The sequence below is a fragment of the Aythya ferina genome (genome assembly GCF_964211825.1).
Source record: "Aythya ferina genome assembly, chromosome: 20".
Lineage (NCBI taxonomy): Eukaryota > Metazoa > Chordata > Aves > Anseriformes > Anatidae > Aythya > Aythya ferina.
In genome coordinates, this window is record NC_140318.1 from 14,230 (window position 1) to 302,587 (window position 288,358).

Consider the following 288,358-nt stretch of genomic DNA (forward strand, 5'->3'; position numbering starts at 1 on the left):
TAAAGACTAAGATTTGTTTCACAAGGCCATAACAAAAGTAATGAAGAGTGTTTGTGGAGGTTTTACCTTGCTAGGCAGCTGAACTCTACCACAACTGTGCTCTCACTCCCCCTCCTCTTCGGGGGGGGGGGGGGGGGGGGGGGGGGAGAAGAAAAGGAAAACAAAACAAAACAAAACAAAACAAAAATTCATGGGTTGATATAAGGATAGTTTAATTAAAGGAAAAATAATTATTAAGGGGAAAATATTATTAATTAAATAATTTAACTAAAGAGTAAAGGAAAAGGGGGAAAGGGGAAAAATGAAAAAAAGGCTGTGTGCAAGCACAGAGGGAAAAAATAGCTCTACTTCCCACCAATGAGCAATATTTGACCACCACGTCCTCGAAGCAGGGCCTCAATGTGCCTAGCATTGTTGTTCAGGAAGACAGATATTTTCACGATAGCCCACCTCTCCCCTCTCCTTCCTTTCTCCACCTTTTATTACTGCCTGTGACATCACATGGCATGGAATATACCTTTGGTTGGTTTAGGTCAGCTGCCCTGGTGATGTTCCTGCCCCACCTCTTGCCCACCCGCAGCCTGCTGGCTCTTTGGGGGTTAGAGGGCGTCCTGATGCTGTGCCAGTATTGCTCAGCAGTAGACACCACACTGGTGTGATACCAATTCTGTTCTGTTCTAGCTACATGTGCAGAGCACAGCACTGTATGGGCTGCTGCAGGGAAAGTTAACTCCATCCCAGCCAGAACCAGTACAGTGTTTTAAGAGAAGTATAGCACTATTTGAAATTGCTGACAGTACAGATACCACAAGTCTGGTGAATTAAACCCTTCATTTATCTTTATATAAATCATACAAAAAGGAATGCTATTATAAAGGCAGAAGCAGATTAAAGGAGATATACCTCTGGAAATTAAACAGAAAAAGTAGGGGGTCATTTTGATTTATAATTCAGGTTTATTACCATGCCATATAAAGTAAATCACTTCTTTTTCCTAATATGCCCATAATTCCATTTCTCAGACTTTCTTCTTTAAATCATACATTGTGGGTCTTCTTTAAATCATACACTGTGGGCTCATTTGTATGCCCTGTTTTAAAATATTCTCTTTGTTTATCACTACATGTGCTTAGAAAATCCATTTATGTGTGTATAAATATTTATTTTTGGGGGAGTATAGAGAGGAACTTGGCAAACAGTCAGCAACAATTACAAATAAAGCAAAAGCAGTTATTTGTGTCTCTGCCAGCCTGTTACTGCAGAGACATGCTGCATCCTGCAACAGAATAAGCATCTATTGTTGCTATAAGCTGCCAACAGGAATCCCTCATCTTATTAGGCAGCATCCAAGTAACCTTTCCTAGTTCCACCACTGTGTGCTTATTGTTTACAAAATAGGAAAAAAAATACTGATAGTGTGTTGTAAGGGAGGAAGCCCTTTGTGCAAAGAATATTGTTTTTATCATGTTTAAGATTTATTATAGCATCGAAATGATAGCATGCTACAGAAATCTGATGTGCTGATCTTTCTCATGCAGAGGGTCTGTGTTTGCATTCCACTCTGGCTGGAATTTTGTCGTGCTTTTGGACTTCAGTGTGGTGTAACACCGGCCCGTAACTTATTCAGGCTTTTCATTTCAGAAGACCTTCTTAGGAAGGAGTTGATTGAGGAAAAAGCTCAGTCTGAAAAACTGAAGTGAGAATCTTCAGCATTGTTGTAGTTTCTAAGGTCTGTGCAAAAGTAGGTGGTGTTTCTTTTCTGTTTGAAATAGAGGTGGTCGTGTTTTACATGTTGGTATTACTTTTTCAGGATGACAGTGGGCACTACAAAGCAAATACTTACATTTGAATGAGTGCATGTTTTCTTTTTTACTGTTTTATACCTCGTGCATAGAAAGGAAGAGGAATAGGGTAAATCACAATGGTGTCAAAGTACAAATTAAGTAGTAGGCTCTTTCTGTTTCATTACTTCCACAGAAGTAGGTTCTTCTGAAGGAGTGAGAGAAATGAAGCTTCACTTACGGCACGCTTCTAAAGCAATTCTGAGAACAAGCAATCATAGAGAACAAATACTGTGGTTTAGTACAAAATTCTGAGGAGGGGTAATAGTTTGTTGTTGTTTGTTTTTCTCCAGTAAATTTTTTTGCTTCTCTAACATGGAAGATCCCTTGAAGCTGTTTTATTGGGTATGCCTATTCTTGTCTGTTAGGGTGTTTCTCAGTATACAAGCAGTCAGTCTTAAGTTTCGTGTTTTATTAGGTGAAAATTACTTTTGGCTGGTATGTGGAATATATTAATTTAGGTTTGCAATAAATCTGTTTGTGGTAAATGGTTGGATTTGTGTTCTGACATTTAAGTTACGATGTAATGGAGTCTATACATGTAGTCTGCAAACAAGTGAATTATTCTTTACAGTGTTTAACATTACAAGACTGATATCAATTATTTCAATTGATTTCCAAAACTGGAAGATCTTTTCAATACATGGGAGGTAATCCTTTAATAACAAAAGCAATTTTTACAGTTAACTAGTATAAAGACTTGTTTGCAATACTTAACCAGTTATCTTGTAGTTTCTTGCCTGTAGACATAAGTTTTAGAATCACTTTTTAAAAAAAAAAAAAGTTGGAGTTAGTAAGGTGCAGATTTTTGTTTCCTGTTAGCTTTGAAGATTTGTCTGGGTGCTGCTGTCATGTTCATACACTTAATATTGAGCAAAATCACGATAGTATAGATAGTGAGGGGAGATTACTCTCCAAATTATTAAATGTTACTGATTTAAATTTGATATCATTATGTCTATCTGAAAGAATTATGACATGCTATAATTACATGTATGAGGAAAAAAGTGTGCAGGAGAAAGCAAGAAGAGGTGTTACTCCAAGAGTACTCCATGCATGGAATTCTTGCTCTGTTTTAGCATTGGAGATCAAAACAAAGAAAATAAAAAGTATATAAGTATATTTAAACTTTATTCACTGAGCATCATGTTCCAGACTTAGATGCAGCCATCAATTACCTGCAGTTTGCCCTTTCTACATTGACTTCCAGAGGTTGAAAACTACCGTGGGACAGATACATGCTTCTCTAGTAATACCAACCAGTTTCATGTGAGGAGATGCATGAGTGGATGCAATTTTATTTATTTAATTTTTTTTGACCTGAGGAGCCACCTGCCAAACTGAGCAGCTGCTGGACATGTAACTTGTAGGTGGTCCTACAGAATAAAGGTAAGCTGGGTTCCAATTGCATTTTATCACTTTATTCATGCTTGCAGTTTGATTGTGTTAATCTACCATTAAACTCATAGTCCAACTGTGTTCCATTAATTCCTTGGATAACAAGAGTCTCTCTACCTTTTTTGGAAGGCTTTCTCCCCCTTCTTCCCCCTTTTATTGAGCAGCTGGTAGTGTGACTCCTTAAGCACACATCAGCAGAATTAATAGTGAGGTGTAATGCTGTGACATAGAAGGAAGAGTAAGTTACTGATAGAGGATGCAGACTTACTTAGACATAGCTTGTATTATGAAGCTATCCTCAGGTGTCAAAATGTTGTAAACTTTGCTTATAAAAGATCCAAATTAATTTTCTGGTGGCTGACAGAGTAAGCAGAGAGACACAGAATGATATGAATTCTGGAAATGGAACTCCTTTCTTAGCACTAGGGTAGCTTTTCATTAAAATCAAACCACAAAGTAAAGTTTTAGTATATTACCTGAAGTTGCAATTTCATGGTAATGGTTGTAAAGAAAGCTAAGACACACAATTACATCGTGCAATAATTAATTACAGTTTACTACCTGGATGGTTGTGGTATTTCATAATACACAGTAGTGCACTTAAGTTTATTACAAAACATGCAAGCCATTGAAATTATTGAAGGAGTTGGTGTAAACAGAGTACAGCCATGCAAGTTATACATGTAATTACTTGAGATGCAAGTTGTTACTCTAGCAAAGAACTGTTTCATCTTTAGTCATAACGGTTGATCTTAATACTGGTTTCAACTCCTACTGCAAAGTTGTAAAATAAGTCTTCACATGGTCAAAGTACTTTATGTCATGCTGTCATGCTGAGATTCATGATGTGAAGGTGATAAGCACTGACTATGTTTACCTCTTGGAAAGGTAGAGAACAATAGCATATACATGTATCTACATTAAAGGAGAAAGCAGGGAAAAGAGCTTCAGGCACTTGAAAGAGTTTCCCATTTGGTTTGTGTTAGACTCTTAAAGGCATGCAGGGCTTGTTGAAGGCTCAATTGGAATGAAGTGGTCTGGTGTCCGCTAGCAAACCAAAGATTCTGTCCATGTGCTGTCTGAATTTTCAACTTTGTGAATGAAGTAATACTTGATAGAGCTGCCATTCTGTGCCCTGGTCAGGTTTCGCCCTGCTGGCTGGTTGTGTTTGAACATGACAGAATAGTCTTGTAAGATGACTGCACTTCTGAAGCTTTCGAGCTGTAGCCAGGCAGGTTGAGAAGACCTTTTTATGTGCCTTTACTGATATAACAGTAGCCAGATTAAGCCTGGCTTCTAGGATGCAGCAGAAACCAGAAGCAGACAGTGAGCTGGCAAGAGCATTGCTGTGCGGAATGGTTTCCTCGGTGTTTTGCTCCTATTAAATAGCAACCAGCTCTGAGAAAACGGCTCTACAGGAGCCTGCTTCTCTACGTCCCGCGTTTACCAGGACAGAGTTCGCGCGGGGTGTTGCCGCGAGCCCGGCCCCTCTCCGTGGAGGGGGCGCGGGAGGTCCTTGACTGTGGAGGAGCCCGACGACCCGCAGGGCCCGTTTGTGCTCCTCTCGTAGCCAGCTCCCGGCTGCGGCGGACGGGCCGCTCGCTCGTGGGACTACAGCTCCCGGCGTGCCTCGCGGCGGCGCGGCACCTCAGCGGCTGGCGCGCCGTGCCTGTGCGCCAGGGCAGCGGGATGTGTGAGGGGAGCTCTCGTCGTTTCTCCCGAGCGGGACGGAACCGCGGAAGCGACGCGGGAGCGGTGAGGCCTCCGCACGCATGGAACTGAGAAGCGCAGAGGCGGTCTCCAGTCGGCTCCTCGGCCTCTCTCAGCGGTACCGGAGCCAGGGAGGCGGGGGCTGATGTCGGGTGGGGCGCGGCGCGGGCCCGCGCTCACGGTGGCGGTCGGACGGTGCCGGAATTGCACCGGCTGGGACCCTGCGTGTGGGGGCCGGAGGGGCGGCGCCGGGCCGGCCCCCGCGCAGCGGAGCGGTGTGAGTCCCGGAGCTGCGGCCGCCTCCCGCAGGGGCTGTCGCCGCTGGCGTGAGCGGGGCCAGTTGTGCTGTCCTCGGGGTGGATTTCTCAGCCTGTTCAAGCGTCATGCTCGTGCAGGCAGGTATCACTGAGAAAGCAATGTGCGATTGCTCGTCTGCTTAGCATGTTTGTACCCGTGCCCACCTGTTCAATGAAAATAGATTAACAGCTACGATGTGTCAAAGGGCTGACAAGTAATGATCTAGATGGTATGGAGATAGGAGAGCTGAAGAGACATGTAGGCCTTGTAATCAAACAGGTGCAGTGTGCAAGCTCACCCCTTTCTGCCACTATTCTCCCCCCACCTCTCCCTTGTGAATTACTTTCAAGTGTGAAAGTCCTAAACCACAAAACTTTTGATGTGACACTAGGATATTGAAATTACGTGCTTAAGTGTAGATTATCTGATATGTGGAAACTTGCTTTGCCATTTGACTTTCAGGACTGTTGAATTTTGTAAGACCCTGTGTTCCCAAACAAATGGGTGAGGGAAGTGGAATAAATCCTGCTAGTGTACAAATGGGTTTAAACTGCTTTGATTGTTTGTTTTCCATTGGAATAAGGGCTTGTCTGTATTAAAACACTTTGCAATAAAAGTAAATTCTAACTTATTAAATCAAACAGATATGAGCCACCGGTAAACTAACATTAGCATTTCAGTGCTGGCAATTCACCTTAATACCTTGAAAACTATTTTTAAAATTGTTATAACTGGAACAACAGTGTTTTTCTAGTGTAGGTCAGGTCAGGACTGAAGAAGAATGCAATGCAGTGAAGAAAATTAAAAAGAAAATCTTTTATGTATAATTCTGATTTCAAAAGGGCTGATAGTGTGTGGAAGTTAGGTATATTTGGGGTATTTTGATTCAGGATGCAGAAGGACAAGACTATTAATGCTAAAACACTATTGGAAACTGTCACTGACTTGTGCACTTATGTATGTAGTGGTGAGCATGGAGAGTTCTTTTTTATTTCTGTTTTGATCCTATTCTGTCTGGAAGTTGTTTGGAAAAGAAAAAATGGTCTTGTTTGTATGGGTTGTTAAAGAACTTACTTGCCATTCGGAGAACAAGTATGTTGAGCAAACTGTTACTACAGTAACGGATCTGTTTAACATTTTTAGCAATGGTCTAGATGCAGCAGTTGAATGCATACTTAGCAAGTTTGCTGACAATACCAAACTGGGAGATGCTGTTGACTCTGGAAGGGTGAAAAGTAGAGAGATCTAGGTAGATCGGAGCAATGACATGAAATTCCACAAAGGTGAAAGCTAGATGCTGCACCAGGAATGGAGTAATGCTGATGAGAAGTACAGAATGGGAGATCAGTGGCTGGAGAGCAGCTCAGCAGAAAGAGATCTGGGGGTGCTGGTCAACAGCAGGTTTAACATGAGTCAGCAGTGTGCCCTGGCAGCCAAGAGGGCAAACTGCATTTTGGGATGCATTAAACACAGCATAGCCAGCTGGTCAAAAGAAGTGATTCTCCCACTGTATTTAGCATTGGTGTGACTTCATCTTGAACATCATGTGCAGTTCTGGGCTCCACAATATAAAAAGAATATTAAGATACTTGAATGCATCAAGAGGAGGGCAACAAAGCTAGTAAAAGGGCTGGAAGGCATGTCCTGTGAGGAGAGGCTGCGGATACTCGATTTGTCTTGTCTGGAGAAAAAAAGACAGAGGCGATCTCATCCCTCTCCTGAGGAAGGGACTCTCCCAGAGGAGGGGACATGCAGATAGAGGTGCCTGTCTCTGCTCCCTAATAACTGATGGCAGAACGTGGGGCAACAGCACAAAGCTATTCAGGGGAGGTTCAGACTGGACGTTAGGAAAAAATTCTTTACCCTGAAGGTGGTCAAACACTGAAACAGGCTTCCTAGAGAGGTGGTTGATGCCCCATTCCTGTCAGTGTTCAAGGCATTTGGACAATGTCCTCAATAGTATGTTTTAACTTTTGGTTAGCCCTGGAGTGGTCGGGCAGTTGGACTTGTTGGTCTTTGTAGGTCCCTTCCAACTGAACTATTCTGTTCTACTGTTTGCAACTCATACTGTACATGCGTTTGAACATGGAGTGCATGATGGTGTTTATAAGCCTATTTTCAAAAATATTGTGCTACATTAATTTTAATTTCTAAATTTTTTTATGGATGGAAAAAATAAAGCATTGGCATTCAGGTGAAGTCCCTGGTGACTGGAAAAAGGAAACATCACTCCCATTTTTAGAAAGGGTAGAAAAGAGGACTCGGGGAACTACAGACCAGTGAGCCTCACTTCTGTGCCTGGGAGGATCATGGAAAAGATCCTCCTGGAAGCAATGTCAAGGCACATGCAAGACAAAGAGTTGATCCGAGAGGGCCAGCATGGCTTCACCAAGCATAAATCATGCCTGACCAATCTGGTGGCCTCCTACGATGGAGTGACTGCATCAGTTGACAAAGGAAAACCAACTGATGTCATCTGCCTGGACTTCTGTAAGGCCTTTGACACGGTCCCACATGACATCCTGATCTTCAGCTTGGAGAGCTACAGATTTGAAAGGTGGACCATTCAGTGGATAAGGAATTGGCTTGAGGGTCGCACCCAGAGAGTGGTGGTCAATGGCTCCATGTCTGGGTGGAGTCTGTTGATGAGTGATGTCCCTCAAGAGTTTATCCTGGGACTGGTACTGTTTAATATCTTTATCAACAACATAGACAGAAGGATCGAGTACACCCTTTGCAAATTTGCAATGACACCAAGTTGAGTGGTGCAGTTGATACCAAAGAGGGAACGGATGCCATCCAAAGGGACCTGGACAAGCTAGAAAAGTGGGCCCATTTGAGCCGCATGAGGTTCAACAAGTCCAAGTGCAAGGCGCTGCACCTGGGTTGGGGAAATCCCAGACACGAGACTGGGAAAACTCATTGAGAGCAGCCTTGCAGAGGACTTGGGAGTTCTAGCGGACAAAAAGCTTGACATGAGCCAGCAATGTGCGCTTGCAGCCCAGAAGGCCAACTGCATCCTGGGCTGCATCAACAGAGGGGTGGCCAGCCAGTTAAGGGAGGGGATTGTCCCCCTCTACTCTGTCCCACTTGTAGTGCTACATCCAGGTCTGGGGCCCCAAGTACAAGGATGTGGATCTGTTAGAATGAGTCCAGTGGAAGGCCACAAAGCTGATCAGAGGGCTGGAGCACCCCTCCTGTGAAGAAAGGCTGAGAGAGCTGGGGCTGTTCAGCCTAAAGAAGAGAAGGCTCCAGGGTGACCTTACTGCAACCTTTAAGTACTTAAAGGGGACTTAAAAAGATGGAGAACAACTTTCCGCTTTGTTTGGTAATGATAGGACAAGGGGGAATGGCTTTAAATTAAAAGAGGGGAGATTTAGATTAAAGGTTAGGAGGAAATTCTTCACTCAGAGGGTGGTGAGGCACTGGAACAGGTTGCCCAGAGAAGTTGTGGATGCCCCATCCCTGGAGGTGTTCCAGACTAGGCTGGATGAGGCCCTGGGCAACTTGATCTAGTGGGTGGCATCCCTGCCCATGGCATGGGGGTTGGAACTAGATGATCTTAAAGGTCCCTTCCAACCCAAGATGTTCTTTGAATGCTCTTTTTATATTTTATTTTTGAAGCTTTTTTTAGCAATTAATTTTATCTCCGCGGCATTGATATGTAGCATCCTGAAGTAATCTTATTCATTGGAACTGACTCCAGTTGTGGCTCATTTGTAACTTACGTGAATCTTATTTTTACTTATTATTACACTTATTACTCTTTCCTATACAATGATAGCAAACACAAAATTATTTTCGTGAGTTTTAAAGCTTTGTTAGATGCATCTTGTTTCTATTTCTCTTCCTTGTTTGAAGATATGGAATCCAAATAAACGGAACTCAGAATTATCAATCATGTTTAATAAATTCTGAGTACCTACAAGTACAAATCCAAATGGATAAGCTGTTTAAAAATCAAGATATTTCAGCGTTCCAGTGTCACAGTATCTCTTACAGTCAAGATCCAAGTATGAGGGTGTTGAATTAAAATTCAAGTATTTCTTCTGTGTACTGATGTAATGTTACAACTTATGGTACTTATCATTCTCAGAAAATTTAATCCCTTATTGCTGGTTGGAGGGTTACTGCCATTTAATTTTAATGTGGAAAAAAAAAAAAAAAGGTGTTTGTCAGCATTAAGGCTGACATAGTGGTGAACTGTGAGTTTGGAATATGAGGGAGTGACTTAGTTGATAGCCTACCCAGCTGCTAGACAAGGTAATAAAGGTTTATTTTATATTTGCATCTAAATCTTTATTTAGCTTGTATTTGTAACATCTACTGCTAAGACTTTGATTATAAATTTGAGAGGCTCGGTGTTTATAGCTAGCAGAGCTATTTGCCATCTGTTTTGAGCTTATGAAACACATGCTGATGTGCTTAATGGGACACGATGGTATAAAATTATAAGTGATAATGCATGTAGATTTTGAATGTGGTGTTTGAGGCTTCCTTTTGCTTACCTGACAATTCTGTTTTTGTCAGTGTTATGGGAGGGGGAAATCTATGAAATGCTGTTCCTTCTTTCTGCTTTTGAATCGAGATAATTGTTTTATTGTGTGTAGTCTAAAGAGAGACTTTCTGGAGAAGAAAAAAAAATCAGCAACATACTAAGCAAAGTTTATTAAGTGGAACTCTGTGTTGGTTCCATTGTGACTAGATATTTAATCATAGTTTTTGCTTTCAGTCAAGACACAGACATTTCTTTTCCATTGGCTGATAGTATGAACACCAGACTGCAATGGCTGGAGTGAGCACGTTGTAAGGAGTGTTCATTGCATTAACAAGCTTATGCACTGCAAACCTCATTCAGCAGGAATGATATTGTTAATGGCAGCATGTAGTGTTGCAGGAGATCTAAGGCTAAATTGACTGTGTATACTGATGAAATGTTTCTATTCCAGTTCTGTATCTGAAGATCTGGGTTGCAGACGTGGAGAGTTTAGCAGAAAGCACTATGGATCTGTGGAGCTTGTAAGTTTACTTTGCCCATCCTTTAATTTAAACACTGTATAATGCAAAGTGCAAATACTTTTAGTTTCCAGGTAAAAATTCAAAGTTAGTTTGGAAGATGTGTTCTCTAAGCTGGACTTGAAAATTTTAGAGCAATAAAAAGAGCGATTACCTAAATTAGATGTGTGCTCGGAAATATTTTTACAACCTTATTTATGAATCTTTCATCTTAATGTGACAGAAGATATTATATAAATACCCTGTTTACCCCAGTTGATTCAGGAAGATGGAAATTGAGCCTTTTTTCCTTCTATAAGCTGAAGATTGTGAAATGTTAGGGCTATATTTGATGAAGCTTTTGTGGTGATCTGAGTTAAAAACTGTATCCATGCTCATGTGTTGGCATGTGTATGTCATTTTATGTGTACCTGCCCCTGAGTAGTGGGAAAGGGTGTAAAATTAAAAGAACTAGGCAACGTAAGAATATTGAAAAATCTGTTTCCTGAAATCTGCTAGTTTTTCTGAATTTTCTTCAAAGATTAGCTCAGCACTTTTTTGTTTTGTTTTGTTCTCTAATGTAGAAATTCTTTCTGTGAATTATTTATTTCTTCTATGTCAGGAGTTAAAATGATATCACTGTATACAAAGTATAATGAAATCTACATAAGTGGGGCACAAAAAGTAAACTTCAGCTCTGTTGCTACAGGAAGAAATCATTAATGTTCTGTTAACTATGGTTGTACTTTCAAGATCTTGGCATGTGTATTTATAAATATAAATGATTTCAGTTGCTGGCTTAGTTTCTGGAATTTTCATTACAAGAACACCAGGTACCTATCTTCACTTTCCATGCATTTCATGTATTAGAGATGGTATTTTAATCAAAAAGGCAAGTGAAACACTTTGTGGTAAGAGGCACTTTCATTCCCAGTATTTTGGTTCTTTACCTGGAAAAGAGAAATATATTGGTAATTATAAATTCACGGTAACCTCATACAAGCAGTCTTGTCTTGTGATTGGTTTTCTTAGCATGTATGGTAGTTTAACAAGCGATGAGTTAAACCACACTGCCCTCCCACTCCACCTCCTCAGAAGGACAGAGGAAGAAAATATGATGAAGAAAGAAAAGCTCTTGGGTTGAGATAAGGATAGGGAGAGATCACTCGCCAATTACTGTCACAGGCAAAACAGACTCAGTATAAGGGAGATTAATGTAATTTATTACCTATTGATAACATACTAGAGCAGTGAGAACTAAAAGCAAGTAAAAGCACCTTCCACCTCCCACCACCTCCACCCCCCCAGCCTCTTCTGTCTCCTCCCATGGAGTGGTTCAGGGGAATAGGGTTTGTGGTCAGTCCATAATGCTTCATCTCTGCTGGTCCTTCAAGGTCCTTCCCCTGGTCCAGTGTAGTGTCTGTGCTGTGGGATGCAGTCCTTTTGAACTGATCCTACGTGGGCTTCCCACAGACTACAGTTCCTCAAGAACTGCTCCCATGTGTGTCTGTACCATCAGGTGCAGTCCTTCAGGGCTGGACTGTTCCAGCATGGGTCTCCCACAGGTGGCAGCTATGGCCAGATCCATCTGCTCCTGCATGGTCCTTCATGGGCTGCAGCATGGAGATCTGCTCCACTGTGATATACCACAGGCTGCAGGGTGACAGCCTGCTCTACTGTGTTCCTTGCCACAAGCTTCAGGGAAATGTCTGCCGTGGTGCCTGGAGCACTTCCTCCCCTCCTTCTTCACTGACCTTGGTGTCTTCAGGATTCTTTCTTTCTCAGTTGCTCACTACTCTCTCCCAGCTGCTGTTGCGCAGCAGTTTTTTCCCTTTCTCTGGTTTCCCACAGACGCAACTTGTGTCACTCATGGCTTGGCTCTGACCAGTGGTGGGTCCTTTTTAGAGCTGGCTGGAACTGGCCCTTCTCTAACACAGGGCAGCTGCTAGACTCCTCACAAATGCTATCCCCACAGCCCCCCTGCCCCTACTACCAAAACCTTGCTGTGTAAGCCAAATACTCTCTTTATCTTTTGAAATACAAATGTAAAAAGGTGTTTGCCCTCGTAAGTTTATAAACATTTAATTCCTTAGTATTTTCCTCAACGGCATCCCTATTGCTCAATGTTTTCTATCTTTTATTTATTATAACCTGTTCGTTTTGTCTCAGCCCTAAATGGTTTCTCATACATCCTTCCTACTGGTCTGTTATGACCAGTTGTCCCTAAGGTTTCTCTTATAGTTCATACTGAGTCTGTTGCAGTTCTTGCCTTGTTAGCTTATTCCTTACATAGTCTCAGATCTCTTCAAAGGAAGGGGCAAAGAGAACAAAACATTCCAATAACTCTTCTACCAAGCAAAGGGAGAAAGTATTGTCATTTAATAACATGTATTGCTGGAGGGAAGTGAGAAAGGGTATACTACTGCATTATTGTTGTTCAGATCCTATTTCTAAAGTTTGGTATAATATGTGACAATCTCTTTTTACAGTTTTTAGAGGAGCAGCATGCAGTGTTATTTCCAGCTGATCTTTGAGGGGAAAAAAAAACATTCTCTGCTGCTTTTTATGGATTCCAAACAATGTTGTTGAACACAGGAAAAAATGTCATGTTATCTTTGTGTTGTTAACTTTTCATGATTTTTTTTTTTTTTGCAACAAAAGGAGTTTGTCTTCTGGAAATCACTGGATTCCCTTATAGAAAGACCAGGCAGCCTTTCCCAGAATGTTTATGAAACTCTAGAAGTCTTCAAATCAAAACAAGCCATATTTTCTGATGTAAATGCAGGAAGCAGAGCAGGATATACTGAACAGTATACCTCAAAATGTTCGGTATCATCACTGACTATTACGTTTAGAGATTATTACTGCTTTCTATCTTCTGAGAACTTACACAAATATGTAATAAATGCAATAAAAGACTGCTAGTCACAGTGACACTACGAGCACGTAGGGTTTTAAACATAGCAAAGCTGAGAGGACTAGAATCAACATGTCCGTAAGAGCCATTGTTTGGAAAGGAGTGAACGTGAAGATCAGTTTCTGGAAGGTGGCATGTACCTCTGTATGCATTCTGCACATTGGTGTAGCCAAAACCTGAGACAGGAGAATTTCTGATTAGCACTGGATATACCAGAAGAAAGTACAGCTTTCACACTCACACATTCTTAGAGTTATAATTGGGTCATTCAAAATCTGTAGTCAAATTGGTAATAGATGTGTTCATACCGTCCCTATGGGTAGTGGTATGACACCTGGGAGAAGGAGAAACCATGTAAGATTTGTTTGCTGATCATATGGGTGTCTTTGGAACTAGAACATTTATCTTAAGTTCTCTCATAGCTTATATCTAGTGATGCTGATGGAGCCATCCAAAGAGCTGGAAGATTCCGTGTGGAAAATGGCTCCTCTAATGAGGTAAGTGGCTACATATACTCATAGAAAACAAAAAATAGATCAGTTTCAGTTACTCTTCACAACTGAAAGATGGATTTACAGTCAATTACTAGGGTACTGGTCTTAAAAACATTAGATAATATGAGAATATAAGAATCTGAGAGTATGGAGATGGTGGGCTTTTACCCTCAAGTCTAAGGTTTTATTTCAAAAGTACAAAATCTTGACAATTTCCTTTTTAAGGACAGAGATTATATTTATTTTAGTTTTGGTGATGTTTTGCTCATTTGATCTGGTTAAAAGAAAAAAAGTGTTATTCTCTGAATAACACTTTGCAGACTTTAGTTCACTTTGTTACACTGGTGTCTTGATGATACTATAGTGTTCAAGCTAACCTTTGTGATTTTAAGTTTGTTCCTGAGTGTGATGAGTTTATAGCTTTTTTTTTTTCCTCTTATATGTGTTTAGGCAGCTATGCTCATCTTTTAAATGAGAGATGAAGAAGCTGAATGGCGCCTGAAAGAGTCATTCATTCCAGTTTCCTGTGCTGTTAGTCTCATGGTGTTCCCCCTTAACCACTACAGTGATATTTAGATTTCTCCTTAAATGGAGGACGGGAGTTATCTTCCTTTGTAAAACATTTCTAGCTATAAATATCAACGTAATGCTTGAAGAAATAAAACTTCATAGTCTAGAAATGTACATCAGGTCTTGATAAACTTGTATTGAAATAATATTAACCATAAATTGTTACAGATCATCTGTTTATAAAGTATACAACTAAAATTCTTCTTGCCACGCTTGCTTGACTTTTCCCTCTATTATTATGTCCTCAGTTTTTTTCTTCAGCATTTGATCTGCAGTCTCCCAATTCTGTTTCAGAATACAGACTACACTCCAGGAACATGGCACAGAACAGATGTGCATTTGGAAAATCCAGAATATTATACAAGATGGTATTTCAAATATTTTTTAGGAAAAGGTATTTATGTTTTTGTGAATGTATTTGAAGTTTTGTTCAATGCAAAAGCAATGTAGCTTTGAATTGCAAGTATTTAAACATGGGGAAAAAATGACGTTAATGTAATACTAACGCATTTTTGCCCTGTACTCAACGCAAGTTCTTGTTTGATGTATTTTTAACTTGAAGACAGAGGATGGTGTTCTGTAAGCAGCAGAACCCATGCTACCAAACAGAAAACAAACAGAAGCCCCTCTAGGCCTTGAAGTCTATACCTGTCTCTTGTCTTTTACACGTATCTACATAACTATATATTTATATACAGATAAGTATATATTTTCTCATGTAAACCTGTGTGTGTTTTCTTTACAATGCATAACACTTATTTTTCTCTAACAGTTCATCAGAATTACATAGGTACAGATGCAGAGAAGAACCCTTTCTTTCTGTCCGTTGTACTCTCTGACCAAAATAATCAGCGTGTTCCCCAATACCATTCAATTCTTTGGAGAAAAACAGTAAGAAACAAATACTTAATTGCTGCTCTGCCTTTTTTGTTTGTTTGCTTGCTTGCTTGTTTTGTATGCATTCACCACAGACTTTTTTGCTTCTTCAGAATTTTGGTATTTAGTATATGGAGATTTCATTTTTATATGAGAACATAGAATTCTATCCTAGTGGATAAACTAGCTTAGTAGATAACAGTATACATAACTTTATGACAGAAATGTACAATGCAAGATATTTCTAATTGTTCTTACATGCGGCTCTGCATTGTTTTTAATAATGTTGCCTAAATTGTTCTTGATTTATATCCTGTGATGAGTTTAAGCTGTGATATACCACTGATTTACTGATATTTTTATACAGTGATAAGAAAATAGCCAAATGTGATACTGGTTTCACTAATATCTTCTTAGGATTTTCTTTTCACTTAGCTTTCAGTAATAACCTTTATCTAAGCAATTAATTTAATATTGTTTAGTACACATGCATAGGTCACTTTTTTTTTAGAAGAGAAATAGTTATGTCTACTAGTTTCAACAGTCTTCCTAATGCCCAGTATTGTACTGTGAGTTTCCTTTTTAAGTTCCTACATGGCAGAGTAGTAAAAGCTAATTTAAAAATAATTTTGCACCATCCTATGCATTTTCATGTTTGTTTGTTTGTTTGTTTTAATTCAGTAGTAAATATGACTAAGTAAAACTAGCATGGTGTTGATCTTTGTTTTTTACGAAATTGTTTTTATCAGTATTCGTATTTTAATGTATAGAGAATGTCAGTATGTCCTGTAATGTCTTCTATTTTTCTGTAATTTTTCCCCCTTTATAGGGTACTCAGAAAATATGTCTCCCTTACAGTCCCACAAAAACATTATCAGTGAAATCTATATTGAGGTATGTATTTACAAATAAATTATGGGTTAAGAGACTTGTATGTATCTTTGCTCCCTGGAATTCGGAGCTTGTGTTGCATGATTTTCATTATTTTAAAAACTGCAAAAACAGGTTTACAAATCTTAATCACTGAGGACAGGAAAAATGTGCTTTTAATGCCTGTCCTGGAGTAGAAAAAGTGACGATTTACATGTAGAATGGACAAAGATTCTCAGAACATTTCTTTGGCAGAGGGACTATTTTCAAATTAATTGTAAAACAGGTGTAAATTTAATCTTGACATCCATGCAGGGTTTTAATAGTTTCTGTACTTAAAATGCAGAAGTTTGGGAAGTCTTGGAGATTAGCACTGTGGAAAAGAAATGATGATTCTGGCAATGTACACTTACAGCTCAGAAAGCCAGCCATATCCTGGGCTGTACCAAAATAAGCGTGGCCAGCAGGTCGAGGGAGGTGATTCTCCCCCATCTACTCTACTCTTGTGAGACCCCACCTGGAGCACTGCATTCAGCTCTGTGGCCCCCAGCACAAGAAGGACATAAAAGTATTTAGAACGAGTCCAGAGGAGGGCCACAAAGATGAAGGGGCTGGAGCACCTCTCCTGCAAAGACAGGCTGAGAGAGTTGGAGTTGTTCAGCCTAGAGAAAAGAAGGCTCCAGGGAGACCTTATAGCAATCTTCCAGTACCAAAGGAGGCCTACAGGAAAGCTGGAGAGGGACTCCTTGTCAGTGAGTATAGTGATAGGACAGAGGGTAATGGCTTTAAATTAAAAGAGGGTAGATTTAGATTAGATATTAGGAATAAATTCTTTACTCAGAGAGTGGTGAGGCACTGGAACAGGTTGTCCAGAAAAGTTGTGGATGCCCCATCCCTGGAAGTGTTAAAGGCCAGGTTGGATGGGGATTTGAGAAACCTGATCTAGTGGAAGGTGTCCCTGCCTAAAGCATGGGGGTTGGAATTAGATGATGTTTAAGGTCCCTTCCAACCAAAACCATTCTGTGATTCTACAATACATTCCATGTAAGACAGGGCCTTTGAACAATTCCTCTTGTAAGCAGTTCTAACTGCAACTATTAGTGCTTTAATGTTGAAATGTATGCTAGCCTTTCTATTACACAGTATTTTGTTTACATTTCAGTGCTATGAGTCTTGAGAAATTTGAGAAGAGCCCAAGGGAAATTTTTCATCCCGAGATACAAAAGGTAAGTGGTGATTTCTTCTTTTGCTTAGTTGTTTTTCTTTATTATTTTCTGGAAAATAAATCATTAAGCATAAATATTACTAGTTCCTTTGTTTCAGCAGAATAATAATGAGGATTAGGGGGTTTAAAAAGTAAACTTTGTTTATCAGTTGAACTGGCCACTTCAAAGCAAAACTTAAATACACAAGGATGTAATCATTTTATTTGTGTTGCCTTTAATGCCAGAGTGCTAAACAAACTGTTTTATTTGCAGGATTTATTGGTTCTTGAGGAGCAAGAGGTAAATGTAAGCTTACCACTCCTAGCTCATAGTTCAAAGAATATAGCTGTATTTGTTATATTTGCACTGATACCTTTGTAACAACTTCGCAGTCGATTGCTTATTGCAATAAAAAAAATGTAGTATTAGTTTTCAATATATGAAATCCAAAATCATTTTAAACACCAGTATAAAAAGTATATAATACAATTCATAGTCTATAATCAAAGGTAAAATATTAGGTTCTTGTTATTTGTGCATGTAATGGGGTTGGTGTGAGATATATATTCACGTATGCAGGATGTACAGAGAAGGCATTAGTTTAGGTCTTTTGCCTGTTTAGCTTATAATCTTTAGTTTTATTTTTTAGGGATCTGTGAATTTTAAATTTGGAGTCCTTTATGCTAAGGATGGGCAGCTTACAGACGATGAAATGTTCAGCAATGGTGAGTTTTTACCTTTTCCTTAATTTTTTATTCATTCCATTAAAAATATAGGATACTGCTCATATACCAAGCATGTGGAAGCCAGATAGTGAATAATGATTATGTTAACAGTAGTTTTGTAAGGTTTTTGTGTTCATATTGGGTGGAAACACTGTAGAAAAGAATATTCTATTTCTATGAAAGGTTGCTGTAGGAAACCTAATATTACAGCTTGGAAAATGATGAAATTTTCTTTCTAGAAATAGACTATACAAAGTAAGATTTAAAAAAAAAAAAAAGAAGCAGTTGAAGGAGGTGACTCTTGTTACCTGCAAGAAGTCATTGTTTCTAGTTCTTTCATTCTTCAGGTTTTGTGATCTCATTCTTCTATGCACTTGAACAGTGTTATGGAGTTAGCAAAGGAGATCATTGTTTAATGTCACATGATGATCCTTCTTCTGCCACTCTGCAAGGCTGGGATGCTGTTTCTGTAAGGGTAGAAAGCCTGGATGACATGAGAAGAAGCTAATTCAGCTTAAACTCTGGTCCTTATGTCCTGAAGGCAGGACCTGTTCCTGTATTTTAATCAGTCATTAGTAGGTGTTCTATTACTACATGTGCTTTGTTTTTGTAACATTTCTCCCTTCCATGTATAGAAACTGGAAGTGAGAGCTTTCAAAGATTTTTGCATCTCTTGGGCGACACAATTACTTTGAAAGGCTGGACAGGCTACAGAGGAGGACTGGACACAAAAAGTAAGAACTCAGCTGAGGCAAAGAAGCAGGGGCTACAATATAAAAGATTTTGCTTGCTGCATGTGCATAATATTTGTTGAAGAAATAATATGATTCCAAAAACTTTTTCACATGCATGCTAAATGCTGTGCTTTACGTGGAAACAGTTAAGCAGGTTAGCTTAAATCACTGGTATGTAACGCAGTGGAAGAGAAGATACATAACTTGTATTTTAAGGTGAACATTTCATTTTATGTTGGAAGGGAGTGAAGAATAACCTGAGATATTAGTTGTTTCATAACAGTAAGGCATCACGGTTTGAATGTCCCTATGTGATTTTAGGAGGTTAGGTGAAGGATGTCATAGGTTTTAGCTGTGGGAATATGCAGACTAGGTTGCACGCTCAGATTTAGACATCTACGCAAAAACATGCAGCGTGGACATGTTCTAAAATTGGTCAGAAAAAGGGATGACTAAAGAAGGTTTTGTAGAAAGACCTGAAATATCTTTTAATCTTTAGAAAACTTAAAGGATACATTCCTACTAAGAATCTTGTTTTCCTTTGCAGATGATACAACAGGAACCTGTTCCATCTATACAGTTTACCAAGGGCATGAAATTATGTTCCATGTTTCAACCATGCTGCCATATTCTAGAGAGAACAAGCAGCAGGTACATGGTTCCCCCTTCCCCTTCCCTTTTTTTTTTTTTTTTTTTTTTTTAGTGTCGTTAATCACAAACTCCAAAACATCTTAAAATAAAATAGGGAATCTTCTTGCCTGTTAATATTTTAGAAATACAAGTCTTAAGACTTCTGTGAAGAATTTCAAATTTAATTAATTTAAAAATTACTAAATAGTTCGGTACTGAGATGACTTGCAGAACTTCACTGCTGCAGTTGTCACTGCCTTCAAAGAATTTATGAAGGCTGGAAATTAGACTTAATTCTGAATTATCAGGATATGCACATGCATAACATACAACTCATACTCAGGTAGTAATTAATGTAGCTTGAAAGAAACTCTGCTTGTGAACATGTTAATGACCAGTTCTGTGCATTTGCTGTAAAGCACTGCTGTTGTCCTCTCGTAGATGGACTAGATGGATTCTTGGGGTGCTTGTTCAAATATGCTCTCATCCATTGCTTGAACCTTTATGAAGGATTAAAAAAAAAAAAAAAACACAACACTTTATAAGCACATCCATAATGATTTATCTAAAATTACTCACAAATTGTTTTATTAGTCTTTTAGGCAACTATTATAATCATATAATTAGATTATATGTCTTATTTTTTTATTTCCAGTTTTCTCACGTTTTTGCCTTAGGTGACAAGATCACAGCAGAATTCAGAGGACCTTTATTGTTTTGAAAGAATAATAGGATTGGTGTTTTTATCCTTTTATTTCAAGTGGTGGATTTTCTTTTTTGGAATATTACGTGTTCCATACCCTATTTGTGAATATTAATATTTGGAAATTAGCTTTTCTAACTTAAAAAAAAAAAAAAAAAAAAAAAGGAAAGAAAAAAAATAGCTACACTTTTAGCAGCTGCCTTGTAAGTGCAACATGACATTGCTAAGTTTACTTAATTGTAGTTAGTAATTTATATTGTCTTCAATCATACTTATGATACATTTTCTTAAGACTGGCATTTCCTGAGCTGAATACAGTTTAGGAGTTGTTGTTTCAGGGTTCTGTCATAGAATGTTGATCTCCTTTAAATCCTTGTGTCTGCCTTTTCCTTCCTATTTTTCTTTCCTTTTTTTTCTCTCCTTCTTTTTTTTTCTTTCAGGTAGAAAGGAAGCGGCATATTGGAAATGACATTGTCACTATCGTATTTCAGGAAGGAGAAGAATCTTCTCCAGCATTCAAGCCGTCCATGATTCGCTCTCATTTTACACGTATCTTTTTTCTTACATATGTACTTTTTTTTTTTTTTTGAATAATATTATTATTTCTAGTTCTACCCTAATCCCTTTTACATGCTGCTTAGAGAAGGGAAAACTATTTTATGGTTGGCTTTCTGGGCTACAAGTGCTCATTTTGAGCTTCGTATCAACCAACACCCCCAAGTCCTTCTTATCAAGGCTTCTCTCAATCCATTCTCCACCCAGCCTGTATTTGTCTTGGGATTTGCCCCAGCCCAGATGCAGGACCTTGCACTTGGCCTTGTTCAACTTTACAAGTTTCACACGGACCCACTTCTCAACCCTGTCCAGATCCCTCTGGATAGCATTGCTTCTCTCCAGCATGTTGACTACACCACAGAGCATGGTGTCATCGGCAAACTTGCTAACAGTGCACTCGATTCCACTGTCCATTTTGCTGACAATGATGTTAAACATCTTGAAGGTGATGCGGAATAAATGAGCTGATGAATGGAAAACACTGATCAGAATATTCCAGTGCTGTGGTGTTACTCAGCACCAGAAAAATGGTCCTGGAAAATTTTTTGAAAGGTCTGGCCTATAAAGGGATTTCTCTTTCCCTGAGGTACGTGATTCTTCTATTGAGTGGCCTTATTGAGAAATGTACCTAACATCTGCCATTTCAGGATGCGTCCTATATACATACGGACTTGTTCATGTCATTGTAAGTAATACACAGGTGGTCCACAGAGTCATATCACCTTCCTGATGTTTTCAGTTAAGAGGAGCCAGGGATAAAGGTGTCCATAAAAATACAGGGGCTGGTCTGTGTGAAATGTGTAAACTTATGTGTCAAAACTTATTTAATTTGCTCACTTTCTACTTTCTACTCACCTTCTTGCATACTATAGCATCCCCTTTTTGGTGCTTCTACAATGGGAAAAGTTAAATATGCAGATATTTCAGTGTGCTGTCCTATATAGCAATGACACATGTAGATTAGGATTGAATTAATCAAATAAAGGCAGCTAGTGTCAGTTCAGATGTCCCAATGTACCTGAAATGTCTGTGCAAGTCTGGCTTACATGATTTAGGGCTTACAGAAGATCTTTACTCTTTTGGAGTGCAAGCTAGAGTCTAGAGAGTATACTCTCAAGCATTTTGAATATATTTTTGTGTATTTCCAGTTTACATCTTTCACTTTATTTTCTTACAACTCTGATAGCAAAATTATTTTGTGGGATTATTCTTCCTCAGTGGGAGTTTCGGCATAAGAGAAGCTAGGAATCATTTTTTGTGTTTTTTTTGTTTTGTTTTGTTTTGTTTTGTTTTTTTGTTTTCTTTTCTGGTCACCTAAAAGAATTTTTAATCTCAAATCTGTAAAATATGCACATGAAAGGCAGAACTATATAGCACACTTCATGCTTCATATAACAGCAACAAGTATGCATTGTATGCATTTGTGGTAGTAGTTCAATTTTTTAAATTGACCCCTTTTATAATAGTAAAATGTATGGTCTGGAATATTTTGTCTTTATTATTATGCTTGACTACTATTAAATCTGTTGCAGGAACAGATTAAGATATATGTGAGCTTTATTAGTACTGGATTAATTTCCTTAACTGGATGACAGATATTTTTGCCTTGGTGAGATATAATAAGCAGAATGATAGTTACAGGTAGGTTCTGATAGTAACTAATCATTTCATACTTAATTTCTGATTGTTTAGAGGTAATGGGAAAATATTTTGTGTTGTCTACCTGTCTATATGTCTGGAAACCGAATGAACTTTTAAAATTGAAAGACATATGGATCTAGATGCAGAGAACTGTAAATGGGCTCTAAGCTATGTGTTTCTAACAATCAGAATAATGAAATTCTGATACAGTCATAAGCTAAGGGGGCAAAACGAAAGTACTCTTTAGATGAAATGTAAAAAGTGGTGAAAGATATGTCTGCAAGATTCTGATCTGATGAGATCAATGATATAGTGAACTACCTGTATGATGAAAGTTAATTAGACTTGATGCTGTGATAGCTGTGGAGTGGATCTTTACTGGTCTGGGTTCAGCTGTAGCTAAGCAAACCAGCTCGTTTGTAGGGATCTTCAGGATACTTAAGAGATGTACAGTTGATCATCACATACTTAAAACCTAGGGAAATTTTGGTGGCAAATAATATATTTTTCAGTTAGCTGTGGGACCCTCACACATAGAGTCCTGTGCTGTCCAAGTCTGAGTCTGTTAGCTCTCATCAGAATCTGAACAGCAAGCATTCTGGCATTCTAGCATTCTGTAGGCTTTAACAATGTGGTGGTTTTACTCAGGTGGGCAGCTGAGCTCCACCACAGCAGCTCTCTCACCGCTCCTCCTCAAAGGGAAAGGGGGAGAAAATATGATGCAAAGGGTTCAAGGGTTGAGATAAGGACATGGAGATCACTCAACAGTTATTTTGACGGGCAAAACAGACTCAGTGTAGGGAGATAGAGGAGTTTATTGCCTATTACTAGCAAGATGGAGAAATGGGAAACAAAGGAAACAAACTAAGAACACCTTCCCCCCATCCACCCTCTCCCACCTCCTCCCCTCAAATGGCACAGGGGAACAGTAGTCAGCACTTTGCCTCTGCCACTCCTTCACGGTCACTCTCTTCCTCTGCTCCAACCTGGGATCCCTCCCATGGGATGTCATCCTTCCTGAACTGATCCTGCATGGGCTTCCTGCAGGAAGCAGCTCTTCAAGAACTGTTCCAAATATGGGTCTTTACCACAGGGTCCATCTATCAGGAACAAACTGCTCAGACATGGGTCCCCCACAGGCAGCAGTTCCTGCCTGGTCACCTGTTCCTGTGTTGTCCCCTCTCCATGGGCTGCAGCTCTGGCCTGGAATATGCTCTGGCAGGGATTCTCCACAGGCTGTAGCCTCCTTAGGGGCAGATCCACCTGCTTCCACCGTGGCCTCCTCCACGAGCTGCAGCATGGAAATCTGCTCTACTGTGGTATGCCATGGACTGCCAGGGACAACCTGCTCCACCATGGTCCTCTCCACAGGCTACAGGGGAAGTTCTGCTCCAGTGCCTGGAGCACCTCTTCCCTGTCCTTCTTCTCTGACCTTGTCTGCTAGGCAGTTTCTTATTCTTCACTCTCCCAGATGCTATTGCGCAGCATCTTTTTTTCCCTTTTCTTAAAATTGCTCTCACAGAGATGCAAACAACATATAGGCTTGGCTCTGGGCAGGGGCGGGTCCCTTTGGAGAGCTGGCTGAAACCTGCCCTTACGTAATATGGGGTAACTTCTGCATTCTTCTCACAGAAGCCACCCCTGCAGTCCCCCACTACAAAAACCTTGTCACGTAAATGTGTTACAAATGAACAAAGTGGCTTTTATCACATAAACCATTCCAGCTATTGTCCTGAGGTTAATGGTGAGATGCCAGAGATACCTGTCAGTCTTGAAAAAGCAGAATTGCAGAGGGATATCATTATCTGAGCCCATGGGAGGGTTTCGGTTTGGGCTTGAACAAAATAAGCAGTAAAGACAAATAAAAGAGCTGCCCTTTGACTTAAATTGTGTACTGCATTTGTCAGCATAGGACACAGATTTTGCACTATTATTTCTCCTTTACAAAGTAGTAGCAATGTTTGTACTAATCCCTCTTCTATTGAAACTGCTACATCATTTACTATTTAGACTAGGTCAAAAAAAAAGGAGGATTGCATTCACTTTCAGATATGTCTGAGGACAGGACACTGCAAGCTCAGATGCTGAAGTCTCTCATGGCTAAAGAATTTCTACTAGGAAATCAAAATATCTAGACGGGAGATTTTGGGGCATGAAACTAAAATTATGCCTCAAACTGGAATGCATGTGTGCATCTATAACACTAATTCAGAGCTAAAAACTTTGCAAGATGGAAGGGGGAACTCAGTGTGTTAGATTGTGAATGCAGACTCCTAATGATGGTGTCACCGTGTGTGACTTCAATAGTTATTTAGCAAAATTTTAAACTGTTTGTTTATAAATCATTATATCCCACATTTGCAAGACCAAGACGAAGATTGACCATGCTGGGTTTGCTACTCTGTCTGAAGTATCAGTTAGCTTGTAGGGGAAAGAAAGAAGCTGTGTACAGGGGGGTAGACTTAGAAATGGCTTCCAAGAATCAACACAGTCATTAGGTAGATTGGTTTTGCTTCCTCCTTTCCTGAAAATTCCATAACTATAAGGATTCAGGCAGCTTGTGAAAGAGACCAACAGTATGCCTTATACTGATCACCTGGCAGTAGTCCTTTTTTGAACAACCAACCTCATTCTGACAGCTAAGAAATACAGTTAAAGTGTTGAGGGAAGGCATTCTTTTAGCGTCTTCCTCCATGCACGGTATAGACCACAGACACCATCCATCGTCCATGGTTTCAGAAGCTGCTGCTCAGATCTGATCACATTATTCTAACATCATAATTTCTGGATTGCTTTAGAAGGTGTTTTTATTCTTCATAGGCTGAACTATCTTTATAGTAATCTATGAATCCATTTTTTTGTTTGTTTTTTGCTGTTTTTTTTCTGCAACACAAGTTACCTGAACCTTTTTTATCTTAAAGATACTGCATTAATTAAACCATATTGCCTAGCTCCAAAAGTTGATAATTATCAGTAAAAGTTTGGTGTTTCTGGTGTTACTCAAAAAGAATCACATCTTTCACAACTGTGGTGAATGCACAGGTAAGGTGGAAATCTGTAAGGAGAATATGTTTTGTAGGTGAAGAACTGTTCTTTTACAGCTTTTTTGAAAAGGACTAGATTTTGCCAATACCATTAACAGCATTATTCTATGAGTAGAATCGCAGGCTTCTGTTGTAATTGTTACTGTCCCAGTGTTTATGTAAAGGATTCAGAATTTTGGTTCAAGCAATTCATTCCAAATGAATGCCCATTTATGAGTGAGTTTGCTTGCTCGTTTGTTTGTTAGCTTGTTTTTTGATAGACCTGTGGAAATTCTTACCTTAGACATACCCAGATAACTGTTTCCAGTTCTTTCTCCTGTCTGTAAAAAACGGTGGTTTTTGAACATGGCTTTGAATACAGATAAATACTTGTTCTTTCAATAGGCTGAAAATATTTTCAGAAGAAAGTGTTCCTCTCTTTGGGCCTCCACTTCCATCTCCCCCTGTGTTTACAAATCACCAGGAATTCAGGGATTTTGTGTTAGTGAAATGTAAGTCATTTTTTTATTTTGCTAGAAACACTTTTTAAATAATTACTTTACTAAATTGAAATTCATGATGCTTAAAACGTAAATACATTTTATGGTGTATACTGCTCTTCTGTACATTTTTTTTTCCCAAATCTGTAAAGTAGATGGATGCCAGGTCCAGTCAGATGAACACAAAAATGATTTTCTATGCAGTTATCCTTGTCAGACTACTAGATCTAAACTGACCTTTACATATGTAGAATGTGCAGCCACATATATTTTCATGTTTTCTTATAGGAACCTGAGATCTCACATAATTTATAGTGCTGCTTGATACTTAGTAATAAAAGGTGTTAGGTTAGCATCTCTGAAAGTGTAAGTATTTCTGAATGCATGCTGAATAGTTGCCTTTCTGCACCTTTAAGATCTTTTTAATTCTGTAGTGGTTCAGTTCCAGGTTTCCTTGACACTTGCGCTTCTAAACGAGCCATAAAGAGATATTTGGGAGCAGATCATAGAATCATAAAATAACCCATGTTAGAAGTGATCTCAAAAGATGATCTGGTCCAAAAGGAAGCTGAGATGAGATTATCTAGCAACCTCTCCAATTGCATCTTGAAAACCTCCAATAATAGGAATTTTACCACATCCCCAGAGACATTGTTCCAGTGATCGACCTCACTATAAAAAAAACAAATAACAACAACAAAACACTTCCTTGTATCAGGACAAAACCTCTTCTGGTACAACTTGTACCCATTGCCTCTTGTCTTCTCCACGTGGATCCTTGTGAAGGTAGAGCCTCCATTTTCTTTGTAGCCACCCTTTAACTATTGGAATACTGTGATGAGGTGACCTCAGAGCATTCTCCAGGGTGAAAAGACCTAATTCCTTCAGTCTTTCCTCATACAGCAGATTCTCCAGCTTTTTGATCATCTTCATGTCACTCCTTTGGACCCTCTTCAATCTGACCCCATCTCTTTCAAATTGGGGGAACCAGAATTGGACAGTACTTCTCCTGTTTTCAGATGTGATAGAGCTATGTTTCTCCATAGTAACTGGTGTGGTGCTGTGTTTTGGATTTAGGATGAAAATAATGTTGATAACATGCACATGTTATAGTTGTTGCTCAGCAGTGCTTATACTGAACAAAGACTTCTCTTGCTGCAAGGAGCTTGGAAAAGCACAAGAAGCAGCGAGGGGACACAAACAGGACAGCTGACCCAAACTAACCAAAGGAGTTTACTATACCACATGATGTCATGCTGAACAATAAAACTGGGAGGGAGTTGGCTATGAGGGGTGCTACTGTTGCTCGGGGATTGGCTGCGCATTGGTTGGCTGGTGTTGGCTGGTGGTGAGCAGTTGAGTTGTGCATCACTTCTTTTGTTTTCTTTGCCCCTTTTCTTCTGTATTAAACTGTCTTTATCTCTACCACATGAGTTTTACTTTTTTTTTTTTTTCCCCAAGTTCTCTCCCTGATTCCAGTGGGGAGGGGGTGTGAGCAAATGGCTGTGTGGTGCTAAGCTGCCTGCCAGGTTAAACTGCAACATTGCTCCAGGTGTGGCCTGACAACCACTGAGTAGGGTCAGATGATCACATCTCTATCTCTCCTAGTAAAGCCTCTGTGGATGGAGCCCATGATTTGATTTGTCTTCGTTGCAGCACTGGTGCACTGCTGAATAACATTCATCTTGTCTACCAGGACCTAAAAATCCCTTTCAGCAATGCTGCACCCCAGGCACAGATCCTAGCCTGTGGTGGGTTCTTTTGTAATGCCATCGCAGGTGCACTTGGCTTTGTAGAGTTTACTCAACAAGAACTTTATAGAGTTCTTGCTTGCTCACTCTTCTTGCCTCTCTAGGTCTCTCTGTAAGATGACTCTCCCATTGGATGTGTCCACCTCACTACTCAGTGTAGTGTCATCAGCACACATAGTGAGGGTGCTTTCAACCACAAGATCCAGATCATTTATGAAGATGTTGAAAGTGTGGTTCCTAGTGTCAGTTCCTGGAGGACCCCACTTGTGGCAGGTTTCCAGATTGAGTAAAAACCATTAATCACCACATTTTGCCATCTTAACACATTGGGGTGGATTCCATCTAGGTTTGTATGAGTGCATGCCCTGCATAATGGCTGCAGACCAGCCCTTCCAACACAGGTGTTGTTGGACCTACTTGATACTGTGATCTGGATTGTAAGCTACACTGGTAAAAAAAGAGGAAAACAAGGTATTGAGAGCCTCTGCCTGTTCAGCACTATTAGTAACTAGTATCCTTGCCCTGTTCAGCAATGGGCTTACATCTTCACTGTGCTGCTGCTTGTTGCTCGTGTATCTGAAGAGTATGTTCCTGTTCTTGACGTTTTGGGCCAATTTCATTTCTACCTGAGCCTTAGCCTTCCTGCCTGCATCTCTGCATAGGTCTTAGCAAGGTTCTTGTAGTCCTCAGTGTACTCATTGAAGCCTTTTTTCCATAGATGATACGATTCTTTTTTGCTCCTATGTGTACCCAAAAGCTCATTGTTAAGCCAGGGTGGTCTCTTGTTCTGCCTTCATCCTTTCTCTTTGTAGGGGATGGTCTGTTCTTGTTCTTCCAGGAGATTGTTCTCAAATAACTCCCAGCGCTCACAAGCTCCTATGCCCTCCTTGCATGCTTCCCATGAAATCCCTCAAAGCTGGGCTCTGAACATACTGAATTTGGCTCTTCTAAAATCCAGAATCTTTGTCCTATTGCTGGTCTTCAGTGTGCTCAAAAGGCTCTTAAACTTCAGTGTTAGGATTTCTATATCCAAGGCTATTATTGGTAGTTGTGTTGTCAAGTTCACAGTTTGCAGGCAGTAAACCTAGTTCACCTTTGGCGTGTCCAGCATGTGTAGCAGGAAGCAGTCCTTAATGCATTCCAGGGACCTGATGGAGGATCTGTGCACTGCTGCGTTGTGTTCCCAACAAGTGTCCGGGTAATTGAAGTTACCCTTGAAGATAAGGTTTTGTTGGCCTGAGACGTCTTTGAGCAGCGGAAGGTTTCATTGGCCTCGTTGTCCTGACTGGGAGTTCATTAACAGACATCTAACATAATCGTAAGGATTACAATTACACACTTACCTGACAGGAACTTTACTAGTAACTTATTTTGCACACATTACTAACAAATATTTAAATTGGTTTAGGACTTAAACTGATTAGTAGTTTGTCTTTAATTTTTATATCAGGAGGTTATTGGGGTGCCTTGTAGAATACTGCTATTAGTCTTTATTTCCCTTTAAGCTTGAGGGATTGTTATTTACTAAAAAAAATGCAAAAAGTGGTGAAACTAAGTTACTATGGGAAAACTGGTTATATTTATATAATAGCACATTAAAATAACATATCTTCTTTTCCATTATATTTTAGTAATAAATGGTGAAAAAGCCACCTTGGAAACCCCAACATTTTCTCAGAAACGTCAGCGCACTCTAGACATGCTGATCCGCTCTTTATACCAGGACCTGATGCCTGATCTACACAAGGTAAATGTAAGTCAGAAAGTCAGAAGTGATCTCTGTGCATCTCATGTGTTCTCTCCTGCTTTCACTAGGACACTGAATGTTCTGTTGCTTTAAAAGGCTGTAATTCTGATGAGCACTGGATTGTGTACACTAGGCTAAATACTAATAGTGACATAGTTTGTTTTACAGTTACATGAAAATTGACAGGCTGTCCTTTCAGGGTAGGACTGTCCATGCGTGTCCACGCAATCCAGTTGGCAACCAGTCATGAGTGATGTTCCCCGGGGGTTGGTGTTGGGGCCCATCCTCTTTAAAACATTTATTGATGATTTGGACAAAGGAACTGAGTGCCCCCTCAGTATGTTTGCTCAGTAAATTGGGGGTAAGTGTTGATCTGCTGGAGGGTAGGAAGGCCCTGCAGGCCTGGAACCTGGACAGGTTGGATTGATGGGCAGAGGCCAATGGGATGAGGTTCAATATGGCTAAGTGCCAAGTCCTGCACTTTGGTCACAACAACCTCACACAATGCTACAGGCTTGGGGCAGAATGGTTGGAAAGCTACACAGAGGAAAAAGATCTGGGGGTGTTGGTCAATGCTCACCTGGACATGAGCTGGAAGTGTGCCCAGGTGGCTAATGGCATCCTGGCTTGTGTCAGGTATAGTGTGGCCAGCAGAACCAGGGAGGTGCTTGTCCCCCTGTACTCTTCTCTGGTGAGGCTGCACTACAAGTACTGTGTTCAATTTTGGGTCCTGCACTACATGAAGGACATTGAGACCCTGGAGTGTGTCCAGAGAAGGGCTATGAAGCTGGTGAAGGGTCTGGAACACAAGTCTTATGAGGAGCAGCTGAGAGAACTGGGGTTGTTTAGTCTGGAGGAGGCTCAGGGGAGACCTTGCTGCTCTCTACAACTACCTGAAAGGAAGTTCTGGGGAGATAGGGGTCAGCTTCTTCTCACAGATACCTAGTGATCAAGAGGGACGAGAGGGAATGGCCTCAAGTTATGCCAGGGAGGTTCAGGTTGGAAATTAGGAGATTTCTTCTCAGAAGGAGAGGTTAGGCATTTGAACAGGTTGCCCAGGGAGCTTCTGGAGTCACTGTGCCTGCGGGTGTTTAAGAAAAGGTTAGAGGTGGTACTTAGGAACATGGTTTAATGGGTAATATTGGTGGTAGGGGGATGGTTGGACCAGATGATCTTGGAGGTCTTTTCTAACCTTTATGATTCTATGTCTGCAACCTTTGTTGCAATTGTATAGTATGAAAGTGGTAAATGATGACAAGTAGGAAAGTAAAGAAGTCAATGATTTGAAAAATAGTGATTACTGTTCTCTGAGAAGCAATACAGTTAGATTCATCATGACAGGAAAGTATATTAAAAGAAAAGCAGACAATGTAAATGGTATTGTATTAAATTGACTAATTTTGTATTCAAAAATATGAAAACCTGATTTAATTTTAAAACAAAAGCATTTTTTTCTGTTTTAGAACATGCTTAATAGAAGGTCTTTCAGTGATGTGTTGCCAGAGTCCCCGAAATCAACACGGAAAAAAGAAGAAGCTCGGCAAGCAGAATTTGTCCGACTTGGTCAGGTGGGATCAATTTAGCAAGGATGCATCTATGTTTACAAAGACTATGTCATCACTTTATAGGCATACTGGATTTTGGTGTGCTGTAAATACTAGCAATGAAGATATATAAAATACTTTAAACAGCTTTATTCTCTGAGTGGAACTGTGTTTATATGGTATTTCGCTAGAGTGTTTAGCCCTTTTAGAATCAGCACACTTTCAGTTATACATAGCTGAAGAATTCATGATACTGTGACCATGTGTCTTTTGGCACCATCCCTGTAGCAGTATGTATCTATATAGTTTGATTTAGTGGTTTGCTAAATGCTTTTGCAGGTGAAAGGCCAGCTTATGTAACTGATAAAAGGTTCCTCTAATCAGCTGACCCACAGAAAGAATTGTGTAGATGTGTCAGAGGCTCTATGTCCAAGTGGAAGCCAGTGACGAGTGGGGACAGATCCCCAGGGATCTGTCTTGGGACTGATACTGTTTAATATTTATATCAATGACATAGACAGTGGGATTGAGTGCATCCTTAGCATATTTGCTGACGACACCAAGCTCATTTATGTTTATATTTATATATTTATGTTTATATATTTATGTTTATATTTATATATTTATATTTAAAGAGCCTATCACCATATTGATAAACACTCTTTGGGACCACCCTGATGGCAGGGGTAGTAACAAGAGTTGGCCTTTTAGTACCTCAGCACTTCTGATTCCAACCAATTTAAAAAAAAAAAAAAAAAAAAAAAAAAGAATAAAAAGAAAAGGCTACAAGACTTTGGAAGGAAAGGATGCTAGCCAGAGGGACCTGGACAGGCTGGAGAAGTGGGCACATGTGAACCTAATGAAGTTCAACAAGTCCATGTGCAAGGTACTGCACCTGGTTTGGGGCAATCCTGGACATGAAGGAGACTAGGAGAAGCACTCTTTGAGAGCAGTCCTGCAGAGAAGGGCTTGGGGGTTCTGGTGGATGAAAAGCTTGAAATAAGCCAGGAGTGCATGCTTGCAGGCCAGAATGCCAACTGAATCCTGGGCTGCATCAACAGAGGAATGGCCAGCAGGTTAAGGGAGGGGATGGTCTCCCTCTATTCTGCCCTTCTAAGGCCCCACTTGAAGTAGTGCCTCCAGGTCTGGGCCCCCCAGAACAAGAAGGATGTTTATCTTTTAAGAGCGGGTCCAGAGTGGGGCTACAAAAGTGCTCAAGGGGATGGAACACTTGTCCTATGAAGAAAGGCTAAGAGAGCTGGGGCTTTTCAACCTACAGAAGAGAAGGCTCTGGGGTGACCCCATTGCAACCTTGCAGTACTTAAAGGGGACGTAGAAAAAAAGATGGGGAACGACTATTCTTAATCAGATAAAGACAGGATAAGGGGGAATGGCTTTAAACTAAAAGAGGTGAGATTTAGATTAGAGGTTAGGAGGAAATACTTCACTTGGAGGGTGGCGAGGTACTGGAACAGGTTGCCCAGAGAAATTGTGAATGCCTCATCCTTGGTTCAAGACCAGATTGGACGAGGCCCTGAGCAACCTGATCTAGTGAGTGGTGTCCCTGCCTATGGCAGGGTGGTTGGAACTGGATGATCTTTGAGGTCCCTTCCAACCCAAGCCATTCTATGATTTCATTCTGTCGTTCTGTTGATTACTATGTTGGACACTTCATATTTTGAGCTTCTTTTTTTTTTTATAAGCTATGTAGGCTTTGGCTGCAGCTCCATAGTGATCAGTGCAGTCTTTCTTCAGGGTATAGATAATTCCCCTTCTTTCTTAATAACTGTAATAGCAATTCCAAGCTGTAAACTACTTTGTCATCCTAAGTTGTCCTTTCTTCTTAGGCTTTAGGTTATATATTAGTGACAAAAGCTTAATTTAACTAAAATACCTGTTTGTATTAGGCGCTGAAATTGAAAACCACTGTGAAAGGGGATACACCAGCTACCCTGGCAACCACCAGCTTTTGTAAAAAGGAGGTGAGTGAACCCATTTGTGTAAGGAGAGTTCAAAAAAAAAAAAAAAAATTCAGTTGAGCATGGCACTGTGTATCGGTTGAAAATATTATTTATTTACTTTTCTGATTAGATACTATAGCAGCAAAGTTGTAATGTATAGTGTTAAAGTGATTCTTCAGCCCATAGCAAATGAATAAAGGATAAGCCTGAAGGTAGTAGTACTTCTCATGCTAATGCAAGTCTGGATATTTTTATATCTGAGCATATTTCATGAAAAAAAAATATATTTTTTCCATAACCAATCATCTTTTGATTATTTTAACATCTTTATCAAGTTTAAAGCAAAATTTAGTTGTGTTTTTATTTCCTGTACCTACATTTTTTTTACAAGGCATAGGAGTGAAAAATGTAAATTACACTTTTCTATGTGCATCTTATATATAGAAGCTTCAGAAGTGCTTGTAGAATTTCAGACTTCAGCTTAATACTTAATATTAGAGAAGAGATGGGGGAGGGGACAGAATTTGGGAGGTAAGTACAGAGAACACATGACAAAATAACAATTTGGGGGAAAGGTAGTTTTAGCAGTACCATGTCTAAATATCACAAATGAACCATGAAATGAAATCAAACTGTATATGCATGGAGGTGCATATATTTTAAGTCTGTATTTTAATTGTTTAATAACAAATTTTCAGGGTTACACTGAATATCAGCAGCTTGGGTTTTAATTCCAGTGTTCCAAGAGTGTATCTTATACTTATTAGTCTCCAAATCCAATTGGTAGGGAGAGTATTTCTCTGCAAGAAAATTAATTAGATTTTGATATTTCAAATTCAAAAAATATACTTTAAGAAATGTATCCTGCCAAAAGTATTTACTTGTTCTTACATGTTACTGTCTTATCTCATTCGTGTCTATATGGTCAGTATTTCTTAGTATAATTAATATGTATCCCTTATGTTACATCATAGCCTTGGGAGTCCCAATCTTTCTGCAGTAATTTTCCTCATGAGGTTGTCTGTGCAGATTCCTGGGGCCAGTCCTTGCTGGTTTCTACAGATGCTGGCATCTTGTTAATTGATGGTTAGTAAATGATGCTGTGTTCTTGTGTCAATTATTTATGTATCTGACCATTTTCTTCAAAATAAATGTTCATAAGCTCTGTTTAGGTAATTGGTAAGTCCTCACCTGCAAGGATAGTACCAATCCAAGTGAATCTATTACATTTATGTAATCTAGCTGCAGATTTTTTTCTCTGCATCAGAATCCTTATTTGGAGCCAATTTTCATGCAGATTTCTGAATGTTTTGTTATTTCAGATGCTGTTATCTTGACCATCTGAAAAGATTTATGAAGTCAAACCCAAACTCAAGGAGCGTCTGGATTTTTTAGCCCTTGATGATACTAATGAACATGAAGCACAAGGCTTATGTGGTGATGAAAGCCTGTTTCTTCCATAGCAGTGCTTTTACTAGTTTGACCTCTTATATTCTGTGTGCCACATAAGGCCATTGGGACTAAGGGAATTAAGTTAGTTCTCAGTGAAAATTTTCAGACTTTCGAAAGAAAGGTCCCTTTCAGGCTTCAGTTGCATAATTTCATCCATAGCAATGATAAAACACTCCTATAAGGAAGTACTGGTTATGATGCTGCAGCATACATACGAGCTTTGTTGCAGGATGTTTCATTTTCGTGAGAAAAAACAAGACTTATTTTATTAGAAAGAAATAGTTCAGAACCATTGACTCCCAAATTTTATCAGAATTTTAAAGAAATATGTGTGTTTTCTTTTTTTAGATGGTCAGCCATCAGTTCAAGTATTTGATAAAACTCTCCAAATAAAGCAGATGCATGTGTTGGAAGCTCTGGATCTTTTGATTGCCCGAACAGACAAAGGTAGGAGAGGTCCTTGTTATTTGGTTCTCATATGAATGTCTGTTTAACTGTTTATTTGGAAGACATATCAGTAGAAGGGAATGCCTTAGGTGCTTTTCTTTAAGAGTTGTTTTTGTTTTTTAACTCGGAAGCATGCTGTAGAATTTTAATTCCCACACCACTAGATTTATATAATCACCTCTTGTCACATCACATAGCTATCCTTAAATTGTTGTAATTAGGTTTTTGAGCTCTGAGTTTATTGTTCTCCTTTTCAGATCTTTCCACTACTTTCCCTTTGCTGATTTCCTCTGGAATTGCTTACGTACGTGCCCTATAGCTTTAGGGTTTGTAAGTGTCTTGAGGTAATCATGTTCTTATCAGTGGCAAGTGCATTAGATGCCTCATTTAGAATAAGGGAGTGCATACAACAACTACTGTTTGTTGTTTGTTTTTTTGCTTGTTTTTCTAAAAGGTGTGGAAAAAAATCTCTAGATGTTCAGAATCATGCTTCAGAGCAAACCTGAAACTGGCCATATTGAATCATCAAATGGTTTTGGTTGGAAACAACTTTTCAAGACCTCTTAGTCCGACCTCCCTGCCATGGTCAGGTACATCTTTCAGTAGATGAGGTTGCCCAAAGCCTCATCCAGCCTGACTTTGAACACTTCAGGAGATGAGACATCCACATCTTCTCTGGGCAACCTGTTCCAGTGCCTCACCACTCTCATAGATTAGAGAAAAGGAATAAATTCTTCGCTAGATCTACCGTCTTTCCATTTGAAACTATTACGCCTTGTGCTGTCACAACGTGCCCTTGTAAAATGTCTCTCTCTGTCTTTCTTATAAGCCTCCTTTAAGTATTGAAAGGCCACAATAATGTCTCCTCAGAGCCTTCTTTTATCCAGGCTAAAAGAACACAGCTTTCTCAGCCTTTCTTGTAGGTGTTCCAGCCCTCTTATCATTTTTGTGACCCTTCTCTGGATCCACTTTAACAGGTCCATGTCCTTCTTGTGCTGGGGGCACCTGAGCTGAACACAGTACTCCAGGTTGTATCTCACAGGGGCAGTGTGGAGTGGGGGAGTATCACTTCCCTCGACCTTCTAAGCCACACTTCTTTTTGTGCAGTACAGGATATGATTAACTTTCTGGGCTGAAGGTAGACATTACTGGCTCGTGTCAGATTTGTCATCCACCAGGATATAGTTGGTCTCCAGCTACTCTTAGAACTCAACACTCTGGAAATCTCCCTAGCTGAATAATGTGTTTGTTCAGTTGTACAAAAACATGGAGGAAATTACTTATGCTGTCACTGTTCTACCAAATGTGTTACTGGTTTTTGTTCTGTGATTTGTAACCAAATTCTAGTGCTATAGATTATATTCTCTTGAATGTTTTGGTATAAAAACAAAAACTTAAAACCCGTCTGTCCGAACAACTTTTTTTTTTAAAAGGATTAAATGTCCCTAAAATACGCACTTTTTCAGTTAGGTACTTTTTACCCAAAAGTCTGTGAAGTGAATACTCACAGTGCAAGAACAGGATCTGTATGTGTCACACAGATGAAATAATTAGAAATCTGGTTGTTTTATTGTTTTTTTTACCACATTATATCTGTTTGCTCAATATTAGCTGAAGTGACATTTACCCAAGCTAAGGGTAAAATGTGGTTCTTTTCATATCATTGGGAGTTGCCCATTTTGGCTGGACCTGATGAAATTCATCCTGGAACCCTTGCAGAACCAGCTGAGATTACCTGAGAGGCATTTGCAGTCATCTCTGAAGACACGTGGCGGGTGGGTGACATTTTTGAAGATCTGAAAAGGCGAGTTGTATCTGAAGCTTAGTTTATGAAGCTTCTAGAATAGATAATTGCATTTAATAGTCAAAACGCTGTGATGATTGGTTAAAACTGAAGAGAGAGATGTTACAAGCCATTTTGAGGTAACAGGATTAGGCATTACTGGCATCAATTCATGATGCTTTGAGCGTATTTTGATAAAGACTTTTTGTGTAAAAAGTTGAAGAGAGTTTTGACTGCTGCTGTGGGTGCTTTCTGAATCATTTAGAGGAGAGAAAGGTCTTTTGTTCTTGCTAGTATCCTTGCCTCTTGTTTTGTATTTGTATGCCATAGTGAAACTGAGATCTGGAGTGGAAGTTATCATTGCCCGTTATTTTCAGACTATGCCTTAGTCTAGTTTTCCATATGGTCTTCTGGAGACCCTCTTCCTATCCCCATGGTGACTGATGTTGGCTGATAAAGGAAAATGAGAAAAATAATGAGTTAGATGGGTAAAAGCAATCTTATATTGGGTGTACAAATTGGTATTAAAGACTATATGGGTTTTTAGGATATAATAATATGTTACAAGGTTAACTTTGTATGTACTTTAAATGCGTCCTTCTGATGTACTTCAAGTGCATCGATGTAGAACTGGTATTTTAAGACTCAAGCAGGAAGACTGATGTTCGTGTTATGAAAATGTTCATATAGAATGTGGTATTATCCAGCACTCAGTACTAACAACCAGGTTTGAGATCACTTTAAGGCAGCTCATTTCAGAAAAAAAATCCTGTTTCCACTGCTTTCTAGTACCCTCTGCATTTCTGAGAGAGAGAGGAAGTGTTAACAGTGAAACTAGAAGATAATGCTATCACTGAGATTTTTCAGGTCAGCATACCAACAGAAGGGGGTATTTCAGGCACCAACAATACATCTGGTATTAATGAAAGATGCAGAAATTGCTTTGGTAGCAGTGCTCTCTTTTCTAATGTTGATTAAATTTGTCTTAGTAATGAGAGATGAGTTATAGAAGTGGATCCACTTTGTCCTCGAAACATGTTTGTTTATTTTTTTGCTACAACTTATTTTGTGAAACACCTAGACATGGTGAAGGGAAAGGAGGAAGAGCTCCTTCACTTGGAATAATCAAGTCTGTAGGAGGTGAAGAAAAACTCTCTTAAAAAAAACAACACCAAAGAAAAGCTTGGATGATAGTCAGTTTCATGAGCAGCCACAGATATATGTAACACCGCAATGGGGTTATTTGGGACATTTGCAATACAACTAGTATCCTGAAGGAGGAACGCATTGAGGAGTGCAATCTCTAGGATGCATCCTATAGGACACACCTGAAAAAGAGACAGAGCTGAATTAATGAGTAGTAATGCTGTTCTTGAACGTTTGATTTAGCTTATGTTTTCTGGCCTTCCTTTCAAAAGGGTGAATTTTGCTTGCCATTCTTCCTCCATGAACTCATTCATGGAAGCACACATTCTTGTGTGTACATTCTTGAAAAGAGAGAGATTGCATATATTTTATTTTCCTTTTATCGGTGTTGACAGTAAGAATTTGCTGGTTGATCAGTGTTTCAAGTTGTGGTGGACTTAAGGAAACATTGCATCTTCTTTTCTCTTACTCTTTCTATGGGAAAAGAAGGTCATAAAGGTTCCAGAAGCTGCCCTGATTCATGTTTATCTATTATCAGAATTGAAGGCAGCACATGTGATCTTGCTTTTGTATTTACTGTTGGGTCCACACTGACTATATATTAAGAAAGTGTGCTTATGTTTCCAGCTACACCAGCTAGACTAGTAACAGAGTATACCTTTGTCAGAAAATCTTGCTTTACTTGCATTTTAAGAAACTTGGCTTTTAGTTAGGAAACTACTCTTAACAATAGCTTATTTCCAACTGCAAATAGTAGTGTATCATTTATTTATTTATTTATTTTAAATTTCGGAGTTGTGTATTCCACTCATGTCTCTCTTTGTGGAAAAAACATTTAGCCGTGGTGGTGGGTGCTGTGCTATTTTTGCAGTTGGAATATGCCTTGAACCTAACTTGCCTAACTTTGAAGAACTGATAAGCAAAACCAGTCCGCATCCAAAAGGTTTTCAGACTATGTTAAGGATCCAGGTATCAGCTGCTAGGCTGGATGGTTCCAGAATTTAAAGTTAACCCTTCTCTCTTGCCTTTAGTTTGTATCTGTCGTATTTTCACCATCTTCTAGCAGTGTAGGTTTTACTGTTTTGAGGCTCCTATTATTTATTGCTGCAGCACCATCTGATGGGAAACTCTGCTAGTGAACTGAAAGGGTTGCTTACTGGAATTGTAGAGTCTAAATAGAGTTCACAAGCAGTCTTCCTGTCACATTGCTGCTTACACTCAGAGAAGCAAAACTGTTTAACTTTACTTTTATGGCAATGCTCTGTCTGGTAGGTGCTTCATCTCTTTGGAAGTATTAATTTCAAACCACCACTGTCTTTTTCTAATTTGCTGTTTCCTGACTTTCTCCATCTTCAGGAAAAGACTCTCGTCTCCTTGTCTTCAGATTGAGTGCTGTCCAAAAAGATATAGAAACAAAGCAGATGATAAGAAGCAAATATGACTGCAGAGAAAATAAATTGGAGAGAACAAAAGGTGGCTTTATTATCTTGTATTAAACGTGTCCACTGTGGTATTGTGCCAGTAGTTGCCAGGGTTTATTAGCTCCCTTGAGGCTGTTGTAGGTATTCACCTTTAGTTTTATCTCTGGACAGTTAATTCAAACTTCAAGCTTATGTGTGAAAATAACATAGGGTACCGTCCAGCCTATCATTTGAGAACTTGGTAAAAAAAAAAAAAAATACCATGTTACTTGGCAATCACTGCTGATGAAAAGCTCTGGTGAAAAACAGATATGTCGCTTTCAGGATTGAGGAGTATAAGAAAAATTATGCATGGATGTAAGACTGAAATAAAGGTCACTGTGAGGTAGAAGAATAATGGCAAATCTTTTTTTAATTAGTAGTGCTTAGAATAGTTTGGGTATTACAGATTATTTTAGTAGATGTAAACATTTTATAAACATAGAAGAGGAGGCTGAGGGGAGACCTCATCACAGTCTACAACTTCCTCAGAAGGGGGTGTCGAGAGGCAGGAGACCTTTTCTCCATTAACACTAGTGACAGGACCCGCGGGAACGGGGTTAAGCTGAGGCAGGGGAAATTTATGCTGGATGTCAGGAGGGGGTTCTTCACAGAGAGGGTGGTTGCACACTGGAACAGGCTCCCCAGGGAAGTGGTCACTGCACCGAGCCTGTCTGAATTTAAGAAGAGATTGGACTGTGAACTTAGGCACATGGTCTGAACTTTTGGGTAGACCTGTGCGGTGTCAAGAGTTGGACTTGATGATCCTTAAGGGTCCCTTCCAACTCAGGATATTCTATGATTCTATGATTCTATGATTCTATGATTCTATGATTTTCCGATATTCAGCATCAAGCTTCCTTGGAAAGCTGGAAACTGCAGAATAGTAAAGAAAAAAACATATATTTACTCTTTTACTTGCAAAAGGAGTAAGGGGGAAAATAGTTTTCAAAAGAGTTACAGCCTTTTGTCTTTTTCTAGAATTTAATATTATCCTGTTGGGATGTTTGTAATTCTGTGGTGCTCAGGTATCAGATACCCATTGTACTAACCATCATACAAATACAGAACAAAAACAAAAAGAAAAAAAACAAAAAACAAAAAAACAACAACAAAAAAAAAAAACAGTCCTTCCCCAAATACTTACAACCTAAATTGTTTTTTTTCTTAGGCTGCCATTTGTATGCCATTAATACTCACCATGGCAGTGAACTGAGGATTGTTGTGGCTATTCGGAACAAACTACTTCTCATCACAAAGAAATACAATCCATGCAACAGTTTAACCAGCAGCTCTCTGCTGTCATTACCTGAATCTCCAGTAGACGAGTTCCAGTACATCCGGGTATGTGTAATCTAATCACTAATCACTTTTACAGACTGGGCAGCACTCAGCTAATGGAGGGAAAAAGGCAAAGAGCGTGCATTTTATCGTCTGGAACCTCCAGACAGATGTGAGTGAGAAGCAATATGATGGTGATCCGTCATTTATATGCCAAAGAAATATTTCAGACTTCTTAAATTGTCATCTTGTTCTGTATCATGCTTCTCTGCTTAGATTACATCCTTGTAAATTCATGGAGTAATGCAATATTCACACTAAGAGCCTGAAAAAGAGAATAATACTATTATTTATCTCATAGGAAATATGCCTTTCTGACCCTCCAGTGGTTATGACACTGGTGGATGGACCTACTGGAGACAGTGACAATATGATCTGTGTGGCATATCGGCATCAGTTTGATTTAGTTAATGAAAGTACTGGGGAGTCCTATAGACTGCATCATGTTGAAGCAAACAAAGTAAGTTTCTAGCATTGAAACTATTTTCTTGCAGAATTGGTCCATGCTGTGCTGACCTCCTGGGAGCAGCATTCATGGAGATCCTCTCATCTCCTTTACTTTTGACTTCTACTTTAGAGTACTCGGAGACATTTTTGGAATGTGTGATAATAATCACTCCTAAGAGAGGTAGTTATAAGGTATGACATATTAGGAAATATGACATATTAGGAAAGAGCTTGTGTTTCAAGCTCTGGAATATTGCTGTCAGTATAAATGCAAAGCCATTTTTTCTCCTTTCTTAGTCAATATTCTGATTTTTGTCTTTTCTTCATGGTCTCAGTGTTTTATTCTTTAGGAGGTTGCAGCAAAATAATTTCAGGTTTTGGCCACCATTATCTCATTCTGATTTGCCTATTTGCATGTACTAAAACTGAAATATTTGTGTATATCTTTTAGTTCTAAACTGCTGCCCAGCCAAGTAATACATTAACTGTACCTTACTAACTGGGACATAGGGTTGGGATTTAAGTAAATATCCTTATTTTTGGAAGAGGGTTCAAATGTTTCCTGTTGTTGGGAAGATAATGATCTTCAGCATTTTGAAAATCAGATAATTTCAATAATTTCTTAATACGGATGTGAATGTATAGCTTTAAGCGTAATTTTAAAAAAAGAACCTTTTACAGGGTTGCTTTTGTGTTCTGTTAACTTCTATGCTCATAATGGTATAAGGTATGTCTCTTTTGATTTGATGCTTCTTGTTGATTTTTTTTTAAATCATCTGTATTGTCACTCAGATTTGATGATGAAGAGGGTTGGTACTCCTAGCATTGGCAATACAGTGTTAAGATTCTTCACAGCAATGGGAATCTATTTTAATCTGGATTAAGAAGGAAATACAATTAAAGAATGTGGACAGTCAAGAATCGCCCCCCTCTGTTCTCTTCCCCAGTAACCCTTATTTCCTTTGAGAACACAGACAAAGCAGGAAGTTAATTAGATCTGTGCCAGTGATTTTTGTGTTGTTGAAATTGGTTACCAAATTATTTCCACAGGTCACAAAGCAGAAATGTCTTTCAGTTGCTACGAAGGATGGGTCAAAATATGTTTTGTGTAGATATATATAAGATTCCAGGTCTGTTTAACAGTTCTTGCCTTATATTTGTCTTAAATCAAGAGAACATCTACTTTATTGCACAAAGGAAAGCCATGAAGTTCATGAAGTCAATCTCCAGCCCTGCCCAAGTAGCAAATAGTGTGGTCTAGGAGACATTTGTCTAATCCAGTCTTAAGTTTTTCATCAGGGAGGTCTCCTTTTCTGAATGTATATACTACTACTTATGGGTGTCTTGTTTTTCTTTTAATTTAACTGTAAAAGACAAATACGGGATTAACGTATGAGAATATAAGTAGCCTATGCTATGCAAAAAACATTTTAGTTTATCCAGCAGTGGTTTTCAGTTTCTAAATTCAGCTTATTCAGTAATTCTTGAAGTACATCCATGTCAATCAATGTACCTGTTAGTGGTTTTGATCCAGTAATTGGCACTTTTGATCTTTCTGCTAGTCATGATTTTCAGTGGAGCTTTTTAGATTTCACTTTTTGGAAAGAATTGCTATTTTTAGCATAGCATGTTAATTCAAAGCTATCCTGAAATAACTCAATTTCCCAAAATTTATATTGTCGAGTAAGTTAGGTATGTTTGTATCATTTTATACTGTAGGTATGTATTTATACTGAAGGTACAGAATTGAATATGCATTACTGAAATACAGCATTGAATACAAAAGAAATTGATTTCTATCCTATCGGCATCCTGAAAATGAATCACAAAAGACAAATAGTGTTGTGGTTTTTTTTTTCTTTTATCTGTAATTGTGCACCAACTGATTTGATTGCTTCTTAGTCAAAACCTGGTCATAGTAACATCAGTATCCTATCTGCCTGATCATTACCCTTTCCTATTATCATTGCAGGTAAATTTTGTTGCAGCTATTGATGTATATGAAGATGGTGAAGCTGGCCTACTATTATGTTATAACTGTAAGTAGTTAGGGAAGACTGGAAATAATAATATCTCAATATGTAATTCTTTCTTCATTGGAGTTTAGATCTGTATTTTAAAGTTTCAGTGTTTCATGGAAAGTATTTCAAAATACATTTTTTTTTTCAATTTAAGTGCATGTTAGAAGGACTAGAAATGGAAGTATTGTTTCATTGTGGCGTGTGTAATTGGACAGACATTACCACCTTACTCACAAAAGTCCTATTTCTTCAGATCTATCTTATTCTTTGCCTAGTCTCACACTGGGTGTTTCTAGGACATGTACAAATTTGTATTCCACCCCTTTTCTTCTTTGTGCTTTCCCATTCTGTCACTGTGCTTTCTTTCCTTCTGCACACTTCTTTGTGCTGGCGCATTTTAAAATTGTAATTCTCTTAATCTCTTTTTATAAAACAGCCTTGGATTTAATATGCATATGCTCTTCTGTGCTGTACACATGTAGTTTTGCTTTCAGTCCTCGGGAAAATCAAAGTTATGAGTATGAAACGTCCTTTATGAGGTGATGCTGAAGGACAAAGCACAACTTTCAGATGGCATGTCTTATTTGCCTTTCCAAAGAGAGCATTGATGGAAACAGGATAAATACATCTACGTATTCTAGCATTGGCCGTTAGATTGGTACCACAGGGAGAAAGTCTCTAAAGCGTATCTTTCTATGCCCTGTGAGGCCTCGTTGGTTTTGGTAGTTTAACAAATCCTACCTAGTTCTGGTTCACTCAGTACTGCTTCAGAACTAAAAGGTCTGTGTCAGAGCAGTGTGAATTCCCAAACCTGTACTTCTGTTATGGGAAAAAAAAAAAAAAAAAGGATTTTACCTAAAAATAGAGAAGTAGTAGATTCACAAGTTAAATGGCTAATGAAATCTTGGTATTTGTAGTATCCCATGTGTATTACAATCCTCAAAGAACACAAACTGTGCTAGTATGTGGCTGTTTGAAGTGTAGTTCGTACAGTCAGAGGGGTACAGCTCTGCTTACATCACTTTCAGAAATGTTCTTAACTATTCCTCTATCCATAGACAAAGTAAGGAGCTGATGATTGCTGAAACAGAACAATACTTACTTTGTGAAATCTGACAAGTTATTAAAATGTAGCTCTATTATTTTTATCTTGTAAATGTATTCACAAAGGAAGCACGTTTCCCTTATGGTCTGTTTAGATATAGAGGGACTTCTACATAAGTGTTTGATATTTATCTGTGTATTATCCACACTTCTGTAAAATCTACATATAATGTTGGTGTTTGTCATTTTGTGCTGTAAGATATTGGAGGTTTCTTTTTTTCCTTTTTTTGTTACAGATGTTTGCCAATATAGAAAGGTGTATCCTTTTAATGGAGGTTCTCCACTCGTCCAGTCATCGGCTTACGACTTTCACTTTAGCTGGAATCAAGTTCCTTATGCTGTTGGTAAGAACATACCTCTTTTTACCCTTTTTTCATTACTATTTAGGCTTGCACTTGGCTGTTGGTGGAATTGCAGCATGTGTGCTAGGAATATATAAGAATAAATATAAAATTAAAAATAATTTAACATACATAAATCTATATTTAATATATTAAAATTTAATAAATATGGGTTAATAAATTCCTATAAATAAGAATTTCTTCATGGAGAGGGTGGTTAACCATTAGAATGGACTGCCCAGGGAAGTGGTGGAATCCCTATCCCTGGAGAGGTGTTGACATAACACCAAGTGATGGAACTTGGTAGGTCACGTTGATTGTTGAACTTGAAGGTTTTTTCCAACCTAGATGATTCTGTGATTCTCTAAGCGTGTTGCATTCATGATGCCACTTCAGCTAGGATTCTGCATATGGTATCTTTAATAAGTGGAGCCTTGGGGCCAAGTTTTTCCTCTGATAAACTTTTTTTTTTTCCTTTATCTTTTTTCTGTTTTTTATTTTCCATTCAGTTTATATTCTGTCAGGCATGGAGAGTGAAGTTTTCTTCAGGCTTGTTGAAATGTATCTGAATGTCCATCAGTACAGTAGACAAATCTTGTCATAGGAAAGGGAGATACCAGAGTAGGTCAGATGCTCAAGAACTGTTTTCAGGGAGCATCTGAGAAACATTTACATTAATCATTCTTCCTTGCTAAATAATTTTTGTTTCATTGCAGTCTGTGCTTTCCCTTATATCCTTGCCTTCACTACTGATTCCATTGAGATCCGATTAGTGGTGAATGGAAACTTAGTCCACACAGCAGTTGTGCCTGAGCTTCAGCTTGTAGCATCAAGGGTAAGACACGAGAAAAGCATGTTTGACTATTTGTGAGGTGTTGGGACCTAATTCACATAAAGAGTTGCTAAAGCCCAAACTAAACCAAAACTGACACATTTTCTGATTTGCATTAACTGTTAATTTGTGTGCTCTTAGCTTGTAGTGAGTACAGTGAGAATCAGAATTGATCTAACTGTCCTTGCAGTAATGCAGAGCTGAAGTATTTGATTATTTACAGGGCAAATGCTCTTCTGAACATCACAGAAGTTCTCCCCATTTACAGTGAGATAGCCTTTCTGTGGCCAGCTGTAGTTAACTTAGCAGCAATACAGCAACAGTGGTAATAGAACATAGTGGACAAACATTTGAGCTCTTATTCAGCAAGTGTTCAAGAAAGTTTTGCTGTACTAATGATGAGTTCTTTGTGATTTCAGTCAGATATTTATTTTAAAGCTACTGCTGCAGTAACGGGATCATCTCATAGCAGTTCTAAGGAAATGAGTTCAAGTTCTCCTCAAACACCGACAGCTTATGAAATACCAGAATGTCCTCTTTCTTCTTCAGAAGGTAACATGGTTTCCAGGCTGCTTGAAGCTTTGATTATTATCTTTAGTAAAATGAAATCAATCAGTTAAAAGATTTTGTTTTCGTGGCTGAGTGTCTGGAAGATGGAAACCTTATCCATAGATCTGAAACACCTGGCTGAGCTTTTGCCCCATAGTATCTCTTCTGAATGCACAGCAGCACTGTTTTGAAGAAATCATGTCTGTAGGAGAGGAAGAATTAAGCTTCATTACCTTAATGAGTCTTTGGCAACATGGCCAAGACTATAAAGCAAAAAGAGGTATAAAATTGTGGGCAAACTTTCAGACTTCATGTATGCCATTCCTTTCATTTATGAACAGCTAAACTATCGATGGCTAATTAAACTAATGCAAACTAAGGGCAAGAAGTATTTCTAGTCTCAAAAGAGTTAATAAATTTAAAGTTAAAAAATGCACGGTAAATTTGGTGTAACATGATCTGTGAACAATCGATCTACAAGGGATAAATAATGGAGAAACAAAGGAACACCAACTAGATAATGCAAGATGTATGTAGATCTTGTTCATTTAGATGTATTTAAATCTGCTGCTGCACTGTTGACAGAAGGGGAGAAGAGAAAGGAATCTGAATTCCTGTTTTTAAGACAGGCAATATGCTTTTTCTCAGTAAGCCAAGTTGTCAGTCTGCAAAATGTGGTCGTATTTCTTCCTCCTCCTAGCCTATTTATGTTGAAAGATACAGTACAAGGAAGATTTTTGTTACTTGGGTTAAAAAGCACCCCACATAATGTTTATAACTTTTCTGTATAACTTTTTCATTGGAAGTATTTAGAACTGATACTGGTATGAAAGTGTAACGTTCTTTTTTCCTTCTGCATTTCAGGTGAAGTTCCAGGCAAAAACCTGTACAAAATTCCTCTCAGTAATCTGGTTGGGCGAAGCATTGAACGACCTCTGAAGTCACCTTTGACTCCCAAAGTCATCACTACTCCAACATCTAGTGGTGTTACCTCTCTTCCTGTTACTCACTCACTATCCTTATCTCGTATGGAAATTAAAGAAATTGCAAGCAGAACACGTAAAGAATTGCTAGGTAAACTTCCCTTGTCTTCTACATATATCAATTACCAAGTATGTAATTTCTATTTTTTGGACAGTCACAGTCAGATTAGTGATATGCAACCAGTGTTCATAAGTAATTAATAAAAAGAAACAAATAAATCAGTGTGAAAATGTTATTTGCAAATACTCTAGATAGCATCTCGTCAAATTATGTCCACATGGAGGCTGGTGACGATTGGTGTCCCTCAGAGGGGTCTGTCTTGGAACCAGTACTGTTTACTATCTTTATCAGTGACATAGAAAATGGGATTGAGTGCACCCTTAGCAAAATTGCAGATGACACCAAGCTGAGTGGTGCAGTTGATACCAAAGAAGGAAGAGATGCCATTCAAAGGGACTTGGACAGGCTGGAGAAGTGGGCCCACATGAACCTAATGAAGTTCTACTAATCCAAGTGCAAGGTGCTGCACCTGGGTCAGGGAAATCCCAGACATGAGGACAGACTAGGAGAAGCACTCATTGAGAGCAGACCTGCAGAGAAGGACTTGGGAGTTCTGGTGGACAAAAGGCTCGACATGAACCAGCAATGTGCACTTGCAGGCCAAAAGGCCAACTGCACCCTGGGCTGAATCAACAGAGGAGTGGCCAGCCAGTTAAGGGAGGGGATTGTCCCCCCTCTACTCCGCCCTTCTGAGGCCTCACTTGGAGTACTGCATCCAGGTCTGGACCCCCAGCACAAGAAAGATTTGGACCTGTTAGTGCAAGTACAGAGAAGGGGCTACAAAGATGATCAGAGAACTGGAGCACCCCTCCTGTGAAGAAAGGCTGAGAGAGCTGGGACTGTTCAGCCTGGAGGAGAGAAGGTTACAGGGAGGACCTCACCGTGACCTTTCAATAATTAAAGGAGTCTTGTAAAACAGATGGACTCTTTACTCGGGTAGATAATGATAGGATGTGGGAAGTGGTCTTAAACTAAAAGAAGATAGGTTTAGACTAGACTAGGAGGAAATGCTTCACTCTAAGGGTAGTGAGGCACTGGAACATGTTGCCAAGAGAAGTCGATGCCTCATACCTGGAGGTGTTCAAGGCAAGGCTGGATGGGGCTTTGGCCAACCTGATCTAGTGGGTGGCATCCCTATCTATGGCAGGGGGGTTGGAGTTAGATGATCTTTAAGATCCCTTGTAACACAAGCCATTCTGTGATGATTCTATTATAAGGTAGCCATATTCTAAGCCAGCTAGAAACTTTTTAGTTAGTAATGAAAACCATCAAGAGAGATCACAATGTTTTTTATGAATGTTTTATTTCCTTTTGAGAGTATTAAGACTTTTATTCCTTTATTGAGGCCTTTTGGATGAACCTATTCCCAAGACAGAAGGTGCACAGAAGCAAAAAAAGGCTCCTCGAAGACAGTCAGATCCCAAGCAGGGAGCGGTAAGATCAACTAGTAGTGACAGGTAAATATATGGGCTTTAGAAAATAACCTAAGTTAGGCTGTAAGTATTTTGGGAATTGATTGTCTCTCAACCTTTTTATTCTAATCTTAGTTCAGTATAGACTGACTGAGGCCCTTGTATATTACTGTGAATTTCATCCTACTGTGTATTAGAGTATCTAAATATTATCAGTACTGAAATACCTCTTGCTAAAGATATGTTATGAGCAAAGCAAGACTAAATGGGACTTTGTGGGGACCTGGTGCAGTTGAGACAGTCTTCAGGCCTACAGCATCTGCACTGTGCAGACTCACTTGCTATTTTCTTCATATCCTTGTGTCTCATTATCTCCAAAATAAATTTTGTAAAGAAACACTATTGCATATGTCTGTTTGTATCTGCTTACCAGACCCCCTGCCATTGTGTTTTTTTCATTGTTTTTATAACCTGCATTTGTGATAAGTAGCAGCAGAATTCAGCCAAGATACAGTAGATTGAGATTATTTTTTTTCAATCCACTGCAATGTAAAACTTTATTATATTTATTCCACTACTTGAAAATTATATGGAGGGGAGCATTCATTAACATTACCTTTGGGCAATAATCTGATGTATGTAATCTCTGTTTTAATATGAGTTGTTATCAAGGCTCTGGTTCAGTGCTAGCCTGGTGTGGAAGCAGAGTAAAACAGAGAGAAATTCAGTTTTAATGGTTTGTCTCTGCCTTTAGGATAACTTGATTGTATGCAGAAATAGCCACTGACCCTGCTTGCCCTTACCTGTGTATTGTTTCTCAGTAACTTTTGTCTTCATCTTTGCAGAATAATCTCAGCCTCTTTTGAAAGCTTTTCTGAGAGTCGTCATCTTTCCACTAGTTCAGATCCTGATACTGTAGCAAACAGAGAGGAGAGCTCACCATCTAGCTATCCGTTCCATCTGACTTCTTTATACGATGAGGACATCATTGACTTGAAGTGAAGACAGACAGACTGTTCCTTACTTCACCTTTTCTTACAGATCTGTGAGCTCTGTAGGAATGTCACAAACACTGCTTCTAGTGGTAAAATGTGGCTGGAAGTATTGGTGATTAATCTTTATAGATCCCATGTTGTTCTGGCTTGCTTAGCCTGATTTGGTGATGCTTACATTTTTGACATATGTATGTTTTCTTATCTCAGTTCATGAAACATTACTTTTTGTGGCATTCTAAAGGTAGGTAATCAATGAGAGCTTCAGGCTGAAAACGAAGTAAAAAGTATTATTTATTCTGAGCTTCTTATAATTGAAGTACCTGAATGAAAGTGGCATTCAGTTAATTGCTGTTACTAATATCTTGAGCTGTTTTACAAGTGTGCACCACCATGTAGAAAGAAGAATTTGATGATGTAAATCACTCATTTTGTTTTTTCTTAAAAGAAAAAAAAAAAAGAAAAAGCTTTTAGACAAGGTCTTTCCAGACAACGCAAGTGCAGTCTGTCCTTGAAATGATGGAGCTGTGTTTTATTCACTGAGGAATGATGGTTACTCTATAAAGATCAGGTAACATGAACGTGCTGTTTTCTTTTCTCTGACCTGTCCTTGCACATTTTTTTTTTTTTTAAGAGAAACTTGAAAACTGTTTTGGCATTAAGAATCTTTGAGTAGAAGGACTTTTTATAAGAAAATACAAGCTTTCAAATCTTCCATAAAATTGGAAGTAAAAAATTCATTGTATTTCTCCACAAAGGGAATGCTGTTTCTGTAGTGCACCTGCAGATTTCCTCATTACAGGCAGAAGCCCATGCCCTGATTTCGTTTCTGACTACACAAAGATTCCTGTGCTGGCATCAGAATTAATTGTTGTCTGCTTTTACACCAACAATAGAATTCATTGCTCCAAGTAAACATATTTTTCTAAATGGACCGGGCTGAAGTTTTACTGCCAAGAAGCTAGTTTTCTATGATGAAGTAGTCATATTAGATCTTTTGTTTTGTTAAAGGACAGTATTTCATCATTAAAGCTTGATTTTTTTTAACCCTTTCCTCCATGCCAAAAATCAATTTTCTACAATATTTTGAACGGGTTTGCTGTTTTTCATGGAAAAGTGATGCTTCCAGGCTTTTTATATATGAAGGAGCTTTATTAAAGCCCTATTTATGGGCTTTATTAGGGTATTTCTTGCTCTTTATGTAGAAATATTTCTGTATCCTTGATTTATTTTGTAACACCATTTATGTGTCATGATTTCCCCTGTCCAAGCATGACATCTGGTGATTTGTGCCTTTTGCTTCAGTCTGTCTGAATGTAAAACTTTTTTTTTTTTTTTTGCAAAGTTTCATGGTATATGATGACTTTATTTCTCCATCTAAGAAAATATGCAAGGCCTTAACTGAAAGGATTACTTCTTATTCTCAGTCAGAGCGGCTGATCAAGAAAAGAAGCAATATTTTAAACATTAATTAGTACAGGAACAGAAGAAGTATTAACCAGTGGCTACTTGTACTTTAGTATTTTTGCACCTAAATATGTATGGAATGAACCTTCGTAAACACCTGGAAGTGCCACCTCAGAGTCTTTGCAAGAACTTGTAATTCTTTTTGAGAATGTCTCGGGGCGGGGAGGGGGGGGGGAGGGGGGAACAGTATCCATTTTCTCTGTTCTACTTACCTGGTTAGCTATGGTTTAAAAAAAAATCACTCTCAAAGTATTGTGTAGTCCTTATTCTGCTGCAAGTTGTAACCACTTGTGTGGACTCGTCGAATCAATTTTAGGGGAAGCACTGTTTGGGCTTGGGTATTTTTAGAAAGCAGAAGCATCACCTTTTTCCGTAAACAGGTTTCTCAGTGCAGTATTTTTATTTCTGTTGTGTGGGTGTTTTTGAAGACTACTAGTGTGCTGCAAAACCCAGACTTTGATTTCAATTTAATAAAATTTGAACTGGAAAGTTTGCCTTGAACTTTTAGAATATCAGATTTTAAATGTATTGCAGAGGTTCACTTCTGCTATTCTAGCATGATTTCACATGATTAAATGATAGTTTGATAGTAGTTGAATACACGTGTATACATATGTTGATTAGAAAACTTGTTTGAAGAACCTGAACAAACACATATTTAGGTATCCTGAAAGACATAGAAAGACCTTTTAGATGGAGCAGTAGAGAGATCAAGAAGAATGGAGAAAGTTTGACTATAACTGACCTAGGGTGATAGTCAGGATGAAAAACCACAGCAGTGGCAATAAAGTATTGCTATGAAGTGTGTGTGTGGAGTTCTGCCTGTAATAGCAGCATTGATGACATCTAGCAAATACTGACAAGCAGCAAAAGTACTGTAAGGAATACAGCAAAAGTCTGACTGCTTAAGCTAGATGAAAAAGAAAAAAAAAAAGGATCAGACTAGCTTCATGGTATTTATTTTATCTGGAACAGGATGTTGGAAGAGTTTGAGGAGGGAGGAAGCATAGATCCCATATCAATTGGCTTGTCTCTCGCCTCCAGTCTGAATTTTATGGTATAGTTTAATGTGTCTGATGCAAACTGTTATGCAAGTCATATTGGGAACTACCAGACCTAAAATAATATTACTCATACAGGACAGGCAGGATCTGAACACTGGAGAAAATGACCTGTCTTCATTTCTTAGGTATGCAGTAAGTGCCTTAACAGTGCTGTCACTTCTTGAGTATTTACTTCTGCGGTCAACCAGCATGTCATGCAGGCATGGAGGAATAATATTAGACCTAGCAGAAGGAGGTGAAGGAGGGATCATGCAAAATTATTTTGTTTTGTGACTCCTAGGTATGGTAACTGAGGCTTTAGGATCATGTATGTGTAGTTTACTCTCTACTTACCGTACAAGAGCAGCCTGGAGTGTAGGTAGAAGGCAGGGAACATGGTAGTTATGCTTGAATTTTGTTTGACACAAGCCACAAGAACTAAAGTGTGTGAAGTTCTTTTTCACATTTGTCTTATCTAAAAGACAAAGTACCATACAATAATATGAAACTGCTGGGAAAACTGGACAAATAGCCAGTATACAAGTAGTCTTTGTCAGACTGTGGCATGACTTACATGCATCTTAGTGTGATGAGACGTTGTTCTCTGAACTAGCTTCTAGACATTGACTGTCTCAAAGTAGTGTCTTAGATCCATCCTATTCAGGCTCTTGATCAAAACAAAAGCCAACTGTTGGTATTGATGGATAGGTTCTTGTTTGTCATTTCTAAAGGCCACATTTTTCATACATCTGTGTAATCTGTCTTCAAACCAGTGTCAGGTGACCAGGAAACATGAAATGGCTTATTGGAAGGCTACTGAGATGGACAGGTATACCATTCTTTACTCTGGCCCCTTAGAATCATGTTTTTTCTCTTCTTTGTAACATGCGTCTACTCATTAAACCTTAGAAATTAGCCTTGGACACAAATAGCAGCCGTGTCCACCCTAAGCACAGCCTTTCCCACTTTCACATCTTGTGTTAAAACTGCTACTAGTAGCCTGTGTTCTTAGTGTTGGCTGATCATCATATGCATGAGAAAAAAGAAAATCTTTAAAACTACAGCTATGATGGGTAGATGCTTTTTCTAATGAAGAAGATTACTGAATAAAGCTTGCTACCACCTTCAACAGAAGGGTTAAAAAATTCCTTCCACAAAGGAATAATTGTTACCAGCTTTTGAACAGTTGCTATCAAGCTAAGCTAAACTGAAGGCCAGTTATGAACTATACCAGTTTGACATGTAAGAACTTTGAAGAGAGATAAACCTACTTGTGTTCCAGACTAACAGTCATTTCTTCCTAATGCTTTCCTCAAGTGGCAATGGAGTACAAATAAATTTTAAAAATGTTTGAAACTGAAAGCAATGGAATGTTTCATTCTGAGGAGATAAAGACCCCAGCAACTTTGGAAGGGCTGGGTGCTCTCATGATGGCAAAAAATGCAGACTCTAGGTTTAATGGACATGTGAATAATAACTCCAGTTGCTTCGTTTGCCAGGAACAAGTGGGGCCTCTTCTGATTACAGTTGTTTCCTAGACTGGGGAATGAGGATTTTTCATTTTTTCTGGCCTTTTTCTTTTTTTCAGTCCGTGACAGGATGTGAAGTGTCACTCAGAATGAGTAGCAGTTTTGTTGTCTGCATTCATGTATCTGTCCCTATACATGTGCAAGCATTTGTAACTGATGGGTAGATTAAAATTAAAACTTTTTTGGAGTACTGGGCTGGTCAACTACATATATATTTAAACAGTTCCTAGTAGGGCAGGTAATAGGTTAGGTTGCACCCATAGGAATTGTAGCATCGTTATACATGGCCAAGGCTGCTGCGCCTGCCATTTCTTCTCTGCTGTTCTAGGTGTACTTGGACAAGCCAGTTTCAAGCTCTTGCAGGCTTTCCTGATTTGTATTTATGGCTTGTGCTTGCAGATGCAGGAGTGTCCCCAGAGCTGTGGCTTAGTCTGCATTTGAAACCTAGCCCTTGGATTTGGATTTTTTTGTGTTTGTGTGTGTGTATATATATGTGTGTGTGTGTGTGTATATATATATATATATATATATACGTGTGTGTGTGTGTGATACTGACTAGTGTCATTATTAACAATTTTGATGTCATGGTTCATTTGCCCAGTGCTTGCTAATTCTGTTAAAGCAGTTTTCTCAGATACTTAGGCATAGTCTGAATTTGTGGAGAAATAAATTATACCCTGAGAACTAAATAATACTAATAAATAATACAAGGAGCTCTTATGCCAATAGACAGTAAACATCTGTACTAGCATGCAGGGTAGAAAGTATGCGTATTATTACAGTTGAGCACAGCCACTTCACCAGGCTGTTTAATACCTAGCTGTTTCACTTTGTTGTTGCTGACCTGCAACTGACTGACACCCTGTTTGCTAGTGAAACCATATTAGCCTATGATTTCAGGAAAAAAAATAAGAGGTTATTTTTGTGTGTATTTATAACTCTACTAGATATATATACAGTTGGATGGAAAATTCTCTAAAGGTTTATGCAGACAGTATTACCAACCTGCAGTGTCAATTTTAACAAAGTCTTTGAATGTTGGCAGACTGTTTTTGTAATTTAATGACTGATATTGCTAAGTTGCTGAGTTTGTGATCAAAACCTCTTTAATACCACCTGTCTTAAATACTGATGTATTATCATTGTTTTTAATGTCATGTGATAGTGCGTATGGTTTGTGTTTTAGATGTAGCATCCAAATAGAAACATTCCTATCACAGCTGGAACTGTTTTAAGTGCAATTTATTGTTTTTGTGAAGGAGGAAGAGAAGACTTATTCCTACATATGTAATAAACTTTACATCTATTCTTTCTTTCGCAGTTGCAGGACTAATGGCTTCTCTAAATTTGGTTCATCAGTCAAGAGAAATTAAAAAGAAAAGGGGTAGAATGGCTGCCAACAGTGATGGATTACTACTTCTAGTTGAGTTCTGTAGAAAGTGTTTCAAACATGTCATTCACTTAAGTACTGTCACAGCTGCTGAGATTGGTGCTTGTATCTTAAGCATTACCCATCTTTGACGAGAGCTATAATTCAGCATTGGTTTGTGTTTCTGGGCTTTTAAGTCTTTCAGGACTCTCCAGTTGTAGATCTTTACCCCTTAACTTAAGGCTACAAAAGATGGATTTCCTCCATTTTTCTGGCTTTATATAGGTGTATTGTCTTAGTCTACAAGATCTATTGATTCTTTTTGAAAAAGAGACTCCAAAATACATTCTGCTGAGAGTTACAACCCATCTTATGATTTAAATGCATTCCTAGCCAACCTGACAGCACTAGGACAGATAATGCCTTCATCTCCCTTTGAGATCTAGACTTATTTCCTTGGTCAGGTATCCCAGATACTGAAGTAGTACCACACAAAAGGGAGAAGTCACAGTCTGAAATAAAAATTATCCAGACTATCATTAGTTTCTTCATATGCCATCAGGAAAAGGTACAGAAGAAGGAATTGTTTTTATTATTATTTATAAAATTAGATCTTAATTTAGTTATTAGAGAAAAAGATTAAACATGCTTTCTTTTCCATTACAGTCAGTCTGCACAAGGTAGGGGAAAATAAACAAAAAAACACGGCAATTTAAGAAAGAGTATGTTTAAGACTTACACAAGGAAGATATACTACAGTGAACATACAGAGATAATCAAGTTGCATGTACATACCAACATGCAACATGGGAGGAGAAGGAAAAAAAACATTTTACAAAAATTCATTAAAACAATTTGATAGGAAGTTGTGTAACTATCTGCCATGTGAGTCAGTTTTAGCAACAGCACCATAGTTCATGATATAAAGCTTTCATATCAATAACAGTCTCAGACTTAAGATCTTCTGAAGTGGGCTTCAATCTGTTCCAGGGTCTGTCCTTTTGTTTCAGGTACATAAAAGGCTGTAAAAATCACACTGAGGCAGCAGAAGGCAGAGAAGAGCCAGAATGTGCCATAGGATATTAAAGCCTGAGGGAAGGGAAACAACAGCAAAATATTATGATAAATTGTTACTGTGCAACTACAATCTGGGCCACCAGAGAAGACTGGCCCAGTGCTCTCTCAGAATCATCTTAAATAAATTTTCTTATGAAAAGAAATACTGGATTGTATTTTATGATGCTTACTATCAAATCATGAAATTCCTTAGTTACCAAGAATGCCATAACCCAGTTTGTTAACACACAGGCGCCACTAGATATGCCCCTAGCTTTAAGTGGGAAAATTTCAGACATCACCAGCCATGGAACAGGACCCCAGCCAACAGCAAAACCTGAAATTACAAACAGAAGAGATTAAATGCAAGTTAAGTATATTTCAAAGGGAAAAGTGAATGATGGTCAAGTTAGGCAAGTAACTCCACATTCTAGGCTGATTCTGCAAAAAAGTGCCTCTAGCAAAAGCCTGCAGTTACTGACTTGAGGGTGGCCTACTATATGCTATTGCACTTTATGTCAAATTTCTTACAACAATAGTCTTAACAAGCAAAATTTCTTATTGAGAAGCTTCTGAAGCTACTTAAAAATTAACCTTGTTTCTTACTGCTGCTTCCTTGTACTGTCACAGAATTCAGTATGGCTCAGATACTACCAAAGACTCTTCGTTCCATTAATGACTACAGAGTAATTCAAACTGAGCGATTACTACTTAGTATTACAAGAAGGAGGTATAAATTGATTTTCCATGACATCAGCTTAATTACTTTACTGCTGGCTTGAGCAGCAGGGTTATGAATTCCCAGCCTAACTTTGTCTCATACACTAAAAAGCTCTGTCGAACAGAACTCCATTTATCAATAATATGACATTATGGCACAAATTTGTCACATTCAACAGCAATTATGAGTGTCATGTAATGTCTGCTTAGAAGCTTGTTCCACTCACCAGCAACAAAGAGCCCTAGGCTTACTACTGCAAGCCAGGATAGGTTGTTTTCTGTTCCTGGGGATACTGAGTTTAGAGTGAAACACAGATTAGCATTTGATGAGTTGTTCCCATGTGGAAGGACCATTTTAAAGTAAAGCCCAAACAATGCAGTACTGACAGCCATGATGATCCCTGAAAAGTAAGCAATAACCATGTTGTCACTGATCACTGCATAAGTACTCTTCTTTCTGAGAGCCAAAACACAGGTGCTCAGCCAAATACAAAATATGCTGGTCCTAGCAAAGTGTTTCTAAAAAGATAGTGTTCTTGGAAACAAACATTGGCTTAGACAAGAGTGAAAGATACCAGAAAATCATTCCATGCATTAGACAAACAAAAGTCCTTAAAGCAGTCATTGCTATTGAGTGTGCAATGCAACAACTATATCAAACAACTGGGGGGGGGTGGCATATTTATTTGTAAAGTTAAATTTCTTTAAACTACATGCGGCCTTGTGTAAGCAGCACAACACTCCATGAATGTAGCTACAGCTATGGAGAAGCTACTTGAAATGTCCACTTCTGGACACCTTAGGTAGCAGAATGTATTGTGTCTTCATGACCTAGCTACTCCAAAGTATGAACTGGCCTGGTAAAATGACAAAAAGGATAGCCATACACAGGTTTAAGGGGCACCGCTTACAATGAGTTCTGACATACAATCAGAAATTGTGTCCAAAGAATACATTAGGTTAAATACCATACACTATAAACACTAGTATTAGGTTGTAGTTAGATATTAGGAAGAACTTCTTTACTGAAGGGGTTGTTAGGCATTGGAATAGCCTGCTGAGGTCTTTAAAAGATATTTAGATTTAGAACTTAGTGATATGGTTTAGTGGAGGACTTGTTAGTGTTAGGTTAGAGGTTGGACTAGATGATCCTGGAGGTCTCTTCCAACCCAGATGATACTGTGATATGGCTATGGCCAATCAAAGTCAAACAATCAAATTGTGTACGTATAATGTGACAATTTCCTCTTATGACTTTAGAGTTTCAGTCCATAGTTAAATTATAAAGCAAACCACTTAAGATACATAAATTGTAATACTTAATTCCCCCAACAGTTACAAGACTTTCTGGTACTCTATATAGTTCTTTTTCTAACTGAAGTCAGTAGTATGTTTTACCAGACATGTAAAGCAGCACTTTCCGTCCAGTTTTATCTATGATAAGTGCAGCCACAGCAGTGAAACATACTTGTACAGCACCCACAACAACAGAAGCCATTCTGCTGTCCTGAAATAAAGTAAGAGGCCGGGAGAAGAATTTGCTTTTTCAGGCTGATAACACGTTCACTTATTAAGCGTTAAAGATGCATTTGTTTCTCGACTCTGGAGGAAGAAAAGCTATCCCACAGAAATCAATGGGGAGGGGAGGGGGGGAGAGAGAGAATCTTAAATAAATAAATAAAAATAAATGACAATGTCAAGATTAATTAACATAACATACTGGTCTCTTAATAAACTTTAAAACACGTCACAGCTTCTCACAAGAGTTTGACTTTCTCTGAAGCATTGGATTTGTAACTGTACTAAAAAAGTTATGAATTAAGATGACTATAACAAGAATTTCTATCAGTAGCAAAGTTTCACACACAACATACTTCCCCCCAAAAAAGTCACATTCAGATATGCCAGAGTAACATAGTCAAGAGGGTATCTATAACCCAAAACCCAAACTGTTATCTATGATGCAGGCAGGATCGGCATCAAGTCAGTTTGCTACATTTTAGACTTACTCAGTACCTACTAAACTCAAACAACAGACATTTACCAATCTGGCAACACAAACTGATTACCTTGAAGTTTGCATCTTCAAAGATAATTTCTGCATAAAACATAACTGCATTAATGCCTGTTACTTGCTGAAGGAACATCAGAGCCATACCAATAAGAAGTGGCCTGTAGATTGAAGGATTCTTAAATTCATAGAGGTTTAGTCCCTGTTAAAAAAATGAAGTAATGATTCCATGAAAAGTTCGATATTTTAAATTAGAGATCACCAACAAATGATGCATTTGGACAGGGGCAAGAGGAAGTGCTTTTATATAATACAAACAATAGGAAATCAGTGTTAGAGATGTTGAATAATCCTACAAAACTGCTAGATAAAGAAAAACTAGATATCAATCAGAATAGATAATTACCAAGATCATGAGCTTGACTGCTACTCAGGCATACCAATGGCAACCAACAGTGATAGTTTCAGCTGAAAGGTAGTGGAAAAAAAGGCTCTAAATCTCACTGATTCTTAAATTTTGTTTGTATGAGGAAACAGGTTTGGACTGATGTTTTTAGAAAAGGCTACTAGGCAAGCAACAGTAAAAAAAAAACTTTTAATTACACTGTTTGCTTTCAGATAGTATTCAAAAAAAAATTTAATGTAATCAGATTCTCATCACCTCCTCCTCAACATTAGCTTTGATCTGCCTACATTCCCATTCATGGTCCATATATGGTCCCCGCAGAAACTGTAAAGAAGCTATGGCTTCTGCGTGTTTGTTCTGATTCAGCAGAAATCTTGGTGTTTCAGGCATGAAGGACATCAACAAAAGCATTATGCAGGGTGGAAAAGAACACAACACTGCCAGCCAGTGCCATTTCAGTGTTATTCCTGGTGAAAAAAAAGAAAAAAAGAAAAAAAGAAAAAAAAAAAAAGAGACTGTGAACATTAGCTAGTTTTGATTCCTTAGTGTAGTTCTTTCATTACATGTACTAACTCTTTATCGTCATTTTAGACCCCTAACCCCAATACCTGCAATGTAGGCTCCAAGTATGCCAGTTACCACCATCAGCTGAACACAAGAGCCAAGCATACCACGGACTTTTGTATGAGATATTTCAGATATATACACCTAAAACATAAGGAGAAAAATCTAATTATTTCTACCCAGTTTTGGATCAAGAATTTGAGAAGTAATTCATTTCTGAAATACAGATATACTTTCTAGTGACTCCCCTCTTTAAAAAAAAAAAGCCTTAAGTAAAATGGCGTGAGTAGAAAAGTACCATCACAGAAATGCACATTGGCATTATGGAAAAAACATGGAGAAAGGGGAGGCCCTAAAACAGAAAAATGCTGATGTATCAGCATCCCACATATGACCAAACTGGCATTAGTAAGGGCTTCTTTTGTTAGCCATATCAACAACAAAAGCATTCTGGTGCTTGGGACAGTCTTGCATGAACACATGGCCCACATCACCTATAAAACTCTTTGCAAATGAAAGTTGAAAATTTTTCATTCAAAGTAAAGACTGCGTATTATGGCATTCTCCATGAAGTCCTCAACTGACAGTCGCTCATCTTAACATACATGAACAGCAAACATATCTGCTCCAAAATTAGGGAACAACTTAATTTTTTTAGTTCGTTAAAAAAAAAAAAAAAATATGCTGATCCTAAGTCAACAGCTACAGCTCACCAGTATACACAGAAACATAGAAGAGAAATCCCTCATGTTTACAGATGCATTTTTTTTTCCAAAGTTACAATTTTAAGTTTTTCAAGAAGAAAAATAAGTAATCCTTAGGTCAGGAATAGTTTACAGCTACAAAACCATGGTATTACAGGTAACATTTTCCTCCCTCATCACTGCAGTCATATAGATCTTTTACTGTTGGCTGTGGATGAATGCCTTTGCAAACGGGAACTTAAAGCTTGGCTCCAGGAAACAAAGAGAAAGCAGTTGTTCATAAAGAAAACAGTTCCTTCATACGCATTAGCACAGCAGATTGCATTCAGCAATGGAGAACGTTGTACAAGATTATAATTTAGATCCCACTGATGAAATATTTTGTTTGTTTGTTTTTTATAACTATCCAGATTGGTAACTGAACATTTATTCTGCACTTCACCATGACTTCTTTCCCTTTTATTTTCAGTTTGCTTTTTTACTTCAAAAGCAAGAAATGCTGGAACCACCAGAAAAGAAACAAGCTTGAATTCTGAAATTCTAGATAGTTTATTTCATACTGCCACTAGATCCAATAGGCAAATTATACAGAAATAAAAAAGACAACAAGAGAATGAGTTCTTTCCATTAACCTAGTGCACAGATATTTCTGAATGCATGTGAAAAGTTAATGTTCCAAAGACAGCAGTTAAATGGAAGGAGTAGTCACTGCTTGGTATTGCGCTAGAATGAGTGAGTGAGCATAGATTGAAAACCTAAGTTTGGTGAAATACAAGACTATTAGAAGTAGATGGTAATAGCAAAAACAAGCAAACAAAAATCCAACTTCAAGAGATATAGCTACACAATATTAAAACAAACAGAAGCAATCAGATAGTAAGGACAGACTAAAAATCTGAAGGATCAAATGACTGTACTAAGAATGCATAATGCAGAAGTGCTATTAGAATAAATAAAACATTTCTGTATTTTTTTCATGACTAAAAACATGCAAAAACATGATCCTGTAAAAATCAGTTTATTTTAAATCCACAGACTGCCTTGGCTAGAGTTAGTTACTGCATCCAAGCAACTTATGATAACATTATGAAATAACAACCATTCTCCTAGAAAAGCTTTAAAAACAAATAAAACAAACAAACCACTCACCAACAGAAATAATGCCTTACTTACCGGAACAACAAGTGAAGTAATTCCGCTGGCTAAGCCAGTCAGTATTCGTCCAAAATAAAGCATCCAGACATTCTGAGCTGAAATAATAACTACATATCCAGAGACATACGGTATTGAGCACAGCATTAGACTCAGCTTTCTCCCAACTCTATCCACAAGATAGCCTCCCAGTATTCCTCCAGCAGCAGCTCCTAATGTTACTACAGACTTCAAAAAAAGAAGTTTAAAAATACGTATGCATATATTTATACATATATGCATATAAATAAAAACATTTTTGTTGTTGTTTTTGTTTTTAAAGTAAATAGCAGCTTCTGAAAAAGAAAATTGTACAAGAGCATGCAGGTGTTTTGAAAACCAAAATAAACACTAAATTCCTAATCAAACCATAGCCAAGAAGCACTACTCACCACAACTGAGCAGCAAGTAATTTTCAGATCACATACATGTACAAAGCTCTTTCAATGAAGAAAATAAAACAGCAGTAACCTTTTTAATCTGTCTACAAAGCCATTCATTCACAAACGGGCCTTCAAACTGTTTTAAAGCCCTGAAGAATATTGTCTTGAATAACCTGAAGTCCAACCTGTACCAAAAGCAAATATTCCCTATGTTGACAGATTACACCTAATCTACTAAAGAGTCGATTTTCTGTGGTCCCCTGACAGGCTCAACTGAGAAAGCTGAGAATTCTCACAAGATTTTTTATCATCAAAAGTAAGTTCAAATAACATGGGCATTTACTAATATATGCTAATTGAGGGTCATCACAGCACAACATCACCGTCATTCAGGAAAAATCTGAATCAATCACTGATCTCACAAAAAAAAAAAAAAAAAAAAAAAAAAAAATCATTAACAAGATCCACATTTATCCTTGTTCTTAAGAGGAGTAAAACCCCCTCATGTAAACAGTGTCTTCTTTACCTACACTTTAAATTGAAATCACATAACAGTAACACTTCATCATACAGAAACTTACCCCAAACCACGATGCTTGACTGCTGTCTAATCTTAATGCAGGATCATTGATTTCCCTCAGCTCTGGTATAACAGGTGAGCTATAGCCTAGCACGAAGCCAAAGCTAAGTGGTCCTAAGACAGCAGCAAACGTGGCCAGGTACAGCTTCTTGTTTTGCACTCTGAGGCAAAAGAGACGAATGAGAAGGATCGCGCCGCCTCCAGCCCCTCTCACAAGGGCCGCTAATACCCAGACGGGCCTGACAGAGGTCCCGACCCCGACCTCGCATCCGTCACGTTCCCCCCCCCCCCGCCCCCCGCCCCGATACCGGCCGCAGACGATCTCCAGGGCAGTGAGCGCTGCCTCCGAGCCAGCCAAGACGGCACGGCCGCAGCGCCCGCGCTCACCTCTGGTAAGCGTCCGAAGCCGGGTAACCCAGCAGGTACCGCGACTCCTCTGCCGCCATGCCCCTACCGCGGGGTGCGCCTCGGCGCGGCCAGCCCTAAGCACTTCTGCACGAACAGCCGGCCGCGCTACCGGGCAGGCACCGGCCCTCGGGACAACGCCGACCCCAGAGGGACACCGCGCCTCTTGCGAGCCCTAGTTCAGACGGAAGCGGCGGGAGCGCGGCAGCGGGGCGCGATGACGTTTGGAGGATGCGCCGGAAGCTGCCCGACTACGGAGAGCCGTGGGCTCCGGCCGAGTGCCTTCCCTCCGGGTGCCGGCCGGTTCGCCCGGCGCAGCTGCCACGGCGCGGGGCTCGCCTTCTCTCCGCGCCCTCTCCCCCCTCCCGGCCCCCCTCCCGCGTCGGGCGTGGCTGAGGCGCAGAGCAGTATCCGAGGGCGGCCGCTCCCGCGGGTGCCCGCAGGTTGTGGTGTGGGCTGCGGAAGTGGCGGGAGCCTGTCCTTTGCTGCGGGAGCGATGGCTGCGGGGAAGCCCCAGTCTCTGGCGGGCCCCGGGGGACCGCGCGAGCCGTGGCGGCTGCCTGCCGAAGGACGCTCCGCGCCTGGCCGCTACCTGAGGTGAGCGGGAGTTGTTGGGGCAGCTGCTGGTGGCTACAGCTGCGCTATATGTCTCCGGTCCTCGCCGTGCTTTGCGTGTGGAGGGAAATGGGAACGGGTGGGGGAGCGGCGCGGTTGTCGGATAACGCCTAGGAAAGAGCCCTGTGCACGCAGCGCCGGTTCCAGGCCCTCACAGCTGCTGTTGGTTTCAGCAGTAGCGGCATGTGCTGAATGCAACACACACCTTAGAGCTCACGTATTTTTTATCGTTAGGGAGACTGTTAGAAAACTGTGTTTGTTCTAAAGAGAACGTGTGCCTGTTATAGAGCAGCAGATACGCTTTCTGCCATACTTGCTGAGGAAAGCCCTTACGTGCTGTCAACAGTAACAGTGACTGCATGAACTTGTGACTCGACAGAAGCAGCTGATTTTGTGCATTTAATGCCCAGTGCTTTCCTGTGTTTTTATCAAGAATTGATACTTCTCTGCAGGCCACGTGCAGCTTCTCATAGTGAAGACTCTACTTTTCAGTGCTACTATGTCACGTTAAGAGGTGTTCTTTAAGGTTTTATTCTGTGAAGGTAAACAGAAATTCATTTCTGTACGGAAATACACATATTTGGCTCCCATTCAGATTCCTCAGTTGTTTGGATTTGGGAGCTTCTATTAATTAAATTTGGTTAGTTATCTAATGAGTGGAGTGAGTTCTTCCAAAGAAAATACATATAAATAAAGCTTTTTAACTGTTTGCCCGATGTTTCAAACATATTGTAGAAACCTGAGAATGCTACAGCATAGTATAAATGCATACAGATCACAGAGTTTAAGAAGTAGCGTTTGAAGCCTTCAGTTTCATGGTTAATTTTGTTCATTGGAAATAAACTGGAAAATAGGGAAAAAATTAAAGAGGTCAGAGAGATACAAAAGATGACTAACATTCTTCAATACAATTCTCCAGACATATCTTTGTATCTTTTTTAAAAATAAAGCAGCTAACTTTTTTTTTTCTTTCCCATAAAGTAGTTCAGGACAAAAGTCTGAATAAATTCTGTCAGTAACTAGCTTCTTATCCCTCTGTATGTTTTGTTCTCTTCCCTTTTTGAGTTAAACCATGAGTAAACTGTAAGACAGTGTTTATTTGCTGTAGTAGGTTTAAAACTTGAATCAACCCTTACTGGATTCAGAACTTAAAAATGTTAACCTGTAACAAGAAAGATGTAAATATTCATAATGAACACTAACATGCATTTGCTCTGTACAACTTGCTTCTAAGTCTTATACAGGTCAGACAATAGTTCAAAATTTGTGCAAATGCTCTTTACTAGCCTCATGAATATTTTATGTTTTGTTTGGTTACTTCAGTCTATGCTTTAACCAATGGAATACTGATGTACCAATAATAAAGATGTGATGCTTACCTTGTTTTCTGAATAGAACTAATACAGTATTTTGATGTATCACAGGTAAATTTTTCCATAACCTTATGGAGAAAAAGGACTTTGAAGCATGGCTTGATAACATTTCTATTACATTTCTTTCTCTGACGGACTTGCAGAAAAATGAAACTCTGGATCACCTGATTAGCTTGAGTGGAGCAGTCCAGCTCAGGCACCTCTCCAATAATCTAGAGATTCTTCTCAAGAGGGACTTCCTCAAACTCCTTCCATTGGAACTGAGTTTTTATCTGTTAAAATGGCTTGATCCTCAGACCTTACTCACATGTTGCCTCGTCTCTAAGCAATGGAATAAGGTTATAAGTGCCTGTACAGAGGTCTGGCAGACTGCATGTAAGAATTTGGGTTGGCAAATAGATGACTCTGTTCAGGATCCTCTACACTGGAAGAAGGTTTACCTAAAGGCTATTTCAAGGATGAAGCAGCTGAAGGACCATGAAGCCTTTGAGACATCATCTTTAATTGGACACAGTGCCAGAGTATATGCACTTTACTATAAAGATGGTCTTCTGTGCACAGGTAGGAAGTTCAGAAAACTTGTAGTCCTTTGTTATCTTCTACACAGCCTCATTTGATTAATTACAAGTTGATTTTCCTTGACCAGACAGGTTATTTTCATAGTGCTAACTCAGTTCAATGTGATTCAAAAATAAATTTATTTTGCAGTTTCTGAAGCTTCTGGATCTAGTAAGCTCACTAGTCGTTTTAATATTAAAAAAAAAAAAACAAAAACAAAAAAAAAAACACACACTCAAGGACACCAATTTCTTTACCAGTCAAAAAAAAGATGGCATCGTTGTTGCATATCATTCTTTGCATTAGCAAGCACATTTGAGAAGTACAGCTATGTTAGTTATCCTTTAGAAGATATATTAGGTTAAAGGGGCCTTGATTGGGCTGACTGTATGGTCACTGCAGTCTCTCAAGCTGTATGAGGCAAAGTGTCTTCCTTGTGACAATTTCTCTGATATATTCATAAGCACTTTCAGTTCTTAACATAATCTAAGCTCTTGTGTAAAGAACCATAAAGTAGATTTAACCTTGCTACTAATCTGACTTGCATATTGTATTGGTGGTTTCAGCTTCGTTCCTGAAGAGTGCAGACTTCAAGATTTCAGTTTGAACTCAGAAATACAGCCAGAACAAATACGAAACATTAAGTACGAAAGAATGGTAACTACTGTCAGAGTGTATTCCAAGGATTTCCCAATGACTTGAGATCACAGTGTTATAGAATAAGTTAGAAATAGTGGCTAAGTACCCTCACATCAGTTGGTACCTTAGGGTGTTTACTAGAAACTAGCAACTAGATGCTGGCCAGTCTTTCACTTTCCTAGTCAGCAGGGAAGGAAAATCCACACGAAGCAGCATTGTCAACTGTTACTGAAAAGTGGCACATTTATGTGCTGAAACTACAGGAGAATGAAAGAGAGAGAATGGTCTGGGCTCTTTTTCCTGCTCTCTAAAACCAGCAGACTTGAGTTATTGTTATAAGTTTATTTGCTTTTTTTTTAAAAAAAAAAAAAAAAAAAAAAAAAAAAAAAAAAACATACAGAGAAAGAAAGAAAAATGGCAGATGAGGGGATCTGGTATTCATCTGCTGTCTTTCCATCTTTCTCTATGGAGAGATTTGATGGACTCCTTTCCTACCTGAAACAAACTAAAACACAATATAATCAGTGGCTCCCCAAACCTGAGCGTGATCTATCTTATAAAGCTTCCAGGTGTGAGTGCTGGCATCTATGGAAGGGAAAATGGAAGGCAGACATCTAGCAGCATAATTAAGATGGTTAATTCTTTCCTGTGAGGAAAAGATGAGAGAGCTGGGACTACTTTCTCTGGAGAAAAGAAGGCCTGGGAGAATCCTAACAATATGCATAAATACCTAAATGGAGGGTAGAACCAGTTTCATCAAAGGTGTCCAGTGACAGGACAAGAGGCAGTCAGCAGAAACTGAAACACCAGAGGTGTCATCTGAACGTCAGGAAACCCTTGTGTTTTTTGTGTGTTTTTGTTTGTTTTGTTTTAGTTTGATTTTACTGTGCAGGTGATGGAGCACTGACACAGGTTGCCCAGAATGGTTGTAGAGTCTGCCTCCTTGGAGATACTCAAAAGCCATCTGTCCTGGGCAACTGGCTCTACATGGCCCTGCTTGAGTCAGGGGGGTTGATCTCCAGAGGTCCATTCCAGCCTCAACTGTTCTGTGATTCTGTGAAAATACTATGTTTAAGACAGAAATGAAATACTAGTAAAGGCTTGAAAATTGTATATATTATTCGCTTGCAATTATCCTGATACTTTATATTCTAGGATCAGATGACTTGTCTGCAAAACTGTGGGATGTAAGCACAGGTCAGTGCATCTATGGGATCCAGACACACACTTGTGCTACAGTGAAGTTTGATGAACAAAAGCTTGTAACAGGATCTTTTGATAACACAGTAGCCTGTTGGGAGTGGAGCTCTGGGGCAAAGACACAGCATTTCAGAGGACACACTGGTGCAGGTATGTTGAACTTCTCAGTTTTTAATTTCACCAGTCAAGTAATGTACATCACATATAATAGAACACATTATAATTTAAGTTAGCTTTCTGTACAATAGTGTATTGTTTTAAAGCTCTGTCCCTAATCACTTTTTGTGAGGGAAGTGGCCAGAACAGATCTAGATCTGTCTGTTCTTGGATAATGCCAAGGCATAGTAATATAGTTTTTTGCAGGAAAATAATACTAAGTGCAGTGGTGATGTAGTGCTCTAGAGTTCTGAATAAAAGAGGCAAGCCATATATAACAGGGAGCACGTGTCAATAGGAGATCTTTATACCCCCAAACTGGAGATGGTCTTACAGGAGAGAGCACAATAGATCCTGGGAATCTCTATTTGCATTTCTGTCTTAATTATCTGTCCTCTACCACAAAATATCCTCAACTCAGCTGTAGGTCTGTTCTTCTATGACATACCAGTTGTACTAATCCTGCTGAAATTGACTTCTTAGAACTATTGTCTTAGGAACTACGGTGATGTTACACTTCACTGTAATCCGGTCATAATAGAACCACTGATCTACATGCTTTTAATTTGAGCAAATAGTAGTTTTGTAGTGTACGTTTGGAGATGCACTGATAATTCATGTATACAGTTCAAGAACAACAGTTAAAACTGTAGTAGCTGATGCATTTTCACCCAGTTAGTGTCTCAGAAAAACACATGCACAGAGACTGGTATTCCTTATTTAAAACCCTCTCTGTTTGTAGTTTTTAGTGTGGATTACAATGATGAACTTGACGTTTTGGTCAGTGGCTCTGCAGACTTCACTGTGAAAGTGTGGGCCTTATCAACAGGAACATGCCTGAATACCCTTACTGGACACACAGAATGGGTCACTAAGGTGGGAATATTGATTTTTTAAATAAAAACACTTGCAAAAAACTGCCTTGCATGAAGTTTTTAGCATGTTCTGAATTTCTGTATCTTAATCGCAACCTTGTCCCTAAGTGCAGAACCTGAAAAATATCAAGAAATGTAGATAGTGCAAAACAACATTTTAAAAGAAAAAATACTTAAACTGTAACTAAACCTTTCAGAACATTGAAGAGATTTCTGTTCCAAAGAAGCTGGAGTACTACTAGGAATTGGTGTTCAATTCAAAGACCAAATGAATACAGTGGTTCTGAAAGAAAGTTACTCTAAAAATTATGTAGAAAAAGTAATGATCTTGATAACCAAAGTCTAAGCATGACAAGTGTTCTGAAGTTGAGAAACAGTATTTTCCTTGTGAGCATTTCAGAATTTGGAATGTGTGCTAGGGTGAGAATTATCTTAACGTATTAGTACAGTAAGTTCTCACTAGTAGGAGCAAAAAAAGTGTGAACAGCAGTTTCCCTTCAGTTGCTAAAAGTACCTGTATTGCCTTTAACAATCTGTGTAGCATACTCCTGTATAATGAAATGGAAAATACAAATGAATGCTTGGTTAACAGCATCAGAATAAGTCGTTACATCCTTCAATTACAGGTAGTTTTGCAGAAGTGCAAAGTCAAATCTCTTATGCATAGTCCTGGGGATTATATTCTTCTAAGTGCAGATAAGTATGAAATCAAGGTATGTACCGTATGTCATGAACACATCATTGTTCTTCCTAGGGAAACAGAATACTTGAGTGCTCTGCTGATTTACAACTAATATAGGACTTTTTCTCTCATAGTCCTTACTTGTAAAGTTGTGTTCAAGACAAGAAACTGTTTGGAAGCTAACTTTTCAATGCTTTCCATCATGTTTAGAATCAAATGGTAGCTTGACGTGAATGGTAATTTAAAAAAAAAAAAGTATTTTTTTTTCATGCCTAATGTGCTAATGTGACAGTGAAACACTTGGGGCAAATAGCGCTGTTTAAAGAAAATAAAGAAGAAAAGTATTTCTGAAAAACATTCATACATTCACCTGCTGTTTAACAAGAGACTGAGCCTATTTGAGTAATGGTTTATCACTTGAATGTTTTGTGGTCTTGACATGTTTTTTGTTTTTTAATTCTAGATTTGGCCTATTGGAAGGGAAATAAACTGCAAATGTTTGAAAACACTGTCTGTTTCTGAAGATCGCAGCATATCCCTGCAGCCCAGGCTGCACTTCGATGGTAAATACATAGTGTGCAGTTCAGCACTAGGATTATACCAGTGGGACTTTGCCAGCTATGATATTCTCAGGTAAATCTTTCATCTTAAAATGTGTAGAACTTATTCCAGTGGTGTACTTTGAAGAAAATATAAAGTATTCTGTGGAAGTATTATATGAAACTTAATGGTTTTAATAACTTTCTTTAGATGTGTAAAGATTTTTTTATCAAGATCCTTTTGAATTACATCTTTCTTCACACATATTCATAGAATCATCAAATGGCTTGGGTTGGAAGGGACCTTTAAGATCATCTAGTTCCAACCCCCATGCCATGGGCAGGGATGCCACCCACTAGATCAAGTTGCCCAGGGCCTCATCCAGCCTAGTCTGGAACACCTCCAGGGATGGGGCATCCACAACTTCTCTGGGCAACCTGTTCCAGTGCCTCACCACCCTCTGAGTGAAGAATTTCCTCCTAACCTTTAATCTAAATCTCCCCTCTTTTAATTTAAAGCCATTCCCCCTTGTCCTATCATTACCAAACAAAGCGGAAAGTTGTTCTCCATCTTTTTAAGTCCCCTTTAAGTACTTAAAGGTTGCAGTAAGGTCACCCTGGAGCCTTCTCTTCTTTAGGCTGAACAGCCCCAGCTCTCTCAGCCTTTCTTCACAGGAGGGGTGCTCCAGCCCTCTGATCAGCTTTGTGGCCTTCCACTGGACTCATTCTAACAGATCCACATCCTTGTACTTGGGGCCCCAGACCTGGATGTAGCACTACAAGTGGGACAGAGTAGAGGGGGACAATCCCCTCCCTTAACTGGCTGGCCACCCCTCTGTTGATGCAGCCCAGGATGCAGTTGGCCTTCTGGGCTGCAAGCGCACATTGCTGGCTCATGTCAAGCTTTTTGTCCGCTAGAACTCCCAAGTCCTCTGCAAGGCTGCTCTCAATGAGTTTTCCCAGTCTCGTGTCTGGGATTTCCCCAACCCAGGTGCAGCGCCTTGCACTTGGACTTGTTGAACCTCATGCGGCTCAAATGGGCCCACTTTTCTAGCTTGTCCAGGTCCCTTTGGATGGCATCCGTTCCCTCTTTGGTATCAACTGCACCACTCAACTTGGTGTCATTGCAAATTTGCAAAGGGTGTACTCGATCCTTCTGTCTATGTTGTTGATAAAGATATTAAACAGTACCAGTCCCAGGATAAACTCTTGAGGGACATCACTCATCAACAGACTCCACCCAGACATGGAGCCATTGACCACCACTCTCTGGGTGCGACCCTCAAGCCAATTCCTTATCCACTGAATGGTCCACCTTTCAAATCTGTAGCTCTCCAAGCTGAAGATCAGGATGTCATGTGGGACCGTGTCAAAGGCCTTACAGAAGTCCAGGCAGATGACATCAGTTGGTTTTCCTTTGTCAACTGATGCAGTCACTCCATCGTAGGAGGCCACCAGATTGGTCAGGCATGATTTATGCTTGGTGAAGCCATGCTGGCCCTCTCGGATCAACTCTTTGTCTTGCATGTGCCTTGACATTGCTTCCAGGAGGATCTTTTCCATGATCCTCCCAGGCACAGAAGTGAGGCTCACTGGTCTGTAGTTCCCCGAGTCCTCTTTTCTACCCTTTCTAAAAATGGGAGTGATGTTTCCTTTTTCCAGTCACCAGGGACTTCACCTAACTTCCAGGACTTCAAATACGATGGAGGGAGGCTTGGTTTGGCTTGGTTTCATTCTGTTTGTATTGACCAGATTTTATTGTAATTTATCACCTGTTAATACCAACCATTTGATTGCTGTTTTGCTTTCAGGCCACTAACTACTCCTCTATTTTCAATACATGAGCTACAGATTTTCAAAATAGACTTAAATCAGACTTTAGTGCTGTAGTTGTGAACATAAAACTAGTGACTGGAAGCTAATGTTGCTACCCAAATTGCTCTGCAGCAAACCAGAAGGCCATTTCTGCAGGTCATTTGACAGTACAAGGTATTAAAAAGACACTTTTCCCTTATATAGCACTATTGAACTGAAATCTGATATTCTCAATAACAGTGTGGAATGACAGTAAAATCAATGGGACTGCAAAAAAGGATCAAGTATTCTGTTTCAAAAAACAGAATGAGGTTCTGTCTGTTGGAAATGGTGTCATCAAAAATTGTAACTTATCAAAAAAGTGCATTCTAAAACTGTTAGCAGACTCTTAATTGAAATGTCATGAATATTGGAAGAGTACCTACTGTAGGAAGATCTACTTAAGGAGAATTGCTTCTTCAAAAGAGAAAGATTTTCTCTCACTGCTGAGAACAGTTTTTCATCTCCATATGTTTTTGTGCCTTAGTTCTGTGCTTTATGTAATGCTATGATCAAACACTCAGTCAGCTGTGGAAAACATTCTCTTTAATTTTTGTTCAAGTTTTGTTTATTAAGGCAACAAAATCCCAAAGGTTTAGTGGAACTAATATATTCAGTTATTTCTCCTTAAAGTAAAAATATTTAACTTACGCTAAGGGTCAGTAAAGCAACATTCTTGTAAGGACCAGTGCTGAATGATTTATTGTATTGTCACAAAAATACATTTCTGTGCTTTATTTCCAACTTTTGAAAGAGTGGTCAAAAGAATAGTATGAGACCTTGTACCTTTTTATAGACATTTAGGTGTGAAATCCCTATGAAATTTTTCTGTAAAATACAAGTACATCTGCTCTTGTGTGTATATCTGGAAATTGACTTCTTTTTTCTTCTGCTGCTGTGCAGAATCCCTTTCAAACCTTAACATTTATTTATCTTTAGAAGTGTCTGTCCTGAATGCAGAAAGCCTATGCTGAAACCACAGGCCTGACTTGAGTGCTCACTTCCTTGATTTGAAAAATTTTCATCTAGTTCTTCTTGAATAATTTAGAAAAGATGAGTTTAGATACTTCCTCTCTATAGACACATAAGAATTTGTTTTAATAATGCCGGTTCATGACTGTGTAGTGACAGAGTTTCTAACAACACTTTTATCTTCCAGGGTTATCAAGCCTCCTGACTTCTCAAATGTGTCCTTGCTGGGCTTTGGAGAGATATTTGCTCTACTATTTGATAACAGATACCTGTATATAATGGACTTGAGGACAGAAAAATTGATAAGCCGCTGGCCTCTACCAGAGTACAGAAAATCAAAGAGAGGTTCAAGTTTTTTAGCTGGTGAAATGTCTTGGTTAAATGGACTAAATGGCCAAAATGATATGGGCTTGGTTTTTGCCACCAGTATGCCAGACCACAGTATCCATTTGGTGTTATGGAAAGAACACGGCTGAAAAGATCACGTATGCAGATTCTTCAGGACTATCAGCAGTGTGTCCATAAAATGAAACTTTGCATGAACCAAAGTTGCACACCTAGTGGTATCACCATGCAGTGCACAATCATTTACTTTTATTTGGGCATTTGGGAATGAGTTGTTTTTGACATAATGCAACACAGCATGCTAACAGTATTCGCCACTAAATTTGTCTTTTACTCATGTTTAAGCATACCTTTATGGGCTCTGAAGCATAGCTTGTAATGTTTAAACTATTCAAATCCACCATTAAGTCTAAAATGAAATAATGCTTGTACCTGACTTCTGCCCTGTTTTTTTTGTTTTGTTTTTTTTTGGCTGTTGGAACAGAAGGTGGATGAAGCTACTATTTTAGAGTAGACTTTTGTGTTTGTTTTTTTTTTTTTTTTTTTATATATGTATCAGCAAATACTGGTTACAGTGCATGGCTGCTTTTTTAACTTGAATGCGAACATAGACCTTTTCTCTCCCTGGTACTGATTTTTGTCAAAATGTTTTTTTCCTTGAGATAGCTTTAAGCACCTATCTTTGAAATTGGGAATCAACACAGTCCTTTAACTAGGGTCAGATGCTAACAATAATAATTTAAGCTCAGGAATATGTCGATATGAGCTTTCCTCAGACAGAATGAATCAACTTTTCATCTATCTGATTGCCACAGCAATTAACCTTAGAGAACATCTGACAGTATTATCATATTTACTGGTGGTTTTCTCACTCAGAATGATTTGATCAGTATTTTATAGTTCACGTTTCCTATGGCTTGTGTGAGAATGTAATTTAGTTTGCAGATAGTTAGAAATTAAATGAATCAGAGGATGGTGTTCAATGCGTACACCAAGAATCACACTTATATCAATTGATGTCTAGCAGCCATACACTTTTCCCAGAAAGTTGAAGTTAATATAATTACACACTTAAAGTAGTTGTTGCATCTAGATTTAGAAAGCAGGGGCATATGTGAACGGTACATCTCTGAAAAGAAAAAAAAATGAAAATTTGGAAAAAAAAAAAAACAAAAAACAAGCATAGGAGTGGAAAAACATCTACTTTGATCAGCTGTAAGAGACCAGATAAACAGATGAGTTAACTATCGAGTAGCAATACTCGACATATTTTTGTGGTGTATGACGTGTACTTAAAAGCTGTATCAATGACATCTCAACTCCCGTGCTTTAGAAGTACTTTGAGGTGGTTTCTTTATTTTGTTTTTGTTTTCCTTACAATAAAATCTCCCCTTAGTGTCTATTTTTACACAAGCTGAAAACAGGTGTTTTCATGAAGATTGGCTCAGGTCCCTGAAAAGATGAATTTGTATTTTAAGTGTGATGTTTTTTCTTTCCAGTATTTACCTGTGGAGACCTAGTTCCTTGTGTAGTAATGAACAAAGGTATATAGTATGAATTGCAGCAACGGAAGGAGAATGTTTATAGGCAAGAATCAATACTGGAATGACGTGGTAGGAATTGCATGAATTCATGGTGGAGCAGCATCTCTTGAATACAAGGCTGGAGTCTTTACCCAGTTTTCCACCTTTATTCATGCCAATTTACTTTGAAATTATGCTTGTAGTTAAGGATTTTATCAGGTAGAAGCCAAATTCACAGCACTTTATTTAAACAATGCCAAGTGGGGCACATGTGATGATCTCTTACAGCTTTTGCTATCTCACTCAAAAGTGAAAAACAAAACCAGCATCAAAGAGAGAGCTTGCAATAACCTGTCTGTAAATGCAGGTCTCATTATTCCTAAGGGGAGCGTAACTATGCTGTGCTTGATGTGTGCAGTAACTCATGTTAAACAAGCTGTGTGAAGATGGGACATGTATAAAACATTGCATTAACCTTGAAAGCTTAATAAGATTCCTTCACAGGAGTTTAGGCAGGAACATGCCAAAAATGCCATTCTACTCAAGTTGATGAAATGTGGATTGAATATTTGGACTGCAAGATGAATGAAAAGCTTGAAGAGTGGTCATTAGCGATATGAAATCCAACTGCTGTCCAGTTAATAGTATTCTTCAAGGGCCAGAATTGGTTATTTTTGTATTAGTGGCCCTGATGATGCAGAGTGCCTTCTCAGCATGTTTAACAATTCTAAATCGGAGGTGCAAGGTGGGAACCCAGAGGAAGGGGAAGAGTCAATATGCAAGGGAATGGGGAATGCTGTTCTGAGGGACTAACTGACTGGACAAATGGGCTTGCAGAAGTCTTGAGTTTAACCAAAGCAAATGCACTATTCTGCATCTGAGAATCATCCTACACAAAGGGATAGCTGGAGACACCTCAATGGCTTTACAGGAATGGACCCGGGGGTGCTATTGTACAGCAAATTGAACATTAATCACTAGTATGCCCTTATGACACAGAAGGCCAACTGTACACTAACGTTCTACCAAGTACATAGCTGGTAGTTCAAGGGAAGAGATTCTTAACTTACGTTCAACATTCAAGAGAGCATCTGCAACCACATTCAGTGTTGAGTTCTCCAGTACAAAATAGACAATTATGTACTGGAACAGGTCCAGTGAGAGGCTGCAGAGATGGACAGCGAGCTGAAGCACCAGATGTCTGAAAACCTGTGAAAACTGAATTCAACCTTCCAGACAGAATACGTGAGAAGGGAGGGCTGGGGGTGGAAAAGTTGGTATGAACTATTACAGTCACCAGCTATCTATTAACATGGTGTAGAGAAGACAAAATCAGACATACCAGCATCTTGCAGCAAGATAAGGGCCAATGGTCACAAACTGTGCAATAAGAGTTCTGGCGAGCTTTAATGAAAATATGCTCTCCACTGTGAGGGCAGTTTAACACTACAACGGGTAGCCCAGAGAGGTTGTGTGTCTAGCTAACCTAAACAAAAACCCGAAGAACACCTGCTTCCTTACCCTCCTTTGAGCAGGGAGTTGGAATGGAGACTTCCAGCTGACCCTTCTAAATTATGAATCCGTAATTCTCAATGGACCTCTTGCCAAGCACTAAATTCTTTTCAGCATTGTGCCAGAGTGTGCAAGCAGAAATGTATGACAGGCAGCATCCAGTACAGAGTATACTGCTGTTCTACCCTTTTAGTTTTACTAGAAAGGAGAAAAAAAAAAAGAAAAAAAAAAAAAAAAAAAAACTTTTAGCCTATACAAGGCAGCTGATGTTTATTTTAAACACAATGAGCAAGCAGGCATTTACTTACACTCTGACTCTTGAAGGCTTCCAGGTAAAAGTTCCACCCGAACCTAAGCAACTCATGACAGAGCTCCTTCAGAGGTATGTGCAACCATAAAACTGATGATAGAATGAAAATATGATTTTGGCATAGAAGATAAATGAAAGCCTACTCCCACACATATCTCCTGCTCTCTCTCTCACATCAGACTAATACTTCTGCCCCTCCACAGGAAAGTTCCAGTATATTGCCAGATCAGTAGATGCAGTACAATGCACTTACTGGGGTTTAGCAAAAATGAAAAATGACTGAAATTGTAAAAGTACAGTGAGCATATTTTTTTTTCTCCTTCCTATCTGACCATTCAATAGAAATGAATGATACATTTTACTTTTTTTTTTCCTTTTTAGATAGGGATTGGGGGAAAAAAAAAAAGTGTCTTCTGTACCTTTATACCCACATAAGGCAGGAACACAAAAAAACACCCCACCACATAAAATAGCAAAATCATCTGCTAATTTTGCTGAACAAAGAAACAGTTTGTTAAGAGGCTTTAAGGTGCTGGGAAAAGAAAAAAACTATCACATACCAAAGTTATCATGTATCATAAGCGGTCCTTTTTCCCTTCAATTATTCTGACGAATTGGTCTTCAGTTCACAGACACCTATTTTTTTCATCAACATCAGGCTATATACCTTCCCTCTGTTTTAAAGCTTTCCAACGAGACACAGCACATTCTTACTAACTCATAAAAGCTCTGGGTAGCAAAAAAGGACTTCTTAAAGTTACAGGTCACAAAAAAAAAAAAACAGTCAAAGAGCTTTTTGACTTAGCATAACTCCAACAACTATGTTTAGTGTTGCAATATATTAACACTTTAACAAAACCTATTTCCAATAATACTTTTTGAAATTATTATTAAAACCTCCCTTCTCCATTCCCCCCCCCCACCATTGATGAAACAGGTAATTTCTGCTTGGTTATTTTTCACAATGCATTTTCTTATATAACGTGGTGCATAAAAATTTGGTACCCAAATCATGACATAGGAACTGCAAGAATTAAGTTAGTTTTACTGCTAAACACTGTAGTTACTTTTTTTGTACATAGGTAAAAAAAAATGCAAATGGATCATAACATTATTTAAATCAGTTGAGAGAGACTATTTTATTCTTTTTAGTTTAAAGCAAACTCATATTTTTTTCCAGAAAAGGTAATACCATCTGTATTGATCCTTGCAATCATTAAATGGCTTATGGCTTTGCTAAAAGTTCCTGTTTCCCTTAAAAAGCGACTCATTTAATAAGTGACAATTCTAGTGCTGTAGCTGGTATGTTTTCTCATCCTGTCTCTGATATTTTTAATGAACTGCAGTGTTAATTTCAATGTAGCTATTCATCTGGCAGATGTTGTCCCATGCTACTGCTTAATAAGCATTGCTAAACACATATGTATTTTTTTAATCCACCCAGTTCTTCAGAGATACAAAGAGCCAAACATCCATTCATTCTTCAGGCAGGTTTCTTGTACATGGTAACACATATAGGAAAGTGACAAAAGAAAAAGAAAGCTGGAAATCAGTATTTATTCTAATTTCTGCATGTTCATTTCCAATGCATTTAATAATATCCTTTCATAGTTAGGGACAGGTAAAAGCACTCATCTCACTACGCCTCAGCTCTTCCATCTAAAAAGGTTGCAGCAAAGACTTCATCTGAGGAACCCAACTCTTCATCAGCACTCAGCCAATTTTTACAAGGTACCATATCTCATTTCACAGCTAAAATGCATTTATGTTTGGATGGTACATAAAAGGGCTGTTCTCCCAAAGATTGTACAAAGATTACAGGATGTAATCTTCAGGTGCAAGAGATTTTTAATGTGATCTCTGAATGATATCCAGTGCCTCCCTGACACATAGACAACTCTCCACTTTTCCTCCTTATAGACAAAGTTTCGCTTTTGAGCTTACAGTACTGCTTGACGTAGCACTTTGTTAACATTCATGATTAATGATGAGTTATATTTCCACAGTGACGTATCCCTGATGAGGGATTCTTTAGGAAGATTCCCTTGAAGGGGTACCCGACAGTGATAAATGAGGGCCACATCCATTGGAACATTCACACTGGTCCCATAAGCGCGTAGGACAGAGTGGACGGAAGTCTGAATCACCCTTCTTGGATCAATTATCATTTTCTTGGGATTGATCACCTCCCTCCTGTCAGGTTCTCTGTGCACATGCTGTAGTATGTTAACACCTGGCACGGTATTCCAAGACGAAATGTTGAACACAGGAGTCGATATGGTTTCTGGGAAGATATGGTTCTCAAAGAGAAAAATGCCAGTCCCTGGATTTTGCTCCTGAAGACTGCTCATCATTGTTTTCCAGTCTGGGTGCTTAAGGGGAAGAATTATTTCATCAGCATCATTAAGAACCACAAACTTACTCCTCTGCATGTTACGGTATATACAGTCATTTAGAGCTGTGATTTGTCCATAGTAGCCGATGTGTGTTCCATCCATAGAAAAATGCCATTTAGAGGACACCTTGAGGTATGAGTTTATTGGCCAAGGAATGATCTCCACAGTTCCTTCTTTCATATAAAACTTCAAGACTTTCTCCATCAGCTGGCTGCAGCTGTTCTTATAGACTACAACTTTCTGTACCCCAAGAATCTTGTACATTTCCATACTTTGTATAAACTGTAAGACATTGTTGTAATTTCCAAACATGGCAGAGATGCATACAGTGAAGTCAACAGAGAAGGTCTCAGCCTTGCGGTTCTTAATTTCAAACCTTGGTAGCTGGTCAATATTTCCGTGCGGAGACTGATGAATTGATACATGTGTTGGATCGCAGTTTTCAGGTTCCACACAAACTATATCTGCCGCACCATAAGGGAATCCAAATCTATCTGAGTGAACATCAATTTTTGCTTTTGATACATATATCTTTCCATGGGGCTGGCAGCAAAACCAACAGTAAAGTTCTTTTACATCTTCATGGTGAACAATCCCAATCACACGAGTGACTTTGCCTTCTCTGTCATCAAAGTATGGGGATATAATAAAAGTTCTGTTATCCTTTAATGGCGTTATTGTTTTATTTGTAATTTCCCTTCTACATCTTCTACCTTCCTGTATTATTTTTGGCAGGTGAGCAAGTCTCTGTAATCTAATATATGAAAATGTGACCATTGAAGTTAGAGTAATAATGCACACAGTGGCAGCAAAGTATGATTTTTTCCCACCACAAAACATTTTGAAAATATCTAAATGTAGATGCAAACTTCTTCGTCCTTGCAGTTTATGCTGCTGTATCTGCAGGAAAGAAAATATTTAGTATAAGATAATATTGACTCATGTTCATTGCTGAAAAATTTCGGAAACAATATTGGGGAGGGGGACAAATCTCTGTCACTGTGCAGAAGAAAAAAAAAAAAAAACTTTAAATGAATGGCTGGTACTGTCTGTGACACTCTGAATGCACCTATATTTCAGATGTTTGGAATAATTTTTGTTAATGCAGGGTTCTTTGGGTACCAGATGTGAAAAAATATGACAGAGGTGTATATACAGGAGAACAGGGAGCCATTATGCATTATTTTTTCATAAAGAATATTTTAGAACATTAAATAGTACCTAATTTTTAAAGCAAAAAAAAAAAATCTATGTAGTATACATGCAGATGACACACAAACTGAACTCAGTTGGCCTTCTCACAAAGTAAGGGGCAGACATATCAATGAAATATATGCAGAATTGATCAGAGAAGAAATATATCAATCAGGGATTATTACACATGATGGTCCATATATAGTCATATTTACACATATAATGTGTAAATTCCCTAATTAGTGTTTCACCACAAATGAGGCAATACATACAGAGGAAGGTCAGTTTGTACAATTCATCAGAAGACAAGCGAATGTATAGCTGGGGGGTGATAAAAATCTTAGCTTCTCAGTTACCAGCTCTACACTACTTAGCACTGCACAAGGCAGAGCTTGCAGGGAAGGCTGCCTCCTATTATTACTATTACCAGAGATCTGTGTCTTCTGACACTGCATTAATGCTGGTACTGCTCCTAGCATGGCTGGGGAGGGGTCAGCTCTTGATTTTCTGCTGCTACAGGAACAGATGCATCTCTGAGCATCTAGCTGGCCAAAGTCTCTTGCAGCACTCTACTGTGAGCAAGTGTTAACATACGACTGGCAGCCTATGGCACTCTCAATCAGTAATTTCTGCAAATTGAGCTAAAATTACATTTTTCCTTATAAATTTACCTTTAGCCATCCAGATGTGATCCACAAATAGTAAGGTGACAGCAAGTCTCTTCAAAGGCCTGCTTGTGCTGCAATGATTCTTGGAAGAAGCATGACACAGATTAATCATATTAATGTTACGCCAGAAAACTAGACTGGTAGAAAAAAAATATCCCTGAATTCCAGCAAGAAGAGTGGGGTAAAATGCCAAGATAGAATAAACCAATCCTATTGCATAAGATGAAAAAAATGTATCTACAGACCCAGTTATTACTGCAAAAAGCTAGCTGCTCATAAACAAACAAATAAATAAAAGAGCCAGATTTCCATGTGTATTATTTATAGAAAAAATAAGTACCAATGCCATAGGTTTAGTAGATATTGGAAGGCTCTCCTACTTCTTATCCTTCCATTTTCTTCTCAAGGATCTTAATAAAAATCACTTGCATTTTTGGAGGGATCTGGCATCTTCTGAAAGTGCTAGATCTCTAACAATACTTTTTCCATAGCATATTACTCAGTCTATTGTAAAATAATAATTACACCTATTATTTCACACTTTTTTTTTCATATTTCACATATTGCCTAGATCTATTTTGAGAGCATCTAGCTCAATATTGTTTTATGATGGAACAAAATACTAGCATGTTTAAAGAAATGCAAAAAAGAGAACTAGAAAGTACCTAAACACATAAATTCATAGTTTTGATCCAGTTACCATACTCAGCAACTTCACAGCTTTGGAAGTCCCTAAATGCTCTAGCAGCTTTACTGTTTGGCTTGAAAAATTCCCCTATGGTCTGTTTTTCTGCTTAAAGACAGTGCTTTCTAGCCAGAGGGGAAAAAAATAAATAATAATAATAATAAAAATCTAGCTTCTTAATATACCAATCTAGCTTCTGTGTCTCCAAGGAAAAAAATAATTGCCCAAGCCTTCAGAATTGTGTGCAGAATTTTCCCAATTGTCCTTTCCTCAAAAAGCACAGGAGAGATGTATTCACAATAAAAACCTTAAAGTGCCCAATTTGCCAAGGCTGGTGTTTTTTATATTACACTTTTATAGCTATCAAGAAATTTCTTTGCAGAGCAGAACTGTCACAAGGCATCAAAAAGCTCACTGCCTTTCACTACTCAGAAAGCAGAACAGCAGCAGCAGACCATACTGACAATACTGACAATACTGACTCTGTTCTGAATATGAGGTGGAGAATCCCCCATGGAAGTCCTTATAATTTAGAGCAGAACTGCAATTAAATACATGGTTAAGAGCCTGCTACAGTTATGCAATTCAGTGATGAAGATTTGTGACTGAGAAAAACTCAAATTTGATGTGTCTCTTTATCAAACATTTTGAAAACGGCCAAGAAATTTCCCTGAAACATTTAGTGTTCTTATTCCCAAACTGTTATATATTTTAGCAGTCTTACAACACAGTTTGTCTTTCTGTCAATCACTTATTTCTTAAAATATTGTTCAGTCTTATAGGCTAATTAGTTTTTAATAAAGAAATATCCCAACATATCATCATTAAAAGTATAGAAGCCGTTTATTACCTGTTATTTCTTCTTCTTTTGCTGGCTATAAATGGATGACAAAAAGTTATCATTTCAATTTTGTTTTGAATAGTGAACATCTGAAAGAAAAAGTACCTTTTAAAGCAGACACCTGAGTGAAGTTTTGTTCTGCTCAACAACTGATTTTTTTTTTTTTTTTGCTAAAATGTATCTACTAATTGTTTATTCTAATCAGATAAAAGCACTTTTTTTTTTTTTTTTTAAAGATAATCTGCAATAAATGTTCTATACAGAACAATACTGAGGAGAAGAAAAAGTTGGTACAATACCTAAGACACATGCCAACACACTCTGCTTCAAATGACTAGTGTTCTTTAATGTGCATAATACTGGCCACACCTACCAGAAAAACAAGTTTTCCTTCTCTTGAGCAAAGCATACAGTTGCTTCCCAAGAACTTGATTTACATTACAAACTTGAATATGGAGTTGTCCAAGCAAATCAAACCTAGGCACATAGGTAAAGCCAATTGGTTTCCTTCTGGAAATTAATCATGCATGTTGATATATCTGTGGTTCGCATGCATACTTAAAGAGAGCTTTAAAAATATACTCTATAATTGGTTTTGTTTGTTTGTTTTCAGTAATGTACATTTTTTTCAGTAAAGTACTATAGGCTTAATTAAGATAGGCAAAAACAGATTCAGATGACAAAGTGTGAGAGAGATCCAAAACAACAGCAGTTTCTAGAAGCAGACACAAAGAGCAAAATATAACAGTCAAGACACACCAGAGAACTGCATCTTAAAGAAAATAAATATTTAGGAGTTAAATTCACAGTTTTCCTGACATGTGACTCATGAATTTTTACCTCCTGAGATCAATAGAACAGAAATCTAGTCAGGAAATACATGAAGTCAGATTAATGAGGAAATGTGCATTTTTTATATTCTCTCACTACTGAGAGTACATGGCAAATTTTAACTTCAAAAATACGTATCCAGAGTATTTTAAAGAGCTTATTTTCTTTTAATAATAATAATTAATTCATTTTTTTTACTTTCATTCCAATTAGTATTAAAGTAGAATATGATACAAATCATACAGATTTGCTTTAATACTAAATTAAGCTAATGGTATCAATGACTACTTCACACTATATTGTTCTTTTTCAGTATTCCCATTAAGAGCAAAAAGCCTTTCTTCCTCCCTGCATTTACGGACTGCAGTCATATCCCCTCCTAATCTTCACTTTTAATACTTTTTTCATTAAATAAGGCAGGATGTTCTAGTTTCTTCTTATAAGAAGCATTCTTCCCTGATCAGTTGCTTTTGCACAGTTGGTCCAGTTTCAGTTCCTCTCTAGCACAGGTGATCAGAAATACATTTGTAAATGAGAGTTGCAAGCCCTCACATACTGGACATATTCTTTCTTAACATGTGCTAAGACTACTTTTTTTTTTTGCACACACATCACATTGGAGTGATACATCTGAGCTTGTCATGAGACCAATATTAATACACTGACTCAGTTTTCCAGCCAACTGCAGTTACACAACATGCTTTCTTCTGCTGCAAAGTTGTAATAAAGAGCGTCTATCCCAGCTGACTAAATTAATTACATTTCTCTTTATCTCTTTACTTACAGTCCTCAAAAAAAATAAAGATAAAAATAAAAAAATAAAATAAAAATAAAAATGCTCAAAAACCCTGTGCGTGATAAGATTGCACTTAGAAACTTCCACACACTTAAATAGTCTTTCTTTTTTCCTTCCTACAAAAGGGAACTACTTGTGCTTTCTTTGCCACATTGTACCAATATGATCATGACATATTTATTAAACACCTGTCACTGGTTCTTCAGTAACTTGTCTATCTTAGAATTTTGTAATGGAAATTATTCAATACTAGCCTCTAAATGGAGTGTTGTTTTTACCTTTGCAGTACAACTCCTATTTTCAGACCTTCTTTTCCTGAACTCTCCACAATTAGCATTATCCTTACTAAAATGTGGAACAAAGAGCTAATTTAGTTCTACAGCCCTTCACAGATCATTATTAATCTCACCCACATCTTCCCTGTGTTGTGTCTTTCCTCCTTAATTTATTTTCTTTGTATTGAGACAGGTGAAGATCTTTTATCCTGCTCATTTCAGTATCTTCACAAAGACATCTACATTAAGGGTGGTTGTTTTTTTTTTTTTTTTTTTTTTTTTTAATAATTCTCACCTTACTCTTCTACCTCTCAAAATGGGGTGGGGCAGAGGTGGAGGGTGGCAAAATAAATTTATTTCAGGGGTCAGCTGACAGATGTAATTACAAAATTTCAGTCACTAATAAACAGTATTAGCATCAGAAGTAGAGGAACACTATACAGCCTAAAACTTGGCTTCTTTGGGGTTTAACTGAAAGCAAGCTACTATTAATGGATAGCTTTATTAATATATTGTTTTTCATAAAATTTATTCCTTCTTCTTTGCTTTATGGCTTTGCCAAAAGCAACCACACATACCAACAGTGCTTAAATAAAAATTCCAAAGACTAACAATAATTTTGCCATCTTAATCTGGATTCTGTCACTAAACTTTTGATAGTTCAGCTTCTTCTCTTTGAAATGCCAGAGTTCTGGCATTCCATGATCTTACATGATCCAAAGTCAGAAGAATAATTTTTGAAGGGTTAAACTGAGGACAGTATTATTTCACTGTTGATAGAATATTGCTCTTGAAGAATTAAACTGGCAATTTCTATTTTAAAAGCAATGAAGGTAAACCAGAGAGTAATTCCATTAACTTAGTTTGAGCCATGAGACTTGTCAAGCACACATATCCCTGTACACACACAAAAAATCTGCCATACACCCATAAACCCATTGTAAACAATTAGACTTTGTATCCTTTGAACAGAAATAGGTCAGGTAAAATAAAAGTTGCATGACAGTATTTAAAGAGTGTTATTTCAACTTATTGTTTTTATCACTGTATTGGTTTTGGCTGGGAGGGAGTTAATTTTCTTATTTGCATCTCATATGGTGCTATGTTTTGGATTTGTGACCAAAACAGTGTTAATAACACACAATGTTTTAGCTACTGCTGAACAGTGCTTACACAGGGTCAAGGCTTTTTCTGCTTCATGCATTGGGTCCCTGTGAGTAGTCTGAGGGTACACAAGAAGCTTGGAGTGGACACAGATGAGAGAGCTGAACCAAACCAACAAAAGGAAGAAGCTAGAGGAAAGGAGGGGGAGAACACTTAGGGTTATGGTGTTCATCTTCTCAACCGTTAGGTGTAAAGAGGCCCTGCTTTTCCAGAAATGGCTGAACACCTGTCTGCTGATGGGAAGTAGTGAATGAATTCCTTGTTTTGTTTTGCTTGTTCATGCAGCTTTGCATTATCCATTAAACTGTCTTTAATGCAACCCACGTGTTTTCTCATTTTTGCCCTTCTGGTTCATTTCCCCATCCTACTGGGGGTGGTGGGATGAGTAAGAAGTGGCTGTGTGGGGCTCTGCTGCCTACCAGGTTGTGGTGGTTTTGCCCTGTCGGGCAGCTGAACTCCACCACAGCCACTCTCTCACTCCCCCTCCTCAAAGAAAAAGGGTGAAAAAATATGATGGAAGAGGCTCAAGGGTTTAGATAAGGACAGGAAGGTCCCTCACCAATTATTGTCACAGGCAAAATAAACTTGGCATAGGGAGATTAATATAATTTATTGCCTATCACTACCAGACTAGAACAGTGAGAAACTAAAAGCAAACTAAAACCATTCCCCCCCCCCCCATCCACCTTCTTCTATGTCCTCCCCTCAAGTGGTGCAGGGGACCAGGGAACTGGGGCTACAGTCAGTCCACAACATGGCCCCTCTGCTCCAGCATGGGGTCCCTGCCATAGGATGCCATCCTTCCTGAACTAATCCTACATGGGATTCCCACAGACAGCAGCTTCAAGAACTGCCCTATATGGGTCTGTACCATAGGATCCATTTTTCAGGAGCAAACTGCTGCAACATGGATTCTGCAGGAGTGGCAGCTCCTGCCAGATCACCTGCTACTGCGTCGACTCCTCTCCACAGGCTACAGGTCCAGCCTGGAATCTGCTTCGGTGGGTGCTCTCTGTGGGCCACAGCCTCCTTCAGGACATATTCACCAACTCCACCTTGGGCTCCTCCATGGGCTGCAGTGTGGAGATCTGCTCCACTGTGATACCCATGGGTTGCAGGGGGACAATCTGCTCCACCATGGTCCTCTCCACAGGCTGCAGGGGAAGTTCTGCTCTGGAGCCTGGAGTAGCTCCTGCCCTCCTTTTTCACTGATGTTGGTGTCTGCAGGGCTGTTTCTCACTCCTCTCTGACAGCTGCTGTTGTGTGGCAGTTTTTTTGTTGTTTGTTTTTCCCTTTCTTAAATACACTCTCACAGAGGCACAACCAGCATTGCTCACTGGCTCAGCTCAGGCCAGCGATGGGTCTCTTTTGATGCCAACTGGAGCTGGCTCTTATCTGACATGGGGCAGCTTCTGGACTCTGCTCAGAGAGGCCACCCTTGTAGACCTCTCCACCACCACCACCCCCAAAGCCCCTGCCATGTAAACCCAATACAAAGGGTTAACCCACAACACACACTGAAACCATTCCTTCAAGAAGTTATGCATTTTTTAAATCTAAAATTAAACTCCCACGCTTGTAGTGCATTTAGATAGAGACTTCAAAAATTGTGTTTTACAATTAATAAACACCTCAAACTTACCATCCAGGGGCCAACATCAGTACCCCAAAATAATGTTATAGCTGACCGATATCTTACTTGCTCTTTTGTGGGTGGAAATAAAAATCCTGAGCATGGCGAGTCTCTTTTGCAAGTGATGCCAGTTACAGGATCCCAAGCGGGCGCTGCAGCCTGACACCCTCACCGTGCCCAGCAGTTTACCAAATATCCGACAGCAACACGCCCCTCTCCCTGCTGCCTCCGGTCCTCGTCCCGTAGGTTCGCCTTTCCTAGCGCAGGCTGACGCCGGAGCGTCGCTGCCGGCACGACTGTAAACGCAGCACGGCGCGAAGCTGAACCACGGCGGAGCGCCGGCGCTAGCGGAGCTCTGTCCCCCTTCTTCCCCCCAAACTCGCGTCACCGAAACCAGCAGCGATTACCTCCGTGGCGGCTACGCCAGAGCCTCCGTCTCCGCAGCCCCAGGAAAGGCGGGGTCGGCTGGCTGGGAAGGTGCGGCAGCTGCGGGCGGGGCAGCGAGCGGCGCGGCTAGCCCCCGCCCCGCGGGACGCCCCGTGAGCGGCTGCGGCACTAGACGAGCCACCGGCAGGGCCGCTGCCGCGCTCGCTCCCGTTATTGTGCCCCCACCCCCGTCGACCCGCGTGGAGCAGACCCCGCACTCCACAGCACCGCTCGCGCGGGGCTGGGGTCGCGGGGCGCCGGCCCGCTCTGGCGCCGCCACACGCAGGGCGCCGCGCACGGCGCCGGTATCGGCGGGCCGCGAGGGCCACCGGGCAGCCGCTCCAGCGGAGCGGGGCTCCAGGCAGCCGGCCAGATCACTGCGGCGAGCGCCGCACCGCTTGTGCCTCTGGCCGGTCCTGGCGAAATGCCTTCGTTCCCCTCACCTCCGGAGGTTCGCCGAGGCATTCATCGGGGTGGCTCCCTGCAAGGCTGGGTTACGCGGAGGCCAGTCCCAGGACGCTGACACGGACGGGGCTGTGTCTCGGCCAGCACCGGTCCCGGGAGCAAAACGGGGCCGCCGGTCTGCCCAATCGTCTGGAGAAGTGCCGGGCCGAACAGGGCTTGCCCATCCCGCGCCAGGCCCGTCCCCGCAGCTCAGTCTGCCCTGGTCCAGATGCCGTGCACGGGGACATGTTCCCACACCAGCATCCCGGGAATGAACAGCAAAGAGAGCGCAACTGCAAACGAGAGACCACAACAGTGCTATACCTTGTTGGAGTGGGATCAGAGCTCTACTTCAAATTTAACTGACAGATCATGTAATTAACATGCATGAAATAGAAACACAAGCAAGTCATTGTACTTTCAAAAAGCCAAACAATTAAAAAAATCACCCTTCTTGAATCAAAAACATTTTAAGCAGTTTTGAAAATTGCTTCCCTGGATACCTTGCTTCATTTCACAGCTAAAATGCATTTACGTTTGGATGGTACATAAAAGGGCTGTTCTCCCAAAGATTGTACAAAGATTACAGGATGTAATCTTCAGGTGCAAGAGATTTTTAATGTGATCTCTGAATGATATCCAGTGCCTCCCTGACACATAGACAACTCTCCACTTTTCCTCCTTATAGACAAAGTTTCGCTTTTGAGCTTACAGTACTGCTTGACGTAGCACTTTGTTAACATTCATGATTAATGATGAGTTATATTTCCACAGTGACGTATCCCTGATGAGGGATTCTTTAGGAAGATTCCCTTGAAGGGGTACCCGACAGTGATAAATGAGGGCCACATCCATTGGAACATTCACACTGGTCCCATAAGCGCGTAGGACAGAGTGGACGGAAGTCTGAATCACCCTTCTTGGATCAATTATCATTTTCTTGGGATTAAAAACCTCCTTTCTGTCAGGTTCTCTGTGCACATGCTGTAGTATGTTAACACCTGGCACGGTATTCCAAGACGAAATGTTGAACACAGGAGTCGATATGGTTTCTGGGAAGATATGGTTCTCAAAGAGAAAAATGCCAGTCCCTGGATTTTGCTCCTGAAGACTGCTCATCATTGTTTTCCAGTCTGGGTGCTTAAGGGGAAGAATTATTTCATCAGCATCATTAAGAACCACAAACTTACTCCTCTGCATGTTACGGTATATACAGTCATTTAGAGCTGTGATTTGTCCATAGTAGCCGATGTCTTTTGCATCCATAGAAAAGTGCCATTTAGAGGACACCTTGAGGTATGAGTTTATTGGCCAAGGAATGATCTCCACAGTTCCTTCTTTCATATAAAACTTCAAGACTTTCTCCATCAGCTGGCTGCAGCTGTTCTTATAGACTACAACTTTCTGTACCCCAAGAATCTTGTACATTTCCATACTTTGTATAAACTGTAAGACATTGTTGTAATTTCCAAACATGGCAGAGATGCATACAGTGAAGTCAACAGAGAAGGTCTCAGCCTTGCGGTTCTTAATTTCAAACCTTGGTAGCTGGTCAATATTTCCATGTGGAGACTGATGAATTGATACATGTGTTGGATCGCAGTTTTCAGGTTCCACACAAACTATATCTGCCGCACCATAAGGGAATCCAAATCTATCTGAATGAACATCAATCTCTGAGCTGGTCACTTGTATTTCATTATGGGGCTGGCAGCAAAACCAGCAGTAAAGTTCTTTTACATCTTCATGGTGAACAATCCCAATCACACGCGTGACTTTGCCTTCTCTGTCATCAAAGTATGGGGATATAATAAAAGTTCTGTTATCCTTTAATGGCGTTATTGTATTTTGGGCAGGTTTTCCCCTACAGAGCTGACCTCCTGGAGTGACAGCTTTTGCTGGTGGGAAGATTTTCCTGGATATATTATTTTGTAGCTGATGACTTTTCCAGGAGTAGATGAAAATAATTCCAAAAATAAGAACACACACAATAGTACAAATATGTTTTTTTCCACTGTGTATCATTGCTGAACTTCACAGTTTGGAAATTAACACAACTTTACACACAGTGTTCTATTTACTTTCTGTAAAAAAGAAAAAAGAAAAAAAAAAAAAACAAACAAACAAACTTTCAGTGACTTGCCAGAATAAAATAAAATAAACAAGATACGTTTTGCACTGAGCTGTATTCTCTTACAGACAGTAGCTATACTTCTGATACTTTAAACTTAATTTTAAAACCTTTCATATAGACTTGGCATTTAGAATAATGAAGCAAGCTTCATTTTATTTAACTCTACAGTTGAACAGTTTTCAAATTGCTTACAAAATTGTCACTTTAGTTACATCTCTATTCTGACTTCAGAGTTCTAGCTTTGAAGAACTTAATGAAAGCACTGCTGCCTGGTGTAATTTGCAAATCAAGATATTGTTCAACTGTTCTTTTTGTTTATTTATTTATTTATTGGTAAAAAAAATAAAATAAAAAAAAAAAAGTAAGAATTATTTCAAAACACATATAATGATACCACAATATATTAACAATATACTGCTAGCTGGCAACTTCCAGGAAGAATGTCTGGAACTGACAATTAGCCTATTAAATTTCTTTGCACTCAGTGGGTATCCAGTGTCAGAGGAGAAGGCTCAAATTGCACAAGAAATTGTAACATATTTAGGTTTTGAAATCTTAAAGGGACAGAGACAGTTAAGTAATGCCAGGAAGGAAGCTATTTGCCAATGCTCAGAACCTCAAAATGTTCATGAATTAGAAGCTTTCTTGGGAATAGAAATGAATAGTGGGAATAGTGGAATGAATTGTTGAAGTTATCCGAGGGCTCCCTTCATTGGACCAATGAAACACCGAATAAGCTTAAAAGAGCCTGGATGAAAGCCCCAGCTTCAGGACTACCTAATTTTAGAAAAAACCTTCAAACTCTTCACCTATGAAAGGCAGGCTGTAGCTCTCAGTGTCTTTACTCAGCACTTGGGGGAATATAAGCAAGCTCTGGCATACTTTTCCAAGCAATTGGTCCTAGTATGTCAGTGATGGCCTGAATGCTTAAAAGCAGTGGCTGTTATAGTATTGTTAATATAAGAGGCCTGGAAGCTCACCATGTGACAGAAAATGCCTGTTTATGTTCCACATGTGGTAACTACAGTATTGGATCAGAAGGGTAGACGTTGGTTCTCCCCTAGCAGAACGTTAAAGTTTCAGGTGGCACTGATAGAACCAGATTATGTGACCCTAAAGACAACAGCTGTGGTCAACCCTGCTACGTTTCTCTCACCTCAGCATGAAGAAAGTAAACCTGAGCATGATTGCTTACAGGAGGAGGTCTATTCAAGTAGACCCAACCTGAAGTATACTCTTTTGCAAGACACAGATTGGGAATTGTATCAGTTTTATGAAGGCTGGATATGCAGTCACTACTGTTGAGATGGTAGTGGAAGCTCAAACACTACCTACCAGCACATCAGGCCAGAAGTCCAAATTCATTGCCCTCACTCTAGCTTTGCAGTTAAGCAAAGGCAAATGCATAAACATCTGGACTAACTCAAAATATGCCTTTGGAATAGTCCATGTACATGGAGCCATTTAGAAAGGGAGAGGACCACTGTCTACAAAAGGGACAGAGATAAAGCATAAGGAAGAGATTTTTAGTTTGCTTGCAAGTATACAAATTCCTCTTGCTGTAGCTATTATGCATTGTAAAGCTCACCAATTGGGGTGAACCACCCAAGAAAGAGGAAATAAGCTGTCTGATTTAGCCACAGAATGGGCTGCAGAAAAAGACATGGAAAAAGAAGTACTAGCTATAGTGCCAGAGGAAAAACTCTTCAAAAGAACCCTATTTACAATAAGCAAGATTTAAGATTAACTGAAACATTAAAAGTGGAAAAATGGGAGAATGGATGTGCAGTTACACCCTCACGTCTAGTAGTAGTACCCTATCCCCTTATTTCCCTTATGAATAATCTAGTGAAGAAAGAGCATAATTCTTTGCACTGGGGAACAGAAAATTTGTTAAAGCATTTACAGATATCAGCTATTAGCAGGAATATGGTAGAGACTATTGAGGCCAGTCACCAAGAGGTGTGAAATATGTTGTAGGAATAATCCAAACACAGAATAAAATTCAATTTGGAAGGATACCAGGAAAAAAAAAAAAAAAAAAAAAAGTCTCCACACTACTGAGGGCAGGCACCTGGAGAGTATTGACAAATAGACTTTACCAAATTGACAAGAAAAGGGGGGGGGAAGGGAGAGAGGCACCTAAAGTATTTGTTAGTCCTCGTGGACATACATACAGGTTGGCCTGAATAAGGCAAGAGAAGTAGTAAAAGCTTTGTTAGAAGAAATAATTCCAAGATTTGGGATACCTTTGGGAATGTCATCAGGTAGAATTCCACATTTTATAGCCAAGATAACAACTGAAATAAGCAGACTGTTAGATATTAGATGGGATCTGCCCTAGTCTAGTAGCAGAGAAGAAAAAATGAAATTTACTCTTAAGACTCAGTTAGGCCAGCTGTGTGTATGTGGATCAGACTGGAAGAATGACGACAGACTTGAATGAAATCTAGAAGCAGATCAAAATTTTACACAAGGTTCACTGGGATGATACATTATATGGAGTTGATTATGGATTTCCATAAAGCTTTCAATACTGTCTCTCACAGTATCTTTCTGGACAAAAATGACAAGAACACAGTTAGAAAAAAGCATAATAAGATGGGTGAACAATTGGCTGATGGGTCAGGACCAGAGGGTTCTTGTAACTGAGGGTTACATCAGGCTGGAGACCTCTCACTAGTGGGGTTCCCCAGAGCTTCGTTTTAAGACCAGTCCTCTTCAATGTTTTTATAAATGATTTGGATGAAGGCCTTGAAGGTTTTTCGAGCAGCTTCATGGATGATACCAAACTGGGTGGAGCTGTAGACTCCATTGAGGGTGGTGAGTTCTTTGCAGAGCGATCTGGACAAATTAGAGCTGGGCAGTTACCAATAATATGAAGATTAATGAAAGCAAGTGTCAGAATTCTGAACCTGGAAAGGGGCAACCCTAGTACAGACTTGGGGACAAGATGCTGGAGAGCAGCCCCGAAGAAAGGAATCTGGGGGTTTTGATCAACAACAAGCTGAACACGAGTCAGCAGTGTGCCTTCGTGGCCAGGAGGGCCAACTGTATCTTGGGGTGTATCAGAAGTGGCTTTGCTAGCTTGTAAGGGAAATGATTGTCCCACTCTGCTAGGCACTAGTGGGGCCTCACTTTGAGTGCTGTGTGCAGGTTCAGACTGGATATCAGGAAAAAGTTCTTCACTGAGAGGGTGGTCAAGCACTGGAACAGGTTCCCCAGGAAATGGTCACGGCATTGAGCCTGCTGGAGTTTAAGAAGCATTTGGACAACACTCTCAGACACATGGTCTGATTTTTTGGGTGGTCCTTTGAGGACCCAGAAGTTGGATTTGACGATCCTGTTGGGTCCCTTCCAACTCTATGATTCTATGATTCTAGGAGTTTTTGAAATGTGGAATTATATGACATCCTGGTTGCCTGATTTAAAGTTATGGATGAAGAAAATTTTAGCTGTAGTAATTACACTATTTATTTTTATTTTTTTAGTTTTATATATGTATTAGTTCAATTTATCTTCAACTGCTGTTCAAAATTAAGGGTCTGGAAAAGACAATAATTTTGGAAATGGGAATTATTTGTTAATCATTTTTGTTATGGCTGTATATAATAGCTTGTATAATGATACAATGTTATAATTGTTGCTCCAACCTCTGTCGGAGCTTACAGTAAACTAATATGAGAGTTTAGTTAGAGAGTTAGCTAAGAGTTGCAGCTTGCTCACTACAAACCCTCAAAAGAAAAGAGTGGATTGATACACAGTCAGGACATATGGTTGTCTCCCTGATAGAACCAAAACTGAAATGTTTTATGAACAGATAGGCCAAACCTTTACTATGTTTAGTTAGATAGAAGGAAGTCTAGAAACTTTATATCCCCAATGCTACCTTACTTACTAGTTAGTCAGTCTTATTTTTAAGACCATACAGAATTGTATCTAAGGACAGGGGAGGGGAGTAAGATAGCTTGGGTCTGAAGGAGGTGTCTGAAAAGAATAGGTGGGGAACTCATGTTAGGCATGTGTCCTTGGATGTGTAAATAATGTCGCTTAGTATGCATGCCTAAGTTGAAACAAAACGATAAGAAAGAAGGAGATGGCCTAAGCATGCTGAAGAACTGGGTTCAAACAGCAAACATAGTGAGGAAGACTACTGATGACCAGAGGACCCTGAAAGACCACCAGTAGATAAAAATGTGCATGTGTCAGGGATACTTACGTATTTTAGTGGCTTACAGGAAATATCATGAATATGTTAATTATTTATTGGAAACCTAATGAATATATATATTCTGATTGCATATAACCCCTGTAACCTGAAAAATTCGGCATGCACACTAGGTAGAGTGATCCCCTGTGCGTCTGTCTCCTCAATTAAAGAATGCCTGCTTTCTAAAGCTCCAAATTGAGTCTTAGACAGTTTCACTGACTGACATTTATGGTAACACATGATTCTACAGAAAATATCTCATCTGCTGTCATATAATTCAGACCAAGAGATCTATCTGTATCAGCATAATCAGCTGTTAATTAACTTGCACCAAAGTTCTTCAGATAATTATTGTTATTTTTATTTTTGGATTATACACCATTTACAATTACTAATATGTTGTCTTAGAAAACTAAGAGGTAATATTTTAGATTGAAGCTTTTTCATAATTGAGAAGTGGAATTGAAAAATAGTTACAGAAAAATTCATGAAAATAAATAAAGAAAAAGAAGTTGACAACAGCACAGAAAAAGTCAGTCCAAGTTCTCGTTCTTGGTGTTTGATTGCTTGTTTGTTTGTTTTTTAAATAAACTTTAAAAAAAATTACTATTTTTTTAACACTCTGGAAGATTTAGCTGTCAGTGTTCTCTTGTAATCAACAGATGGGACCAAGATGCATTTAACAGCAACTTTAATATATGTAACTACTACAGTAACCTCAATTAATTTCTAAAAGTAGAATAGTTTATGGGTACAATCTTTTCTTTCCATCCAGGAGAACAATAATGTGATTGAGAAAGGTAGAGATCACAGGACCATGATATAAATTTAATTACTCTTCTGGAGGGATGATTTACTGCATTAGTGTTACACCAGGCGGGTCTATGCCTTAAAAATTTCCTGTTAAATCAGGCTTGGGAAATTTACATGGAAAAGGCATTGTTTTTAAATTGAAGACATATTAATAGTCTCTTCCTGCAACAGAGCCCCAATGTTAAAATCCACTATGGGCAAACACTTGTTTACCTGCGCTTCCTTTCTAGCCAATGTAAAAGAGCAATTCCTGCACATCCCCCCCATACCCCCCCGCCACAGAAGTCGCCATTTTAGTTTTACATGCACATTACACAAAGCAGGAAGTTCACTTACACGTTACCTTGTACCTCACATCTAAGCACAGCAATTTTTTGTCTGTTCTTAACTATGTGCAAACAAACTTGATACAGTTTTTTTTTCACAAATGTTGTATGCATATATTACCAAATTAGTGCAAACTAAAATTCATCCCTGTAGTGTACTTTTAGACAAACAATGGGCCTATGAGGAACAGAAGCAGCTGGTCTGCTACCTCAAATTAGTAGTTTTACAATGCCAGAAGTATATATATAGGGAATCTAAAGAAACAAGTAAGCCCCTTTTCTTACATGTTATCTATAATAGCTATAGAGACACATACAAATATATATAAAATTTATTTAAATAACATACTGTTTTCCCATCAAAGACTTGTTTAGCTTCTGGAACTTCTAGTGATGCCTGACCCTGATCATATTGGTCTAATTTTGACCTGTTCTCAGGAAGACTAGTTGGTACAATTTTCTGAGAAAGACATGGCATCAATTCCTAAATATGAAATATGATTTTGTGTTCAAGTGTGTGCCAGTTCTTTTGGAATCCACAGGCTAAAACCATTACCTGGTGTCCACTGAACAAGGTGGCTAAAAATGTAGTTTCTCTTTTTCTAGCTGGGACAGTATCATTAAAAAAACATTCTTCTCAGCTGTTGTCAGAGCAAATATATTTGAACAAGTGTAGCCACTGTCATTCTGAAAAAAGACTCTACATGCAGGCTTCTTAAGAGATACTTACTGTTGTGCTTGGTATTGTCGTCCCCCCCCCCCCCCTTTTTTTTTTTTAATGAGCATATGTTGGCAAAGCCTCACTTCATATCAGATGACATTCTGATGTCAAGAAAATGACCACTATTTTACTGTCTGATATCACTACAGTCTGTTTTAGTTACTGAAAAAAATTATTTGTGTGCTCTGAAAATGAAAAATATCCCTCCTGTCTAAAAGAGAAATTTTAAAATACATTAGCATATCTAGACCATCTCTGCCTGTTTAGATTAATACTACTTGTGTTACAGAGCAGAAACCAGAAGATGATGTTTTACAGCAAGATGTATCAACAAAGTAAAAGCAACTTATTCCATCAAAACAGTAAGAGCCTTGCTTGTATAGATGCTTTAGATGAGCTTTCTAAAACACTGTAACCCATTTTGCCTGGAATAGTTAGACAAAACCTCGATATTTTTCATTTGTTACCTAAAGAGAAAATAATTTGTAATGGAATCCATGGTCGTTAGGTGCAGTCTTGGCACTTCACCAGAATGTGCAAAATTATGCCCTCCTGAACATATGAGGAATCAAATGATAATGTACTTACTCACAGTTTCTAGCCTCCTTGTCTAGCACTTCATGCTTTCCAGTACTTCAGCCCAGCCTGATTTGCGCATTGAAATGAGAGACCTTGCAAACCCGCTTGTCCCCCCAACATCTGCTTCCTCTGCAATTACGCTAGTACTTCTGGCCATCTGTGGGAAATCGCGTGACTTGGTTAGCTTCCTGTACTGAAGATCAGTTTGCTTTCTGTTCTGCTGGTTTTTTTTTTTTTTTTTTTTTTTTTTCAGATTAACAACTTTGCTTTGATTGAACGACATTTTCTTCAGGTGATGCTTATACTACCTCAGGCTCTCAAACAGTTGCATTAACTGGGAAAATGATAGATGACCATTTTCCTCTATAATGGTGCCTGCGTATCTGTTCTTGTAGATCTTCTTATCTAGATCATGATATTTTCCATTAGATTAAATGTAACCTAGTGTGTTTCAATGATCAATCTTAAATAATCCATTGTATTTTTCAGAAAACTTTCATGTAAACTTAGTTAAGAATGGTCTTTTGCACTTTATAATGACATAAAAATCAAGCACAACAATTATATGCCCGGTTGTTAGACCAGAAAATAAAGCTCAGTATTTAATCATACCATATCTTAATGTATCATAACTGTCTGAAATTGTAGGTGGATATAACTTCAGTCAACACTTGATTGGCTGTTGGAGCTATGCTAGTAGCTAACATAAACGTTATCTTCAGTGGGAGGAGTCCTCTGGATGGGGAAACATGAAAAAAAAAAATATTCTTTTGGGGCAAAGTGGATTAGCTTTCTTTGTTATCTATTTAGAGAGAGAAAAAATAAAATCTTTCTCTTAATAGGAATGCGGTGCTTGCGATTTCCATTTTAAGTAAATTTTATTTCCATGGAAATACAAGCATTTTTACAGTGGGAAAAACTGAAATTGCAGAAGAGGCTTGATTTCAGTTGAATTATACTATTTACACATATTTGTTTCTCTACCCTCATGCACCAGCACCAAAAAAAATAAATCAACAGGAGACCTATGCAATTTTCACCTGCTCGAGAATTTCTTTGTTTCTTTCACTATGTAAGAGTAAAACAAACAGAAATAAATGTCCACTGCTGCTCCTTCTTGAACTGAGGCTGGTTGCGTTATGTGGTTGTGCGCAGTTGATAACTAGTCTCCATGAACCAGTAATATTAACAAGTAATATATCTTTATACACAATTTTTTTTTCAAGTAAAACAAGATAGCATCAACAAGATCTAAGGTAGCCCCAGACCTCCATCAGTAAGTTTGATTATTACACAATTAATGTCCATTTCCCTTTGCCACACACTGAATGAGTTCAGTTCAATATTAGAAATTTTGATGCCCTTCAACAACACACTTTGTCAGATGAACTTCTAGGCCAACATTTTCAAACTTGTATGTTGTTAAAGTTCCCTGAATTCTAAAACAGATAATTAATCTTATTTATTGAGTTGTTATGGGAGATATTTCCAAAAGGAGTCCCTGAATTTGCAGTTACTTATCACTTCAAAAGAAGTAATCTGGATGGAAGGGGGAGTAATATTTATTATTATTATTATTTTAATGCTCTTGCTATACTTACAGGTATTGTTATGAAAGTAGTATGTGACTTGCCTATTTAATGTTTTTGAGTGAGAAGATAGTAAAGTAGCTGCAGTACACACTACTCAATACTTAGCAGGCTGTCTTTCTGGTCCCAGAGCCTGTACAAACACCAGATATATAAACTAGAATAGGAGTGGTCTTGTATAGTTATCAAGTTATATAGTTACCCTGCTGCTCAGAAACATGTTACTGATAAACCGCCATAATCTGTGAATTTCTCATATACAAAAAAGACACTTTCCAAATCAGACCAAGAAATACTTTCTTTTCCTTCCTTCCATCTTTTTTTCCTGTCACTGAATTTTCAGGTAAGAGTTTTACGTAAGGGTTATTTTAGGGTCCTTTCCTGCCCCTCTCCCCCTTTTTCTTTTTTAGGTTTAGAGTGACTCAAACTACAGCTATCTGTAATATTAATTATAAACTTTAGTAGATTAATGTCAGGCAGGAAAAAAAAGCACTAAAAGCACTATAGTCTTTTTTTTTTTTATTTTTTTTTTTTTCTCCTTCTAGAGTAAACTCAGGTTGTGAAGCACTTGATCACCAAGGGCTGCAGTGTGCACACACAGTCACTTCTGTAGAATGATCAGGCAAACACTGTAGCCACCTGACTGGAAATCTTAACATCTCAACAGGTCTCTTGACTTTAGCATGAGAACTAGGAAAATCTGCACTAAGCTCATTTTAATTAGATATCTGCAGCTTTTTTGCTACTTAGAAAACAAAATGATATGAAAAAAATGTCTTTTGCCTTTAAGACATCCCATTTACTTTCATAAAAATGTACTAAAACGGTGCTGCGTGAATTTGCCCAGGTTACCATGGATTTTTCCAGGCTTGTGCTTGCACCTAGAATCCTTTTCTCCTTTTCAGGGGTCACGTCATAAACAGAAGTGATTCCATGCTCCTATATATACCTTTGTCTTCTAGTTTCTTCAGTAAAATCTCCATTCTAGAGGGTCTCTTCTCCTGGCCCCTATCCTGGTGACAGTACATTACTAAACTGACAGAAGAGTGGGGGTAAGCAAGAGAGGTGTCTCTATCTGATCAGTTGTGGCTTTGTGTAAATGACAGAAGGAACCATCCCCTTGTGAATTGGACTGGCACTGATGTGTCCTTCCCTGGCACAGCTTCCCTTGGTGGCTACATTAACTAGAGAGAGAGGAATGTTTGAACATGTTAAAAACATCCTGAAATACACTGACAAGTTTCCAGTGTTTCTAAGGAAACAGAAAATTCACTGAACACTTCTGTTTATTCTACTTAATAAAGGTAAGAGATAAACAATGAAGTTCAGAGACAGGTAACAAGGGAGACTAAAGGACCAGAGATACTTTCATGTAAAGACAAAAAGGAATCACCTGGCCCATTTATCTTAAAGGATAGGAATGAAATTAGCTTATAAATGAGATTTACAAAACAAAGGTAGGAGAAAACTAAAAATATCATCAACAAAAACAAACTTTCAGGCCCTTTCTTCTCTCATTTTCCCTTTTCTCAGTTCAAAATTCAGCAAATTCAGATTTTTATTTTTTTTTATCATCACATGGCAATCTCCTCATGGCTGACAGACCCGTATGTCCTCACAGCGCATGCACACGTTGGCAGTTGGGCATAGACTGCATATAAATTGTGTTCACTGTCTGTGTGCGCCCATCACCTCTCCCTTTCAAAGAATATACACAGAATAAAATATAATTTTGCTTTAGCAGGCCTAGAGACTTTAGCATGCTAGAGATTTAAAAAAAAAAAATGCAACCAGTTTAAAGTCCTGCTACAAACCACAAATATACAAGACATGGCAAAATAACCCTAACCTATAGTGCGTGAGGACACACAGACCACACATTCTTGTTTCTCAGTGTCAATAATTTCCTCATACTTTAAAATACAAATGGCTATATGTGTGCTAAAACGAAAAGCAAAGAAACCTGACCAGAAAATATGCACATACCCACAAATACTTTGCTTACATAGTACATTCTTGTCTCTTTTCTGGCCTTGCCTTCCTGTTTCTGGTTTAGTTTTGCCCGATAGCTTTTTGATACAACATCTGAACCACCCTGGAACACTGCTATACATTACCTACAACTCCTGAGGCCATTACAAAATCTTACAGAACTCTTGACCACAAAATACCTTTGAGATTAAGAATTAGACTTCCATTAATAATTTATGTAAAAAAGACAAACAACAAAAAAATTCTCTTCAATTTACTGCAACACTTCAGTTGGGTACCTACCAAATAACAAGACAGGAAAGAATCATCTTACAATCTGAATAACCCCTAATGGCAGTTATGGGATTTCTTGGTGCTTCTTAGAAGGCAGCTGAGACCAGTCACTAATGAAGACAGGCTATCAGACTACACTAAGCTTGCTTTTCACTCAAACACTGTTATGTCCGTATTCATACAACATCTGCAGGATTTTTTTTTTCTCCTTTGAATAAAGAAAAGAACCAGAACAGGATTTCAGTGATACTCCACATATAGTTACCACCAGCTGAAAACATAACAGGTTCCCTACACTTAGTAAGTGAAGAATTGCACTACCACTTTGCCTTACTTTGGCACCAGAATCTTGGGTAAAAAAAAATCCTCGTTCAATTATAAAGCTAAATCTATGCAGCATCTCACTCACTGAATGGCATGGTAAAAGAAATAGAGACAAGCAAATAATTTTTTATGACTATCAGATCTATAAAGAAACAAAATGAGTTTAAAAAGAAAAAAAAGTACAAATGCCAGCCTCTATATGTTGTAAAGACTAAACAGAAACAAAACTATCTAAGGAACCAGTCACCATTAGAAAATTAAGTAACAGCAGTAGTAACATGAATAAAGCCCACAAGCATTTAATAGAATAAAATCACAGAAGCCCAGACCCAATCTTCTCTAAATACTGAAGCAAAATTTCACACACAGAATTAGCAAAGAAAAAAAAAGTTAGCAAACAACTTAATCTAGACTGCCTGTATGTCATAGTGCTAAGGGATTACAGTGAAGACATTTGTCCTAAACCAATTCACCACTGAGACAGAATCTTAGCAACCTTACAAAGCTGTGAAAAAACTGCAAGATATAAACATGCTGGTTTCAATCACCATTGGAATGCTGAGAGCCTTAATCAGCCATCATCTGAGTTTCCCCTGCGTCATACATACTCCACCTTAGCATCTAGCCTTTTTTTGCTTCCTACCTTTTACAATGTCACAGCATCCTGTTGTCCTTCTCCAAAGTGAGACATTTGATTGAAGCCAATGTGCCCTTGCCATGGAATAGCAATAAATTAAGGGCTGGTTCAGACATTGGCTAGCTATGACATTAAATGATTTTCCCTCTTTCTTTGCCTCCTCAAAGCACAGAGTAGGCAGCAAGACAAAGGCAGCTTGAACTCTAAGATGTCTAACGAACTGCATAGCCACAGATGCTTCCCCTAACGGTAAATCAGCACGTTCACTGCTCAGGAAATGCTAGGTCTTATCTTCACATGGTCTATGAAATAAAACTGTATTCCCTCCCATTCTCCAAATGATACATATTTGTTGAAATAAAGTAATTGCACAATTGCACTACTAAACAATGCAGACAGGAGCGGTTAGGCTTAAATTTACTGCAGTACTTGAAAGCAGCAAAGGACACTTTGCAACCTAAAAGAAAAAAAAATCTTTTTGAATCTTCATCCATTCATTTCTATATAGCCTCTTCCCTTGCTTTCTACTTTCAGTCTTCTGTGCCCTGTGAAAGACCATGACATCACCCTCTAACAGACAAGGCATACATCCATTTTATACATTTGTGTCAAACAAGTTCACATCAATATTTTGTATTACTTCAGGAAATGTTAACCATTTGGCTACAAATAATTGCCAGCGTTTCTAGAGGTCTAAAGTGTTCTCATATATTCAAAAGTTATATTTACTTTATTAAGGTAGTAGTATCAATTAAAAAATCATGTAAAATCAATTATCTGTTTGTCTATGTTTTTATTCTGCAAAATTGCATAGACTTTTCTCTGTACAGATGCCAGAATGAATGAATTTGTTTTCTGATTTTCCAGCTACTGCACACTTTCAAACCCAAACCATGGATCACATAAACCAAATAATCACTTGGAACTAGATCTACTCTTCCTTAAAGCTGAAAAGCTGATTTCTGGCAGTAAGAGCAAGTCTACAAAGTCCAGAAGTATAAAGGTTACTTCCTCCAATTCATTACTATCTGCACTTTCCTCATGAACAACTGTGCTGAGCTGACATAAAATGGGAGTTTTCATCCTTTCCAATATGCTTATCTGACTTGCTTTCACATCTGAGGTCTACAGAGACACACAAACTTTGACTAACTTTCTTTTCTCTTTGCACCCTAAGGAAAGGTCTGGCGTATTTTTAGGATGTGATAAATAAATGTTGCTATTAATAGATCACAACTATAGAAATATCACAACAATCTTTACGAGTTCAGAAAAAAAATGAACATAATTTACCAGTGACCTCATTACCTCACTTGCATACCACCTGCTGATGCCTGACATCTGAAGTAGGAACAATCAACTTTTTTCTTTTTTCGTCTCAGACTACAAAACAAGAAACTTGGAAATAACAAACATTTAATGAGCTCTTCAGTACTCATCCTTAGGTGTACTATGACAGAAACATGTTGCATTACAGTGAAATACTGCAATGTAGAAAGTAGTTCTCTCTCTCCATGAAATTTGCCTCTGTATAATACAATGACATTCTGGAGTATAATGAGTATAATTGTTCTTCCTTCCTAATGTGTTTTTTAGTGTAATTTCTATCCTTTTGCCCACTGGGAGAAGAATTCCAATTTCCTTCTTCCATTTCTATTAATGCTATCAGTGAAAAGAACCATTTGGTAGATGTAAGAGATTCACTGATGCTTAATTTATAAAATATTTATAATCAAACATTGGATATAGCCCTGGAGGAAAACTGTACAGATCCAAGTGATTTCCAAGACTACAAAGTACTAACGTCTTGAACAAGTCTTCCTGTTTCTGGGGGAAAACAGGAAAATGAGTCAATTTCAGGAAAGGAATATGTGCTTTCATTTTCAGCCCTGAAACCAGCTATTATTTATTTATTTATTTTGCTATCTTGCTTTGCTCTTACATTCACATTAGGTAATGTCTCATCTCTCAGGCAATTTCTTATAAAATTACTATTCTACAGCTAAAACACCCTACTTACCAGTCACAATATGGAGCCTGCTTCCAATGGTGCTTATAACACAAGAAATTATCAGAAAAGGACAGACCCTAGCCAACACTTCCATGTTGGTCTTCTCCAAGAGAATTTTCTACTGAATACTTGATTATTATGATTTCCCTATCAGTGCTCAGTGTTTCAAGGTTCTGAGCGAACCCTGATTTCATCACTGAAATAAGAAAGAATATTTCAGATCTCAAACCAGAAGGTATTATTACAAATGTCAAAACTGATATACTGTGTAATGTAGGGCAGATAGTTTTATTACTGGATGAAATATAACGTCCTATTGATTTCAGCAGACAGGAAATGGGAACCCAGGTGTCTAAATACTGTTTAATGATAAGTGCAAATAAATCTACTTTGCTGTCCAAGTCAATATGAGTGTTTGGCTGTGATTAAATACTTTCATTTGGAAAGCAGTAAGATAAATGTCTCTACTTTGGACTTTCCAAACCCAGAACTGAAAATCTGGAGGAATTTTCAATTTTATGTTAGAAATTATGATTCTGTTGTATTTAAGCTATCAATCATATCATGGTGGGCACTATAAAATCTGTTCGATTGTATTATCATTCATTCACAAATAAAACGTTGGCTGTGTTTGAGCTGAAAAATTCGTTCTGTACCTCTACTATTCCTTTTTAAAATATTTTATTGTTAACAGCAAACATACTTCACACATTTTTAAATTTACAACCAAATGTAATTGCTGTCAAAGTAAACAAACTTTTTTTTTTTTAACCTTTAAGTATTTAATTAGTGAAACAATCATTATCAATGTAACAAGCTGAAAAATACAGCAAATTGATACAAGACTGAGGTAACAAAATACTTTGCCAAAAACCTAGATTCCAATGCTAGGGTTTAGTGGTTATTACAGGTGAGACACTTCACAAGAATTAGAGAAAGAATCCTTACACAAATGGCATGCAGTGGACTGCTGAAAAATACGGCCAAAAATAGTGCAACAGTTTTCACACAAAACAAACCAAAGTGTTGAAATTGGTTTAGATTATAATATGACAAGTAAATTGCAATTTGAAAAGGACTATCTTTGCCTCATTGTAGTGCTATTTGGAAAAACATGCATTTTGGCACTGAGTAACATTAAAATTGCAGATTAAGTAGTTAATATTGCCTGAATACATTGTATACCTTCACAATTCTGGAGTCATTCTAAGGTAATGTTTGCTCCTACAAAACTATTGCAGTTATTCCCTTTGATAGACTAAACTTGCATGGTTTATGACTTTTTTTTTTTGTGAAAATGGTGTATTAACCAGTACCTGTTTGCAATGTGTTGTATGTCAATAGCAGCTTTCAATTCACATTAAAAGTACCTGATGACAGCAAATGCTGTCAGATGACAGCAAAAAATCCCAAACCAGTAGCCACAAACTGTTTAATATTTATAAATTAATTTAAAATTGGTTCAAGCTATTTTTAATAATATTCTTAAACTGCTCCATCATTCTGAATCTTTTTTTATATTGTACAGTAATTTCACAATTTTGCTATACTGAAAAGACTTTACCTGACTATTGTGTAAGTCTATTATCTGCTACTTTCATCTACCTTATATATACATATATTTTTAATATTAAAATTATAATAATGTGAATGATTTCAAGTTCTTCTGACACACTTCCAAATTCCAAGGTTCTCAGTAGGATTATTTGAAAGGTTTTAATTCTCTTCAAATACATATTGCAGTGACAAATGACTAGATGTAGGAATCATTCATAAACGTTTTAATTCATTCATGCTACACTATTTTGGATCTTTTCTGGTAAAGATGTTTCCTTTTTAGTTGGAAATCTTTTTTAAAAGAAGTGAAAATGGACCCTTTTGTAACTACTCCAACAAGCTCTATGGCTCATAATTTCATAATTTTGAGTAAAAGTGTATCTTTAAAGAAAATAAAAATATGCCCCTTGCAAATACAGTAACAAATATGCTTTAAATACCCTTAAATTCTAAAAGCTATTAAGTTCTGAGTGTGTACAGGCATATCATTCTTCTTTCCATGTGAAGCTTGTTAGACATAACTGAAATTTGTCATGACATTCATTAGTTTATCTCAATTACAATATGCTGGAAAATATGTTATTGGTGTTCTAATATATATGCACATTATGCCAATGAGCATTCAATTTTAAATTTAGCTTACATTTAAGACTGATCAGTTTATTCCCTTTTAAGGGGAAAGGGCTACTAATAAAGTAAAAAACAACAACAACAAAACAAAACACCACACACACAAACAAAACCACACACAACCACCCACCCAAAAATCACTTCTTTACATGCACAGTTGTTCTTTGGTTAGTGTGCCATCATTGGTCACCATTCTTGATGCTTGCAGTTAAGATTTGTCCTGTTTTCAGTTAGAACAGTTAGTTTTCTTCCTAGTAGTTGGTAGAATGCTATGTTTTGGTTTAGGATGAGAAGAGTGCTGATAACACGCCGCTGTTTTAATTGTTGCAGAGCAGTGCTTATACTAAGCCAAGGACATTTCAGCTTCTTGCTCTGTCCTGCCAACGGGCAGGCTGGGGGTGCAGCAAGAACTGGGAGGGGACAGACCCAGAACAGCTGACCCAAACTAGCCAAAGAGATATTCCATACCATCTGATGTCATGCTAAACAATATATAGGGGTGGCTAGCTGGGGGAGGAGGGCCGGACTGCTCAGGGTTAGGCTGGGCATCAGTGGGTGGTGAGCAATTGCACTGTGCATCACTTGTTTTGTACAAATTATTATTAGTAGTACTATTATCATCATTATTGTTATTATTATTATTGTTATTATTATTTTCCTGTCTTAATAAACTGTCTTTATCTCAACTCACAGGCTTCACTTTCCCATTTCTCTTCCCCATCCCAGACAGGGAGAGGGGAGGGTGAGCGAATGGCTGTGTGGTGTTTAGCTGCTGGCTGGGTTAAACCACGACAGATTTAATTCCTGTATATAATACCTTATCTTCCTAGGTATTTATTTGTTGGCCCACCTAAAATGTAGCTACTGTATAGTGGATAGTATTTTGGCAATACAGGTATCTGCACATAGTATGTACTGAGAAATAAGACTCCATCTTTAGCTTTAAGGGTGTAAGTGTAACCTAAAATACTGAAGAAACTGGACATCATTCAAACCCTATGAATTCTAATAATACATGATACACGTGGCTATAGGTAGCATACTCATTAAGATGGCAGTCCATGTAACACCTGTATTCTCATGAATAATCTCATTGGTAACTAATTACACAAGTCCACAGGTGGAGAATAATTCAGATGATATATTCTAACAGTCTGAATTAATTTACTGATGATAGGTTTTTAGCATTCAAAAGCTTTTACACTGTCTCTAATAGCACTGGATGCTCTGACTTCGCTTGTATTTTTCTTGGTTCATTGTTGTCTTAATTTAACATACAAAGTGAAAAAAAATATAAATATATTTTGCAATACTACTCTTCACACAACTCTTGATCTATTGAAGAGTCTCTGTCAACTTTACATAAATTTTCACGTCCCAGGACCTAAATGCAGGAGTTGTTAGGAAATGGTTTTCTTGAAAAGCTGGTATGAATTAGGCTTAATTCTCAGGACTGTAATATGGACAATTAAAATAACATAAAAATTACAGTCAACCTACCTTTAACAGTACAGATTGTTGTTGCTGCTGTTAGAGCCATGCAATCTTAGGAAATTAAAAAGAGATTTTCGTCTTTCTGTGATTAAGGAGTGATGCCTTATAGCAAGAGAGTTTCAAATTGAAAAAGCACTGAACTTATCAGAGGAATAAAATTCTAACAACTCTGGCCACAGGTGTGCTAGGGCACAGCAGGGATATAGCTATGGAAGTAGGAAGGGTTTGAAGAGTTCCTTTACAGGATAAGACTCAGTTAAAAATAAGGCTCTCTGTATTTATTTATTTATTTATTTTTGTGTGGACACTGGCATGGAGGTTTCTTTGTACCCTTTCCATTATCAGACAGTGTTGCCTAGCTTTCATTGACATCATGATTTAGCAGTACCATGACTATATGCCATTAAGGTGCATCATATACAGGAATTGAATGGGGCTGGGTCATCAACAGAAAGACAGAACAGAAAATAATGATATGGAATCATTCTGAAGAGCCAGGGTCACATGAATCATAGGACCTGATCACCTCCTTCCACATATCAAGGAATTTACGATGAACAGCATCCAGATTCAAAAAAAAAAAAAATGTAAGCAGCTATACCACTAGTAAGAGAATGAAAGACGACCTTTAACACAACATAAATTTAAAAACATACACCTTAAATACATAGTCATGGCGTTTCTGAGTGTCATAACTGAATGAAAAGAAAATGCCCTGTGCCAAAATACCTTTTTTCCAAATAGCTCAAATGTGAACAGCAGAATTGTCCAGAGATTTGATACAAAATCTGAGGCAGCCACATTGCCAAGCAACTCAGTGCACTTAGGTTATAAAAACGTTGTTCCACAATTTTCTATTCTAATTGACACTCTGCAGCAAGTTAACACTGTCAATCATTCTGTGCATTAGAAAGAATTGAAACCCAACATGGGCCAAATGTTCTTCAGTCACACAAAGCAGCTTAACAATAAAAATAACCGTTTAAAAAAGGATAGGCAGAAGATGTGATGCTCAGTTTGTGGTCAAACATCAGTTCAGGGACAGTCTGTGACCACAAAAAGTTGAGTGCTCTATAATCCTGCAGGAGTCAGGATTAATTTTCTGTCCATCTAACTTTTCTTTCACTCAGTGCATGAGACTATGTCTGGTCCTAAGGACAACATTCATTTTCTGCTTTTAAAAGATGTTTCAGAATCACTTTCAAGTTACGTAGGAAAGTGCTGAAACAGCTGTGGCTGGCTCACATCAGGGAAACCATTGTTTTCTCCTCTTCCTCCTTAGAGAACAATAATTTGTTTCTTCAGTTTGGCACTTGAAGTCACAGCAGGTAAGAGAGCAAATTATTCAAATGACATTAGATTAGCAGGTACCTGGAAGAAAACGTAAATTATTCAACAGTGTATTGCTCCTGAGCATATTACAGCATTGGGAAGCAGCAAAATACAGTGTACTGATACTTTATTATCTAATGCAAGAAGTATCATCAGTCACAAATGCCCAAAAGAGGGCTAACCCTGTAACTGAAAGGAAAGATATAGACTCAAATGATTTTTCTACTTGTGGACCAAATCCAGACAAAGTATCCTAAGAAGTCATTGGGGGGGGGGGGGGGGGGAAGTTGGGAGGCTGTGCATGTAAAAAGGATTCTTGAGCTGCATCTTGTTATATATCCTATATGTGTGTGTATGTATGTGTATATCTCCATATGGATCATCATCCTATTAATATAACACTGTTAGGGTCACCAAACCTACAGGTAAACCGTGACAAATCCTGATTTGGTGTGGAAAATCTACAGTTCTAAAAAGCTTTCATTCCTCCTATTGAAAAATTGGAAGAATGTACAAAATAAGGAGTTATATCTGTCCCCAGAGGACTGTGTGCACACATTTAAAAGAGGTAGTAAGGGTTTTCTGAAAAATAGGAAAAAGTGGGTAGAAATAGTTTCACAGCCTTACCTGAGGCTTGTTGCTTTTGCATGCATCATCCAAATGCTTATGCCATAATATTGCATGAAACCTTGAACCAGTCTGGAATTTGTAAACATTGCCTATAAAAATAAGAGAATTGAGGGCTCTAAACTTGCAGACATACTGCTTCAGTGAATTCTAAATCCTGTGCAGACAATGAATTTGTTAAGTAAACTGTTAATGAGCATTTGAAGTACAAAATTAACACAGCACAGTGCTCATACAATAGAGCCCATGTGAGGCATGTTATCCAACAATCCTTGGGTGAAGGCAGCATGAGAACATAAGTGCTCTGCAAAGCTAAGGAGAGTGTGTAGGGAGAGAGGCAAAATTACAGCTACAGAAAAGTCTGGATAGGACAGTGTGGTGATTCAATTTACTCCTGGCTTTCTTTTCACTAAGACTTTTGCAGTTACTGCCAAACTTATAAGAATGTTTCTGATATTTGGAAACTTAGTTTTCTTCAGTGTCCTACTGCACATTTCCTCCATGATTAGTTTTTTTGTAATTTTTATTTTTTGCTATCAAACACATTATGCATTTTATTCAACAACCAAGAGATGCACTTATCAAAGATGTGAATCCATGTCCAGTACAGAAATTGACCACACGAGAACTGAAGGAAGCCTCAGAAATCTTTATGCAACCACTCAAAAGTACAAAATAATCCCAGAGTCTTTCTGAACTTTCTTTGAAGTTGGATCAAAGTGGAAGAGTTACACCCCTTCAAAAATAATTATTAAAAATTATGTCTTTTTTTTTTTTTTTTTTGGTAAATGGTTTGATGTTTGGAGAACTTTCATAGTATTTTAGCTTTCCTTTCTGTAAGTCAAGATTTGATACAGGTGAATTTAAAGAAAGCTATTCAGAACTCAGGGATTAGGGTATGCAGGTACATATACTTACTGAAATCTAATACTGGTCTGGCAATTTTTGCAAAACTTACAGTAACTGTCTGTGCAGCAGTACCTCTGTAGACACCACAGAAGTACCTCAGGGTATTATAGAAGTATGATCTACTTCATTTGTATCCTTCCCTGAAAATCTCTCTTCATTCTTTTAAGTTAGTGTCACTGTAAGTATTGTCATCTACAAACTCAGCAATAGCTATTACTCCCCATCATAGGAATATAATGCAGAGAATGCCCACCCTGCAATACCTACCTTTATCAGGGTTATTTAGCTGGAAAATATCAGGATGTTCAGGGTCATCAGGCAGTGCAACCATCCAGCCCACAATGGAAACCTTTTTACCAGGTGTAGATTTATACTGGAAGAGACAGACAAATAAGTCAGAGCTGAGTCTGTACTAGGAATTAATTTCTCATTGCAAAAGTTGTGCAGACATATTGCTTACCCTAGAAAAGCAAGTACTCTTCAAATACCATTTCAGATCTGCTTATGAATATGCAATTTTTGCTTTTAGAACAAATTTAAAGCTTACATGTTTTCTTTCAGTGCCTCGTAAAGATTTTGCTCCAAAGTACAGAAGAGTTGATCCTGAAAGCATAACCCAATATCTAGTCCATGAAGAGAGCTGAATCAGAAAGGAAAACAATAACAGAAACTTAGCATATCTCAGACATTTAAAAATATATTCAACAGCAAGTCCAAGTGCTACTAAAGGTAAGTTTAGAAGCCAGGAATGGAAAGTTAGATAAAGAGTGTCTTCTGGTGTAAATCAAACCAAATACCTAAATTTAGGTGTCTGGCTGTGAATGCAATCCATCTTCATAAAATCACAGAATGGTTTGGATTGGAAGGGACCTTAAAGATCATCTAATTACAACACCCCTGCCTTATCTTACTCGGGTATCTCCTAAAAGTATCAGGACTGATTGCTTCACAGCAAATCACAGAATCACATAATTGTCTAGGTTGGAAGAGACCTCAAGATCATCGAGTCCAACCCCTGACCTAACACTAACAAGTGCTCCGCTAAACCATGTCGCTAAGTTCAACATCTAAATGTCTTTTAAAGACCTCCAGTGATGGTGACTCCACCACTTCCCTGGGCAGCCCATTCCAATGCCTAACAACCCTCTCAGTAAAGTTCTTTAAAGAAGTTCTTGCAAAGTAGCATGCTGCCTTCTACTGGACAAAACTTAGACATCTTCATTTGATCACTAACATTTATTGAGATGACATTTCTGCAATGCTTCAAATCTTTCGGTATTGAACAGTAGGGTTCCACATACAAACTTTCAATTAACTCTAAGGAAAACAAAAAATTATCAAGTGCGTAAGACCAGAACCATTGGAGACCTGTGAATTTAGGGTAAGTATGAATGACCATGACTTTGATGCTAAGGGTGGATGCTAAGGGAAGCAGCCTTCCCATTTCACCATGATACTAAATTTCTGCCCCCACAGAAATGCATGCTGATTTAAAATGTTGTCTGGGACTTGCTTTGCTGCCACAAGAAACACTTTGTGCAAATGAAGGGAGAAATAAAGCTGCTGTAAATCAAATGACATGCAAGAATTACAACCTTGTTATATCCTAGTTAAAACTTTCCACATGATTTTACAGTTGGTAATAACAAGGAACACATTACAGGTAATAACAAGGAACACAATAGTACACATTATTTTGTGTACTATTAGTCTGCAAGTTGAATGTAATCCTAGAAATTAAAACAATCACAACTGAATTAGAATCACAGGGAGAACAGAATCACTTACAGTAGGTTTCTTGCCTTCTTTGAGCAGTGTTTTTCTCCTTAATGGCCCTTCCATGGAAATGACTCCTGTAGAACTACCTAACGTGTAGCTGCCGGACCCTGTTGGGCTAGAGAGACGTAACATTACCATATGTTTTGAGCTAAAGAAGGACAAGAGGTAAATAATATAATTCTAAATATTAACTCTAATACTTTTCCTGTATTGCCTTGAATCTACTTTATCACTAGACATTTGACCCTATAAATATGTATTTTCCAGACCTAGACATCTAAAGGGAAGCAGAATCTTTAAAAATCGGAGGTTAACAAAAGATTCTATTCTCAGGGCTTAGACATAAAAAATAAAACAAAAATGAAGCAAAATAAATACTAAGGCCTGAAGCCAAAGGGAAATTCAGCAAGTTTCAGTTTTTATTCTGGTAAATTAAATTATCTGGATTTCTGAAAATTAATAGCTTACAATTTCAGCAATAAGAGCTCCCACAAATATTATTTTACCTTAAAAGAAGCTTTAGCTACCAAAAACAAATATATGACGTTACCTTGGCTAATTGGAAAAAAAGTTGAAGTAACTAAGTAACAGTAACAAATTGTTATTGTACAGTGATTAAAATATTATTTTCATACCCCGTACAAACACAGAATCATGGAATGGTTTGGGTTGCAAGGAACCTTAAAGACCATCTAGTTCCAATCCACCTGCCACTGGCAGGGACACCTACCACTATACTAGGTTGCTCAAAGCCCCATCCAACCTAGCCTTAAACACTTCCAAGGATGGGACATCCCTGAGTTTTCTAGGAAACCTGTTTCATTGCCTCATCACCCTCATAGCAGAGAGTTTCTTCCTTATATCTAATCCACCGTCTTTTACTTTAAAGCTTGTCCTATCACTACACTCCCAAATAAAGAGTCAAATCCCTGGTAAAGAGTCCATATAGCCTTGACAGAGGCTTCCTGATAGAGCTTCCCACATGCTACAGTAAAAAGTGCTGCAACTGAAAGAACCCAAGTACAGGCTAAGTTGGAAATATAAACAGTTGCTAATAACAACCAAAGATTGATTAGTGAGTGATGATCTACTAGAATTATCTGCTGCTAACCTCTCTTCATTGTCATGTAATCCCAAGCCTGATATTTTGTAAATATAAGTTCCAATGAAGTTTACCAGAGACAACTAAATCATGTCTGATAATGAATACAAGGAAAAGGACATGCACACAATCTCACAGTCAGTTGCAAAAGAAACATCATTCTGTATATGAACAAGTCAGATGGTATCATAAAAACACAGGCTAGTGAATGTGATATACACAGCAGCACCTACCTATACAAGACCTGCACTTCAAACTGGCAGGTACAACTACTTTGATCAAATGGAACTGCCCTGTCTGTGCTATGTGTATTCTTCCCAGTATTATTATACAGACGTGCATAAGGGAGTATTTTTCAGAAGCAGGTGTAACTGAAATATTGTTTAAATGTTACTCCTTTATTTATTTATAATGTATATACATGTATTTACAATCCTGTACAACTTCTGACCTGTGCTGCTGTCAGATGTTACTAGCTCAGGTAAAATGGCTGCACTTACATTTATGTATTGTATCAACATTTCTACAAAAGCCATAGTAAAATAATTTAGACAAAATAAAAACTGACTGGATTTTAACTCAAACTATGTCTCAGTATTTGCAGAATACTGTACCTGGGCCCTATTTTCTTTACTGCTTATATATACTTCTTCACTTCCAACTATCATGGAATTTATCAAGTTCCAACAGGTATGAATGCAATCATTTTATTATTTTTTTAAAAATTATTTTATGACTAACTACACACTATTTTCCACATCACATCTCTTTGAGTTGTAAATGGATTACCTGTTTCTGAAAAGTCCATGGCTTAGTGACTAGCAGCATTGTGAGTACCTGCTACATATGCATTGCAGTTGTTCCCTCGCCTACTCTGGGTCCAAGGTCACACCTCTATACTGCACAAAACCAACACATCCTACTAATGCTCTCTGACACAAATGGATGTTATGGGTAGCTGTCCTACAAGTCAAGAAGGAAATTTTGAGAAAGGGTAGAGAAAGCATCCCTCTAACCTCATTATTCATCACAAATAATTTTATTAAAAACAAGTCAATCTAAATGCTAATATAGCCTTCATGACAAACCTGCTTCTGTAATGTCATAAAACTGACAGAATCACAGAATTGTCTAGGTTGGAAGAGACCTCAAGATCATCGAGTCCAACCTCTGACCTAACACTAACAAGTCCTCCACTAAACTATATCGCTAAGTTCAACATCTAAACGTCTTCTAAAGACTTCCAGGGATGGTGACTCCACCACTTCCCTGGGCAGCCCATTCCAATGCCTAACAACCCTCTCAGTAAAGTTCTTCTTAATATCCAACATAAAACACCCCTGGCGCAACTTTAGCCAGTTCCCCTTCGTCCTGTCACCAGGCACATGGGAGAATAGACCAACCCCCACCTCACTACAGCCTCCTTTAATGCACTTATAAAGAGTGATAAGGTTGCCACTGAGCCTCCTTTTCTCCAGGCTCAGCTGCTCCTTGACTTGTTCTCCAGACCCCTCACCAGCTTTGTCGCCCTTCTCTGGACTCGCTCGAGCACCTCCATGTCCTTCTTGTAGCAAGGGGCCCAAAACTGAACACAGTACTCGAGGTGTGGCCTCACCAGAGCTGAGTACAGGGGGACAATCACTTCCCTAGACCTGCTGGCCACACTGCTTCTTATACAAGCCAGGATGCTGTTGGCCTTCTTGGCCACCTGAGCATACTGCTGGCTCATATTCAGCCGACTATCAACCAATACTCCCCAGGTCCTTCTCCACCAGGCAGCTTTCCAACCACTCATCTCCCAGCCTGTAGCTCTGCTTGGGGTTATTGCGCCCCAGGTGCAGGACCCGGCACTTGGCCTTGTTGAACTTCACGCAGTTGACCTCAGCCCATCGGTCCAGCCTATCCAGATCCTCCTGCAGAGCCTTCCTACCCTTGAGCAGATCGACACATGCACCTAGTTTAGTGTCATCTGCGAACTTACTGAGGGTGCACTCAATCCCCTCATCCATCCCCATCATCGATACGGATATTAAAGAGGACTGGCCCCAGTACCGAGCCCTGGGGAATGCCACTAGTGACTGGCCTCCAACTGAATTTGACTCAATTCACTACAACTCTTTGGGCCCAGCTATCCAGCCAGTTTTTAACCCAACGAAGCGCATGCCAGTCCAAGCCATGAGCAGCCAGTTTCTTGAGGAGAATGCTGTGGGAAATGGTGTCAAAAGCCTTACTGAAGTCAAGGTAGACCACATCCACAGCCTTTCCCTCATCCACCAAGTGCGTCACTTTGTCATAGAAGGAGATCAGGTTCGTCAAGCAGGACTTGCCTTTCATAAACCCATGCTGACTGGGCCTGATCACCTGGTTGCCCTGTAAGTGCCGTGTGATGACACTCAAGATAATCTGCTCCGTGAGCTTCCCTGGCACTGAGGTCAAACTGACAGGCCTATAGTTCCCCGGGTCTACCCTCCAGCCCTTCTTGTATGTGGGCGTCACGTTTGCTAGCCACCAGTTGACTGGGACCTTCCCTGATTGCCGGGACTGTTGATAAATGTCGACAGAACTCAAAAGTAAACAACAGCTTTCTGCAATATGGAAGCCAGATGTAATTACCAGTTCAATCAGCACCTGAACTGAATTTCATTTGAATTGGCCCTGACACTGTTTTAACATTAACAGGAATTTTTACAAGTGGGACAGAAAGAGTCACATGAGCTGATACAGTCACACAAGAATACTTTAAGACACAAAATACCTTTTTGATCTAGGAAAGAGCAGAGACCCAGATGAAAGTTTAGCACCATACACTGAGCAAAGTAGGCCTGAACTGTACCTGTAGACACAGCTTCGACTCCTGGGAGAATTCCGGATTGGTACCCTCCAGTTAGGCCCAAGTGTGGCGTACAAACGACCCCTGTTTGTGAATGTAAATATCTGATAATTAAAGTCTAGTTTGAGACTTCAACAATTAGGGTTTGGTAAACATAAAAGAGGTATTTCCCAATTTTTTCAGGTCCGTGGGAAAAAAAACACAACAACCTGACAGTACTTTACATCAAAAATGTCTTCAATTTTTTATTAGCTGATCAATAATTTGATAAAAATAACTATTTAGTGCTTATCTATGCTAGGGATCATTCAGGAATTTATCACCTAAATCTGTATAGTGCTCAGTGACTGTAAACAAAAACTAACTCACCTTTCAAGCCCTGATGACAGCTCCTCACTAAATTCTGAGCTTTCACTGCTATCTAGAAAAAGAGGAGTACAGAGAAGGAGTAAGAAAACCACCAATAAAAAGCCATTGTATATGGCTCACCAGAATAATTTTTATATACTGTCATGGAAATTGCTCATTGAAATCATGTTTCCAAGTTGGTCTTTAGAGACCATGGTAACATCTAAAATTGGAAGAGGCTTACATCAGCCTATTTATAATTTCTCACTGATGAAGTCATCATTGCTGCTGTGCTTAAATACCAGAAATCTGCATGTTACTTTTCTTTTAATTATGTTGCCTTTCCTTAAAAAGCTGAATACTTCAAGAACACAAAATACAATCACTTTGTAAAGCAGTATTTCTACCTCAACATCTGTAATTCAAAGTTATTAGACAAGATAGCATTATGTGTTTTCAACAAGCAAGCACACCCGTAACAGACGGTATGCCAGCTGCTGCTAGGAGCCATAACAAATCAATGTGATGGAATTCACAATGATAATCCCTTTTTCTCTTTGAAGCTTATGACCAATTTGTCCCTCCTTCCCTTGCATAACTATTTAACTCAGTTTTAATATGTCCAAGAGTGATGCTCTAATGCTAAGTATAACACTGAAGTGAACTGTGGCTGTATTTTCAGAAGACCAAAGATCATCTTAATGTCAAGCTCTCCTTGATTAAGTATTCTGCTAGCCTTTGCAGTCTATTTCTTATTCTAGAAATAGCCTAAGTCACATAAAAGGTTGCCTTCTTTTGCTTAGAATACAATTATTGATGTTTTTATCATTATAGTTAGTTAATTATAATACCATAATTTTATTGCCATCAACCTTTTTCACAAGTTTATTTTAAGCTTCTTTCATGTCTCAGCGAGCGCAGCTAAATTATTCTCTCACCTTCTAAAATACATCGTTAAAATTAGTTTTCTTTGTGAAAGAAATATATTCTTTGTGAATATATACTGTCTTGGCAGTAGCACTTTTTTTTTTTTTTTTTTTTTTTTTAACCTGTGAAGGCTAACAAACACTCCGTGTTATGTACAGAACATATAGGAAGAAAGTGCTCCTTCATGCCACTTTTACCAAAACCATCACTAGGTAATTCTGGAAAGTTGAGATAAAGTTGACTAAATATCTGAGCAGTAGCTCTAATTTAATTTCTTCTATAAAAGGAATCAATTTTTGCCCAGGAGCTAATAACCTTCATGATTTCCTGCTTTTGGGGATCTCTCAGAGTTTCCAAAGAACTGGGACCCAAAAACAGGTATAGCAATTCCCCCCCAGACCCTACCTATTGAAATGCCATTGGTGAAAACTGAGTTCAGTGCGTGGCTGCGGGCTGGGCTGTGTGACTCCAGGACACTGTCATCCAGAAGGTGGCGTGGCTTCTCCGTCGGGAAGGTGGCACTTTTGCTCTCCACTATGCTGAATTGACACATCATGCTGGAAAAATATAGAGAGGAAAATGCAAGAATCTTCTTATGCCATCTGATAACATCCCTGTCTGATTTTTCTGCTTAGACTTTGCCTTATACAATGATCATAAATATCTATGGGTTATTAAGTAGCAAGCAGATAAATGGCACTGCTCGTTTTCACGCTGCTTCTATATATGCTCCTTGACTACCTGAACAAGTTTCAAATTTTAGCAGCCTTTTTAAGTAACAAGGATTACTTCTCTGCAAATGGGAAACTATGTAAGTTTTTTATTCCTCTCTGTACAGTATGTGAACATCACGGGTAGATGCAAAGGTAGAAAAAACAAGCAGGCTCCATCTAAGGCACTTCTCAGTGATCCTGCACTAAGCTGAACTAACACATCAATTATGCGAACTACTTTTTTGTTAACCCATTAAATGTGAAATTTGGTATATGCTACCCTTAACTGGGGAGCTCTTACTTAGCTGGTAAGCGGTACAGAGAAAAATGTTTCTAACCTATAGAACAGTCCAAAAGGTCACAACTTTCCTGAATGATAATGAGTGCCAAGAAGCCAGTATGTTTCCTTAGATTTATTAGTCGAGATGTTAATAAATAAATAAATAAATAAATAAAATACGGTTCTGCACACCAGGTGTCCACAGGCCAAAGTAGCTATACAACTTTGGAGTACTGACAATTTCTAGCACTAGCAGAGAACAGTGTAAACAAACTATAAAGAGAAAACCTACAAAATAGACATTAAAGCCTGAAACTCTCCTGCAATACAGGAAAGGGAAGAGGCAAAAGCAAAGAGCGTTCTGCTGCCAGATTAAACCTTTGTGATGTGCAAAATTGCCTGATGGTGACACAGCCTGGTGTACACCCACTTGTTTCCCAGGCTGTGACTCTTCCTGTGCCTTGGTACTGGAGGTGTAGGAAGACTTGCTGCTACTGAGGCATCAGGACATGTTGGTCTCCTGCTGAATTTCATAATTGCTGACACTTCAGATGGACCTAAAAGACACACATAATTTAACATTGAAGTGATGCAAAACCCAGAAATGTCATGGGCTTGTGTGTTTAGCTGCTGATTAAAATTAATTGCTACAGATATACTGAACACATCATTTCTGAGTAAGTATTTCTTCCACATTGGGGTTATAACATCCAGTTCTACTATGAATTCATCTCTATATACTTGAACTGCCTGGAAGCAATTTTTAAAACAGCTTTGCACATACTTTCAACAATGAACTCCTACAAAAAAAATCTTGGCACCCTTAAAAAAGCTGGATGTGCTGAAGTGTAACACGCAGAACCATACAGTCCGTTTGTACCTCGAGTGTGAGCAGGGAGTGTTTTACTCACAACTCTATGTTGTGAATAAATTGTAAACAATCTGCTTATACTGACTCACTGTTTAAGCATGTAAGAGAAAGCAGGGACTTTTCACGTATCTATGCCCAGACAGATGTATTATTTCTCACTCATCTATGAGCTTTAGCAATGTCTCATTGCAATTATTTTTCCTCTCATTTAACACATTTTATGAGGCCCCATGGAAAATGTGGACAAGATATTCTTATTCCAGTTCCTTGATGCAGTTTGCAAAAGATCAGCAACGAACTCTGCAATACAGCAGTGAACAACAAGGCCTATCATCATACTCAGTGAATGCAAGGCTATTCTTGGCTTCACAATAAACAGTTAAGATTTCACTGATAAATATTTGGTTGTGATGTTGCTACTCATGACAGAAGTGGGAATGGTGGTCATGGAAGTGGCTGTCTGCCCCGCACCTGCTTATTTCCAGCCTTGATATAGATTAGGTAGCAGCAAAACAGATAAAAAACAAACAAACAAACAAACAAAGAGCTTCACAACAAGAAGAAATAGGAAACTTTCCAGCAGCCAAGAGAGAGGAAATTAAGTTACTGAAAATTCTTCTAATGAACACTGTTCATTAGATCATCCTTTAGTGGGAGGAGAAAAGAAGAAAAAGACAAAACACACTCAATCCTGTTTTCTGCCTTCTTCCTGTACACCATCATATATAGGAGGGGATTTTTGCCTGCTTGGCTTTGCTACCATTTGTTTATCACAACTGAGAATTTGTGAAACATGACACTAGTAGCATGAGTCACTGGCATGTGGCTTCAGACTAGGTCTTATGTTTAAAGGTCACATGCAATTCTAAAAAAATGCACTTTTAATCATTTCTTGATCCAGAGATTCAACCAGAACCATATGCCTGGGAGGTCAGAAGAAAAAGGCTGAGTACAATGTTCTGCTACATTTTCAATTAAGATGTTGCATTTCTATGAAAACCTTAGAAGCTTTTTCCCCAAGATGAAGAAGGTTCACTCTCCTCTTCTGCCATGGAGGCTGAGCACCAGTTAGAGTATAAACAGAAAGTGTGATGCCCCTTAATGTGGCTACAGGATTGTTTCAGTTTTCTATGGCTACTTGTTGTGTTGTTCAGTTCTTTCTCTCTGGTGCTATTGCCAGTTCTAAATCATGATTTACATTAAATCCTTTTAAGTGGATGACATTACAGTTCACTGAGAGCTACTGAAACAATGTTTAATAAATTGTTGAAACTACAGCCGGTTAAAGAATAGCAATCGCAAAGCACAGCCTTAAATGAGTACTAGTATATTGCAGTGCTTTTTCACACAGCCACTATGCCACAGAAAATTTAACAAAGTTATTTAGATGTAATACATAACAGTTTAAAGGATTAAGTTTCTTACTGTGGAAAGTCACTAAACTCAAAGCAGTAAGACTGTTCAATTAGTTTGATTCTAAGACAATGTTCATTGACACAAAGCAAGGAGACTACATCAAAACATCTATCTAGAGAAAAAAAAAAACCAGCAAAATAGCAAGCTTTGTGCTGACACAATCAAGCCATAACAAAATCAAAGTCAGTTGGCTTTATCTCCAGGTAGTATATAGGTTCAAACATTATCCGTAACAAAAGCCTCTAAATAAAAAATAGAGATGATGTCTATCAACAATAATAGATCTTTGAGAATCTACAGTGCACTTTAGTTTAGGAAATGAAATCCCCACTTCGGAAGCATGGGGTGAAATTTACACTATGAATATAACAGAAACAAAAATATTTGCAATCATTATAAGTTAATTATAGCAAGAGCTTTTATTACCTGGACAGAGAAAAGAAAAAGTTTGTTAAAAAGAAGCGAAACAAATGATGTAATATGACTAAGAGGACTGTGCATCTCATACTGAGGACTGATATAAAACCTGTTGTATCAGACTTCAGTACAGGTTAAAATACTGCCCAAGTAAGGTGAGATGTCCCAGTGGTGACAGAATTTGTTGGAATAGGTGTAGGAGCCTTACAATTTAAGCCAACAGTTCCAACCTGGCTTCTTTACCATTAGACATTAGAATTGCTTTGATCAGTCCTGTGAAAGGAGATAATGGACTTATTCTAATTCCTAGTTAGTTGTCTTCAGGGAAGATCCCAATGAAAACAGAATGTTTGGTGGGAGAAGGTAAAGACCAGTATCAGATATGCTGATGATACTCTCTGGAGTGGCCATTTTCTACATAGTTCTGTATCTTCCTCATCTCCAAGGCAAGAGAAGAAAATATATACTGTTTGTCTCTGTTAACTCTGGGTTAAGACAAAAAGAATCTGAGCCTATAAACCTTTATGAAGTCTTTACATCTGCTTGGCTGTCAAACGTCTATGCAGAAGAACTGAGAAGTTCAGAACTCTTGTTAGACTGGAACTCTGCTGCAGGGTACAGTCAATTCAGTAAGAAGACAGGGGGCGCAGAGGGTGTCAGCATGAGTTATGGAGCACAGGGGAGATGACCTCGTTTCTGTAAAGGGGTAAAATATAAGAAAGCCTGTGCCAAGAAGTATGCCAAGGAGGGTAAGTGGTGAGATGCTGATGAAACCTGCACAGACCAAGGGATGTTTATGGTCATACCAGACTGCTGAGCAATTAGCTGGGGGAACAATGCCTGAGACCGCTGATAACAAAATTCCAAAACTTAAATTCATTTGAGAATGAGTTATTTTGCCCTCCCCCCCTCCCTTTTCTTCTTTTTTTTTTTTTTCCCTCCAACAACTGAAGTCATCTGCTACTACTAACTCTCTTAACTCTCCTGGCTCCACTCCTAGTGCATACTGTTACCATGATTGCTATTCTGTTTTTTTTTTTGCCTTTCATGGAGACAAAGCACTCTTAGTAGGATTTTCCAGTCAGCTGGCAGTAACAAGGGTTAGTTTGGTTTTCATTATTTCTCAACATCATTTTCAAGTCTATGCTGACATGTAGAAAAAATAACGTATAAAAATATTAAAACGTTATTAAAAATTGTTTGCAGTAGGGAATGTAAGACAACTTCATCAGAATGAACTGAGTACTGTTTAGCGGTCTGTGGCAAGAACATTTGGAAAAGTTTACACATGTCCCAAAGGATCTCACTGGTTTTTTTCCTTTGCATAATTTTTCCATGAATAATCCTTCGAATGTTATAAATGAATGTTACTTTTGCAATCCTTCAGTAGAACATGCGAACATTTACAGTCTCCAGAGCTTTTAAATAGAGCAACAGGGTGAAGAAGTAATGGTTCACAATTTTTATTTGCTTAGTCTATCAATAAACCAATACTAGGCATCCAAACAAAAAAAATCTGCAATGAGTTGCATATTATATGATGAAAAATTTGAGTGACAGGATTTTTTTGTAGAAGGTAAAAACAGCTTCAACTAGTTACTATTTTTTCATGAGTAGCTAAGAAGCAAAATTGATGTTTACCAGCTCTGTTTCTAAAACTAAATAAGGACATTCTAAGACACAGATTCTCTACTTAAATCTTTGCTGTGAATTTTGACTTTTCTGTTGCCATTGTAACCAAACTCAGTGAGTAAAACTGTCAAACACAAAGACCTACTTGCAAAACACACCATAAGGAAATGAAGAAGAACGTTGTGTATGCAATCAAGAAAGACATAAAAATTATTAAATCTAGAATGATGGCTGTTGTCAAAGCACAGATTTCATTTTCAAAGTATTGCAACTAGATCCTGTCAATGCATATGACATGCAGTGTTGCACCAGCTTCTCAGAAAAGAACATGGTAAGAATAGGACTCTGGCTGCACTTTTCTGCTGTCCCCCACAACAAATCTCACTTGAAAACAAAAAAAAACTAACAAACCATTTCTAATACCATGCACCCTGGGAATACAGGGAACACAAACGTTTCTGTCACATGATCCCTGTTGCTGTAATTAGTGTTCTATTCTAAGGTAAAGATAAATTTACAAAAAGTAGTTTGGCAACATTACTAAAAGTAAAGTAATTTTTTTATCCTAAGGACAATAACTAGTATAGAATATTTGTCTACTTTGGCAATCAAGATTTTCTAATTCTAAAAATTTCACAGAAAGAAAAACTTTAATTCACTGTTTCATTATAGACTTTGTGTTTTTAAACATTCACATTTATTTAAAAGGAGTTATTTCCTTTTTTCCTCAAACTTAACTGACTTGCTTTGGTCAACTAATGCCACCCCCAAATTCATAACAAACAAACAAAATGAGATATTAAGAGAGAGGGACCTGGTGTTCTTTTGATTCCCTTCACTTACAGGTTCTAATTTTTAGAACCTACTTTACATTTACAGAGCTCCAGAATACATTTATTAGGCAATTTATTATAAGGTGTTTCTCCATAGCCCCCTCAAATCTGTAACAACAATAGTTTGACCAATTTTTTAAATTTTTATTTTTCCAAATGCTACCCCCTACTGTTGCCAAGAATGCTTGGAATGAATATAGTGTGGCCCTCTTTTGATGTAGTCTTTATGTTCAAATTTGTATTTGAACACATCCACTAATTTAAAGAATAATTCCAAGAGCATGGTTTGCAACGAGTGAATAAACACTGACGGATGCATCAGTCTTTTCTAATGTCTAAACACAATTAACAGAAAAATAGAACATTCAATGAGCAAATTAAGTTATATTTTTCCTTCCCATAAATTTAAGTGTAACAGTGAATCATGCTGGGATGGTATCTCAGGATAAAGATGTCCCTTAATGGCCACGTACAGTTTAAGCAAGCGTGGCTCCATTCACCTGTCTCCATTGGTATTAGGAAAAACCTGTGTGCATGTGTGATAGTTCAGTCTTCTTGGACTATTCAATTCTGGCCTATTTCCTTTACTAAAATTGCCAAAAAAAAAAAAAAAAAGGAGACCAGCTGTTACAAATTAAGTGATGTGGACACTGAGGGGAGTTTGTTGATGCTAATATATGAAGTATCAAATAAAATACAAAATGAACCGTAGAAGAGTCTGCTCAGTAATTCTCAATCCAGTATCTCCAAGAGTAGAATCATGGAAATAGGTTAATGATAGTAAAAGATAAAGTTACAGTACAGGTAAGATCACTGTTCTAGTTTAATATAGTCAGCAAACTGGACAAGCCCATCAGAAACCTAGGACACTTTTGTCTGTGCCAGTCTATTAAGACTAGGTACAACTAACCATATTTCAAATGCACTTCTGACTGCACTAACATGCTTAAGTGTATTTCCTTCAGGTGCTCCCTGAATAGAGATGACATTTTCAATTTCAGGTGTTACTTTTATAAATTCACTGATGTACAAAACCCTTACTTACACTTCAGTAAAAATGCTGATTTTCTTGCAGCTGGATCTGCAGAGTAATGTGTGAGTTTGGACAACATCTATAGTGACAGTGAAGACATATCCATTATGACAGCATAGCTGCAAGGAAACTCAGACTCTGAAGTCTGAGCTCAAAAAGAACCACACAACTTTAATCAATCCATCAACAAAAAACTTGCAAAAATTAAGAAAGAGACACAGAGTAGATAAAATCCCTTGTCTTTTGGCTGTTTTATGTATTTTTAGCATTCCTAGTTAATAGCTTGGTAGTTAAAATAAGTATAAGTTAAACTAGGATAGTAAAGAGACTCATTTGCTAAGGAAGTCATAGAAAGTACTAGAAAGTGATTTTAAAAAGTTAAAAACTCATCATGATTGTCTTCTCTGATGATTTTTACAGAATATCCTACAATTTTTAGGAAGCTTTGGTCTATTAAGAAAAAAAACAGAGTACACTAATTCTGGCTGGGTTTAGTGGTTGATGATAACATGTGAATCCCACACATTTATTTGGTATTAATTTATTTTGAAAATACTCAAGTGAGTTTTAAAAATTTTTAGGGAAAGTATCATAAAGGGAGAGATGAGAAGCGAGCATAAGTTTGAAACTAAAGAGCAATGTTTTCTGAATGGTCTGTAAACTTTTTGTGAAGAAATCAAAGTTCTGCCATTTCTAGTTTAAGTACAGCATAGCAAAAGCAGACATTATGCACATGAAGCAATAATCGAGCACTTGCGAGAGGATTAGACAAACCGCATTTCTACAGAAAGACTGGCTGCTAAAGCACTTAACACAAACTATTTATTAGTTGCCAAAGCAACCAGTAAAACAAATGGCAAAACTAAATGTCAGACTTGGTGTTTACATGGAATTTTTTTTAAATTCTAAAACTCTGAGAGTACTTTAGAGATGTCACTAGTGTAGCGTACCTACTTCCAGAAAGTTACAAATGTGCTAACATTCCACTATCTCTTTCTTCTTCTTTGTACATTTTAAAGTCCTGCATATCACATAGTTCACATCTGATGAATCTATCACTTCTAATAATTAAAATACATATTAAAAGCTCTTCAGCAGCTCTCAAAACTGAATGGATTCAACACAATGAGCTGGAATCTATCCCAGTAACAAAAAGGAAAATACATTGGTTTCAGATTAATTGCTCCATGTTCCTTCTAGGGCAGTAAGGTAAAACCTCTGGTCTACTTATTGTCCTGTCAAGAATTATACTGAGGCCCACTTAGAAGAAACAGAACAAAACAAAACATAGAAAACAAAATGAAAATAAACTAAACTAAAACAAAGGAAGGTTGAGGAACTGTCCCTGAGTACTGCATAACAAAAATCCCCAAATAAAGGGCCCATTGCTGAGGCCTAGATGTTGCTAGAAAGGCTTTCTAAATGCTAGAAACCCCTCCTAATTTCACGAAAGGGTTAGTTAAAGCACACAAAAACTTGAAGACTGGTCATTGAGTCACTCACTTCATAATAGAGAGATGATTTCCTCGGCATAGTTATTATATTAATATTATTTTATCTTTTTATATTTGTCTTCCAGGACAGGATAGACATGTTTCAGACAGCAAGCAACCATTTTCTATATTCTGATTAGCACATGAGTCCTGAACTTTTCAGCATTATGATGATAAAGAACATGCATAAAGGTTTCTATACTGAGTTACACTTAGTGTGCAAATTCTAAGGAACTTAAGTTGCTTAGAAAGCTAACTTATTTGCTATATATTACATTAGAACTTTTCTTTTGTTCTGGAAAAATACATTAAGTTATACCTTCCAAAATAATCTGTTTAATAGCTGTACCATAAATGCTTGGCACCTCCTAGCCAACGCTGCAGGAACACAGATGTCTTTTACAGCTAATTCAACTGGAAACTGTGAACAGTTAGCATACTATAAGCTCTCCAGTTACATATTCTCCCCAGCCCCCCTCACTCTCTCCCTTCCTCCCTCCTTCTCCCTCTCACCATAGCAAGGCAGAACGAACTGACTTAAGTTGCTGCCAGGGAAGTTGTGTGAATGACACAGTTCCTCAAACACATACAATTAAACAGTTTAAAGCTCCTTTTTAAATGCTACTTGCAAGCAACAAGAATCTCTACAATGTTTTGGAAAGCATGAAAACTTTCTGTGAAAGCACTATTCACAGTTATATATGAGTTTGGTAATTAAATAAGACCATCATAGCCACTAATAATATACAAATCACGGCTGGTTGTAAGAAATTCACTTTAATCAGATGTCTGCCTCCTGTTCAAAATTTACTGAAAAACCAGTTGGCAACCACAGTGGAAAATGGACACATGGTTTTCTCCAGTCCAGCAAACAGGACTATTGGAGGATATAGCTGTTTTTATTGGGCTTCACACTCCTAAAGATACTTCAAGGGAAAACAAAACAAAACAAAACAAAACAAAAAAAACATCCCTGGCTAGTGTAAACTGTTACTCTTCTTTTGAAAGAGAGAATGCTGAAGTGGGGTAGAATATGAAGTCACAATGCTGAAAAAGAAAAATCAGTTTCTATCATCAACACAAGTATATATGCTTTAGGACATGAAGAAGATATCATTTCCTGCACTTATGTCTGCCATAAACTTTGGAATCATTACCACCATATTGAACTTTTCTTTATACTTGGAAACATATGGCAGCCTATAAGAAGCAAATATGTCACATGCAGAACTTAACCACAGAATCAAACAGAATTAGAGCTATTAATAACATGTTAACTTTCTAACTATCAGGAGAACTGAACTGATGACTGCCTTTTGGGGACAAGAGCCTTTATTTATAGTCCATTTTAATGGACTATACATAGGACTTCTATGCTTTTGACTGGAACATTGAACTGCAGCCTAAACTATTTTCAAACCATCTCAGGATCATAGCTTGCTGACTACAAAGGGTTTACTCCTGATGCACAAAGGTTGAAGTGGAAATAATCTCAAAATATGACTTGAATGAATTTTCAATCAAAATAATGTTCATTTGAATAACTTAGAATGTGCTATTTTAATTCTCAATGGTCAAATAACTCATTACTGGTATTTGTATATCTTACATTGGAATTATTCAAGACTAATGTGGATGACTATATTTATTAATGTTGTGAAATAAATAATAAGTTACTGCCTTCATGCTTAATTAAATTTTGATGTGAATTCATAGTAACTTACTTAACTAACCTTCCTCGAGAATTAATTTTATTTTTTTTTTTCTTCAGTAAAGTACATTGAAGCCTAAGTAGCCACTGAAGCCTAATAAATGCCTTTAGTAGCATTTTTGCAGTCACATAGGTGAAAAAATCCAACTGGATTTTACAAAATGCTGGTGGCATTCATTGTCTAACTGGCAGTAAATGAGAACTCTCCAGCTGAGCAAGAAACAGCAGTCTACAAGCACGTCAATCTGTTGAAGGAAATACTAACAGAAAAAGCAAGCAACAGAAATGACTCAAGAATTGGTTTCTATTCACCATTCTGAATAAAGCAACCTTACAGAGCACGTAGGGGCGCTGAAGATTCAGAGGTGAAAGTTCATTCTCTCCTAATACTGCTAGATAACCTACAATTTCCTATTCACCTCAACATTGACCCAGTCAGTATTTGTGTACTCCAGCTAAACTCACTGTAGTATAAAGCCACATTACTTGCCTGGCTCAGGACAGTTCAAATCTCTTGTTTCTTGCTTTAGAACTGTATTTTTATTTGCCTTCCATTACAGCTGTAATGAAGTCTAAGTCCTCAGTTAACAATTACACAGTATTGGTGATGATATTATGTTGCTATGACTGAAGTTTGAACTTCCAAAATCATCCTAATGAAATGTTAACTTCATAACCCTGGTATAAAGCATTTAAAAGTGAGCAATACAAAGTAAAAGCCATCAAAACAAAAAACCCACTTGTATGTCTGCCTTTAATGCATAAAATTCAATGAAGAGAACCAATTACTTAAAGTTTCAAGTATGAAAAAAAATATCTTCACAAAAACAATATCAAGCTTGATTTGTCTGTACAAAGTGTTAACCAAGAACACCTTATGAACTTAATAGTTACGAAAAATTCCTCATATGAACTAACTTCCTTATATTTTACCCAGCAATTAATAGAACTGAGCATTGAAGAGGAATGGAGAGCACCTTACCACAGAAATGTTTTCTTCCAAGTTATTATTTCTGCAGATTGTATTTCTTTTTCCTTTAAACAGTATAGACTGAAGATCAGATTAAACGTATCTGACTCCAGGAATGGAATTCACAACCTGAGACAAGCCGTACTTTTCCTATACTGCCCATTGGACACTTAGGAAGGGACGAACGGACTCACAGCAGCCAATATAGACAGTCAGGAGGTGGAGGAAGAACACCCATATTTACTTTTCTCCTTTCATTATGAGCATCTTCTTTTTTTTTTGTTGTTTTTTCCCTCCTTCTTTCTCATTTAAACTGTCTGTCTTTTGGTATGAAAAAAGTCATTTTGAATGCAAAATTAAATTACTTGTCAGATGAGAAATGTACTCTTTTGTTTTTAAACACTTTTTTAAAATTACATATGATTTATCATGGTGATAACAAAAAAACAGGCTGTTCAGCTTAACAGATTAAAATAGAAGAGATTTTGTGACAATGGCTCCTAAGTATATTTTATATACTCTGATGTTTGTTTAGTCTGTTCATAGAAATGTTTACATTTCTCTTCATCTGTAAATTAAATTAAATTTTTACATTAATTTTAAAATTAATTTAATTTTACATTAATTTTTATTATTTTTTCATTTTAATTTTTAACATTTAAATAAAAATGTTACACATGCTTAGTTCCTTTTCTCAGATGGTTTTTAGAAAACCAGTGCCAATATAACACATTCAATGTTCAGTCCAATTGGAAATTCTAAGAAGCGTTGCTCATTGATGCATGTCCATAGCAGTAATCAGTATGAAGAGGAGTCTTTGTTTAGGTGGAAGAAGAGTGAGATTATGAAAAAAGTAGTTTTATATGTATAAGTATATAATTTTATATATTTCAATATATCCTGATGACAGAGGATGTCCAGAGCCAAAACATTATCAACTGCTATCTAAAAGATTTTAAAAAGACACAAGAATTGTACATGCATACCCTACAAGTGATCTTTGCAGGCATTTCTTAAAAAAATATTTCTCATCATGCTCTATTTTCACAGTTAAGAGGTAAAGTAACCTATTCAATGGAACAGATCATTCACATGAATCTTTCTCGTGTGTCTTTCCCCTTTACACAATGAAATTGTCTCAAATTTGTGCTTCAGTTTACACAGAAACCTGAAAAGAGAATTTCCTGTATTACTCACTGCACTGATTTGTTTATACTGAAAGAATTCTTCCTGCCTCACTTATAAAATGCTAACAAAAATGCAAACATTTGTAAAAACAAAACAAAATGAAAAATCCCCACAACCATACAACGAATCTATTTTCTGTTCCAATGCTAACAAACATTCTGAGTTCTCCTCAAACCCCAGTTGTTTATACACAAATCAGGAATACCCTATTGATGACTCATGTTACTGAAATACATGTGAACTGCTGGTGGACTTAGAAGTTCATAGCAATACTACTGGGAATGACGGTCCTGCAGTAGACTCTTACACAATAATAAGGTTAGTGGAAAATCTTTGTGGGAATCTATTTGGGCCACTTGGCGATTTGCACTGGTCAATTCCAGGGATTAATTCTAGATGCACTGTGGGGTAACTGGGTTCTTAAAAGAGCAGAGAAAAATCCAACAGGTTTTCTGCTTCTTATTAAAGATACAATACTTACTAATAAATCATATAAAAAATGCTGCTTCTTTGCCACCCCGAAAGGCAAATTACTCAGTATACCCCTCATCTGCAATCTCCACAAATTAAGTCTTACTTCTGAAATCAAATTTATTTTTATTTATTCTTAAGAAAAAAAGAAAGAGCTATGACTATGGAGTAAACCATAATAAGCTGAGGTGGTATTGTTTGATCAGAATGAAAACAAAAAATTGCTTTCATTCATTCAAGATCAACGGATTTGTTTTGCTTAGCCAAATGAATGCTGATATGTGCAAAATCAGTCCTGTTATGTGGGATATAATTTGTCACTCTAAGAACATTCAAGGGTGAGTATCACAAAAGGAGGTCAATTTATAAGACAAAGGAAAATGATAACCCAAGCACAAGTGGGCCCTGTAAAAATTTGTAGTAAAAATCAGATTTTAACAAGAGTGGTATTTTTGACCAATGGTGTTCTGAAAATGGCCATATGCACAGAAAGGGATCAAATTTCTAACAGCCTTTAAAAGATAATTTTTTAATTGCAACAAAAGACCATATTTGAAATCGATTAATGGGCTCTCCTGTATACTTCAGTAAATTTCTGTAATTAACGTTACTTTCTTACTCAAACTTTCAAATAAACTTTTATACCTGCAAGATCTTCTTTAGAGGAAACCAGTCGAGGAGAGCTGTTACCTGGCTCAATTTTTAATGATAATCTGGAAAAAAACAAATGTTTAGACAAATTAATAGTACAATTTCTCAATAAAAGTTGAAAGAATCTGATTAAAGCAATTATTTTGGCAGTGGTAAGCAGCAATTTTACTTTGCTGGATATGTCATTTATTTCATTATGTAACAAAGCAATACATTTTAAAAGTAAATCACTACCTGTTAGATCCAAGAAAGAAACTGGGAGGAAAGCCTATGAAAGCAGAAATGGAAATTGATATTGTATACTCCCCATTAATGTATAAATATAATTTCATAGACTTTCGCTTTAAAAAACAAAACAAAACAAAAAAAAATTTAAAAAGTCAGTAAATTTAGAGAAACCTAATAGCAAACATTTTATTCCCCATGCATGAAGAGGGAAATTATTGTTATCCTGTGGAAATGTGGAATCAGGAAAAGAGATTTAAAAATATTAGTTACTATAACCTATAGAAAAGAAGCATAAGAGGGGAGAGATGACCAAAGCTTAATAGGAAGCACTTAATACTCAAAGATTATTAGAACAAAGTTATAATGCTATACATCCCCTCTGCATGTCTTGATCTTCTAATGCATATGACTTCTGCCACCTCTAAAGTTTATGCACTCTTAACTTGACAGTTCTCTCTGTGTTCTGTACCAGTTTGACAGCAAAAGTACAGAAGATGACACTGTTAAGTAAAGTTTAATGTAACAGGAAGAGAACCAAAGGAAATAACTGATGTCACTGCACAGCATTAAACACCCACTTAACGCACTTAACTTTAAATAAAACCATAAAGAGGGGGTGAGGAAAGGACCCTATGACAGCATTTCAAAATATCATGTAGGCACTAACTATCTTTTTCCTTCCTACCTTGTCCTTCATGTATACAGATTTTTATTGGAACTACCTCCCAGCTCATTTTTCACCATGTTCAAATATCATCAATTATGTTTTACTGTGAAGTTATTTAAACAAACCCACAGTCCTTTTTCACATTTTAGAATTTATATTCTTCTGATATTGCTAGATTAACTGCTCAAAGTTATGCACTTCAAGTAGGTAACGAATTATTCTTGCCCAGACTCTCCTCTCCTCTCCTCCCCATTAACATGATTTCAATGACTAAGTGACAACATGCCTCTCCAGGAAAACAGTAGTGAGGAAGTTAGAAAACTCAAAACATGATACAGATGTTAATCACATGGGAATTCACTTCATTATGGAAAAACGGAAAAAGAAGCTACTGAGGTCTCTTCTTGTAAGTACGGTCCTATCATGTGAATTTTTTTTTTTATTATTTTTTAATTTTTTTTAGGGTCCTATCATGTGAATTTTCTGTTAAAAGTACAAGTTAAGGAAAAGACTTATGCAGAAGGCCTTCATCTTAACTGGTAGGAAATAACTGTCTAAAAAAACTTATTAACATGATTTTTGGCAGCAACTTCTGATAGCTAATATGTTTACAAGTTGTTCTGAGAAATTATTTTACAAAGCAAATAAACCCAGTTTCAAAGCAGCTGTTGGAAGCATTTTGTTGTCTACTGATTGAATACAAGCATTGTTACACTGATAAAAAGTCAAAGAAGAATTAATTGGTTCTTTACTTCTCCAACTAATTTTATTTAAATAGAATTTTAAGACATTTAGGCAAACTGGTGTCAACCTTTTTAAAGAAAACCTCAAAAATACCTTGTCTTGGGTTTGCTGTACTCTGATGTTGCCTATTTTACAGAATTGCTTCTTTAAACTTACAGCTTTAAAAACACCCCTTAAAACTTCTTAATTTGGATTCTCAGCCAAGACTTCTCTATGGCTGTCAGTAAGGCACAGCCTCCTTTCCCCAGACTGTCTTTCTTGATTACAGTAAAGTAACTCTGAAGGAAAGACAGAGGTGAAGGATTGAGTAAGAAGGTTAATGGAGAAAACATGCCTATTTATCCTAGCAAGGACCAAGAATAAGGTGTGGAGAATACTGGGTCTGACCTAATCATTCTGAGAGTTCAGCAAAAAAAATTGTTTTGGAACGACTGCAAGGCATGGCAGGTTACAAAATGATGTGGCATGATGCCACAGTGTTTGGATACTGTTGTCTAGCTCAGGGAAAAACTGCATACCTGGGGACAAGCACTCTCCTCAGATCACTTATACTCCTGGGGGAGGAAAAAGATTCTGCAGTAGTTGCATCATGGTATCTCTGAAACCTGTTCGTTGTTGGTGATTCCCTGAGAAAATGATGATTAGCAATATATTTTGAATATATTTGGAAGGAATCCCGATGTTTTGGTTCCTATTTTTCTCCTTCAGTCTTGTAACCAGCATATTTAATTTCTCATCTTCTGCAGAGAACAGTACATGGGCTGAGCAAGGAAAATCTATTATTTATAAGATATGACATCATTGTCAGGGGTTTTCTGGAGTATTCCTACTTGCTGACAAGCACAAACCAAAAGCAAGCAATTAGACTGGCAAAAAAAAAAATTGAAGAGAAAAGCTTTTTTTATACAAAGTGGCTGCCAAATTTTCCTTTTCAGTGTAATTGAAGTTCTAATTTGGTGAAACGTGTGTTGGGATCCTGCCAATACATTGTAGGGCAACTATCTAAGCTTCTCTCCGACATCCTGGTACCGAGGTAGTTCTGTTCTTCCTCCCACAAGTCAAGCAGCCTCTTCAGAGTACACTAATACTTTCCCTGGCTCAAAAAGAGCAGCCACTGAAAAAAGAAAGAGGTAGAAGATTCCTTCCCACTATAAAAATCTTAGCACACTTAGCTTTTTTAAAGCTTAAAGTTTCTTTTGGCAGGGGACCAGAAAATGCTGTGAAGGGAAAAATGCTATTAGGGACAACCAAGAGGAAAATGTGAAATCAAATACCCAAAACAAAATACACAAGCAGAAAAGGAATAGATTTCTTTAAAGGCAGATGTGTTAAGTTTTGACAAATACAGGCTTGAACTTAAAGCTTTATTCTGATGAAACAAACTTGGTAGAATAAGGTCAAGATTCTCCAACACAGACCAACGTATACAAACTGCAGTACCATTTCTTATGCTAAGAACCAAATCTTTCCCTCTTTTTAATGCCTCTTGTGAATTCAGTCCAGTTTTTCCCAGCCATAGTGAAGCCTAGAAAAAAAACTGTGAAATATGACTGAGATACTCTTTCTCACAAACAACTGTACTTAAGAATGTACAAATAGAAGTACTTAATTATCTGTAAGATACATCAAATACCTTAAAGCATTATCAGCAAGGTCACTGCTAAGGTTAAAATGATTTTCAAATTTAAACTGGAGTTACTCATGACTTGTAGTTTCTCCAAATATTAAGTCATGGTGTGATAAACTTATATAGATCAATTGTTTAATCTATTTTTACTAAGATATGAGAGTTAATGAAAGCCTTGAGGCAAGTCTCTCTAAAAAATCAAATAAAGCACCATAACCACTTTTTTGCTTCTGGCCCAGGAGCTGCAAAACCTACAGAAACAAGAATTCTTCACTTTTATAAATTGTTGCTCAGTTTAATTTTGCTCTTTATGTGACTTTAATGACACGTCAGAAATTAGTAAATAATGGCCACTTATTAAATTTTAACATTGAGATTTAAATTGCAGACTATACTTAACACAAATCTTTGCACAGTGTAGATGTTCAATGTGCCTCTATTGCACAATGCGTCTATATTTGTGAAAAATATACAGTATCACAAGACTGAAAAAAAGGGTGGACATATGCATTCTATCATCAGTACTCTGGTAGGAATTCTAATTCCACAAAGCAAGTATAATTGGCAATGAAAACATCACACGGATAAATTATTTTGTGCCAAGTCATTTTCCTGCAGAAACATCACTATTCTTAGTATCTGTGATCAGCTGGACACAAAAGCACAAACCTGCCAAGTATATTTTGAAGTGATCTACCCAGTGCTAGTTCAGATTCTTTTGCTTAACTTCTGCTGGAGTTTACCCCAAACAAGTGGTCACGTTTTGGAAGACTTTCTCTCTATTTGATGTATGTCCTGATAATATACAGAGCAGTTCTTGTATCAGTTCAAAAAGAATGCTTTGTCTGTGTTATTTCACTTTTAGAATCATTCTCTCAGGAAAAGCAAAGTTCCACAAACACTTATCCCAAGAATTTACATCAACTGAACCGGATGAGGAATAGCTCTGTATGTGCAACGGTTTGAACCAGAGTTAAATAGAAGAATCTGGGGGTTCTCTGAGGGACAGCATGTGATGATTAACAGGTCATTTAGTTTCTCATTTTCCCAGTCAAAATCTGTGAACGCTACCATTTTCCTGCCTTGTAGAATATCTACATTAATATACACTGAGAGGGAGGTGGTGGGGAGGATTGGAGTACAGAAGGCTCTGAGGAGACCTCATTGTGGCCTTCCAGTACTTGAAGGGAGGGTATAAACAGGAGGGGGAACGCCTGTTTGTGTGTGTTGGTAGCAATAGGACAAGAGGGAATGGTTTTAAACTAAGGCGGGAGATTTAGGTTAGATATAAGGAGGAAGTTATTTACTCAGAGGGTGGTGAGGCACTGGAACAGGTTGCCCAGAGAGGTTGTGGATGCCCCATCCCTGGAGGCATTCAAGGCCAGGCTGGATGCGGCTCTGGGCAGCCTGCTCCAGTGGCTGACAACCCTGCCCAGAGCAGCAGGGTTGAAACTAAATGATCTTCAAGGTGCTTTTCAACTGAGGCCACTCTATGAACTTTGGTAACTGGAGTTAACAACTACAGTTATGTGCAAAAACAAAGAAAAAAAAGAAAAAACATTTGTCTCAACCTATGCTCAATAGCGTTTTTTAATTATTTTTTAATTATTTTATTTATTTATTTATTTATTTATTTTAAGGGGGGACAGTGGGGGTGTGTCTTATGGCAACACATTTTATTTCCTTGAACAATCTAAGCATGATTTTGCATTTGTATGACAGCAGTGTCAGGTATAATTACAGAGAAATACAGAATGGTTAGAGTAGGCCATTCTTTATGCTGATATACCATATAAACTAAGCAGGTATTCCCACATTGGGAATATACAATCTTCTGACTCACTGAATCTGTTCTGCTTTCACAGATACCAGCCAAGTCTTCATTTCATTAACTATCATGTTTCAACCCAAACTTATCTAATTATTTGTGTCTCTACTCTGATTAAGAAACTATTCCAGAATTCCATTACTGATCGTTAAAAACCACATTTCAATGTTGAGCTCATAGTTTTTGTATTCATTTATTCTTGTGCTACCATTACAAAGCAGTTTAAATTGCTCTTTACCCTTCCTACTTTTACCTAATAGTATTTACATATAGCGATTCTGTTACCTCAACTTTTGCTTTCCCAGGATTTCCTTTAATCTGGTGTTACAAAACAGACTTTATTCTCCTCAACACATCATCTTTTTTTATTTTTTCAAATCCATTCTAAGCACAGATGACCAAAACCGCATAGAGCACTCCATTCAAGGTCTCACCAGCTTCTTGTGAAGCAGTATTAACAATTTAATTTTTCCTAGAAATATTATATTTGATAGAGAGTATGCATGTATTTGTCTTTTGCATGGCTGTATCTCACTTCTGAGGGACATCTACCGATCAACACCATAAATACTTGTTAGAATAAATATTAAATTATTTTGATTTTTTATGTCACTGTTACTTCAGATGGACTCTGACTCTTCTTCTGTGATATGCCAATCACCTATTACTTTGACGAACCCTTCCAACACTTTTATTAGCATATGGTCTAGATACACAGAACTCTTGAGACAAGGCACTAACTTAAGTATTTAATAAAACTGGTAACAAGACTGGTTTTAAAGAACTCAACATTTTTCTCCTAAATATATTCTGAAATATTTCATACCATCCTCCTATTACTGAACATCCAGTTGCCTTGAACACTTCTAATTCTGCTCATCTAAATAGATGTACTGCATTTGTCAATAGCTAATTAAATAGCACTGCATCTACCTTGGTTGAGTTATATAAAACTTCGGCTGCAAGATTTAAAATCAATGCGCTCTATGGTGTCTACTTCACACCACTGTGAGGGTTGGCTCTTTCTCAACTCCCCCAAATTGTCAGGTTTATAACTGAAGTAGTAGCTTAATAGTAATTCAAATACAAATTTGAATTTGGAAGATAGAAACACAGAATCATTTAGGTTGGAAAAGACTGTTCCAGTGCTTCACAACCCTTTCAGCGAAGAAGTTTTTCCAAATATTCAACCTAAACCTTCCCTGCTGCAACTTGAGGCCATTTTCTCTTGTCCTATGGCTTGTTGCTTGGGAGATGTCTTTTATGTACAGTTTACAATAGCACAGAGTCAATTCTGGACATCCTAGATATGGCTCTAGTGTTTCTGAACAAAATTTCCAGAATGCAAACATGGTATAATGTAGTGAAGATTAGATTTTCATCTGCTTTTAACTCGTACAAAGGTATTTTGGAAATCTGGTTAGAGTCATAAAGAACAACAGTCATTCTGGATTTTATTCAGGCATCTTGGTATTACCAACTCTATTAATAAAATATGAAGAACTCCAGACAAACCCCACACAGCATCTTCTGTCAACAGCTTTTTGTTCAACTATGAATCAAACTAACATCCATGTGATCTTTCCTTTAAATTCCCCAAACCTGAAGGAAAGAATAGTACTTACTTATAATTGTCATCTTCTACAAATTTCTGAAGTTCTTCTATGTAACGGACAGACTTCAAATATTTTTGCACATGGGGCAGTGTTGTGAGATGATCTGTAGTGTTAAAACAAAACAAGATGAATATTCGATCATCTAAAATAAATCCTTCCCTCCCCCCAGTTCTCATGGTTATCTCAATGTAAACATAGAATGTGATATTTCCTAAAGAATAAATCAGGCAGAATTATTGCTTGGTCTCTAAAAGGATGTTAAATATTTGATTAAGTGAAAGTGATGCTCAGTTGTTAAAGAAAACACAGATATATTTCATCATCAGGAAGATTACAGGATGATATTATATGCTACGTCAAAAGCAGAAAAGAGTTACTTTGATGCAAGCCCTGCGTGGAGTTTGTACTAACTTTTGTGGGGGAAAATTAAAGCCTGCAACAATGGCTATTACTGATTCTCATATGCACAAGGTGAGAAGACTTCAAAAATTACAATGCTTAAGATACAAAGATACTAAATTCAGAAAGAAAAATCTTTTGAGGGTATGGTGTATGGACAGCAACACATGGTTCTTGTACTATGTGATTTTTTATGGTTTCATAACAACAAATGTTTTAAAAGCACATGTTATTACAGAAGATTGTTTCTTCAAGGACACATTTTAATTTTCATTCTGATTTTAACAAAAGCATTCAAAATTAATAAATAGCAATGAAAGAAACTGTCATAACTCCCAAAAGATAGGGTCAGTGAAGTAAGGAGGTTTCTTTGTCGAAATATTCAGACAAAATCAAAGTCACAATAAGAACACGACAGATGAATAATAATCTAGCTCTTCAGACTCATACATTATTATGCCTAATTCCTAGCTTTAAATAATTTATAATATCAAAATCTACAACAAAGGACAAGGGATACTTAAGCATACGTGAGTAATATCTCTCATAATATAAGTATATCTTTAAGAGTAATAAGTATATATATATATATACTTACATATAAATATATAAGTATATATTTAAGAGTAATATCTTTCATAATATAAGTTTTTTTTTGATTCAAAACGCTCCAAAACTGTACCATTTATATGTTCTGAATTTATTCAATTAAATGGTACAGCTGCTGTCAAGGTTTTCCAGATAGTTCCATGTTCAAGCAATGGAAATTCATATTAAGTCATCAATGGTATGCTCTGTATTCATCAAGACCCTGAAAGAACCATGTCTCTTGACATACATGTACAGCTTCACATAACAGGCTAAAATTGCAGAAATCAATCTTAGAGCAAAATCTTTTTAACAAATAGAAGCAGCCCTCATCTTCCTCTCCAAATGAGATATGTGAAAAATTTAACACGGAATTTAACAACTGTTGTATAGATTAGAATATGTGTATTTCATTTTGTAAATGTCAGGATACTAACAACGAGGATGAAATTAACATACTGTACACTCCAAAAACATCCAATCTACTGCAAATAAAAGGAAAGATATTGAGATATTTCTGTCTGTACTTTCAGCTGTGTTTGAAAATATGCCACTTCTAGTCCATACGCATACCAGTATACTCTGCACAACTTCTGCCACAGCTCTCAAAATTTAGAATTTAGAATACATGCTCATTTGCCTGATTTACCAGTAGGATTGAAACTACATGGAAAGGGAAGCTATAGCACTTATTGTCCAACTCCACTAATGTTAGCATCCTGTGTTGCCTTTAAACGGGAGAAACCTGTTATCACGTTTTTGTATTATATAAGTTTTAGTTAAGACTATTAGGTGTAAAAAAAGTTACCAACCATAGTTACAGGAGACTTGCAGATCAGCTATTATTCGGAGAATATTGTTCATTTGATTGGACCTTTGTTCATTCTCCATAATGCTGCCTGAAGCAGGATATGCAGAATCAATGTAGATTAAGTCCAAGAGATAAATTCCTAAAACAAACAAATCAATTGATCAATTGATCTAGTGTTTCATACAGAAAGAGTTGCATAATTATTAATGAACAGAACAGCCAGCAACTCTTGACCACTATTATATACTGGGTGCATTAAATAAAGGAGAGCTTGAAATTAACATGTTCAAAAATGTCATTAGTGTTTTAATTCCTTATCTTAAAAAAAAAAAAAAAAAAGGACAGAAAAAGTTTTGTTCATTTGGACTTATACATAACCTGATGTCTACTATGAGCAATTTGCAGAACCATAACAACGACACCAAAAAACCAGACGGTCATCTGCCACAAACTACTGATGAGAGTGAAGGGAGTCTGGGTGTAACTGACAGCAAGTACAACAGCCTCTGGGAACAATGAACAGTTTAGCACTGCACTGTACTGCCTTCTAGGTCTGCCACCATTTACTACATTCAGACATTATTACATGCATTTGCTGAGACTTCAAGCTGTATTTGGTAAAACACAAAGGGAAATTACCTTTTGGCTTTGATTATAATTTAAAAAGGTGTAAGAAAAAGGGTTTGATTTATTAATTTCTTTGTTGAAAAAATGGTGTGGTTACTTGCCAAGGCCTTGGATTTCTCTGCAAATACAGGAAGATGGCGATTATTGTAGTTGCTAATCAGGAAAAATCAGGATTTTTCTCTTTGGAGATTCTTCTCCAGAGCACTGGCTAACTAGACAAAATGTTGTTCTTCGTTGATAAAGAAGCATGTTATATATAGGAGTAAAGTGTGGCAAGATGTCAACTATCTTCATCATCAGAAATATACCTCTCATTAACTATTTTGTAGGCAAGTATTTTGCAGAGTTGGTCTCGACTGTACAGTACTTTTACCTTTATCTAGTAGGCAAGGAAAAAAAAAAAGTCTGGAGTAAGACCAAAATGAATTCGTAACAGTTCTTGCATGGTACCCAACTGCACTTTATCAACACACACCTTTCAGTTTCACTCGTATCACTATGGTTTATAAACTTCATTTACAGCTGTAGACAGTTAGAAAGTCATTGCAAACAAAGGACAAACACCAATTGGGAAGTATATTCAACATAAAATCATCAAGTTTGAGAAAACTGAAAAATCACTGCAATAGCATGGAAAGTTTTAGTTTTGAACTCAATAATTGAATGGTAATTCTGTGAGAAAACTCACAAAAGGTAGTATGAAAACACAATGCAAGGCTTATCTGTTTACTTCAGTAACTTTCTGAATGCACTTAAATGAAGAGGAGGAAGAAACACTTGCCTTCTCTGAGGATACTTAAATCTAATTTGTTTTAGTACTTCAACTGAGTGAAGGCTGGGAAGTAGTAGAGAAGGTCTCTGTGGTGTGTGTGAAATTACTTCGAGTACTTCTAGCTACGCTTTTTGTCGATCAGGTCTCTGGTGCAGATCATAGTGCCCATAGTGGTACACAGATTAAGGGAATTAAATTTGTGTATTAATCAAAGGGTGGTGATTAATGAGGATGTATTGGAAAGTTTGGGTCCTGAGCATGACATAAATGGTATGGCATAAGGCATGGACATTCTCATGACTTTGGGTGGGATATAGTTCATTTTCTTTGTAGAGGCTATTTTGGATTTTTGAGGAAAATAGTGGCACACCAATGTTTGTTATTGCTGCAGAGCAGTGCTTACCTTGAGTCAAGGACTTTTCAGCTCGTCATACTGCTCTGCCAGTGAGGAGTCTGGGGGTGTCCCCAGCTGACCAAAGGGATATTCCATACCATATAGTGTCATACTCAGCAATAAAAGCTGGGCTATAGGAGGAAGGGGGGGCACTTGGAGTGATGGCATTTGTCTTCCCAAGAAATCTTTACGTGTGATGAGCCCTGCTTTCCTGGAAGTGGCTGAGTGTCTGCCTGTTGATTGGAAGTACTGACTGAATTTCTTGCTTTGCTTGAACACGTAGCTTTTGCTTTACCTGATAAACTGTCTCTCTCAAGCCATGAGTTCTTGCACTTTTACGTCTCTGATTCTCTCCCCCATCCCACCTGGGGAGAATGAGCAAGTGGGTGTGAGGTACTTAGCTGCCTGCTGGGGTTAAACCACAATTCATAGGAAGGAACAAAATCCTAATCCACAGTACTTCACCTTTCAGGGAAGCAGAATATATAGTCTGCTAAAACAGAGTTGTAACAACACACTGTCATCTTTGACATGTCCTTAGTTAAAACAGCTCTCTGAGACTAAGATCTGAGATTAGTGAGAGCAATCGCTGTATACATAAAGGAGACTTGGTGCTCTTCTGACTCTTCATGGAGCCATATGCCAGACATACCCAAACTAGATAATACAAGGAAGTGTAACTTCATTCACTCTTAAAAAATAAGTTTTACTTTTTTTTTTCCTAAAAAAATACATAACTGCATGCTTAATCTGCAGGAAGTACGAAGTGCTTAAATTTGTAATCCTGTAACTTTGAAAAGAAGTGTTTGCAAGCAATTCATACAAAATTTACACAAACACACAGCCACTGCCGGTAGTGATAAATAATAACGAAGTGGATACAACCTAAATACCGTCATACCAATTTCCAGTGGAAGTCTTTTTATATAGTCTTCAGTATTCTCATTTCTACTGAAAGAACACAGTGCAGATCAGATTCTGCAGGAAGCTGTGTATTCCAAAGGGGAAAGCACAGTTTACACCATGAACTTAAAGCAAAATATAAGTAAGTTCTAGCACATTGACTAAATCAATCTTTTTGCATACCAAAACTTAATGACTCTGTATGAATTAAAAATAAGAAAAAAATATTTGTGCAAAACAGTGTATATAATTTGCTAAGACTCTGTTAAGCATTCCAGATTGTATTAAGGTGTAGACCAATGGAGGCATCTCAAAGCAGCAGTCCTTAAAGTGATTTTTGTATATCGTGTACAGGGAGCTGTCATCTAAAGGTGGGTACATATTACCTAGTTTTTTTTTTAGTTGATACAAACATGGTCAAAACATATTTTGTAGCCACATATTAATTTACCTGCTTTGAGACACGGCTCTAATAAAACCGAATCATATCAGCTCCTTTCTCTGGCTATCTCAAAATCTCTTGGCTATTGATTTCAAACTTCAGTTAGCAACAGATCACATTTCCTCATTAAAAAAAAATCATTTAAAAGCCAAAGCAAGCTAAGTAGAAATACTTGAATCTTCTGTTAGATCTGAAATAGAATCATTCTAAAATTGCACTCTAAAAAGAATCACAGAATCATAGAATATCCCGAGTTGAAAGGGACCCATAAGGATCATCAAGTCCAACTCCTGGCACCACACAGGTCTACCCAAAAGTTTAGACCACGTGACTAAGTTCACAGTCCAATTGCTTCTTAAATTCCGACAGGCTTGGTGCAGTGACTACTTCCCTGCAGAGCCTGTTCCAGTGTGCGACCATCCTCTCAGTGAAGAACCTCTTCCTGATGTCCAGGCTAAACTTCCCCTGCCTCAGCTTAATACCGTTCCTGTGGGTCCTATCACTGGTGATTATGGAGAATAGGTCACCTGCCTCTCCATTTCCCCTCGCAAGGAAGCTGTAGATCGAGATGAGGTCCTCTCTACTGAGGCAGAATCCATGGAAACAATAGCACATAGCAATTGTAATGCATGAGCCCTTGAGACACCTTTTTGTGAACCTGCAGCTTTTTACAACATTGCAACTTAACATTCAATTCACATATTCTCATGGTTCAGTAACAGCGCTGTCAGCATATACTTTCTGACACTTGCTACAAAAAGACATAGTATTCAATTCCTACCAATGACAGAAAAACTTCTTAAAACATTACAGAAGATAAACATTAACTAAAATGTTAGAAGGACAGCTAAAAATAGTGTCATAGAGGTCTGACCCAACATCCTTCTAAAACATCTCCCAGAAACACCTTCCCCCAAACTACAGAAGAAATCAAAACAAAACTAAAAAGCTCTAAAAGCCCAAACAATATTGCAGACCCAGAAACTTAACCTGATATAAGCCTTGGTTGTACAGACTTTTTTGGGTTCAAATTCAACTGGTAGAAGAAAAAAGTAGATTACAGAGAGAAAAGTCTACATGAATTCTGTATGTATTTGCTAGGGACTGGGCAAAGAAGTGTGCTATGTGTGTGCAAACTGCCTCTTATATGAGGAATTACCAAGTGATCTGTAGAAGACAGTTGTATTACTAACTAAATATTAAACAACTATTACTTGTTTCAAATCAAAATCAGTACTTCCACTGAATGATAACTTCATTCTTTCTGAACTAGATATCTCTATTTTTGAAAACACTCCCAGAATTTCCAAAACTGAAGTTCTACCTCAAAAATATTTACTTTTTTCTTCATACTATTACTAATTCACATACATAATTCCTTTTCTAACCTCAGTTTACAAAGAAGGTGGGTGAGGTTAAAAGGCAGAAAAGAATAATGATGAGATAAATATGTGTAAAAGTATGTCACATTTATAGATTCTCTAAAATCTTTTTATAGCAGTGCAATGAGATTTTTTCAGAGAAGAATTAGAATCTCACCATTCCAATCTGGTTACATTTTATGCATGCTTTGTACTGGCACAAATAATAGGATAATTTAGGTCAAAAGCGACCTGCCTCCAGAGCTCATCTAGTCCAATCTTATGCTCAAAGCATCAGTAAATCAAAGCTGAAAACACTATCAGCCTTACCAAGTCAAGCTTAGGGATGGAGACTGATTAACTTAATCCAGTGCTCCCAAACCATTCCAATAGTAATTTTTCTTTTTGCTTATATGCAGCTGTAATTTCCCACATGTGACTGGAAACTTGTGACTGCTGCCTCTTGCCCTTTTGCTGTGCTACTCTGAGAAGAATCTGGACTGTTTTCTCTATAATCCTCCCCCCCAACATCATACACACACAAGACAGCAAAATGCATTGTAAAATAATGAATCGTACCCACAGAACAAGAGAACAGTCCCTCATTTTGCTACCAAACAAAAATAGGAGACCTAATAAACAGGAAATGCTATTGCAAAGAAGCAAATGCACTATTACACTCTCATGTACAAAGCAGAAATTCACCATATGATTAATGGGTGAAATCTACAGCCATTTACATAAGTCTACAGATTCTTTTAAAGCATTAGAATTACCCGCTTAAAGTAAGTAAGAACAGAAATATTACATGTAAAAATATTATGAACAACAACAATCAGAAAATTAAATTAGCTTCAGAAAACCTTTTCAAGAAGCAAGAGGTAAGTCAACCTGAGAACTAAATATACCCTAACATTTCTGGCTTTTCAGCTGATCCATTATCACATGTAAGCAACCTATTCTACCAACGTTCTCTCACTTAAATAAGAGCACTACTGGTATCCTCTTGATTGTTTACAGTAGGTTTCCATTCCATCTTTCAAATTCAGCTGAGAACTTCCTCTGGAATTTATGATAAAATTTTGGCTCTGTGGGAGAACTGTGTTGCAAACTGTAATAAGAGCACAGAAGTTCACTGCATCTCATAGCTATGTGCAGGACAGTCTTGACACAAAATCTGCCTGTGCAGCTTTGCACGGAGGGTTGGACGTGAAGCATTTAATCCTTTTCAAAAACAAACAGCTTTTCAGGAATATCTGCTCATTGTTTATATAAGTTCTGAGTATAAAAGCACTGCAAGTTTATAGCTGTTACTCCAGACCAGAAAAAACATACAAAATATAGCTTTAGTTCCTTCTAAGTTAACAAACAACCCATCAAAAAATACCTATTAAAGATTTCTGTGTAAGCTTATTACACTCATGTTACAAGTTACTACTGACTGCCCAAGTCTTGGGACTCAAATTCCCTGTACTTGATTTCCAAGAGGTCCCAGACACTTCCTATTCAGGTGTGGTTTGTTCTTCCACCTCTGTTGAAGCTTGCCTGAAACTCCTAATACCTAAAATCACAGATTCTTTCTTTGAAAGAGCTAATTCTTATTTCCAAAGATTGAGAGGAAGGGATAGTAAATATGTTTTGAAAGCAATAATTTTTTACAGATTAAATATTTTTCATAAGTCAGTATTCAGAATACTCACTGTAAGAAGACACAGATGCTTGGTTAGAAAACCAAGCATCACAGAAGTCTTTGCCTGCCTTGCTGCTATTTTTTGGCCCTATAATTTAGCTAAAAAGATAAACAGCATAGTCTCCTAGTCTCAGATGTCATTAACAAAACTCTCACTGACCTCAGTGATGCTGGAAGGGAAACCCTTTAAGAATGCAGTGAGAAAATGCTGTACAAAATGTACTGAGCCTGCTGTTAACGTGGCATTCAAATAGACTGAACAGAAATCACTGCATGTGCTTCATTCACGGATAACTGCAGCTATTACAACAGGGTTTCAAAAACATTATTTCAGCCTGTTTTTTCTTTAAAGGATTGCTTAAACATTTAGGGTCAGCTAAAAGGCAGAATTTAACCTAAGCTATTCCTAAACTATTTTACGAGCTGCATAGCAAAGCTATTGTTTCTTTGTTGCATAACAATGAAAGAAACGCTCCTTTAGAGTAGGAAAATAACTTATGCAGCATAAAAATCTGCCTTATTTCTATATCAGATTATGGAAAATCTTTTTTAAGCATGTATATAATTAATGACTTCTTTTCTCCATGTTTTCTTGCCCTGCCTTGAAAAGAACACTCTTACAGTTTCAGAAAAATAGTTAACTGGCTCAGTTACACTCTTACAGCCTCAGCACATTAAATTTTCTCAATAAATTCCAGCTATTAAAACAACAGAAAATGTGACTATGCTAGTCAAGCAGAATTTTCTCAAAGGGAATGAAGGCCATTATAACGATTTGCATGGAGCATGTCTAAGCAACACACTTCTCCCTGAGAGAAATTTAATACGCTTGCATTAGTTAGTGATAAAAGTCAGATCTTTGGAAGTGTTTTAAGTCTATTCAGTCAAAACAAATTATTTTAATGTCATCTCCTAGTAGTAAGCAAGCCTCGGATGCAAAAAAGTATGGAAGACTGTGAAGATCCTATTTGCCCAGGGCCTCTGTGTTGTGCCATGGCTTATGGCAGCTTGGTTCATGTCTAGTTGTTTTGACCAAGTCTGTTGCTATTTTCATTCATATAAAGGGTACAAACACCTTCTAGATCTCTACCATCACTAATAAGCATTTCTTGAGGACAAACAGTATTTTTGCAAGACAATATATAGATGAGGACTGATGAGATACAAGAACAACAGAAAGAACTGTGTGTGTGGGGGGGTGTCAGCAAAGGTCCTTTATGTTGCAAAGAAAAGTGTCAGGAAAATGGGCTTTCTGTGGGTAGTGAGGTGCAGGATGTCAGAAATTAAACTGATGGATGCCAATAATAAATTAAACTGAATGTAGTATGCTAGAATGTAATATTCACATTATTTTTGAAAATATACATTAAGCTACACCTGTTCAATGGTGTCCCTCTCCCCCCTTTTAAAATAAAAAGGACTAGTTTTTTATTTTAATTTTTGAAGCATTGCCAGCCTTCATCTGTGCAATGGCAATGTGAACTGTTCTATATATATATGATGTGATGACTGGAATAGATGAATTGATGAGAATCAATTTACTTTGCTCAGAGGAAACACAAATTTCCACTCAGCAAAAGACTTCAAGACTTGCCTCTCAAAGGAAAGGCTTAGATGTGCCATATGCCAAAGAAAACACACAGCACTAGCTTTCCAAACCTTGGCTTATATTTGTGCTACTGTGCACAGAAAAAGCTCTCTAAGATGTGAAGCCATCAGGATATTTTCCAGAGGGTGAGCTCATGGGCAGCTGCTTCCACAGGCAAAACATTTTCCAGTGATGCTGCCTTTTCTCCATTGTCACTAAAACCAATTTTGCAGCTGGTTGTTGTATGTGGACAATACAGTATTCATTAGTTTATGATATCATGGAAATAACAACTCTGGTTAAGAAAAGCATGGCCCAGTAATCCATTATTACATTACTCATTGGAAATTACATTGTGTAAAGGAGAGTGATTTTTTTTTTTTTTTAAATTGACAAAAAGAGCTGTAGTACCTAGCTCTTAATTTTTACTGTAGAACTAAAAAGAAGCAGTAAGATTACCAACAGGGAAGCTGAAGTACAACCGAAAAGTCAATTTGAAATGTAGTAGCCAGTGCCAGCCAGATCATGCATTTTGAGTCCTTCATCCACTAGACTACAACTTTCCAAGTTTTATTAAAAAAGTGTTTAAGGGAACTGCAGTATTCAGCAGGATACAGAACCCATGCCTATATATTCACGGTTTTTGTTTTTGTTTTTGATTCACCCGTAAGCTTCTCCTATTATTTTTTTTACTCATGGCTTCCAAGAAAGAGAAAATGAAAATAACACTGAGGTGAACAATAAGATGGATACTTTGGAGATGCATCGAAGTCCAAAGGATACTAACAACATGCTCTTAAGAAACACAATCCAAAACCTCCTGAAATGAGTGGTTATTCAGCTTCACCCAATTCTGAAGCTCAGAACAAGAATATAAGCTTTAAAACTTGCATGAACATTAAGTTTTAAACACTGTGTTTAAACACAGTGTTTCAACACTAGTTGTGTTTCAACAACTAGCTGATGAAGTATTTCGGATTAGCCTGGAGACTTCAATTTGTTATATCTACTTAGCATTTTGATCAAATGCTATAATAATCTTCAGCATTTTACATTATACCATTACTGTGATAACTACAAACACATGCTATAAAAGGAGAACAAAAGCTAAATGTTTTAACAGACAAATGTAGCTCTCTACATATCATCACATACACTTTCTAAAGATATCCACAATCCAGAACCCCCTGAATGCACATATGCTGTGGTTTGACATGTACATCTAGGTATAGTGTTAGTTGTAGTGTAGGAAGCAATGTCTACAAGACACATAGTTAACCAGCACACATAACAGGAAACCATGGAATGCCATTATTTTACTTTTCTCTCCACAAAAGTTGCATAACAACACTGATTTGATAGGAAAACCAGACGAGACAAAAATGTTTTTCCAATATCTAGTCAGTCATATTTAAGCAAGCCTTTTCCCACACACAGTAGTGAGCTTTTACTATACTAAACAAAGCAGAGGACAGACAGAAAGCTACTTATCAATTAACTGACTGGTAGAAAGCTGAAATCACTACAGTCAGCAGTCTGTAAAAGCAAAAGACATCATTCTTAGGAGATTTGCTCATAGACAGAGAAAATACTACAGTTTTGTGGTTTTGTTGGTTTCACAAAATTTGGATCTTTTCCACGGACTAAGGGCTGGAATATTTTTTCCACTGAACCAAAGGTATATGCTAGTTAGCCTTGGTAGGACTTAGAATACTTTAAGAACAACTAAACATGAATCTTTGCCAAGGCAACAACATGTGATTGTAATAGATATTGCCAGTCCAGAGGCCAAATGAATGGGATCACTTCTATCTGATGACAGCTAGCCAGAACATAGCATCAGTACCACTCACATATACCATTGAAGATTATGAGACCAAGTCAAAAGGACAAAATATTTTTTCAACAAAATGATTTTATGATTTTTAATTACACAGTTCCAAATTTCAAAATGTTCCCAAGAAACACTGACTTTGATGTTTATATATAACTACTCCTTACAATGTATCACATGCTTTTACTACAATTCACTCACCCTGCCCAGATTTTCCATTTTAGATCTCATGTTAGAAAAATTTCTACTATGTTAAAACTAACCCAAAGTAGGTTCAGATTCACATACAGCAACACTGCACACTTGGCTCATCTATGACATATATCATCACCTTTGACCCCTAGTACATTTGCTTTGTTACTTAAGCTTTTCATTTTTCATACACTGATGAAAATCTAATCTCTCCTTGTCACTGTATACATTCTTTACACGTGTCTCTGCTGTATTTACACTTCCATTCTACGCAGACAGCGAAGACTTTTTTCAACAAATCACTTTCAACTTCTCCAAACAATATTTTTAGGATGGCTCACCTTAACTTTTGGTGTCTTCCTCAAAAGCCTGTTTGTTGCAACTATGCAGAAAACAGATGACTTTTTCATGTGTCTAAGAAATAATTAGCAGAAACTTAAAGTCCTTAATTAAAACAAAAACAATCTCTTCCTAATTTAAGTTCATTTTAGATTTCTGCTTAGAAAATATATTTCACTATTCCATTTTTTTTGCCATCTTTAGTACTCCCCTGTCATTCTCTGCAACTACAGTGAGACAGTTCAGGTAATTATGCATGCCTAACCTTCTGGTGATTATGCATCTCTGGGCTGCTATCATAACCTTTGCCCTGCCACATTATGTTCCATGGAGTCTCACACTGTATTCACAAAAGAATTTTAGCTACATTAAAAGACACTTAAAAAATTTAAAAAACAGAAGGTCCCTATCTCTTCTCCTGTATAGACTTATTATATCACACGTAAATAGCAATTTTCTTTAAGTGACAAATACTTCAATTATTAAATAGAGAAACAGCATGCATTATAACGCTCATGGGAGCAACGAATGAAAATTAGTATCCTATAACAAAACTATGAATTAATATCTTCAGAATTTCTGAAGTCATTACAGTGTGAGTTAACTGGGAATTTCAACAGTTCCCAGTTAAGTTCCCAAAGCTTCCTTGCTCTGTTTATCCAGTACTATATTAAACAGCACTGTGCCAAGGACCAAGAGAAAATTACCCAATCCTGTAATTTTTCTTCTCATCCATTTAATGAATAATGTACCTACAACCATGAGTTGTAGGATTTATGGTTAAAAACAGTTAAAGATTGAATTGGTTTGTTTCAATCTAAGAAAAGGTTAAAAAAATTTTTTAAGATAGTGTACCCTATGTCTCTTCCAGAGACAGTAATATCATCTCTGAAATATGCCCATACTTTCAACAGAAGTTACAGAAAGAATCCTCTAATGAAGCAGTCAAAAGTTATCAAAAAGTAATCACTACATTTGTCTTAGCTTTTTTCCCCCCCATTTCCTCATCACACAGCCCTATTTAACTTGTGGAGAATTATATTCAAATAATGTGAAAAATCAGGAACAATCCACAAGATATGCTACTCTAACACAGTAAAAATGCAGATACTTACTGCTGTGGCAACAACACAGCTTTGTTCAATGTCAAAAAGGGTAGAGAACTCCACACCATAGATTTCAATCCATGCTTCATCTTTCAGAAGCAATTTTCATTAATATTAAAGAAATGTATGTGTTTACGAGTCTGGAGATCACATCAGAGAAGTTGGTGGTAATCATCTTAATATCAAACACACAAAAATCAAACAGTCCATTTCTGTCATAAGTGCAACAGGAAAAAAAAAATACAATACTTGATCAACTTAAAATATTACATGAGTATTTAAACTTTTTTTTTTTTTTTTTAATGATTTCTACCACCTACTTTAATTGCATTCATACAGTAAAAACACATTACTTGTGTCCACTCACTAACACAATTTAGAATCAACAAACAAAACTGCTTAAATTAAATTTGGCATTTTCTTCAATCTTCAGTGGTCCTGGAAAGAGTCCACATATTAAATCCCACAGATACAAGAAAATGCCTTGAGAAGTCACTAGAAACTTCTAATGTAGATTTTGGAAATAGAAAGCATACTATCATATTTGAATCAGTTAGAGAAACTGTTATTGATCACTGATGAATTATGTTTAAAATTACCTGCCTCATTCAAAACTACTGACCACAAGCATTCCAGAAATTGTCAGATTCTTTTTCTCATTTGTAAAGCAGATTTAAAGAGCTTGTTAGTACATGGCCAAAGTATTGAATATTACAAGGGTAATTTAAGAATAAACATCTGTGAAACACAGTCATCTGTGACAAATAAATAAATAAATACATAAATCATTCTGAGACATTGTCCTTGTAGATTCTCTCTATGTTATTGTGACTTATTACCTAAATTTAGGACCTTAAAGAAGCATTTCAAATACTTTAGGTTATTATTAAACCTCTTCTCCGAACCACTCAAGCTTCAGGATAGGTACTAAGTAGAATTCAACAAGCAAAACCACAGGTTCTTAAAAAAAATTCACTGCCTCCAGTAGAGTTCATAGAAACTTTAACTAAAAATTAACACACAGAAAGACTACCAAAACATCTAAAAACATCACACAGATATTAGATTAAATTATATAAAAAAATAGATTTAACTTAAATGATATAAAGAAAAAAAAAAACAAACACAAAATACATGAGATGAAGGATCAAAATGTACTGTAAGTATTTGTTATAATTCCCATGTCACTGCAAAAGTACGCAAGCAAAATTAACAAATAAAGTTTTGGATGATACTGACATTCTCTTGGATAAAGAAGTACAGAACAGGCCTGAGCATACCCAGTACTCCAGAAAAACCTTAATACCAATATTTACAAGCCCACTAATGCAACATTTATTCCGAAGACTGGGGAACATCTTTATGACTGTGCTAGAAAACAAAGAAGTGTTAAATAGCCGTAGATTATTTTTCTACACGTCTTCAAGAAATGTGTAGATTTAGAACTCTGTAGCATGGTTTAGTGGTGGACTTTAGTACTAGGTTAAAGTTTGCACTAGATAATCTTAGAAGTCTTCTCTAACCTGAAGGATTCTTTTCTATGATTATGACTCTGGGCTTTTTTACACCTGGAAAGCATAGAAAAACTATTTTGGAATCTTAACTCTGAAATAGGTACAGATATAGGTACAGAAATAGGTACTGTGTTACAGGCCCAGAATTCCTCAAAAATTATGACATCCAAAATACTTAAATAAGTTTTCAGTGGAGACACCATTCATCAGGATAAAACTTAGGGATTGTTCCAGCAAATGCACTTTACAGGTTCAAAAACAGTGTTGATATAATGCATATACATAGCATTAACTCTAATATACAATTCTAACTTAAAACCAAAACAATGAAAACCAAGAATAAAAATAATTCAATAGCTTTAGTGAACATTCTGAAAATTATTTTACTTCATGAAAAATAATGTTGTTATACACTCTTAGGAAAACAAGGAAGTATAAATAGTTGTCACCTTTGTTACCTCTGTTGGAACACAAGCTAAAATCACTTTATAACCATATTTTAAAAAGACAATACTTCCACAAAATATTGAAAGATTTGACCCTCCTCTCAGAGATGCACAGTGAGAGGACAAGAAGCAACTGCAATAAATTGCAACAGTGGAAATCCCAGCTGGGGCAGTGTGTGTGTGTAAGAAAAATTAATCACTGTTAGAGGGGTCAAGCACTACAACACTGCACAGAAAGGTTGTGAACTTCCATTTCTGGATATTTTCAAAACAGCTGGACAAGGTCCTCTGTATCCTAACCTAATTTTAAGGAAGCCCAACATTGAGTAGGAGGTTGAACCAGATAACCTCCAGACGGTCCTTTTTCTATGTGCATTTTTCCCCATTCTGTAATAACCTGGTGATGTGGCTATGGAACTGCCCTGCAAATGGTACCTCTATGCATGATGACAGAAACCTAGCTAGAGAATGCAGCAGACTATGCCCTTTCTAAGATAAAATATCTGTGCTTATTATTTTAAATTCATTAACAGATTTTGAGATCACCGATCATCAAGCATTGCACACATATGCTCACAGTCATGAGTCCAGTTGGAGACCAGTAACGAGAAGCCCAGGGGTCAGTACTGGGTCCAGTCATATTTAAAATGTTCATTATTGATCTGGATGACAGGGCATAGTGAACCCTCAGTAAATTTGCAGATCACATGAATCTGGGGGAAGTGTCTGACTCACCAAAGGGCCACACAGTCATCCAGAGGGACCTCAACAGGATGGAGAAATGGCCTGACAAGATCTCATAAAGTTCAACAAGAAGCTAAGTTGGCAATGTGCCTTTGCTGCTGAGAAGGTTAATGGTATTCTCAGCTACATTGAACTAAGTATCACCATCACATCAAGAGAGGTAGGTGATCCTTCTCCTCTGTTCAGCACTGGTGGGGCCACACCTGGAGCACAGTGGGCAGTTCTGGGTGCCCCAGTACAACAGAGACATGGACATATTGCACGGAGTCCAGCAAAGGGCCACAAAATTGATGAAGCGACCGGAGAATCTCCGCTATGAGGAGAGGCAGGGAGAGTTGGGACTGTTCAGCCTAGAGAAGAGGAGGCTCAGGAGGGATCTTAACAATGCCCATAAATACCTGAAGGGAAGGTGCAAAAGAGGAATAGAGCCAGGCTCTTTCCAGAGGTACCCAGAGCCAGGACAAGAGGCGATGGGTACAAACTGGAACACAGGAGGGTCTGTCCGAACATCAGAAAGCACTGCTTTACTGTGTGGGTGATGGAGTACTAGAACAGGTTGTCCAGAGAGGTTGTGGAGCATCCTTCCTTGGAGATCTTTAAAAGCTGTCTGGATGTGGTCTGGGGCAACCTGCTCTAGGTCATCCTGCCTGAACAGGGGATTGAGACAGATGACTTCCAGAAATATCTTCCAACTTTAACCATTCCACCATACTGTGATATAATATACCTTTGCAGAAAAGGATGCAGCTGCTCTTCCAATAATTGTTATTTACTTGACAACTCATAACATAGTTGGGGGGGGGGGGGTAGTATCTGTATATATCTTTCTGAACCACACTCTACAGAACAACAGCACGTATATCACTATGATACCCTCTCATCACAATGTGGCTGAGGTGACCATGGCAGCATTGTGAAGACATGGACTACGACATACAGATAACGGTTCCATCTCAGTATTGCCCCATACTGCACATTTTAGTACAAGATACAGGGAAAACTTTAGGTGCAAATACAAACTTCAGTTTAAAAAATACATTGATATGACTAGAAGGAATGCTTTGTTTTGGCTGCACAGAAAACTATCACTCACAAAACATAAAATGAAATGATGGGTTATTTGTTTTCTTAGATGTTAATAGCCAGGTTAAACTGTTTCCAGAAAATTTGTGTGTGCACAACTGGAAATGTGTAGATTCCACAATTTACCCAGGCATGTTGATACATTATTTGGTTTAGGCAACTCCAGATAATTTCAGAAGTATTCTAAGTATAAAAAGCAGAGCTGGCTATGGATAAAACACACTTAAAGGTGCTGCTCATTCTATCCCTATTTTAGAAACTTTGAAGTTTGTGTTAATGAAATACACAAGAAGGCACGTATGATGGTTTTACTCAGCTGGGCATCTGAGCTCCACTACAACTGCTCTCTCACTTCCCCTCCTCAAAGGAAAAGGGGAAGAGAATATAATTAAAAGGGCTCAACACTTGAGATAAGGACAGGGAGATAACAAAACAATTATCCTCATGGGCAAAACAGACTCAGCATAGGGAGATTAATGTAATTTATTACCTATTACTAACAAGCTTGAGCAGTGAGGGAAAAACAAAACAAAACAAACAAACAAACAACAAACAAACAAAACTAAAAACACCTTCCCCCTATCCACCCTCTTCCACCTACTCCCCTCCAAGTGGCGCAGGGGAACAGGGGTTGCAGTCAGTCTATAGCACTTTCATCTCTACACCTCCTTCACAGTCACTTTCTTCCCCTGTTCCAGCATGGGGTCACTCCCATGGGATACAGTCTTTCCTGAGCTGATCCTATGTGGGCCTTCCCACAGGCAGCAGCTCTTCAAGAACTGTTCCAATATGGGTTCTTACCACAGGGTCCATCTGTCAGGAGCAAACTGAAACAAGACCAGCAGCTTCTGGATTCTTTTCACAGAGACCACCCCTGCAGCCCCCTGCTACCAAAACCTTGCCATGTAAACCCAATACAGCATGAAGTCAGGCTAAATAAACTTTCCTCAGTATGTCTTTTTTCTGTCCTTTGTCCTGTGTACATGCACACCATGAATAATCTCTTTGCTCCTGCTCTCTGACCAGGTGAGTGATAACGCTGTACATATTTTTCCTCTTTTTAGGTGTTTCTGGTATCTACTTAGAAGATGTTCTGGAAGGAACAAAAACACCTAATAAGTTAATGTCTGCTCTGATTGATTTTCCCTTATTCTGTACACACATTTTGTTAAGAGTAAAGGTTTGTCAGGAAGAACAGCTGTAACCCTCTTCAGTGATTTAATCAATCCAATGCAAAACAGTACTAAGAATCTTATAAGCAAGACAGAGAGATGAGTGGGAATCTTAAAGAGACAAAATGGAATAAACTCTAGGTGTTCCTCATAAATACAACATAAAGTTACAGATATAATTTATTTTATAGTCATAACCATTATATATAGAACAGAAAGGAAACAAGAGGATTCTAACCAATAATCTACTCATTTTGATATGGAGTGTTGCTATTTGCTCATTTGATGAAGAATAGAGTATTTCACTAGCAGATCCTAAGTGTCATCATTGCTAAACACAAGGATTAACTTAATAATAACTTAAGAGTTAATAACTAAATCAGTAATAGCTCTTAGGATTTAAGACAATTTCTTCTTTCTATTGTTCTTCTGAACTTGGAATTTAACTGTGCTACAGAAAAGAATGACACATGGCAGAATTTCTTTTAGTTAAAAATAGCTAGATAGGTTTCAATATATTATCTAGAAATAATATTATCTAGAAAGTAGAGAATTCTTCGTCAGCTTCGGTACTTGCTATACTTTTTTCAGTAATAAGTTGAAAAATGCTATCTGTAAAATGTACATTTAGCCAAAACTGCAGGTATGGTGTGGGAAATCATTTTAGCATATGCATGCAAAACAGATACACAGTACAAGAAAAAAAAAATCTCTTAACAGTTAAATTAATTTTATTTTTGATATGCACATCAAAAATGAATTAAACCTTTTTCACAAAAATTATGGAAACAGCACTAAAATGAATCTAAGTTGGAAAGGAAATAGTAGTCTACCTTGTCTGCCCTAGAAATCTACATTAGTCAGTCAAAATGCAGCCTCACAAAAAAAACTTCCCCCTCAATTTTCTGTATCAAAGAATAAGAAATCTTGTAATAAACTGCATTAGTATTGTTACAGAAAAGCAGTGATCAGTATCAATAAAAAACAACATTTAACAGACTTGCATAAAGAAAAAAGAGATTAATACATTTTTCCTAGACAGCTATCTTGAGCTACTCACTTAGGTGGTTCATCAAATGAACTTTTTTCTAGTCTTACCATAGTCACACACAATGCGTCTAGACCTTACTTAGTTCCTTATTTAGAATTCTCTCATAAATGACAGCTATAGGAAATGAGGAAATATTCATAAAGCCATCTGATAGTTAAGCCTCTAGGCCACATTTGTTTCACACAGCCATTAGCATGAGAAGATCTGTTTGCCTTGCCTTTGATTAACTCTATAGTTTATGTATTTTTAGTAAGTAAATTACAGTCTTAGTAAAATTCTGTTAAGAAAAGATTTAAACACAAGAATCTTTCCTGGACATATAACAGCTTGCTTCCCTTCTACCAAGCACTTTTGCACCTGTAACAACCTGCCTGCATTTGTACATTCTGAACTGCACATTTACAATTCCTTTGAGATTTTCAAAAGTATCAATGATCCTTGTGGGCCCCTCCTAACTCTGATATTCTATAATTCTATGATTTTGTGCTAGATGCTATACTGCATCAACATGATACGTAAAAAAAAAAAAAAAAAAAAAAAAAAAAAAGATTACAATAAACAAATTGAAGCAAAAAGAAATACAAGGCAGATGACTGAAGAGTCACTGAAGTTACAAAACAGAAGAAAATCGACCTTTTTTAACTGGACTTAACTGAGAAAGGTGGTAAACTGGAAGTTGAAAACATTCTAGTTCCTGGATGAGTTTAGAAAGAATCAGTCCTTCCTCTGGTCCAAGAGTGTGCCAATGGTCTGTTCCTTGTTATAGCTCTATCCACAAATGTGATTGTATAATGTTTACGTTTTTCTTTCTCAGTCATGTCTATTTTGTGTCCTCTGAGTCATAAAAACAGGATTGAGAACATATGCAAAGCACAACATAAGTGCAAGCATCTCAAGTTGTTCAAGGTAACACTGCAATTGTTATTTAATAGTAGTTAATATTTAGGAGAAAGAATAAGCTTGGAGCTATTTTCCCCACCAAATAACAACTTAGTAAAAAAAAAAAAAAAAAAAAAAAAAAGTCTGGTTTTGGTCTTCCAAAGCTGGTTGTGGATTGAATGCAATTCACTGAATAGTTTGGGATGATTTTTTTTTGGCCTGAGCTTAATTTGCTAATCAGAAGAGTAAGAGTCATTTGCTTCTTTTATCAAAAAGCTCAACACTGAAACATTTGCTTCAGACTGAGTACTCTGAATACTTAAACCACTAACCTGCAGTTCATTTTTCATGTTTAACATTGTTCTATACGGTTTAGAGGTTTTTTTGTTTGTTTTTCAGAAAAAAAGGAAGAGGCTTTTTATGGAAGAATATACATCACTAACAAAATTGCCAATGCATTTAATTGCGATGGTATTACTTCTGTGAGTGTTACAAATATAGACTAGCCTTTTCAAACTTCATTAACTTTCCCACAACAGTGGTTTCTGAGATCTACTATGGAAGCATTTATTTGTATAGAGACCTTTACTGCAGAGATTTTAAACAAATGGGCTGCATCAATCCTTTTAGGAATACAAAGAAAATAACAGTGACTCAATATGACAAGCATTTTCTACTAAAGTCTGGCAGAGACAGATGGAAATATTAGAGCTCTTGCAGTAAGTGATACAACATTGCAATGTAGTTAAAAATACACAGGTTTTAAAGGAAATTAAAGTAACATGATGTCAATGAGTTTTTCAGTTTGACAGCTGATTTAAAGTGCTTCAGAGAAAACTGAAAATTCCTGAAAGACATTCACTCTTTCTGATGTACCAGATTCTCAACTAAGCAGTATAACATCATGTTGCATCTCATGCAAACAAAAATTGTTGCTGACCTATATAAAGTTTTGCCATTCTCTACTCAAGCACACTGATGACCTCAGAAAAAAATCTTTTAGAATCAGGGCTGCTAATCCAAAAGGCCACTCAAAAGTGTCTGTAAATATTTGAGACTTCTCAGAAAGTCAATATTACATGAAACACTAAAAAACACAAAAACAAACAAAAACCCCACCACCTCAATGAGCTCACTTTCTGCATTTAAAGAAATATTATCATTACTTCGTACTTAGCAACCCCAAAACTAAAAGAAGGACATAAGGCCATAGTGCTTCCTGAATAACCTCATCCTACTGGATCACTGAAGTTAAACATTCCACATTTGTTACTGTAGCAACACAGCCTAATACAGAAAACCAGACAAATAAGCACACTGGAAATCAAGCAACTTTCAAATAAGTATGTGAAACAAAATGTTACCAGTAGTTCAGGTGGAGTTTTGTTCAAGAATTTATGTCCAAAATAGCCTCTGACTGGTGTGAATAATTCCTGTACCCTCTGAAACAGCCTAAAAATGCTGAAACTGGCAGAAATTCCCAACAAAGCTTTCCTTCAGAGCACAATCAGATTTTCTTAAGAGTACTACAAAATTTTCTCATTTCTCCCTCTCCCCCATTCATTTCCTTATGGTCTTCCCATGAATCATGAAAAACATAGTATAAAAAATTAATATTGTAATAGTGATTCTTTTCAACATTTTAAAACACGTTACCCCATGTCAGAGAATGCTAAGGAAAAAGAGCATAGGAAAAGGCAATGGTACAGTAGCTGTTTTTGAGATTCAGGTTCCTCTCACCAGTTAAGCTGTGGTTTAGGGACTTCCTGAGACAGATCTTGTATAAACATTTATGTGTTTAAGTCTGGCTGGCATTTCTTCTCTGAATCTGTCTGTTCACCTTTTCCTTCTATTCGTCCCTGTGTGCTTTTTTTCTCTCTTCATTTTTTGGTTTTGAAAGATCGTGTGGCAAATGAATTCAGCAATTGAACTGCACACTGTTTGAAAAAGTAGTTAATTTGACTGATTTTCCAAAGTTTGCCTTAAGATTGCAATATTCTTATCTATTTTGCTTACCTTGAGCTAGTAATTGCTGACCTAAAGTTAATTTCCTATGACCAGCTGCTTCACAGTATTTTCTCAAGTTCTCAAAGCCAAGTCTAACATTAGACCACTCCTTGCCGAATTACTCTGATAATGAAGAAAAAATTCAGATTTCACAGCCAGAAATAACTGGGACCTGCCAGTATTAGCAGAATGTGCTATTCTGTGATCTCGGATTTGATTGGAAATTATCTCTGAGATTATCAGTAGGAAAAGCACATGGAACAACTATGAAGTGTGTTGAGAATTATTTCATGAAGCCCAAAGCCTTCGACAAAAGCAACAAACTCTAATTCATAATTATTACAAAACCAAGGAAAGGGCATTCCTCTTGTAAGCTTCCCAAAGGGCAAGCACCAAGTGCTATACCAAATAATTCAGATATTCTATAAACTTCACAGAGCAAAGAAGTTCATTTTAAACTACCTTTTAGATTTTAAACTACCTTTTTACCAACCTTTAAACTACCTTTTTACCAACTGCTTAACAATTAGACAGTTCACTGTAATTGTGGCAGTAACCTTTAGAAACCTATAATGCGGTCCAGTAATTTATTTGCTCATAGTTTTTCCAGCACTTTTAAGGATCTTTGGGCTTTGAAGAAACTGAGGAAAACAATATAAGAACACTGAAATTAGTCAAAGGACAAATAAGCAGATTAAAATGTATTACACTAGAAATTCCATATGCTTTTACACTTTTCCCCCTTTCTTGTAATTGTTTCTTGTACCCTTTGCTCTGTGAAGTTTCACTTTTAATTTTGCTAATTTATTTGCAAGATTCCTAGCAAGTTTTAAGTATGTTGTAAAGATGAATTTTACATTAATTCTAAAAATTCTTTTTAAAAACAGAGGTAATACCTAATGACCAGAAATATTCTGCACATAGAAAGTTCTGTGACAGCAAATTTTTAGAGAGATTCAGGGGAATAAGACTTCATAGCAATCAAATCAGAAACATGCTTTAGACTACTAGAAGTATCAGGCAAGCATTAAACAATGCACTGGGGTTCACCCAAATTATGGATTCTCAATCTGCATTAGATTATTATAAGAGTTAGTTTGAATTCAGACAATTTTGCATTCCTTTTTGTTTGAGAACATGCTGCTTCCTGATAGAAATGACCTAGGAAGTGCTAATAAATAAATAAAGTTAGTGGTACTCTCAATAAAGCAGCTTTGCTGTATTTGTCAGCATCAAAGAGGACCCGTCAGTAAAAAACTAGTAGAGGCTCCTTCAATGCCTGGATGAAAAATACTCCTTCTCCCATCAGAGAGCGCATTGTAAAAAGCCTTACGAGCAGGAAGTAGCCACCCCCCATTCCGACATTTTGGGGACGAATCCTATACAGTTACACATTCTAACATCTCATTTGACCTGAAAACGAAACCGCACTCAAACACGGTCTCTAGAATTTCTTCTTAACTCTAAAGATTAACCGTTTTACACACCAGAAGAATAACTTCCATTTCAAACTGTCACTGATTATTCAAACAACGGCAACAACACAACAGTTTAGCCGGGTCTAACTTTTGCACGTTTTTAGCACTGTGAACAAGAACTCGTGACTCACGGTTAAGGAGTTTCAGTTACAGAAACAGATTTTAAAAACCGCACGCAAATACAACTAACAGCGAAACCCAGGTCTGCCCCGAGCGAGGCGCCCCACTCGGCCCGGCCCTTGCTGCAGCCGAGCTGAGGCCGAGGCCCCGCCCCGGGGCTCCGAGCAGCCACGGCCGCAGGCGGTGGGGCCTGCGCGTCTGTTACCGGCGGAGCCCCCTGAACTCGTGGGAGGAGGAAAAAAAGCCTGCCCAACCAAAACCTGTCAGCTTGCTGCACGCCTGCCTATTTCCCCCCCCACACCAGATGTAGGTCTACCACAAAGGAGCTGAAGTTCAAATAAGGCTGCTTTAGCCTTGCAAGAAATGATGGACTCACGATTTTAAAACCGGAATGCTGAGTTCTCTCTCACCAAGACAAAGTCTTACTGTACCTCAACGGTAACACCGTACAGATGCATGGCTTAGACTGAACAGCCAAGCTGAGAAAAATCTTAAAAAAAAAAAAAAAAAAAGAAAGAAAGAAAAAGAAAGGAAATAACTTTATAGATCATCCAGACATTTGCTTTTCTAACTTCAGTATAGTTCACAAAGCTATTCAGCTGTAGACTCCAGGCTACGTTCACTAAAGAGTTGCACTTCCGATATGCAAACTGGTAAGTGAGATGCCACAACTCGTGCGGACAAGTTGTTCTGATAACCTTTGATGAAAGCACGCTAAGGACGGAAGAAAGAAGACGAAGGAGACAGGGTAAGAATACATAGTACGAATGGGTTAAATTTAAAATATGCATATGTTTTTGTATGTTGATGGTCCAAAGACGGATTGGTTTGCATATGAGTAAGCTTTTCAAAGACATTACTGCTCCCTAATACAAACAGCAAAACTTTACACAAATTTAAAACAAATTTAGGTGTGAAAATAGTTGAGATATTTTATGATGTCACGCACTGAAGAGCCTTCTTGCCATTATTTTCTCGAATATGAAATTTATCTTATTTAATTCTGCATGTAACTTTGGGCTTCATGTTTCCTCAAACAGGCTGCAAATGCATATGAATACTGCATACCTTTCAACAAACTTTCTAGAACATACTAATTTCTAATGATAACCTTTCTAAAGGGCTACCTGTATTAAAAATGATGAAATCTCTATTCTTTCTTACACTCATGTCTGATCAAAGAGACACAATAGTTCCTGGAACTTTAGAACAGTCTACAAAATAAATTTCACTTAAGAACAGAACATAGCATGTATGAGTATCTTTGTGTAGACATTAGATATTTACTTTATGATCCAGCTACTATTCTTCATGAGCAAAATGAATCACATTTATTAAAATGTGAATGTGTTTAAGGGCTCTTATGTACTAAGTGCATGTACGCGTGTACACATGCAGCATAAACATTTTTTTTGGTAGTGACTGGATTAAGTGAAAAATAAAGTGAGGCCACTGTTAAGGGAAATAATAACAATAACAATACTCTCTCAATAATTACATTCCATGTCTAGAACGGAAAAAAAAAAAAAAAGCAAAAAGAACAACCCACAAACAGTATTACTAAAACTCTTGGTAATCAAGAATGGAAATATGTACTTCTTGTAACTAAAAAGGCTGTATACTTTTGCCAAAACCTTCAAAATATTACATGGCAGCAAAGGATACATAATCCTTTGAAGTTTCCTGAAGCAGTCAGTACTATTTCAAAACAAAAGTTCTCCAGGAACTAAGATATCCTCATTCTGAAGTGTTTCATTAGTCATCCATTCCCCAGAGTGAAGAAAAAATAAATAAAATATCTTTTTCCCTTAAAGAAGTATGAGCTAGTTTTTGAATCAATATTTTAACACAAATTTAAATGGGCAAAGCTAAGTATAGAATGCATTATAATAAAAGCTTCTGAAGCAATTAATTAGTTTCTGTCAAAAGCGTGGCATGGCTCACAATGGAACCAAGAACTAGTGACAAAAAATATATATATATAACTCCACCCAATGAACTTGGAATTAAACTTCCTTTTACATCACCTTTTCAAAATTGAAATTGCATGCTACTTACTGTGTGTCAGCCTTTTCCTATCCTCTATTATAGTTCAAGCAAAACTTTAAAACTTGGCCTAATACACGTGGCATTCAGACCACTGTGCAGTACTTTCACTGTGAACTTCCTTTTACCAAACTGAAAAAATTCAATGTTCAGCTTTTTCACAGCAATAATTTTTACCTAAAATCAAGCTACAGGAGTTAATTCTAAAAGAAAAAAATAATACAAATTCCATCTGTATCAATGGAAGTCCCTTCCCCTTTAAATTGAGATAAAAATGAATAATTCAAATTAAATAAAAAGGCTACATGAAAAATCGATTGATTAATATAATTCCAATTAAAAGAATATTTGGGTGAGAGAATATGAACAGTGCATGGGTGCGTGCTTTGAAAAAAGTGGCAGGGAATAAGAAAGAAAGCAACTTCAGTAAAGTCATGCTTATATATCTTTTTACAATAATGTTGTAAAATCCAGGTAACGGTACTGGCTTGGTGCCTGGAACATGCTAGCTAACTGTACATCCACAAACACTGACTATCAAAGGACTCTACAGAAGCAAACACTAATGTTGCGGGGGGGTGGGGGGGAGAAGGGAGACATCACAACAAAACAACAACAACAAAAAACACCTCTGATCTCTGTATAGTAGGAATTCACATCTTTTGACAACCTTGCACCATTTGCTTTTACAATTCCATTAAAATGTACAACTGGACTACCTACGCTAAAAATCCTTTTAGACAATATTGTTAAAGAAACAGTGATTTGTTGTTAGCTTTTCATGTTTCTTCTTTAGAATGAACAAATATCAAACTACACGTGAGTACACAATCAAATAAAATAGTTGATCTTTTCAAGCAAAAATGTTATACAATCTAACACTATGCCTTTTGTAAATATGCTTTTATTTATGTATCTAAATACTTGAGTAAGCTGAATGCATGGTACCACAGCATGCAGGGTTATGTAGGAAAAGCCAGACCATCAAATGACTGCTAGCCTTATTACATTAAGTATGACCAACATACACACACAAAAAAAAAAAACAACTAATTAATCCACAGAACTGAATTTTGTTAGAGTGGTTTAATGTAGCAACACAAACTCATTTGTAGGTAGGGTAACACTGCTGCTTTTTTCTACTAAGTCAAAGCAACCATACAGGGAAATGTGTTATGCAACTAGTGTTATGCAAAAAGTGAGTATCTTGTATGTTTCACATACATGTTTTTCCATCTATCTGGGTATTTCTAAAGAGCCATGAAGTATCAGTTTAAATATGTGCATTCAACTTGGGCATACGCTTAACAATTTAGTCTAGACTATAAGGGCTTTCAGTCAGAACGGGATGAGCAACATACAATGACACAAATAAATTCTGAGTGTTAGACCTTGTCTATTCACTCTTTAATGAGATGAAAGTCACTTGATATGCCCCCTGCCCTCCTCTCTCCCCCTCAAAAGAAAGAAAACATGACGTAAAAAAACATAGACACAAAATAGAGTGAAATAATAAAATTCCAAACTGGAATTATTTTTCTAAGTATGTAATACTCTGGGTGCCTTTTAAAGGGAAAAGAATGACAATGACTGTAAATCATTTTTGCTTTAACAATAGTTACTATCCCAAAAGATACCATAAGTTAAAAAAAAAAGGAATCCTATTTTACTTTAACGGTTGATGGAGCACTCTTGCTTAAGTGTAAAAAGTCAGGTAGGAAACATCCGCCTTCACCTTCTTTATGACTATTATAACTGACGCCTGATGGACTGAAAATGCCTACTTGGCTCCTGAGTTGCAACACTAAAGAAAAAAAAACTAAAACCACAACAGTTTTTTCATGGTTTGTAAGTGAGAATTGCTACCATCATCATATAGGATCTTAATTAGTTGCTCCTCAAACCACAATGGTGAAGTGTTTCTTCTTAATTAGATTATCTTTGCAGTAAAGGTAACTATACTACACAGTACTGAATAACTTTATTTCTGAAGTCCCTATAATTCCCCTCATGTAACATCTTGGTTTAGTACAGAAAAATGTCTTCCCTGTAACGCAGTCTCCAAGCGTGGATACAGTGTCACATATCATTTACACAAAAGCTGCATTTATATACCTCAGTACGTGACATTTGCATACCTTCAGTCCTCTAGATTAATAACTGCTTACTATAGAAAAACAAGAGGAGCAGCTATTAGCAGTTACAGAGCTTTTACCTACTGGGTTGTTTCATGAACCTTATCTGTCAAAAAAAGCCATAACAATACAATTTATATTTTGGTACAGAATCTAGACAATTATTTTCCATGCTTATCTTAGTTAAGGTCTTTCACACAAGATTTACAGAGCTGATTATTTTACTTTTGTATTTTTCCAAAATGTTCTCACAGCTCCTCTTTGCAGAACACTGGAAGTGTGGGTGTAAAAAACACAGTACAGCCACTCAGAGATAAGAGATTAGTCTCTCAATGGTTGAAAGACTCAACATTACAAACCACTTGAGTTCTACATGCAAAAGTGTTCATAACATATTCTGAGGCTTTTATAAAAACCTTTATTTCCAGAGTAATACTGCAAACATCTATTTTATTAAAAAAAAAAAAAAAAATCCAACAAAAACCAGCCATAGCATTGAAAAGTTACTGGTTGCATTTTCAAGGAAACTCAATACTTAATTACATTATTACATGTCATACTTTCATCTGATGGAGATATGACCTCATTCTCATTTGTACACAGAAGTCCCAAGGATAGGTAAAACATTTCATAAAACCTTAAAGAAATGGTTAAATACAAATACATGCATGTCTGTTTTGTAAAAATGAGGTCCTATGAAGGATGGTACCAGAACAAATAATGGAAAAAGTACACATGTTGGAACATCCACAATTAAATGTGCATTTTTTATACAAATAGTGTAATAAAAAAGAAAAAAGGATATTGCTGGCATTGCCACCTTCTCTTAAGGTCAGCTGATTAAAAAAACACAACTCTGAACATATGTCAAACAGTAATACTTTGCACGTAGAAATATTTTTAAATTCACTATTTCAGATTCATGACAGTAATAAATTACAGACTGTGAAACAGCTATATAATTTCAGATGGTAAAATACTCCAACTCCTGTTGAAGTATCACCTGTAAGTTTCAAGATACTCATAACAATCCAAAGGTAAAACATTTTGACTAACCAAAAATCCTATATAAATATGATAGAGTACAAAACAGAAATGATTCCAAGGAAAATTAAAGAAAGATTTTATTAACTTTTTCCGTTTAAATGACAGGAAAAAGCAATCAAAAGCTGAAACATACAATATCCGTTTCAGAAAGTTTATTACCTCTTTTTCACCAGATCATGGGAACATCCTCAGTTAAGCAAACAATGAATGACCAAACAAACCAAATTGTTATTACCTACTTTCAGTTATATACATAAATAGGCCAACATTTGATCTACAACCTGATTTATTTATTTGTTACCAAAGCACTTACTCCAGCTAGGAGTATGAAAAATGATATGGTTATAACAACAATGCTGCCAACAGTTTTCATACAGATGCAGTTGTATTGGCAAAGAAAAAAAGAAAAGAATAGAATAATATATTGTACCAAGAAGGGTAAGCATGCACAAATTTGATTTTAGCTGGGTCTGTACTAGGATGAGTTTGGCAATATAACTGTACCAACTTCCATGTAAAATGCTTATAGGAGTACACAAATATTGAACAGCAAGAATCTTAAAAATGAAATTACTTCAAACTCCCATGCTTTTTTTCTAATTAGAAGTTCTACTTCATTTGTAATTAAAATGCCATTTCTTTTTCCTAAGCATGATTTTTTCACTTCTGCTTTTGTTTGTACGCTTGTTTGTTAGCGAAATTTTGTGTGTACGAGGATAAGAGAAAGACATGGTGTATTTCCAGCAAATAAAATTTACACCAAACCTACAAACATGTCTTTATACGATGCTGTTCCATGCAACAGCAAGGTTGTAAAGTCTACAGATACTTAAGTGGAATTTTGCATCGGTGACGAACATGGCCTCAGCAATACAGCTCCCTCCCAGAAGAGTTAGGGAGGGGGAAAGGAGGAAGAGGGAGGCTGAACCAGAGAAACAGGAAGAAATGTCATCAGCAAGAAGCAGCACTAATTAAGGACAAAGAGTACAAGCAATTACTTGGCATAAGTACAACAGAAGAAAACAGAAAGCTAGTGTGCTATACATCTAATAAGTATGATCTTCCTCTCTCATGGTAAGGAATCCTGATGTCCTCAAAATTTTATGGTCTCCTAATCAAAAATGATGAGGAAGCAAATCAAAAGTATTAAAGCTTTCTTTAAAACTGCTTCTCTGGCTTCTTGCCCCAGTTCTAGCAGGCTTTTTTTTTTTTCTCCCTGAAGGAATCATCATTCAGAGTTGTGCAAACAAGCATGTTGGTTATGAAGCTCACTTGAATCCAGCTACAGAAAAAATGCAATGTATTTGATGTAGCCAATCACAATACGTAACAAATAGTCTTCATTCTGTATTTTCTTCTTCTATAAAAATGAACAAGTACAGGCAATAAAACTAAGAGATTGTTTCACAAACAGACTGCAGGAAGGAAGACATCTGAAGACAGCACATTTCTTGCTTCAAATTGTGAAGGTGCATTCTTTTATCAACATACTTTTATTTCCTATGTTTTTTCTTATAAGAACACCTTAGAAAAGGTGACATGCAGACAAGTTTATAAGAGAGAAGCATTTCAGCATGGTCTAATCATGCTGATGTCATTCACTGATGGCTTACCTTCTGAATTTTGAAATAATGTTTGAACAGATATGTTAAGGTGAGGTTGATGAACTCTGTTCCAAGGTTTCTTATACAATTCTTTAACAAAAAAAAAAAAAAAAAGGAGAAAAACAAACTGTTATAAGTTCTTCTGTATTTCTTCAGCCTGGAAAAGAATGTGCACCCCAAATCCTATGCTTGAATAAGGACATGAGATGCTGTAAACAGACAAAAGTGAACTCAGAGAAAAAAATTAGTTTCCTTTCAGTGGGTCAAAATAGTTACATTTTTTTGAGGGGAAGAAAGGTATTTCAATTCAAACACTGAAATAAAACCCATTTCACACCTACTGTGTCAGAGACATTTGCAAGAACAGTCCATCTATACTGTAATACAAGGCCTGGAAACTCCCATGATTTCTAAATGTGACTTGCTATGCAAATCTTGATTATGCAAGTTACTGCTGTCTGGGGTGAATTTATGTTCCCCATTTTCCAGGGTTCCAAATAACATTCCTTTACTCAGAGAAACCATATAAAATCCCAAACATTTATCTGTCAAGTTTTCAAAATTCTTGACAAGTTCTGTAAAGTACTCTTCTGTTTGCAAAATGAAAAAGCTTATTCCAAACTGCATAAGAAACTGAGGCAAAAATACATTTCCAAAAACTCTGAGAATGATCTTATTTAATGAATGGTCAAATGCTTACGTTTGTTTGAACCATTTACAAAAGCATTTACAGAAATTTATTTGGTTTATTTCAAAACAGAAAAATGTGAATGACTAATAACCATGACTAATAACCATATCTCTTCTCAGTATAAATAATTAAAGCCTGCATATCCATCATTATTTTGGAACAAAGAAAAATTACTTAAAAGTCAGTAGCTGCCTAGATCCATAAAAAAAATCACATTGGATGGGACCTCACCACCTTCTCACAAAGTAAAACTAACTTCAACATTAGATCACGTCACTCAGTGTCTTGCCTAAATCAAAACCTTATATATTTCCAGGAATGGAAATTCCACCATCTCTTTGTGTGACTGCTTGTGATTTAGCTCAGCGCCACACAGCTGTTCATTTATGCATCCTGCTTCCCACAGCGGGATGGGGGAGAGAATGAGAAAAAGGGGGAGGGGAAAGGGCGTAAAAAAGAAAAGGGTGGGGAGGGCAAAAAACCCCACAACCTCGTGCATTGAGATAATGACAGTTTAAGAGGATAGAAAAGGAAGAGGAAAAAAAAAAGATGACAAAAGAATATACAGAACAAGTGGTGCCCAATACAACTGCTTATCACTTGACAACTAATGCCCCTGAGCAGTGGCCTCCCTCCCACCTAACTCCCCCTGAGTTTTATCATTCTGCATGATACCATAGAGTATGGGACAGCCCTTTGGCCAGTTTGGATGAGCTGTCCTGGCCGTGTTACCTCCCAGCTCCTTGTGCACCCCCGACCTTCTTGCTGGCAAGGCAGTATGAGCAGCTGAAAAGTCCTTTCTGCTCTGTGTAAGCACTGCTCTGTAACAGCTAAAACACTGGTGTGCTACCAGCATTATTCTCATCCTAAACCCAAAATGCACACCATACTAGCTACTAGGAAGAAAACTATCTCTGCTGAAACCAGGACACTGCTTCAGTCCTTGGCTGCTGTCATTGTGGAACTCTTTTCTGAAATCCAAAATAAATTTTTCCTGAGGCAATTTGGATCCATTGACCCTTGTACTTTCACTGTGCCCTTCTGAAAAGAATCCATCTTCTCTACTAACACCCATTAAGCAGCTTAAAACAGCAGGAGTATGTCTCTTACCTCCTCTCCTAGGCTAAACAAACCTAACTTGCTCTCATGCTCTTCATACATCATCTCTGCTAGCCCCTGTCTATCCATGTTGGTGGTGCTCAGCTGGACTCATTTGAGTTTCTCATAGCTGTTACTATCACAGGTCATGTCATTTATAAAATTACATTGTACTAAAGATGACCAAGAAGTAAGGTGACAGTTGTTTAAACACTGAATGGTTATTCCATGTGAAAAGTTTTATAAGCAAAGAAAAAAAATGTCGATAACACCACCTTGGTTTTAAAAAGTATCCAGCAGGCTTTATACACTGAAGAAGCTCTATATTGGATTTTTTTTTTTTTAATTACGAAAACTAGGATAGATGTACACATGCATGTTAAAATTAACCAACAAATCTATTAGAAATACGTGACATCAAGGTTGTATTTATGCAACTGATACAAGAATGTTCCCTGACAAGGGCATTCATGCCAGTATTGCCAATGCTAAGTTCATGTTTCCTAGAGAACTCTTGCCTATAAGCTCGTCGTATTATTTTGTTTGTTTTTGAAGATATTAATTTTTAAGGATTATATTTGTACCTATACAAAATGCAAATATATGTTTAAATAAAATCATAAATTTTGGAAACTTGTGGCACTTGCCTGGTAGAAAGGGCTCTTCAAATACTGGTATTTATTACATGGTTTCTTGGGATTCTTGACACGCTTTAGATAATCTGGCAACTACTAACTACAGTTTTGACCACGGTATAGCACAGTTATTCCCGATGATGCCCTCTTTAGCTGACATGAGCTCATATGGGACAAGAAAATTATCTCTTTTATTCACAGACAAGCTAATTTAAATGGCCATAGGTTGCACCTAGGGAAATTTAGATTAGACATCAGGAAAAACTCTCTCTCAAAGAGTGGTCAGGCACTGGAACAGCCTGCCCAGGGAGGTGGTGGAGTTACTGTCCCTTGCAGTGTTCAAGAAGCGCCTGGACAAGGTACTATGAGATATGATTTAGTAGCTTAGTGGGTAATATTGGTGATAGGATGACGGTTGGACCAGATGATCTTGTAAGTCCTTTCCAACCTTGTGTTTCTATGATTCTGTGATTCTAAATACTATGTAATACTCTATCGTCAGTTTTAGAACAGATTATCTTTTATTTATTTATTTATTAAAAAAGCTTGCACAGATTTCCAATATGTTACTTACTGTTAAATTTATTTTAAAACAGATTTTACGAAGTTCTTTGCAGAAGAATATTTAACCATAAATAGAGGATCATGATGACAAGAAGATTCATCTGTTTAATGCTTATAGCTGTTGTGGGAACTGCTGCAAGCAAAACACAGGAATTTGAAGGCAATGATGAAGAAAAAGAACAAGAATTCATTTATATGAACAGATATAAACGTTCCAGTGACACACAGGACAAATGCACTTACACCTTTATTGTACCTCAGCAGAGAGTAACAGGTGCCATTTGTGTTAATTCTAAAGAACCTGAGGTTCTACTTGAAAACCGGGTAAATAAACAGGAATTACAGTTACTTAACAATGAACTTCTTAAACAAAAGAGACAAATAGAAACTCTCCAGCAATTGGTGGAGGTAGATGGTGGGATTGTTAATGAGGTCAAGCTCTTAAGAAAAGAGAGCAGAAATATGAACTCTCGTGTCACACAACTCTATATGCAGTTACTACATGAAATTATCCGGAAACGGGACAATGCCTTAGAACTTTCCCAACTTGAGAATAAGATTTTGAACCAAACTGCAGACATGTTGCAGCTTGCAAACAAATACAAAGACTTAGAGTACAAGTACCAACATTTGATGTCAATTGCAAATAATCAGTCAATAATAATTGCCCAACTAGAAGAACACTGTCAGAGAATGCCATCCATAAAGCCTCTTCCACAAACTCCACAGCCACCAAACAAAGCGTACCACCCTCCTACTTACAATCGCCTGATTAACCAGATATCTACTAATGAGATTCAGAGCGATCAGAATCTGAAGGTTCTGCCACCTACCTTACCAACCATGCCTGCAGTAACTAGTATTCCAACTTCAACTGACAAACCATCTGGTAAGTAATATTATTGATATGTCAAAATAATAATAAGTACTAGGAAACATCGTAATATAAGAAAATGCAAATAATTTATCCAGCAAAATAAATGATTTTTAACTGATTGAGATTCTTAGATCTGACACAGTCTGCGTATATTGAGCTGACTGAACCAACTGTACAAACGGCAAAAGCCCTTTGGGAGATCATAAAGCCAAAATGTAGTAGCATGACTGGACTGGACTTCAGTGGAGCACTGGACTTGTGGCTGCTAGTAGATACAAAAGTACTTTAACACCGTTTGCCACAAAGTCCTACTCCTCTTCCTTAGAGTATAAAAAAGTTCACTACAATCATTTGGAACTTCTTCAGTCATTGTTTTACTACCGTATTATCAATTAAGGTTATAGAAAGGTTATACTACAGTAGTCGATCTTAAGCCCATCTCTGAAAAACAGTTATACTGCTTCCAGATTTGTTATTGGTACAAATTATTAAACATGATCTAAAAATACATGCTAATGTATGACAGGATACCTCAAAAACTGACATTGTATGAAAAGGTAAATATAACTGCTGACTATCTAGAATATTTAAACTACTGTTTATTTTAGCACCTGATCACCTGATTTTTTGGACAGAGTTCTATCTACATGATAGATTAGGCTTCAAATTTCAGCTTGTTAAAGCCTGACTTTCCTTACATTATGGGAATATTACTAGTTTGATTCATTTCCAAAGCTTTTATTAGGAGATAGAAAATGGAAAATACGAGTAGCTGGGTGAGATGTTGGAATAGTTTGAGAGATTGCACTGAATTTGGAGTGTTAAACATTATTTTTAGACTTTTGTCCAAATTCAAGTCACGTTTGGTATTCGAATTCTTGTGAATAGTTGCCATTGGATCTATATATGGTATTGTATTGGAGTTAATAAGTTAATCAAAATCAATGGAGACACTCCCAGTGAAGCAAATGGGACTTTTGGATGAACCACTCATGAAATGAATTTATATTCTAACACAATCTTTACCTTTATACCTTATTGTGCCTTCTCCTTAAGAACAGGAAATGGTAATAAGCTACTTTGTATCAAACACTGATTTTATGGTTGTTTCAGTTCTTGTTATTGAGTCTTTGCAGAATTTAGAACTATCTCAAACTTTACCTCCAGCTAAAAAACCTTCTTAGGCCAGGAATGAATAAAACTGACAACAGCAGAATTTGAAAACAATATTTTACCTGTTCTTAATGCAGATAGCCTCACAGTCCCTGAACCTTTGGCTCTTAATTCGTTCTTAAAATAGGAAGAGGTTATGTTCACTCTTGCTCTCAAGGTTTTAGGTCCTTAACTTCTAGTCACAGCTGTTTTGAGATTCTGTGATTTTACAGACATATTTTTATCATGTTGGTTATGGAGTCAGTTTGCTTTACATGAATAGCAAATAAAAAGGAGAATAGTTAAAGTCCTGGATATTATATTTTTATTACTGTTTTTAATATAAAGAAATTTCAGTAGCCTTGTCAAGGCCAGGGAAAAAAGGTAATCAGGCTAAGATTAATTAGTCAAAGAATGCTACAGTAATCCCCAACAGCCTTCCATACAAGACTCCCCACATCAACAATCTGAATCAAGTCTTATAGCATGTTCAGAGGAGGAGGTCAACATAATTTTAATATACCCGTTGTAGAACAAACAAAAAAAAAGCTAAAAAAATGCATTTTGAATACCTAACAGATTTAAACACATTAGTCCCATGGATTTTTCCTGTGTTACTTTACCAAGACAAATCAGTTTATACCAAATGTTTGAGACGAAGGAGCTGCAGAAAATTCTTAGTAAGTGACAGTCAATGATTTAAATATCACTTACTTGTGCCCAAGATTGAACTGCTATAATTCATGACATCTGAAGGGGTTTGACACTTTGTGTAAACATTTATGAAGCTATTGTAAGTTTTTAAATCTAGCAGGTGATAATTTCTGTGCTTGTATAAATCCAGAACGGAATACATCTGTGTTGTACTTACAAAGGGCACTTGCACTCTAAGACAGGAGGAAAGGGAAGCAAGTGGTACAATAATATGGAACATTATATAGCTGTTATTACTCTCTTAAGAGTTCTGCCATAAGCCAGAATGCAAGCATTGGAAATCAGAGTTCAATTAATCTAGATGATTGGTAAATCACAGGTAAAGAATCCATTTGCACCTATGGTTCCACATATTTCAAGAACATAGTTCATGTTTTATGTGTCCTGAATTGGGAATACAAGAGAAGTTTTTGTTTGTTTGTTTGTTTGTTTTAGCATTGGAGCAACATGCACTTGCTTCAGAAAAAAAAGGCATACCACAGACTAAGGCATGAAGTAAGGCATGTGAGATGCACATAGCATATACTTCAAGACTATTTGCAACTTACTTCAAATAAACTATCAAACTCTAGATTTATCAAATATAGTAATTGCCGTTAAATAAATAAATAAAATAAAAATAAAATAAAAACACGAATACACAACTTATTTCTCCGTGGAAATTTTCCCAATGAAAGAAACTTGAGGAGGTGTTTCAGTCCACAGAAAATCTCTACCTGACTTTCCTACAAAGTAGTCAGTTTACAACACTGCCAAAGATGAACTGGCCATAGCTTGCACTGTGCCATGCAAAACCTATTGTTGTTTAACTCCGATAGGCAGCTAGTTACCACTCAACTGCTCTCACTCCCCCTCATCAGCAGGGCTAGGTGAAGAACATGAGATGGAGGAAAGAAAAGCTTAGGTTTGATACAGGTGCTGTTTAATGAAACAAAAGCAAAGGCCACACAGAACCAAAAGGAGAAACAATTATTCTCTTCTTCCCACCAGCAAACAATGTTCAGCCACAGCCTGGGGAAGCAGGGCCTCAATACACATAGCAGTTGTTTGAGAAGATAGACATTTCCATAACAAGAGCCTCCCTTTCTCCTGCTTCCTCAGCTTTTATTGCTAAGTGTGACATTATATAGCATTGAATATCCCTTTGGACAGTTTAGGTCAGTTGCCCTGGTGATGGCCCCTCCCCACCTCTTGCCCACCCTCAGTCTACTGGATTTTGGAGGGTGTGTGTGGTGTGATACCAAGTCAGTTCCAGCAACATGTGGAGAGCACAGCACTGTGTGGGCTGCCATGGGTGAAGTTAAATTGATCGCAGCCAGACCCAGTACAGAACCACAGAACATTAGAATCATGAATCATGGTATTTTCACTATGTAAAAAAAAAAAAAAGGAGAAAAACACATCTATTATAATTTATTTGAATTGATACAGTAGAGGATATATCAGGAGAGTACTGCCCTTGTGACTGGTACTTTTAATATATTTATCAATGATATAGACAACTGGATCAATTGCACATTTGGCAAGTTCGCAGATGACACTAAGCTGAGTGGTGCAGTTGATACAACAGAAGGAAGGGATGCCATCCAAAGGGACCTGAACAAGCTAGAAAAGTGGGCCCACATTAACCTAAATGAAGTTCAACAAGTCTAAGTGCAAGGTGCTGCACCTGAGTGGGGCCAACCCCTGACATGAGGACAGACTGGGAGAACTCATTGAGAGCAGCCCTGCAGAGAAGGACTTGAGGGTTCTGGTGGCCAAAAAGCTTGACATGAGCCAGCAGCGCACACTTGCAGGCCAGGCGGCCAACTGCATCCTGGGCTGCATCAACAGAGGGATGGCCAGCAGGTTAAGGGAGGGGATTGTCCCCCCTCTACTCTGCCCTTCTACGGCCCCACTTGGAGTACTGCATCCAGGTCTGGGGCCTGCAGCATGGGAAGGATGTGGAGCTGTTAGAGCGAGTCCAGAGGAGGGCCACAAAGTTGAGCAGAGGGCTGGAGCACCTCTCCTATGAAGAAAGGCTGAGAGAGCTGGGGCTGTTCAGCTGAAAGAAGAGAAGGCTCCGGAGCAACCTTACTGCAGCTTTTCAATTCTTTAAGGGGGCTTATGAAAAAGTTGGAGAGCAACTTTTTGCTCAGGCAATGACAGGACAAGGGGGAATGCTTTGAAACTGAAAGAGGGGAGATTTAGATCAGAGGTTAGGAGGAAATTCTTCACTTGGAGGCTGGTGAGGTACTGGAACAGGTTGCCCAGAGAATCTGCAGACGTCCCATGCCAGAGGTTTCCACGAGCAAGTTGGACAAGGCCCTGGGCAACCTGATCTAGTGGGTGGCATCCCTGTCTATAGCAGGTTGTTGGAACTAGATGATCTTAAAGGTTCCTTCCAACCCAAGCCATTCTATGATTCTATGATAGGATAGTCACTTTAATGATTAGGAAAAGAGGGAACGGCCTCAAGTTGTACCAGGGGAGGTTTAGGTTGAAAAGAAACATGTTCTAATTTCCAGAAAGAGTAGTCAGACATTGGAACAGGCTGGCAGGGAGGTGTCACTGCCCCTGGGGGTACTTAAGGAAAAGTTGGACATGGTGTTTAGGGAGGTGTTCTAGTGGGTGATACTGGTGATAGGGGTCTGGTTGGATCAGATGATCTCGAAGGTCTTTTCCAACCTTAATGATTCTATGATTCTATTATATGTCGACTTAGCCCAGTATTTTGTGGTAAGGTGTTCTGTGGCTGGTGAGAGTTGCTATGTAATTCTCTTTCATGTAACATTCTCATTGATTTCCTCATTATTTTCCAAAATTTTATTATTTGCTTTTCTGGATCTATTATCTACAAATTTAACAGAAGTCCATCTTTGAATCAGTGACAGAAATATGAAGGGAGAAGTACAGAAGATTATTAAAATAAAATCTGGCTGAAATGAATCTGAAGATGATATTTGGCTCTTCCCACAAAGCAGAAAGTTTTCATTTCTGACAGATGCATCTCCAATCCATTCTTGTATAACCTTAATGATGGAGATTTACAACCTTGCTACATGGTATATTTCCAATCCCAGCTGAGTTTACTGCCAGATTAGACAATTCATCAGGGAAAAACAAATTCCCTTGCTGTATCTTAAGTCTACAACTATTCATCCTATGGACAGCAGACGTAGAAAAGCATCTATTTCTTTTTAATATATGGAAGAACAGTATTATATTTTTTCTAACTTTCTGTAAGTGGAATATCTATCCTTCAAACATTCTTTTCAGACTTTACCTGACCTGTTAAAATCTGTTGAAAACTCATTCACTGGCCCACATTCTGCTTGTGCTTTTAAGTACCCAAACTGGTTTTACTATCACATAGAAGAACAGAAGAGTTACTTCATATGCATAGTACCTTTGTTGTTCTATCTTCATATAGCATTTTCCTTTTTTGCAAAGTGAAATGCTACTGACTCACAATCAACTTGCAGTACTATAGAACCCCATGATCCTCGCCTGAGGCAGTACTGCTTTTCTAGCCATCTTTCATTTTGGTCTCCAGAGGTCCATTCCCAATTTGATTTGACATATGCTATTTTTTTTCCCTTATCTATGACATATGCTATTTTCCCCTTGTCTATGTAACTTATCAGAAAAAGAAATTTCATGTTTGTTCTGTACAAATCCACACAAACATTTCTCTCATTTTTTAGTTTACAACAGTTTGATTTGTTCGAGGAAATGCCCAACTACTGAAGTTAAGCTACTCAGTCTTTCATTTCCAGGATATCCTTCTCTACTCCCTTCCTCTCTCACCTTTTCAGTAGGCAAGGAACATAAAATACCTCTTCCTCATCATCCAGGATGTTCTCTGTTCTCCAAACATATCTCAAAGCCTCTCCCCACAAGTAGAATCATAGAACATCCTGAATTGGAAAGGACCAATAAGGATCATCAAGTCCAACTGCTGCCCTGGCAGCCTTGCAGCCAGCCCTCACCACCCTCTCTTACGCCCTGCGGGGCTCTACTGATGTCTAGAATGAATTAAGGAAAAAAAAGGAAAAAAATACAACTGTGGACAACAACCCACGAAACAAACAACCTGCCTACCACCACAACTGTCCAGCCACTGAAAGAAAATCCATGTACATTGTATCCAATCCTTTCTATACCATGCCTAAAGTTCTAAAATTTGCCAAAGCTCCTAATTGTACTAACCATCTAACCACACCTGACCTATTCAAAAATAAAAATTGAAGCAAAATAGAAGAACAGTATTACATAGCATCTTATTTTAATCTGTTGACAGATAGTCTTCATCATAAAATAGTAAGTCAATGTTTTCTGTTATCTTGGACTTAGTACTGTTGTAGTCTTTAATTATTTAAGAACAAAAGCAACAAACGGTCATTCCTAGTACTTTGACCTAGCAACTATTTTGTCTGAGCTTTCTTCAGATTTTTAAAGCTACTGGAAAGTTCATGATCTAGCCAGGTCAATTTCTTACTATTTTTCCTAGCCTTATACAGTAGCAAAATCTACTGTAGTGTTCTCAAGAGACACTCTTTAATGAACTTCTAAACTCTTTTGTTGGACTAATTTTTCTAAAGGATTTTCTCGCTCTCTGAATTTGCTTAAGTCTGTTATATTTGAGCTCATTTTCTTTGTTTTGCTTTCTTTTCTTTCTTAAGAATTGCAGATTCCATTATTTCACACTCAAAAGATTGCCCACAGTGCTTTCTATTTCAGATTTTCTGCCAGTTCGTTCCTACTTGCTAGGTTCAAATTTAATATGGCTTGCACTCTATTTTGTCTGTTTCTCCATTTCATGCATTTATCAAAAAGCTGTTACCAACAAATTCCAAAACCTTGTTATATTATCTGATACATTCTATTCCCAACAGATAAAGAGATAGGTAGAAGTAGGTAATTCAAAATAGTTAGCAAGAACCTTACATTACCATACAATAAAAATCTACAGACAACATGGCATTTATTTTCGAGGCTAGAACTGGCAAGTGGAACATAAGATCTGAGAATTCCTATAGACAGCTATGTACTGTAATGTTTTTGTTAATCATTCTCATAATAAATCTGCTAATATTCATTATTTTGGTTTAACTGAATTGCTTTCATTACTACGATAAGTTAAAAATAAGGTAGAAAGGTTAATTAGAAGGAAAAGCAAGTGCAAGTATTTGGTAAAAACATACAGAATATGCAGAAAATACTTATAAAATAACAAATGCAATGAAGCTAGAGGACATAAGTGTAATTTTGCATGTGGAATGTCAGTATGCATAGACGCAAACTATACAGTACAGATAGAAGAATAAAGAGATGGATAGTTGGATAGTGGCACATACTACATTTCTTCTCATTTTAGTTGTGATTATATCACAACTTGGAAAAAAGAAAAGCATGCTGAAGATGTTCTTCCATCAAGATGCATGAAATGAGGGTCCAAATACTGTAGATATCTCAGTTTAATAAGTGACAAAACTATTTATCAAAGTATTGTGATTTCCAATTGTAGAGTATTTTAAGTATTCCAGTCTCTTTTAGATAACAATCATTTGAACACACATTCATGTCACATGTTCTTAAAAATATAGGGAAAAAAATTTAAGATCCTGTAAAAGAAGCCACTGGAAGAGATGGGCCACAAGAAGCCCCCGGAAAAAAAAAGTATGTAAGTAATTATACAGCTACAGAATTCAAAAATACTACTACAGTTGCTCTTTTTAATATGGGCCACTACATACACGTTGTGATAAAATAAACAAGAGCAATTTAAATTACCATCATTCATTACCTCTACCTCTTTCCACCACTCACAATAAAACCATCCAACTGTGTCACAGAATACTCTACCTACACCTGCACTTCCAGAAATCTGAACAGTTAGGCACAACAGAATTAGAAAATGGGCTTAGCAGCAGCACCCTAATTGCATTCTGTGAATATGACTGAGGAAACAAGAACACAGCAATACCACACACCAAAGAAATGGATTGCCTCCTGGTGCACTGATGTTTTATTAGCCACTTAAAAAGACAAAAACAAACCAACAAACAAAAAACAACCAAACAAACAACAAACCAACAAACCAGCTCCCCAAACAGCAAAATTTTTCCTATGAAACATTTATTACTACTTCATTTACTAAATATAAGGCTAGCTCTACTACTTCCATTGTTGGACACTGGATTATGAAAAAGGGTAAAGGAACTGAATTAATTTAAAAGAGGTTACTCTTAATAGCAATACATGCTTCAGTATGACTGTTGACAGAAGATCTGACAAGCCTTCCTCCTTCAGCATGGAAAACAAGGGTCTCTAACCCTGAGGATTCTTTGTTGACTGCTTGTCAGATATGAGCATAGTAGCAAAGCATCTAGAAGTTTCTAAGAGCAGTTATCATCATGGATTAATGAATTGTTCATATCTAAATTTCTCATATTTGTTAACATGGAATCTGTCTCCCCACAGGAATAAAATAATGAACGAAAAACACTTTCAAAACGACTATGCTCTATAAAGAGTCTACTAAATTCAGGGAAACAAAAAATCCATTCTCCTGAAAATGGGAAAGAGCACTATCTTAACTTCCATGAATGCAAAGTATTTTAAAGTATTTTAAATCATCTCATTTATCTAAAAATCTCTCATTGTATAAGTGCACATTCCATGTTATGAATCTGATTTTTTTATTTTGTTTAGTGTATTATCATTTATTAGAGTGACAGCAGTAACCTACATTCATGTTTTATGTTGCTGATTCCACTGTTTATTTTCATTACATTTTTGGCGATCTAAAAAGCTCAAAATCTCCAAGACAGAAATAAAGTCAAACTTATTTTCCTTTAGAAAACAGAATGATAATAATATATATCTACAGAGTAATTCCTATTTAGTTTCTTTGAAAATATGACCAATGTTATTAGACTTCAGTTGCCTTAAACAAAAATCTACCCATATCATTATTTCATTGTGAAGTGTTCCAGAAAAAAAAAGTTACAGCGAAGTAATCTGTTTGCAAACACTGAGTAGACACTAAAGCTTCAATAAGAGAAAAAAGAAATGCACTGTTCAGCTGAAGCAAACATACTGTGAAAAGTGTGAAAACATGCTACCCATTCAAACACTGCTCTGCATTAAAGTTATACTCAGTTGCATTTTGACTGCAGAGTCCTTCTGTTTTGACACAGGGCCCTGGAGAGATTGCCTACAAGCATTAGAAGATGGCCATGATACAAGCTCTATCTATCTTGTAAAACCAGAAAACACAAACCGACTTATGCAGGTCTGGTGTGATCAACGGCATGACCCTGGTGGCTGGACAGTCATTCAGAGAAGACTGGATGGGTCTGTCAACTTTTTCAGGAACTGGGAGACATACAAGGTTAGGACAAGTGAGCAGTTTGTTTTCTACCCTATAAAAATTATTGGTAAAGTTAATTTAAAAGATGATTTTAGAGTTTTGACAATAGATTTCTTAAAAAGGAACTTGTTTTTCACTTAAGAATACACTCAGATTTACCATTAAAACATATGCACAGTATTAATGCCCTTCTCTTGCTTCCTTTGCAGCAAGGATTTGGTAATATAGATGGAGAATACTGGCTTGGTTTAGAAAATATTTATTGGCTAACAAATCAAGGCAACTACAAACTGCTCATAACAATGGAAGACTGGTCAGGTCGCAAAGTATTTGCTGAGTATGCTAGTTTCAGACTAGAGCCAGAAAGTGAGTATTACAAGTTGAGATTGGGACGCTACAACGGAAATGCAGGAGATTCTTTCACTTGGCACAATGGTAAACAGTTCACCACACTGGACCGGGACCACGATGTATACACAGGTACAAAAGGCCCCCTTTTGGTTTCCTTGACTTTGTTGGTTTTTTTTTTTTGCTTGTTTGTTTTGTTTTCTTAAATAAAAGGAAAAAATACAGCTGTAGACAAAAAAAAAAAATAGAATTGTATTTTAGAGAGTTGTCAATTAGTAACTTATGAAATGCAAACTGATGTGTGAACCCTTATATGAACTAACTGAATTAAAAATTCTCACTCTCACTGAAATATTTATTAGTTACATTAAACGCAGCTCTGTAACATATATTATTAAGGTTATTTGAGACAATAATGCAACCAGATTTTCCATCAAAGCATAGTAGCATTAAATGAGTCCATTTGTAGAACTTAAGACTTGGTTCTTGAAGAAGCAGCACCTTGCACTGCACAGTACCTACAAATACACAGTTAAAAGTATATTTTGTGCTAGGCTTGTTTGCTTGCTTTAAGATTTTTAATTTTTTCCTAAGACTGAATCATAGCTTTCTTTTACAGGTAATTGTGCTCATTACCAAAAGGGAGGATGGTGGTACAACGCATGTGCTCATTCAAATCTCAATGGAGTTTGGTATCGTGGAGGACATTACCGCAGTCGGTATCAGGATGGTGTTTACTGGGCTGAATTCCGGGGGGGATCATATTCACTAAAGAAAGTTGTTATGATGATAAGACCTAATCCCAACACATTCCACTGAAATAATTTTTCTCTCTCTCTTTTTTTTTTTCCCCCTTTCTTGATCTAAAAAAGGATGTATAACTATACTGTTAGCACCTGGAATTATTTCAGAAATGAGGAATGTAAGATACTGTAAATTTATTGCTAAGATGTGAGGGCTTGTATATTTTATTTTCAAAGAATCATTCCAGGGAAAGAAAAGCTGAAGTAAAAAACAACAACAACACTGAAACAACATAACATTCAGAACGCCTCTCTGTACTAGAAGTAGTTATATTAAGCCATTTACAACTGACAATTGAAATGGATTGTAGATACATTTTCTGTTTTTTATTCCCTGTAAATTAAGTTTGGATGGTAAAAATACTGCCACAACATTTAAATATTTTTGGATGTTATATTATATATAAATATTCTCAAATACAGGAAATATTACAAACTGTACAGCAAGAGTTCTATTATTATTATAAGCAATCACTAGACACAGGAAATCATCCTTTGAACTAGGTAGCTGGTATATTAGTATGGTTATTTTAATTTAATCTTTGTTAACTGACATGAATAAAATTAATACTATATAACTTGAGTTTGTGAACAGATGCGCAAACCATTACTGTCATAATAAATTCAGTCTTTCCTATTTACTTTGAGCATTTTAGTAATCAGTTCCTACAAGTTAGAATTGGCATTTGATTAAAACGTTTTAGATGGAAAACTTTAATGATTTTTCTAATCAGAATGAACTAGCTACCTGCACAGGGAAATACACCCAGATTTACTATGGATACCGTATAGCCAACGTGTCATACTATACTATATTTTGTACCAGACTTCAGTCATTACCTGCTGTGTAGGCTCTCTAGTCAGAAATGGCTGGATATAAATTAAAGGGACTATCCAACTTTGCAGGCAAATGATGGATACCACTATATAAGCTATTAAATATTCTTAGCCAATAGGCGAAAATTATATGAAGAAGCTACCTATAGCCAAGAACAGTTATTATTTGCCATATTTCACAATTATATTATTGTCAAATTATTATAACATTTTACTCATCTATAATTAGAGTTTAGTCACAACTATGACATACTGACTGGCATAATTCTAATATTCTTCCATGGTAGGTTTCTAGAACAGACTGTTATTAACACACCTTTCAAAATGGAAATTACCATGAAAAATGTAAGTTAAAGAATGCATGTAAGAAGGAGGGAAAGCAAAAACCCCTGGAATTTCAATATATTTCTCAGTAAGCCTGCAAGACACTTAATGTGTTTGGACATCTGTTTGCACACTTTTTCCCTTATTACCTCATGAATTCTTTACAAAGGTATGATGTGCATTAAACTGGTGTGTGAAGCAGCATGTGTTGTATATAACAAAGTAGGGTTTTTAATATATTAGATCACCCCTGTAATATTGTACTCTTTTAATAAAGCAACAAACGTTATTTTGAAATATTCAGATTTCATCCTGTTTTAGTTTAGGTTACTTACAGAAAAGCATAATCAATTTCACAGAGTATCTGACACATTCAAACCAACTGGGGATGGGAAGAGGAGGTAAGGAAAGGAGCAGAATAATGAATGAAAAACAGTATGTCTGGTTGTACCTAATAAGTTAGATCCTGTCATGTATTAAAAAAGCCTATTGTCATCATAATGAAATACTTTCCACAAATGTTGTAGGCAATCTTTTAAAGACACAGAATTACAGAAACTAAACACATTGGAAAAAGTTGTGTATGTTATTATATAGACACTATTCATGAAATTCAAGCTTTGCTTGGCTCAATGTGGACCATCACAGTAAGACAACAATAAGGATCATATCATTATTTCATAATTTATCTAAGACTTGATCAGATAAGCCACCAGTAGAAAAATACACAACATTTAACATGCTTTTTTTTTTTTTTTTTAAGATAAAAGCTGGCACATCAAAAATAATTATACATAAGGAATTTACAGATTTAGTGAAACAAGTTATTTGCAAGTATACTGTCTGAATCACAGATTTGCAAAATTTCACAATGAACTTTTTTTTCTTCAAGTTCACATAGTAGAAATTGCTTTGCACTAGGATCTACAATCTCACCACCATGAAAGGTCGTTTTTCCTCATATTTCTGTAATTACTTCTAGCTCTTTCAACTGCATTCTTGTTTCATCACTCCCCAAAGTACGTCTCTGATTACACTACATTTTCTAGTAGTCACATACAAAACTTTTTCCTGTCATTAGCAAAAGCGCAACAGTTGACTTTAGACAGAAAGACAGAACTGCAGTACAATAGAGAAGAGTTTTGACAGCTTCAATTCTTTTCTATTCCTCACTCATTTCAAAAAGTACTGTAGAAATATTCCTGCAACTACAAACCTCCTAAAAATGTTGCTCTTCAAACTTTTTGAAATATCTTTACCTTTTTCTGAGCAATAAGGAAAATGCCGTAACTAATACTTTATCACTGTATCAGATACTAAACAGTGGGGCTCCCCTTCCAGCATTTAGAGAAAAAGCTCACAAGAGTTAAGTTACTTCAGAAGACAACTCTGTTATACACAAGTTTCATACAAGTTCTTCCCTGAAACTCTTCTATTATCAAAGTTTTTAGCTCTATCCCCATTGTCATATTCCAAGAGATTAAAAAAAAAAAAAAAAGAAAATCAGAAAAAAATTTAAGTTGCAACACAACTTACATATCTTTGTTTTATTTGATCTTTTACATTGTTACCTGTATGTTATAGAAAATACAATGTCAGGAACAAGCTGTAAATAGCCACTGCACCCAGGAATTTTCAAAACAATGTGACCGCTGTTATTTCTTACAGTAACCTGTGACTAAAAAGTTCCAATGTTCTAGACCACAGCATTGCTGATTCCACAAGTTATTCTTTCATTATTATTTTAAATTTAGAAAATTTGTCTGAAAAGAAAAACAAGTGTTGGGAATTTTAACATAGTTGTTTTAAACTATATTTCTTGTTACTATATACCTATTTACTATACACTATTCCTTACTACAGTAAGGAATATATTAATCTTATATTGTAGCCTGTGGTTGTGAACTCTAAAAATTTTCAGACTTTGTCACTCTCCTTCACTGTTATAAATTCACTATTTATTTCTAACCTACATCTACTTGGCCTTGTTTATTTAAGCAGAGTAGAGAAGCTTTTCCATACCTAATACAGTCTCCCTCCCCCAGAAGATACATAATCACTGAAACCACTCCCCTTTGAATACTTTCTTTTGATAAGCTAAATGCTCCTTCAAACCTCAAATTATTTAACGGAGGTTGCAATAATATCATTTTTTCTACACATTTTGTAAGCATAGCCATAAGGAGCAACTGTCAAATGCATTTAATAAAAATATTCTTCATGAACAGTGTTGACTATTATCCTCAGGAATTTGTGCTAGTATTCATGCTGTTCAACATAGTCATAAATGACCTGAAAAAGGGGGTGAACAATGAAACAGAAATCTGTTGATGATATTAACTAATTGAGGTTAGCAACAGAAAGGCCAACTGTGAGGAACTGCACGAGGATTTAAGAGACAGCAGACAAAAATATACAAGACGGATACAGGGGAGAAAACTCCTGACTTTCCATATGAAATGAAAAGAGCATGTAATTGCCAATAAAAGGAAAGATCTTGGGATAACAGTAAATAGTTCCTGAAAACAACTTGCCGTTCTAATTGCTACTAAACATTGAGCTAACATTGTTAGGAATTAAGTAGAACACCAAAAACTTTCTGAAGTCACTGTATAAACCTAAGGTGCACTTTATCTTAACACTGTGTGCAGCCAATGTGCACCATCTCCCCCTCAGAAGTGATACAGAACTGAAACACTGCCAGAGAAGGTTGTGATGGATGCTCAGATACATCAACTGACAACAGAGGTAACAACCAAAGCCTATAATGTCATGAGTAGCCTGAAGCAAGGGCATAAAGAAAGGTTTATCTAGTGAAGGTAAAGGCCATGTTCAAATCAAGCAAAACCACATGGTACAGGACAAAGCTGAGGAAATCCTTCCTACCTGAGTGCTGTGGATGCAAAGAGTTTACAGATTTCTAAATAGAGCAGATAACTTTATGGCAGATAAACCCATTGAGGGTAACTAATACAAATACATTAATACTGGCACAGGAGGTCTATAAAGAATTCTTGTGCTCTAGTTATCCATGTGCAATGATTTATAAATATAAACCCTTTTAAGCTCCAGCTTAGTATCATCCTAAATTACCTATAATCATATAATGAACTATTATCTGTTTTAATGTAACATAGTTTCTTCATAAAATATAGCACACAAAGTTCCTGCGCAACTCAGCATTTTCTGAATTGTTTCTGAATTCTGATTACTTTTTTGAATTTAATTGAATCTGAATCAGAACGTTTTTCTACGAAAAACACAGTGTAACAAGCTTACATAATCTGTGGATACACTTTTGGGTGTCCTATTTGAAAACATTTCACTATTTCTGTAGTTCTTTGTTTACCGTATTAGTACCAAAGTGAAAGTATTTAACAGAAACAAAGCCTCACTTTTTTCATTGGTAAGCCTTAAAGTCACAAATGCCTTACTTACAGGAGAGTAGGCCTGGTGCTTCCTGTTGAGACTCAGCAAGCCAGATAGCACATGAAGTCTCAAAGCTACTTGGACTACATTCATTAACAACAACCTGTGTACTCAGAAGGATTACCAGATGAAATACTGATAAGCAACCAGTTGGTCAAATGGCTGCTTTGCATGTCACAAAAGAAAAGGAAGTGATCAACACTGGACAGCATTTTAACTGGAGGCCTCCTTTTTAACAAGTTTTCTAGTTCAACTGCACATGGATATATTTAGCACCCAATTCTCATTCTGAAAGCATGTATGTGTATGGCTTCTCTTTTCTTGAGTACAGAAGTGATCAAAGTATTGCTCTCGAGGTATTAATTTTTCTAAAAGTTCTGTTTGGTAATGCAAATTGAACAGATTTTTCAAAACCTGTAAATTAGGCGAAACAAGGTTCTGTCATTTGTATTTGAAGGTCTTACTTTTAAATACTATTTGCACTCTTTCTTGAGCTAATAGATAATGTAACACTTCTGGATAGTAGAGCACAAAAATTATGAGTAAGAGCATTATTTAGGCAGGTTCTCAAAAATACTTAGTCATCCTACTTTGAGACAGAAGGCTGTTAAACTATATGCCTGAAGAAGATACTACGTCTTTACAGAGTTCTGGTTTGTTGTAGTCAAATACCAAATACATAAACTTTTTGGATCTATGAAGAAAAAAAAAAAAAAAAGCTTAGAAAAAAAAGGAATACACAAACAGATCTGGAAGAGAAGGCTTGTACAAACAGGCAGCATTTTATGATTATAACTTGAACTAACATGAAACCACATATGAATTCAAAGTTCTTTCCGTCATCAAAGAAAGATGAAGATAGCTTGATAGACCGTCAGGATGGCTAAATAGAAATATTACATGAAAGCATTAATATTTTAAAGACCTGAACTTATACAAGTCTTCTTTATAAATACAATACACCAAAATATTCCTAGCAATTGTTCATCTCCTCTAAGTCCTAACCTAAATAACTGTCCTTTCAGCTTTTAAGTCAGGCTGTCCATGACCACATATTTATTAAATAAAAACATGCTTGGTGCATGTTTTCTTCTCTAACAGTCTGTTGGTAAGAACGAAAGTACCACTGCAAATGGCAATTTGGAAAGGATCTTTTCTTTGTGGATCTATACCTCTTGCTTTTGGGTGGAAATCAATACCCCCCTTGTTTTTTTTTAATTTAAAATAAACACAATATCAGGCATAATGGATTTATTCCAAAGCATATATACTAAACCAACACAGAAAAAAAACGAAGGAATGAAGATTCAAAAAAAAAAAAAACCAAAAAACCACAAACAAACCACCAAACAACAACAACAAAAAAATCCTACTGCAAGCTATTTTGAGTTCTTACATATCATCCACAAGTTTATTTTTTGTAGTCCCTTGAATACTTTGAGACTATAAATAAAGCGTATGGAAAAGTAATACAACTGTCCTTATACTCACAGCACTTCAGAGGGCTGTATTTGTTTGCTCATGCTGATTAAGAAGCACTAGAATCATGACAAGCCTTGTCTGAATACAACATGGCTCTCTAAGAACTATCATGTATCATTATTAGAATACTTAAGTTTTCTTTTTCACACGTATCTGTAACTGTAGATCATTAACTGAAATTCCCGTGTCATGAATAACAGTAATGGAAAAATAATACTCTAGGGAAAGACCTACTTTAAATTTGATTCTGTGGAGTTTGTGAGGCTAAAGCACAAAGGCAGAATGATGTTAGATGAGGAAAAATTTGCATTAGAAGTGGAGTTCATGGTTATACCAATAATTTAAAAATATTTAAGACATTTCTTTATGGTGCATTTTGTTGATCATAAAATTTTTACCACCACAGATATCCAGCACAAATCATTAATGCATGGCAATTTCAGATGTAGTATGATTTTTTTAAATACATTTTTTTTTCTGGAAGTTATATTTATTGAATGTTTAGAACTTCACCAGGACCATGCTTTGTGTACATAGACAGCCGTACAAAAAGAATTATATTTGTCTTTCTTGGGTACTAGAAAAAATTACAGTAAATTACCTGATTGTTTCAGTTATAATATATAATTGCATTCAAAACACATAGTTGAATATGTGTTATAAGTTAATATATAAGATTAAATGGTAAGTTAGATTAATTTAAAGTAAATAAGTTACATTAACTTCTTACTTTAAAAAAACATCAATGGGAAGACATTCCAGTACAATGCACATCTCTGTTTAACAGTAATCTGTGTTTTTAGAGTGCTCTTAAGGAAAGCTAGCACAGTTCAATAACGGGCAGGAACTGCAAGTTGAAAGAGTGCTAGGGAAATAATGATAGAGTGCCCACATGAAGAATAAAAGGGAATTACTGAAAAGACAAATCAGTCAAGTAAAATGACTTTGCAGTTCGTTTCTCTTTTCAACATATTTATGCGAAACTGACACAAAAGTACCACCACTTAGAGATAAAATTATGTATCTTAAAAAACAGTGCAGCGAAAAAAAAGACAGCTACAGGAATGAGGACCTAAATCATGCTGTACTAAGACATTTCTGAAACACAACACTCTTGCAAATTCTGATTACCTCAAGCGCACAGTAAACAGAGACATACTTCAAAGTTCCAGATGTTAGTATTGCATAAAACTTCTACAAGCCAGACAGATCTTAGTCAGTACAGAGTTTAAAAATCTCCATCAGATCTATTTTTTATAAACACAGTATCAAAACATCGTATATTAGCGGTTATCAGTCAAAAAGAGCAACACATAAATAATCTAAATGTTTCCACTCACCTAAGTATGGAATAGTAGGAACCATTTTTAGGCTTCTGATGTACTCTCGTGTTCTTTTATAATTATCTTCTTTAGACAGTAAATAGTCTAACTTCTCAAAGGTGGCCTTGTCTTTGCGATTCAAAAGCTATGCAGAAAAAAAAAGAATATCATACAAATTTCAAATGAAGAATCCATATAAAGACAACAACAAATACTAATTTATTCAAATCACTCACAGTAAAGGAAAGCATAGTCAAAATAAAATTCAATTCATTACCACCCAAAGCAGCATAATGTTTGAAAAAGTGCTACCTGTTAATTAAAAAAAAATCTTAAACCTTGAATTATGAACAAATATGGTTATTATTTTTGATTACCATCAAGGATCCACATATCACTACATCACAGTTTTGAATAACCTCTGCAATACTAAATTTATAACATACATTTTTTCCTCTGAAGTCACTAGTGTCTTCATAGTTTACCAGAATTGCTAAAAATCTTATTGAATTTGAGTACAAATAACAACAAATAGTGCCATTTCAACAGTGTCTTATTAAAATCACACAGCTTTTTTTCAAAAAGTCTAAGAAAAGTAAATTGCTATGATATTTACGCTTCTGTTTTATATTACTGGAGTTACTATAGCAAATCAGAAAAAACATAACGCAAAATATACCAGAGAAACAAAAGATGAGAACAAACATAAAACGTTTAGGTAGGTACATGCATAAAAAACACATTCGCAGTTTCAGCTGTTTTTAGATACATCAGTAATGTTTTTAAGATGATTTTAAAAGCCAACCGTGTTACAGTGAATGGAGAATTATTGCACTGTACGCTGGCTTCTTGTGGTTGTACTTTTTGACAAGAGGCAGCTGTTCCATTGGATCTCTTCCTCTCTAGAATAGCAACTGTCATAGTGCAAGGCTCACAAATCTAGCTGTTCTATTTCTACAGAATTTTGACTTTGCCCATTCTCACCAAAAATACTGCAATGGATATGTATGAGTTAATGGCTTCAGCCTGTCTCATTCCGAACAGGATGGAGTTAACAAGAGTCATCAGTAAACCAGCATTGCTGACAGAAGCCTTGAGGCCTTCTGCAACATTGGAACAGCACATACCACAGATAGTTAAGTAACAGCTGTCAACAAACCAACATTAAAAGTACAAAAAAAAAAAAAAAAAAAAAAAAAAAAAAAAAAGAGTGAAAAGACTTAAGTTTCTGTTTTCTTTCTAAACAGCACTGGAATTTCTTTTGAGGTTCTAACTCTGCATTGTATTGTACTTCATAACTACTGGTGACTATAAAGTACTTCATAACTACTGGTGACTATAAAGTCACCAGTACATTTGGGACAGGGGCTGCCTCCAAATGGATGATATTGGTCCAAGTGGGTATCACGTGAGTTTGCATTTAAAACAATTTAATGAACAGTTTAATAAAAAGCAAATATAATTTTCAAGCTGATGAACTGTGTCATTTTATAATTTTACCTTTTGTAGCTGAAATAAAAATAATTCCTGTGGGTTCTATATCACCAAAACTTTAGAAAAGAATTGAGCAAAGGTTATTTTGTTTCTAAATCTTGGAAAACAACATTTTTATGGTAGTGAAATAAACATTTTGAGAGCTGCAGCAAAAATCACTTAAAAGGCAGTAGCTTTTTAAAGGATCAGTAATAATATTTAGAAAAACGTTTCTCATTTTGTATGGAAATGTTCTACACATTTAAAGTTACAGAGTAATGTTTAGAATCCTAAATTAAACTCTGCACGTCGTATTTTAGTATTGCTTTTTTAATGTCAAATTAAGTTCCTTAAATACATTAGTAGTTGCTCTCAACTATCATTGTAGTAAGTGCAATACACTACATTTTGTTACATAACTTCTTAAAATTTATTTAGGTCTTAGTCCTGAAATTAATTATTCACACGCTTGATTTGATGAGTGATTTTTCCTGTTTAAGTTCCAACTTCATCAAGCTGCTCAGAACAGCAGGCACATAATTTTTATTAGACTAGATCCTAATTCTGAGCATTCAAACCATAAAAAGTTTGGCATTTTAAGGCATTATAATGAACTTGGGTGAAAGTTAAGTATAGCCATCTTTATGAATAAGTTCCAAACAGTTCATGTGGTCCATGTTGAGTGAAATTTGAAACTGAGAATTACCTAAGCCTCTGTATATTTAAGTATTACATACAGTACGACTACATTGTAATTGTGTTTTCTACTTTCTAGAAACAGTAAAAACGTGGTAAATTTAAGTGATAAGTTCTGCCATCAAGGGATTGAATTTCTGAAGATGAAATTAATAATGCTTTGCATTTCCAATATAAATGAAAAATTGAAACACACTGTACAATAATCACAGAATTAATGTTTCTAAACTAGTAATATCTTTTTTTCCCTCTCCTATTACCTAATATATTAATGACACAATGATTTGGATAATGGGATACTGAGACACACTCTCATGCAAGGGCCTGCTGAGATTATTTATCAACTGAAGTCCTCTCAAGTGTATAATTACTAGCTTCTCAAACAGACAGGAAAACAGGAAACTTCTTCAGGAAAACAGATTGTGTAAAAGATATGCAGTCATTTAATCTCTGCTTTCAAAAGCCACATACCAAATTACTACTGCTGCTGTGACAGTGCCTCAACAGCAAGAATGTAAAGAATCATCTCCCAGGGCACATAATTCGTCAATACTGAAAATTAAGAAAGCCTCAGAATTCAAACAAGAAAGAAGAGACAATGGTCAAGGGATAACTTACAGCCCAGGTTTTGGTCAGTCTGAAGATAGGTGCACTTTGCAGTGCTGACACCACAGACATAAGAGAATGAAGGTTATTGAGGTCTAGAAGCTTCTAGAAAAAAAAAAAAAAAAGTTGGCTTAGTTAAATTTTCCTATAGGTCCAGAATATAGTAAAATGAAAACCACTGCCCATGCAGTTTGTAAATTTTAGAAAGAGGCTGGATGTAAAATTCGTCCTTGAATGATGGATGGATTCATTGCTCAGGAGCATCTGAGGAAGATTCGTGATTCTACCGAGGGAGAAGAAAGAAAAATAAGAGGGCAGTGCTTTTCATTTTGCAAAGGATATGAAAACTCCTCTAAGAATAACCCAGTGTCTCCAAGTTGACCAATCTCCTAGTACTTGGACTATGAATTTGTGCCAGGAACTTGTTTAGGTACATTCTCTTCTACATAAGCACAAAAATGCTATGTAAACTCACTGAAAATACTCATAATACAAGAAAAATTGGTTTTGTATTAATTAAATGGAAAATATTATTCTAATCTACATATCCCACCACCACCACTCACAAGCTATTTTACATATACAAGATTAGTACTCAGGTCTTTGATCTATCCGCCATCTTCTTACTAATATCAGAAAGTCTCACAGTATTCATACACAACAGAATAAGCATAGGTCACAAAACAGAAAAATACTTCTTAAAATAAATATATTTATTTTTAAATGTTAAGAATGACAAAAATAGTTCTCAAACTGTGAATTTTTTTCTATGATTATATGTTTTTCTATGATTCTATGATTTATAACTCTGAACAACTCTATTTTACAAATAGTAATGAGGTCACACAATAGCTGTTTTGGAAGCAAGATTTCTTTTCATAAAAACATACATTTGAATGGGGGGAGAGAAAACAGAACAGTTTACAACCATGTTCAGCATTGGCTACATGTAGTTGGCCAGCAACAAGAAACCGTTTTTAACTTTGTTATGCAAAAATGCAAGATAATTCACAATGAACTGGGTATGTTTTTTTGTTTGTTTGTTTGTTTTAAACAAAATAAACAATTGATACCATAGCTTTGTCTTATTCATGTCGTTCAACATAGCAGATGTGCTAAAAATACCCAGAATGTTACCCTATGTAATCCAAAGATGGTTCATAGGAGTAGCGTAGAAGCAAATAAAAGGAAATAACATTTTAAATGACAGTACAATAAATATGCACTTACTTTAGCAATTTTCACAAAATGGCTCAGTATTTCTGCCCTTATTTTTAAGGTCTGTGTTGTTAATATTTCTCGTACAACCCAAAAACTGACCTATAAAGTAAAGAGATGCAACTGAATTTATTTACCAAAAAAAACATGATTAAGTAGTTTCATGATGTTCAATGGAAAAAACAGTAGGAAAATAAAAGAGGTCTGATCCCCTAAGTTTTCATTTGAATATTACCCCAAAGCATTAGCACTGACATAACTAGTAAGTACAGAAGTGAGCTGACACTAAAATAACTGTAGAAACAGATGGAATGCAGAAAAAGAAGGAAAAGAATTGCTAATTTTCTACAATGACGCCAGCAAAAATTGTTAGGAACTTACAGTATAGTGGTACAACAGAAAAAAATGCGGACAAAGCAACTGAGAAGAACTGTCATTTAAAAATCTTAATTCTAATTTATAAATACATTCATAGTAGTAGTTCTATTTCACTTAAAAACAACAGTACCTGTTCAACACATTCATCAAATCATTTACCTGGTTAAACCTCCTAGTGAAGGCAACAATATTTGGAGCGAGGATATGTTTTTCTTTCTTATTCCACCCACAGCTGGCTAACTCCTAGGAAAAACATCAAAAATTGCATCCAAAGTCAGTAACGTTTAAAAAACAATAAAAATATAAAAGAATTGATAAAAGCGTCTATCACATTTTACTAAAACCAATCCAAGGCACCAGTTCAATGAAAATGAATGGCTGATGCAGCCTAAAATACAGGTTATAACTAGAGGCGTAAGTCAAGCACTGAAATCTAATGTGAACTGATGGGAGCAGAAAAGAGAGCAGTCACTTTTCACACGTTATATATTTATCCAGAATAAACTCTTGCACAAAGCAGGACAAAGACTTGCAGAAAAGCACAGTCATCTCCTTTTAAAGCATCTGGCAAATCCAAGTAAATCAGGCTCAGTTATAGACTCACAGTGCTAACAAGGAACAAGCCTAGAAGAGTATTAGTGAACTGCAAGAAGTTGAGCATTTTAGAATGAAACACCCTTAATTACATGGTTACATAACCACAGGTACTGAAATTCCAAAGATGCAAACAGTTTAAAAAAAAAAAAAAACAAAAAAACCCTACCTCAGGCTGTATAGCTTTAAATACTGGCATATCCATTAATGTAATCTGGCTCTGCAATAAAGAGCAAATTTTAAATAATGTAATATAAAGAGCTAACAATCATGTATTTACATCTGCTTGATGTGACACTTCAGTAACTTCAAACCAAACTGTAGTATTTCCTCCACAGAACATAACCAATCAGTCCAGAATCAGGCCACCCCTGTCCAAGCTGATATCACAGAATGTTAGGGATTGGAAGGGATCTTCCACATAGGGACATACCACACGCAAAGATGTCACCATCCTGAGTGGCAACGTCATTATTTCTACCTAACAGCAGCTCTTATCTGTGTATTCTGCTTTATTGTTAAAGAACAGACTCATCAGAATTTTTTCCAAAGTGACAAAATTAAAAGAATAACATAGCCACATCTGCAGACCTTTTTTGTGAATACAATATTATAGGTAGGATCTCATTTGAAACAAATGAAACATCACTTTGAAAACCAGAATGTTAATGAAACACTGAACTAGGTTCAACAGCTGTTATCCTGTGATTTCAATGAAAAAAAAAATCAATAGAATTGCACATACCTAATATTATGTATTATTACCTAATACATTGTTTTCTAAAATACTGGGGAAAAAAAAATCAAATGGCTTTAAGCGGAAAACCAAATATGCTATGTCAGCTCAGCACTAAATGATTAAGTCCTGAGATGTTTATTTTGTTATAGTTTATATAATCAGATTATTATTATTTTTTTTTTTATATTCCGCAAGTCATGAATAGAATACAAGCATAAATGCAAAATTAATATTTCTACTTACAGCAAACTCCTCAGGAGTTACTTTCAATACATCAAATACAACTGCGTCATAGCTTTTATTGGCATAATCTGAACTTCGCCCTTCCAGGGAATCTGAGCTGCTACTACCCTACAACAACAACAAAAAAGTACACATCTGCAGATTGATGAAACTCATATCTGATTAAGAAATAAGAAAAACTGTGAACCTTCAAAAAAGCTGCATACTTCTACGTTATTAAGCTTAGTTTTGCACAGTTTGTGAATATTTCTAACGCATTTCAGAAAACTTTGTTCTACAAGAACTATGGTGACGTACAATTTTAGCTCTGAAATTCCACATTTTAGAAAGCTATTTTTTAAATTACAGACTAGATAAAAGAGTTGTCTCATGAAAGGAATCTTATTGGGATTTTGAAGATTCATACTCAAATGAAGTGTTTAAATTAAATCCGCCAGGTAAAGATTAGGCAGATTCAAATCATGTTCCTTATTACTGTTCTCCATAACAATAAGGACGAAAAAATAGCAATTCCTTTCTTCAGAAACAATCTTTTTTTTTTTCCCTATTTCTTAAAACTACATATTAAACACATACGTGCATGTAAAATCTTAAGTCCTTACCTCACTTAAGTTATTTGTTTGTTAGAAGAACACAGCTGTCAAACAAAGATGAACGACTAATTGTGGCATGTAAATCTCACTTAAAACTGACTTGGTAACAAAGAACTAGAAACTGGTAAATGTGATGCTGTTTTTCATTTGTTTTCTTCCCTTTCTCCTCCAAAGTATCTGGAGAACTACTGATTAGGAAGCCCGACATTGGTACTGGGTAAATCTAAGTAGTGTATAAAGGGAAATTAGTAGAAACACAGTTATGTATGCTGTATTAGTAAACTGTCAAGATAACATTTAGAATGAGCAGCACTACCTCGGTATCAACAGACGCGGTGATACTGAGAGAAATGGAAATGGCAAAGAAAATGGTTAATACAATCATGTTGAACTTCCAAAAGAACTTCCATGGTTCCTGATTCCAAAGCCTTTAAAGAAACCATGCAACCTTACAACAGAGACTATCCTTGCAATGATAAATAATTATTTACAAGACAGGAGGCAGAGTAGCTGATTAGAGGTAGAAGTGTTAATAATATGTAAATCAGCAGAGAAGTACATCTAGGTAAGCAAGGATTATTATATATTCAGCAGCCTTGAAAAGATAACAAACAATGAGGTGACAATTTGTTGATGACTGTTTATCTTCACTTTGTTTACTCAAGATGGTAAAACAAAAACATAAACTGGTAATGAAAAACTAAAAAAGGGGCTTCACAAGTTTGATAAATCTGAAAAAGGAAAAGAGAAAATATATAAAGGTGTATGAATATGATCCTTTATAAATCTACGGTGCACCCAAACCTTTAACACATATGTAGTATTAGCGTCTAGCTTAAAAAGTGTAGAAACAGGAAATGTTTCAGAACAAGTTTCATACATTTAAAACATGTGCTTTACAGGGTAAAAAAGAAAAATTCGGTAGGGTAGCTAATTACCAAGCAGTTTTCAGTTGGCTCTCCTGGACCTACAAACACAGGCTGTTAGCTGTACACAGCACATCACATGGAACACTTTTTTTTTTTTTTTTTTAGGGGGGACACTCAAATTACTTTGTTGTTACTGTTACTATGCTGTTCGTAAGAAACATGACTGAAATGACTGACAGAGGAAATGGTTTCTCTGAAACCTGAAACAAAACAACACTTCCAATTTTGACTGAAGGCAAAAAAAAAACAAAAACAAACAAACACCAAAACAAAACAAAAAAAAAACACCAGTGAATTTTACCTCTGGAGTTGCAGAGGTGACCATCACATTGGCCATGAAGTCATTCCTTTTATACATGCTCTCCCCAGGAAGCCAGAAGTTTCAGCTCAGCCAGCACCGGTAAGACAACATGATAAAAGCAGAATTCCTGTAAAGCAAACACACTTATTTCTAAATGAAAAGATTCCTTAGAAACAATATAAACTTAAGTTTATTAATAAACTTAATTTATAATATAAATAGATTGTCTTTTCTGTTTCAGGTAGCAAACGTAAAGGACTGTAAGTATTCATCCAGAAACTGCAGGATACCACAATATACCTTTAGATGAGAAACTGAAGCTATTAACTGACTGAAGAAATGATGCTTCCTCACAATTCTCTGCTCATCACTTTTTTTTTTTATAAATGTATGAAATATTCTCATAATTGGTGATACAGTGTACTGTATGAGAGTAATACAGAAATTATATTTGCAGCTGCTCAGACCTCCACTAATATTTACAGACAGGTGTGCCTGAAAGCATCTTAGTCAAGTCCCAAAGAACAGAACACACCAACATCATCGTCTGTAGTTGGAAGGATGAATCTCAAATATCTTGGCTAATCCAGCAACAACATTGTCTGAAATGAGACTTTTTCAAACTGTCTTAAGCAGACAGGTACATTTCCCAATTAGCTTATGACTTCATATATATCGCCTTAAGCTTCCTTCAGAAACCAAAGACTGGATGGAAAAAACAAGTATGCAGTATCACAAAGAAGCTACCTCTATCTACTTGAAATAAACAATCTGTTCCAGCTAAGTTGCTGCAGAAATACAAAGTGTTTAATGAACATTTAAAACAAAACCATATTCAGTTCTGAATTAACAGCCTTTTGGTCATAATAGTAACATTATTAAATAAAAGAACCAACCAATCTTCAAATAAAGCACAAATAATTACAGGACATGATAGTCCTGAGTATTCAGCAAAGAATCATCTCCCTGATACCAGGAAATCCAACTTCATTTTTTTGATATATTTTAACTACTGTGCTTTAAAGGATACTTGCCATGTAGACAGAGGTGGATGTATGAGTTCATTAATTTAATTAAGTTGCATCTCCATCAGAAAAAACACAACTGGTATATATATAAACAGGCACAACTAAAATGATAGCAACTGATGTGACTACAGACTTTGAATTCAGATTAAAAGTGTACTCAAAAGAATTACACACGAACACTTTTAAATAAAAATCTCTTATCTGATAACAAAAACGGATACTTCCATGCACAACATTCCCTTTGTTCAAAATTTTATGTAAGGGGAAGCGAAAGGAATCACAAGCAACTTTATTTCCAGATCTATGTAGCAAAAAAAAACAACACATAGAATGTGACCATAATGTTGGCTAATTCAGAAATTCCCTTAGGCAGCTTTCTTATGTCACTCAGAGAACTGTCACCAATGGATAAATCAGGCCCCTCCCTCACAGTGGGCCTCTTATCACAATAAAACTTTGCAATTAATTCACTGGTTCCTCCTGAAACAGAAGATGCTGTTTCAAGACGTGCATTCTTTATATTTATATGACATGAAGTAAAAGTCAGCACCAAATTTAAATTCTACTCTTAATCACAGTCAAAATATAGACACTATGTTTAGTGCATTTTGCACACATTCATACTTGTTACTAGCTTAATAAGCTAAAGCTACCCTTACATTATTGTCCTAGTGACAGCACAATGGCACAGTACTTGCCAAAGACATTCAGTAAAAAATTCAATACCACATTGCACTCTTATCCTGAAAATTTTGTCAGATATATCATAATGATACATTTGAAGTTTATGTACATTGCATCATGAATGAGAGTTTATACATTCTCAAATCTAAAACTACTTTTACCTTGTAAACAATTTTATAGGTATACATTAACAGATTCTTGGGACTACAATGAAACGGATGATTAACTGAATAAAGGGACAGCAGTAGATGTTTAGAAGCCTTCCCGAAGTTAGTGTTCAACATGATCCATTCCTCATTATATAGAGGAGGTCTCAGCAGAGGATCTGCCCCTCGTTTTGTTATGTAGGTGATGGATGCCTTGCATCATTCAGATCTGAGCACCTAATGGAACCTTAAGTGAAAACTTGTTAAGATGTGTGTGTGTATGTATATATATATATATATATATATATATATATATATATATATTAAAAGCTAACACTCACAGGACTGTGCAGAAGAGACTGCTGAATTCCAGCACCTGTCCCATCAAAAGAAAGAACTTTTCCCCCAATTTAAATCAGTATGATACCGCGAGGTGAAAGCAAAATGGACTATTTTACTATAACATCTAAATCAGCTGTTAGGGACTGATTAAAATATTAGGGACAGATTAAAATACAGATAACTCTGTAGTCCTGTTTAACTACATGAAGAACTGGTAGTGTTGCATAAAGTTTACACATACTTCAAACATACTGCTAGCAGACAGCTGCTGCGAATGTTTCATACACAGCATGCACACACATACTATGAGCAGTATTATTCATGTATGTTTAAGTATGCACAAAAAAAAAAAAAGGAACTGCTCACAGAATTACCAAGTCAGCTCAAACACTGATTCACTTCACAATGAGAAAACAGTCATTCCACACAGCATACCCCATGGTAACCACTGCCACAGGCTCCTGTATATGTACCCTTTTAGCAAAATGCATACAAATTACAGTCTGCAGGTACTCAAATATACAACTAGGGCTATCACCACATCTCCCTTCATATCCTTATCCTTTCCTAATATACTTCAATCACACAAACAGGAAAATGCTGGGGAAAAAAAAAAAAGCGCAGACGAGAATAAAAGTAACCCCTTATTTTACTTCATTGAGAAAAGCAAGGTCTTTGCTGCACTTATCACCCTGAAAGGCCTTACAGAACAAACAGCAGCAATTTCTCACACCATTGCATGGACACGTGTGAAATCAATCAATAACTGTGTTTCAGATAACACCAGAATCTCTTCAGTTAAACTAATCAAGAAAAAAATTCCTTTATCTTGTGTCCTGATAAAATAAACTTGTATTTTGAGCACTAGCAGACTGCAAAGCATTTCTACGTCTGGAGTTGCTTCTGTTAATAGCCCTTAGAGATACTGAGGTGGAAAGCAATTTTTATGATGTAATTTCTTTAAAATGTAGTATTTATATCATGGCCACAAAAATACTTTTGTCTCCTCCTTCTCCGCCTTCCTGACTAGGCTTTCCAGTGTGCGGGGGCTCAAAAATGCTCTGAAAGGGGAAAAGAAAAATCCCATATGTGATCTTGTATCCTGTCCAAGCTCTGTTTTACTGCAAGTTTTTACATTTACTAAACAAGAGACAGAAGCGCTGTAACATCTGAAACCAAAAGCACTAGCATACTTTTGCTTTCAAAATTCAGCACACAGAAAGCCTACTGGGTTAGATACTTACATTTTAAAAAGGAACAAAATTGATTTTTCCACAAATATTTCAAATATAACATAAGCTTTAAAATTATGCTACTTTTGTGTGTGTGTGTGCAGGTTTCTCCAAGATTCGCATCTTGTATGAAAAACAACTCCCACAGCCTTTGTCTTTTGCTGGAGGAAAGTCATAGAGAACAATTGTCTTTGCAAATATAGTAAAAGGTGGGGATTTTATTCTTATGAAATCATCTGGTGATACGAAGCATTTCCACACCCGCTACCACAAATGGTATTACTCTGCAAATTAACAGTGGAGCTACTACTAAGTCTCCTGTAACAAAGGACTGTCAGACTACATGCAAACAGATAGTAAGAACAACTAATACAAAAGATACTCTCCCACACTTGCAATATTTCACTCCAGTGAGATTAAAAAGAAACACTCAAAATTCTGAAAATTATAAAAGGTCCAACAGGTTGGCAATGAAAGTCCCTAAAATAACATAATTTCACTCCGTAGCCTTTGCTTCTTAAAAATATTCTTGACTAGTTAATCATTAAAATGATTTATTATATGAACAGTTCTAAAACGAAATGAAAAAGCCCTTTTGTGTTTGTAGGGAAGGTTCACATGTATGCTACAGTAGATCTCATTCAGAGATAGTAGCAAAATGGACAAGTCAGGATGCAAATGTACATACCAACAGAGGGTGTCCGCTCTTTGCTGCCAACTTAAACCCATTTACACATGGATTTCTTCTCTTTGAAGCAGAAGTGGAGACAGGGCAAGATCAACTAAATTGAAAAAAAAATAATCAAAACAAAACACAATAATCCCTATAACCATTACTTTAACAGAATATGCCAAATTTTGTCATGTATGGTACAGGAGCGATGCTCTCTGAAAGCAGAAAGGCTAATTTTACATTGTTTTTAGTGATATGCATGTATTCTACTTACAAAGACCACAAGTTCATCCTTATTACACGAGACAGTCCTTATGGAATCTTAAGCACAGATACCACTTTTGGCCAATAAAGTCACCGTGCTATAAATTCTAAATGCCAGCAGACTATTCAGGGGAAGTAACTAACCACACTGTTCTCAAGAAGTATGAGAATAACTATGTAAGCAACCATTGAAACCATCGATGACCATTAATCTTACTGATTTTCTTGTTCGAGAAAAAATACTGGTTTAGACAAACTTCTGATAAGACTTGGTACGGCCATTCTGAGCTCCAAACTATAAATGTCTTCACCAATTTCAAACCCTACCTACTTAATAACTTCATTAAGTCATTGTGGTTTTCCCAATATCACTGAATCATGAACTGACAGCTGTAGCATGCTTTTAAGACAATATGCATTGGTATTTTACCAAAAGATGACTTTTTTCTTAAGTTCCAATTAACCGCTCAGCTGTTCAGTGAAGACAAAAAGCAGTAGGGCCCCATTTGAGCACTGATAAACTTGGCTGGAACCAACAAGAGTTAACAGTTTTGGTTTATTTAAAAAAAAAGAAAAACAATCAAACACCTATGCCAAACATCAGAAAGGTTAGCTGTCATTGACCACGATAAGGGAATGAAGAAAACTGCTGATCTTGCTGGATGTAAAAAGCAAGATCCTTTCAATATACTATTCCACTTTACTGGCAGTTGCCATAACCTATGGACACCTTTACAACATACTACACAGAGCTCTATGTTCACTTCTGATTTATGATCTCTGCACTCATTTTCCTCTTTCTTCATCGCAAAACTATTCCTCCAGATGTTCAACGTTAGAACATTGCTTTCCGTGATGAACAATGAACAAAAGTCATATTCAGATGCTGTGGGCGTAGAGTACAAATGAGAATATGCTACAGTTAACATATTGGAAGATGAAAGTGGGACTGCATTACGAACACAGGATGAAACAGTAACGTGGTTACACTTGCACCCCTCTGCTTGCTTTCAACCACTGATGTGAACCATACATCACCATTTATGTCACATCTAGTTTCAGACCAGAGGCTTGAAATAGGCAAAAAAAAAAAAGCCCCACCTTTTTGTGCTATTGATAAATAAAAAGGGAATTAGCATTAAGTTAATCTAGAACTATGTTCTGCTTATGCTCCAGACCTAGGTATTTTTGTAGCATTTTTTTTCCTTTTTTTGAAATATACTTTGAAACAGTATGTCCTATCTTTACTTTCCTGAGTGCCCTGTCCAGCCAAATATCAACTTTCAAATATCACTTCTCATTCCCTCACATATGACGTCTGCAAAGTGGAAAGGAAAAAGACTGCATTTCCTATTGTAAAGGCAGAAATGACCCATTTCCTTCAGAAAACAGAAATCTTTTATGTGCCATTCTGAAGCCCTTTCATGGCATAAAATGCATGCATAAACACGTGCATAAGACTTGGGAGAGCTGAGTGGTCTAATAGCCACAATGCTTTATATGCAAAAGCTTTTGTTCTTTTGAAATGATTCAACACAATGCTTTTGGCCATTTTTGTAGCTCTGGTACCCGCAGCACAAGAAGGACATGGATGTATTACATCAGGTCCAGAGGAGGACCAAGAAGATGATCAAGGGGCTGGAGCACCTCTCCTGCAAAGACAGGCTGAGAGGGTTGGAGTTGTTAAGACTGGAGAAGAGAAGGCTCCAGGGAGACCTCACAGCGTCCTTCCAGTACCTAAAGGGGGCCTATAGGAAAGCTGTGGAGGGACTTTGTCAGGGAGTATAGTGACAGAACAAGTAATGGCTTTAAACTAAAAAAAGGGGAGATTTAGATTAGATACTAGGAATAAATTCTTTACTCAGAGGTTGGAGAAGCACTGGAACAGGTTGCCCACAGAGGATGTGGATGCCCCATATCCCTGGAGGTGTTTAAGACCAGGTTAGATGAGGCCCTGAGAAACCTGATCCAGTGGGTGGCATCCTTGCCTATGGCAGGGCGGTTGGAACTAGATGATCTTTGAGGTCCCTTCCAACCCGAGCCATCTAGATCCATTCTATGATTTTGTACAACACAAAAAGTTATAAAATATTCAAATTCCTGGATACAAATAATTGCCTACTAACAGTTTAAGGAAGAAAAGTAAATAGGCAATATATGAACGTTAACACTTCTTAATCTTATGAATAAAATCATCCTAAGTGACAACTGTCTTGTCTACATGTTTTTAGTATCCATTTTATCAGGAAGTTCAAATATATTTCATTATTATTTATGCAACAGTACCACCTATAGATAAAATGTCACAAACAAGTTACTAGTTTCAAGCACATTCTTTTCTGATAAACTTCTTACTACAGTTAATAGTGAATAATGAAAAGCTAATGGAAATTATGTTTTTAATTCAGCATATAAGATCCTGTGCTGGGCTGTGACAAGATCCAATGAAGATACATCTTTTGAAGGGAAACAGTACTCCAAAGTTTATTTGCAGTGATTTACACCATTCGCTGTTATACTATCAGCACAAGTAAAACAAAAATTGAGCAGTTTTAACAAAGTGCATCCCATACTTAGGGTCATCAGTCCTGTCAGTGTTCAACAGATTGAAAGAGGATTTTAACCAAAAACATATAAACATTAAGGTTCTATGGATTAACTGTATGTTAACCCAGTAATTTAGTTGTCCTGCAACAGTCCAAATCCTGGCTTTCCAAAAGAACTCACCATCATAGCAACCTGAACACAAAAATAAATAAATAAATAAAAGGAATCTGTGGCGACCACTACACCAAAAAGGTAGAGCTGACACTCTGCAAAGTGAATAAAAATATGGTCTTACAGGTTTTTGAAATAACTACAAGATACATTTTTCATTCAAGATCTGTACGTACAATCTCCTCATTAAAATGCACTTCATAAATGCTCCTAAACTGTCTAAATTAAATTTAAAAAATATTAACTATCTCACAGAATCCTTAGCTGGTAAAACCATGAAAGAGCAGGAGGCTGGAAAAGCAGGTTTGAATATGAAATGCTATTTCCATCCTGATTATATCCCATATTTTATTATACCCACAAATAACTGAGTTCACTCAAATGCCTGTTTATTATTTTTACAAATTCATTATTCCATTTTCTCTTCTCCTATCTCTATTTAGCTATTTCTGCCACCATTTCTGCCATTCTGCCGCCTCAAGAAGTAATGTAATTATATGATCAATGCTATCTGTATAAACACACAAAAAAGGCATGGTCAAGTGACATTTAACTAAGTAGAGATAGCATCTGAATACCTAAAGCAATTAAGACAAGAAATATAGTGGAGGTTTCTAATAATTCATAAACAATTCCTGAAGTCTTCACATCAAGCTTGGACTTTAAAAAAAACACAACAACAACAAAAAAAAACACAACCAAAACAACAACAAAAATCCACAGCCATCCCTTAAAATTGATGAAGAATTCAAGGAAATGTTATTGCACACGTACAGTATAGAAGACTTAAGTGATTGTCACTAGCGTCTTCCCTTGTTTTCATCATCATTAATTCAATCCAGAAACATATTAATTAAAGTTTTAATACTGAAAATCAGTGCAAAACCCAGAATCTGCAGTAAACACCTGTATGAAAAGTGAGAACAAGTAATAAATTAACAAAATGAATTTTTAAATTAGTCATAGTACAAAAATAGATTTACTGGAAAATTACAAGGTATCTTAAGTTCACCCTTAGCTTCACTGACTTGACACTCCCATACCACAGTGTTGCAGATTCTCCTCTCCGAGTTAAGTGCTGCATCTGCTCTCATTGTATCAATACAGCACATTAAGGAAAAATAAATCTGTTTGCTCAGGACAAAAGAATGCTTCATTGTTTAAAAAAAAAAAAAAAAAAAATCCAACCACAAACAAGAACAAAAAAAAATGATGCCTCCACTCTCAGCAGGAAGGAAACAATTATGGTCAGTTACTGGCATTTGGAACATATTTTCTGCTTCTGTAAAACCCAGCTTTTTGTTTTCATTCAAAAATTTAAAATAATGTCTCTCAACTAAAGCAATAATATCTAGTCAAACATTAAATTGTGTTTAAATTTCTCAGAAAAACTAGTTGAATTATCATACTTAGTACCAGTCTCAAGATTAGAAGACACCTGGGGCAGTCACACTAACATCATTAACGTATTTTGAAGCAGTATATAAACACAATATTACTGTGAGGGACTTGCAAGGACTAGTTGCAATATTTGCCTCAAAAGAACAGCCTTTGCAGTTTGTAAATGTTCTATTAATTATAAGGTGGTTTTTGTGTTCAAATACTAGAAGTCAGCAGGGGTATCTCACGTCTTCTACTCTCAATGGAAAAAAAAAGTTGCATTTCTTAAATTAAGAACTTAAATGTAAACTATCCTCCACCACCACACCCCACAAAAAAAATAATCTAGTATGATTTGCTACTACTTAGAATGCCTCATTCTGTGTCAACCGTAAAAACCTCTAGACTTAGTCTCTCCAAATTTAATTTGTTTTAGAACACTTCAAGGTTTGCAATGTTCCACTAGGCGGCAGTGATTCTTAACTTATTAAAGGCCTGTTTTCAACATATCTTAAATCTTCTGTTTTAGCATATAATCATAACTCAGAAAATCTATGAAAGACATCCACATGTTCTTAAAAAATAAAATGGAAATGGTTCTACTTTTATATGCAATTACTCTGAAAACCTATTTTACATTGTAATTTAGAAAAATTTAAATAGATTGAGAGAAAGTGTCACAAATGGTTAATGTGAAGTCAGGCAGAATACAGTACTATCTGGAAACTATTTTAGTGGAACATTTATATTCCATATGATAGAATTCTATTATTCACTGAACGTGATATAGCATTTACAGGCCACATAAGTACATACACTATCCAGAGAATGTGCATGAACTTGATAAGAGCTCCACCCTCTCCAAACTGTCTTTCCGGTACAGTAGCAGGTATGTATTAGCAATAGTAGCTCACAAGGCAGTAGTAGATAAGGGAGGGGGAAAAAAAAAGCTGCCATCTCCCTAGAGCTACGAAGATATGAAGGTGTGCGTTTGTGGGAAGGAGAGAACAGTGGCACAATAGAGACAAGCCTTGGACCCCAATGAGGTTAAAAGAAAGCATATCTCAAGCTTTTGGTTAAAGAAATCCTTTAACAACTTTATGTCATACTATTAAATTTGAATGCAAGATTAAGGTATCAACTATTGCACTAAATTGAAAACTAATGCAATGCAGATAAAATACAGAAAAGTATATCATGGAAATCTAAAGTAATGGGTGCAGGTTTCCAAATACTTTACAGGTACAGGTCTCAAGGCTGATAATTCAGTCACCCAAGATACTTCCCAAGAGCATCCATCTATCAGCATCAGTCATCTCAGGCTTCCTCTACACTTTGACAATAACTCTAGCATAGAGATCTATCCCACACATCTCAAAAGATTGGTTTAAAATTCATTGGTCTGCAAGCAATCCTCATTCCAACAGACGATTGTATGAAGACAATTTACTGAAATACATGTATCAGTTCAAACAAGCTATTGGACAACAGCCTCCAGTCCAGTCTCCTATTGACACTCTGGAAAGAAGGACTGAACTTTCATGGAACAATGAAAGAACACTATATTGCTATTTCAGTGGCCTTTTCCAAAAACATAGTTGGGGTGTTATAACCACTTGCTGTGTGACGTTAAATTACTTTATCTTAATCCAGATTACATGCAGTTCATATTCTGCAGGAGTCACCCTCACAAAAGCAGCTCATGCAGGCTGCATTTTGGTACCTGAAAAAAACAAAATTAACATTTATAACCATACAAACATAGCAACGCTATGTTAACTATTAATTACTTAAGTTAAATGAAATATGACCACAAACAGTGTCTTAGTATTTGCTAAGAAACTGAAAGATTACTAAATAAAATGAGGAAAAAATGGAGCAAGCACTGCTGCTTAATGTGGAAGGGAACAAAGTAAAAAATATTTCTCAGGTTAACAACAGTAACTAAAAAAGCAATAGCTGTACTTCACAAGGAATAAATAATAAATACCAATTTAAGAATCTGATATCATCTTGATCCATATCAAAACAGAGCTGCAATTTTATCTCTAGCAGAAGTCAGTCCTCTCTCAAAAGCTATTATCCTTCAAACACATCTGCTAACTTACGACAAGATATACACTTGAGAGAGTTATACTTCATGTAAGTCTCAATAAAGCTGTCAAAGAAAAAGTACATATCTGCAGTATTACTGTATAATACTATCATGACTCTAGGTTCTTTTCTCAACAGAAGAGAGCTGATAGACACTTCCATAAACTCTGGTATCAGAGATGAAAATAGGAAAATACCTACTTTTTAATCACAGTTGCATACTTACAGCAGAGTAAGTTAGCGCTGCACCCACTCAACCCATTTTGCTGCACATCTCCATCAAACCATTGTTCAGACTGGCTCTTGCTATTGAGATGATTTATCTCTTGTTTAAAAGCATGACATTCCTACAAATAACCAGAAACAGAATTATGGTGACATTTATTATATAACTCAGTTCTTCCCAAACTCTGCATTTCTTACCTGTAACACGCGCTTGGGTATTTTTATTCTTGGCTCTCCCTCCCAGTTGTAAATTGCTTTGATTGCTAATTTCCCATTCCACCTTGACTAGTATGTGACAACTTCCAAAACTTAAAAAAAAAAAAAAAAAAAAAGTATTCAACAAATAATACATCACTTAGGAAAGAGCAACATATGAAGAATTTTATAACTATTCTCCAAATAGTACCTGTAGTATTACTGTATACTCCAAAGATTACCTGTAACTCTTTCTCACATGGTCAGTCAGTACAACTTTTGAGTTGATATCGTTGCAGTTATTGGTAAATGCTACTCATTCTCACTTTGGATTCCTCAAGACTTAACTAAACATAGCAGAATGGACACAAACCCAAATACAATATTTCTTTAGATCGGCAAATTAAGCTCAGCTCTTCCATTAGAACAAGTCCACCACCAAACCTGAGAAAATGCTGTTTAGGTGGCTTGCCTTAGTGACATTTAGACCATGTCACCCTTTCCTTTTCTCCTCTTTTGCCTTATACTAACTTTTATAATAGGTAGTATTTCACAGAATCACAGTATTTCTAGGTTGGAAGAGACCTCAAGATCATCAAGTCCAACCTCTGACCTAACACTAACAGTCCCCACTAAACCATATCCCTAAGCTCTATATCTAAATGTCTTTAAGACAACTAAACATCAAATTAGAACAAAATCATCTCAAAGATAGGCCATTTTCAACGGGAAACTGAAAATTCCACTAAAGCCCATGTGGCATTGCTAATATTAACAAAAGCCATTGAAAATCAGATAGTGTTAGTAACACTGTGCCTCTACTAAAGTCTCTACACTCTTCCTACTGTTAAGGAGCCTCCATTTACAAAAATGTTTATCTTCTAGCATTTAAATTCCTGCTGGTATCGAAGAAAGCTATTCTCTGCTTAAGAAGTTCCCTTCATACACTCAAAAATCATCCATACTGCAAATACACATACAGTAGGGGCTCCCTGCCAGATCAAAAGATCCTGGTTCACACAAGAGTGACTCATTTGCACCTTGTCATTTTCAGTCTCCGTTTAAGTATTTCAGGTAAAATTATAGATGTAACATACATTCACATCCCAACTCAACTTCGTCAATCAAACTCAACTCCTGGCAGTTAAGGTGGTTTTCTTTGCTTGTTTTTGGGGGGCACACCCTATTCTGTCTGCTTCTTTCACTCTGAATGTCGTTGAAGACTAACTTTCCCAGTAAAATTTCTATATATCTGAAAAAACTCTCTGCAAACTCAGCCTCCAGTGTGCTTGAACTTTTTAACTACAGAGCATTAATTGTTCCTGTTTCTCCAACCTTCACCATATTGTTAATAGTCAAAGGTCATTTGCTATTGAAAGTACAGAAAACAGGCAGACTGAAAGAATTTATCACTTATCGATACACATGACACTTTATATCAGCAAACAGATGTCTATGAAAGCATTATGGATGAACAAGGAAGAAGAAAATCTTGGGAAAAAAAAAAAAAAAGCATCAATATCATCAGAATCAATCATCAGAATCTTGCATTTAAAGGAGACCTCTGCACCTTCTTTTAATTTTGAGGCCAATGCTAGTTCAAGCTGAAGCATGTCTCACACAACCAAACCAATAAAATTCATTTTGAAAATAATCTGGATATTCACTGTACTTGATAAAAAGTATGTAGACAAAGAAAACATTTAGCACTAATTATATGAAAGAATGACAGAAATTAAAAAACAATAATAAACCCAAACCATGTCTTAGACAACTGTAGAATACTCCAGATTCCTTACATTTCGTATTACTTTCTAAAGGAAGTATTAAAGCTTCCATATTCTCAATTCTTTTGATGTCACATGATACCCTTAAGAGGGTATCTAAGTATTTTAGGGAAACTTACATAAGACAGGAAAATGCCTTCTTATCCAAACATGAGAAAAATACACATTTTTAATACTTAGTTTATTTTCTTAATTAAAAATACTTGTACTTACTTAAGAGAGGAGATACTAATGCATATCTATTTCTGACTGCTTATAAATAGATGCAGTCATAAAAGAAAGTCACCGAAAGTAGCATATTTTAACTAAACTACCTAAGCAGTCTTTTCTTTGGCAAAGGATCAGCTATGCTTTGCTAAAACAAAAACAAAGTCTACATTCACATAACAGTTGCAGGTTTTTCTACTCAACATTTAAAATCTGAAAACATTGGTATACAAAATACCTAAGCCTTTATGCTATTCATTTTCCATCACTTGAAGATGATATTTTATAAGATAAAGATACTACAGTAATTCTAAACCAATCATTAGTCTATTGAAGTAAGTGAATTTTCTGGAAAGCCATCCTGAAGCAGTTTCAGAAAAAGTTCAATAGAAGACTACCTAGCATAATTGTTCAGGAAACTGAATATGTATGACAGACATAAAGGTCAACTGAAAGTTAGGCTTTCAATGACAAAAAATAAGAAAATATGACAGTTCAGATGCAAGAGGACAAGGTTAACAAACCTATTTCTGTCAGCCTAAGAGGACAAAGTTAAGGACTAACCTCATTGCTGGCTTTAACTGGCTAAAGAGAAATTACTGGGGAGATGGAACCAGACTTCTCCAAAGCAAGTGATGAAATGATAAGAGGCAACAGAGAAGTCAGAGCAAAGTGAATTCCAATTACACATAAGGATAAAATATATTCACAATGAAAACGCTTATGCACTGGAACAAGCAAGGTTACCTGGAGAGGTTACAGAAACACAAAATTCAAAGCAACCGGTAACCCAACCCTGCTTTGAGCATGGATCTGGACCAGATTATTTCTGGAGGTCCCTCCCAACTTGCATTATTCTACAACTGCACTAATTCCTTATTCTAAGAGATGCCCAAGCTAGAGACTGTGAATACCTAAGCATACTGTTCTATATCCCACTTAAAGTTTGCATGGGTATTACATATCACTGACATGCCTAACCTCCCTTTTCACAGGAATTTAAGCCATAAGAGATCACTACAATCACTTAAACTGATCTGTAGATTTTAATGACAGGTCTTTAAGTTTCATTCAGTTGTTTGTGAATTAACCTTAATAATTTATCTACGAATGAACACAGGATGTTTTTACTAGCAGGGAACAGATAGATCTGAAGTCCCCAGTCTTCTTGCTCCATAAATACATCCTAATTTCTTATTTAAAGTCTTTTGTCTTCAGTATCATTTGTTTATTTCCTGAACATAATAGCATCTGTAACATGAAAAACCAACCATCTTTGCAGCACAGCTTCCAAACTTCACATGGGTTCATAGGTAGAAGGTACGGAAAAGCAGAAGAATGAAAACATGTAGCATTACTTTCCCAAAATATTTTTCCTGTCAATCATTGTTTGCAGTTCAAGGACTTCAAGTCACAGATAAAAATTTTTTCACTTTATGATTTCTCTAGACTTCTCTCTTATAAATTTATCTAGTTGCCTCACAAATCTACATCAAGTTGGAGCACCTACAACATCCTCTGATGAGAAGCCCTGCAGTTTAATTTGCGAAAATATTAATGTTTTTGTGAAAAAACTTTGCTCTTGAAGCTGGCTTTTTTTAGTCTTATTTTATGTCCTCTGGTTCTTGCATTAAAGATAATTCAAAAACAGACAAAAAAACAATCTTGCCTGTTCACCTTCACAATTCGTAATGTTATAAAGATACTATACTCTCTTCGCAGACAAATCTTGCAGGCTGAGGCCTCCCAGGCAGCTTACAGTTTAGTCATAAGTAGATCACATCCGTCACTTCATCCCCACTGCCCCATTCTGTAGCTTTGCTAATTTCGTAACACCATTTCCAGGACTGGGATAGAAGAACAACACACACCCTTCAAGATATGTACCTACCTAATACTTGTTCTCTAACATTCTCCCAGTACTAACACTTCTTTGGATCACTTAGATGTTCTCACAGATCTCTTTTGCTCACCTTGAAGAGGCCGATTGCAGCAAACATTTCTCTTTTGTTCCAGACATTTCTTGTCCTCCATTTAATCAATTTGGAGGATCTTGCTCTTAAAGGCTCTCATCACAAACTCCTAAAATATTTTTACTGCTAATTTTGGGGCATTCAAAACTTTTACCTCCCTTTTCAAAACAAGAATCTCAGAATTGTACATTATAATTCAGCACCGATTTCACCAATACGTTTTAGAGCTTGAAATCTTCTTCTGCTTACTTCATCCTTATCTGTTTATTTAGACACAGTATTAATCCTTTTTTTCCTCTAACATTGGACCTAGAGTTCATATTGAGTTGCTTACCTATTTTGACTGCCTGCATCTTTCACTGAATGACTGTTCCTCAAAATATATTCCCTTGTGTCTAAATGAAGCCTACACTTCCTCTTCTTTGATATAAAAACATTTGTCCTTAACACACACTTTATTTGAATACCTAGCATACTACAGCATAGGCCACTTCCCTCTGTTCTGTCATAACTGCTCACCATTTTACAAAGTCATTTACAAGTGTTAACCATAGCATTCACAAATTTATTGTCAGATTACTGATGAAATTATGCACTGTGCCCTATAGATGTGTTATTAAGTACTTTTTCCATCAGCAGCTAGTAGAAATGTATCTTCCATATAGTAAACCATCCGTTTATTGCATTTCTTGCTAAAAGAATACTTTTCTTTTTTAAGAAAGTTGGAGTATCATGCAGTACTAGACCGCTTGACTGATTACCTGAACATTTATAGCTACCTAGTTACCCCAGTCAAGTCAACCTACAATTGCATACAAGAACAAAGCCTTGGTTAGCAAGACAATTTTTTCACAGAACTTTGTTGCCTGACTACCCCAATACCGTCCTTCAATCTATTATTAAATAAACCCCAGCCTATTTTTCCCATTATTTTGTTTGATATTGGTAACAAAGATAATATTAAAAGAATGAGCCTGAGAGAGCACTTGTCTTTTATTAGCTCAACACTGGAACTCTCAGTCTTCGAAATCAGGACCAGCAGGCCAGAAATCTCAACTGTAGCCAGCAATTTCAGAAGAACTTTGAAACATTGTTCTCAAAGACTTTTAAATAGCATCCTCAGGAGACACTGTCCAACATTTATTAGACTGCAAAATATTTTACCAGTCTGATCTGATACAGCACCTTGTTTATTACCTGTAAAGTATATATTTTTAAACATACAGACGTTAATGATTTTCCCAAATTCACCTATCAACCAACACATTACTAGGCTTCCTCCCTCCTTCCTACAGAATCAGTACCAATTCTTCCTTGCTGTCCTCAGCTCTAATAAGTACAACAGACTCCAGAATATTTTCTTTACATTTTGATCTATGGTACTTCATAAATTCCATTTATACAGATTGCTATGTAGTTCCCCTAGTCCCATTTTTCTATTTTCCTTTTCACTTCTAAATGATGCCGTCATTTTGTAACTAAGTCAGGATGAGCTGCTGATGAGAAGTGTCATTTTTTTTGACAGTTTCATATGAACTGAATACATAATTTTTAAATCTGATACTCCCTGTTGAACTTTTTTTCCCCATTCCAAATAGGCTAGCTTTCTAATTTTGATGACAAATTGGAGCAAAATGCTGTGCAATAAAAGCTTTCAATGTAGAAATGTTGTTGAAAAATGATGTTTAATTAAAAACAAAACTTTTTTTGGCAGTTGAAAAAGAGGACCTTTAGCTACTCTTTAGGAAAAGTCTCTTTAGCCAAAGAGACCAGAAAAAAACAAAACAACGCAGTTCAACTTCAGCATTGGTAGCTGCAGAAAACACTAGATAAGATAGAAAATATAACAAGTGTAGTCAGTAACAGATTTTTAAAGAGTAAGTTCTGTAGTCTCTTAGTCTGACAAAGGCTGTGCTTCCTATGCAAGTTTGTCTAAAGGTATTTAAATTTGAATGGAAGATAAAGGACAATGAAAAATAGAAATAATATCTTCCACTTTTCAAGGCCCTCATTAGTAACAGTTTTAAATACATTTTCATATCCACATATACATTTTGATTATAAAGAACACTAAGAACCTGAAAATTAAGTTTACATGGACAGAAAGCAAAGCTCATAACTACCACCCACGTGATTTCTATATATCTCCGCTTTACTACACCTAAGGTAAATAAACAGGAAACCAAATAAGATAGCTTCATTAAAATAAAAGTTTCCTAATATCTGTTCTTCTAAAGTGGTGCTAGCATGCGGGATGGAAAACACACAGGCAGTGAACAAAAAAGTGCACACCATTCTGTCCTTACTACACACACTTTCAATCCTTACACGCAAAGGATAATTGCTAGGTACAACATGAGCATTCAGTATGAAAACAAACCGGAATTTAAAAGCTTTTGTTGGACACAGATTTCTAGTTCAACTATAAAGTCTTTAAAGCAAGGAATATCTTTCCATGCAGAAAGATGTACCAATAGACTTTATTTTTCACAACTGTGTTCCATTTCTATGTACATTTAGAACTACAGACAAAAGACATGCTACAGTTCTACAGATGAGAATTTCAACAAGTTTTCTCCACCACATGCCAGAACCTTAGACACTTTCAAGCCTGCTGAAGCCAGACTAAAAAAATATTTATCTGATCTGAAAAGAGATCTCAGCCATTCAAGGTTCCTTAAAAGTATTGAACAACATCACACATGCAACATGAAAATAGCTTTCAAGTTTATTCCTGAAGTCCATTGGATGATGAGCTAACAAGGTTTACGTCTGCACCCATATTATCCTCTTCAAGATAAATATACAGCTGAGAAGTCCACTCACATCCTCTACCCAGTCTTGAAAAGCACGGTACCCTCCGGATCCCCACACCCAGAAGTAACTACCTACCTCATCTCATCTAGGCTTGTAAGCAAGCCTTGGAAACCCAACTAATTCGTAGGCTATCTGCGCAGATACGGCACAAAGACAACGACTGCTCCCACGGCCGAGATGTACGAGGCATGCGGTAGGCCAGCTGTGCCCGCTGCATGGAAGCGGAGGGGGGGAACCGGGACAGGCGACGTACAGCAGACGTGACAGCATAAGCACCGCTGCGGGCTACACCGCCCCAGCACCGCAACGGTACGAGGGCCCCTGGGCACCGCCTGAGAGCGCGGGGCTACGGCACTCGGAGGCTCTGAGGGTCCGGCGAAGCTCGAGCCCCGAACCGGGGAGGCGCCCGCGAGGAAGGGTCCCGCAGCAGGGGGCGAGGTAGCGGCGCGCTGCCCCCCCGCTCGCACACCTGCCCGCGCCCCGCGCCGCCCCTTCGGAGCCCTGGGCAGCAGCGGCCTCCCGCAGGCGGCGAGCCCCGGGAGGGTGGGCACCCGGCCCGGCCCGGCTCCGCAGAGCTCCGCCCGCTGCACGCGCCTGAGGCGGGGTTGGCAGCAGCGGGCGGGGGGCGGCGGGGCAGGGAGAGTGCGGCTGCCCCGCGCCAGCGAGAAGGGCCCGGCAGCGCCTCACCTGCCCCGGAAGGGACGCAGGGCCCGGCGGCGGCTCACCTGTCCCGAATACGGCTGCCCCGGGCGTCGCCCAAGAGCCTTCGCGGCGACGGAGACCCCGCCGACAGGGAGGCTCCCGCAGCACCGCCCCCGGACCGATCCCCCCGCCCGCCTCAGCCGCCGAGGACGAGGCCCAGGCCGGCCAAGGGGGGGGACCGAGCGGAGGGGACGGGGCGCGCCGGACTGACAGACCCGCCGGCCAACCGCTGCTCCGCACGGGAGCGCTCAGCCAATCGGCGCTGCGTGGGGCGGGCGCGCGCGAGCAAGCAGCCAGTGCGCAGGAGCCACCGCCGGCTGCAGGTGCGCGGTACCGCGCTGCCCTTGGCGGCCGCGGGGTGCGTCCAGCCGGGGCCGTGGTCCTGGCGGTACGGAGCGCCGCCAGGCCCGGCCTGGTCCCCCGCGGCGGGGTCTTTGCGTGGTCCGCAGCGCCCCGGGACGACTCGGGCTGCGGGGTCGCGGTCAGGGTGGCAGGGTGCCTGGGCCTCCCGTCGGCGGCACGGACCCAGCGTGCCGCAGCCCGTGCTCTTTGCGAGGCCCGCGCTGTCCCCGCTGAAGGCTGCCTGCGCGCCCTCAGTTCCTGGGCTCGCCTCTCTTCCCGTGCTCACGGGGGCAGAACAGCGCAGTCGCTGCTCAGAGAAGAGGAATTTGTCACCTTTATCCACTCATCACCTGTTGCGCTCAACTTTCCCAATATAGCAAAGAATACCTCAGAAGTCACAAGCCAGACGTTGAGTGCACATATGCAAAATAGTACTGGAAACACCTGAAAAAGGACAGTAATGTGTTCTTCCAAGGCAAACAAATAGGGCTTTTTATGCTTCCCAGGGTATGTTTAAAAGAGAACTTTTCTACCAAATTATGTATTTAAGTGGGTAAAAAAAAAATAAAAAATTGCTCTTTGGACTGGTAGCTATATACCAATTTATAAACTCCCTGCTGATGGGGAACTTGTGTAGGATTTGCTGCTCCAGTTGGATGCACGTAAGTGCTCAGGGCCAAATGAGATTCATCTCAGAGTTCTCAAAGAGCTGGCTGATGTCATCCTGAGACCTCTCTCAATTATTTTTAAATGCTCCAGAGAATCTGGAGAGGTCCCAGTAAAATGGAATCTGTCAAATGTTGTCGTGGTTTTCAAGAAGAAAGAATACTCTAGCAATTATAGGCCTGACAGTCTCATTTCAGTGCCTGGTAAATTTATGGAGATTACTGTGAGAGTTATTGAAAAACACCTGAAAGACAACACAGTCATTGGTCAGAGCCAACATGGGTTCGCAATGGGAAAGTCCTGTTTGATAAGCTTAATTTCCTTTTCTAATGTGGTTACCCATCTTGTTGACCAAGGTAGGCCAGTAGGTATGATTTTTTAGGGTTTTAGCAAAGCTTTTAACACCGTCTCTCAGTATCCTTCTGGACAAAGTGTCCAGCACACAATTAGACAAGCACATGATACAATAGGTGGCTGGGGGGTTGGGCTCAAAGGGCTCTAGTAAACGAGGTTAACGTCAGTCACAAGTGGGGCTCTGCAGGGCTCCATTTTGGGTCTGGTTCTTTGCAACATTTTTATAAACGATCTGGACACATGAGTTGAACGTATGCTAAGTGTGCAGATGATACTAAATTGAGGAACTGTTGACTCCCTTGTGAGTAGGCAGGCCTTGCAGAAATACCTTGATTGCTGGGCAATCACCAAGATTTAACAAGACAAAGTGCTGGATTCTGCACCTGGGACAGGGCAACCCTGGCTGTACATACAGACTGGTGGATGAGAGGCTGGAGAGCAGCCTTGCAGAGAGGAATCTGGGGCTTCTGATTGACAGCAATTAACATGAGCCAGCAGTGTGCCCTGGCAACCGAAAGGGCCAAACACATCCTGGGGTGCATCAAGCACAGCATCACTACATAGTTGAGGGGAGTGATCGCCCTGCTCTGCTCTTTGAGCACTGTGTTCAGTTTTGGGCATCACAGTATAAGGACTTAAAACTGTTAAAGAATATCCAAAGGAGGGCACTAAAGATTCTGAAATGCCTGTAGGGCAAGATGTATGAGAAGCAGCTGAAGTCACTTGATTTGTTCAGCTGAGAGAAGAGGAGCCTGAGGGGAGTCCTCAAGGCATCCTGCAGCTTCTTCATGAGGGGAGTGGAGGGGCAGGCACTGAGCTCTTCTCTGGTGACAGCAACAGGACTCAAGGAAACAGCGTGAAGCTGGGACAGGGGAGGTTCAGGTTGGGTATTATGGCAAGACTCTTCATCAAGGAGGTGGTTGGGCATTGAAACAGGATCCTCAGGAAAGTGGTTACTGCACTGAGCCTGGTGGAGGTCAAGGGTTTGGACAACACGCTCAGACATAGGGTCTGATTTTTAGTTACTCCTGAATGGAGCCAGGATTTGGACTGATCTTTGCATGTCCCTTCAAACTCACTATCTTGTTGTGTTCATGCAGGATTGGTTTCTAGTTTATCAGACTGAAGTTCATCTCACAGAGCATGAGAGAACGCAAACTAAATGAGGTTACTTAGGATAAAGTTTTGACACTGCATTATGTGAAGAATATAGTGCAAAGTTGTTGTCTTTCCAATCTCCTAGTTACTAAAGGTCTTCAATAATTGTTTATCAGGAGGTGAACAACTAGTGTAAGACTATTAAATCCAGAACACATTAGAGATCTTCAAACATCCCAGTTAAACATGCAAGAACTTTATTTCTAAAGCAGATGGATTCATTTTGAGAATAAGCTAATAATAATAATAATAATAATAATAATAATAATAATAATAAAAACTTTAAACATAAATTTGGTATCTCCCTGGGAATACTGATGCTCACAACTCCAACATGCAAACCAAAGCCAAATTCACTTCATAGAAAGTTATTTTATTACTTTTTTTTTTTTTTATCCTTTTTTTTTTTTTTTGCCTCCCTTTGAATTGCTGGAGAGTTATTTCATATGAATCTCCAGTCATTTCATAGGCATTGACTATTCTTCACTTAGTTTGTCCTATAGGTACTACTAAGCTACATATACTTTCCTCTAAAATTTCTGGCCAGCTTTTGAAAATTTCTAAGGAGGGAGATTCCACAACCACTTCAGGCAACCTGTGCCAATGCTCTGTCACCCACACAGTAAAGAAGTACTTCCCAAAACGTTTGTGAGCTACAGTCCTCTACAGAAGAGAGAGAGAGGGAGAGAAAAAAAAAAAAAAAAAAAAGTAAATCTCCTTCTTGTATTTCTGCAAGAGTTCAGAAAACAAACAAACCAAAACAAACTGCAAGGTAGTTAGTTCTTAGCCTAATAATTACATCAGCGTTTCCAATCTGGTGCTTAAACTACTGCAAAGTGATAGTCCACTACCTAAATAGTCTTTTGCATTACAATACACTCTCTGAAATCCTGAATACAAACGCTGCCCTGCTAAGAATGGAATTACTCAGCAACTGCCTGTGTTGAGGACAACATAAGTGAAGACTGAAAACTTTTTTAGTTCCTGTTTCAGGTTGCTGCTATGTACTGCACCCTACATTATTCTTCCATACCATGTGTATTTAAAAAAAATAGCCAGCACCCTCTGGTGGGAAAAAATGCATAGACAAGATTTAGAGCTGTACTGTACTGAGTTCTTTGAAAAGGCTAACAAACTGCATGGAAGCATAATGTCACTTTAAAGACTGCCATTAGTCATATCATTTCCCAAAGTTTTAGTGAAAAGTTTGTCTATAATTAATGCATTGAATATCTAATTTAAACTTTTCCTAAATCCATGCACAATACAATTGGAATATACTATTTCATATATGTAGCAAAATGTAGTGTCTGTGGCATCTATTTTTCCTGCATGACTATTGCTGCGAGAAAATAAATTCTTTAAAATGTCACGGTCATAGCTTATTCTGGCTTTCCCTCAAGCTCTCTTCAGGAAGTTTGCATTGATGAAAGTTTAAATGGAGTGTGTCTGCATGTAAACAAAGATCAGTTGAACAGATTCTTATTTAAAAACAAACAAACAAACAAACAAAAAAACTAAGCCAATTTTTCTACTTAGCCTTTTTAATGTAACTTCTTCATGCAATTTTTGTCTTCTCTCTCTTGATTTGCTCAAAGTGGTTTTACAGGACATCTTAAACAAGTATTCAGTCTCAGAGTCTTTTTTTCCTTGTTACAGAATTCAGATGTGCAAGCCAATACAAGGAAAGTTTACTTATTTCAGAACATTATAATATTGATAACCATCAAAATGCATCAAACACTTGCACTGGGCAAAGAAGTATGAATTGACACTGAAATTGTCAATAATTAATTTCAGAGTTAACGTTCCATTCAGGGTAACAGAACTATCTCTCTCTTAGAGGGTTTTCAGAGAATCTGTCAGAATTTCTACTGTTGATTTTTAATATTACCATCTTCTATTTATCCCATCCTCATATAAGGCTTTGTATGGGAATGGCCACATCTTTACTTCTGGTGACTCTGCTACACAAGTGGTAACTTCCAGCAAGAGTTGCATAGCAGTGCTAATCAACAGTGCCAATCAACATTCTGTACTTCTTTATATTACAAGAACATCTTTATATAAAACTTGGAGTAAAAGATGGTGGGTACCCACAAAACAAAATACGAGTCCCTGATTACAGTATTTATTCTATTGAAACTGCAGGCAGTTTAGGGAAGCATGATACACTATGCACAAAGTAGTTCTGAATAGTGCAGGTTCATTCAGGGTTATTTTGGATCAAGAAGTTGTTTGCTATTTAAGCGATGAAGCATTAAGTAGTTTCAATAACTGTACTTTTTTGTGTGCATTTGTCTGTCAACATTGGTTGAAATTGATTTAGAGCATACCTTTTTCAAGCTATACAAAATTAGTGCTTTGGAAACATGTTACTTTGTCTTATGCTTTTTTTTTTTTTTTTTGATCTCTCTGCTTAAGTAGCCTAATGTACTCTCCCAGTTATTAGGGGCAAACTCTAAATGAGCAGGTTAAGTTGAAATTTAACCATACATACTGTACTATGGCACTGTAATTATTGTCATGGCTTGCAACTTCAAACAAATCTGAAGTACCCAAGGTCAATGGTGTATCCCTAGATAAAACTAGATGAAGGTGAAATCCTATGTAACAAAAACACAGCATAAGGTTATCTAGAAAACAGAGAGTTAGAGAAAAAACAGAATAATGTCCAAGTGTTAAAAGTCCCAAATTATCAGAACCATTCTATTAAACCAACAGATATTTTAAATCTTAAAGTCATCTGATACACCATGATAATTTCTCTTATTTCCACATCTGTGTGTGTTGCTAACAAATAAGGGTTCCTTTGTCTGTAGCTAGTTTACACAGAAAACTGACATATGCCATCTGATTTATCGTGCCATGGCAGTGCATATGGTGTTTCAAAGCTCCATACCGTCCTCGTAAGTCTTCTGTTACTCTAAATGGAAGATCTTCCCCAATGCTATTTTTACGCATAATGCCAGAACTTAATGGTGTTTGGCAGAAAGTGAGCTCTCTTTTGACCACTCAGCATTATTAGCTCCTACAGATATAGTTCTTATGTAACTAGAAAAAAAGCTGTTTGCACAGTGAACTTACAGGTATGAACCTCCATAAAAGCACCACCTTTCTCTAATGCCCTTGACCAAACTCCACTACATTCAGAGACAAATGATCAGGACTAGTAGCTTATCACTACCCATACTGGCATATTTGCATTTCACTAATGATACTATTTGGTGCTGTTCAAAGTAATACATTAAAAAAAAAAAAGTAAAAAAGCCATTTAAAGGTTTTATTACATTGTTACTTTTATAATTCACAGTATTACGTGTGCTATAGGGCATGCTATCCAGATGCTGTTGCACACATTATGCATGTATGTTACTGATTGTGCAAAGACATACATCACATTCTTACTGAAAATCACATTTCCATAAGTTAGGTGCATTAAGTTCTGTGGACACAGCTTTGCCATGACTTATTTCTAACTCCCTATGGCTACTTGACAAGATGAAACAATTCACCATCTTAAAAAAAAAAAAAAAAGTGTGTGTAAGACTTTACTAAAGCTAGTAAGTACGTTAGGTTCGGTTTCTCTCCTCTCCTCCCTCACATAAAAGCAATGCTACATTTCTTCTATTCTGAAGTCATGTCTTGTGTACCCTACTCTGCATTACTTGAGTTTTCAGTAACGAAACATATTTTTTTTTTTAGAATAGTTATTCATTCTGGGTGTGCCTGTAACATACAAGACCAAAAAAAACATCCCCCCCAAAATTCAGAGCCAGTCAAGATTCCTCAGCTGCATTAAGACAATATAAACACATCCTTTGCTGCCAGATTGTTTAAAAATTGCTTAAATTTCATTCAGGTTTATTATAGAACAAAATCTTTGCTAGCATACATCTCAAACACAATGAAAAGTTGTGAACAACACTAGTAAAATTTAAACCAACTTTAATAGTATCATCTGCCTTTCTGCAAGATTCTACTTGTCCCATAGAGGATGAGTCTATCTCAGCAAATCAGTGACAGTATACACTTTGTTTAGGATGCATTAACTCCTCCTAGAAGTTGCTTGTCACAAAGGCACTTAAAGAGCCAGCTGCCATGAAACAAGCTAGGGCCCTGCAAGCTGAAAATAGCTAAGCATTTGCTGGATACTCATGTTAAATTCAAGCTCGTGGGCTAGGATATGTATCCTACATTTGGTGAGAATAGTATTAGTTCTACTGTTACATACGGCATAACAAAATGCTGCTCTGGAAATGAAATATACCTCCCTGCCCAACTGACTTACCTCTGTCTTGGTGTTGGGCAGATTGCCAGTCCATTTTTTTTCCCCTGTTGTTCTTGTTCTGCTTTGAGGGTTGGACAGTTTTGGAGCACAATACTGAAATGATCATTTGTTCAGAACTAAACGTGATGCTGGTGAAAAAGAGAAACTTAAAGAGTAGAAATGCTTTTTGATTTCTAGTAGGTATATAAGTATTAAACCACAACATTTTGTAGCTGCGTTTCCTGAAGTCCACTGCTAATTAAATATCTAATTGCACACACTGACACCATAGGTTTGCTCTAGAAGCATTTTAATTTACAAACAGCAATTCCCATTGACTTTATACCATAAAAAAAGCAATTTACAAGCAAGAAACAAATTCATCAGAACAAAATAAAGCAGCACTGAAATATTCATGTCACAAATCTAAAAACAAAGTGAATACAAGAGTAAAATATCATTTGAATAAATATTTTAAAATTCATGCTACAAAATAATCCTTAATGGCAAGTTAATTGTTACAGCATCAGCTTAGCTAGCTTCATTTACTTCATATGGTTATGAAGTGTGGAGTTGTGAGGTTACCGGTTTATATTGCAAGATAATAACACCACGTCAAGTCATTCAAACTGTTCAAATATTTATCATGATAAACAACCATACAAATAAAAGTTATTTAAAAATACAAATTTTCAGTCAGAAACACACACTTTAAATCGTGCAAGAGCTCTACCTCTAATCAGATATACAACCAGAGGCTTGCAATACAAGTCCAAAGGCTGCATTCATAGCATATGTAAATTGGAGAGACAGCAGTTAGTTTTATTTGCCATAGCAGGAGTTACTTAGGTAAACTAGAAGCAAACCTGCTCAGTTACTGATAATTAGCTTCACATCCCCTGAAGAAATAAATACAGGAACATGTCCCAGGGCTGTTTTTTTTTGTTTGTTTGTTGTTGTTTTTTGTTTTGTTTTTAATGTAAACTTGCATAACTAACGTAATGCTGCCACAGGGATGTGCAAGGAGCATTAAATCTAAAATATTAAATACAACTATTCTGGCACTTCTTAAAAGATATGTAAAATACAGATTATAAACTTTGAACATTTTGAATGACTTTACTAAACTTCCGTTTCAATCACTGAGTATTATGAAATTTACAATTAATGAACTAAACAGATTCATATAAAGAATTTACACAATTCCCCAAATACTTTCAAATATAAAATTTAATAAATAACCCTGACCAGTCAAAAAGCACCATTCAAGGGTAAAACTCCCTTGGAAAATAGATTAGGTGTTGCATATTTGAGTCCCTTTCAATGGTTTCATCTGAAACCTGTTTAGAAAAATGTCATTAAAAGAATCACAGTCAAATAATACAAAAAGTCAAAGATATTTTTAAAGGTAAAGCTCATTCAATCTTTTCCCAGCCCTTGATTTTATTCCTGCTGTTCTTCCTAAAGTTCAGACTAAATATATTATGAGGCCTCACTGTTTTATCTAAAAGTAAACCAAAGGCTTCAGCATAAAATGTTAATTTATGCTTGGGAAGACTGCATTAAAAACTATCAATTTAGGCCTACATTATATTCTGCTGAACAGTAAATCGACAGTATCCTTTATGCTATTGAAAGAGTTCACACTAAAAAAAGCAGAGCCAATCCTGAAGAATTATTGACCAAACTGAACTGCTAATATACTGTATTTACAAAGCTATTTTCTAACTGTATTTACAGGTTTAAAAATAATATGGAAGATAACTGATTAAGTAAACTAACTGTTTAAAACCACAAACATTAGCAAAGATATAAAATCCTTTATTTTCACAGTTTGTCATAATTGGTTAAACATCTAGAGAAAAGGACACTGTCACTGTTTTCACATTTGTCTATAATAAAAAGGTAGATTAAGAGACTCAATTATGAACCAGCCTATATAATTTCATGATTTATTTTGCTGTCAAATATTTTTCACATATTTTATTGACTTCTGCATTTATTGTAAATGAAATGTGTAACAATTCTGTGCTAACTTAAAACTGTACAGAAACAAGATGCTGTACAGTACTTCCATAATCTGCTTAAAATAACACACCATACTCTGTTTTGGTGGACTTGTGAAATGAACTTCAGTTAGATAATGCTTCATGTGTCATGACAATGTTAAACCTGGCATACCACTATGCAACAAGGCACAATTTATTTGCTGTTGCCAGGTTTGAAGTTTGCCTTCTACCAGAGTCACACACTTTGAAAGTGTAAATGATGTTTTACGTATCCTTTGAAGCACTGCTGAACTTTACAGTACTGTGTTATGGCTTGATAATTCTTAACACTGCTAGCAGTGGAAAAGGTAAATGGCATATCAACATGAATAGGAGCAAGTAAAACTTGCAAACTGATGAACCATGGTTTTGTAGAAAAAGTGATCACTTCCTGCCCCTTAACAGTCCTGTTACAATGTTCTGAACCTGAACCTGTACAATCAAAGTAATTTTTGTTGTTTTTGTGTGATTTTTCTTTTTTTCTTCTTTTGTCAGAGACAATTTTGGATAAGTCACTCTTTGGTAAACTCAAACCAGTTCAATAAATTTACAAATACAAAGAACAAGATTTAAATAATGTTAAGATTGTGACACAGAAATTCAAGAAATATAAAATTAGTACCCATATCCTGCTATCTTCAACTCATACTTCCATAAAAAAGTCACACCAAAGGCACCACAGCACAGGTCCAAGATAAAGGGTTAAGAATAACTGTACATTTCTTGGATTTTACATGTCTCAAACTTAATTTGTCAAAACACATTTTTTAAAAATTTAATTACTTAAAGCAAACATGAGAAAAAACAGTATCAGAAACACCAACCTGTTTTTAAGTGGGTAAACATACAGACTACCTCCCATAGAAACAGACATACAATTTCCCTTACTGAAAATAACAGTTCTGTAGGTTCAAGGAGAGAAACATCATCTCACCTCCCTGCACCTCTTTATTTAGGCAGTTTTAGGACAAAGAGGCAAATTATGTACTCAATTCAACTGAAGCTGCTCCAGAGGAGCTGGTGGGTTTATACTGTAAGTTGGTATTTAATAAAAATCTTATTGCAGACTGTCACAATATTAAGAACTAGTGTATTCAATAAAGCTACTACACAAATATGCCCCAACTTCACAGGAGCCCAAAAAGCATTACAAGATAGCAAACCTATCTTTTTGCTTTCCTGTAACTTAAAAATGAGACTATATTTTCTAAATTCCAGGACTCAGACAACATATTCACAGATGGATTTTCAATATTTGCTAAATAAAGCATAAGGCCCAATTATATAAAGCATGTATTTTAAAGATGCATGTGATTTAATTTAATTTTGCTTATCTTCAGGTAGAATTTACACAGTAGTGTTTGCCAGCTCAGGTTTTTGAGGTCTGAAACTATTGTTTGCTTGTGTTTTTTTTTTTATTTATTTTTTTATTTTTTAAATTTATATTTATTTTTTCTATTTTGCTTAACTGTTACCATTAGGTTTCACATTTTAATATATTATACTGACCTAAATGATGAAGTTAGCACCATAGTAAAAAAAAAACATTTGGTGAAACAACAATATTTAGAGTATTTTTAAAGTTGTTGGTAGTTCCTTTATATAGAAAACAACCACTGGAGATAACAGGGAAGCCACAGCAACTCTGTAATACTTGCACATGAAATAACAGACATATTGCTTGAAGTTCCCATAGAGTATTTGTGTTTTGTTTTTTGTTTTTTTTTTTTTAATACAAAAAAGTACAAATTCCAAGTGCTGACATATCACTTGGAGCTGTAAGTAGGAAGTCAATGTGCACCTGAAAACAGTTCTCTGTGAAGAGACCTGTTAAAACACTGCTTGGAAACACTGTAGTTCAAACTACAAGATACCTCTCAGGCTAGTATCAACCAACCGTGAAGAGTGATAAAGTTAAATTTAGTTACCTGGTATACTTCTACAGTACGAAATGAAGGTAGATTCTGAGGCCAGTAAAAACACATTTAAAACCACAATGCTACTTCTGGGTTTGCTATTAGTTTTCCTTTTTTTTTTTTTTTTTTTTTTTGATATATATATAGATATATATCTATCTCTATATATATAAAAAGGTCAGCACCACAAGTTGTCCAGTTTACGTTCTAGACAACTAACAAAACCCCTTAACAACTTAACCATAATTTAATAGATTTATGGCATTTGGTTTACAAATGTTATAAAGCAAAGCAATTAAAACAAGGTAATTCACTTTGCTCACTTTTACACACAAAGTAATAGTTTAATAAGATGAAAACCAATCCAAAAACAAAAGCATCCTCCCAAAGTCTGAAGTCCTAAATCCTAGGCAGAGAGGAGACCTAATAGTTGAAAGAATAGTACGTGGTATAAACCTTGACATACTTTCACATTCACTTCAACCAGAATAGTGAAAGTGAAAGCATTTCATATATATATATAAAGCAAATTTATATATATAAACAGACTAACTACCAAAAACAGTTGGAAAAACAAGCACAATTCATTGGAACACATGAAAGGAATCAAATATATAATATTCTCTCTCCCCACTGCTGTGTAACCCTCTTTATCAGCAACAGGATTTAAGAAATAAAATAAGGGAGACAGCTTCTACGTGTATCCAGCAGAGCTGCCAATCTTATTTTAATATCTTTCTCCATTGGAATTTGTGTCTTACCAGATCAACCAGTAGGGACACCTTAGCAGACTCTCCCCATCCATTCCCCAGCACACTGTTTTTTATATTTTGAGCATCTTCAAAAGTGGAAAAACAAACAAACAAACAAAAAAACAGCCCAACCTCCTACAGAAGGAAATAATACTTTTGTAGTCTTTTCCAGAAACCATTTCACACTGATATCCAGAAGATCAGGAAAATTAAAAGGCTGTTATACTTGTAATGAAGATTACTAAAAGAATAAAAGATTTTAAAAATACATTATTAATGTGCTTGTTTGTGTTGCACTTAGAATGTAATATTTTAATCAGATGTGCTAGACATTGCATGAATTTCCATACTAGAATCCATAGCTTCAGAAACCGAAGCATCATTATCTATTTTCTGTTCCACAAAAGCTTCTGTTCTGTCTGGAGACTCTACCCTGTTTCTTACTTCTGTTACTCCAGGGTGATTCTTTCGCAAATGCTGGTTTAGTGTACCCTGGAAAGGAAAACATTTTCCACAGACCTCACAGCGGAAGGGCTTATCATCTGTATGACCGCGAATATGATACTCAAGTTGGTCCTTGCGGGTATATTTCTTTCCACAAAACTTGCACACAAAAGGAGTTATTCCCATGTGCAACCGCATGTGCCGATCGAGGCTCCCTTTCTGGTTGAAAGACTTCCCACAGTAAATACAAATCAGCCTCTCATTGTATGGATACCAATGACCTCTTGTATTTCTTTCCCGTGGACTATTTTCATATCCTGCGTTACTCACCATAGAATCACTGTCAGCCCCTTGCACCAAGCCCTGAACATCACTATGTAAATGACCAGTGGATACCCGTTTTTGGCGTGCACGCCCCCCTCTGAAACAGCTCAGCATTGACCTTGAGGGACTTGAATTGCTCAGGCTTCCAAAAGTTTCAGACATACCTGCAGCCTGTGATGAGGCATGGGTAAATGAATAAACGTGTTGTAAGACAGACCCATAGGAGCCAACGTTTACTGCCACCACTTGCTCTCCATCCACCATTTCAGTATGATATCCATCATCACCAAGGGAAGAGCTATCAGAGCAACTTGGCCTGTCAGACTTCTCCATTTTAACTTTCACCTCTGCAATCTGACTCTCCCTTACTATCAGGTCTCCTTGCTCATGATCACCTTCAATCTGAATCTCATATTCAGAAATACTCCCGCTGCTTCCTCGATCTGAATGCCCTTCTTCTTGCAGTCGACTACGCAGAGTTTTGCCTGAAGTAGTTTCCATCCTAAGATCGCTGCTTGCTGTTGACTGTCGCACCTGAGAGCAGTAGGGGGGAGATATTTCAATGGGGTTGGCAAAATAGCTGCCATCTTTAACTCCATTGCGATTTTCTGAATTTTCTTCAGCACCAACAGTGACAGAGTCAACATCACCAACACTGATCTTTGAATGAATACTCTCCAGTATCTGTGTGCATTTATCAATGACGCACTGCATCTGTAGAAAGCTAGCTGCAGTTAGAAAACTAACAACATCCTTCAGTTGTAAGGACATCCTTCCAGTGTAACAAAATGAAAGCAATTGTTCAAAAACATTGGGATTTTTAATAACTGATATAGATAAGCCACTCATGGTGCTTAATGCTGAATGGTCACGGAAATATGGAGAACTGGCAGCTAAGACAGCTTTATGGGCTCGAAATGGCTGACCCTGAATATGCACAATTATGTCACAGAGCTTTCCTTGCAAGCGGAGTTCGTTTAACTGGCTCAGAACAGTGTTGCTGTACTCAGGCACATCAAACTGAATGAAACTGCTGCTGTCCATTTCTACTGATGTAAAATGGAATCTGAAAGAAAAGTGAGAAGATTTACAACTGAGAATGAATACAGAGTTTTCCATTTCAAAAATAAATGCTTACACATGTTGAAGTTAAATTACCACATTGATCTGTTTAAGGTGAGCGTCAACAAAACGGTATAAATACTTATGTAAAAGAAAAGGTAGAGTCTTGATCTACTGATCTCTTGCATTGCTATCAAATTATCCCTCTGCAACATTCACAATTCAATTGCTTATAACACATCACAGGGTCCCTGGGACAGTCTACGTCTATCCTAAAAGAAACTTTGCAGTCCTCACCCTCCCAACAGAATCCTAATATTAAGCAGGTCAAAAAAGGTCTTAAGAGACTACACTGATACTTGCAGGGAACTGCATGTTTAAATTGTCCAAGAATAATTTTTGAAAGGTATTTCATGAAGTTTGAAAAATGTGATGAAGAAAAACCACAGGCCTGTGCATGTATGCATATGCATACAAACACAAACATAAAAAATATTTTTAAAATTTATTTTTTAGGTCTACATATGTAGTATATTCAACTCTGAAATAAATTTGACATCAATGGCATTTCTGTTTAGACAAACGTTTACCATTTGAGAAAATAATCTCAATACTTATTAAAGAAATAAATCAATCATTCAGTATTTACATCAAAAAACAAGGAATCCTAATTGAAGGAAATATCAAAGTGTAGACTCAATTCTGAACTGTTTACCCAGTGTGCCAGAGGTTTCGAGATAACAATGAAAGTGTCAATATGCAAGGTAGCATTTCCTTCAAGGAAAAGTGTGGGAGCCAACCATTGACTTTCATTTTTTTTAGTTTCTTTTTGTGGTTTTCATCTATTGCCTTCTGTCCCCCCCCTTAACCCACCCCAGCTTTGAAGCTCATCTGACATTGCACTGACTTCTTAACTAAGATGATTTGCCAATTAAGTTCAACATAACTCCAAAGCCATTAGTACTAAAACTTTCTTGATACAATGTGAAAAGATGTTCCAAGAGCTTTAGAGAAATGTATACATTTCAAAATAAGATCTAAAGAAAGGTACAACCCTATATTATCATAAAAAGCAAATACACACTTGTCCCCCTAGAGTACCTGTAGCAGACTGTATCTTATACTTCTAAGACTAGGCCTGTAATCAAGTACCCAAGAATCTTCATATTTTCATTGTTATTCTTGTTCTTATTAATGCAGAAGTCATAATATAGCCATCGTACCTGCTTTTCCAATTGGACAAACAGATCTCAACATCATCCATTGACTTCTGATGCAGGAAGCATGTCCAATGTATCACAACATACTAGCAGATGTTTTTTCTATTTGTGTCTTATGTTACATGCTGTAATAGGACATATGAACAGTTTTAAATCAAATTATGAAAACTTAGGCACTCTAAAAAACAAAATCAACAGGTGGGATATGACAAATGATTTACAAGGAAGAACTGGAGCTGTCACCTAAAACTAAGGTTCGTTGTCTTCACAAAAGGAAGTTCCTTTCAGCAGAGAAACAAGACAGCCAGCTTCCTGACTCTACTAGCATTACTGAGAAAACTTCAGTAAATTGTACTTCACTTGACTGATGATGGAAATAAAGATTAAAATGGTTAACAAAATTGATATGATCAGAGCCATCCATACAAAGATAGCTTTGGCAGGATCGTTCTTTCAGTCAGCAAATAAACCTACAGAATGATTCAGTGCTTGTAAGCTGAAACAAGTCAGGCATAAACCAGAAATCAAACGTAACAAACAAACCTCAAGGGAATGGTGGAGCAATTAAACTGGAAGATTAACCTTGGTATTCTAAGCATCCCTCTATGCTGCACAGAGAACCACTGTCCAAATTCCTAGCTTGCATCCACTCCATTGGGAAGACTGCATTCTCGGCAATAAGGATACATATTTGTCACTTTTCACAAAATCACTTTTGTTTGACAGGGCATGAGGTTTCTTTACTAACCCCACACAGGTCACTACCTTTGATTTGTGGGATTTATGCACTATACACAGGTGCAACATTCCTGACTTTTCTTTGCTCATTTGAAGGGTTTTTGAGGGCTATGTACAAACTGTAAGACCAGTCCCCAGCAGTGATAAGTTGTCATTCCTACATCTTTACAGATCTCTGATCTCAGGAACCAGATCCCGATCAAGCCTCACCCAAATTCCATCAGAAGTTATTCCTCTTTTTATGTCTAGAATGTACAGAAACAGTTTGTCATATTTAGCCAGTGGCCTTTTCTCCTTGCCCTGTACTCCTCTAAGGGCTCTTTATGCAGTGAAATGGAAAACAACAGTCACCACAAGCACTGGTACAGACAGAAGGTACGGGCTAGGGATAGGAGCCCTTAAGTAGAAAGATGATGGGCATTTTATGTCTTATTGTTTAATTCTTTTGAATTAAGCCCACAATTTAATTCTTTTGATCAAAGCATCTTGGCATGTCCAGATGAATTCACACCCCCTAAGAGATGGCCACACATTGCAAAGGTACAGTAAACACATACTAGGGAAAACATGAGACAGGAAGACGGGGTCCCTGAGAGAAAAGGGATACTCGGCAGTACTTGCACATCATAACTGTTAGAAATTCTAACTCTCATAATATCATAACTGTTAGAAATCCTAACTCTCTCCATGGAATCATAGAATCTCCCAAGTTGGAAGGGACCCCCCAAGGACTCCTTCCCAAACCCATGGGCATGTATATCTATAACCAATTCTACAGCCTTGTTCTGAGAACCATTTCAACTTCCTCTTAGGAAACAGAATTTTACTATTACCATTTTCAGAAGAATAAACAGCACAAATCCTGGTAGGGAAGGGAAAGGATGACGGATTTAAAGGTTTGTGAGGTTGCTTGTCAGTGTAGTAAACATAGGAATATACAGTATCGCTTTGGAAGCAAATATCAAGTATAGCCCAAAAAGCAGCAGACATCCTGCTGTTCTTAAAAACAAAGAATATACAGCACACTCTTGTTGCAATGTCAGTTTCTTCCTCTGAAAACACATACTTCCTGGGATCCTGAAAACTTATGTAGAAAGTGTAAAGTAACATGAATTTTACACAGCAGCAGCCTCTGACAGGAGGGAACCCTTGTTTTGCTTTTGGCAAAACTCTCAAACATTTCTAGATGAAGGAATTTGACAATGAACACCATGTTAGCGAGTAGCAGGACCGTAACAGGACTGTAGTAATTTTGCTAGGGTTAGTACCAGGGCACACCAACTTTCCTGCACAGATTTGGGGAGATAAGACCTGAGGAAAAATCTGGGTATTACAAGTCAGAGAGGCAGGCACCACTGGCAATGTTTTACTGATGAATAATGATTAGAGGAAGAATGATCTTAGTTATTCATATAAATCTCCAATATCATTATCTATAAAATCATCTTTGAAATATATTCCCCCCACACAAAAAGGTTTTATTATGTTTGCATGCAGAATAAAGCTTGCAGACCCAGAATCCAATTCCAGTAGAGTTAAGCAGATTACTGTTCAGCAGGGTACTGTACCATAATAGTACTTGATTATTCACCAATACTGGCAAGCCAGTAGCTCTCTCGAGACAATGTGATTTATGCTTGAAGTATTTCTGATGAGCCTGGCAAAGAAGAAATCCTCAATTTCTTCCAAGTTGAAGTGTCTTACTAATCTCTTTTGTTTTAAGGTGAGGAAATTCACATTAAACTGAAGCAGAAAAGTACTCTAAGAGGCAAATTAGCTATGGACACATCCACTACAAGCTATAAATAAAAACAAAAACTGAAAAATAAATCACAAACATTCTCTCTACACTTAACCACCCAGTCTCTGCTTCTTAAAACAACAGGACATTAACAACTTTAACTCACATAACAAATATTTAGAGAATTAGCAGAGAAGAATAAAAAATTAATAAGTAGTCAGAAGTTATGCCCAATACCTTCCATGACATTTCAGCACAAATTGAGTCAATCTATGTTAAGACCACTACAGAATGAAAATGTGTATTATACAAGCCCTAGCATTTGGCGGACTGGTGAGAGCCAAGACAACTCACAGTAATGTTAGGGAACCTCATTGTTACGAAGTTATGCATTTTGTCTTGCTTTAGGTTTTCAAACCCTGTTGTTGGATAGTTCCATGTTAGGTTAACGTGCTATAAATTTAGAGTCCACCTCTGGGCACCTGTCTATAACTAGGTCTTCTGTTAATCCATTTGAGCCACTTATTCAAGAAGGTTAAAGTTTTCATACATATGTGTACAAGAAATTTGATGAAGGCTTTCTAATTTCTCAGGTTGGAAGTTAGGAGAAATTTCTTCTCAGAAAGAAGTACTTAGGCATTGGAATGGGTTGCCCAGAGAGGTGATGGAATTACTCTCCCTGGGGGTGTTTAAGAAATGGCTGGATGCGATACTTAGAACAAGGTTTAGTAGGTAATGTTGTTGGTGGGGGGACAGTTGGACCAGATGATCTTGGAGGTCTTTTCCAACATTATGATTCTAATTTTTGAAGCATAGGACAGAACTGCACGTTAAGTTCCAGCAGTGCTATGTTGAGTCTCCTGTCTATTTCTGTGGGCGATCATCCATCCAGTCACATTCAAAACAGTTACATAAAATTCTCTTTGAGTTTGCATTACATTCATCAGGGTCTTATACAAACATATAGTATGAATTACTAGCAGTGGATTGCAGCCCTTTATCTTCAAACAAAAGTGTTCATTGAAGTAACCTCTGAACATGAGAATGACATGCATTTAACCTTTCTTGTTAGATTTCAAAAAAACTTACTTTAAAAACTGTGTTCTATGAAAGTTCTCATTACACTTGAAAAAAAAAACAAAAAAAACAAAACAAGAATAGATGATGACAAAGCTAATTTGGTATTTCATTTTACTGACATCATATAGTAGCAGCAGGAAAGCATCATATAACTATAACATGAAGCTGTGTGTTTGCCAGCATCATATTAGTTTCTGCTTCTAAATCTGCACCTGTTTAACTTCATTCACTTGCTGATGTATGGTTTGCTGTTCTCATAGACAGGTGAACGATACACGTTATGCTCATTTTAACTCAAGCAAAGGTGCAAGTAAAGATCCTTTGCATTTTCTTTAGCTCAGCAACATGAGTTCCTTAGCAAACAAACAAAAAAAATTACTATTGTGGAAAGTGCTTGAAAACAGAAATGTATAAAAGCATAAAAGTTAGGAAGGTCATAAGGAAATTAAGACTAAAAAAATAAAGTGCTCCTGCGACACCAAGAATGGATACACCATACACTACTGCTCAGAACAGAGACCAAGCAAGAAAAGAAATGGTTATTTCTATTAATCAGCGTATACCTCCCTTGCATTTTGTTGTATTATTTATTACTCCATCTTTGAGAACTTAAGACGTTCTTGCAAAAACATCATTCAGAAATATTTTTAATCTATGAATGTAACCCAATCATCTGTGACTGTGGAAGTTTTATGACAACATCTTCATTACTCTTGCTTCTTTCACTTGCCTTAGACAGTCTTCAGATTAGGCTAGACACAACAATTAAAGCTAGCTGTACCAAAGAAAAACTGCAATCAGGTATGTCAGTGTAAGTGCATTTCTTAGAACATTGCCTTAGGACAGTCTGCTTTAAACAGTCTTTGAAAACAGGGAAGAAACCATCATTTAAAAATGAATAATACAAAAAAGCTTCATTCCCAGCTGAGACTTTTTCTTGCAGAACCATAAAATACTTACAGCAACGTAAGCAGAATTATGGAAATAGTTAATATTGGGTTAATATATCAACTCTTCCTAAATTTAAGCAGCCATTTTCTTGAGAACTCTGCAGCATTTGAAGATCATGAAGGGGACTAAGTTATTTTATACTTCTTTCAAGTGAGATAATTAAACATATATATTTTTTTAAATATAGATTTTAAAATCAATTGCATTAAAGGGTTTTCCAGAAACACGGCAAATAGTAAAAATAGGCTCTTGTGTATTTTCAGCTCATCCACACAAGCTATTTCCAGGTCTACACAACATGCTGTCAGAAACATCCTCCTGGTGACTGAAAATGTACCTGATGTGACACTGCTCTCCATCCAGCTTATATGTTAAGTCATACAAGTATCAAACAACTCCTTTAAGAAATTAAAAGAATGATTAGAAGGAATGCTTACACTTGATACTGCAGAAAAAGAATCACTTGAAGATTGGTAGAAGGAATATATCAAGATGTTACTGTGCAAAAGTTGCCTAAAACCAAAAGAATTTCATGAGCAACAGGCTTTAAGACTGAAGGAAGAAGTACTATGATGAAAGAAATTGTACTGTGGCAAAAATGTAATGTCTTAAAAACCTTGTTAAAAATTTATGGCACAAAGGCAGTAATATAAGATGCACTTACAACAACAACTTATTTCAAAGCCATACCATATTCCTTCATTGCTTAGATTACAGGAATGTCAGTTTGGAATCTATTAAACTGAATTCAAGTGAATGTGTCTTTTGTGGAACACTTACATGCTGTTAATAGAGGTGAAATAGCAAGTGTCTACTTGAGTAAATAAAGTGAAAATTTCATCCATATTCTTTTAAAGCATCCCTTGAATGGAATATTAAACAAGTATGGACTGACTTCTCAAGCACTTCTCATGCTAAACTAGGTCACTTCCTAAATCACTTTTACTTATACTCTGTGAACTCTTGATTTCAAGAGAATTACAAAGCTGAATTCTAGAAGTGTTACTACACCTAGAAACACAATCCCATCATTTTCATAGATAAGCAATATTTTAGACCCATAAAGTTTTTTGTAAAAAAATTCTTATTAATTCTGACTTCTGTCTAACATGAATTGAAAAGGATTTATTTTTGACCTCACTAAAACAACAGGATGAGTATCCTCCTGGGAAGCTCTTCACAGACATAGCAACAGGTATTTATACAAAAAATGGAAAATTACATTTGCCATCCTGAGGAAACCACTTGAAGGAGTGGATGATTTTAATATCAACATTAAAACCAATTCATTTATATAAATACACATACACACATAAAACACACAAATGCTAACACTGTAAAGACTACATCGCTATTCACAACTCTCAGTATGGTGCAGCCAGGCAATTATCAGAACTGCATATTTTGCATTTCACAGTAAAACAAACAACAAAAAAGAGCATTTTATTTGAGCAAATATCCAGAGCAGTTGTGAAACAGAATTCCAAGGACCACTTTCCTCCCTTATTCTCAAATTGTCCTCTCAAAATTGCTTGCCTGTGTGTAAGTGATTAAAATAGCAAATATGAAACCAGAGATGGATAAACAAAGGTTCACCCAACCATAAGAAACCGGAACACAAATAAGCTCCAAACGTTGGCCCTAGAAATCAAGTTACTCTAAAAGCAATTGCAGGTATGCATGTATTTCTAAAGATGGGAAAAAAAAAAAAAAAAAGATATTAGAAGGCAAAACACAGATAGCCAAGACCAGCAGAATTATTGCGTCAATTAAGTGAAATAAAGGCACATTTATGACACATATGCTTTAAAGCTGTAAGACCTTACAAGTAGTGGTCAGTTTTGTTCTGTGCACCAACTTCATAATATGCAAGCGTCAGAGTACTGTTTATTTAATCCTGAATATTTATACCCCACATATTTTATTTCCTAAATTTCTGACAACTTTGAGATATGTGTTTAGAGAAGTCACTATCATAATCAGGGAAACAACTGAGAACATAGCAAGGCCTTTAATAAGTGGGAGGGGAGAGCAAGCTTTCATTCTGCTATTATAATAAGAAGTTATGTATTATCACATAAATTATTGGCTAGCATTATGCATTTTAACCTACCTACTTTTTTTCAACCTTTTTCTTTTTTTTTTTTTTTTTTAAGCTACTCACTCTTTATCAAATTATAACTATTTGACTTCAAGATTTATTTTAAGCAATGAAGCAGCTATATTCTCTAGATATTTTTATAGTAGGATTAAGGTAGCCCTCAAGAGTACACTTTCCTCCTTTTTTTTTCCCCATAGTATTCTCCCAGTCTTTGATTCCATTACTTCTGATACACCACACATTTTGTAACTCTCACTAACGAGGCAAAGAAGCACAGGCTCCTCCTAGTCTAGACGCGGATAATTCCATAACATGTACATACCTAAACCACTTTCATTTTTTTCCCCGCCGGTGACTGGGCACTCCCACATCAGCTTTTATGAGGCAGTTCAGATTTATTCCAATAAATAAACTCACCACTGACTTATTTTTAAAGAAAACTAATTGCGTATGCCCTGTGCACCTGCACAGCATTTGAAGGGCCTTCACGAAGGCTAAGTCTTATCTAGAACTTCCAGTTCCTCAAACAGAACAGCAACAACTGAAAGGTCCACCAACAAGGGGACAACACTAAAACGTACTGGGGTCTCAAACCACTTCAGCCAGCCAAGCTGACCGCGCCAGTTGCACCCTACCACCTTCGCACTAACGAAAGGCCAGGACACGCGCGTCCTGCCTCTCCGCTCGCAAACCAAACTCACGCCAGAGCCACAGACTCAGGGTACGCGAGGGCAGCTGTCGGCGAGACCAGGCTGAAAGCGGAGCGACCCCGACGGAGCCGGGATCGGCCGCGCCAGCAGCGAAGACGTCGCCGCGGCTCCCGGGCGGTCCGCCGCTGGGCTCGGCTCGCCTCGGCTCGCGCCCGGGAGCCCCGCGGCTGCAGGGCCGAGACGGTTCCCGCGGCACATGCCCGAGCCGAGGCTCGAGCCGAGCCCCTCGCGGCGCCGCGGCCGCCCGCCCCGCCGGGCCGCCGCCCCTGCGGGGCCTGTCAGGGCGCCGGGACCCCCTACCCCGAGCCGCCCCGACGCCCCCCTGCGGCGGCCGGCCCGCCCGCGGCTCACCTGGGACTGTCGGGGTGTCTCGCATGGCGGGTGCCCGGCCCGTCCCCTGCCCGCTCCCACCGCCGCTTCCCGCCCGCTCCCGCAGCTCTTCGCACCGGAAACGATTCCGCTGGCGGCGCTTCCGCTTCCTGGTGACGCGCGCCGGCAGCGGGCGCGGAGCCCTCCCGAGGCCGCCGGGGGGCGCGGGCGGGGCGGGGCCGGGCCCCATCTCGGCACCTCCCTGCGCTGCTGGGCCCGGCGCCGCGGCGCGCCCGCGGAGCTCGGCGTCTCCCTCGCCGTAGAGCTGCCGCACGAGGAAATGAAAGAGTTTAAGGTGCAGCTGCAACCTGCGGACAGCAGCGGGAAGGAACGGTCCTCCGAAATCCTGCCTCGGAGCACGCGTTCCGAGACGTAGCAGGAGCGAGGAACGTGGAAGAGAAAACAAGACGCCAGATTCCCACGAACAGCGTTACAGCACACGTAGTAATTTCCGGAAACGTATGGTCCGACATATTTAGAGACCAACTTTTCTTCCTCCTCTTCCCCTCTCCCCCTTTTTTCTTGTAAACACTGGGTGCCGGGCCCATTGCAGATGACACGGCCGTTCTACCTGCACCTGGCTGAAGGCAAGCTTCTGTGAGAGGAGCTCCCTCCCAGCTGCGAACTACCGCCCTTACTGTGCACAGTAAATTAGGGATTAAGGTCACCTGTGTTACACCACCCTTTTAATTTACACCAATTGCTTTAGAGAGCATGCAGATGTTTTCAGAGCCTATCCTGCACATGCTTGCAGCATATATAATAGGGCAACGATACACTGTTGAACTGTACCACTTTTTAAAAGACAGAAGGGCTGAAGCTAGTAACTACTGCTACAATATCCACATTATGTAACGTCAGACATTGCATTTTATCCTCAAGATGTGTCTTTCTCTCCCTATAAAAAGATGGGGAGGGCAGTCTTCAGAAATTAGGTGCTGAATGGTAATAGGATAAGGTACCCTAAGTATCGGGACCAGTGCATAAATAGCAGTTAACTAACAGATACACTTAAAGAAAATCAAATGATCTAACTCTGAACAGATGGAATACTTGCAGCTTCTTATATGTATGCAGTAAGAGTAACTAATGGCAATAGTAAGTGAATTTGCTTGTGTCATATTCCATTTAAAACTGCTGAAGATGAAGGACTGTGGTATACAAACAATGAGTTCTCCAGGAATCAGCTCAATGTTTTACAAGAAAGTGAATTCATCTGTTGTTTAGATTACAAGCGTTATGTTGCTGAGTAAGAAGCATCAGCTTTGACAGTTCCGTGAGGAATTAATAGATGGAGGATGGGCAAAGCAAGTTATTCAGTTAGAATAATCATATTTAGACAGGTAGAGGAGGAATCCTCGCAGGAAGATAAATTCAATCTTTAATGCATTTTTCACAGCGTGAAATTTCTTTGATACTTTGACAAGAAAAGACTGACACGTTATCTGTTGCTACTTCTAGTTTACTTGTAGGGTTTTTGCAGTTGCTGGTACTATTAAGTGTGTGTTCCAAAATTTTCATATTGGCCTGTACATATTGTATTATAACTTAAGGAATCACTGTTTTGCAAAAAGAAACAACAAACCACAGCTATAAGAAAACCTGTTTGATAAATTGGACTCACATGGCAACTAATTACCTAAGCACCAAAGAAACAGGACCAACTCCCCGTATTCATCATCCACTTGTATTTTAAATATTAGGTCTTAGTTTAGTGTTTTCTTAGGCTAGGCTGGCATGTTCTCAGTATTTCAAGAAGACACATTACTAGAAAAAAATTTCTTTATATATTTAATAAAGTTATATTATATATCAACAACTTTTGGATTTGAAGTTTTGTTTGAGCACTTATTTTGGCAAAAGTGAAATATTAAATACTGGTACTAGACATGCATTCCTTTCATTCAAGCTTAAGAAAACATTTACAAAGTTGACAGATAACATTTATTAAAACATGTTATACAAAAAAGGGGCATGGGACTCTTCTATAAGAAGAAAATATTGAACAGTAAAATTAAATTAAAACCATGCTGTACAATTAAGACAGCAATATTTATAGACAAAACTATCCAACCTCTGCAATACAAGCATAACATCTCACAAAATATCAAGATATGCAGTTTTACTATTATAAATGACTTGTTTTGAATAAAAACTTATAGCTCATTAAGGAAGATTCACTTGACTTGCATAAACAGTTACATTTCTGGAAGAAATATGGAATCCCATGAATAACAAAAAAGGAGCAGCAATCGACAGACACAGGCTTCAAGCAAAATTAGAATTTACAGTTTAATCACATTAAAAATATACCATTTTGTTTTCCAGCATCTTCCCCTAGGGCACTGACAGTTTACAGCTTATAGCTAAATAACTCTAGCTACCTAATTAAGCATTTAAATGACAAAACAAAACACACACACACAAAAAAAACATTTTCATTTGTTGTTTTGAGAAAGGTTCTATTAAACCAAAATACTTAATATACTGCTATAGGTTCTCAGAATGCAGAAACAGGACACCTCACTAGCATCAGCGCAAAAGTGGTGAAATTACAAGATCTGAAGTGCCTCCATTCTTTCAGATTCAATAGCACAGAGATGTCAAATATTCATTTTTTAATAAGAAAACCAATATATCAATCTGTGATCACCTTCCTTGCTTTCGATACGGGACAGTTTCTTAACTGCAAAAGTATCTCAGATTTAAAAAAAAAGCTAAGACCAAATATTTTACCAACAGCTTCCTTTAGAACCTACCTGCTCGCTTATAAAACAAAAGACAGTTGCTGCATGCAACAGTGAAGGTAATGTTTAAAAGAACAACAACAAAACCACAACAGAACCTTCTCCCTCAGAAAGATGTCAGATATACACCTAAACTGACATCTTAAGCCATAGATTTCATGGTAATCAACGTCTTTGTTATGGAATGGAATGAAAATGAACTGAATTATCAGTAAATGTTCTTACCACCAATAGGATAATGAATGGCTTCACAGTAACCAAAAATATCAATAGTCTCCTGTACATACAATGATTCTGGTTTTCAGAAGATACTCACTTTACTACAGGCAACAGAAGACATGAGCAACATAAAAATGCACAAAAGTTGTGGTATCATTATGGTGATGAATCTTAAGGGAAAATGAATGAAATTCACCGTATATATATGCATTCATATTACACATTGATCGCTTCCCTCCTCCCCATAGACAAGAAACCATCTCCTGCCTTGAACAAATCCACCCCACAAGCAATGATTAAGCATTTGGCAGAAGCTGCATCTGCATTTCTGTTTACTGTCTACAGCTGTATTGGGTGTAAATTGCAGAGTTTCAGTGGCAGTGGGCTGCAAGGGTGACACACACACAGCAAGAGTCACAAACTGCCCTGCGTCCATCAAAACAGGTTCTAGCCAGCACTGAAACTGATGTAAACAACCCGTTACATGCCAAAACTTCAATCATTGGACCACTTCTGCTGAAATCTAAGAAAGAGTGGCAGCTTCTATCAAGAGGTGTGGGGAGACATGGAAGGAGACACTCGGGGGAAACACAACTGAAAACACATGAGGAGAAACTGAGGAGATACTCTTGGAAACACACACAGAGGAGATGCTGAGAACGTGTATTGTGACCCACTCTCAGAAGGACATGCTCCGTGCCAGAGGAGATAAACTTCTGAACTTCTGCAAGACTTTGGCCTAGGCCAGAGCAGGTACACCACTGAAGAAACTGACAACTGGGGGAGACCCAAGCTGGAACAGGCACATCCCAGAAGAGGCTACAGTCTATGCAGGAACCATGCCAGGGGCAGTGACACTGACAAGCCCAGTGCAGCAGAGAACATTCACTAAGAAATGAAAAGAGCCAGACAAGCCCGTATGTATATGACCCCAAACTCCTGGGCAAACTGTCACCTCAGCAAGAGAATTGAAACAGACTGACCTAGTGCAACTCCCAGTGACAAGAGAAAGACTAGGAAGCTGTGGGGAGAAGAGGTATTCGAGAGAAGCTAAGTAGGAGGAAGGGGGAAAGGCATTTCTTTAAGTGTTTAATTTTTTCTTTTTCTCAATACCTGAATCGATTAGAAATCTGTTGAAAAGCAATAAATTAAATTCAGTAAAAACATTAAAAGTCAACTGTTTTGCCTGTGATAAGCAAAAGAAAGTGTTGTGGTTTTGTTTTTTTTGAGAAATAACTCAAGTTTCACTTAAATCCTCAATCCTCTCAATTAGATTCATAATAAATCAGTACTTCCCTTCAATAAGTTGGTTTCATGTAAATCAACATCAGAAAGCCAAGTGTTACAAAAATCAGTGTAGCAACAATTGCTGGAATTCCAAGCTGATGTCATAATATGGGGTAAAACAGTAACAGGCAAACATTTAAAAGTTACTATTCATACTAAATCACTAAAAGGAATATGGTTCTATAATATGATCTACTGGACCTGTTATAAAACCTTTAAAGTGTCTCTCTCAGTACATTTTATTTTAAAGCATTATTTCAAAGTAATCTAACTGCTAAAAGGAGCTACTTTCAATTTTGAAATGTCATGTATAAAAGTCATTCCAAGCTGGTAAAAGTAACGGTTTTGCTGGCAGCTCTGTAGGATGGTCCAGGTTTAACAGATAGGATTTTTTGCTTGACCATGTTTCACAGCCTGGTGCTTCATAACAGCCTTTTTAATGGTTAAATGGGAAGAGGCACCCTTAACCTTTTTATGCAATACTAAAGTGACAATTTGAAAGGGTCTGAGAACCAATGTAATATACAAGATCATTCATAAAATGAGTATGAGAATACCTTCCTCAAATGTGATGATAGTACTTGAAGAAATGACACCCTGTATGTAATAAGGCCTTGGAGAATGGACAAATAGGGCCAGTGAGTGCAAGAATTTTTTCCTCTACACTCATGTAAACAGGCAAGCATTGTAATTTTCTTAATATTAAAAAAGACAGTGTTAGCAGTGTGGAAACAAACCATAAAGGGAATATAGTTTCTAAGTTTAAAAAAGATACTTATAAAGTTTTTTTTTTTTCTTAAATACAAAGTGCTTCTATACATTAAGCAGGTTACAGTGTTAGTGAGCAAATCCCTGTTTAGTTACCTTGAGTACAAGGGTTATATATATGGTCACCATGGTATGTTATAGAGCTCAATCAAGTGCTAAGAATATGAACTCCTTGGTGCTGACCATTCATGCCCATTGCCAGCAATGGTTTCATCATATTTGGGAATATCTGTTTTAACAAAATTCCATATGAAAAAATATCTGAAGCATTAGAAGATTAAGAATTAAGAGCCTCTTAAACAATTAAAGTTTGTAAGTAGAATGCCAGAAAAGAAGTTACAGTAATTATAGCCCACTGAGTAAAAAACCCCAGCTTGCACTAGATATTCACGTTCAGGATACAGTTTGATTGTATCTTAAGACAATTTGTAATTGGGAGTTCAATAAAGCATCCAAATTAGAATTACCTTAGTGTGCTTTTGCTACAGGGTCATCTGTTTAAGTACATGATCCTGCCTATTGCAGTATCTAATACATAAACCGGGGCCAGACAGACTTAGAAGGCTTTTGATGCTGGTTAATTTATTTCCCCCAGCACTGTACTTGGACATCACTCCTTCCTATTATAGCCTACATATACTCTAAAGGCTCTTTCCTTTTTATATTTCAGTAAACTACAGAGAAGGGTTAATTGCTTTTGCATAGAAATGCACTAAGCTTTCAAACCCCAAATCCTGTCACATTTAAAATTGATGCATTCACTCTACCTGCAGAGCTGGCAGCATCTCTCAAAACTACGAAAACTCCTCTATATAGCTCCAGGAACGAGAGCACAGGATATAAATCCTCATCCTAATGAATGAGAGGTGCCACTTTCCCAGCGAAAATCCAGACTTCGGACATGAGCATGGTACCATGTTTTGCAGTACCATTAATAGATCCAAATGCCATACTTTCTACATTTTTCCCCACAAGCAACTTCATTTGAAGAGGTAAACAGCTCTGGCTGCTTATGATCACACGTAACCAGTCACAGTAGTTCTGTACCAAGAATCTGTATTATAGTTCTTACTATTCAAAGAGTAAAGAAATAAGAGTAAAAACACCTATCAATGTCTAAATCATTTTCCTAAAGCATGTTCTAAAACTAGATAGAAGTTCTCAAACAAGATTTTGTACCAATAAAAAAAATTCAATTCATGAAGCTATGCAGTTTGGTACTTGCTACTGTAGTTAAGACAAAAAATCTGAATATAAAGCTAGGGTTTAGCATTTTGAGTACGCAGGGAGAGTTCCAAATGTTACACCTATTTTTGTTTGTTTTGACAAGGCATATTTATTACACACGCTTTAAAAGCTCTCATTATGTAGCAACCAAAATCAAGCCAAGCATCATACAGCACTAGGCCCTATGGGAGGCAACTAAATTATATTTAACACAGATTTAAGTTTACATGGTGCACAACTATATTTAAGTGCTTTGCAGACTCTTTAAATAGAAACTAGTACAAAATTAAACAATCATTTGTTTCACTGAAGATGGAAAAAGAATGGAAGACAGATAAAGGAAAGCCAAATCACTTAACACAGCCTTTCATTAAGCAAAACAATAAGTGATATTTAATGATGCAGGCTATTAATGATGCATGTTAAGTATGTTGGCAATCTCCAGTTTGAGGTCATTTTTATTTTTTAATTAAAATGTGAATCACAGGAGTTTTATTAACAGGTAGCCCACATAGCCTGGTATGGTTATGTAATTCTCTTTTTCAGTAAGGCTACTTCAATTCCTGCTTCGTGTAAATATTTGCAGAATTTGCGTCAATTTAGGGCTAGGTTTTACTGTGCATTTGGAAGACTTATTAAAACAACAGGACTTCTAAATACGGCTGTGATGATAATCAATATCTTAAAGACCTTATTGACCTCATTGTGCAACCACCTTTGTGATTAACCGTTTCTACATCACACGCTGAACATCTAGAATAATATTGTGGAAAATAAAAACTTTGGTCTGCTCATACCAGCATAATTATTGAAACTTGTTTTTTTTTTAAAATTAGATTTCACAATAGCAAGTACCAGACACTATTTGCATAATTAGTTTATTTTGATTACTCTTCTAAACAAATGTAAGCACTAATGTCTCAGTTCATCTCAGTAGTACTCTGCTCAGCTTTAGAAGCTTGATATGATTTGGTACAAGAGGTCACATGCCGGTGAAAACTGTCCCGCCACATAAATCTTTTCCCACAGATGTTACACTCATATGGTTTTATGCCCGTATGAATTTTCATATGGCCTACAAGATGGTGTTTCATTTTGAATTTCTTACCACAGACACCACAGCCATAAGGTCGAAGACCAAGGTGCATACTCATATGCCGATCTCTCTGACTCTTGTGTGTAAAGCTTTTACCACACTGACAAGGATATAGCTTATCAGCATGTGAGAATCCAGTGAGGGATGTTTCTTCTTTAATTCCTGCAGCCATTTCAATTCCTTCACCATAGCCTGCTGCTATCATAAGATCCTGTCTGTGAGCACTTAAATTTCCATCTGCCCTTTCACCAGAAAATTCTTCCATAGAAGAGCCGTAGAAATCAACTTGTTCATCATAATTACTTTCATCTGCCTGTTCATCAAATTCTGCTTCCATCTTTTTGTCAGCTATATGAAAGTCTTCAACACCTGAAGACTGGATTGAATGATCTGCCTGAATGGCATTCACGGATTCAGAAACTTGGTGTTCATCATAAGGATTATCAACACCCTCACAGTCTTGTTCAAATCTTTCTGGTTTCACATGGATCCATCGCTTGTGAGACATGATGCTGGGTTTGCTATACATTGGTCTGGTATACTGATACTCCGCACTATCACTAGTTCCTTCTTCACCATCCTGACTTGTCATTCCTGTGCTAAGTCTATCATGTTCTGTTGAAGAATTACTGGGAAGATACTCATGTTCTGTCAGCTGACACGACAGTTCATCTTTAGAGCTCTCTTCTTCATTTTCACCATCCCTCAGTTCCTGCACTTTGTGGAATTCTGTCTGTCCTCCGGAGCCGAGCTCAAAGGTCTCAGTAAGGCCATTGTAACTACTACTGCTTGGGGACTGATGGTCACTGCCATGATTCATCTTCTGACAGAGAACTGTTGGATTGCCCTCTAGCACTTCAGTGCATTTATCCACTACATGCCACATCTGAAGGAAACTTGCTGCTGTCAAGTAACTAACAATTTCTGGAGCAGGCATTACCAGTCGACCTGTATAGGTAGACAGAAGAATGTTTTCAAATACTCTTGGATTCATCACATCAGGCAGCACAATTCGCCTGCTATTTTTTAGGAGAACCTGATCACAAAAGTAAGGTGAACTAGCTGCAAGAACAGCTTTATGGGCTCTGAAGAGATGGCCCTGAACTACAATGGACACATCACATAATTGTCCTTGCTGGCGCTGCTGATTTAACTTCTGCAAAATGGTGCTAGAAAAATCTGGAAATTCCACTCGAAAAGAGCTTGACCCAGACTCCATTTCATCACAAATTTAGTGTTGTGCTGAAAGAAAAAAAAAAAAAGATCATAAATTCTGCTTAGTAAGGTATTGATCTTTCTAAAAAGGTGTATAAGGAAATTGAAAGCAATAACTTAAGCGGACTTATATGGAACTCAGTCCAACATTTTCTGGAACCTATGTCACTGCTTTATTTCTATTGTTCCCCTCCACCTCATCCTTCTCTTTTCTCAAAGAGATACTGAGGCCACACGTTACTATGCCAGCATGTTTTGCTGTTCTTCCATCCCAAAGGGCTCATCAACTATAGCAGGAGCTACAGAGAGTCACCCAGTAGACATAGGTTAATCATTTCAAGCATGGATTTAGGATAACAAGAACAGGTATTTCATGAAATTATAGCAACAGAATTAACTCCAGAATGTTCATGCTTAAAACCGCATATGAAAAATATTGCATTTCAACAGGCAACATCATCTAATTGATCTCCCCATTAAAGACTGACTGTACCTCAGCTGTACAGTTTTGACTGTATGCACCTTGTATATATGTAACAATGCAACAATCATACACTAGAAGCTCAGCTAACAGTTCAGGTTTTTTTTTGCATTCCCACATAACCCAGACATCTTATTACTGTTTAAATAACTATGTCAACTTTGTGCTAGAATTCTTTAAAATGTCTGCTTTACATTTGAAATTTGAATTTAAGATGCATTTGCATGTTATTATCAGGAATAACAGAAAATTAAATGTAAAAATGAAAGACCAACATTAACAGCCTGAATAAACTATATTTGTGCAACTTTTCAATGTGTAAATTGAACATAATGGAACTCCAACAGAGCTGTGGAGTAGCAAGTGGTTTTCCTCTGTCAAGTTGTTTCTCATAAAACTCTCACTTTGCTACTTAACAGATGGAGCTGCACACCTGAGAAAGAATACTTAGTAAATTAGCAGATAGCACACATACAGGATTTAAGACACTTTCTGAATATAACATTGAAACAGAATTTGCATTGCAAATTGTACTCTGACATTCATGTGTAATGAAAATAAGGAATTGAGAAGATACGATTATGAATCACTTCTATGGTTATTGTACTATTGTACAGACTCTCTTTAGTACTTTCTATGCAGTTATATAACCACCTACAGAAAACCGTTCATTAGACGCACTGTGTTTATATGCTGATATATTGGCATAAATTTATAAGTGCAGAAAAAACAACAGCATATGCTTATAAAACACTGACTACACAGGAATGATTATGTATTACGTAAAACAACATTTAGTCAATAGCTCATCATTACATAATCCTTTCCTGACCATTCAGATCTTTTCCAGCTCATATAGTTGACACCTTTATCCCATTCCCCCCAAGCCTCAGTATTCCTTCTTTAAAGTTTCAAAGATAGAAAAGGATGACAACATACGGAGGTTAAAACCAGTCATTCGCTGTTATCTTAGATCAAGGTGAACACGGTTGCCATAGAAAAGAGAGCATTAGAGTCAGACAACCATCAATACCTTTCAAGAGATACAGGCCCAAACTCCTTGCAAATTTTGAAATGAGCATCCTCTACAGAATGGTGAAGATCATGCTTTTTTTGTTTGTTTTATTATTAGAAATATGGCATCAGTATGACTCTCATATGTACGTCTGTAATAGGTCATTCTTCCTGGTCTGCTTTCTTCATTTACAAAACCCATTTATAACCTTAAGTAATCACAGCAAAATAGTCAAAATAAAAAAGGTACTTTTTTTTACCACAGTGTCCTTTCTTGAAACCTTACAGTAATCCCTCCCCACTGGATAGTGGGAGGAACCGAAAGGATTGAAGAAAAAAAAAAAAAAAAAAAAAAAAAAAAAAGCTCCCACTAAGGAGAAGGGCAGACAAATGACTAAAAATAACTAAGTGACTAAAATTCTGTAACTGAGCACTGTAACTATCTGTATACAGTCATACTCATATCTTCATAGATTACTTGTTGGTTGAAACAATTGTTCAATATAAGAGGTGTTTACCAACTACCTTGAGATCCTCAGCTTTAAGGCAAGAAATTAGTTTAGAGAGCTACTTTCCTGCAACCACTGCCTCATTTAAATCAGGGGTGGTCAGTTACATCCTGCTGAGACAGTCACCAAGTTGTACTAAGTGAAGAAATAGCATAAAACTTGCAAATTATGCTGTCAGTTCAACTGTTAATGTCAAGTTCTTTTTGGTAAAGTGGAAAGAAAAAATATGTCAATATTTGATACACAGTAAACATTAATAAATATTTACTTTTTTAAAAAAACTTTTTTTTTTAAATGCAGACATGTTAGCTCTTTCATAACATTCTAAGATTTAAGAGTCTGCTTTTCAATACTCGCATACCAAAAAATGGATAAGCTTTTGGGATATGCTCAACCAAAACTTAAAAGGAGAAATACCTATACACCTAGAAAAATTTCTGTTTAAAAATCAGGAAGAACCCTAAGCTATCGTCTTTCAGCAATGTATGGTTGTTCACATACACAACTGCAGGTGGGAGCAAACTTTCTTTTCAAAGTGTAAGTAAAGTATTCTGCTACTGAGGCCATACCCTTAAAGAATGTTTTTGGCCTTTCCCTCCGAAGAGGTTTCAACTCCCCCTTTTACAACCCATTCTGTTACTGCATTGTCTTTATCTCCACTCACAAAAAAAAAAAAAAAAAAAAAAAAAAAAAGTATTTTAATTGAAGTTAATAGCACATGTCTAGTCCCTCCAGAACACTAAAACATACCAGGGCCATATTAGTTCCTTATAAATAGTTACTTTAACAATTGCCAGTACATAGCTGTTTCAGAAGAAAGACAGCTCTGAGTAAATTAATTTATTACTTCTGCCACGACAGCACCTGAAAACGCTGCCATATCAGCAGGGGCAGACGTGCCGGCGAGCCCACGCCAGACGCGTTACGGCCACAGCCGGCGGCCCACCCGCCAGTCGGCTCTGCCTAGGAAAGAAAAGGGGCCGGGCCGGGCAGTGCCCAGCACCCGCCTCCCGACCGCCTCCCGCGGCTCGGAGGTCCTCCGGGGAGCGCCGCCCGGCGGGGAAGGGCCGCGGAAGCTTTCGGCGGGGAAAGGGAGCGGGGACGGCGGCGGAGCGCAGGCCTCGGCCGCCCCCCGGCCCCAGAGCGGGCCAACGGAGCCAGGCCCGGCAGCGGCGCGGCTTCCCACGCTCCGCGCCCGGGCAGCTGCTCACCTGCGGGCCTCGGCGTCTCTCGCATAGCGGGCCCCGGCCCCGGCTGCAGCGCTCGGTACGGCCGACGCGGCTTCCGCGGCCCAGCCAGCGCCGGAAACGCCGCTCCCCCGGGAAGAGCTTCCGCATCCCGGTCACCCGGCGGCCCGGGGAGGCCCTTCCGCTTCCTGCCGGGGGAGGGAGTGCGGGGGGGCGGGGCCGCGGCCGGTTGCGACTTTTGCCGGCGGGCGGCGCCCCCCACGCCTCGAGGCCGTCCCGGTAGCGGTGCCGTGAGGTGCCGCTGAGGTTCCCTGGAGGCTGTGCTGGTAGCAGCTGAGCTCTCGGGCTGGGACCGGGACTGGGGTTGCGGCTGCCGCGACGGCTGCGAGCCCTCTCGGTCTGACCCCCGCGCTGGAGTAGGCCGGGGGCGCCCCCGTTTTTTCCTAGGCCGTGCCCGGTGCTCGGCCCGCCGGCGTTCCCGAGCCTCCCGCGGGCAGCAGAGCCATGACGATGCCTGAGAAAAGGGCCCCGCACTCCGAGAATTTCCTCGGTGGCTCTGTCAGCAATTTAGTGTATTTCGAGGATTATTTATTTATTTATTTATTTATTTTGTCTTCGAAAGTGGAGGATGGTCATTGTGCTCCTCAACGTGAGAGACGTCTCAGGAAGACTGTAGTGATAGATATCTGAATTGATTTGCAACTTCTACTGAAATTTGAGTTTGCCTTGAATCCAGTGGCCAAAAAAAAGGGGGAGGGAGGGACGGGGGCAGTACTATAAATAACAATAAAAAATAGAGAAATAGTGCTGGTCTCTTGAAATGTAAGTGCTGCTGAGAAAACCAGGAGGAACTGGGTATTCTTGGAATCCTTTGGGGGAGAAAATAAGATGTATTTACTGTTTATCATGTCTTCAGCTGCTCTTTTAACACAGGAGGTGATCCACTTGGTTGCCCTGCAGAAAAAGATCTGGAAGTAGGCAGCGTACCCTGCCGAACAGTACTTGATTTCGCTGTCCTAGAAGGCTCTCTCATGCTTTACACATGCTGTGGACAGATACCTTATCTGCTGCATAACAAGAATTAGTCTACAGTCAAACTGGTCATGCAACAAGCATATACATGAACTTTCCAGAATAAGTTGAGATTCCACAAGAACAATTCATAGGCTGAAAATAGATCAAAGACTTACTTTGAACTCTCCAAACAAGCCTGTGGTGTTCTTGATAGTGTTACTGTGCCAGCATACTAAGGGAGCTCATAATTACAGCTAGTTCTATTTTTGTAAGGCATCAGGCCTGCAAACAAAAACTTAATGCAGTTTTTGGAAGTATCTCAATTCACAGAGGCAACTATTTACTAGGCATTTCTGGGGAAGATAAACTACTGAAGCTTTGTAGCTCTTGCTCTAAGAAAAAGAAAAGGAGTTCAAGTGTTATCTCTGTTACTGCTAGATGCTATGGCATTTTTTCCTATAGTTGTTAAGGAAACAGTAAATTACCTGTTTTTTCTCTGCAAGACACTGCTGATCTAAGCAAGGTATTGCCATTTTTTTTCTTTCAGAAGTTTCTCATTCAGTTCAACTTTGTTAGAAAGAAAACATGACTAAGACTTCTTTATGTGTGAAAATCCAGCAAAATAATTCACAGTCTTTGAGATAACTGGCGTAAGTAGTGACTGTGTGTGTGTATATATATATATATATATTACATATATATATATATATATTTAGTTTTGTCCTTCTTAGATTTTCTGAGTTTACCTGGAAATAACGTCGAGTTTAATTTTTAGCTGCTCACATAGCACTTGACAGTTCTATGAAATGGTCTTCAAGGAAAAAAAAAATCGTGATTATATGTATCTTTAAAGCTATGTGTCCGTGAACTTACTTTGTTGACATTTTTATTGCCAATTACTCAGTACCTTTTAGAATGTAACATTTTTGTAGCTTAAAGATGGAAAGGCTGGGAATTTAGGATATAACCTCTATTGGTTCGGTTTTGCAGGAGGTTTTATTTCTAGACTCTTACTGTTAATTCTGGCATAAATAAATCTCAACATTTTTCATTGCTGTTTAAGTGATATCACATGCTTTATCTAAAGGTCTCAGACTGAGTGGGGCAGGTGAAGCTTCCCTGCACAGAAGATAGAAAAGACCTTAGCAAGGCTGAAGAATTTGTCCATTTTTTGTTACCCAGCAGATGGTGCTGAAGGCCAGGGCAGCAGCACACCCATACTGTTCTGTATCCAAACTGTAAAGGGAGTCTTTCACAGAGGTAGCGCAGCTAGGCATAGTTTCTGGTAATTTTCCAGAATCTGGAGATATTGTTGAATTGCAAGCCATCATGATTTTGCAGAACAAAAAAGTCTTCAATTTTAATGACAGAAAATGTAATTTCATTTAATTTTATAGTTACTGTTTACTGGGGTTAGTTTTCATTTGAAAAAGGCTAATTTCATCCAGCATTTTTCTTTGGTATTACATGTATTATTCTATTGCAAGAAGCTTTTCCCCTAATAAGCATAGAAGGAAAGATAGGTCTGATAGTTTGGCAAGATTTAAGTCACAGTTACAGCAAGTACTGCAACTAACACAAACAAAAAGATTATTTGGGGAAAACTTGTTGATCAAAAGTACGTCTTCAGTTTCATTTCAGTGCAGCATACCTACACTACAGGAAAAGAGCAACTTGCAGGGAAATGTTTGTGTGAGGAAGTTAAGGTTGGCTTTACCAATAGAAAGGTAGATTTATTTATTTTTTTTCAGAAAAGTGATGTTAACTTATTTTATTGCCTATGGGAAATACACTTCAAACTGTGAAACATTTTTCTTCCTATAAATTTATTTGGTCTTAAGAATATTAATCGTCAAGTATAAACTTTTAGTGATTAGCATTGATAAACTAGGTACAATTAAATACTTATTTGACCATTATGCTCAAAGTAACTAAAATTAGGTAGCATAGTTACAAAGAAGTATCAACATATGTTGTAATTTTTCCTGTGAAAATACATAACATTTTAACAAAAAGCCTCTGATCTCAGGTAACTTCACATAAAGCCTATAATTTGAAGTAGCTTATAGCTTGTTTAATTTCACATTATTATTACCGAAATTAAGCATGTACAAGTTAACTTCTAAGATCAGGCCTGGATATCAGGTTCCATGTAATTTCTTGTTTTGTGATAATATAATGACATAATTTGTGTAGTACTTTGTTGCTTCTTCTTGTTGTTAGAAGAATCAACTGTATTTCATCATCTGTTGGTGTTCCTGTATGTCCATCTGTGTGTCTCACTTATATGAGACAAGGGCTTCTAGTACCATATTCCAAAATTACCTTTTATGGTTGGCTTGCTTTTACTCTATTTCTCTAAAACAGGATAGATATTAGTACTTAGAGTAAATATAGCAAGCACTGATGTTTCCTCCAAATAAAACTTCTAAAAACAATATTTATGCTTAATCCTTTAATCTGTAATATTTATTTAATAGTCAAAACATGGTAATATATAGATTTTTAAATTTGTCATAAAGACTTCTTCAACTAGTTTCAACTTAATACAGCAATCTGGTGAAATATTTCATATGGACTAAACACACACTACTGAAATCAAAACTTTTGCTACTGAAATGATTGTTAAGACTGAATGAAGCAGCAGAGAAGCATAGCTAGGGTCTAGAGGTCTGCAGTCCACTGTGATCAGTTTTCAGTAGCATCATATAGATTTGGATCACACACAGGCCATGGAATTCTTATCCCATGTCTCTTTAAAATTTCACCCAGGCTAAAACAATAGAGATTTTCTTTGATTTAGCTGAGCAAGAAAACATGTTAAAACACAGAAGGGAAGAGATGGAGCATGCCATTACACAGGGCCTAAAAAAGTTATTTGAGATGGTAATCATATCCATTTAGCAAAATTTGGTCTATGCATATATTTTCAAGTCAAACAGCACACTCACGGATTTTCAGTCCATTGCCTCCATGCATTAATAAGAAATCTACTACAAATATGAGGAAATAGACAATATTTGATACCACATAATTATTAAGTTATCTTTTGTAGCCATTGTCAGAATACATTAGCAATTTCAACAATATATGAGCAAGATCAGCAGTAGTGCAAGAAAATTTTGATTGGGGAAAGAGATTTTCAGATGGAATTTGAAAAAGTAAAAATTACATAGTATAGCAGCTGCTGCAGAAGAAAAATTTCTAGCACTCCAATTTGCATTGTAGACACAGGTAGACAGCAGGTGAATACAAGATCTTTAATACTTCAGACTTTCATTGTTAGCCTTGTCTAATTTAATGTGATAGAAATTGCTTTAAAAGGAGTTATTGGATCAGAGTTTGTGGTGGTTTAACACTGGTGGGTAGCTCAGCTCCACCATGCCACTCTCTCACTCCCCTTCCTCAAAAGGTCAGGGAGAGAAAATATGATGAAAAGACCTCATGGATTGAGATAAAGACAGTGAGATCACTCACCAATTACTATCAAGGACAAAGCAGACCCAGAATGGAGAGATTACTGTAACTTATTACCTATTGATAATAGGCTAGAGCAGTGAGAAAATAAAATCAAACTAAAACCATCTTCCCCTTATCCACCTTTTCCTACTTTCTCCCCCTGAGCAGTGCAGGGGAATGGGGTATGACTCTGGTCAGTACAGAACAGTTCGCTGCTTCTTCCTCCTGTCTTCCCCTGCTCCTGTGTAGGGTCTGCCCCACAGGATGCAGTCCTTCCCAAACTGATCCTCCATGGGCTTCCTACAGACTACAGCTCTTCAAGAACTGGGTCCATACTGTGGGATCCAGCACTGTTTCTCGTTGGCAGCAGCTACCACCAAATCTCCTGCTCCTGTGTGGGCTCCTCTCCACAGGCTGCAGCCCTGGCCTGTAGTCTACTCCTATGGGGGCTCTCTATGGAGCACAGCCTCCCTCAGGTCTCATCTGCGTGCTCAACCATGGGCTCCTCCACCGGCTGCAGCATGGAACTCTCCTTCACCGTGGTACCCCAGGGGCTGCAGGGAGACAGCGTGCTCCATCATGGAGCTCTCCATGGGCTGCAGGGAAATTTCTGTCCCAGCACCTAGTGATACTCTTCCCATCCTTCTTCACTGACCTCAGTGTCTGCAGGATTCTCTTTCTCTCAGTTGCTCTATCCTCTCTTCCAGCTGCTGTTGCACAGCAGTTTTTTCCCTTTCTTGAATCTGCTGTCCCAGAGGTGCAACCCATCTCACTCATGGCTCAGCTCTGGCCAGCAGCAGGTCCCTTTCAGATCTGTCCGGAACTGGCCCTTCTCTAACTTGGGGCAGTTGCTGGACTCCTCTCAGAGGCCATGCTTGCAGCCCTGCCACTACCTAAACCTTGTCACGTAAACCCAATACAGTGTTAAATCCCATTAATTCTGAAGAGTGGTTCATATACATTACCAGCTAAATGAATGTTTTTCCTAACTTGGTACTTAAGCCACTAAAGAAACAATACTAAGGCACCATGATCCTATCATTATATGTAAAGTTTTATTATCATTGGATTTGTCTAACAGAAGGTTGGTCCATGGAGAATCTTACAGTCTCCTTCCAATTTATGTGGGATTTATGGTATCTCTAAAATCAAAAAGTAAATATAAAGAAACCTTAAAAACCTTCAAGTTTATACAGTATGTTCATTCAGCTGATGTCCCAAATAGATCATAAATATATATAGTCATGTGTCTCTCCTCCCCCCCAGAAAAGATGAGGGAGTATTCAGTTTGCTCCTGGTAAAGGAGTCAACTCCTCCTTACTAGCAAGCAAGCTATTCAGGTACAGCCTCAGAGTGTTATCACAAGAGTAATCTATTTTCCACTGTAACTGACTGCAAAAACCACTTTTGTAAGGTTTCTCTAGACTGCCGTAGGCCAGTTCCAGGGGCCCCATGAACTTTGTACCTTGCTTGGCCAGCTAGGTAACATTGCTAAGCATTTGATAGGGAAAAAATAAACCATTTTTTAAATAGCAGGTTCCTGTAAAGAGTCAGCAACACAAATGCAATGGATATCTGACTCAACAAACTCCATCCTCTGGTTAAAATAACATCATAATTCTGCAGCAGAAAGCCCACACCAACAAAACACACGGTTCAGGAGAACTGTGAACCTAATGCCAGGTTCATACTGGGAACTGGGGCATCACTGACATTCTTAACAGCTCCTACTACTTTCTCTACTAAATTAGTCAGGTGCTGATGATTATTCATCTGCCAGACTGTTCTCCCATCCTTTCATTGAAACTAACTCTGACTATGCACTGTCTATGTGAAGTCAGCTAGAATGGGATACATGTGTGATCTAGCCCCGAACAAAGAAATCTAATTCTGAGATCATAGTGAAGAATATAAAATCATACCCTCCTTTTCTCCCTCATAATCTTTGGAAAATACTAAACTTTCTTTGGATGGATTTTTTTTATTTTTAATCTCTATTTCTAAACCTATGTGATACAAAATCTTAAATATGATTAACAAAAAAAGCATTCTCTTATGTCCCACCTGATTCTTTGCCAATCGGCTATTTTTGCTATCTTCTCCTGATCTTCTGTTGCTGCATTTTCTTCAGACAAATAATTGCATTCTACCTGCAATGCCAGTTATGATTAACCATGAGTGTGGCCTGAAAAAAGATTTCAGACTTCCTTTACGTGGCTTGTTCTGCTCTCACGGTTGTCTATGTATATGAAACACACTTAACTCCTGGAACAGACATGCAGGGCCAAGGTAGTTATCTTAGATCAAAATTTCTGTTTTGCAAAGGAATCAAATAGAAACAACATTAACTATTATTTGTCTGTTTTACTTCTTCCTGAGCTTATAAATATTTAGATCAAATTCATGAATATAAGCAAGTATATTATCATTTTTGGTGCTCCCTCATGTTTCCCAACACCTGTGAATAGTGAAGCTTCAGTTTGGGATCTTGTTGTGGCCATGACAAAAATATAAAAGCTTAGTGGATGCCACATCAAATGCTATAATTTTATTAACTATTGTTATCATGTCCAAATTTACTTTGCATTTTACTTGTAGCAGAGACAAGGGCCCTAGCAGTTGTTGTAACCAGCATTAAAATGGGAATAATAGAATTGTAAATTATTACATAAAAATGCAGCTTCATTTTATGAGGTAATTGTGTTAAAAGGCCCAGTAGAGCTTTTCTCATAGATAAGGGCACTGTAGTTTGCATATTTGACAGCACATATTCAGCCTCCTTTCATTCTCCTGATTTTGCTAGATATTTGGTGGATGAGGTGTTAATATTGTTCATTTCTTTCAGAAGTTGGGTGCTTTATCAATATATCAGCTTCCCATCCAGGTTGGTTTTGTTATGGCAGATTTTGGTAGATAGCTTTGTTTTCTTTAGAGCCTACTAAATGAACGCACAGAACACTGACTAAAATACTGGTTGGCAACTCAGCTGGCCTCTTTCTCTTACAAAGATATGAATTATCTGGCTCAACTTATAGACTGATTATTCCTTGGATACCAATTGCATGGAGGCTTCAGGTAATTCATTAACTCATTAGCTTCTCTCTCTTATTTTTTATTTATTTTTTATTTTTTATTTTTTATTTTTTAAAGAAGAATGAACTTAATTTAAAAGTATGTTTGGCTGCTGGCTGCTCCTTCTGTTGGAAGTCTCCGGAGATGTTGCCTCGTTGCTGCTCATGTGCTGACCCTGATGGTCACAATGGTCACACTTGTGGACCCCTGATGATCTGCTGAGGTCAGCAGGAAAACATATCTGGTGTTGTTCCCAGAGATTTGACTACATGGCACCACCTGGCCACTCTTGTCATTGAGTTGAACAGTTGGAAAGTTTTGCTTTTGCCCTCTTTTAAAATACCCCAAAATTATGTGAGGCATTTCCTTTTGCTACTGGAAAATGGAAATGTTATATCTGTATGAAAGGAATTATTTTGTAGAGTGATACTTGTGATCTCTAAAGCTTGAAATATTCTTTTTATGTAATATTGCTGCCAACTGCTTACCTCTTTAAAGGAAATACTCATTAAATTCTCTCACTGCAGAATCAAATCCTTTATATGTGTTTCTTAAAACTAATAATAAAAAATACACCCTGCCCCTCCAATAATTTTCCCAGAAGGGCAATCTGAATTAAAACTCCTAGTTGATTGGCATAAATTGCTGAGCTAAGCTGGACTCTATGAGTTATGAGCTAGGGCATTGTGTCCTGGCATGCAGTTGCACTGATGTTATTTTACACTGCTGAGACAGAGTACTAGAGTTAAAAATCCCTGTTACCTCTATCTTTCTCTAACGGAATTTAGAACCATGGCTGAATTCCAAATGGGGAAAAATCTTATGCTTCTCTGAAGCTGTGTCCTTTGGTGCAGGTGTCCGACATTATCAACAGTTCTTCGTGTCATAGGATAGAAAATAAAAAGGGCATGTACTGTTGCTGTTTTACTTAGAGCTAGAGTTAGTTAGAGTATTGATCTGGGCCTTGATCACTGCTGTCCTGTACATCATGTCATTGCCAGTACATCTGTATCCAGATCCAGCGAGATTCATTAATATGTCCATTACAAAAAACATTTACATCACCAAACATTTAACCACCAAGTCACAAATTTATAGAAGTATATTCTCATCATATTACACATCTTCAAGTAGCAAAATGGCAATGCCAGAAGAAAAAAATCTCATTAAGATTTGTAGAAAGTTGTAATTATTTTAGGAAGCTTTCAGCACTTACATGCTGAGCTCAAAAACAAGTAGATCTGATATGGATAATATCTTAGAGCAGGCTTCAACTCAGCAACAATTTGGAATCATAAATCTGAGATGAATCCATAGATCTATTTTTTGTTTGTTTTCTGCTCGTATCAATCATTCTGAGCTTAGAGATCATATTTTTTTCTCACTTGTCTTTAGTGCTTTGTTTTTATAGCAGTGCTTTTTTCCCTCTTCTATAGTCCCTGCTGTGATTCATTTAAATGATTTGTTCATAAAGTGGTGGGTTTCATGCTTTTTCTGTTATAAAGAGAAAGTTAATGTTTGAATAAGTTAAATGAAAGGGAATTCTTCCTTGACATTTGATGGTCTGACAGAGGTGTCTTTCAAAAGCATACTTATTTTGATTTTGTGACAGAGATACTTTGGATTATCTTCTATCAGGTATCCTGAAAGTTTGTGTCCTCATTTGATCTAATATGATGCCAATAGTACCTTGATGTACAGTCAGGTCTTACCTAGGAAACTACTCAGAAGAACAACCTCTGATACTTGTGGACACTACATACATGCATAGAAAATTTTGTGTATCAGGAAACTTGAGTTTTGATGCCACACTCCCTGCTCAGATAAACCTCCAACTTATTTTCAGTGCTGCAGAAATTGTCTCAGAGACTGGAAACAGAGCATATTTTTTCTTTAATCTGATTCCTGCCCCTTCCTAGTTTTTAAATTTCTTTCTCCAAATGAGAGGAAAAAAATTATACCTTTGTAATTGTAAAGGACAGTTCATTTACATGTTGCTAAGCTTATGTTTTATGTTAGTATAGAACTATATATTTTAACAGACAGGCACTGTCACTAAATCCACTATAGTACTATTGTTCAAAATGCACCAATCCATTCATCTCTATGTTATCTTACATTATTGCAGAGTTAAAAAATATGAGCATTAATCTAAGTCTAAGAAATAATTATGTATGTATCAAATATTTATTGTTTGCTCGTAAGAAAGGGAATTCTACAATGATAAGACAGGTATGCTTTACAGTGTAACAAAAAATTATACGTACCATTTTATGGCACTAACCAAGAGCAAGAAAGTATTGAGTTACACAACACCTTTAAATTTTAAATAGATGCATGTTGCAAAATCCCTTGAGCAAAACTTAAATTATACATTATAAAAGTACAAATTTCATTCTGCTTTTTCCCAAAAAGGGAAAGCTTTATGCTGAGATGACCAATGTGATGAAAACAGACTCAAAAAAAGACACTTGCAGAAACAAACAAACAAACAAACAAAAATCCCATTTATGATTCAGCTATAGACTTGTCTTTATTGTACTTATAAAATATACATAGCCTTTTATTGAATTGCCTGCTGTCGAAATCTGCAAGAATTTTATTGCTTTTTACTGTCCTGGAGAGGAATAAAGCAGCAGCTTCTGTGTAATTTCATAAGAGGCGAGGACAGTAAATCTAATTTTGCTGGATATGGGATCAATGATTGAAATCATACAATGACCAAAATTTAGAAGTTTTGGAATACACAGTGTCTGTATGTTTTCTCCTCATTTGTATTTTCAAAGCAGTTTGAGGGTTATAAATATTTGAATGCATTTCACATTTCAGTGCATTAAACAGTGAGCTATTTTAAGCTTTCTATTTATATTATTTCTCATAAGTACATTATAGCCTGTTCCAATATTAAATCAGGGTTTCATTCTGTGCACTTTATATCAGTATCTCCTTTCTTTAACTTTGAAATGGGAGGTACTTGGCCTATTAATATGATGGGAATAAGTGAGGCTTGGCCACTTAACAAGATCCTTTTTTATTTTTCCTTTTTTTTTTTTCCCCCCTTTCCTTCAGAATAAATGAAGGATCAAAGCATGAAATCCCCAAACTTTCTCTAGCAAAGCCACTAACCTGAAACGTGAAAACCAGGATATAATTTAAAAGTAAAACATATAAGCTTAGGAATCTTTTGACAAGATGTATAGAGTGCTGCTGTTGGCAGTGTTTCTAACCTTGGGAGCCCTCTGAGTCTTCCCAGCATTTCCTGAATATCCATGAGAATGATGAACCAATACATGATTAGTTTCTTGTCACATACTTTCATGAATGAAATAAAACTCTATGAAAAAATTATTTGACCTTCTATCCTCCAAATACTGCAACATTCATTGACAAGTCTAGTTTAACAGTTTGAGGAAAACCTACAAATAAAAAGTTATTTTTCCATTGTGTATTTTTTAGTTTAGAATCAGAAAAAAACATTTGGGAGTCTATCTGCTCTCATTCTGGAGGTTCCCAATGCTTTTCATAGTTTAAAAGCCTGATGCAGATCAGGCCTAAGTTCTAGCAACTTTGATCATTGGGTAACTGAGGATGTACAGAATCAAACTGTTAAATTATCAAATTTTCAGGGCAGGGAGTGAAGAAGGAAAATAGTTCCACTGAAGGTTTTGAATTCAGTGCACATAAAAGGAGTAAGTTTGAAGATGGCCACCATTCATACAAGAAATTAAAGACAAAGAAAACAGTATTAGGCACAGATAGCTAAGGGAAAAAAAAAATCTGCTTAGTACAGGACATATAAATAAGAGACTATCTTTTACTGTCACTACCAGAAAATGACAGCATCTGTCCCTCAGTTCCAATGAAGTATGGCATATCACTGGAGTGAGATTTTCTCACTACCATAAACTGAAAAGCCCTTCAGTCACAATAAAACCTGTCTCTGAGTCATAGATTTGTTGCTAACTATGTTGTTGCTGAAAATAATCTTGACATCTTTTTATTCAGATTATGTTTGTAAAGGCCGTTAAAGTTTGAATTTTGCGGTGAAAAAATATCATACAGATCTTACATGGCAGAAGATGTTACTCCATATGATAAACAGAAGCCTTGCAAATCCGTTGTCTATAATCTGAAACAAAACAATAGCAACAAAACAGATTGATTTAACCAGTGAAACATCTGTAAGATACTACCAAGTCAGCAATTGTTTGGTATTTTGGAATGTGGTCCAACAGACTTTTTATCTTCCCCAGGAACCAGTTAGAGCCACAGAAGATGCATGGGGCCAGGGCAGCTAGACAGTTCTCTCTCAGTGGTTCAAGGCGCTCTCCTGGCAACTGGCACATGATCTTATTAAAATAGAGCAGATGAACAAGAGTGCTAAAATGCAGCTCAAGAGCAGCAACTTCCTTTAATTTCACATTAAGTGGTTATGAAGAAAACATCAATAGTTTTTAGTGGAGTACTTGGAGTCCAGCATTCCCTTTTTTGTACTAAATTTTTGATGCTGAAAGTTTGGTTCCAGAAAAGTTTAGAAAAGCAGAAAACTGGTTCATTTTGTGTGATGGGCTCCTGCTGCCACAGGGAAGCTGAGGCAGCTCAGATACTCACAAGAGAACGAGTCTACAAAGCCCTCTCATAAATGCTGGCTATTCTGAATAAGCTTCTTGGTATCTAACCAGAAAAAAGTACTGGAAAAAAAACGTAGCAGTCTCTTGAATGTTGCCTTTGTGGAGATGAAATTACTGCTGACCTTCCACAGTTGTGCAAGCTGGCTGTGGTATGGCTGTGCTTATCAGGTTTCTCCAAGTGTGGCAGTGCAGCTTGATAAACTGGGGAAGCTCATGTTCAACAGCTGGGCTCTTGCACATGCACTTCTACTTTCTCATTTGGCTGAGATTAAATGCTGCTATGCTACCGCTTCTAGACTTGTATGTTTTTGCTATTCTACCTGCATCAATATTAGTGGCTTTTGGAGTCAAATAGTTAAGAAATTTCAGTACAGTGATAAAAATTCTGTGAAAACTTTTAGTCTTATTTAGGAGACTATTGACACACATATTTTTATCTACAGAGAGGAAGAAAAATGGTATTGTTGGATTTTGTCTTGTTAGGCCATGAATCAGATAAAATCTTCCTGGAAATTTTTGGTCTAGTTCATTGTCTTGCTTTAGTTTCCATACTTTTGCAAAGAGCCTCTTAGAGGAACATTCTGTGGTTATATTTATTTCTCTACAGGAAAGTTAACGTGCTTTTGGTCTACAGAAAATTTTACAGATGATGCACATGTTCTCACATTTGCTTCTGTCTGCTTGCTTTTTAAAACTATTATTGTGAAAAACGCTATTTATTACTGTAAACTTTTACAAAATAACTGTTATTCTGTAAAACACAAACCTAGTAACTCTGGTGATCAAGTTAACTGTCTTTTCATGTAAAAACAGTGAATTTTGTCCTAGGGAGAAACCTGCAGAAAGTTCTAACAGGAAATAGTAGTTTTTCATTTGAGTAAATAGCATACAAAACATTTTCACTAGGGGGAATTTGAGTATTCTCACAAAATTCTGGGAAAATCCTAGGGAAAATCCATAAAGAAAAACTCTATTGAAAAGCATTTTAGCTCAGCTTTAATACAGCAGTTGGGGCAACTATGCATTTTTGTTGTAAAGATGGTGTCTTTGGCAAGATATATCTCTCCCTTTCTGTCAGCAAGGACAGACAGAACTTGTGTTCTTGGCAGGCAGCAGAGGGAACTGGCACACAAACCTGTGGAATAGCAAAGGCTGTGCTGAGAAGCTGGGAGTAGATACGCTTTTCTGTCCCACTCTGTTCTTGTAGCAAATGCAAGGCACTTGGGTGTCAGTGTGCCTGGAACCCCTCTGAAATTCAGTTCTAAGTTATGGTAGTTGTTATAGCAATTTTTTGAGGAGGAAAAAAAAGAAAATTCTGTCTCATATCAAAAATGTGCTTTAGACATTTCTTCTTTACACAAAAAGAAGCTTTCTGTCTGAATTTCTTTTGTTGTGTTTTCCAAACGGCACTGTCATGTATGATGAGACACTTGTCTGGGAATACCATGGCCAAAAAGAATGTTAAAAAAATGATTTGGCATCACATGTGGCATCCTGGTATTATCAACACAAAGCTTGATGCAAAAGGCCTGCAAGTAGTACGTATTTACAGATAAACTGATACTAGGTTCCTACAGGAACAATTTGTTATCAGCTGCTGGGTCTTTAAGTCTCTTGATACTTGATACATGCAAAAATTCAATTAATTCTTACTTGTGAAACAAACCGTATTTTAAGTGTTTCACTGTTTTAAGTTCTGACATGAGGCCAGGAATTAGAATAGAGCATTGTATTAATGCTGATGCTGTCTCTTTTCTTTCAGCAAGTTTGATGAAAAAGGAATTCAGAGGAACACAAATGGAACTTAAAGTCCAGCCATTGTGGGGAGAAGTGTGATGTTAACCTTTCATTAGATACATAGCCCTGAGAGTTACCACTGTTCCAGGGACTGAAACTTTTGTCATGATGCTAGTAAGCAGTAAGGGTCAAAAGGGTCAGTCTTGCAAGAATCATCTATGCAAATGCATCCTCTGAAACCTCTGCTCTATTTGTAAAACCACATCTCAACAGAGTTGCATAAACAGCAGTGTATGCTGGGAACTGCTTATACAGGGCCTCCTCTTTACATTGATCTGCTGTTTTCTTGGGCCTCATGGGCTGTAATGTGGCATCAGCTGTATGCCCAAGAGTGAAGAGAATGCGTCTGGCTTCTGGTGGTGCTGGACCAAGATACAAGCAAATCATCTGTAAGGCTGAACAGCTGCAGAAGACCAAGGTGAGTGTGGTCAGCCATTCAGGGAATAGCTGCTTTTTTTTTTTTTTTTTCTTTTTTCTTTTTTTTTTCCCCTGCAATATCAAGTACTGCCTCTAAATCTGTTCTGTTTGGGGTGGGGGGTAGTTTTGCTTTTGTGAGGGCACTTGTACTTAGACTATAACTAGCCTACACGTATGGGGTTTTTCTAGACGTCTGACTGAGTCCTAAGCAAGGTAGCTTACAGACACTGTTAACCGCAGTAACTTCACTGATTAACTCAATAGATCACTCTCCCTGTGCTGGAATCAATGACAGTGGTTAAAGGTCTGTCCAATTGCTGTTTTTCCAGTAATGAGTTTATAACAAAGCTGCCACCAAATAGTTTAGTGTCATGTGTTTTATCCTTTATTGAGTTCAATAAAAAGGCTAATTTGGAGGTAGGCTGGATTGTCATTTCTGGGTGGAAGGTAGTTAATGTAACTAACGGCATCACTACAGCACAATAGAAACATTATACCTCTCTCACTCCTGGAAAACAGATTGAGTTTAGCAAACAAAGAACGGTCCAATCATATATTCTAGGCTAGACAAAAACTGGCAGCTGTCATGTTGCAAGTTGATTGGACAGTATGTGAAAAGCACAGACAAGTTGGTTCGATCTTGCTTCTCCTTGGTTCAGGAAAACCAGCACTTTCTTCCAGACCTTATTTACATATTCCTATGCTGTGTACATGGCAAGACTGCAAGCCCCCTTGTCATTCACAAGGGCAACATTAATGGACTGGGACAGCCAGGCTGCTGCAGTTCAGCAGATGTTGCTGCAGGAACATTCTTCAGGCTTTTCTGGAGTTGTCAGGATTTCAGCCTGATTTAAAGCAGGAAGAATGTCAGCACTTGACACCCTGCTTCAGTGCTGGTGTAGACAACTAGAGGCGGAGCATGTTCAGCTGACAGTACTCCAGTACCCACTGAGCATGGTGATTGCACACTCCAGGCAAGGAGCCTGCCTGTTAGCATGCTTAAACATCTACAATGGCTGCTTCTTTTGAATCAAATCTGCTCTTCTCTGTGCTTTTGGACAAAAGCAGCAGTAGCTAGATGAAGTGGTCTCTCTGTAGAGAACTGCTGAATTGTCTGAATCAGGAAACTACACAGAGCCTCGAGTCAGATTGTTCTTTCACCTTTGCATGCTACTGGCAGTCAAAAGGATTACTTCTTCCCGGGCTCACGTTTCCTTGGGTTTAAATTCCAGTCTGGTAACTGCATGCTCTTATGAGTTTTAGGATTACATATTCTTACGCTTTTCAGACTGCCATGTTTAAGAAAAAAGCTGCTATAGCAGAAGTAAATCCAAGAACTGCTACAATAGTTTATGAATACAGAACTTGCCTAGGGTGAAAAAAGTTTTAGTGTCAGACTTTGTGGTATGTGGCTCCAAGCCATTTGAGATTGTGCCATTAGTTTTTTAAAGAATTCTGTCTTTGGAAATATTAGCTTAAGCAGTTCTGAGTAATATTTCAGGAAAGTATTATATTGGCATTAGCTACTGTAAGTCTAGCATTAGTAATGAAACCCCAGTTAAATACCTGAAGAAAACAAAGACATTCTCAAAAGACTAGATCTGTTTCAAAACAGCATACACTTTGGCTGTATTAAAGGTTAGTATTTCAAACTAAAAGTATTAAATGGAAATCTATTAAAAACAAACAAACTAAACATAGTTTGACAATAAAGAAAATCTCTTTAGCCCTGATCTCTTCTAAATACTAGGCTTCATTCAGTGTAGCTTAATGGATGCATACAGCTGCCTGCTAAGGACTCTGTGGTTAGCATTCTGGGTTTCTCAGTGCCATCAAGAAAGATGAATTAGTCCCTGTACCAGCTACTTGAGCAGCAGTTGCTTAGCGCTCCAGACCCCGGGCATGTTGCAATCAGTCTGAAAACTCAGTGATTTTCTCAGGGTTTGACCTAAGCCTATGGCGATGAGGACCTGTCCTAATTTCCCCTCTAGACTGAGAGCAGAGAATGCACCCAGGAGAGTGATGGGTAAATCATCAGGTTATTCTGTTACCAGCACTTAGCTTTTGCCTCCCCCTTCCCACTGTTCCCATCCTTCTCTCAGGTCTTTCTTAACAGGGTGTCCCAGCCAGGATTAAAATCACATTTCCTCCCTCTCCTCATAACCTGGGTTGGAAGGAGGGAACAAAGATGTTCTTCCTTTTCCTCCTGTCAAGGAGAAGTTGAGCTCCCCTAACTGACAGCACTTTGTAACAGCTAGTGTTTGTGGATATGGCCTCTGGAAAGGAGGGCAGATCTTTGACTGTCAGCCTCCCAGAGAAAAACAGTTAGTGGAAAAGCGGCATAATAAAAGCTGCTTTCTCCAGGAAGCCCTGAAAATGTATTCTGAAATATGCCTTCCCTACTCTGACTGTGGAGACTGCAGTCCTATTTTCAGCCTTAGTGCAGTGTACCCTGAACATTAGTAAGAGCTCTGTTTTGAGGTTTGCTTACTGACTGTCCAGCATTGTGATCTAGGCTTTCCAAGAATGAGATGGGAGCATAGAATTGAGGTAAATATATGTATGGGAACGTGGCTTTCTTGCCTCATAACAGTAGAACAGGAAGACTCACTATGAACACACAAGGGTATGGAGCTCAGTGACACGGGAACATTTTCATATCAGTATTTTAGCAATATTTCTATGTATATTGTTGATAAAAATATTTGTGGAAGTCATACTTTTAAGTACCGAAGATCTTGTGATTTAATAAGAAAGAAATGATGTCTCTGACATCTCTTAAGGTAGAGCTCCAATACTTCCTCTGAAACAAGATGGTGCTGGCCACTGGGCTCTATGAAGACTGGATCCAAATAATAATTTCTGAAATTATATGGTACTAAAAGACTCTCATACTGTGAAACTTAGCCTTCTTCCCAGAGGTGAGGAGTAATGAGTACATCTAGTTGTCCTAGCCTGTAGTTTTTGCCTATGTTTTAGTCTGTTGTAGCCATAAGATGGTACTATGATACATTTGCTCAATGTTTAGCTTTTGTATGTTGTTTATTCAGGGAAACACTAACTACTTGGAAAACAGTATGTGACACAGATGTGCACATATCTGTGTACAGATGTGACTGCATTCACATATATCAAGATGAGTTGGACACCTGTTTTTTCATTTTTGCCACATTTTACTATCATGTGAGTGGACATAAGCACACAGCTGTGTATTTCCAGTTTACATGGTCTGATAGGAAAGTTCTTAAGTTTTCATCTCTGCTTATAAATGAAATTGGTCAAATTGCTGTGGCTTAAGACAGAAAAACACAAAAGCCGCTCAGCTGAATGATATTTGGCACAATATGAAGAAAAAAAACAGATGCTGGCTTCTCTTTCAAATAAGTGCTGTGCTTTGCAGAGCAAAGACCAAGCCAAAGATCACATTATCATCTCCCATACCTCACCTGGGGCTCTGTTATTGATAGGTCTGTCATCCTCCCTAATATTGGAGGGGTAATAGCAGCCGATGATTAGGCCACTCTTGAGCTATTAACTACATTTCTTATCCCTTTTATAAGAGCTTCTTAGTCAGCTGGGAAACAAAGGCTGCCTTCAGTGAACAAGAGCCCAAATTGTGGTTCTGCATCCTGCAACCTGAAAGACACAACTGTTACACTTAGAGGAGCCTCCGAAGTCAGCAAGGGGGTGGATGTCAAAGGTTACCCAATGGTGTTATCTGAAATGAGAGGGCTCTGACTGCCTCTCATGCTGACAGAAGCTCACAGAGAAATTACAGAAAATTGCCTGTTTTGTCAACATTTTCTCGGGAGGTTTAGGGAAAAAAAAAAAAAAAAGGACTCTAGTTTCAGAGAGTTAAAGGGGCTCAGTCAGCCTAGAAGTGATTGACAAACACTCTATTATTCATCTATGTAAAAAAGTGATATTTTATATCATTTCTTTGAGTGATTGTTAAGTGAGTGGGTAGTGACACTGACATTCAGGATAATCCTAGAAATATTTCCAGTTCTTGTTTGAAGGCAAATGTGCATTTGTCAGCATTGACAATAGATATTCAAAAGGTAGTGATGATGAAGAACTAGATCCCAGTACAAACACTGGAAGGGATCTGCACCCTCAGATTTTAGCACAGGGTGGATTGAAAATGAGTTATACTGTGGTGAAGAAACAGGCATACATCCTCCTTAACCCATCATTTCACCTTGGCCAAAACTACAGATACAAACAACAGGATTTCTGCTACATTGCAGTAAGAAAAACAGTTTTCTACTGAATGGCTCTTGTTCTAATTATATAACAGAAATTTTCTGTATAGACTGTTACTGAGTAGGAAATGTTTTTGCAATAATGAAACCACAAGTAAGCTTGAAAACAATGGTTTTGCTAAAAATTGGTTATGCCAGTAACAAATGGCTGCACTGTGAAAGAGTCAGATCTATAATCCTCATTGCTTTCTGACAAAACGTGGCATTTTGGTCACTTTTTCCTCATATCTGTTGTATGGAGACTGCCCTATGTAGTTTAACTAAAGTGATTCATTTTTGGTATCCCAGGGAAGAAAGGCAGGATTAGCAGAGTAAATTAGCAGAGCAAATCAGCAGAGCAAAGTAAAAAAACTAGTTCTAGCTAGTCTCCCTTATCAAAAGACTGAAAAGTAGTCATGTTATAATCTAAAGCTGACACTTGGCATTCTACTGAAAATGGACCTGTCATGTCTTGCTGCATTTATTCTTCAGACAAGGTAGTCTCTGCCATAAACAAAAGAGGATTTGTCATATGACAGTCATTGCCAGCCAGTACCCCAATCCTACCTCTGTGACAGAGGCTCATAACTGTGATGCTTCCCCTTACTATTTTGCATTAAGAAGAGCAGATGTTAGAGGTGACTTTATGAAGCCTGTGAAGGCTTATTTACACCTTAGCTTAATTGATGTCTCAACTGCAACTCATAAAACCACCAATAACTTGTTGGATTTTTAGTGTCACTGCTGGTCAGAAGATGTTTTCAGATTGCTGGAAAAACTGTTGCAGAGCAACTGAACTAAAAAGGCAGTTTGGAAAAAATATACACATGAACTTCCTAAGGGACACTATTTGGGATAAAGTATGAATTTTATAATGAATTTGGCTTTCAAGTATTCTACTGATGTATTTTTTGAGAAAACATAGCTTTGCTTGTTCTTAAAGTGAAGCAATACAAAGATCAGCGAGACCAGAGGCAGAAGACAAAAAGGGTTTGATTTTATTGTAAATAACGTTGTATTGTTAAATGAAGACATGGAAAAGAGAGAACATAATAATGACAACTCAAAAAAATGCACAGAAAATCATGCTTTCACATTTACCCTTTAAAATAATGTAAGAACAAATACAGCTGAGGACACGAAACACTTTTATCCAATTGGTTATCTTGTGGAATTCAGAGTCACGGGATATCACTGAAACAGGTGCTTAGTGGATTGAAAGACCTGAAAGAAATAGTATTCACAGTTTCTTTTACATCTTTAGAATTATTTAAAAAATGTTGCTTCTGGTATTACAAGCACTAAGCAAGAAACTGGCATTGCAAGAGAAGGTCAGTTTGGATGCATGGAGTGCGTATGGAGTGCATGTATTTTGTCATGAATGCTGGCTGTGACTGCACAGGAATAAGTCAAAAAATAAGGGTGAAATTAGATTATTTTTGAGGCTTGTCTTCAGCAGCTAAATTATAGACAGCCTGGTATTTATATATCTGTATTAAATAAGACAAACTGCTAAGTCATGTCATTATGTTATCATAGTTTAGGTAATTACTTATATCAGCAGAACACGCACAATTAACTCTGTACTCAATGCATTGCAAATGGAGGAACAAATATATTAATTTTAATTTCACCCATGGGAAAAACATAATGCACGTCACCATGTATTTGTGCTGTAAGCACTGGTTTTACTTCAGTACCTGGGCTACTAATGGGTGCACAGCTGTTGCTCTTAGACAGACTGAGACACCTCTGGAACATAGCAGGGTGCAGGGCAGGCAAAGGGGCAGCAGATTGTGACCATCATTGCCAGACATTCTTCTCAGCCAAGGTCTTGAGACCAAGCTGTGTCTGTTCTCTATTGGCTTGGTTCAACCTGCTGGGTTTGCTTTGCAGCATAAAGAGATATTCCTCCTATTTACATATGATTAAGAGGTCAAAAAACATTTTACATCCTAATCATTAAAAAGTAGTTTCCACAGGTAATGCTTTTCTCTTGCTGCCAGTTTTGCCAGGTAGATGTGTAGATGGATAGAAGAATTAAATAAAAATATGTGAGATGTATAGATATCTTTGTCTCTGTTGGTTAGTAATTGTCTACACATTACAGGGACTCATTACTCATTCTTATTGAGCAAATTGCTTTGAAAATGTATGGTTTTCAAATCCATGAAAAAATGGGGAATTTGTTATAAGAACATTATATGTTTAAACACTGCATTCAAAGGGAACTACTGTTATGATGTTTATAACATTGATGATATGTATACAACAAAATGTCAAGAGTATGCTCAGAAATGTAATATTCTGTACATGGAATCTTCTGGTTCATTTTATTTGGGGACTGTGCAACTCACCCTGTGACCTTTGCAATAACATTCTTGGCTCTGTCAGAGCACTAGATGTCAGTTCACTAGTTAACCATTTAGCTTCTCCATGTGGTAAGACAGTTCTCAAACATACAAATTGTTCTTTAGAGACAGTGAGGAACATAATGTTTCAATAAATTATGATAACTGAATCTTTTAATTTTGTACCAACATTCTGCTTTGAATCCATGGGAAATGATGTCAGATGTCAGAGACTTAGGTCTTAGATGCTGCTGCTGCAGAAATATATAAATATTTGCCAGAACTGTATGGTTATAAAACTGATGCTTTTCTGGCCACCTCATGTGCAACTAGTATTTAGTAAGCAGTTTTGATTGCCTACTCTCATAAAGTTGAGAACATATAAAGTTTCCTGCATAACAGAATCAGTATGGTGATCATTAATTTTAATCCCTCAGATAATCTGTATGCTAATACATTGTTTCATGTTTTTTGCCTGACATATTTTGGGTGCTGGGATAACAAATAATAAAAACAGCAACTCTAATGGAAATATTGTATACTGTAGTCTACTAACCTTTGTTCATCTGTCCAAAGGATATGTTATTAAAATATATTTCACACCAAAGCCTGCAGTTTAGAAGGATACAAAGAATTCTCACACATATGGGCTTTTACAACTTGTCTTCAGAGTAATTTCCATCATATCAAGTAATTCATGCGTGCTTTTACAAAAGTGCTCCTTTATGATTGTGGTACATGACAAAGTCTGTATGACACAAGAACAAACAAAACTGACTTCTGACTGTGTCCTTTTTTGGGTGTGATCAATTCACAAAAATATTTTAAATCACTTGGGCAATTATGCTGGACTGAAAAAAAAAAAAAAAGCTAGGACTGAAAAAAATACTAAGGGAAGGATCAAACAGTGACTGTCAAGGCTTCAAAACTCTGACCACAGACAGCTGCCAGAAAATCCATCATAAATATGATTTTTCCTCGGTTTAATTCCAGAGCATTCAACGAAAGACAGGATGGGCACTTGATGTTTTGGGGAAGAGGAAGACACGCATGCCCTCAAGTGCTTCTCTTGCCACACATCCTTTGCATAAAGTTTTCTTCATGTTTTTGAAGGGACTGAGGGATCTTTTTCACTAGGATGGCTAGGAAAAGTGGGCTTTCTCACCATTGTATTAGGCAGGAGTATTTTTGTGGTGCTTCAGCTTCATTGCTCCATCAACAGCATGGGTTATCCCGTGTGCTTTCAGCACAGTTTAGCTTCAGCGCTATTGGAGGATGTGGTAACAATCCTCACACTCTTCAAACATAAGAATTATATATAATACTTCCACAGCCTCCTCATGTTTCCCACAACAGTTGAGAGATGGGAAAGTAGTTATGGTATTACTAGTTCTGTAGTGGCCACTAATTTATTTCTGCAATGGATTTTGCTTCCAACACTTCCCTAAGTGCATCCCATTCCTTATCTGTTTCCTCTGGGCATACTGAAAGACCTATTGTCTCATACTTCCCAACTTTGCTCCTCTCTTGTAACACTCTCACATTTTCAATCTTCAGAATGGCAGCAATAGTATCTGCAGCAGGAATAGCCATAAGTTCCAACACTAGAAGACCCATCAAGGATTTTGGCTATATTTTCTCCTGCATCTGGGGATATTTGATCATTGCAGCCTTGTATAAATATTAGAATTTTTATTTGCAGCCAAAATAATTCAGCTTGCTCACATCAAACCCTGCCATCACTATCAGGAAGAGCCAAAAATCTTAGGTTAGAATCAGCAGCAAATAGGTAGATGAATTAAGCATTATTAGTCTGTGAGAAAGGCATTATGAATATTCCAGAGCTACCATAGTCTCCCAAAGAAATGCCAGCTTAGCTTGTTAGTAATGTGAAATAGAAAACTGTTCACTTTATTGTTATTTTTATTTTTTTTTCTTGAATACTACAGTTCTTAAATTGCTAGTCCTTATTATAACCCCAGTGCTCTTGAGTCAGGGTAAAAAGGGTGGAAGCAGCACTGCAGCTTTTAGATAGCTGTTGAGAAACAGGTTGGGATTACTCAGTTCAGTTGCAGTCTTAATTTAGATCTATTTACTGACAGTGAGTTTGTTTTATAGATGATTTTTTAAAGATAGTTATTTTCAACCCAGGTCACTCTAAAGATTCACTTTACAATGCAATCTTATAGACAATTGCATTGGAACAAATGAGGATGCAACAAAGGTGGAGCATGAATAAGAGAGTATGTGAGACAGTTCTCAAGCAAATTCCATGGCAGGGAAGCTTCAGTTTGCAAGTTTATCCTTAGATGCTAGTAATTTGACAAGATCATTGTGGTAATGTTTTGAACTCCTGTGACATGAATCCTGGGTGTGAATATGCCCTTGATGTTTGCACTGCAGTGCAGAAGGACCACTATACAAGCAAACGTCTGTCTTAAAACATACACAGCAATACAAAGGAAACACAGCTAGCAGTGCTTCTGGCTAGGTGAGTGGTCTGTCTTGGTCACTGATTTATAATGTTTATAGGGGACCACAGTGATTAACTGCTCCCATTTTCCCATGTAACACAAGACATGGGACATCCTGAAAGTTGATTAATTAACCACAATCTCTATTATTGTGGTTAATTTTATCAAGAGAATAAAATTATTTAATACAACATCAGAGAGTCTAGTAATATTCTCAACAACCACAAAGTCATGCACATAGTAAAGTAATGCATACTCTCTTGAAGACTGGCCTTCCCCTCTTTTAAATCTCAACAATGGTCATTCACATTTACCTGCTACACTGCTACAGGGCACTGGGGGTTTTCTCTGATTTTTTATTATTATTTTTTTTTAATAGATCCTTTAATGTGCTCTAAAAAGCCGTCCTAACTTGAGTTTTCTCCCAGTGTTATTAATTTTTTTATTACAGATCTTGTTATTTTCAAGGTTCCCAAAGGATCTATTAACAGCAGACTTTTATGGAAAAGAAGCGTGGTTAAACTGGTGAAAATAACTGTGCACAAGTCATTAAGCACGTAATATAAGCTGCAGTAAGGATGCTGTGTGTTGGTTTAATTTCCAAAATAACAACAGTTCAGACACTTAATTGCATTTTTTATGACTTTTCTTCATAGCTGCCTAGTGTAAAATATGTTGCCAGTAATATATAACTACTAACAACTTCTAAGTTTCTTAAGCCAACATTAGATTTCTTATCCTATTGGAAAGAAAGGTCACTTAATGTACCCTTCATCCTTATGAAGAAAAATATGTTATTCACAGTGGATATATATCTCTGTTTTTATGTTCCTGCAATGTCAGCATTACCTGAAATATTGTCTGCAGTAAGAAAGACATAGAACTGTGGATTATTTATCTCTTTTCACAGTGTTAGGTGTGTAAAGGGAGCTTTTCCACCAAAGGGCTTTTATGAGGAGTAGTATCATGGGCATGCAGGTCTGCCAGTCCCTGTCCCTCCCTCACATTTGCAATCATAGTTCATTAGAGTGTTGACAAGACTTCTGCCTGGTACAAAACTGTTGACATTTTTCCCCTTGGGATTTCTAATGCTCCATCAGTGAGGCATCTTCAGCAGACATAGGTTTCTAATCCAAGGAGCTGGAAAAGCTGCGTTCATTTGTTCCAGGGCAGCATTTCTCCACATTTCTAATGACCTTGAGATAAGCAGTCAAGAAATTGCAGATCAAGTCTGATGGAGCAGGGCAGGATATTTCTTTTCCTGCAGACATTATGATAAAAATTCAGCAGGTGACAAATGACTATTTTCTTCTCTTTCCCTGTTTTTTGTTTGTTTGTTTGGAGGGGTGGTGTTAACATTGATAGGAGAGCCTTTCATGTACCTTCAGCATTTAACTAGTACTTGCTCTTCTTTCTATGAATTCACTGGCAAATGCCCTTTAAGATCTGAACTCATTCTGAGATTTAGCTTTATATCAACATACAGCAACTTCTAAGATCTTGCTTGTTATAGGGGATCAGGAGGATCAGAGACAGGTGGATTCCCTAAAGCTTTAGATCAAGCATCAAGATGATCTATTTGATCTGAAATTAAATATCTTGAGAAGAGATTGAGAGAAAAAGAAGTGGAACAAGGCTTATTTAACAGGTTCCTGGTTATCCAATCAAAATTCATCAGCAATGAACTTTGCTATCACCATTTGAAAACACAGCAGATGTGTACAGTTCGTGGAATATTTGAGAGACAGGAACAGTCCCCAAGTACTGAGTTTGTTTTATCCCTGCACACAAGCTGTAGCCCTGAGTTTGCTGAATGTTTTGGTGAATTTGACAGGCGTGATATCAGCACAATTCACGTATGGTTCATAATTAATATAAAGAATATAACAGAAAATCATTTACCTTGTATTGTAAAAAGCAGTTACAAGATGCTGCCCTAACAGTCACACTTCTAGGTATCTAGAAAGATAGTAGGAATTCACTTGTCATTTGAATAAGTTTCAGCCTGATGCATTGTTTAAAAATTGCCTCTAAAGCTCTCATAATTTTCTGCTCCAATACTGCAGCCTGCTTTTTCAGACTTCCTTACCCTGCCCAAATTACAAAGATAATTTTCATCTGAAAAAAAATATTCGTCCTCTCTATTCATCCTTCTACTGTCTCTCTTTACTGTCTTAAATGTGTTCTACTTGTCTCTTTTATATGGTCCATCACAGTTTATAGTGCCTTGCTGTCAATTCTCACTTGCTATTTAGATTGGGAACCTGCCTCTAGTCAGTCAGTTTTGCTAGTCACTATCCACACTTTCCAATTTTCAAATAACCTTTTCTCCCACACTGCAACTATCTCTGTCCCATTGTGCTTGCCAGCTCTTATCATGGGGGGCATAAGGAGTGTAACAGTGCTTAGCTTAATCTCTAACATTGATCTATATGGATATCAATACTCATAATAATGAATCCCATAAAGATGGGAAACTGAGCCAGACAAAGGCACCATTCTGTTATATCTATTACAATATTACGTCCATCTCTCTATTTGCTGGACCATGCTGGAAAGAGAACCCTGGCATCCAGCCCAAATGATGTGAACTGGCTTATGTCTGTGCTGTACATGGCTAGCATGCTTTGGAGGAATGCATGGATATCCATATTCTGGAGAAGTCAGTGATGTTTCTTCTGGATACCCTATACAACCAAAACCATTAATTGCAGCTTCTGTGGCACTGGAGAGTGTAGGATATTAGGTAATTTTTAAAACATTGCATTGAGGATGAGTATTTTGTGCCTTGGGGAATGGTACAAAGGTGATTGTAAGCTTCTGGAGTAGCGTCAGAAATCTGTGCTGCACAGAAGAAGGGAAATTTGCCTCTATTTTGATGTATAATTTCTGTCTGGAGTATCCCTTATGTGAGTTATTCACCCAACTTTGCTTGGGTTGAAAGAAGGAACTTAACTGGCTAACTAGAAAGGAATTTAAATATGAAATATGACTGAAGTATGGAATATCTAGACACCAGGATCTGCAACAGACAAAGAATAAGTAGGCTAGACATAGGGATGTCTAAAACCCATATCCAGAAAGAAGATGACCATTGAATATAACTAACTTTCTTCCTGCTTCTGTCTTAAAGAGGCACACAAATTCTCTAAAGTCACAGCATGTATTAACATCAGTTACCACATATCTTGCCATGCTCTCCTCCTCCTTGTCTTCCATCTATTGACTCATTTCTAAATCACTGACAATGTGCTAGAGAGTTGTGGTCTTGTATTAGGATCCAGTAATGCATTACACATTCCTCTATGTGGTACACTCTTAATTATTCCCTTGGGGATTATTCAAGCGATACTGATACACATTATGATTGTTCAGGTTAATGGTCTAGTGATTCATTAGACAAGATATTCTTGGAAAATTAATTGATTGCATTAATTGTTTTACTGAACAGTGTGAACCACAGCTGCTACATGGCCTTCCCAGAAATGGCCCGGCTTTTGCCATGGCAGCAGCAATGGTTCAAGTAGCTGACAGTTGTCATGGTGTAGGTACCTTCTGTTGGGTCTTGTTTTCCTTTGACCAAGGCTGTTATTTGTTGTCATTGTTACCCTGACTTTATTTATAATGCCTTCAGAAGATCTGTGATATACACACAGGATAGAATAGGTGCTGGTGCGTGGGGAGGGACATTTAGGAGACAATGCTGAAGACTGCCTGCTCTTTGGCACTGACCAATATTAAGTTCCTGGATTCAGCCTTTCAGTGAGGTTGAAAACGTGGAGAGTTTGCAAAACTTCAGTATGCTCAGAACAGCAAATGACTTGGTGAAACTTAATATTTCTCAGACAAACTGGAAGCAGCTCTGATTTAGATGGCTGTCACAATTGCAATGGAGGTAAAGACTAAATGGTCTACAATAGTGAGTGAGAGATAAAGGAGAATGGTAGGGACAAGTATGACAATCTCTTACGTTATGTACCTTATTTTGCAAATAGTAATGCTCCCCTTGCTTTTGCTGTGACAGCATAAGGAAGGTAAATAATAATAACACAGCCCCTAATTTATCTGAGATTTAAAACAAGTGTGTTGGCCTAAGCAAGCTGACAGCCTTCCTGCCCTTCTCTGTATCCACTATACTGGTCAGCTTGGGCTGAGCCACCATTTTTATGTGGTTTGGCTTTAGGGTTAAACACTGCAAAGGGCAACAGAGCAGGATCTTCAAACTTGTGGTTTCTTGAATGGATTTCTGAAGGATTTTCCAATTTGTGGTTCTGTCTGTCTCTGATTGGAGATTTATAGCCACCTGCTTTTGTAGCCTGTCAGCACAAAAACTGACATTGCTTCTGTGAGTGGCATCAAGTCTAATTCCCCTCTGGGAGGTGACTCATCTGAATAGCTTGGTGCAGGCATTATTACATATGTAGCCCTGTGGACCCATTCTGACTGGTCAGAGAAATTTGCTAGAGCAGAACCTGAAACAGAAGTATGCCCATGACATTGTACAGAAATATCTATGGTAGTGCCATGGGGAATTGCTGCATCCAGGTGACAAAAGGAAATTTGCTTTCATGAATTAACTCACCACAGAACAACACATTGTCACAGGATGAAGAGTAAGAACTCCACTACTTGATGACACCAAGCTGAGTGGTGTGGTTGATACGATAGAAGGAAAGGATGCCATCCAAAGAGAACAGGACAGCTTGAGAAGTGGGCCCACGTGAACCTAATGAGGTTCAACAAGTCTAAATGCGGGGTGCTGCACCTGGGCCAGGCCAATCTCAGACGTGAGTACAGACTAGGAGAACTCATTGGGAGAAACCCTGTAGAGAAGGACTTGGTGGTTCTAGTGAACAAAAGCTTGACATGAGCCAGCAGTGCACATTTGCAGGCCAGAGAGCCAACAGCATCCTGGATTGCGTCAACAGAGGAGTGGCCAGCAGGTCGAGGGAGGTGATTGTCCCCCTCTACTCTGCCATTGTGAGACCCCACCTGGACTACTGTGTCCAGGTGTGGAGTCCCCAGCATAAGAAGTATGTGGAGCTGTTAGAGTGGGTCCAGAGGATAGCCACAAAGATGATGTTGGAGCATCTTTCCTGTGAAGAAAGGCTGAGAGAGCTGGGGCTGTTCAGCCTACAGAAGAGAAGGCTCCATGGTGACCTCATTGAAGCCTTTCAACACTTAAAGAGGTCTTATAAAAAAGATGGAGAAGTACTCTTTATTCAGGTAGATAATGATAGGACAAGGGGAGATAGTTTTAAACTAAAAGAGGAGAGATTTAGATTAGAAGGTAGAAGGAAAATTTTCATGCAGAATTGGGTGGAGAGGCACTGGAACAGGTTGCCAAGAGAAGTTGTGGATGCCCCGTCCCTGGAGATCTTCAAGACCAGGTTGGACAAGGCCCTGATCAACATGATCTAGCGGTTGGTGTCCCTGCCTGTGGCATGGGTGTTGGAACTAGATCCTTGAGGTTCCTTCCGACCCATTATATGATTCCATGATTGCACTTCAGGAACAAAAAATACTCTTTTTTTTTTTTCTCTGTTGCTCTGAGCATGCAGATGGCATGGCCTGGGCATGGAATATCTGTGTTTACAAGCAATGCAAGCCTTGACTGCAAACTTTTATTTGAATTATGATTACTAAACCACCACTATGGCAGTGGTGATTATCAGAATTATAGCAGCTGGTGTTAAAAAATATAGAATGTCTATCAGGCAACCTAATTTCTGAGCATTCTTAGGGGTCAGGCAAGAGAAATTTGGCAACTTATAAGACAAATGTAGCCCCAGGAGGCTATAAATTTAAATAACAAATTATAAGAGACCTGGTGATACGGGATACATAGTTGAAAGTGTCATAGATAGTAACCTCTTCTAATTCTACTTTGCTTAAACACTCCTTTGGAGACTTCATCATTATAATTTACGCTTGCTCAGAATGTTATCTCTGTGAAGAGTCATGGTGATTGATTACTTGTTGAGTAACTTAGCAGTCAAATTGGGAACACTTGGATAACTTCTAAGAAAGAAGGGAGCAGAATATCTAAATCCTGCAAATTCATCACAAGATATTCTAGGTATTATATAGCCAATCCAACTACTTTACCTAGCATATAAAATCACATAATCACATAATGGTTGAAGTTGGAAGGGACCTCTGGAGCTCATCTGGTCCAACCCACTCCTTAAGCAGGGCTGCCTAGATGATGTTGTCCAAGATCATGTCCAGGTGTCTTTTGAAGATCTCCAGGGAGGGAGATTCCACAAACACTCTGGGCAACCTGTGCCATTGCTCCAGCAACTGAACAATGAAGAAGTGCTTTCTGATATTTAGATGGAAAATTGTATTAACATTAAAAATAATAGTGTTGGAATATCAGTTAATGATGCATGTAAACCTTATACAGAAAATTGCCCATGTATTTGAACACTACTTTTCTACACACACAAAGAAAGGAGTTTATTCAGAAAAAAAAAGAAAAAAAAAAAGAAAAAAAAAAGAAAAAAAATAGGTTATATGACACCTTGGAATTTAAAACTGCAGATTTTGAAATGCCTTATTTTAGAACTTTTTAATTATTTTATTTTATTTTATTTTATTTTATTTTATTTTATTTTATTTTATTTTATTTTATTTTATATTTTATTTTATTGTTATCCCCATGAAAATATATATGTAACTGTTTCTCACTAATGAAAGAGTTGCTTGGAAACCAGGCACTAACAACCACTGGGGCATCCAGCCTTACTGGATCACACTGAAAGTGTGTGGTCCTACTTCTGGTGTTAGCTGCAATGTATGCTGACAAAGACTGTAGAGACCAGAACATGCAAATATCTGTTTTAATCAAGGAATACATTCTCAGAGATATCTCCCAAGATAGTGGTTTGGGGATATCCAAAGCTGGGGGGAGTCAGGACAGCTCCTCTCATTCCAGGGTTACCACAGCCACTGTGGAGCCATTTGCAGCACAAGGGGGAACTTAACGCTTCATTGCTACTGAGTGAATGTATATGTTTGTATATATGTTAAAAACTCCATTTATTTGTCTATGGGACATGTAGAGGTAGGCTGTTGGAGATATGTGGTAAGACTTACTTTAGAGTAACATACATACATACATGTATGTAGTATGAAAATGTTATATCACTGCCAAGAAACAAATACCACAAAGAACATGGCATTATTTTCTGGTGACTGAAGAAAGTTATTTGGGACTTTGAAATCAATCATAAAACCATAAAATCATCATAGAATCATAAAATTATAGAATCATAGAATGGTTGGGGTTGAAAGACCATCTAGTTCCAAAATGCCCGCCATGGGCAGGGACACGTTCCAGTAGAACAGGTTGCTCAATGCCCTCTCCAACCTGGCCTTAAACACTTTCAGGGAGGAGGTATCCATGACTTTTCTGGGCAGCCTGTTTGAGTGCCTTACCAACCTCATCATGAAGAACTGCTTTCTAATTTCTAATCTAAACCTCTTTTGGTTAAAATTGTTATTTCTTGTCCTATCACTGCACTCCCTGATACAGAGTCCGTCCCTATCTTTTCTGTAGGCCCCCCTTTAAGTACTGGAAGGCTGCTATAAGGTCTTCCCAGAGGCTTCTTTTCTCTAGGCTAAATAACTCCAACTCTCTCAGCACGTCTTTGTAAGAGAGGTGCTCCAGCCCTTTGATCATTTTTGTGGCCCTCCTCTGGACTCAGTCTAACAGGTCTATGTCTTCCTTATGCTGTGCGCCCCAGAGCTGAATGCAGCACTCCAGGCACTCCAGCAGAATAGAGAGGGAGGGAGGGTCACCTCCTTTGACCTGTTAGCTACCCTTCTTTTGATGTAGCTCAGGATACAGACAGCTTCCTGGGCTGCAACCGTGCATTGCTGGCTCGTGTCAAGCTGTTTCATCCACATCCTTCTCTGTAGGGCTCTCTGTCTACTCATCACCAAGACTGTATTCATGTTTGGGGTTGCCCTGACCCAGGTGCAGGGCCTTGCACCTGGCCTTGTTGAACTGTATGAAATTTGCACAGTACCACATCAATAAATTTGGCTTAAATGATGCTGTTCAAGGCAATCATAATTATTTTTTTAAGTATATAAAATTCAGCAAAAAGTTTTAAAAAGAGATATCTTAGACACAATATCAGTGTCAGAGAGAGTAAAATCTCCTTTGAGCTTCCTGCCAACTGCTAGTCACTTAAATTTTGCAACATTAGTTTAGTAGTGGCAGCTATCTCTGTCTGTCATATCTTGTTTTATTTGCATCATAGGGTATAATTATGTTCATGCAAACTTTACCTTATTTTAACAGCTGAAAGCACTCACTGATTTATACTCCCTACAAGGCAATTCTTTCTCTCCTCGATGTAATATGTCACAAACAAGAGTTAAGCTGCAGCATTGCTGCTATCCCTCTGCCTCCTCCATGCATGCCTTCAGGATACTACAGATACATTAGGCAGTGACAGCAAGCCCTGGCTTCTTTCACCTTTTATTCAGTGCTCAGATTCAGGGGTTGTCAGTGCCTTCACAGTAGAATCTGTAAGTGATGATTTCTCAGAAACTCTAAAACATGTTGTCAGAGACTCAAACATGTCTGGTCCACTTTGCTCACAGGAAGCCCCTCTAGGTATACAACAAGGCCCACAAAAGTAGCTAGTTATTCCATCTCATTAGCAGAAAGGTGAGGAAAATGAACAAGCACAAGGTTGTTGATGAGCATGGACTAAAAGCCTAGAGAAACAGTGTGTTTTACCAGGCTGACTGTATCTTTGGGTGAAAGTACTGCTCCAGCCATGAATGTGTGGGTAGCTCAGGCACTAAGAATGCTGTTCTTTAACAGACCCCTGATATGCAGCTTGGGTGTCCCTGTACTAATCTGCCTACACTAGTGTCCTCACCTGTCTGTGTTGCTGCTGGAGGTGAAGAGCACCTTAGTTCAGGGAAGGTCCCACTGGCAGGGTGGAGGAGTGTGAGACATCTAACACAGGTCTCAGGCTGGACTGTGCCAACACTGGCACAGGTTATTCAAGGCAAGAAAGTAAGAAAATAGGATGCCTTTCTCTTCTGGAGACCTGCATGTGTGGTCTGTGCCACCACAGGGAAGTAGGCTGTGCCACCACCATGCAGGGAGTAGCAGAACTGAAGGTGGCCCAGGATGCAAACTAATGGCATAGTGAGGACTGATGGTAGGGCTGTAAAAAAAAAGCTGGAGGAGGTGAGAGGCACCAGTGTGAGTGCAAAAAGACTGCAGGCTGAATTTTTATAGTAATAGATACTGAGGGGAGGGCATGGGGGCATTGCAAAACCCTCTGTCCATACCCGGTCTGCTTTTTGCTAAAGCATTGACATCCTTGTTTGTCTGTAACTTCACTCATAAAACTTCTAAAAAGAATTGTGGGCAATAGAGATCTTCTGAGAGTACAGACATACACTGCCAGTACTCCCATTTCAAAGGCAATGGTGTGAAGAATTTTGTCTCTAAACTACTGAATCTTTCTGCATTATTCTTTACCTCACTTTCAGCTCTGTACCCCGTCAAAATGCTATTAACTGACTAGAAAGATATAGCTTTTGGCTAAAAGACTAAAATGGAGATTTATGGTCTGTGGTGTTTTTCCGTAGGGTCATTCATGCAGGAGGAGTGGGGTAACACTATCTCCTTTCCATATGTATGATTTGACATTTTTTCTTTAAGAAAAATTTTTTTTTTCTTTATTTTTTCTTGCTGCTTATTGTCTTTTAAAACTCCTTTAAAAGTAAATTTCTCAAAATTCTTGCTGATATCAGTAAACACGAGTCCAGCTTTCAATGGCTGAGCAAGAACTTGTCTGAGGCTGGCTGGCATGTAAGAAACAAACATTCAAAAAGGAAACAAAATGAACCTCTAGAAAAAAATATGAGCTGAATAATCAGAGAGTGTATTTCCTATGCACGAATGATGCAGGGATTTATGTTTCTAAATAAATCATGTTTTTACATTTCAGTAGAAGCAACTAAGAAAGGAAAATCCAACCTCAGAAACCATTCCAGCCAGTTATAACCTGAGGAAATGCTGGGTTTTGTAACCTTTTGCTTCTTTGCATTTTATGTAGTTACATTTTATGTACGTTTCATGGCCTAATCAGTTGTCATAAGGTACTAGAGCCAATCATACTAAAGGCAGAATTCATGGCCTGACTGAGATGAAGGGACCGTGGATGGTTGAAACATGGGAATAATAGGCAGTCCCTTATCCTGTGGTGCACAGCTAAATAGAGGAGACAACAAGTTAGAGGGAAACTGGTGTTGCTTGACTGAACAGGAATCAAAGATCACAGAGAAAAAGGGCTTGAGCCAAAGTAAACTGAAAACAAAGTCAATTCAGATAATTTCATTCGAATTTGGATGAGACACTAAGAAATTATCCCAGTACTATGGAGAATGTGATAATGGCCCCACAGCAGAACTCGTGGTTGTCTTCCCAGTTCAGAGCTTCTGCCCTCTTTCTTCCTGATTTGATGTTCCTGTCTGGCATTTGAAGGACAACAATTGCCTTGCTTTATTTGTTAGAAACATGCCTAGCACCTGTTCCCATCATCTTTGCATAAGTCACTGCTGCATGAACAATTGGCCATGTGGGAAGGATAGCCAAAAGAGACATGTTTACATCCATTTAAAAGGCCGATTCTGAGCTTATGACAGAGATCAGAAAGAGCAGCACTAGATGTACATCAACCCCTTTGGTTTTCTGAACTGCAGTTGGCCTTGAATTTTCTAGTATCTTCCCAAGCAAAAAGTACCATCTGAAATCCCATTCTTGCTTCCAGCAAGTTGTTTTCCTAGAAGCTTCCCAGACCCTCCACAAATACAGCGAGATTTCTGAGGAAATGTAGGTCACGGGAAGCTGAAAGACAAGTAGACCTCCAAAGCCAGTGCCCAGCTAGTGGGGCTGAGGAATTTACAGCCCTTCTAATGCTCACACTTTATTTCTCTCTGCTGTTGTTGTTATTTTTCCGTCATGTGAGCCTTCTGTGTTGTGTCAGCTAGAGACCTTGGACACAGAAGGAAAGTACTTTCCAGTGCCTTGTTCATTGCTATTATTCTGAATTTCCTATCTCTGAACTTGGGGAATATTTCAGATCCCTTACAGGGTGTATTGATGTTATAAGTTCAAGTGTTGTGACTGCAGTGAGCAGTGGATTTGTTCCTGCAAAGGTGTGTGTGGCTGCCATCCATTCTAGAGGGACACATAAAACAGAGCCAGTTGACTCTACAGTGTGTGCTTTAAGTGCTCACGGCTGACCTTGGGACAGGGAGGGGGAAGGGGACTGACAGCCCTTTGTTGTGTGACTGTCGTCTTAAGACAATGCTTTTTTCTGCATTGCTCATAAACAAATGTATCTGAAACACCACACTTTATATCTACTTACAATTCTGAATACCTTTCCATTTATCTAAAGCTTGCTGAGGTGAGTTCTTATAAGGGAAGACTTATTTCATTTCCATGAAATGTTTATATTTTCTGGGAAGTTTCTCTCTCACCTCTTTAAATTTTACTGCAGTTGGCGTGCAGCCTGCAGCAGGGTCCTCCCAAGGAAGCTGGTGAGGCAGGAAGGTTCAAGAGGGACTATAAATTTCAAATTCTCTGGGTTAGAATAATTTAAGTGCACCAAGTTCTTAACCTTCAAGGATCAATACTGAGTTAGTTTTTTTCTTGTAGTGCTGTAAAATTCGAGCTAAGAAAAAAACACAACAGCAAAAACAGCCCCCCCCCCCCCCCCCCCAACCCACAAACCAAGTAAATAAAGATTGTATGTGATGTGAACAGGGGATTGATTCTGAACTATGTTTCTGGAGTTTCAAATTATATTGTCAAAAGGATGTCTGTTTTGGCTGTTCATGAGAATAACCATCTCAGGAAGGTTTTCTTTACAAAAATATAAGGACCAATGACCTGGTACTCATCATTACAAAATGGATGTAGTTCTCTTTCTGCATCTAATTTCTTTACTTAAATCCCAGAAGGGATTTATCATTTTCAGCAGTGATTTTTGGAATGGATCAGGGCTGGAAGATGTGATATGTCCCTATAGGTAATGAGGCTGTGGTGTACAGACTATTTTTCCATATTTTACCCTGCTGCAATTGTTGTATTCTCAGACTAGTTTGCTGGCTGTCCAACTTAATATCCAGCATATATATGCACTCTTCAAGTCTTAGGTAGCATTTGTGTTAAAGGAGGCATTGACTGATGTGTTTTCTTTTCAGACTATTAACGAATTGCTTCAGTGAAATCTATAGTGGTATACTCAGGCATCCATATTTGTTTTGGAAAAACTAGTACCTTCAAATGTGGCTTACAAACTTATACAATAAACACAAAAAGTCCCAATCCAGTATAAGATCCCAGATGTTTCTTATCTGTCTGGCATTTAAGGTAAATGCATCTTAAAAGAAAAAAATAGATACCATTTCCTGCTTGCTATTTCAGTCAAGACTTGGGGTTAGGATTTTCTATAATTTTTCTGGTGACATCACAGCCACCTAAACCAGCTTTTAAAATCTTAATTTTGTAGAATATATGAGATCATCAATTGAATATGGGAAATACAAGACCCCAAAGTCAATATTTGACAATTTAGTGCAGGAGAAGCTGTTCTGCAAAATGTAAGTTTATATTTAACCTTTAACTCTACACACAGTCTCCAACATCAGTTTTCAACCTGAAACAGTTCCACCCCCCAACACACCCATAGTCTTCAAGAATCACACTCATCTTTCATACTCACTGAAGGCAAAGATTCTTCCTGGAAGATATTTCTGAGCACAACTATAGTCAGCTGCACTGTGGCTGAGAACAAAGTCAATGATGTAAGTACATGGTTTCAGGAGGTACCCACAGCTGCCTCTGGAGGGTGGATAGTGCTTAGCAGCCTGATGCAGTGGAGTCCCAGTTTCCAAGAGAAATGACAGGCCATGTAAAGTCCCTATACAAGCTACATTTATACTAGTATTTAAACACTTCAGGGTGCTGGAATTCATTCTTATCTGATGTCCAAGTGCTAGCATCATCCATCCTTGGTCAAATTTTTACTTAGGCTGGTTAGCATTCTCCAGGTAATTCCCAGACGTGGTTTGGAAGTTAATCCAAGTTTGAAACCTTTCCCAGTATACACTTGCCATGTGGCCAACCTTTCTGCAGACTGAGATGAATAATGTAGACATTAATAGCTCTGTTCCAGCTGTCCTCAGTGCCAGTAGCATTTTACTAATGCACATGTGGCCTTCTTGTATAGTGTCTAGTTGATTGTTCCAACTCAAATAGGCCTTTGTTTGGTTTCATGTCTGGCACCGCTAAGAAGCCCTTGATCAACAGATCTTACCTGTGAAAAGTTCCCTGACCTGAGAGACACTACTGTCAGTCCAACATGGTGGTCACTTATGCTCTTTACCTGCTACTCACAGTCTTCTCCATCGTAAAAATGTGTGACCTTAACAAAGGTCAGAACAAACAAATAAAACAGAATTAGTGTGTGTTTTGGGTCTCTCCAAGTATATCCCTACAGAGAACTTTTCTTTGTTAATCTTCTGAATACACTCACTTGATCTGGGTTTACAGAGATGAAGCTTGTTTTGGCATCTTATTTACAAGCTCCATTTTTAGATGCCAAGAACTGCTCAAAAGAATTAAAGTAGGTAACACTGACAATACTTACTATATAGAAACCATCGTACTTACCAAATAGATCCATAGCACAGAACTACCTAATTTGCACTGTAATGGGCATTTTACATAGTCTCCATATCCACTTGCATATGTGATGCTTTTTCTGTACTGTACTCAGTGAAGGTATAAGGTATACACCAACTTGTTTGCATTCTGGGCAGCAGTTTCAGGTGTGCACTAATGACAGCTGGTGATCATGCTTCCCCTGATGCCATACTCCACAGGCTCAGTGCCTCCAGAACCACCAGCTTGGTAAGGCACCTACTTTTTCAATGACAATTGCTGGCTTTGCTGTGCTTTAAGAGGCATAACTGAATCCAGTCTAACGTCTTTCTTTTCTCTCTTTGTTTGGGAACAAACTGTACTGACACCTCAGTCTTCTAAGGACTTTGAATGTGGAGTAGAAGGGACAGGGTTTATCTGGGTTGAAACGTTTAGTATGGTATAATCCAGCCAGTGCTGAATGGGACAACCTAAAGCTTTTCACGAAAGATCACAGAATCACAGAATTGTAGGGGTTGGAAGGGACCTCAAGAGATCATTGGGTCTGACTCCACTGCCAAAGAAAGTTCCCTAGAGCAGCTTGCCCAGGTAGGCATCCAGAAGGTCCTTGAATATCTCCAGAGAAGGAGACTCCACAACCTCCCTGGGCAGCCTGTTCCAGTGCTCCATCACCCTTACCATGAAGAAGTTCTTTCGCATGTTGGTGCGGAACTTCCTGTGATCCATTTTGTGGCCATTGTCCCTTGTCCTGTCCCCACAAACCACTGAAAAGAGGTTGGCCAAATCCCTCCGTCTCCCACACCTAAGATACTTGTAAACATTAATAAGATTCCCTCTCAGTCTTCTTTTCTCGAGGCTGAACAGACCCAGGTCTCTCAGCCTTTCCTCATAGAGAAGATGCTCCAGGCACGTATCATCTTTGTGGCCCTCTGCTGGACTCTTTCCAGGAGATCCCTGTCTTTTTTTGTACCAGGGAGCCCAGAACTGGACAAAGTATTCCAGGTGAGGCCTGACCAGGACAGAGTAGAGGGGGAGGATCACCTCCCTTGACCTGCTGGCCACTCTCCTTTTAATGCACACCAGGATCCCATTGGCCTTCTTGGCCACCAGGGCACACTGCTGGCTCATGGTCAAAGATGAGCAGGAGAATCTTAAAAGGTTCCAATCTATAGGTCATGCACACTGTCCCCCTGAAAAAAATAAACAAAACACAAGTAGTTATTAACTGAAATAAAACAGAAAAAAATATGGTTCCTTTTCCATTTTTATAGGACAACTAGTCCACACAAAGTATCTCATATTCACAGCTATTTTGTTTCACATGCCTAGTGATTTCAGGTTTTTATTCCTCAGAAAACTGTAGGCTACAGGATGTACTGCGCTGTACTGGTCATTCTCATCAGTTCTGTCTCCCTGGCAACTTGTTCCCTAGCAAAGTTGTGCAGCTCTGACCACATAAACATTTTGCTATAAAGTCCCCATTACTGTTAATAAATGCAACAATTTGGTCAGTCTCTAATGTCTAATCCCTTCCAATTTTTGGTTTCCTCCCTATCCTATAGGAGGCATTTACAAAAGAACACTGCACTGTTAACCCTTTAAGTAGTGCAGCACATACGTACAGGACTGCATAGTCTTATGAAATGTGTATACGTCCTTCCCTTAAATGAACGAATGCAGGTGGGGTGTGAGACAGGATGTCTTGCTGATACCTGGAGCAGTGGTGTTCTGCAGGAAGGACAGGAGGAACACAGCTGCTCCAAGACATGCCTTTGGCACAGCAAAGGGTGAGTGCTCTGTGTCATTGCTTACTTGTTGATTCTGTTAGATATTTGTCAAACTCACAACTGGTCTTGGTTAGTTTTTTCATTCCATCTACCTATCCAACCATGTCCTCAATAACTAGTCAATGAGTGGAACCACTAGCAAACTGTTGTTTGAATAGCCATAACTATTACATGTTATGTGCCTCAAAAACAGATCTAAACAAAGTTATCAGGGACAGAAGTAGCCTCATCTCAGATGTAACCATTGTTTCCCACCTATGCAAACCTACTTTGCAGCTGCACCAAGGCTCTTCCCATCTGTTATTTATTCAGGACAGCATCTTTCTCTCACTCTCAGTGTTAAGTTTTTGAGGTAGGGACGCTGAACCTGCAGACACCATTGCAGACAAGAATGTATAATTAATTATATTCCATTTGTTTGCTATGCCTTTCCCAATATTCCACTTGCTTTTTTTTTCACCTGTGAGAAACATCAGGATGGCTTTTTTAAAACAATATCTATAGTGATACCAAGAACCTTTCCAGATTATTGTTATGGAAAATTCAGTGCCCTTAGCAGATTTGGTCACCTCTCATTTCATTTTACTGATCAATTGCAAGTATATTCAACAGCACTTTCCTTCCCCATATCTTTA

At 37.6% G+C, this 288,358-nt stretch overlaps 9 protein-coding genes and 1 long non-coding RNA gene across 39 annotated transcripts in view; 4 read left to right on the top strand and 6 right to left on the bottom strand.

Annotated features, from left to right (window-relative positions):
• Positions 1–49,552, top strand: part of GARNL3 (GTPase activating Rap/RanGAP domain like 3) — a 52,283-nt gene extending 2,731 nt beyond the window's left edge. The window contains exons 1-29 of one of the 7 annotated variants that reach the window (XM_084494184.1): positions 4,908–5,067; positions 10,196–10,265; positions 13,581–13,655; positions 14,517–14,616; positions 14,995–15,113; positions 15,928–15,992; positions 17,131–17,194; positions 17,447–17,479; positions 17,823–17,898; positions 18,534–18,632; positions 19,180–19,283; positions 20,406–20,514; positions 22,116–22,161; positions 25,590–25,696; positions 29,067–29,188; positions 30,646–30,750; positions 32,634–32,708; positions 33,662–33,773; positions 34,488–34,586; positions 38,872–38,988; positions 40,147–40,319; positions 40,618–40,776; positions 42,736–42,802; positions 44,125–44,232; positions 44,946–45,064; positions 45,481–45,613; positions 46,475–46,684; positions 48,000–48,111; positions 48,912–49,552. In XM_084494184.1, the coding sequence (XP_084350310.1) occupies positions 5,012–5,067; positions 10,196–10,265; positions 13,581–13,655; positions 14,517–14,616; positions 14,995–15,113; positions 15,928–15,992; positions 17,131–17,194; positions 17,447–17,479; positions 17,823–17,898; positions 18,534–18,632; positions 19,180–19,283; positions 20,406–20,514; positions 22,116–22,161; positions 25,590–25,696; positions 29,067–29,188; positions 30,646–30,750; positions 32,634–32,708; positions 33,662–33,773; positions 34,488–34,586; positions 38,872–38,988; positions 40,147–40,319; positions 40,618–40,776; positions 42,736–42,802; positions 44,125–44,232; positions 44,946–45,064; positions 45,481–45,613; positions 46,475–46,684; positions 48,000–48,111; positions 48,912–49,068 (2,991 nt within the window). In that variant the 5' untranslated portion in view covers positions 4,908–5,011 and the 3' untranslated portion in view covers positions 49,069–49,552. Of the gene's footprint in view, positions 1–4,907; positions 5,068–10,195; positions 10,266–13,580; positions 13,656–14,516; positions 14,617–14,994; positions 15,114–15,927; positions 15,993–17,130; positions 17,195–17,446; positions 17,480–17,822; positions 17,899–18,533; positions 18,633–19,179; positions 19,284–20,405; positions 20,515–22,115; positions 22,162–25,589; positions 25,697–29,066; positions 29,189–30,645; positions 30,751–32,633; positions 32,709–33,661; positions 33,774–34,487; positions 34,587–38,871; positions 38,989–40,146; positions 40,320–40,617; positions 40,777–42,735; positions 42,803–44,124; positions 44,233–44,945; positions 45,065–45,480; positions 45,614–46,474; positions 46,685–47,999; positions 48,112–48,911 lie in introns of those variants that run through there. The other 6 variants (XM_084494185.1, XM_084494186.1, XM_084494182.1 and 3 more) reach the window with 6 other exon arrangements.
• A 5,453-nt stretch (positions 49,553–55,005) lies between these two features.
• Positions 55,006–62,653, bottom strand: SLC2A8 (solute carrier family 2 member 8). 2 transcript variants are annotated; one of them, XM_084494189.1, is made up of 10 exons: positions 62,469–62,653; positions 62,083–62,242; positions 61,101–61,307; positions 59,268–59,367; positions 58,915–59,126; positions 58,312–58,455; positions 57,641–57,749; positions 56,470–56,643; positions 55,714–55,859; positions 55,006–55,555 (listed from the first exon to the last, which is right to left on the bottom strand). In XM_084494189.1, the coding sequence occupies exons 1-10, from the start codon at positions 62,525–62,527 to the stop codon at positions 55,421–55,423; spliced, it is 1,446 nt and encodes a 481-aa protein (XP_084350315.1). In that variant the 5' UTR covers positions 62,528–62,653; the 3' UTR covers positions 55,006–55,420. The 2 variants fall into 2 exon arrangements, with proteins under 2 accessions (XP_084350315.1, XP_084350316.1); XM_084494190.1 differs by having other exon boundaries at positions 55,741–55,859; positions 62,469–62,608.
• A 50-nt stretch (positions 62,654–62,703) lies between these two features.
• Positions 62,704–73,707, top strand: FBXW2 (F-box and WD repeat domain containing 2; the record flags this gene model as incomplete). The annotated part of the gene is given in 8 exon segments (XM_084494188.1): positions 62,704–62,967; positions 62,970–63,083; positions 64,618–65,035; positions 66,827–67,021; positions 67,770–67,903; positions 68,529–68,615; positions 69,048–69,217; positions 72,137–73,707. Coding segments are annotated over 8 exon segments (1,671 nt in total). The 3' UTR covers positions 72,426–73,707.
• A 3,043-nt stretch (positions 73,708–76,750) lies between these two features.
• On the bottom strand, positions 76,751–87,174 carry LOC311421823 (beta-1,4-galactosyltransferase galt-1-like). 10 transcript variants are annotated; one of them, XM_084494195.1, is made up of 4 exons: positions 86,992–87,174; positions 81,433–81,512; positions 79,901–79,968; positions 76,751–78,935 (listed from the first exon to the last, which is right to left on the bottom strand). In XM_084494195.1, the coding sequence occupies exon 4, from the start codon at positions 78,873–78,875 to the stop codon at positions 77,580–77,582; it is 1,296 nt and encodes a 431-aa protein (XP_084350321.1). In that variant the 5' UTR covers positions 78,876–78,935; positions 79,901–79,968; positions 81,433–81,512; positions 86,992–87,174; the 3' UTR covers positions 76,751–77,579. The 10 variants fall into 10 exon arrangements, with proteins under 10 accessions (XP_084350321.1, XP_084350325.1, XP_084350323.1 ...); XM_084494199.1 differs by lacking the exon at positions 86,992–87,174 and adding an exon at positions 86,530–86,936 and having other exon boundaries at positions 79,901–79,979; positions 81,433–81,457; XM_084494197.1 differs by lacking the exon at positions 86,992–87,174 and adding an exon at positions 86,530–86,936 and having other exon boundaries at positions 79,901–79,979.
• A 146-nt stretch (positions 87,175–87,320) lies between these two features.
• LOC311421822 (beta-1,4-galactosyltransferase galt-1-like) lies at positions 87,321–95,965 on the bottom strand. 2 transcript variants are annotated; one of them, XM_084494192.1, is made up of 2 exons: positions 95,789–95,965; positions 87,321–89,076 (listed from the first exon to the last, which is right to left on the bottom strand). In XM_084494192.1, exon 2 carries the CDS (start codon positions 89,015–89,017, stop codon positions 87,701–87,703), a length of 1,317 nt encoding a protein of 438 aa, XP_084350318.1. In that variant the 5' UTR covers positions 89,018–89,076; positions 95,789–95,965; the 3' UTR covers positions 87,321–87,700. The 2 variants fall into 2 exon arrangements, with proteins under 2 accessions (XP_084350318.1, XP_084350317.1); XM_084494191.1 differs by having other exon boundaries at positions 95,785–95,957.
• A 7,300-nt stretch (positions 95,966–103,265) lies between these two features.
• Positions 103,266–214,940, bottom strand: RALGPS1 (Ral GEF with PH domain and SH3 binding motif 1). Of its 10 annotated transcripts, XM_084494134.1 has the most exons (25): positions 214,791–214,939; positions 207,285–207,394; positions 207,088–207,208; positions 206,406–206,490; positions 204,162–204,293; positions 200,421–200,514; positions 196,301–196,427; positions 194,478–194,585; positions 193,665–193,715; positions 193,061–193,144; positions 192,536–192,625; positions 191,318–191,410; positions 188,549–188,675; positions 138,325–138,462; positions 136,535–136,628; positions 129,810–129,877; positions 117,560–117,686; positions 116,542–116,693; positions 115,231–115,282; positions 114,865–114,945; positions 110,939–111,044; positions 109,698–109,790; positions 109,418–109,523; positions 108,242–108,333; positions 103,266–107,653 (listed from the first exon to the last, which is right to left on the bottom strand). In XM_084494134.1, exons 7-25 carry the CDS (start codon positions 196,355–196,357, stop codon positions 107,624–107,626), a joined length of 1,749 nt encoding a protein of 582 aa, XP_084350260.1. In that variant the 5' UTR covers positions 196,358–196,427; positions 200,421–200,514; positions 204,162–204,293; positions 206,406–206,490; positions 207,088–207,208; positions 207,285–207,394; positions 214,791–214,939; the 3' UTR covers positions 103,266–107,623. The 10 variants fall into 10 exon arrangements, 9 of the variants coding, with proteins under 9 accessions (XP_084350260.1, XP_084350259.1, XP_084350257.1 ...); XM_084494133.1 differs by lacking the exon at positions 204,162–204,293; XM_084494131.1 differs by having other exon boundaries at positions 204,162–206,490.
• On the top strand, positions 128,979–157,165 carry LOC311421804. The gene is made up of 3 exons (XR_014685010.1): positions 128,979–129,011; positions 131,174–131,249; positions 156,860–157,165. It is a non-coding gene; the product is annotated as an uncharacterized lncRNA (long non-coding RNA).
• On the top strand, positions 160,225–182,594 carry ANGPTL2 (angiopoietin like 2). Of its 2 annotated transcripts, none has more exons than XM_084494142.1 (5): positions 160,225–160,813; positions 169,918–170,774; positions 179,813–180,006; positions 180,195–180,465; positions 180,953–182,594. In XM_084494142.1, the coding sequence occupies exons 2-5, from the start codon at positions 169,967–169,969 to the stop codon at positions 181,150–181,152; spliced, it is 1,473 nt and encodes a 490-aa protein (XP_084350268.1). In that variant the 5' UTR covers positions 160,225–160,813; positions 169,918–169,966; the 3' UTR covers positions 181,153–182,594. The 2 variants fall into 2 exon arrangements, with proteins under 2 accessions (XP_084350268.1, XP_084350269.1); XM_084494143.1 differs by having other exon boundaries at positions 160,225–160,718.
• A 6,910-nt stretch (positions 214,941–221,850) lies between the features above and the next one.
• Positions 221,851–237,084, bottom strand: ZBTB34 (zinc finger and BTB domain containing 34). 2 transcript variants are annotated; one of them, XM_084494140.1, is made up of 3 exons: positions 236,996–237,084; positions 229,327–229,448; positions 221,851–228,107 (listed from the first exon to the last, which is right to left on the bottom strand). In XM_084494140.1, the coding sequence occupies exons 2-3, from the start codon at positions 229,365–229,367 to the stop codon at positions 226,586–226,588; spliced, it is 1,563 nt and encodes a 520-aa protein (XP_084350266.1). In that variant the 5' UTR covers positions 229,368–229,448; positions 236,996–237,084; the 3' UTR covers positions 221,851–226,585. The 2 variants fall into 2 exon arrangements, with proteins under 2 accessions (XP_084350266.1, XP_084350267.1); XM_084494141.1 differs by lacking the exon at positions 229,327–229,448 and having other exon boundaries at positions 236,996–237,078.
• Positions 237,085–238,934: 1,850 nt separating this feature from the next.
• On the bottom strand, positions 238,935–248,946 carry ZBTB43 (zinc finger and BTB domain containing 43). Of its 2 annotated transcripts, none has more exons than XM_084494203.1 (2): positions 248,788–248,946; positions 238,935–245,599 (listed from the first exon to the last, which is right to left on the bottom strand). In XM_084494203.1, the coding sequence occupies exon 2, from the start codon at positions 245,574–245,576 to the stop codon at positions 244,182–244,184; it is 1,395 nt and encodes a 464-aa protein (XP_084350329.1). In that variant the 5' UTR covers positions 245,577–245,599; positions 248,788–248,946; the 3' UTR covers positions 238,935–244,181. The 2 variants fall into 2 exon arrangements, with proteins under 2 accessions (XP_084350329.1, XP_084350330.1); XM_084494204.1 differs by lacking the exon at positions 248,788–248,946 and adding an exon at positions 247,087–247,297.
• Positions 248,947–288,358: the final 39,412 nt, after the last annotated feature.

Coding starts and splice junctions, on each gene's coding strand:
- LOC311421822 (XM_084494192.1), bottom strand. CDS start 89,017: ATGATACACAGTGGAAAAAAACATATTTGTACTATTGTGTGTGTTCTT.
- LOC311421823 (XM_084494195.1), bottom strand. CDS start 78,875: ATGTTTTGTGGTGGGAAAAAATCATACTTTGCTGCCACTGTGTGCATT.
- SLC2A8 (XM_084494189.1), bottom strand. CDS start 62,527: ATGGCGGCAGAGGAGTCGCGGTACCTGCTGGGTTACCCGGCTTCGGAC. Junction 59,127..59,267: donor ACTTGGAGCCTACATTGCAG/GTATTGGGGTTA, acceptor TTTTTTCACCAG/GAATAACACTGAAATGGCAC. Junction 55,860..56,469: donor CCTAGGGCTCTTTGTTGCTG/GTGAGTGGAACA, acceptor TTGTAATTTCAG/GTTTTGCTGTTGGCTGGGGT.
- ANGPTL2 (XM_084494142.1), top strand. CDS start 169,967: ATGATGACAAGAAGATTCATCTGTTTAATGCTTATAGCTGTTGTGGGA. Junction 170,775..179,812: donor TTCAACTGACAAACCATCTG/GTAAGTAATATT, acceptor GTTTTGACACAG/GGCCCTGGAGAGATTGCCTA. Junction 180,007..180,194: donor GGAACTGGGAGACATACAAG/GTTAGGACAAGT, acceptor CTTCCTTTGCAG/CAAGGATTTGGTAATATAGA.
- ZBTB34 (XM_084494140.1), bottom strand. CDS start 229,367: ATGGATGATGTTGAGATCTGTTTGTCCAATTGGAAAAGCAG. Junction 228,108..229,326: donor TTGTCCAATTGGAAAAGCAG/GTACGATGGCTA, acceptor CTTTTCTTTCAG/ATTCCATTTTACATCAGTAG.
- RALGPS1 (XM_084494137.1), bottom strand. CDS start 196,357: ATGTATAAAAGGAATGACTTCATGGCCAATGTGATGGTCACCTCTGCA. Junction 117,687..129,809: donor CTCTAAAGAAGATCTTGCAG/GTATAAAAGTTT, acceptor TGTGTCTTTTAG/GTCCATCTGAAGTGTCAGCA. Junction 109,791..110,938: donor AAGAAGGCAAGAAACCTACT/GTAAGTGATTCT, acceptor TTTCTGATTCAG/CTCTCTTCATGGACTAGATA.
- ZBTB43 (XM_084494203.1), bottom strand. CDS start 245,576: ATGGAGTCTGGGTCAAGCTCTTTTCGAGTGGAATTTCCAGATTTTTCT.